The 245,373-nt window shown below is 38.0% G+C and overlaps 3 protein-coding genes across 15 annotated transcripts; all 3 read right to left on the reverse strand.

The window, feature by feature from the left end:
- Positions 1–15,383: 15,383 nt before the first annotated feature.
- Positions 15,384–78,950, reverse strand: HSD17B4 (hydroxysteroid 17-beta dehydrogenase 4). 2 transcript variants are annotated; one of them, XM_009096355.3, is made up of 24 exons: positions 78,793–78,950; positions 75,921–75,974; positions 72,403–72,510; positions 71,814–71,873; positions 70,743–70,764; positions 70,600–70,646; positions 69,766–69,850; positions 66,817–67,004; positions 64,326–64,417; positions 63,702–63,726; positions 61,950–62,078; positions 55,585–55,691; positions 54,681–54,914; positions 54,205–54,256; positions 52,802–52,873; positions 51,159–51,262; positions 48,458–48,523; positions 37,591–37,660; positions 33,593–33,699; positions 33,197–33,283; positions 30,704–30,793; positions 28,066–28,204; positions 17,717–17,844; positions 15,384–15,799 (listed from the first exon to the last, which is right to left on the reverse strand). In XM_009096355.3, exons 1-24 carry the CDS (start codon positions 78,851–78,853, stop codon positions 15,710–15,712), a joined length of 2,217 nt encoding a protein of 738 aa, XP_009094603.2. In that variant the 5' UTR covers positions 78,854–78,950; the 3' UTR covers positions 15,384–15,709. The 2 variants fall into 2 exon arrangements, with proteins under 2 accessions (XP_009094603.2, XP_018776760.2); XM_018921215.3 differs by lacking the exon at positions 78,793–78,950 and adding an exon at positions 76,240–76,264.
- An 11,488-nt stretch (positions 78,951–90,438) lies between these two features.
- Positions 90,439–147,349, reverse strand: TNFAIP8 (TNF alpha induced protein 8). Of its 9 annotated transcripts, XM_050986741.1 has the most exons (4): positions 147,205–147,266; positions 114,383–114,450; positions 110,774–110,897; positions 90,439–92,783 (listed from the first exon to the last, which is right to left on the reverse strand). In XM_050986741.1, the coding sequence occupies exons 3-4, from the start codon at positions 110,802–110,804 to the stop codon at positions 92,218–92,220; spliced, it is 597 nt and encodes a 198-aa protein (XP_050842698.1). In that variant the 5' UTR covers positions 110,805–110,897; positions 114,383–114,450; positions 147,205–147,266; the 3' UTR covers positions 90,439–92,217. The 9 variants fall into 9 exon arrangements, with proteins under 9 accessions (XP_050842698.1, XP_050842696.1, XP_050842697.1 ...); XM_050986739.1 differs by lacking the exon at positions 114,383–114,450 and having other exon boundaries at positions 110,774–110,899; positions 147,205–147,305; XM_050986740.1 differs by lacking the exon at positions 147,205–147,266 and having other exon boundaries at positions 110,774–110,899; positions 114,383–114,399.
- A 1,495-nt stretch (positions 147,350–148,844) lies between these two features.
- Positions 148,845–224,739, reverse strand: DMXL1 (Dmx like 1). Of its 4 annotated transcripts, XM_030236721.2 has the most exons (44): positions 224,585–224,739; positions 215,940–216,065; positions 212,386–212,463; positions 210,317–210,395; positions 209,701–209,833; positions 207,372–207,438; positions 204,549–204,724; positions 202,952–203,141; positions 200,942–201,110; positions 196,808–197,020; positions 195,821–196,074; positions 195,047–195,731; positions 194,398–194,519; positions 193,765–193,854; positions 193,330–193,432; positions 191,464–191,580; positions 189,997–190,221; positions 187,703–189,394; positions 187,062–187,172; positions 185,550–185,719; positions 184,277–184,374; positions 183,439–183,604; positions 182,400–182,652; positions 179,656–180,740; positions 179,206–179,397; positions 177,901–177,977; positions 177,601–177,728; positions 175,915–176,163; positions 169,393–169,556; positions 168,845–168,984; positions 168,421–168,506; positions 166,355–166,556; positions 164,997–165,114; positions 163,657–163,719; positions 161,756–161,842; positions 160,982–161,103; positions 160,722–160,863; positions 156,684–156,744; positions 156,063–156,190; positions 155,796–155,888; positions 155,223–155,314; positions 154,230–154,282; positions 152,946–153,163; positions 148,845–152,527 (listed from the first exon to the last, which is right to left on the reverse strand). In XM_030236721.2, exons 1-44 carry the CDS (start codon positions 224,669–224,671, stop codon positions 152,303–152,305), a joined length of 9,129 nt encoding a protein of 3,042 aa, XP_030092581.2. In that variant the 5' UTR covers positions 224,672–224,739; the 3' UTR covers positions 148,845–152,302. The 4 variants fall into 4 exon arrangements, with proteins under 4 accessions (XP_030092581.2, XP_050842538.1, XP_030092582.2 ...); XM_050986581.1 differs by lacking the exons at positions 212,386–212,463; positions 215,940–216,065; positions 224,585–224,739 and having other exon boundaries at positions 209,678–209,833; XM_030236722.2 differs by lacking the exons at positions 204,549–204,724; positions 207,372–207,438; positions 209,701–209,833; ... (2 more) ...; positions 215,940–216,065; positions 224,585–224,739 and having other exon boundaries at positions 196,808–197,036; positions 202,952–203,094.
- Positions 224,740–245,373: the final 20,634 nt, after the last annotated feature.

A 245,373-nucleotide genomic window follows, 5' to 3' on the forward strand; every position in this document is an offset into this window, starting at 1 on the left:
TACATCTGTTTGGTTTAGCTCAAATGTTTTGATAATTATACCAGCTCCCAGAGTCATTGTTAACTACTCTATACCATGTTCAAGGTTTGTACAAATTACCTCAGGAGCAGTGTAGCTGGAATGTTTCATACCTGCTGTTCAATATTTCCCTCTCTATTGTTTAAAGATCAGAAGATCAAAAGAGACCTTTAATTCATCAGGTCAGCAGAAGGAAGACAGGGAATTTTCCCCAATAGAATCATCCTACCAAAGGCTTCCTCCTCAATGGGTAACCATCAAGGAAACCATTAAGAACAAACTTGAATAATTAAAGTATTATGGCAGATAACACAAACAGCATAATGAAAATCAATCCATTTTTCCCATTTTCAGACCTTTTAACAAAACATGACCTGCCAGATGCCTTGTTCCCTGTACTGTCCTCCAAGCAGCAAGCATAGCCCAGTTATCGGGTGGAAGCCCTGTGTTAGTCCAGAGACACATGGGTGGTATCTCACATTCACATGCATTACAGCTGAATGGATTGAACTGCAGTTTTCACTGCAGTCAAGCAGGAGAGCAGACCCAAACCATTCAGCTACTGCACATAAATCTCTTTGTCTCCACAGTCTTCAGAACAAGCCTTCATCAAAGCCAGCATAGCGACCACAGACTGGCAAAACCACACCAGGTTATCTTAGCCTGGGCTGCTGCAGGGGCCAGCAGGACTACAGAGGTCAGCACAAGCTGCACAGCCCTCTCTGAGCTCTGCTTCCCAGCAGCTCCCACACACTACTCTGAAGTCCCTGGACATCCCTCTGCCAAGCAGCCCTGCAGCTGAGGGAATACCTGCAAAGCTAAAGTGGAAATATCATCTTTCCACATGCCTAGTAGCTAAAAAGGAAAATGCAGAAGAAAATGTTGTTCTGAATGAAAGATATTAAGAGATATAAGGAAGTCTGGGGCAGCTTATTCTACAAGGTTCCCTCTGAGTATCAAATAGCATTAAAATTTCATAGGTGTTTTCTACAAATTCCCAAACTTCAGTTTCAGTTTTCCCCTCTCTAGCAAATTGACCAATCTGGTCTCTTTATGACAAGGCTACGCACTTAGTAGGTGAGGGAAAGGTGATGGATGTGTATGCCTAGACCTAGTAAAGACTTTTACACCATTCCCCATGTCATGTTCTCCAGGAGAAACTGTCTTCCCTCAGTGTGGACAGGTGTATGCTTTGCTGGGTTAAAAACAGCTGACTGGAAGGTCAGGCCCAGAGGGTAGTGGTGAATGGAGCTACATCCAGTTGGCAGATGGCCACTAGTGGTGTTCCCCAGGGCTCAGTGCTGGGACCAGGTCTCTTTAATGATGTTTACTGATGACCTGGACATGTGGATTGAGCGTACCCTCAGCAAGGTCACAGATGATAACTAGTTGATCTGCTGGAAGGTAGTAAAGCCCTGAAAAAGCACCTGGACAGGCTGGATTGATCAACTGCAGCTGGCTGGATGAGATTGAACAAGCTAAAATGCAGAGTCTCACACTGGGACTTGACAACCTCATTTGGGGCTACAGGCTGGGGCAAGAGTGGCTGGAAAACTGCCCAGTGGAAAAGGATCTGAGAGGTTCAGTTGACAATCACCAGGACATCAGCTAGCATATACACAGGTGTCCAAGAAAGCCAAGAGCATCCCAGCTTGTATCAGCAATAGTGTGGCCAGCAGGGCCAGGGCAGTGACTGTCCCCCTGCACTTGGCACGGGTGAGGTCACACCTTGAGCCCTGTGCTGAGTTTCGGATGCCTCACAACAAGAAAAACATCGAGGTGCTGGAGCACCTGTCCAGAGAAGGACAACAGAGATGGGGAAGGGTCTGGAGCACAAACCTCTCCACACTCTCTATACAAATATCTCAAGGGAGGTTATGATGAGGTGGGAATCAGGTTCTTCTTCCAAGCAGAAAGTGACAGTACAAGAAGAAATGGCCTCAAGTTGCACTAGGGGAGGTTTAGACTGGATGGAAAATTTCTTCATCAAAATGGTTGTCAAGCTCTGGAACAGGCTGCCCAGAGAAATGGCTGAGTCTTCATCCCTGGAGGTATGTAAAATTTTTGTTGGTGTGTCACTTAGAGGCATGTTTTAGTGGTGCAGCGTTAGGTGTGCAGGTGGACTTGATGATCTGAAAGGTGTTCTTCAACCTAAATGATTCTATGATTTTTTTCTTATAAAAAATACAAAGGCATTAATAAATACTAAAAAAAGGTCATTAAAAATTGATTCATAATCCAGTTCAATAAGTTAAAAAACATTTCTAGTGGCTTCCAGATTTTTCACCAAATGAATTCAGAGACATTGGAAACACCTCACTGCATTTGAAAAGGACTAATTATTAAATATCATTATTTTATATGGCCTAAGATTTGTTAAAAATCCTGCATTGAATATTGAAAATCTATTATACAAAATTTTTGAAATGACAGAGTAGAAAAGCATGCATAATACTGCAATAAAAATATGCCTATCATCCAAAGACTTCAAGGGCTTCTCATGGCTGCTTGGATTTTCACAGCAGTGAATCATTTGCATTCTCCAAAACCAAAAGCAGAAGATTTTCCCTTTGCAGCTAAGAGCTCTGACAGGTATAATTTAATCACACCACCCAGCCTGTGACACACAGCAGAGCAAATCTGACCATGTCCAGTACAGAAATGTTCATCATGACCAGCCAGCGTTCAGGCTGAATGAAACTTCAGATGGAAAATACAATTCCCTAATGGAACTATTTCAAATACGAAGGAGAGAGGCATTGTAAGAGAGCATATAAATTTCACAGCTTCTTTCTCCTTCAGATAAGCACATTTTCTTTCAAGCAATGATGGTCCAAGTAATTTAACAGTTAATATAAAAGTAATGTTCTTTGAATCAAAGTTATGGCAAATATAACTGTTTCTTCATCCTCTGATATGGTCAGCAACGAGAACAGTAGTGCCTTTAGGAAACGTGAGCATAGCAAATCGGAGGATGATAATAGCAAAGACAGTGTTACCATAAAGCCACACAACAGTTTCAACTTGATGGTTTCCATTTGCTCAATACATAAGTCAATTAAATTGATTTTACTGGAGTCAGGGAATATTAATAATTGTCATCTTAGAAGAATAGCACTGTGCAGATAACACCAATACAATGTGGCTGCGCCTAGCAATTAAACGCCATCTCATAACAGCTCACATTGTTATATGCTCTTCTAGTTTGTTCTTAAGGTTTCATAATTTAATCCAATTTTTGAATTTTCTCTCCTTCTTAAAGCAAAATACTGTGTCAATACAGTTCTCTGAAAACAAAAAACTTTCAATGACTTCAAAGTCATCAGTGTATTTCTTAATCTCTGACTTTTATCATGATGAGAAAAGTCTTCTATCAAAATATATCAATGAGAAAATCAATTATTCAAAAAATTACTTGCAGCTTCGTAAGCTGAGAATCACCAATGTGCATTTTACTCTGGAGACATCTCAAGAGGGCAAAAAAGTGCATCATTTTCCCTGTTACCTGAAAAAATATCATTACATCAAGAGATCAGAGTTAAATGTTGGCAAAATACCTTCAGAACTTACTGGGATAGCTTCCCTGGGACAGGTGAAGCCCCAAATCACATGATTTGCAGTGTTCACCCTTGGAATAAAAGGGGTATACCTCAAGTTTTCCCAGTCAAGAGATAAAAGGGAAGCAAAATCCCAGTCCCTTGTGGAGATCTAGACACTGTGGTATTTGATACAGCAGGGGCTTAGTAAGACAGTCAAAATTTTGCAGCAGAAAGGATTGCTGCTATTAACAAAGGGTATTTGAAAAGCGTAAGGTTAAATGTTTGCTTGTTTTCAGAGCAAGACAAATTCCCTAGCGCAGCTTCTACTGTGGTCAGTTTAGTGCAATAAAATTACAGACTGGTTATCAGCAGATTTCTTTCATACATGCACTGACTCTTAAACAGAAGAAACTACATGTTTAAGAACATAAGATAGAAATGCCATGGGCTTTGTAAAAGACATTTTATCTGTGAAAATCTTCCCTCTGGTCACAAAGCATGTAAGCTGTGGCTACTGAAATTTTACCTAGAGCTAACAGGGAATTTTTCTAAACTCAGCAATGTACCAGCTTCAGTTTGATCAGATTATCTGAATTTTATTAGCTTCTTGGGAAGGCATATGGTCTTTGTGCACTGCTACTGTTCTCTGAAGTTCAATGAACAGTGACACAGGTTGTATTTCCTGCTGATACAGAGAAGAACTTCCAAAAATGCCAGTAAAATTTTCATAAAGTGCACATCTCAGTGAACCATTTTAACAAGTGAAAAATTGAAAAAGAAAATAATAATTAGTAGCTTCTTCGGTGAGAAACCACCAAAATTGTTGTTACCACCCACACATGGCATCTGTGATATCAGAGAATCCAAGAATTACATATGCAGCAGAAAGAAATCTTGCAGCACTTCAGCACCAAGACAAAATAGTCATCCTGACTAATACATGTAGATTTTTTCATGTCAATCTATCATTGAAATTACTCTTGAATTGTTAACAAATCAATCTTTCCAACAATGTAGGTATCATCTTTGCTAAATAAACACTAAATTTATATCTAACATGGGAATTTTCATTCTACCTCTTGCAGGAGATTTAAGGCATCCACATCATTAATGATTCATAAACTTTCCCTCAGATTTCACTCCTGCTGTTAAAGATTCTTTTTTAAATTAGTTCTTCTGTGAGAGATATCTATGCGTCACTTCAAAGAGACATTTTTGCATGGCACTGTCAGCATATTGGGAAAATATTTTAAATATTTAAGAGATTATTACTAATGCAACAATGAACATCAGAGTAATAAATGAAGAAATACAGCATTGGATCCAAAGCCTATTTTTGCATTATTAGAAAGAAACTCCAGTCCATGCATTCCTGATACTTTCAGATGTTCTAGACCCAGTTTTATAGAATTTATTACATACCTTTAGTTTTAAAAAGACTGGAATTCTTACATACTTCTGGTCTCAGCATCTTTACACCACAGCTCTCCTGAGGAAATGGGAAACTGAAAGATAAAACAAACTCCAAGTTCTTTGCAGAGTAGAGCAGAACTTCAGAAATTTAGTTTAAGAACCTGCTCCACTCATGTTACATAGCCATGAGCAAGCCAGGTAGCTTCCATGTACCAGCCCTTACTCTGATGAGTTTAAAAGCTGAGAAAATGGAGACTATGTCAACAATACCAGCAGGAAGATAAATACAGGGCAAGCACTGCCCAAGAAAAGTATTAGTACCAAATCAACAACTGAATCTCCATGGAAGAGCTTCTTAAAAAGCTCTAATTAAAAAAAAAAAAACTAGATATCACTCCTTTTTTTAAGATCTCTGGAAACCAGATAATCAGAAAATTAAGAATACAAAATAACGATTTTAACCAGTAGTAGCTTCAACCTAGAAGAACAACACTGTAATTACTTCAAGTTAGGAGGTATACACCTGGAACATTTTTAGTCTTAAACTGTTATTTTACTGTGTATGAGAGAAAATTAAATTTAGCATTATTACAGAGAGATGCTCTGGAGGAGAACATTAAAGTTTGAGCCCCCCAAGGAAAGCTTTCTATCTGACTGAACTGTCAGAATGGAGTTAATGTTCCCCTACAAATCTCTAAACAACATTCTATAGCAGTGCTCATGAGTTCTTTCTGTCTGGCTGGATTTTTAATTAAACAAAAGTTTCCAAGGATCTTCTTATCAGAGCCTGTTCTTCTGGTTCTGTGCAATGATTGATTAGCATCCCTTCACTCTTACTTTGTAACAGTACTAGCAATCAATGAAAGCAATTATGCTTATAATAGAGTACACATAGAAACACAAGACTTGATGACCCTTTAAAACTTCAATTATCCCAGTAGCTAAATAATATTGCTAAAACAATCCATCTATATTAATGATTTATACCGCTGGCCAGTCTTACTGTGCTTTACCACTTGCTGCACTAATTAGACAAGGTTACCTAGAGTTTCTGGCTTTTCACACGTTTTTGGATAACAAAACATTGCCCTCATGGGTTTTTGGTGGGCAACAATCAGTAGCATTGTGCCTGTCACTGTGTTTTTATCAGAACGTTATTTCAATTTTTAGCCATAAATAATACCATGAAAGCAATATTGATATTTCAATTGCACAAGAAACAAGCACCATTTCTGGACAAGAAACACATTTTCCATCATCATTTAATTGTTAGGAAGTGGTTACACAGAAGGCAGCACTGAAATGTGTGTTCAGATGAAAGACCTGTGTCTACATTCATGGTGGGTTTTACCACATGGATCTCAAAAGTTTATGCAGTGTATTTGGTGCTTTCCATATATCATGAAGACTGTGAGAAGCACATAGCAGAGGCACATAACTTCATGCAGACACAAGATCTGTGCCTGAAATAACTAAAACTTTGGCTTCATTTGCCTACCCTGCTTCTCTCCAGCTCTCTCCCCATGCCTTGAATGCCCAGACGAGCTCCCAGATTGCCAAACAGATGAATCAGAATGGGTTTTAACTGGCAGCCTCAAAATTGCCATCTGAGATTATCAGGACTCTTTATATATATTTGAATACCACTCCAAGCATCAAAGAAGGAATTGGCAGTTTCAACATGCAGGGTACACACAAAGTTAGTGTATTAATTAATTCCAATCTACGTAGCAATGCCTGTTAATCAAATTAAAATTTCAATTGTATATATTAGCATATTCCGTCATGACCACCAAAAAAGGCATAAAAGTAGATTGTTTAAAGGTGCATTGCTGCTTGCAATTAAAGAGTGGTAATACAGTGGTTTTGATGAGCAAACTAAGCCTTTTATACAGCACTGAGTTTACGAAGTATTGATAACATCCATGCCCATCTTTTTATCAGCTGAATTTCACTAAATGATAATTGCAGAAGTGTCACCTGAGAAGTTTAGAACTGATGTCTCTCAAAGTGCTTTGTAGTGCCATAATGACTTCAGTTACTTGACACAACATTAGCCTTGCTCCAAAATATCCCTTAAAATGCATGTAAAGGCTAAAACTTAAAAGGCATGTAAAGGCAGGTAAGAAGTATTAGTAGAAAATTGAGAAGTACCAGAAGGTCCTCTCTGGTAACAGAACAAAGGGGCCAAGAATCTCTGAGTGGTTTGAAGACATAATTTTCTTCAGTCCATTATCAGCCCTGTGCAAATCTGCTAGAACTTACAATATTTTGTTGTCTGCTTTTAATTGCCCTTCATACAACAACTCTAAGTCAATCAAATCAGTGACTACACCATCAAAGTGCAGACTGGTTCTTTCAGGAATTCCTTAAAAATAAGTGAAAGTAACATAATGTAGCATGCCTTTTGGTTGCCTCTGTCAATCACTTCACAACCCAGTGACAGAGTGCTCCATAAAATAGACATGTTAAGCCTCTTGGAGTAGAGAGCACAGAAAAGATATATAGAGACAAATTATTTTCACAATGGCTAAATTTGTATGTAAAGCAGGCTTTGCACCTACCACCTAGAAGTGTTTCAAAATCCAGGACCCCACTGTGGCTTTCATTTTTGGTCTCTTCTGAGGGGGAAAGAGCAAACTGTGTGGGAGTACTGTTAGCTTGGTATGGGTTAAATGTCTCCATTTTCATCTACTTAAAATAGTATTTTAACAGTCCCCAAACCCAATGTTTCACGTAATTTTTATACTGGCTACAAAATCTCAGAAACCATGAAAGCTTCTGACAGACTTATGAAATTCTGAGAAGGCACTTTACAAAAATTACTGTCTAACTGGGTGTAGCAATACATTTACTATTGAAGCTTAGAGCTGAAATAAAAATAAAGTGCATTACAATCAGGGGAGTCCAAAGCTGTTATAGGAGAACTGTTACATGAAGAGATATGAAGATACATCACAGCCTCTGGTGTTCAAACCACTGTGAAAAAAAATTTCCTTACGTCTCCAAGACCTTCACTAGAAAGATTCCCTGTGTGCTGCAGTCTCTCCGTCTACTTTAGTACGACTGTCTACTATGGTTACAGAAACTGCCATAAATAAATGAAAATTCCTTCATTAATTGTAGTCCTGCTAGGAAATAGCAAGAGGCCCTCACATGATCTCACATCACCAAGCAGGGATTTGATTAACTGAGCGTTTGTCCTCTGATGAGTGGTTTCAGCAGCTCTTTTTGGAATACTGGAAAATTAAATGAAAGCATGCCATTCTGACTGTAAATTGGTATCTCCTAACAAAATAAGGTATTCCGATAATAAACAGCACTAGCCTCAGAGTCTGACAATGAAAACTACTGAAATTGCAGGCTTATTAAGTGGTCTGGAATTAATCAACACACTTGAAGTTGCAAAAGGCATGCAGATACATATATATTTTTTGAAAACAGAACAAAATCTCACACTAACCTTGAATGACCACAAATGTTTTATTTTCCTCCAGATATGAGCCAGATCAGTTACCAGAAGAATTTTGTAAAGTGAAACTGGACCTTAGTCAGTGTTGACCATTGGCAGCCTCAGAGATAGATGATTTCTGGGCATTCACTTAAGCCATCTGAATCAGTGTTGTGCATCGCAGACCACACAGGGAACAATTCTCCACCTGTTAAAGCCTTATTTAATTCAGAAAAAGAAAAATGACAAGTGATTTTGTTCTGTTTTCCTCCTTCTTTTCTACATTTACAATTTTGCTTGTTGTCCTTCATCACACATGTAAAAACAGACTGAAAAAATAATCAGAAATTCATCTAAAATATCTTTTGAGCTAGGAAAGTTGTATTTTTCCTGATACAGTCCTCAGGTGGACTCATTTTGCCTTCACAAAAAAAGAAACACCTAAAAACCCACATGTATTACATTCAGTCAGAAACTCTGCTACCTTTTATCATAATTTAATAGGATTACAAGGCTCTCAGCACCAGAGCTATTATAAGCTCAGATAAGGTTACAGCAGATAACCATTGCATTTCCCATTGTTCGTGAAAATCAGGCTGAGATTCATGCAGCAGAAGGCTGAACTGTGCAGAGCACAGACCAGCTCTGGGCAGAAGAGAAGCAGACACTGGGGAGCTGGGAATAGAAAGGTCAGGCAGCTTCACAAGCCTCATGGTCTTCACCTCAATGGAGAGACTACGAGTGAAGAAAAACACACAAAGAGCACTGTAAGAGGAAAAATACTTGTGTACTGCTTTGAAATCTAACCTAGGCACATTGATTGAAAGAGACAGCAACTCAATTTCTATTTTCTATGTGTACTTGCTGTCCTAATAATTTTGGAAACACTAGCCAGATTGTGGACTAGTAGTTCGACTCTAGTATGAGATGAGTATGGTTCCTTTCTTTTTCTTTGTAAATGTGAAGGAACAGGAGACTACTTGGTTAGAGAATGCAACAAAACCTCAACAACTCACTACAATTGTTATTTTAGCATTTACAGTAACATACCTTTTTTGTGTGGGCTGCAGTTAGGAACACAGACTGAGATAGGAACACAAACTTATGTCTACTCATTCCCTTTTATTTCCTTAGTTCATGGTAGCGCTGGAATCATAACTGTAAGACTTTTATGGGAGCTTCACTTGTCATGACATTGAGTGAGATCCAGATGAAATCTAGATTACCACAATGGGCTCTTCTTTCCCATTCCAAATTCAAATCTTCACGAACTACTGACTACTACGTTAACCTATGTTCATACTTCTTCTGACATGCCTTCACAAGACAACCGGCAAAATGCAAGAGCACAGGCAGGAAAAGGGAAAGAGGAAGAACTGGTTAAAAAGAAATGACAAATTCCATACACCAACTTGCTGATATTTTTAAAAACTCTTTTATGAGTGTATGAGACTATATGCTTCTATAACTAGAAATTCAGAAACATTTAATATTAACCTAAATGATATATTTATTCAAATGTGGGTATTCTCAATTGTTCTTTCAACTTCTGTGATTTTTTATTCCAGTGGAAAAAAAGCACTTGACATCATCAGGACAAATGTAGCATAGGGAAATGTAAGGAAATTAGTATTCTAAAATGGCTCTTAGAAAGATGCACACCATTACACCACATAATTCAGACAATTTTGCATATTATTATACCTTGCTTGATTCTATCTTTGAGACACAGTGACCTTTCAATATGTGATTTAAGTTAGCAGACAATGGGAACTTTGATAGTATTTACTGAGAGACACAAACAGATGCACCTCTCGGAGCTCAGCCTGCCCACTCATCTAAGATCTTATCATGCCAGTTCAGTGAACTGATTTTTAGACAAATGAAACATTTGAATTGTATCATGAGGGTACTATTGAAATCATATAAATGAAACCACATTCATAGTCTACTTTATTTTTCCTAATTGACTTCATTTCTGCTGATGTCCGGTAATTTTTAGGTCAGTCTGCTGAAGAAACAGCCAAGGGCCTAAAAGACAAAATTTCTTATTCAGATGAATTGTGGAGAACTCATGCTCACGCAAGTAGGAAGGTATCTGCACCAGCTGAAGTAGAATTAAAAACTCCATAGCAGGAATATGGAGATATTATTATTTCCTTTTCTCCTGGCTTAAGCAAGATCTTTGCTCATGCTAGGAGGCTACGTTATGTGAAAACAAAGTCATCACCTTCTGAATGCTACTCTGCCCCGAGGCATTGTGGAAGGAAAAAGAAGACATAACTTCAGCAACATTAACTTCTGTTGGGGTACATTGCATTAGATTAGAGAGTCTTTTCCTTAAAAAAAAAATATACTAAACTATTTTAAAATATGCCTGTTTATCCAACTTTCCTTTAAAAAAAAAATACTAAACTATTTTAAAACTGCCTGTTTATCCAACTTAGAATACTTTATTTATGATATCACTGAATCCTTCAGTTTCATAAAGCTTTTTAATTTAACAAAGTAACTGCTGACTGATAAAGAACCTTTTACAGGGAATGCTGCCCAATGAACCAGAATACAAATAACCATTAGGAGTGAGCTCCTGTAATGGGGGGTGGGAATAATCCTTAGAGGAGACAACATCCAGGTTCCTCTGCCTGAAGTTGCTCAAGTATACCACTACATCACACCTCTGCTCCTCCCCACTTTTACTTATTTTAGTATTCTAGAATATAAATGCACTTGTCAACTTTTAAAGAGGTGTTAACTGTAATTATTGGTGGTAGCTGGAAGGTGTATTGAACTCCTCTGAAACAAACTAGTAAGAACAATTCCACTGACTAGAAAGCATAAACTTTCCCCATCCATTATTACTTTAATTGGAAAACCCATAAATGACTGAAGAGGACACATGTCAGTGGAATCACAATTTACTTTTTGGAGAATTGCAAGCCAGCAGGAAGATTGTAATGAGTGTAAGGAGAAAGGAAAAGAGAAATACAATGATACTATGCCATGTGTAGCAGTTACTCAGTTATTCTAGAAAGATGAACAACTGAATTCTTTTGTTAGTGTCATGAAACCTGATGTCCAGACTTTACGTTCACATCCAGGCATCACTTTTTTCACACTATTAATCAAAACACTGTAAGGCACATATGGCAATTCAGGACAGAAAATCTTCTACTCTACATTAAAGTGATTATATGCACTGCTAAGAATCTTACTGCTAAAATGCTTGCAAAAGCCTCCTTATTTTCTACTAAATTTTGCAGTCTCACTGAAGTGTTATCTGAGCTGCTTGGTAAACAAGTGTGGCTTTGCAATCCAAGGCACTCATTGCTGACAAAGAAAGAATATTCAAAGAAGCAGCTACCTTGAAAGGAAAGGATGTTTTGCCGTTGCACATCTTCAGACAAAAGAGACATTGGAAGGTTTGAATACCCAATACCCTGAAGCAGGAAGGCTGTTCTAGATGAAAGCAGCTGACAATCAGCCACTCTCGAACCACCACCTTCCAAACTGGCCAACATTTCTGTCCATGTATTCTCATAAAAATACTGAGTTTACTACTTGTTCTTGAGAATACTCCTAAAAGCCAGTAAATATTAACAGAAGTTTTCCAAGTACTAGGAAGAAAACAAAAGCCAAAACTTCCAAACCACATCACGTATATTTTCAACACAGCAAACTGACCTTATCTGCAGCAGTAAGCAAGTCAAGTTACTAACTAAAATCAGCTAACTAGAACATTCTTAGGGTAAACACATTGGACTAGAAATAAAATCAACATGCCAAAATAATCAACAGTGGCTATTGAGGCCACAAAACATTGAAATAATTAAACACCTGAGTTATACTCCTAAAAAGAGTCTATCACAATCCTGAAAGGTGTGCTCAGGTAGCCTGGGTATGGGAAGCAAAAGGAAGAACAGGACTTTCTGTTCCACTCAAGGTTAACATCTGCAACCAGTTCACTGTGTGGGACAAAGCTGAAGCCAGATTAAAGATTTTCTGTCCAGCTGAAACTATGCAGGGTAGAAATTACAAGAGAAGCTATAAATCTTTCATTCTCAACCAACACATACCAAGATATTTAATAAAATTATGTTCTTTAGTAATCTCCAACCTCTTAAACTGCAACAGATTTCAGTATTACCAGTTTCTCCCATCTGAATATTTTTGCTTCTCACTTAAATAGAGGAAAGAAAAAATGCTTAGTAACACTCTGTTCATTCATTGTGAAGCAGTACTTTCAGATTTCAGACTGTTTATGGGGTTGAGGGGGGGGAAAAAAAAACCCCACTTGTTGAGAATTACCAAGACAATGTAACTTACAACAAATACCATACTCTTATATGGATGTACTGGTAATTGCTTTCCTAGTCTCACAGTTAGTTACTCACAGTTCCTTTTTCTTTAATACACATAGTTTTATGGCAGTATATATAGATTTATAGGCAGGAAATATGTATATAAAAAACCAGGAGTTTTGGTGTACCAGGTTCATGCATAAAATTACAAAGCTGAAATCAATCTCTCTTTCTCATGCAATTTCTTCAGAGAAACTAAGAGGAGATCCCTTTACCTATTTGACACAAACCTGCTTGATAAATAGAAGCTGGGCAGTACAGGCAATTATTAAGTCATATTACATATGAAAATGACTGCTATGAAAAAAGTAAATGGTAAGTGGTAGAGACATTTCTTCCATATTTTCTACTTGTTGGCCTCTTTAAGATGGCAAACTTCTTATCTGTTCTGTTTCCCATCTATTCATGATGTGAATTACATGAGATACTTGTTGACATACTTTATGTTTCTCCACTTGATCCAAAGCATGGCTGATAGTACAGCTGTGAAGAAATAAATTTGTTGAGAATATGACTTAGTATTAGAACATGTACAATTTATTCTCAAATTATCAAGCTCATCTGCAGCCCCACAAGGTTCTTTAATGGCTATAGTCTGCTCATAAAGTCAGGGAATGAAAGTACCTTCCCATTTTGGGATAAAAAACAACCCAAAGAATTTAAAGTTTCATCTTCTAAAAGATCCTCTGATCAAGAAGAAAAGCCTCAGATGGCCTGAGTTCTTCCATCTCCAAAAAGTAACAATACAGAACATGTCTGAAGGTGAAAAAAAGATAACTGAGCATGCAAAATGTTGGTCACTTTGATGAAATCAAATTTCCAGGTGTTCATGTGACAATCAGTGATTAAAGCATAATTTCTTGAGGAATACATACGGCTAGAGATGCTAACTCAGTTCTGGCCATAGGTTCAAAATGAGGAATTCACTTCCATTTTTCCCTGCTGCCATGATGCCAGCCCTTATGAGAATGAATTTACATGAACAGTTTGGCTCCAGTGATGGACTTTGGCACAGTGTTAATGCATCTCACATGAAAAAGGTTCCCCTAGACAATAAATGTTAACCACTTTGTGATTTACAAGAGTAGCACATGAAAATGTCTAATCAATATGGGTTCCAAAGTTCCAAGAGGTTTTTTCTGGTAGGAAAAAAAAGCCCTGTCGTGGTTTAAGAGGAAATGAAGTTTTTTGTGATGGTGTGGGCAAGCCAATCGGTGTTCAGATTTAATATTGGCACCTGGTTTGTCCACTGAGGGCATGGATACGCCTCTGAGCACACAGGGGTTAAAGGCTGTGATCTCCCAGGGGAACTTCCTCTTGGTGTCCCGCTTGAGAGTGAGCAGACCCCCCCCCCGCCCCCGCCCAGATCTGGCTGGGCAGGGGGGGAGGGGAGCCATGTGGCCGGAGACAGGTAGGCCAGGCTGGGCCCAAGGGTGGAGGAGAACATTGCAAGGGCTTCGGGCAGCCATCCTCCATTCCCCCCCCCCACCCTGGAGTGAGGGAGAGAGAGACAGAACCGGTGCCTGTGGTGCCTGTGATAGTGGCCCGGCGTGAAGGAGAAGGGGGGGGTGCCCAGCAGGGCAGCCAGGCGTGGGAGTTGACGAAGTAAACCGGCAGAGAGCTCCGGAATTTTAACCCCTCTGAGGAAGATGGGAACCTTGCTAATGCTGATTCCTCCTGAAGTTGATGAGATTGAGAAGATGTTGAGATTGAGGAGATGTTGAGAAGAATTCTAGGTGGGAGGAGATGATGGAGTGGCTTTGGGCTGGACTTTTCTTGTGTAGCCACGGCAGAACCACTGGTGTTTCTGTGACACAGAGACTGTGTTCTAGGGGGAGGCGATGGCTCAGAGCCAAGAGAGTGCAGTGATGTGGAGGAGTGAACAGAGACAAAGGGCGAGGAGAGTGGTGGTGGTGCCCTCCGCTTCAAAGAAGAGAAGAAGAAGAAGACGATCTCTGTTCAAGAGACCCCTCGGCCCCAGGGGGTGAAATTTGGGGGGGACAGGTGTCCCAAAAGGAGAAGGACTGTGCTCCCTTTGGAACTGGTCAAAGTATCCTTAAAGTGAAAAACCCTAGAAACAGCTCTGATCCATGTGCAGTGGTGAGAGCACTGGACATGGAAGTCATGTGGCGCAAGAGGGACTCCTCTCTTCTCGAGAGACTGAGAATCGATTGTCTGAAGGGTGGCAGTGGAATTGGAAATTTGGTGGGGGGAGGAGGAAGAATTTGGAAGGTTTTCATCTTGTGTTCTATGTGTTTTGTGTGTCTTCCTTTGTAGTTGTAAGTTAATAAATGTTTTTTTCCTTTTAACCTTAAGTTGGAGCCTGCTTTGCTCTGTCTCTGATCACATCTCACAGTAGGTGCCAGAAAAGGAAGTGATTTTGTGGGGGCACTGGCATTGTGCCAGGCTCTAACCATGACAAGCCCACAAAATGACACGATGTAAATAAATGGAATTTACTTCCACCTTCCAGATATTTTGATACAATCACGTGAGCTTGAGACAAAAAACATTAGTTTAAATAATAAACCAGGTAGACTCATAGAAACTAAGTCTATCTAAGGCAAGATGAATTAAGACTGACAGACACATAAAAGGAGATATTAATGAAGTCTATTGATTTAATTTTCTTCAGAATTAACATAGAAATATATGCTTCTTTGTAAGAACTAAATATATTTTATTTAGATAAAGATGTACAATCAGAAAAGTATGATTCTCTACCACTGCTGAGAAATTAGAAAGGGACAATAAGAAGAGTTATGTTCATTTCATAACTTCTGTCTACAGCAATTAAATCAGCTTGTGTATTAGCAGTATAATGAATCAGTACATTGATGTTAACTAGCCTGCAAATCATTGGTTCTGAACTAATTGAGTTTCAGTCTTTTACAGTTCTTCACTGCTGTGGTAGATGATCAAGCAGTTCAGAGTTTGGCATAGTCCTTCAGGATCATTTCCAGTTTCTGGCTCAGCATGATGTTCCCCTTCACTTTAAGTTTACCAGAAAAGAAAGCCTAAAAAAACAGAAGAGGGGGAGGGAAACATGTATTCAACTGTTTACTCACAAACCAAAGAATCACTAGAACAAAAAAAGAAGCCAAAGAATGGCTGTTTAGCACTTAGGAGAAAGCCTTCAGTGCACAATGTTTAATCAGTTATTAAAAAAAACAATTCTAATACCATTCAAAACCAGATTTTTTATCTAGTGCAGACAAGGCCAACTCTAGCACTCATGGGGAAAATTAAATAAAATAAATACAAAGCAACTTCAGTGGCCTCTGTTCCCTTCCACATAGAGCATTTCTACAGCTGTAGGACAAATGCCTTCACAGAATCTGATAGCAAAACTTCAGCAGGGCACAAAAAATAAAACTCCCAGCATCATTCCCTCACACTACAAACATCCATATATCGTTATAAGAAATGAAATAATGGAATGAAAAGGCTATATAATGAAAATGTAAGCTACACACTCAAATTTGTAACAAATACAAACATAAACGTGCACAATATATTACACACATATGCCAAAGAAATGCAATGGCTTTATACATAGCATATTACAACAAACAGGAAATTCGCAAGATTTTGTTGCATTTGCAAAGTCATAAATCAATCATTATTTTCACTTCAATGCTGGTATATTACCTTTTTTATTCTCCCTACTTCAAAGAGCTATATAGACTGTTTCAACCTAGTTCCTATTTCTTTAAAACTAGTTTTTCTTCCCAATGGCTTTGCAGTTTGAAATCCCTTTGAAAGTTCCTTAAATGTTCTTTTGCATAGTTCCATTAGCTTGAAATACATTCAAATAAAGAATAGAAAGAGCCAGCAGAAAAGAATTTGAATAGATGCTTTGAGCTTCTTTAGACGGAAAACTTCACAGAAACTCAAAGGAAACACTAATTCCTAAACATAGATGATGCTCCTGAATTACAGTCACTGTTCTTTAGCATTCTGATGATTACACATCAACATCTTGTTTGTTTATGGTTTAGGCCTGCTGTATACAGAGAGTCACAAAGGATTTTACTCATGTGGTACGTAAGACTTGTAAAAAATATATTCACCGTGATTAGTCTCCAATTTACAATCAAAGTCTCCAACAACTTTGCTGAAGATCAAAGAAAAGGAACTGTTTGATATATGATGAGCTTAATTAAAGTTTTCATTTGCTCAAACTTTAATCTGTAAGCTGACATATTAAATTTGTGACAGTTTAAATTACTTTTACACAAGGCATTTTTATTAGTAAAATTAGTCATTTTAAGCAGTTGATTACTCCAAGAAGCTAAAAGTGCAGACATAGATTATAGACCTTCCTTAAATCTTTATTTCCCTGAAAAATTTAGGTTTAGGTAAATTTGCATCTACATGCATGCATTGTCTTGACATTTCTCTGTGCTGCACTACTAGCAATAAAACAGACCACTGCAACTAACATCAACTTCCTGCAACATGACAATCAGAACAGCCTGAATGATCAAACTGACGAACCTGGAAAATTGTACAATGTGAAGTACCAGAAAGTAAACAAAGTCCTAACTTTGCACTGCCAGGCTTGATGTCACAGAATCACAGTATACTCTAAGTTGGAAGGAATCCAGAATAATAATCTAGTTCAACTCTGAAGTGAACAGCCCATACAGGTATTGAATCCACAACCTTGGTGTTTTCAGGGCCCTGCTTTAGCCCTTTGTGGTTATTTTTGTCTTAAGATAATAAAGATGGCATAAAACCCCCCTCACACTTTCTGGCTAATTTAGTATGAGATACTGATGTGCCTGTACCCCATCTGACTCTGGTCCCCACTCTCAAAACATCCCAGGGTTTAGGACTTCAGAATGCAAACAGTCATGAACCACAGCTTGATGCAAGGCAAATAATATGTTTACATACAAAAGAGTATGTCTGTGACACCCAAGCTTTACCTTTTGGGGGTTGATCTTTTGTTGTACCACATCCATAAAATCCTCATCCGAGAGAGTGAAGGTAGTGTCAGCAGAATTTCTGGCAGGTCCTTGATACACTGCTCCAGAGCCATTTTTTAAGTCAATTGCTGAGAAGCAAGAGCAAAGTCAGTTTAATTTCAAAATAAAGAGAAAATTTTCAGGCTTAAGAACAGTACTTTCCTTATTATTATTATAAAGCATCCAGTCTAAACTATCAGATATCAGCTACTTAGAAAATAAATGAGGTATAATTCTTCTTCATCAATGAAAGAAAACAAAAAATTATTCCTGTACTGAAGGGGAGGGTGTTTACAGCAAGGACTTCAAAATTCTTGCAGTGATGGTAAAATCTATTTCCAAATGACACTGAAGATGCACAAGGTACTAATTAGTGCACTTACTGCAAAATGTTTAATTCAGAAATAAAGTTCTAAAGTTCAAAACCAGACTTAGTTGTAGTCTGACAAGGCAAATGTAGTGGTGTTCAAACACACTGCCCATTTTCCCTGGTCTGTCCCCCAGGCAACACAATATAGCCTACTCTGCTTCATGCAAGGAGTGTTTAAAGCCTTGCCAATTATCTGTCTTTCTCTCCTGGAAAGACAAAAATTCCTCCAAGTGTCTGTAGCTTCAGAGGGTTCTTTTCCCATGCCAAATGACCTGCCAAAATAATCTACTACAAAGCTAACACTATCAGGTATTGTGTCATTTTTTTAGAAGACTATTTTGACAGGATGTGCTCTGCTGAGTCATTCTCAGATTTTGCGAATTCCTGTCTTTCCTTTACACCTTTGCCTCTTGATCCATCACGCCCCCATCCCACACATTATTCATGTGGATATTCCCGTAACAACATGACATCTCTAATCACAGAATCATGGATGACAGTTGGTTGCTCTTCATGGACAAATTTTAAGGCCCTTGCCTTAAAATGGAGCTTTATTTCTGCATAAGCTATCTTATGTGCCACTGTTTTCCAAATAATTTTTTGACAGGGTAAGGGGAACTATAGAGACTGGGAGTAGCTTCAGTGTATTTCATTTTCTGAAATCTACTTTAAGCAATATTTATCCAGTTACAACAGAACTAGATAGGGACTGAAGTATACAACATTGCTCAGCGAGAAGTGACATATTGAATTATTATTTTCCAATTGATTTTAAGGTAAATTATAAATCCTGGAACAGATTTAATGAATATCACTAACTTCAAGCAATACAGGAAGACATTAAAAAAGGTTACTGAGCACCAGATGAATTATCTGTACATTTGTGTTTGTGGGTAGGGGCTGTGTAACAATATCCTTGTGGCCCAGAATAGCTTCTACATGATCTAACATACCTGAGCCTTTAACATTGTGACTGCATAACCTACAAGAGCATAGTATTATTAGGAAAACAAAAAACAAAAAAATCATCTACTGAATCATGAAATGCAAGTCACACACACTAACTAAAGTCTGAGAGTGGATACCAGCTTTCAGACTAAGTTAACCAGGCCTAACTGTCCAAGTGCTTTTAAAATACACCTCTACCCAAATGCTGCTAATGTTAAGCACCATACTAGTGTAGCCAAGCTGCTCCCTTTGAGACAAATGGCAAGGTCAGCAAGCACTACAGATTAATTCACAAGACACAGACATGGTGTCTAGGATGCCTGCAGTTCCTAATCAACTGTTTTGAATTATTTCTGGACCTTAGGAATCCCTTCTTGTACTTCATTCTGCTGGCATTAATTTTTTTTTCCCTGTCCCTAGAATTCCTACACTGCTCCAGAAGAGACCCAGATACTGAAAATCTGACATACCATCTTCCCAAAACACAACTTCTTCTTCACTAAGTACTGGCTGACAAGAAATTTTTATATACTTTATTCCATCAGTCTCACCAGTGTCAGGTTTAGATGACAAAAACAATTAAATAGGTGTAATGACTCAGAAAAGTTCTCACAACCCTTAAGTTTTATTTTGAATAGAGTACATAATTAAGAGTTGTTACATTGTTGTACATTAAGATATTACTTAAAATTATTAAAGTCCTTGTTCTCCTTCTCCATTTCCTAGCCAAATCCCATCATTTACCATCAATATCTACAATAACACTAACCTCTCACAGCACAACCACACCTTTAAATTGCACAATCATGGCACCCATAATCAAGGTAAATAATTTATGTTTACAAAATCACAGAATGATTAAGGGTGGAAAAGACCCAATACCTTAACAACTAGACCACAGCACTAAATGCCACATACAGCAGTTCCTTGAACACTTCCAAGGATGGTGACTCACGCCCTCTGTGAAAAAATTTATCCTGATGTTCAACATGAACTTCCCATGCTGCAGTTTGCGGGTATTTCTTCTTGTCCTGTCACTGGCTGACCTGTTCCAGCAGCAGCAGAAGAAGCCAACCCCCACCTGGCTGCAGCCTCCTTCCAGGCAGTTGTACAGAGCAGCAAGGTCTCACCTGAACCTCCTTTTCTCCAGGCTAAGCACTTCCAGCTCCCTTAGCTGATTCTCACAGGACTTGTGCTCCAGACCCTTGATTCTCACAGGACTTGTGCTCCAGACCATTCCCCAGCTCCACTGCCCTTCTCTGGACTCGCTTCACCACCTCAAAGTCTTTCTTGTGAGGGGCCCAAAACTGGACACAGCACTCGAGGTGTGGCCTCACCAGTGCCAAGCACAGGGGGTCAGTCACTGTCCTGGTCCTGCTGGCCACACTACTGCTAATACAGGCCAGGATGTCACTGGCCTTCTTGAATACCTGTGCATACACTGGCCCATTAGCCAGCTGTTTAGCCAGCTGTCATCTAAAGCCTCAGATATTTTTCCACTGGGCAGCTTGCAGCTTTCAAGCCACTCTGCCCAGCCTGTGGCACTGCATGGGATTGTTGTGACCCAACAGCAGGACCTGGCACTTGACCTTGCTGAACCTCATCCAATGGGCCTTAGGCCATTGATCCAACCTGCCCAGATCCCTCTGCAGAGCTTTCCCACCTTCCAACAGATCAACACTTGCACCCAAACTGGTGTCCTGTGAAAGGACCGAGGGGACACTCAATGCCCTCATGCAGACCAACAACAATGATATTAAAGATACTAGACAGGACTGGCCCCAATACTGAGCCCTGGAGAGCACCACTTGTGACTGGGTCCACCACTCCCCAGGCCCAGCCATCCAGCCAATTTTTTACCCAGCAAAGATTATGACTGTCCAAACTGTGGACTGCCACCTCTCCCAAGAGAATCCCGTGGGACACAGTGCCAAAGGCTTTGCTGAGGAGACTCACCTGGTCATAACAGGAGACCAGGTTGGTCAGGCAGGACCTGCCTTTTCTACACCCGGGCTGGCTTTGAACCTGGCCCCTTGGTTCCCACATGTGCTGAGTGATCACAATCAAGATGGTCTGCTCCATAACCTTGCTGGGTACCAAGCTCAAGCTGATCACCTCAAATCCTTAATCCCACCTGGAATTAATCCTTACTAGTTACTAGAAATTCTAAGAGAAAAAAAAAACCAAGGGAAAAAAAAAAAAAAAAAAAAAAAAAAAAAACAACCCAAAAAAACCCCGATTGAATGGTACATTCTTTTCCCAAAAATGTCAAAAAGGTTATTTCCATTTCCTCTAGATTCTTTGTAAATAACGTTAAGATTTTTGATAGGGAAGAAAACAAAGAAAAAAAAAATAAGCAGCCACAAAAGTAGAGCACTCTCACAGCAAAACTGTCTTTTCTAAAAAAACATGGAGAATGAACAATAGAATTATTGTTCCTTGATCCATCCCATTTTGTAGGCTTCATCATAAATGAGTTGACCTCTCTAATGCAAGTAGTTAAAAAAGGAAGGTGACACTGTGGAGAAAGAGTGATCCAAAATATATCAGATATTAGTATTTAGAGAAGGAAAGTAACTCCCCACCTTACAAAGAATTAAAAACTACCACAAAAACTAGCTCGTTCATTTCTTTGCAGGGCAATAAAACAACCAGAAAGATTAGAAACATACACAATCCACTTTCCTCCCTCCTGACCTCCACCTAGGCTAGAATACTGAAAAGACAATTGAGACTAAAATAGAGCACTAGCTTGTGGATAAATAAACTAGCAAAGAACGAAATAACCTGAATGCCAGAACAGGTTCCAAGCATTAGAGCAGAAAAATCCTAGCTTTCCAATGACCAGAGAGTGCCCTCTTGTTTGCCCTCTGGAACCCATTCTATTACGTATCTGGCAGAAAAGTAGAATCAAGAAGTTCAAGTGAATTAAATGCTACTTTTCTGTCAAATTTTTGTTCTTTTACTTAGATATGTAGGTGTTATATTACAATGATTAAAAATCTATTCATTATTATCATCAAAAAGATGCTGTTGTCAGAGATAAAAAAAAAAAAAATCGAAGAAAATTCACATATATAGGAGTCAAAACACTAGATAAAAGAGTAAACATTGACATTTTATAGCAGTTTGTCCAAAACCTAGTATTTGGGGTAAGAATTTTCTTTTGACTTTGAAGAGTGCCTTACCCCTTCTAGGAGAAAAATATTAACAGTCAGACTTTTTTTTTTTTTTTGTTTGGGTTTTATATTGCTTTACAGTGGATAAGTAAGGGCAATACAAGACTCAACTGCTAACCAAATAAAAACAAGTATTACCCACTCTTCATTGCCTGAAGTCATACTGCCTCATAAATTATTGAGCAATTTCACCTTAATTTATCAGCTGTTCACAACCAACTACATGTAACAATTTCTCTCCAGTTCTCATAACAAAGTTTTATTCTTCTGAGAACTGGAAAGGAACAGAAACATCTCCTGCCTTCATCACTAACTTAAGTAACATGAAGAAAAGCAACAGACGGGCAAACCCTTTTGAGTACTGTTCTGGAGTGCCATTAAATATCAGCCAACAGATTTCAACAGCATTACCTTTTCTCTATGGAAAGCAAAGTTGAAATGAAACCTTAACTCCAAAAATATAAAAAAAATTAGTATTTTACAATACCTGAAAAAAAGGGCTATTGTTGTATAAGTAATACATATGCAGGAGAAAGCAAAGCATGCTTTAGGTAGTGAAACAAACTGGAAAAGGCTGGGGTGGGTTATCAATTAAGGTTTTTGTTAAAAAGTGAAGGTAGTTTCAGTACCACTACACTTATTTCTGAGATATTGATACTTGCTTTACCTCTTTTAAAAGGATATTCAGCATCCTCTTGAATTAGAACAGCTTGTTTTTATACAGAAATACCACTAATTAAAGCCAGTTGTCAGAGATTACAGTTCAACATTGTTTACATAGCAGATGAGCTGCCCAAAATTTCACATCCTGAGTGCACAGTCAATTGCTCTACACCTCTTCATGGCTTCACACCATCCACAGAGAACTGCACAGAAGGAAAGGCCACTGCTGGTTAAACAGACTAGTGTTATAATACTAGTGCCTCCATAAAGATCTCTCTCTGAACCAACAAAAGACACATTCAATTCACAAATTTCACTCGACTTCTAAAAATCCTGGCTTACTGCAGAAAGTACAGATCAGAATGTCACAGTTGCAGTTATAACATTAGAAATTAATGTAAATATAGTAAAATAAAAGAACTTTTTGTTTCCTTAAAGTTTGAAAAATATCAGATCAATTGCATACACGAGAACAAATTTCACAGAATAAGAGAATCATTAAGGCTGGAAAAGATCTCTGAGATCACAGAGTTCAAGTTTTAATTGATCAATACCTTGACAACTAGACCATGGCACTGAGTGCCATACTCAGTTATTTCTTGAGCACCTCAGGGACAGTGACCCCAGCCCCTCCCTGAACAGCCCATTCTTTCCATGAATAAATTCTTCCTGATGTCCAACATCAGCACCCCATGACTGAGGTCAATTTTTCCTGGTCCTGTAATTTCTTACCAGGGAGAAGAGACTGACCCTCACTCGGCTACAACCTCTTTGCTGGCAATTGTAGAGAGTGATAAGGTCCCCACTGAGCTGTCTTTTCTCCCATCTAAGTACTTCTCCCTCAGCTGCTCCTCACAGAACTTGTGCTCCAGACCCTTGCCCAGCTCCACTGCCCCTCTCTGAAGATGCTCCAGCACCTCAATGTCTTTCCTGACCTGAGGGGCCCGGAAATGGACACAGCGCCTGTGCTGTGGCTGCTGCCTCCTCTTATCTGCTTCCTTCCCAGATCTGAAGAGGCTGAAGGACATTAGCAGAAGATGCTGGAGCTACAACCACTGAGTATTTAGCAATGGGCTGCAGGGCCCAGACTGCTTCCAGCACTGTCAACTGCTGCACTCTTCACAAAAGCATAAAACTGTGTAAAAGTGACAAGTCAAAAAATTAAAACACAAGACAGAACAACTATATATCCAATTAAATAAGTGAAAGGTAGCCCAAAAGAACCAGAATCAATGTTTGTAAAGGCCTAGGAGGCCCTTACAAAGATAGATAGATAGATAGATAGATAGATAGATAGATAGATAGATAGATAGATAGATAGATAGATAGTTAATTAACATCAAGTCACAGCTTAAAACAAAACAAAAACTCAGCCAAAATAATTATCCTCCCCATACACAAGTTGTTTCGGTGACAACTTGTCAGGAATTTTGACCATACACTGAAGAAGTATGCAATATTTAGCTATGTGAACCAAATTGTGAATTGATTTTAGTGTCATATTTTCCTTTTCGCTTTCTTGTAGCTATGTACATTATGGGATTGACCCTCCAAAATGGCAATTTTACTTAGAAAAGACAGATAATTCAGAATTTATCTAATCCAGCAGCATAACATTTACAAAAAGGATTTAAAATTCTTGCACACAGAAGATCAACTAATAACCCCCAGGCCAAATTTAAATGTACAGTAAAGAAGTGCAATTCTACTAACTGAGTTGAGTAACATTAAAATCTGAAGCACCTTTGAAAATCAGTCAAAATAGCGACACTGAAATAAACTCAAGCTATAGCAAAGGTAACACTATACTGTTATCTTTAAAAACTGAAGTAAAAAATCAATTTGATGAAGACTAAAATTTCTAAATGTGTACGGAAGCTTACATTACATTAACAACTCACAAAGTCAAGAACTCAAGTGAGAAAATGACATTGTCAATGTTCTATATTCCAAACTGGCTGTCATTGCTCATCTGCATTACAAAAGTCTTGCTGATGACCATACAGAGATCTTGTAAAGAGCACATAAAGTCAGTAATCCTTTAAATTATTGAGACTATCCTAACTGCAAGAAAGCTGTCTTCCCTGGAATGTAAACTCACAAACTACCACCTTCTTCTGCACTTACCATGGAAAATGGTAGAATTAGAACTAGAATATTATACTAGAATCTGGTAGAAGAGATACCTGAATACTGAGTAATAATGTAACATATGCAAACACGCAAAAACAATTAAGTTGGCAACTGCTTATAAATCTCAAGTATTTCCCTCTGGAAGGTCTTTTGCTTTATGTTTTTTGGGTATATACTTTTTAAAGGCAGGAAAGTGTCTTCAAATATTCCCCAAATAAAAATTTCATCATGCAGATACATATATAGCTTGCCATTAAAAATGTGCCATTGGAGTTAAACAGACATCAACAATAGTAGGCTCTTTTTCCATGTAGGGACAAACAGTGAAGGTTGACACTACAGTTGTCATAATTCCTAAAATTCTGTTAGTGAATTTTCATAACTCCTTTTTATTGACAATATGAAATTTTTATATTTAGATTTTTTTGTAGCAGTCTAACTATTTTAGTACTAACCAGTTCCTGTTTTCCTCATTCAAAAAGTCCTTGAAATTTAAGGCAAACAAAAATATTCAGAAAACACAAACAAACACAGAAAGAGGATGACACAGAAAGTTCTTTTTAAAAAAAGTGATCTACAAAGGAAGTACTAGCACACCAATACTCCTAAAAGGAAAAGTAAACAACATTTTCTAGAAACACCCTGCTGGGTCACCTAGATATTTACCTTCAGCCTTCCCTATTTACTACACCACAGAGACTACAGTAATTCATAGGGAACTGACTGCACTGTAAAAATTTTCACAGTAACTTTTCCAAGCTTCTGGAAAAGTTTCATTTCAGCTCTTAATAGCAGTCAGCAACGGGAAATGTTTAATATATTAGATTAGCTCCTCCAGCCTCCATCCCACAGGGATCTTTAAGTTTTTTTCCAAATGCATATAATAGTACAGAAAATTTTCAATGCAACAGAAGCAGAGGGAACAAGACAAACAGAAACTATGTCTATTTAATTCCTTTTAGCTAGAGACATATGAACAGGAAGAAAACAGTACCTTTTTCCTACTGCTTCAGTAGGAGAAGCAGGAGAGGACAAAAGGCTGACTATTGATTTATTCGAAGCAGGAGCACTCTCTTGATCTGAATACAATAGCAAAAGCATTCACCTGTTTCCCCTCTAATAAAATGCATTCTCAGAGGCAATTAAGGGCACTGCTCAGGCCTAAATCTCTAAGTGTGCTTGTTCTGCATTCAGCAATTTGCAGTTTCAGAACTTCCTGAGCGAGAAATTTTAGTCATACCTTGAAACACCCCTCAGCAGATTTCTCCTCCACTGACTTATCCCTCTGTTCTCTGGACATATATAATATTGAATTTAGGTGATCAAGAAATCAAATGATCAATCAACCTGAAATAGTTTTCTAATTGTCATTATAAACATGACCATCACTTGTACCAAATTTAGTTACACATGAATAGTGTCTCGCTAGACAGGACTGATGTGGAATACAGAGTGATTGCTCAACAAACAAATTTCCACTTCAAGTATTCTGGAGTTTAACCAATGCACTTCTAATTATCACCTAAAAACATAAGCAAGAACTCAAGTAAAACTTCGCAAGCCTTCTCTCAAAGTTCTAACCATGTCCATAATTTAAACTACTTCATGCAAAAATGGAAAACTGCAGACAATAAAAATGATTAAGAGCAGTAATGAATTTTAAGACAGAATGTCTGAGTTGGATTATTCAGTATTTCCCTTGTCTCATTTTGATGTATAGGCAATCAGCTTGCATAATCCCAACAGGTATATTCATGGCATTTATTAACTTCTAGCCAAATGGAAATCACTCTTTATCCCTCAAAAACTGCCTAAAAAGCAAGGCAGCAACTATCCGGATCGATTTCTATATAATATTTTTCCTGAAACTTAACAACAGTCTTGCTACTCAGAATCTCTACTGGTCAACATTAGGAAAGGATTAAGAGAAATTATAGGCTTCTAAATTGCTCAACAATAGTTTAAAAAAAGTCACAGTGTACAGAATAAAACCTAATGGCAGACCTGATCTGACTCACTGTAAGTATCCCCTCTCAGCCTCTCAAAGGGCAGCCCCTTCACCTGCATCGTCCCCAAAACTCTTTCGAGTACATCCAACCACTGGGACCAAACAAAAAGAAGTCTAAGCAACAGGCTTGACCCAGACTTTCATTTCTTCACAAAAAGGCCTGGAAGGTACAACCTCACTAAGCTTTTTCTCCTTGGAAAATCTTTACACTCCACCAATAAAGCAGCAGAAGGTCAACTAAAAAACCAAAAAGAAAATTCCGAAGATAAAAAAATCTAGCCAATTAATAAAAGAAGATTTGGAGTTGTTTTCAAATATATATATCTTTAGAAAGAGAGCAAAGGAGAATTTAAGAAGAAAAGGTTTTTTAGAAACTAGCTTTCCCCTACCAGACCACATAATTCTATTATTCATTTAATCAGGAAAAAGTTCTGCTGTGAGCCATTGCTATCACAGGCTTTAGTTTCTCATCATGAATCACTCCCATGCTTAAACTATGGGAAATCATGATTATGCCTCCAATAACCTTGATCTCAGAAAGTTTAAAAGGAAACAAATTGGGTTACGTTTTCACTGAAGTGACAAGAACAATGCAGTAGAAATAATTACTTATTTGTTTTAGATCAGTTAGCATATACATCACCAGCAGACTAATTAATGTAACAGTCCTACCAGGCTAATTTAGCATGCTTTCCTAAGTGCAGTGGCAACCCAATCTGGAAAATGGAAATGGAAATGCAATGAAGTTCTAAAGGATGATATAACCTATGCCTACATCTATATAGGCAAGTTACAGAAGTATGTTCCTTGAAAGATTAGTACCTGCAAAGTTTATCTGACCTCCTTGTCATTTGTGCACCCAGAATACATTCAGATCTGTAGGCCCCACTGCATATTCATCTACTATGTTATGCTTATTTCCAAGCTATCAGTTTAATTAGAATGATTACAATTAATCCCACTTCATAGCAAAAATGCATTGGGGTATCACATAAACAATACAACTTACTCCACTGCACTGCTATTTTTCCATCTTTAGTGATGTCCCACTGAAATACGGCGTTTACTTTCTTTACCAATTCATTTCCCATCTCTTTTACACGACGACCAATTTCTTCAAACACAAGGTTACTCTGCAGCCCTTCAGCCTAAAAAAAAAAGTATGAAGAATTTAAAATTGAAACTTTGTTAAAAGGTACTGAATATGTCACTTTCCAGCACACAACACTTCAACTATCTAAATCAGAATTATTAAATGCAACAGACTTTTTTTTCTGCCACAAAATAATCATCTCTAGCCACCATCAGCACTAAAGAGTACATTCAACTAGAAAGTGCTTCATTTCAGATTTTCACTTAAAATTTTTTTAAATATTATTTTTCAAATATTATAGTTTTTGTCATTTATCATTACAATTTGAGACATGTTTTTTAATTAGTGCACTAAAAGTTTCTAAATTTCCCTTTTTTCCTTTGGACGACAACCACCGCCACTTTTTCTACAGTGAATGTTATGTTAGTTTTCAGAACAAAAAAAAACCAAATGCTTTTGGAAGTATATTACTTTGACATGAAAGATGTTTAAAACATCTGCACTATGAATACAGTCAAAACTCTGTTGCAGACAAAATTTAACAGTGGGATCAGCTACATTTACATTTCCAACTTTTCCAAGCACATTATTTTGCAAGCCTTTCACTGTCTTTCTTTTAACAAATATTTTTTGGATAAAAGGCTTCATTTTAGGGAAGCTACTTCAGTGACATTTTTTGTCTGACTGGAACTGGAGCAAAGGAAGTCTCAGACCTTCAGTTATTCGCTGTACCTCCATGTACAGCAGAACATAAGAATCCTCAGGCTGCTATTTTGTCACCTCTTTGGTTAAGCCTAACATTTTCCATCTTATTAAAGGGTTCCCAATGGCCTTTAAATTTGCCAATCTTCACTCAGTCAAGCTGGCTTCCCTGGTGGGTGTCTGACCCCGTCAGCAAATTTCTGCCAAAGCACCTTAATTTCTCAGAGTAAGCCTAAAGAAGAACACCTGCTCTGCCAAGTTTAAAAAAAAAAAAAAAAGAAAAAGAAAATCAGAGCAGTTTTAAAAAGTTCCAATGCTTGAACTTCATTCAACAATTCAGAATGTCTCAAAAGATTAAACACAAGCAGCAAAAAGAAACAGGTTCCTGGATAGCTCACAGAACCCTAGGATGGCCTGAACTGGAATGAAACCTAAAGATAATGTAGTTCTAACCCCCTGTTGGAGGGACATTTTTCACTAGACCAAGGTGCTCAAAGCCCCATCCAGCCTGGCCTTCAACACTTCCAGGGATAAGGCAGCCACAGTCTGCTAGTTTCTCTAGGAAACCTGTTCCAGTACCTCACCAACCTCACAGTAAAGAATTTCTTCTTAAAATCTAACCGAAGCCTATCCTCTTTTAGTTTGAATCCATTCCCTCATACCCTGTCACTACATGCTCTTGTGAAAAGCTCCTCTTTGTCTTCCTTCAGGTAATAACAGGCCACAACTAGATCACCCTGAAGCTTTCTCTTTTCCCAGCTGAACAAACCAAATTTTCTTAGCCTTTTCTCATGGGAAGGGTGCTCAGTTTCCCTAATTTCCTTGATGTCCTTCCTCTGGACTCGCTCCAACAGGTCAACACCCCTCCTCTGCTGGGGACCCCAGAGCTGGATGCAGAATCCCCTCCCTTGACCTGCGGCCACACTGCTTGGGATGCAGCCCAAGTATCACCCAGTAATCCCCATTCTGTGATCAAAAACTTTATATGAATGTCACTATCTCAGCATTTCATAAACTCCAAAGCATTGAAATTTCATTGCTTGCATGCAGGAATCAATAGGGGGGAAAAGATAACAGTTTATTAAGGCAATGCCTTAATAATAAATTTTAAAAATATGCATTTAGACCACATTAGGGCCATCCTCACTATTGCATATACGTTTCTGTGTTTTGTGGCAAGTACGGTACCCGAGGCTTAAGGCATGCATGCAGGGGATTTTTTAAAATTTACACAGTATAAAGAGCATACTGTGTGCTAGGCCTAACCACATGTATGAACAGCTCTCAGAGTCTTATTTCAAAATGATTCAGCGATGAAACTTCTTTTCTGTAAGTTTATTATCTCATTTTCACTTATGCTAATGCCTTCTTGCTCCTCTCCCTGTGTCTCTGAAAAAAACTGAGAAAGGCCACCCATTTTTGCATCCTACACAGAGCTTGATCTTCAACATCTACAAAATAATAACAAAAGCATTGTTCTACAGTTACACATCCAAATTACACTAAATAATTTCTATTTTGAGCTATGCAAGTGCTCAAAACGTGGCCCTCACTGGTACACGCCCTTCCTTGTTTTGTAACATACAGCACAATGCTTATCCTGAGAGTTCAATTAGGATCAAGCACATCAAACCTCAGCATCCAGTGTAAGCAACTGGAATTTTCCTCTCAAACAGATCAATTAACATCTGTATCTTAAATAAAGTACATGTTAGCATCTCTGAATTCGTAACTCCTCTGAATACTGCAAATTAGATTGGTAAGAGACCTAAGTATTTTTTCCTGTGTTTTTCACCAAAATAAAGCCTAACTGTGCTTCTCTCAAGTTAAGACTTCCATTGCTTCCACCTACCATCAGAGACTCTCGAGCAGAAGGCTTTTCCAAGGCTGGTACTATATCCACATAGCCTCCTGCAATGGCAACTTCTCCAGTCTCCTTGATCTGTAGTGGGGGAAAAATACATTAAAGAGATGATTTATTTGCAGAAAGTCACAAAAGAAGGGCATCTAAGGAGTATTCTTGATATTTTAAAATTAGAGATGTAAAGAGAAAACAGAACAGTTACACAGTGAAAAAAAACACCTCATAAATGTGCTGAAGTCTTGAGGCAAATTGTTATGTTTTCCAAACAACTCTTCAAGAAAAATAATTATTTTCATCTGGAGAAATTGTACCAAAATATATTGCTGGTGTCCTGCTCACAAAACAGTTGAAAAACCTTATTTACCTCCAGTGTTACAAGTTGCTGTCAATATTTCCTCATAAATAGTTCCTAGAAAGACATTGTTCTAAAATGTTTTTCCTTGAGGTAAATATTCAGTTGTCAAGAGTCCATTTAGACAATTTCACTATCTCCACATGCCTTATATTTCAACTTGCACTAGAAACAGCTTTTTAAGGATTGCAAACAAGGAAGATTACAAAAAGAATGATGGAAAGTACTGGAAGTCACCCCAGTTTAATTTTTTGAAATAGCTACTTCAGATTAGAAAATGGGTTTCAATCTGGTATTTTCTCTTTGAGGGATGTGACAAACCCTACTGACTTATGGCAGCTAACAGAAGACAGCAAATTGACGCACTGATAATGCATATAGAGAAGTGTATGACAAATAGCCAAACTGAAGAAATATCCAGTATCACAGCCTAGTTTATTGCACTACATTAACTATTAGTCAAATCATGCCTAACAGCTTGTTTGTTACCTGCTGCCACTGCACTTCAGACAATGCTGAAAATGGGATTCAAACCACCCTCTCAAAGCTTTAAGTCCATCTATAGTTTGATTTAACCAGAGTTCATTTCAGCCCAAAGATGGATTTAGTTCATACAAATCCAACATGCAATAAGAAACAAAACTTTGCACACCTCATAACTGTTTAAGATGGTCTACTATAATCCTGTTAAACCTTGTAATTTCTATCCAAAATGAGTTACTCCAAAATTGTGGAAGAAAAATCCTTAGCAAAATTCACCAAAACTCTACATATTAGCAATTACTAAACCAAGCATAATTACAAATTTTGCCTTTAAACACAACAGAACAACTCACCCTGCTTACAAATTTGGAAGGGCTTGGAAGCATATATGAATTCTATTAACTAACATGGTATATGAAAACCATCAAAAGTAAACATATGGATTCTAGATTCAGTCGGGATCCGGTGACATTACCTTTTAAATATAGCTACAGTTATTTTCAAAGCTCATTTGAGGCACCAAGCTACCTCATTTTCTACTAGTAATTAGAAGCCGAGATTTTTTACACAGTAGTCTCTGCATTGTTACCATTCTGAAATTTTGTAGCTGCTACCACCCATCAGGTCTGCAAACAAAATTTGCTCCTTCAGTCAAGGTATATCCCAAAAAGCTGTATGAATATAGAATTCCTCTGTTCCTACGATGACTCTCCTTGTTTGATTTTGCCTGCCCAATCCCCCATGCAGCTGCAAATATACCTGCAGCCTTTCTCACTAATAAAGAGCTGGCTACATTTTTATGGAGATGAGGCTGAAAACTTTGGGCAGCAAAGCAATGTAACTCTCACCGCATAAACCAAAGCAAATATTGACAAATACCAGTATCAAATCATAGGTAAAGAAAGTGAAAATGTCATATGATGCTACATAAGTGATGACATTCACTTTTATTTTTTGCCCTTTACCTGGAGTTTTACCCTTAGTTCCCAGTAAGTTCCCAGTAAGGTTGGCATGGAGACAACCGTTAACAGGATAGCCACACAAAATGTTACTAGCAGGACCAAAGAAAATAGAATAATGCAAACTCAGATCTCATAAAAGTGTAAACTGTTTAATTGTAGTTACTACGTTCAACTGCTATGAAATTTCCATTTTTAGGAAGTTGCCCTGTGTAGCTGCAGCTTAAATTTAACAATCTAAGCTAAATCTGCAGCACACTTACATGCATAAACTGTTAAGAGCCGATTAAGATAAATAAATGAAGAAAAAAAAAAAAGAAAAGAAGATGAATACACAAAGTTATGAGTAACTCCAGAAAACAAGCACACACTATGATGACCTGAGGATAATTTTTTTTTAATATTTTTCATTTATCCCCAGTGGAAAAACACAAAAATGCACACACAATGAAAAGAGTCCTTATTTAATACGAGGGTATTAAGTGATTATAATGGTACTTCTACTAGAATCCTAGTGACACCATAAAGTCAGTAAGACTATTTCATTCTATTTGCTTCATTTCTTTACTATGCCTTTGCCAATGGTGTGCTGCTTAAAGAGTCATCTTTTCTTGCTCCCCCTCATATCCTCAGTCTTTTAACCAATACATCTTTCTCTGAAGCCCACAGTGAAGAGACTGTTCTGACCTTGGTCTGAAAGTGGATTCTATTTCCTTCCTTCCACATTTCTGTTTGCAAAGTTTCCCCTGGATAGACTGGCTTCGCAAAGCGAACCTAAAAGCGAAAAACGGAAAAAAAATGTGGGGTTGCAGAAAGATTTGTCTGTTATATGTAAATGCAAAGCTTAAACATGTTGGCTCAACTAAAATGAAAAAAAGAGAAAAATTAAGTCAACTATCAATGTAAAAAGCCTAAATATTTAAGCAAACATAAAAGACAGAGGCACTAAAATGCATGCAGCTGTAAGTAAAAGCAATTCTGGCAATTAAGACATCATGAAAGTCTTCCCCCACACTTAAGATTTCTTTTGGCACTAAAATAGAAAAATCCAGGAAATTTACTGCAAAGAATTAACACACAGACCTTGATTGCCTTGAATCTGTTCACGTCATTATTTGCAAACTGCTTCAAAACGTTCCTAGCAGCAAACCCAAAGGTGCATAGTCCATGAAGTATAGGCTTCTTAAATCCTATTGAAAGAGGTAACATTTTAGCATTTTTAATATTAGGACCATGAATGCAGCTTCTATTAATAGCTATACCTTATTCATAGTATTTTCCTCCATTAGTGTTCTCAACACTTTTTCTTTTTAACCTGATTTATCTCAACAAAAAAGTGTCTGTTACTATTTATTATTTCCTCTACTTTTGGGCAAAGGAAAGTGGTTGGTGACAAGCTGGACTCTTAGCACTGCCTGTGGTCTGTGAGACTCAGAAATAGAATTAGTCCCAGTCTGTAGAGGTGACAAAATGAAAAATAAGGAGATTATCTGTTTTAGTATGTATGCACAGGCACACCAGACATGCAGTTATATAAATATAAGTATGTACATTAAGGGTAAGAGGTATTGTAATCATTAAAAAGTGGCAATACTAAGATTATTTGATACGTCCTGTTTTGAATACCTATTCATGGCTGGCCAAAGCCACCTAATACAATGCCTGCTTCTGCTTTAGGATTAATTTACCTTTATTTAGAAATAAAAATAAAAAAGACAAGAAAAGAAAACTTGCAACGTTTTTCTGTTTTTCTTATACTGACATTTTTGTCAAGTTTCCTCAAACTCCTAGGCTTTGAAGTAGGAGCTCAACCTTGGCAGAGGATAAGCTTTGTATTAGTGTTGCAACTTTTTCCACTACTGTCAAAATCTGACAAAATAAACCTTTGAAAACTGGCCTCAGATTTGCTAAAGTGCAACTGTTAAGTTATAAAGATGCTGCTTGTATATTCTGATTCCTCTAACAGGTTGTTCCGACCTGACAAGGCAGGTAAACAGTAATTGATCACACTTGCAACAGCCCATGGAATCCAGACAGAGCTGTCCAGCTTTGGCACTGAAACAAGTCGCTTTGCCCAGAACTTGTATGCTACTCTTGTCTGCCAGAGTCTGCTTTTCTTGAGCTCTTAACGACTTCTCATTGCATCTACACAGCACAAAATGTTCTTTCAAGGGTCAACAGCTGGAAGACAAACCAAAACCAAAACAAAACAAAAAAGAGGAGACAGGAGAAATTCTAGCCAGCAAAAAACCAGAAGATGTTAAAGAAAAGAAGCCACCATCAAGACAGAAATAAAATGCCACAACGGCACCATCCTAGCTTTGGCTGGGCTATAATGAATTTTCCTCTCTAGTAGCTTGTACAGTGCTGTGCTCTGAATTTAGTGTGACAGTAATGCTGAAAATACACTGATGTTTCAGCTGATGCTAAGTAGTGTCTAACGTATGCCAAACACTCTTCTGTGACCTATGATCTGCCACCCAAGAGGTGGCAGAACCTCACGCTCAGGATATAAACTGGGGGAAGCTGGCCAGGAGCTACTGATTATGGCTCGGGGATGGGTTGGGCATCAGTCAGCAGGTGATAGGCAAAAGTGTTGTGCACTTATTTCTCTTGGGTTTTACTCTTCACTTCTTCTTTTCTTTATTATTTGTGGTAGTAGCAGCAACATTAGTATTATTAATATAATCCTTTACTTTGCTTCAGTTATTAAAGTGTTCTTATATCAACCCACAAGTTTTACCTTTTTTTTCTCTGCAACTCTACTCTCCATCCCACCAGAAGTGGGGGTGGGAGAGGAAAGGGAAGTGAAGGGAAAAACAGGCAGGGTAGACATAAGGAATGAGCAAGTGGCTGTGTGCTAACTAGATACAAGCTGAAATTAAGCCATGGAAGATTCAATGCTGGGAAAGATGGGAATTATGAGACCAAAGGAAGGACAATTCTAGCAGAATTATGGGTGAGAAAGAGAAATTTTTCACATTACATTAGAAGACATGACAAAATGGCAGGCTTAAAGGAATATGTGCCTGTTTTCTCACTGTTAAGTATTCCAACCTGATCACTTTGTCATCTCTTTCCCACAAAATGTTTGAGTATGTACACTTTCAATAGCACTCTATTTTGTATACAATGGGCACTGTTCTGAAAGCACAAAGTTACCATGCAGTCAGATTACAGCACTATTGTAACATCATCAGTTTTCAGTATCTCTCATTCAGAATGTTATAGTGACATCTAGCTCTTTAAAAACTCAGTTCAATTCACTATGCAAGAACCGGAAACCACCCACTCTATTCAGAACTCAGAAACAGCCAAATATACCCAATCCTGTTTTTCCCATTATTTTCTTTATAAAACTAATGCATAGTCGAAGAAATATTCCATTAGCTAAATTCTGTTACTTTGTATCTGGACTGAAACAAAATCAAAGTAAATATTGCTTTCTAGTATCTGGAAACACAAGACATAGGAATAAAGGCACAAGAATATAAACAGGTGTTTTCACATAGTTTATGTCTTCTGAAACATTACCCACATGAAGTCTTAACAATAATCCAGGAATGACCTGAATGCATTATGCTGAATGCTTGCTTCCCATGCACAATGGTGGGAAACAGCAAAGGAGAGCATCCACAGAGATTGTTACATGACAAGAAGGTGTGTGAATAGATCTGAAGGAAAATAAACATTAGCACACCTAGAAAAAAAAAATTGTGACTACCTCCACAATCATTTCTTCTTTGATAGTACTTGCATTTAGCATAGGTACAGTACTGTCATAGTTCCAATATCAGCACAGTATTTTTATGTTGAGACAAAGGGACATCTTATCTACAGTATTAATTTCATTTTCCCTGTCTATGTGCAGGTGCTCTTTGTCTGAGCAGGTAGAATATCTCTACTTCTCTTATTTTGTTAGGTTTTTAAAGTATTACCATCATTATTATTCCAAACATTGGGTTTTCAATTATAAACATGTATTTCTCATCTCCATCATCATCGTTAACAAACCATCATAACAAACAGAATGCTTTAACAAACCAGGGAAATCTCTTCTTGGACCCTAGTATTTGACAATCATTACTTATGAACACAAACATACATACAAAACCGAGTTAACAAACAAATTAGTAAGCATTTATGAAAGATAATTTTCAAATGTATGTTAAATGTGATCTGAACAAGGAAACATAGCTCTGCTCTATTTATCTTGATAAGAACACCATACCATGACACTTGCGTATTAAAAAAGAAATTCATCCGGAAACTGCAGACTAATTGTTACAGATTAGTAGGCTCACATAATGTTTATGACGAAGCCATGCATATTCAGGAAAATTTCTTAAGTAAATCAAATTGCTGCCTTCCCAGAGTAATCAAACTATACTACTTACAAGGCCTGAAAATATGCCAGAAAAAACAACTTTACAATACGATTTCAAGAAAACACCCTTTTTCATTAACTGCATCTCTTCAAGAATTAGTCAGTGCAGTCTCTGATCTTGTGCTTTAGCATGTAGAATTCTTAAATTAACAAGCTAATGCACTAGCAAGAGGTACAGTTAAACAATCTTAAAGGAAAGAAGTGCTAACAAGCTCCCTCTCTCCTGCCCTCCTGGATTTATTGGGATAGAGAAGACTACACTGAAGAACAAAAAGTTCCACTGAGACCCACATAGTCTCAAAATTATTCAGATGGAAAGAACTACATATCAGAGAATTTATGGGATTTCTTCAGAAGCCTTGATAGTCAATTATTTCTGCTTATGAAACAGACATAGTGAAAACAGGATAGCGGCAATAAACAAGATCTAAAGGAAAATAGCTTATAATGTATGCTTCCATTTTAAGTAAAGTCCAAGCACCATTCCCCATTTCTAGCTACAAGAAGCAATGCTTCAAACTGAAGTGTCATGCAGAACTTTGAAGTTATTTAACTGGTGACTCTTAGAACAGCTTTAAAACAAGCACTGCTTTTCCCAGGTTGTTAAAGATGTAAATAATGAAAAATAGATTAAAAATACATTTACATTATCCTTCATCCCAATATTAACACAATGGTACTCCCATCAGCTCACCTCCAAGAGCAGCAAAACTTGGATCCACATGTAAAGGATTCCAATCCCCACTCAGTCGATACAAGGCAGCCTGCAGAAACAGAACAGGAGTCACAACAAGCAGAAATCACTGGGAAATTCATGACAGATTAAGAAACACATCACAATCTATTTTACTAGTCCTTACATAATATACTCTACAACAAGGCATGTAAAACAGAAACTAATTGTTACTGTTTTCTTTGACAAATTTATCCACAGTGTAAAACAGAAGCAAATCTATTATTTTTTGGAATAACATACAAACACAGTACCATGTTTTTCCAACAACAGATTCACCTTACAGGGATCAGAAATACTCTTTCTTTTTTTTCTTCAAAATTATTATATACTGCTCTCATAGCAGATTCAAGGGTAGCTGATCCCAGTATCAAAAACAGACAATACCCTAAAGTAACACTCCAAGCTATCGAGAAGACTTTTGCTTGATGTTAAATATTCTCTTTTGTTACTAAAAGAGTAGGTAAACACAGATTTATTATGTTTTATATACTATGAATGTGAATAAATCTGAGAAATTATGAAGAATATGGCTTCATATGAAACTGTACTTCAGGTTTCTCTCCCTGTGTAGATTTAGTGTTTTCATTATTAAATCTTGTATTTTCTGTACACGCAGAGCAGCCAGCAGTCCATAGTATGAGAGATCTCAAAAGCCAACCTGTGCATATTTCTGGAATAAAACCTTTTTCTCTGGTCAACAGATTACAGTGAAATCCAGTGACTAAATGATAGTGGAGTACTCCCTAGTAAAAATTTCCCAGAAATACAGTGAAAATCAGTACATTACATTAACTGATGAACATTCTAAGAATTTAGCAGCTTAATTATGATGACATATACAAATTGAACACAGATTTAATTGAAAAAAGCTTTTAACCTGAAAATAAATTGTATTTTAGTCAAGCACATTACTGGCCTCTAGAACACGTTGTCAGTAAAAATTTTTTCCCAGCATTTTGAGCTAGGACAATAAAAAATAGTATGTATTTATTTGAATGAGGATAAGCTTTACCAAATTCTGTTAGGAGAAAGACTTGGAGCAGATTTCTGTTTGGAACAGATTTCTCAAAGAGAAGGAAGAAAAAATAAAAGATTCCCAAAAGGAAGAATTTTCTAATATATGCCTAACACTGCTTTTCTATCAAGTCTGAAGCAGAGTAACTAGAAAGGTTCTCAACTCTTTTTATAATTTTAAACCATAATGCATTTGTTTTCTTTTTTAACCTGTTCATATTCAGATAATTTCTCCCCCATCTGCAGCTTTAACACTAAGCTCTACTTCTCTCTTATTTCTCACAGCAATTTTCATCAATACAGCATGTGTTTTGAGCCTGAGTTAAGGTGGAATGTAAAGATCTTGTCTGTGCTTTCTGTGAGTGCAGGAACCAGACACTAAAAAGAGCAAGAAGAAAATGGTAAACTGCACCACTTGCATTAGCATGCAAATCTTAGGAAGGCAAACAGTAAGCTAATAACTCTCTGTGGCTGTTTACGTATTTCTTTACTGGTTTTGAAACACTTTTCCTTTTGGAAAAAAAAATAACAGTGGATCAGGGATTTGTAACTGTAGTTTTATCTTTGCCAAAAACATGTATTTATTATAACTTTTTTTTTTCAATTATCTTCTAATTAATTGTATAATTCCTTAGGAAAATAATGAAGACTGTAAATTTAATAGTAGTGTAAGTTCATCTGGGTCTGTGTTCAGCATTCTGAAAAAGACCTAAGAGAGGGCAAAAAATTTCCTGAATATGTAAAAGTTATAACACTATCAAAGACATTTTTAGTGAGAGACAGACCCATACTGTCTTTTCACACAAGTAAATTTAAATCTGAAAATCTTAAGGGAATTCTTCAACAGAATTCTATGAAATAGGCTATCTCCCGTCATTACTCAAGTTTTCTTTCAAAAGAGTCCGAAATCTAACAGCAAACTGCTACTCAAGAAAAAGTTGCCAGATATTAATTATTAAATAATTGAGTGATTTCATAGCTAAATTAAAGTTCTAGGGTCTTACTGTCATTCTTCAATTAATTTGAATTTTTACAAAAGCTGTCAGGAGGCTGTTTTCACAAAAGAGCTGTTGCAATAAATTTTAATTCTTGCTAAATAACATTTAGTGGCAGTACTGGAAAGTTCAATTTATGGATCATAACAAAAAAGACAAATTTCTGTGTAAGCCCAAATCTCAAATCAAGCTATGCAGCTGTTGCTTACTAAAACTGTAATAAGAACTAATCATTTATTTAGAGTGATAATAAGCACTACTTGGGAGACAATACTTGTACCAGTGGTTTTCAAATTTACTATAGTAAAAACACTTGTGCTTTTCTAACAAAATAAATGTAGAAGTTAGAAAACAAGTGGATTTAGAGAATTAAATGTGGTCAATGTATTTAACTAAAATTCTGACATATTAATCTGGCAAATGATACTTGTCTTTTTGTATTTTCAATAACAACAGTGACACTGGTCACAGCTGGAAAAAACACAGGCACGCTGAATAACACAGTTACAATAGGTTTCTTTCAGATTTAGTGCAGCCAAATCAGGTCTGCCAACAAATTGCATTTAGCACAATCTTTGGTAAATCTTCATTATATAAATTACAGTCAACATGAAAACAGAACTGCTGTAATGCCTTGTTGGCTCTACTTTCTATATTCCTCCAGTAAGGACATTTCATAAGTCACAGCACTCTGGGGGACAGGGGGAAAAAGAAAACTAAAACTCAAGCACCAACCAAAGATGCAACCTTGAAAGATTACAATAATCAACTGATGTAAAGCATTAGGTTGAAGTCAGTCATAAAATAGTTGAATTGTTCTCCAATTAATGATACAAACTGTCAAGTCTCATTTCCTAACAATTTAGGAATTCTGACAGACCACAAAAGGAAAGGCGATATCAAGCCTGTCGGTGCCAATTTTTCAGTCTTCCTGCAGACTGTAATAAAGGTCAGTGGTAAAGCTGAGGAAAGAGGAAGCCAACTATCCACATATTTTTCCTTCTAAATGGGCAGAAAAATACCTCTACCAAAAAGCTTACCTTACCAAGTAAAGGTGTGTATATATGAATACATGTATGTACGGACATGGACATGCATGTATGCATGTATGTTTTTACAGACTATTTAAGACAAAAAGTAGTCATCTTGTGAAGAAAACATCCACAATCTCATCAGCATGCACCAATGGGCTCTCATTCACATTAAGAACAGTGAAAATTTCCAGTTCAAATGGCAATGTTGATGTTTCAAGAACTCAAATTTAGCACAGTACTTAAGTAATTCACTGTACACAAAACTTCCTCACCCTGCACTATTCATGCATTTTCTGTTTGTCCATATCAAATGTTTTTCAAATTTAGTATCAACTTATGTATTCTGACACAGACTTTGCAAAACATTAGTCACTTTTCAGCAACTGACAAATATGCAAGAAGCCTTTCCCTTAACAATACCTCTCAATTAAAAAAAACTACATTTCTTCATTTTAGGGAACTTCAAATGGATTAACAATTCCTACAGCCTTTACTAAGACATGTATAGACAAGGGGAGGAAACAAAGTCAGTAAGAAATATCAACTTGTTGAAACAAATTGACTGCCAGACTGTCATGGTTTGAGCCTGGCGTAATGCCAGTGCCCCCATGAGAATACCTCTTTCTCTGGTATCTACTGTGAGATGTGATCAGAGACAGAGTAGAGCAGGCTCCAACTTAAGATTGAAAGCAAAAAAAGAACTTTATTAACCTAAAACTACAAAGAAAAACACATAGAACACAGGATAAAAAACTTCCAAATTTCTTCCTCCTCCCCCCACCAAATTTCCAATTCCATTACCACCCTTTAGATAATCAATTCTCAATTCCTCGAGAAGAGAGGAGTCCCTCTTGCACCACAGACTTCCCCAGGAAACAGTTGAAACTTCTCGTGTTTCCATGTCACGTGTGGCACCGCCCGGAGAACATTTTGCCATCATGACATCCTTCCATGTCCAGTGCTCTCACCACTGCACATGGATCAGAGCTGCTTCTAGGGTTTTTTCCCTTAAAGGATGCTTTGTCCAGTTCCAAAAAGAGCACAGTCCCTCTCCTTTTGGGACACCTGATCCCCCCAGATTTCACCCCCTGGGGCTGAGGGGTCTCTTGAACAGAGATCATCTTCCTCTTCCTCTTCTTCAAAGACGGAGGGCACCACCACCACTCTCCTCACCCGTCGTCTCTGTTCACACACCTCCACATCACTGCACTCTCCTGGCTCTGAGCCATCGCCTCCCCCTGGAATGCAGTCTCTGTGTCACAGGAATACAAGTGGTTCTGCTGTGGCTATCCAAGAAAAGTCCAGCCAAAGGCCACTCCATCATCTCCTCCCACCTAGGATTCTTCTCAACTCTTCTCAATCTCATCAACTTCAGGAGGAACCAGCATTCGCAAGGTTTCCATCCTCCCCAGAAGGGTGAAAAGTCCCAGGCTCTAACGGTTTGGTTCATGAACTCCCACGCCTGGCTGCCCTGCTGGGCACCCCCCGCCTTCTCCTTCAGGCCAGCCGCGCTATCACAGGCACCGGCTCTGGCTCTCTCCCTCTCTCCGGGATGGGGGGGGATGGGGGATGGCTGCCCGAAGCCCTTGCAATGTTCTCCTCCACCCTTCGGCCCAGGCCTGGCCTACCTCCCTCTGGCCGCATGGCTCCCCTCCCTCCCGCCCAGCTCGGAGCCGGGCAGGGAGGGTCTGCTCAGTTCCAAACCGGAAACCAAAAGGAAATTCCCCTGGGAGTTCACAGCTTTTAACCCCCTGTGTTCTCAGAGGCGTATCCATGCCCTCAGTGGACAAACCAGGTGCCAATATCAAAATCTGAACACCAGTTGGCTTGACCACACCATCACAAAAAACTTCATTTCCTCTCAAACCACGACACAGACCCATACTTTTTCTTTTATCACCTTAATACACAAAATTCTACCATAATCCAAGCCCTCAAATATTTGTCAAAATCGCCATGCTTAAACCATTATATTCTGATATTCCCAACAAGAATAAACGCAAAGGATTGGGGGTTATATAAAACTTGACATTATGAACAAACTTTCAAAATAATTACTATTACAAACACTTAACATACAATAGTTCTGGGAGTACTGTTTCTGTAGACTCAAGCTTCTAAACAAATGACAGAAAGGTTACCAAACCTTAGCAAAGATTTCACATCCCTTTGTTTGGTTTCTATCATCCTTTCTTGTTTAGTAATTTTTCTTCTGTCATGCCGCCCATGTTTGTGAACCCACATCATTTCCTCTATCATGAAACAAATTATTTATGCTATAAATAGAAAAAAATCACCGAATCTCTCAGGAGGCTCTTTTGTGCTATTGCCTAAAATTCACTTAAATTTACACACCTTTAGGCAGTGCTATACTACTGTCTTTACAGAACAGGATATAAATTAGAATTTGTTCTACAACCATATTTTGCTGGGAACTCTGTATACCTTTCCTCAACGGCTTCCATTTTCTCCTGTTTGTTGCCCACACTGCGTGCATCAGTGTAGATGCACTTCAGTAGTGCATCTGATCCCACCATCTTTTTGTGGGTATGAAGATATAATTCCGACACTACACTCTTAATTGCTTCAATAACTCTTCTGTCTCTGCTGACACATGGATTCCATCTCCACTGAGACATCTTCCCTCAAATACTGTCATCCTGCCCTCATGCTTGTCTCTAGTAAGCCTGGTTTTATCCCTTTCCTGCTTCAAATCTAATTTAAAGAGCCCTGCTAAATCCTGTGCAAAGACCTTTTAGGCCTTTGAGATGGGCGTACCCTATCTGTTGACTGCAGGCCTGCTGTTGTGCAAACTGACCTATGATCAATAAAGCAAAAATTATGCCACTGACACCAGGCTGAGAGCCAGCTATTGATCTGATGGGTCTTCCTGTTTCTTCCTACATCATTCCCTAAATTGTCTAAAACCACAAATATTTACATATGCTTAGGATTCAAACACATATGAAGACTGCAGAATAAAAGATGGCTTTCCACAGATAAGGATTCACATTTGAACTACACATAAGCTTGGAAGAGTCTTTTCACACCATCCACAGGTATAAAGTAAAGCCTCATAATAATGGACCTACTGGCAACAGGCAAAAAACATCCCACAGTAGATTTTATTTTAATAATTCATTAAGCATTCATTAAATGCTTTCCATGATCTTCTTTCATTTAAAAAATTCTTCTTAGCAAGTTTTTATTGTAAATCAGATTTCTGCATAACTGTCTTCACAACTGCTTCCAGTTATATTAGGAACTGTAATTTTAACTGAATTTGACACAGTAAAAAAACTAAACTCAGGTAGCTGCAGTGTGAGCAGGACTGCAGGACTGAGCATGACTCAGGAAGGGAAGGTGACTCCTGCAGCCTTAATCACAGGATGCTGATGACACTGCTTCAAACAGGACAGGGGCAAATTACTTTTTCCCCTTTCAGAGAAAACAAAAAGTAACTGCATGTTTGAAAAAAAACCCAAAGCACTAAAAGCCAGCAATCTCTTCATATTCTGCCAATCAATGCTAGATTTATACCTGGAACAGAAGGCTTTACATAGTTTTTTTTAGACTAGTCTAGGTATGATTTAACTGAATCTCTTTCAAAATCTCTGAATGAGTAAATAATCATATTCACTTACATAAGTGAGATAATTTCCCTCTCATTACTCTTCAGAATGTAACCTGTTGCAATAAACAACATAGGAAAAACTGACTTCCTACACTGTCTCAGTTGATGCCTACAGCTTTTTCCTCACATGTGGAAGGAGTTCCTGATGAAGAGGGAAACAAACACACCATTCACACCAGCATCACTGAAAACTGTATCATTAAACCCTACACACAAAGCAGATTAAGACTACAAACCCCACAACCCTTACTTGGAATTTTTATCTTTTTAGATAACTGTAACACTTAAAACACTATCATAGTTTTCCAAATAAAAGCAACTTAAAAATGACAGGATATAAATATGCTCCTTTAACCGACCAGTATTTGGCTCAGCTTCATCAGCTCTAAAGAAGAACTTAAAAATTCTTGAAAGCAAGAATGGCCAAACTGCCTAACCCTGGAAGACTCAGAGCAGAAGTACCATGTGTCTGAGATCTCCAAGCTGCATGGAAAAGTAGCTGTAGCAGAAATTTACATGTGATAGCTCACATGACGCTGCATTGCAGAGTCTTAAAGGGTTCACAGTTGCATGCGCACAGCTGATTCAAAAGCATTACAGGCTGAGACAACATGTTTTTCAAAACCTGTCTAAATGTTCATTTTTACTTTTTTGTCATGTCTATTTCTCCCCTACTGATATAAGTAACTAGCACACAAAGTCAGATCTCAGAGTGGGAGAATGCTATAGAGAGATATATGATACTGTTGCAAACAAAGAGAATTTTTCTACTGGCAAACATTTTCTAAAATTATTAGATGTTCCATTGAGATAAGCTGACATTAACAAAAACTTGGAAGTCCTGCAAACTCCACATACTACAGCTTTAGTTTTGCCATGTCGCAAGCAAAAAAGTAGCTTTCAGGAAAAGCTGAAAGAAAAGAGAGAACACTGAAACTGAAATTATGTGGTCAAAAATTTCACCCTGTGCAGTACTGTTACAGTGTGTATTTGTTGTCACTACACTGTATATTCTGAATATTATTTCTGATACTTGAAGATAAGAACAGTTTTTTGGAAGGAAACATGTAGAATATCAGAACACTGAGTTATTCCACGAGCAAACAAGTCATAGAAAGTCCACAACAAATTCAAGACACCTAAGTTGTTTCCTTCCTCAGAAGTGACTTGTAGTAGTTAAGGCATTATCTACTTAAAATAAGCACTGAGCTTACCTTGTGTGTCATCAGAAAATGAGTTCCCAAGAAATCAAGACATTTGGGAAGAGAGTGAAAGCTATATGCAGATAAGATTCTCCAGAGATACAGGTCATTCCCTACCTGTTAGTTTTCATTGCATTAGCAACTATTCAGCAAAATCAGTTTGATTGATTAATTTAAGCACCCAGCTTGAAAACTGTCAGGACAAAAGCTCTGTAACTACATTAAATATTCCCTATAGGGTTGAAATTGAATGATCCATTCCTTCCTAATGGCTAACAGTCAAACACCCTCTAGATGTCTTGATCTTCTGTCAAAAGGTCTATTTAATTCAAAAGAATTAAGGCAGTGTCTCTAGTAAAGTAAAGTTCAGGTTACAGAGAGAGAACAAACTAGAAAAATACCACCACACATGCACATCTCTACAGGGCAAGATGCAAAAATTGTCATTTAGTTCTTTGCAGAAAAATTCATGAATACAGAAGAAATATTTTATGTCCTTCTCCAGCAAGATGCAATTTTAAGCTTTAACGGCTTTTAGAAGATCAGATACTTCTAAATTTTTCTTAGCCACTTTTACCTTTAAGCAGCTTACATCATGGTACTGCAACTCATTCATAAGCACTGACTGCAATTTAAAGAACTTCTAAGAAATAGGTACAGATCTGAGACGGATAAACATATATTATAACTCTTGCTATTAGTCTTTGATACCACTAACCAAAAGGATTAATTTGTTCTACCAACAGTCACATAGCACAAAGATTTGTCAAGGAACTGTAGGTGGCTGTACCCTCTTTTCTGCTGAACACACGGTGATGGGCAGAAACAGCTACTTAGCCCTCCATTCCCAGAGTCCTCCTCACTAAGCAGTGCTTCATCTGGTCTGCAACATTCTTCCTCTTGGAAAAATCCTACTGACGTAGAGTTAGAATTCAAGGTAACTACTGTCATTACCTTAAGTGAAAGACACGTGTGTAAATATTTATAAATTATCCATGGAAGTGTATTTATGAGACAGTTTACTGCTGAATCATGATATAAAAAGGGAAAAATGCTAACAATGAAGAGCAGTTTAGCCATGTAATTATGGTGAGTGCCATAACTATCACTGGACATAAGTACAGTTTAAGTTGAATCAAATGCCATCTGCAAACTGACTCTTCCAGTCTGTCTTATACTCTGTACCAATTCAATAGTTGAATGGCAACAGTCATTTCTGCCAACACACTTTTCATTTAAACACTAAGACATTCAGAAATTTCGAAGCAGTTTGTGTGCCAGATTCCATTTTTTAAAAGAAGATTTTGGGCACTTATGCGTCATTCCACAGACATATAAATGTAAAATCTTGGTAAATGTAAAATATTTTCCCTTCCCATGAAAGTTGGTATCTGTACATAAAGTTCCCAAGTGCTACACATTCCCCCCTCCTGTACACCCATCCTGTCATTATCCTGAAACACAAATGCAACTGAATAATTTGGTACAGAAGCCTTCTTGTAATTATCAAAGTCCACTGGCTGTGGCTCCTCTAAGTCCTAACTAGAGATTAATTCTCTTTCTATATCTACCTGTCAGAGTAGATCTTAAAAAAAAGCAAGTGAAGTGGCTACTCTCTGCTACTTGTTTTATTGCCAAGAATCAATTTTGCAATAGCAAGTTTCCCAACTTCTTTGTTATAGTGTTTTATCACAATCTTTTATCTCATGAACTTCAGAGAATTTTGTGCACAATAACAATTCTAGACATATGGGTTTAAGGCTCAGAAACTAAAACTACCATATGAACAAGGCAATCATAAATACCATGTGAAAACTGATGAGCCTGGAATCAATCCCAATATAATCATGCAGTAGAGAATCTTTCCAACATTTAAAATAAATACTTATAAATACTGGATCTTTAGAGATGCTGTATCTCATCTAATAAAGGGTCAGCTGATAAAAAGCACTTTCCACCACATTTAGCCAACTGCCAGGAGAAAAGTACTCCCTCACCATTCCCTGCTCTTTGCTCACCTTGCCAATTTTCAATGAAGCCTATTGAGAAGAATAAGACACCTGTACCTCCTAGACCAGTGCTGTAAGTTTTAGGATGCAGCCAGTACATCAGTGACATAAACAAAAATGCTGATCTGGTGATTTTGGCTCTTTCCCAGTTGAAGTGGATATGGCTAACTTGGACTTCAAGGACAAGAATCAGCTGGATGAGACTTAATTATTCCATATATAATCAGAGAGAGGCTAAGCAGACATTGCAATTAGCACAGTTCAGCTAATGCTCAACATTTTAATTCCATCTTCCAAAGCTACAGCCACCTGCCATGACTAAGTTGATTTTGGAAACAGCACTCCGTGTCCTAACGTTGGTTGCCCCCAGTTTTCTTTTCTTGTTTGTCTGACACCTGCAGGTTTACCTTGAGAGGAGATTATATTTCTTTGCATAGGTTTCTGCCTAGGGAAAGCAGATGCCTGTTAAGCAGTGGGAATGTAGACAAAGAGAAACATATCTGTCAGTATTTCAGGTTTCCCTTGACTCCTCCTACTACACAAATTTAACTTTTTCAAAACTGTGAGCCACTAGCAATTTTTTTTTTTTTTGGTCAAAATGTGTTTGTTTGCACCATATGGTGTAAATTTCAGGAAGCCTGAACCTTCTTTTCAAAAGTACAAAAGAGAACAAACATTCATCTCCTCCTTCTATACAGAATTTGTAATAAACAATTATAAAATTTCATCAGTCTTAAGAAAAGACTGTCTTACACAGTACATTAAACACACTAGAAGATAGAAGAAATTTTAGCTTTACACATACATACACACATAAACAAGCAAGTATAAATATCTGAGGTATATCAGAAAACCTACACTATTAATTAACATCATTTAGCACTCCTTTCTCCAAACAAAACAAAGATTTCCACACCTAAAGAACACAAAGCTTTACCTGATCAGCTGTTGTAACATCAGAAATTACAGCATCAGGGGGTCTCTGGGGTGGAGCTGCTGTTAACTAAAGCACAAGTAATGGTATCATTAGTATTTCACAGCAAAAATCTTTTATCCATACCTAACACCAGTTAAGTATAAAAAGAAACAATATTTACCAAATTGGTAAGCTTCCTCCTATCATTTTTACATTTATAGACAAATAGAAAAAGATACTTAGTCCAGAAAACATCACTCATCAAGGTTAGCCTTACAAAGATAGTGATTCCGAGGCATCAGATCCTGCCTACTCTTATATGATTCACCTGATGTGTTTGACAACATTGCTTCCAAATTATCCAAAAAAAGCCAAGAATTATTCACTCAGGAAAAAAAGTCGTCTCACAGAATAGTAAAACACAAACAAAAATGAAGCGTTTAAAATAATACTTTAGGAGGCACAATGAAGAACAAAATTATTTACTACCTCACTTGTGGACTCTGTTTCACTACTTTTCACCTTTATGAGCTTCCAGCTCCTTTTTGCTTTACATTTTTTTCTTTTACTTTTTTTTTTGCAATTACATGCTGCACATTAAGCCCCACTTTACTGCAAAAAAGCTGTTCCTTGTGCAATCTACAGCTTCATAGTTCAGTTTCCAAGACATAAATCTTGCCAACAGACTGACAGAGAACATCCTAGAACATGACAAACATTAAGAACACCATAATCAATTAAAGCTATTAAAGTAGCTGAAATAATTTTTTCTCCTCTACTCCTTGTATTTTCAAAACAAACAAAAAAAGTCCAGAAAGAAACTAGCTTAAGCTCTAAAATGAAAGGAAGCAAACTGATTCTCACCTGTAGCAATTTCACTTATGTTAATTTGTGTAAGGTCTTTACCAAAGGAAGGAGAAATAAAAAGAAACCAAGTGCTTTAAACTTTCATGTCTAATAAAAGCAAAGGTTCTTCCCTGTTTATTAACACAGAACAAGGACATTTCTTGGGTGGAAGACTTGATAAGCACTCCTCTTGTCACTTCAGAGAATCACAGCGGACCTACACAATCAGCTTGATAACAAGAACATTTCCTAAACATGCTCTCAAAACAAGCATGACTTGCCAATCTACTTCTAGCTCGTTTAAAGAAACTCAGCTTGACCTACTGAGTCATTAAAACCAGCCAACATATGAATAATCAACGAAACCCTTCTACCCACAGGTCAAGAAACCCTTAACTCAAGAGGAGACACATGATTTACACAACACACTGCTCACCACTGACCTCAACTTGGAAATCTGCTCCTCTTGACTTACAATGTATTTTCAAATACAATAAAACTGTTAAGTGACAAAAAGACACACTACAACATATGTCTGCTCAGCTTGGGATTTCTTTTTGCACAGAGGAGCATGAAACTTTTTTTAATTGGGAAGTTCTGCAAGGAAAAAGCAGGAAGATCTACCATTGGAAAAATAGCCTCTTGCATGCTGCTGCCTCTGTTGAAACTGATGTAATTTCTGTCTTAATGAGATTACATTTGGGGGATTTTTTTTTTCTTTAATCATGGGAAGGAGCTGCCTGAAACAGTATTCTTCAAATGTTAAAATGTAAAATAATGTATATAACATTCTTACATTTCACTAAGTAGAGTGAAAAAATTGCAGTTGCCTGAAGTGCAATGTTTAACTAAGGGCCAAAACACTACACTGGACTCACTGACGTCATCACAATAGGTTAGCCTTGAACCATAGGGTTTTTTACATGCACTGCTTATAAAATCTAATTGCAGAACAATTAAGGGATCCTTCAAAGACTTCAATACACTGTCTGCAACAATCTCCTGTGGTTTTTTTTATACTACAGAGAGGCTCTTTAAAGCAGCAGGCATTTCAGTACCTGATCTGTAAAGTTTATATACTGTAAAACTTCTATATAACTGATACGGGTTTAAGTAAAAAACCCTGTAAGTTTACATGCAAAAATCCCAAAGAACATTATCTACAGTATTTCAGACATGTGAAACCTAGGTATTTCATTATTCATGTTCAAAACCACTGAACTTAACATACCTTCTCATTCAATTCTTTATTACTGTAGTGCCTCAGGGCTCTAGTTCACAGAAACAACATGAAGTCACAGCTGACACTGCCCTCAAACACAGCATTGAAGGGGACAATAGCAGGTACCCAAATAGCTACCTCAGACATAAACACTCTGTGGTCATGTGACAATGTTTGCTACCTGCTAACTCTCTGAAAACAGAAAAGTTCAGCTCCAAACTATAATGCTACTTCTCTTTTCCTCTTTATGCTTTCCAAGCCTCTTCCATACAAACACATAGATTTAGAAAGAGCTACACCTAGAGATCTTTTCTAGAAACTGCAACCTCAATCCTAATACTGCTTTCCATTAGGATATTCTACCATTTCAAATATTTCAGTGTACGAATATTTCCTGTGTAATGTTTACCAATTCACTTTTCTCTCTAACTCTCAAAACAAAACCACTGGTTTCCCAAAACCTGAACAATATCTTTTCACTCAGGCTCTGCAGTGAACAGAAGTATTTAAAATCCATCTGAGTTTGCTCAGCCACATGCTTAAATGCTAGTTTACGCTTCCTCGTTCATATAGCTAATATTTTTCTTGCAGTGCTGAAAGAACTCTTTATGTGCTTTGTGGGGCTTTTTTAAATATGGATATGTGTGGATTTACCTTGGCCTTTTCTGATGTTCGTTTTCCACCAAATCCTCCAGCTCCAACAAAAAACAAAGAGAACTGATTATAACAAACGAGGTCCTTTCCACAAAAGGTATTCACTGAAACACAAAGAAGAGGAAGGTCATTTATTGTCTTCAATCTCCTTTTTCATACAACTAGCATGTGTTGTTACAAGAGACAAGTTCAGATAGAAACTTGATAAAGCTCATTTTAACAACTGACGGTGGTCACACTTTCACACTGCACTGCTGCAAGTCACTTTCCTAGCAGGGAAGACTAATGATTATGTTTCAAATAATAAAATGAACTTTACCTATTTGAAAGCACTAAAATTAAAAAATGAGCTATCAAAATGGTGACAACATTCAAGGTGCTAAAAACTTTTGACAACACAGAACTGAAATTAGATTCATCTCAGCATCTCAGACTGTATAATTTATTTAAATATAGAATTGTACCATAAAATATGATGTATTAAAACCTCCTGAGAATAGCCAGTGTGTTAAATAGATTATGAACTCATACAAAAAGTGGTACTAGCACCTTGTATGAGAAGAGTTCCAGAGTTCAAGGTCACCTGTTTCTTCTTTTTGAAGAAGTTAGACTTCTTATAATGAACTGAGATTGAGCTTCCTAGTCTGGTTCATAGCTATTTCATTCCTTTACACCTCAGACTGGACTTCACAGAACTGTTTTGTTAATAATGTTAATTTCCAGTTCTAGAAGAAATTTAAAAACCAGACACTCTGCTCACAAAAAGAACTTCTGCATGTTGCAGGAATAAACAGGCTTCATATTAGCCCACTATGAAAACAAAACACAGGTATGAAGAATGGTCAGTATAAAACCTTTTACAATTTTATCTGACCACTGAAGGAATAAAAGGTCAACTGTGTTTAGAGATTCACAGTCTATAAACCTACTCTTTCTGTCTAATTTCCCAAAGAACCTTGGCATAATCACACCTAATAGGAGTAAGATTCTGAAAACTTCAAGTTATCAATTTCTGGAGACATTCTCATCCTCCAACTTGGATTTAAAAGGAAGCAAATAAAATAAAGTTTAGAATAAAATAATTCAGGCATTAAAAAAGAATGCAGGACATGCTCTTAAAGATCCACGCTTTGCAGGTGGGTCTACATGACACAATGTATAATAAAACATAACATAAAATATGTTAAAACATACATAACATAAAGTATTATTAACTTTTGCAAAGCCACCCACAAAATACATGCAAACATGCAGACACACATCCCGTCCTGTGGGATGGTAGAATATAAACTGGCTACCTTCAGGCAAGAGAAGTATTATTAAGAACTTATTAAGATCTGTTCGCATACTGCATTATTCTACCTAAACAGGAAGAAAGTGTTCTTATTTCAATATGCTAACTACTCAAGAACAATTACACTTTGATCTGTTTGCATGGTGCATTGTTCTGCCTACAAAGGAAGAAAGTGTTTCTAATTCAGTAGGTTAACTGACCAGGAACAATTACACAGCCGCATCTCACTGAGGTTTAATAAGCTACAAGTCTTCTCCATGGAAGGGCTGGCAGTTATTGGTATAGCTACTTAAAAATGAAGCCTAATAAATATAACTGCACCCCCATCAAAAGCCATAAAACATTTTACCATCTATTAGCAAGACCGCTCCTGATCCTTTGTCCAGAATATCAGCAACAGTTGAAACTGACCTTAATTCTCCTGTAAGAACAAAACATGGATACATTGAAAGGTTTTGATATAGGAACACAGCCTACAGAACACTCTTTACACTTCCCTATTAACTTACTAACTTCCTTACCTACCACTATCATTACTGTTGCTGACATTATTATTAGTAGTTATTATTATTATTGTAATTGTAATTCTTATTATCAACACCACCATAAGCATTGTAAAAGTCATATTAATTACAATCATCCTAACAACAGTGTCTGGGAATCTTTGCAAATCTTGGTTTGAAGATCTGAGTGTTGTTTCGCTTGGGGTCTTTTTATGTAACTTCTGGGGGTTTTTTTAAAATAGAATTTTGTTATAGTTCACGTATTCAGAGCTAAACACATCACTTTTTAGACTCAAACATATTGCTATCTTCAAAGCTAGTTCAAAGTTCAATCATTTAAGGACTGTCCACAGATTTCAGGAGATCTGAGGCAACCACAGTCTTACAGAAGAGAAGCTCAGCTCAGAGCCTGGGCACAGGGATCCCTGAAATTTGTCATAGAGGTTACTGCATTAGAGAAACACATGTGTTTATAAATCAGCCTACAGAATGCAAAACCAAAAACCTTTATGAAGTCCTGGCAATCCATTACTAATCATAAACTTCTTTGTATTAAATATAATTTTCAGATAATTTTTTGTTTCAACAAAAAATCCTGACATTTACTTGTGGCTTGAATTTTTTTTTTTTTTGTTACAATCTCAAAAACTTAATTTTTATAAACTACCAGTGAGGAAACCCAGACACATGCATATCTTGAATTAACGTAAAAAGTAACTCTCAGATACTGTAATCAGGGAAAACTCAGCCATCTCTGAAAAGAATTTGCTACTGCAGTAACTAATGCCTTGAGAATTTTGACAGGAAGAAAAGTAATTGTTATTAGGTTCCTCATTCAGATGTCCATTTGTTTTTTTACATACATAGTTTAAATCTTATCCTCTTACTGGCACACAGACACAATCAATGCTGAAGAATTCTCAGGCAAACATCCCAAAAGTTTTATAATACAACCTTATTGAAATATTTTGGTTTTGGTAGTTAGTATCAAATTAGATGAATAATCCACAGGTATGTAGTGTAATTGCTTACTGTATCAAAAATGATGCATACTTTACTAAGTATACTGAATAAAAGCAATACTCTGTCTCAAAAACAGTTTCAGAATTCCTTCAAGAACACAACAGGTTGCCTCTCTTTTCCCCCACTCCTACTACAGTTTGAAACAAAGCTTCCCTGTTTCCACTTACAACATAGCTACAGGAACTTGTCATAGTGAAAAACACATCAACAACACAGAAGGACTGACCTGAAGTTGGTAATGGTTTATAAAGCTCCAGATATTGTTCACCATGCAGCATCTATGTAAAGAAAGACAGTGCTGTAATAACAATCAATAGATTGCTTCCTCCCCCAAGTCAATACACAGCTATTTTAGAAAGTGTCCAGAGCAAACAAATCAAAAAACCCCCAAGTTTTATTCTTTTGTTTTTCTAACTTCATCCCCAAAATGTTTTCAAATAAAGTTTTAAGCTTTTATGGTTTAAAAAAAGCATAGTGAACACAAAGTAAAATTGAATATCAAATTCATCATACATCTCATCATAGGAAGATGAATTAGACAAGTGAAGTAAATGAATAATTTCTTAGGATGTAAGAATACAAACCACTGAATTTTTAACTTCTAGAACAAAAAGAACTTAACAATATTACAAAAATACTAACTGAAGTCACCTTTCAGTTATATGACACACAAGCAAAATTAGCTACTTCACTTTTCCATACCCTTGCAAGATCAATATTTAGTCCTGAAAGAGAAGGAACACCATCAAACATCGATGTCTGAGCAGGAATTACTCCAAAGCTAGGTAAACAGCAGAATTCTTCACTTCCTTCAAAGAGAAATTTTAGGTGATCTGGATCCTTAGTAGACATTCCCACACCAAGTGCATATAGAATAGGCTCCAAGTGAGTGTATTTATACACGTTGGTACCCAATTTACGGCCAACAATGCTTGCCTGGAAATAAGAAGTCAACATAAAATAAAAATCAAAACCACTTAATACTGAACTTGCATTTATTCTGTAGTTCTTTTATCAAACTTGATGTCTGAGGATTTTCTTTACAGTCACATGTACACATAAAGTATGAGTAATAAATACACTATAAAATATTAATGCATTCATTGCAATACAAGCAACCCAAATGCAAGCCATTATACCTTGCTTCAAGCAATTTACCTCAAGAATAAATGGTATAACTTCATACAGCTGCACTCTCAGCAGTGCATAAGATTTTTTCAAAAACAAACCACAACTGAAATAATTAACAGCATAATAAGACTGAAATGAGGAAAAATTATCTATAGAGAAAGAGCCAGAGCAAAATGACACTGCCCAACAACATCCAGGCTCTGTCACTTTTCTGAATAATACCCTAATTAGAGATGTGTAACAGAACTTACAAGCGCTTAGATTCTGCATTATCCAGTCTATTCAGCCCTAAGTTTTCCTATCATCAATTCAAGTCTGGAGATGTTTTTCGTCCTGCTTCCACCCTTCACATTTTAAACCCCACCTTTCTTTTTTGCAGACAGCAAGCCAGAGTACAAGCTGGGCAGCAACACTGTTCTCTCTGCTCAAGGTTTTCACCCAGCTTTGAGTGCATCTGGTAGACAGATGTACTTACTGTGTCAACAGAAGAAGAGACCACTGATGCAGAGCTTGTTGAATTCATAGAAACATTCCCTTGAGACTCTATCTGACTTAGAGCATCACTCAATACACTTATGGATTCTAGAGAAAGGAATTGAAAAAAACTCACTTTTAGATAACCATACATGACACACTCCAGCTACAGACACAAAACACACACATAAATCAGCAAATAAGATACAGCCTGGTATTTCTAAGTTCACCTGTAAACACAGTAAATATACATCTGTAAATTGAGCATGGTGCTGCTGATTTATTAAAATTAAGGATATTGATCTAGTACCAATACCCAACTGTGACGGACAAAGACTCTCTTAACAGTTTAAAGTTAGAAAGAAAGTGTATGTTTATTACGACGCAGGGCAGCGTGTGGGATAACTCCAAAATACACACCACAATTTACAGGTGATTACAGAGTCCTTTTATCTACACAAGTATTGAATACCCGAAATACAAATACATATTCATAACTTTGGTACATCACATTCCCTGCTTCATATGGTAATTAGTTCAAAAGCTACTCAGCATGTGTTTTTTGCTCCTCGAAATGGGTCAGTGGTCTTTTTCATGGGGAGGGGTCCCAAAATGAGGAAGTAAATGAAGTCTTCCTCGTTCTGACCTTTCTAACTTTTCAATGCAAATATGACAAATTTTTTCCCATTCCCTGTCTTCAATTGGTTTCAGAACAGAGGAGGCCTACAATTTTCTTATGTTCCTAAGAGCTATTTATCAGTTTCTATTTTCTTCATTAGAAACCCAGCTAACCAAACATTATGTTGACAAGCAATTATTAGTTAACTACTAACTCTTAACTTTATCAAGACCTACCCATTTATTTTGACTCTAATAAAGCTTATCTCTAACTAAAACCTCAGCTCCTCTAAAATCTCTAAATTCCTTAAAGTTTGTGTCTCACTGCATTTTATGAGCATTCACATAAAAGTAGAGGAAAGTGATTTCTGCACAGGTTCTATCAGCTCTGCACCCACCAGTCAACCATGACACTTATCTCAATGTGTTAAAGAGAAGATAATGAGTGCTGTATGTTTCAACTGTCTGAGAAGCAAATATATGAAAATTACTACTGATTCTCTTACAAGAATTATTTGCAATACAAGTCACAGGTCTAGTCTCCCGACTGCTACCCTCTTTCCTGAATCAGACAGACAGAAAAACAAATAAGTCTGATACTGAACAATGACAAAACTATAAATGAGATGATGCGTGGCTGAATTCAGCTATGGTCACGACAGGCTATCAAGAACTTGTTCCTTGAAGCTTAATAGGGTTAAAATCAACATTAAACATTAGAAAATCTAAAACAAAAGGTTATGAGAATCTCACACAAAAATAAAAATGTGTTTAAATCAGAGAAGTGCAAAATCATTTCTTAACTACCTCAATGCAGAGTTACTCCCCTCCACTTCAAACCCCCTGTGCCCATACTGACTTGCACTGCTGCTTGCGCTAAGTCAATGCTGCTCTATCACACAGCACTACTCTAAACAGCCTGCAAGGTAAACTGCATGCCCTCTTGCAGAATCCCGTTTTCCTGAACTATCTCTTGTTTACCAGTCTCACTGCCAGAATCATCATAACATTTGTTTGTAGCCTGATTCTTGTGAAGAAAAGGAACATCTAAGAAACAAACATATGTTGTCACCTCTTCTGCCAAAGAGAAGCTTCCTCTTTGGATACAAGCTCTGTCACAATGGGATGTTATGACACTTACATAATGTCAAAATGTGCAAAAATACTTCTAATTTGTAAGAACCTTTTAAAAGGTAATCTCTTTTATCCTTTTCTTCATTCATTAAATGAATTAAAGAAAAACAATACAGAGCTATTGGGAAAAGTAACAGACTATTTCTACTTTTTCTTCATGAACAAATGGAAGGTTTCACATTGCTTTAAAATCTTCACAGGAGAATACAGGTTTGACCTCCAAGCAAAGCCAAATGTTTCCTCAACTTAGCACAGCCACAAACTACTTACATGCTGGAATATAAAGATCACTTTTAATGGTGAGACCTAAAGATTAACAACATGCATTTTCAACAAAATTATTTGTCATAATCAAGATCAACAGTATAAAGGTAACGTGTAAATTAATAATGATGCAGAATATTAAAATCTCCTCTTCAAGGAGTCCTTCTTCCAGAATGTATGATGTGAGTGGACTGTAAAATTGGTGACCTGCGTCTGGCTGAAACTAAGGAGATCACAGAGTCATAGAATAGTCTGGGTTGGAAGGGACCCTTAAAAGTCAGCTAGTCCAACTCCCTTGAAATGATCAGATACATCTTCAACTAAATTAGGCAGCTCAGAGCTCCATCATACCTGACCTCGAATGTTTACAGGACAGGGCATCTACTACCTATCCGTGAAAAGCCTGTTCCAGTGTTTAACCATCCTTTGTATAAAACTTCTTCCTTATAGCTCACCTATATCAAGCCTCAGTTTTAAGCCACTACCTCTCATCCTATTGCAACAGGCCCTGCCAAAAACTTCAGCAAAGACTGAAAGACTACAAAAAGTGTCACTGAAGTCTCCTCTTCTCCAGACTGAGCAAACCCAACTCTCTCTGCCTTTTCCCTTATAAGAGGAGTTCCATCATTTTTATCATTTTTGTGGCCCTCCTCTAGCTCCTTCAGAGCTGGTCTGTCTTTCCTGGGTTGAAGACTGCAGAGCTGGATGTTGTACTCCAAGTGGAGAGGAGACCTCGGGGGGGCAGAACCAACTCCCCACAGCCTACTGGACATGGTTCTTTTGATGCACCCTGGGATACAACTGACTTTTCATTGCCAGCTTTTGTCCAACTTTTCATCCACTAGGATCTCCAGATTGTTCACCACAGGAATGTTTCTGACACCTTCATTCTGTATTGATACCGGGGCTTGTCCCAGCCTATGTGCAACACCTTGCATTTGGCACTGCTGAAGCTCATCAAGCTCCCATGGGCTCACTCATGCTTGTCCAGGACCCTCTGGATGACATCCCTCAGCTGTGTCACCACACTCCTCAGCTCAGTGCACTCTCAGCAAATTTGCAGAGCGTACACTCCATCCCTTATCTATGTCATTGATTAAGCTACTACACACTCCTGTTCACAATACAGGCCCCTGATGGACAGCATTCATTACTGATCACCATGTGGACATCGAGACATTGACCATCCAACCAAAACCTCCTCCACTGAACAGTTCATCCATCATATCCGTATCTCAGCAATTTAGACAAATGTTGTGGGGGGCTGTGTCAAAGGCCTTACACTAGTTCAGACAGATGATATTCACAGGCCTTCCCTTACTCAATGATTAAGTCATTCTGTCACAGAAGGCCACTGGGTTGGTCAAATGGGACTAACCCTTGGTGAGTTACTGGCTGTTTCAAATCACCTCCCTGTTCTCCACGACCTTCCCACGCACAGAGTTGAGGCTCACAGGATGATAATTCCCAACTTTCTAAATTTTTTTTTAAGACCCAAGAAATATACAATTACAACAACGGGCATAATTTTGTCAGAAACAAACCCAGTACGAAACTTTTTAATTAACACAATTATCTTATTATTGGTATAGGGGTATTTTTTAAATTGTTGGACTACCAGTGAACTCTAAAACTTTAAGTGTTCACCACCTCAGAATGGCCTGCTATTGTACACCAAATCATTAGCAGACAAAAGGAAAAGACTAAGCTGGAGAACAAAGGTTGAAAATAGTCATAACAAAAGGCATCTCTTTCCAAAAGTATAAATTTTCCAATAAGGGGACATTGCATATGAACCATATCCCTTAACAACAAAGGAAACACCACAAGTGTTTAAACCTTTTTTAAATACATATAAGGAAAGGTGACACTGCAGCTGGAAAACTTCTCTTACACAAATTCTTCATATACACACAAAGTATGCATACATACGCACACACATTCAATGTGTTTTATATTAATTTGCTCTATGTCAGACATAAGCTTTTAAGATGTGCCAGAAGTCAAACAATGAGAACACTCTAGTTATTTTCTGTAAATACATAGCTTTTAAGAGAATTAAAAATGCACAGAAATTTCTAATAGCGAATTACAGACCTCCAGCTGAAACTGGCTCACATTTTCACAACTGAAGAGAAGCTTGAGACAGAGTGCCTCACCCATGTCACAGACACAATAAAATCTGCTTCCCTAGATAACAAAACAACACAGTAACTTGTGCAAGAGATACTACAGAATGCTGTGTACAGTATACAGCCTGCAAGACAGGGATGCCTGTTCTCTGCCTCTACCACAACACAGTCTGATTCCCTTTCCACAATAGGAAGAATTGGACAATGACACAAGAGCAAGTAGTACTCTTGTAGTAAAAAACCCAAGTAGCAGTTGGGTTTTCTATTACATTAAAAGCAAATACTTCATCTAATTCCTTTTTGGTTTTTTTTTCCTACTGCACCTAATTCTTAGTACACAAATGCTCTTCACAACATTATATTACTCATATTAAGGAAATCTGCAGGAAGAGGTTTAACTTGCAGATGTTAGGTATTGTACCTTTTAATCTTTATTTCGAGTACTCTAGCTTCCTTTATTTCACAGTCAAATACCTTCAAGCAATAAGGAGGAGAATTTGACAGGAGAAGCAACTTCTACCAGAATTAAAAATTCTATTCAGCTAACGAGAATTTTCCTTAACCCTTAAGCTGATTCTCACAAATATACAATACAACAATTAATGCGCAAGTTTTTATTCAGTATCTGTGGCTTGATGGCACTGGAAGGAAAAAGATATATGTTGACTAAGGCCATAACAGAAGCTAAGGCATGGAAGACCCATGCCAATGTAACATTTTGATTTCCTGACTGTAGAAACCTGCCATATTGCATTGTAACACTTTTGCTTGAAGTTCAAAATCTTCTTCAGTTTCTCCTCCCCACAGCATCAACTGGCGGATGTGAAATAACATATATAATGCTGAAGCAACTTTGAAAAGAAATCCCTATCTACAACACTTTTCTGCTAGCAACCCATAAAAGTAACAAAGTTCATGACAGGTCCTAGAACGGATCAGAAGTGATAAAGCTAGAATTATGTTATTATAAACACCATTCCATAGCAGAACAGAGAACATGTATAAACTTGCATACATTTGGAAACAAGATACCTGTAAGCCAAATATCAGTAAGGTGACCTAGAACTACTGTTTGGATGGTTGCATTCCCCTGTGTGCCAAGACCCGAGGGAAAGGACAAAGTGTGTACTATGCTGGTTCTGGTAAAGGCATCTAAAAACATATCTTTAAGATTTTTAACAAAATATCCTAATGGATTTTGGAACCAATGCCTTGAACATCTACTGTGCATTTAAGAATCCTTGAAATTCAACTGACATTGTATATATAGATGCCTTTTTCCCTCCTGCCCTGCACTCTAAAATGCTGGCAAGGAACAAGAAAAGTAAACAAAGCATTGAAAGAGATAATTCCGGTCACCAGCCAAGGGGGGCAATGTGACCCAAGAATATAAGGCACAGTAAGAACTTTTTTGCCGTCATATATCCCACAACTTAACAGAAGCTTTTTGGTAGTGAAATGCTCACCAAAAACCAAGATTCCAGAACTGACAAGAAAACACAATTTCTCTATTACACTATGCTTTTTGCATGTGGGTGCAATAAAATAAAACACTGTCATCAGTATGACTAATGCTTACAATGACAATTGTATCACTTCTCTAGAAACTGTTAAGATTAATCATGTCTTAATGCCATAGGTAAGAACATAGCAGTTGCTTTAGAAAGATCTGACCATACTGAAATAGTAATGATTAATGTAATAGATTTACAAGAAAATTACTTAGTTCTGTAGATTCTGAAGCTTCAGCAAATGTTTGAAAGAAATCATTCTCTTCTAAGCTTTGTTTACCCAAGCTATCCACATACATAGAACCAAAGCACAGTTTGGATTGGAAGGGACCTTCAGAGGTCAGCTAGTCCTAGCCTCTATCAACTCCTGAGTAGGGACATCTTCAAGTAAATCAGTTTATTGAGAGCCCTGTCTTACCAGACATTGAGTATTTCCAGGCACAGGGCATCCACCACCCCTCTGGGCAACTTATGCCAGTGTGCTACCATCCTCACTGTAAAAATCTTTCCTCTTATATCTAATCTAAATTGAGACTCTTTTAGTTTAAAACCATTACTCCTTGTCCTAGTGCAGCAGTTTTTACATTTGTCCCATCTTTCCTGTATTTCTCAGAGGCCTCCATAAAGTACTGAAAGGCTACAATAAGGTCTCCCCAAAACATTCTCTTCCCCAGGCTGAATGTCCCCAACTTAAAAGTCTCCCTTACCTTGGATGGTTCTGGGTTTGCTGGCATTATCAAAGTCACACACCTTCTCCCATTTATCTCTCACTGCTTCAGGGGTCATTGGCTGATTCTTTCCTCTGACAATGGCACCCAAGGATCGCTCCCAGCGCACTAATGGGAAACATCAGCCACAGAGTTCCGGTAACAAACAAAGAAGGTTTTCATTTCTTTAGACAACTTTTCTTTAGGCCACTACCCTCAAGATGGTACAATAAGGGAAACATTTTAAGTACTCCTATGTAACTCACTAGTATAAATTCCAGCTGGACTAAAAGGGTTCACTGCTTCAACTAGCTTTTAGAAAGGGAACAGCATTGGTTTTAAGTTTCACTGAAGCTATAGCAAACTTTTTACTATCCAGAAATACTAGTTTTAGGATTCTGTCTCCTGAAAAGTTGCATTCATCTAAAGACTTTCTCTTCTGACATAACTTTGACTACTACTGCTTAGGAAATCTTCTGAAAGCATAGAGAACTACATGGAAAAAGTGAAAAGCACTTGTTAGCTGTAAAAGAACCTTAAAAGCAGTGGCCAGCACCTCTGGTCTCTGAAGTTGTACTTCAATACTGTAACCTGAGAGAAATTGGTAAGGCCTAAGTGAAACTAGTTGCATAAGGATACAGACTTGGATTAATTGGATTGTAATTCAAACACTTAACCAGTCATGTTGGATTTGCCATTAATTAGCAAAAGGCAATGAATAAGGCCATACTGGTATCTCATTAACAATCTGGTTTCATTTCAGTAACTTCAACAATACCCATTATAATGATGAAAAATGGTATTTTCTCTTGGTCAAAGTGCAGATTTTCAGCTGTATTAAAACCTAACTGCTTGTGAAGGGCAGCAAGATGTTTTGTGCTGCTACCCTGCTTCTTTTAATCTGTTTGCCACACCTCTTGGAAACACTATTCCAGTCACACAGAACACTTGCAGTTAGTTAGAAATGTACAAAATGGTTATCAAGTTGGAAAAAACCACTTAAAAGGTAAGAATGACTCCTGAATTAACAGCCCTACTTCCAACCCTCTGATGATACTCATGTAGGCTGAAAAGTTGTACAGCTCATGAAAACAGTGCCTGTACTAAGTTCAATGGATTTAGGAAAAAAGTCAAGATATCTCACGCACTGAGTATTTTTTCTTCTCGTAAGTCCTCACTATCGTCTGCAAATTTTCCTTAAATTAGTATTTAAGTTGGTTACTGGAGTCACTAAGGAAAATACATGTGTAGTATAGCTACTGGTTATCTAAGAAGACTAATTGCCTTAACATGCCTACACACTAGTATTTTAACAGAAGCATAAGTAATAGTGAAAAGTAACGAGAAAGATGAAATGAAAAATGAAAAACATGCCTTTTTATCAGCATGTGATATTTTATACCATGAAAAATTTAAGTTGTCAAGAAAAGGCAGCAACATACTACTTAGCACCACAAATTCTACTTCAAATTATGCCCAGGATCCAAGAGTTGAAGTTACTTAGGCAGATTTTCAGTTACTGTTAGTTCAAAAGCATAACAATGCACATACCTAAGTTACCAGTTTTTCTCACATGAAGTTAAAGTTTTTACTTTTAACAAATACAAGCAGTTTCCCCAGAACCCTAGGCTTTTATTCATGTTCTTGCCTGAGTAAAAAATGTCTTGCGCACACAGTTTAAGTCTAAACAAAATTTGCAGTCTCAGTATCAATTCCAAAAACAAGATCAATCCTCCAACATAAAGTACTTACATTTTCCAATCCACCCAGCTCCCACCTGCCAAGAAAAAAAAAGAATATCATCAGCTTAGGACATGTCACAAAGCAAAGCTTTGGTAATGCTAGGAAACAAAACTATACTCCAGAACAAACTCAATATATTAAGAATTTCTGAACTACTGCGGGTTGTATTTAACAGTTTAATTAAGCACCTGAATGTGAGCAACATAAAACAGCTTCCATCCAATATGAGTTAGCAGTTTGATGCCAATACCTATAATGAATATCATAATTAAGTAATTATGTCTTCCTGCAAGCTACTTTCTATGTTAGAATGATTTTCAGAACAAAAATGTCTTTGGAATTTTGGCATCTTTTCAACCTTAAAAGCATACAATAAGAATTATAACAATCAAATTGGTAGTATTTTGAGCACAGACCAGAACTTGACTAAGCTGCTACTGCCTGAAGTACTTGCCAAATACTGCACAACCAGATCAATATTTCTTCTATCTATGCTGAGTATGTAGGTCACATATGGTCATTTAGTTTCAGCAAAAAGTTTAAGGCCGGACAACATAAAACAAACAACTGATATTGGGGGAAAGAGCAAAGGGAGGGAAGGAGGGAGAAGAAAGGAAAAATTAAAAAAATTACCTCAAAAAGACTGCCATTTTCAGCACAGCTCTCGTGGCAAAGCCAAACTACTAAAGGAGCAACATATTCTGGTTTGAAAGCATCGACCAGATCTAGAGCAAATCAGAGGGGGAATTGTGAAAAAGAAATACTCTACAGTTTCACCAAATTATTTAATCTAACACCCTCTTATGAACAGCAGAACCAGAAGAATTTTATCAATAGTGTTCTGCCATGAAAAGAAAGGACCAAGTAAATGAAACATTTGAAGATTCAATAAATATGAATGTCTAGTGAGATACATATATGCTGCCAAATCCCATGACATGGCTTCCCAGCCAGAGAGATGAAAGCCTGTTCAACGGTTGGGAACACTGCTACATGCAGACTGCAAAGCCAGACAAACTTCCTGAATTTCCACCTGACAGGCAGCCTGAAACAAGCACAAGACAGCTATACATAATCCTGACAGAGATGTACCTGAGCAATTTTCCTTTTAGTATGCTAGTCAACTATATAGACAAGACCTTACAAAAATAATTGCCGCAGCTCACTGTTTAAGAATTATCTCATTTGGAAATGCTGATTTTTCCAAACAATATAAAGAATTATCACTCTGTTAAATTTACATATCAATCCTATTTTGGAATTTTCATTGACATCTAGCATAATAGAAAGCTATCTGAAAACTGAGACACGGTCATGGAACAGTGTGGCTACTCAGGCAGCTCTTATCACATATTCTACTCACTGTCTGAATATTAATTGTGCTTAATTTCCTTTTTTAGCTTTTAGAATATTATTCTTTCAACGGCAGTAGATATATAGCTGTTCCTCAGCTAAAGGTCATCAAGCATTTTCAATTATAGCCAGATTTTCCCAAATGAAGAGCTAGGAAAGCTTATAATTACAACTTTTTATTTCTTTAATAGCAAATCTAAGGTAAACAGAATTTCATTTTTAGAGGTTCCATAAAAGCAGAAGAAAGGTGAATCCCATTTCATATGGCGTGTTACAAGCGCATAGCAAACTCATTACGCTTTTCCAAAATATTCTACTTTATGCCACACATAATTTAGTCTCAAAATCTAGCCCTATACTATTATCATTAATGCTTGTAATCGATTCTTAAAATAATTTAAAAATAGGTACTAGAAATTTAAAAAAAACAAAAAACACAAAAACAACCACACAAAAGATGCAAACTGCATTTAAGAGTTCTTAGCAAGAACAAGAATATGTGGGTCAAGTTGAACATACACAACAATGTATGGCAACGAAAAAGCATGGGTGCCTGCAGACATCTGAAGACAAACAGGAAAGTCCTGACTAAGATAACAAGGATAATTTGATGATTTCTGAAAATGTTTTTAAGTTGTGGTGTTCAAATCTTTTAGGAATATTTGAAAAACTGAACAGGGATGGAGTGAACAAGATAGGAAATAAATCATCAGAGCTGTCAGTACCTTAGAGAGAGACCAAAGTATCTCCCTTTTCTTAAAATGACTAAGAATGAAAATTCTGAGGTATTTTTTATCATCCTATGTAGATTAAATGTCTTCAGAACTTTCCAGCTACTGTAATCCATTTTACATTGCATGCTTCATGTGTTTAGATCTTCTATAAACAATTCCAATGAATCCCTAGAACTTACAACTTACAAGACTGCTAGAGTCATGACCACCTGGATTATTTAGATCAAAACCAGGCTACTTCAGTCAAACAAAATCAAGCACTCAATCTGTGCATAACATACAAAATATATTGTTCTCCAATACCCCGTCCATCAGTCTGATGAATGTGATGATTTCCTTGGCTTTGAAATCTGCCCATCATAAGGGAAAAGAAGGTCAGGAGTGAAATGAAATAGGCTGATTCTAGAAGATTTACTGAGAGCAATTTCCTTTAACAGACCTTTTTTTCTTTTTCCAAATTATTTTTCTTTCTTCGGGTCATTTGCCAAAGTAATTAGTCAGTCTATTTCTCCTAAATTTACACTTACTTACTCTGTTAAAATGTTCAAACTTTCAAAGATGAGTAGCCGTGCAAAAAATAAAAATTAAGCAACTCAGTTCACTACTACCTCCTGCTGATCATGGAACCACTAAGCACACATATAACATGTTGTGCAAAAACCCAGTATTTTGTAATTAGGCAATACTGTAACAAGTGTAGACACCTTATGCACATACTTGATATCACATGTGATGAAACCAACAAGCCTTTCCAGTAGTGTAGGAGGATCTTGGAAGAGATTACGATTAAAGAGCCTTGCTACATGAAATTGCTTTTGCAAATGAAAAAAATTGCTTCATATCTTGTGGCAGAAAGTAAGAATTCCTCACAACAGACAAAGCAAATCAGTCAACAGTTCAAAGATAAAAAGATAGTAGGAAAAATGAACTGGTAGTACATGAAGTGTGAAGGACTTGCATTTTCGAAGAGGTAAAAAAGTTTGTTGTGTTTCAATTCACTGAAAAATACCAGTACATGTAGGCCCTAAATTATTCACCTTGTGGCATGACAGTCTGGGTCAGCCTGGATCCAGCAGTAGGAGCAATGGTGTTGCAGTGGATGTTATATTTCCGGCCTTCAATTGCAATTGTGTTTGCAAGACCCAAAAGGCCAAGTTTTGCAGCACTGTAGTTTGCCTGACCAAAGTTTCCATATATTCCAGCAGCTGAGGATGTCATAATTATTCTTCAGGGAGAAGAGAGGAAAAGAAATTAAATTACTTCTTCAAGTTATTTGATTCTACACAACAACATTTCCCAGCTTTGGCATTATAGTCTCCATATTCCACAAAACAAATAAGAAAATATTATTTGTTAGGTACTAATCAGGTAACTAATGCTTGATAGATAGCAAACACATCTCACAAATCCTGATGCATTGTCAGAGTAGCAGAAAACTAACAAAGTCATGAGGCTTTCTGAGTGATATTGCAACATTAGGAAAGACATTCTGTGACACTGGGTCCTGTATAGAGAGAAGTAACTTCTTTCCATTTCTATCCTCATTTCAGGTGGTATTATTCTCACAACTAATAAAAGGCTTCAGCCCTCAGAAGAAAATTACTTTACTGAAAATTACTTCCTTAATATTATCTACCTGGTAATATCTAAAGATCTGTTCTCACAGAATTCACATTCAAAGAATTCTAATATGCATTAAATGCATGTCAGAAGAAGACTTTCCTTTCCTAGGAAAGTCTTGGTCTTTGCTGTTCCCATTATTGCTTTGGAGGTGAATGAACTGCTCACATGAGAGCTCTAAAACCACTGCAGTTCACAGCTGGTTTGAGGCAAGAAAACGTTGTGCCGCAGGTCATCTCAATTCCATAGAAATGGGTCTACACCTTCACTTTTAAAGGAAGCCTGTCATGGTTTGACATCGGCCAAATGCCACGAAAGCTCCTCACTCACCCTCTCCTGCCAGAACTGGGCAGGAGAGAGAAAAAAAATGAACAAAGGGTTCATGAGTTGAAATAAAAACTGAGAGAAACCCCAAGGGCAAAACAGGCTCAACTTATATGTTCAAAGTAAATTTATTACTAAGAGAGACAGAGAAGTATAATGAGAAGTAAAATAAGCCCTTTTCTTCCCTCAGCCCCTCCCACCTTCCCACCAACAGCAAAGGGAGACAGGGCACAGTAGTTTGGTCAGTTATCACTAAGAGTTTCTTCCTCTGCTCCAGAGGAGTCCATTCCCTGTGAGGCCATGGGGTCCCTCCTACAGGAAACAGCTCTCCCTGAAATTCTTCAGCATGGACCCACTCTCACAAGCAGCAGCCATACCGCACCTGCTGCAAATGTGAGTCCCTCCCACAGGCAGACAGTTCTCCCAAAACTGCTGTGACATAGGTCACTCTTTCCATAGGGTGCAGTCCTCCAAGGACAGGCCCCCTCTTTCCACTGGGTCTTCCACTGGATCACAACCTTCTCCAAGCACCCACCTGCTGGCATGGGCACCACCCTCATGGGCTGCAGGCGGATCTCTTCATCCCCCATGGATCCCCATGGGCTGCAGTGGCAGAGCTGCTTTACCATGCTCTCACCACAGCCTGCAGAGAAGCTCAGCTCTGGCACCTGGAGCACCTCCTGCCCCTCCTTCTCTACTGACCTTGGTGCCTCCATGTCATTTCCCTCTTATGATCTCACCTCCTCATCTTCTCTGGGCAGAAAGGACTGTGTCCTTTTGTTCTGATTCTGATTTTGATTTTGTTTTGAATCTGTTATCAGAGAGGCGTTACCATCACCTTTAACTGGCCCAACCTTGACTAGCAGCATGTCCATCTCCAGAACCACCAGTGACTGGCTCTGCTGGACACAGTGGAAGCTTCTAGCTGCTTCTCACAGAAGACACTGTGATCCCCCCACTACCAAAAACCAGGCCATGCAAAATCAACACAAAGCCTTATCAGATTCTATTGAAATCTACTTGTAAACACACAGCATAGCTGGGATCAACGTATGTTTCACTTTTTTTATCTGCCTCACTGCCAATAATCTAATGTTTTTAATCTAAGTAAAGAGAAGTGTTGCAAGTGGCGGTTCAATACAAAAAGCTACAAACTCTATGTAAAGCACGCATTTTACAGATGGCACGTGTCCATCCGTAAACTGCAGAAGCACTCACTACCACTGTTATCTGAGCAAATACAGAAAAGGAGACAAGGGATACATTATCCCAGATGAATACAACTCTAGAATTAAGCTGTTTTTGAAGAAATAATTTAATTTTCAACTCCCAGACTTAGGACTTTTGCTGTCCTCACAGTTCACTTCCCTGGATGAGAATGAATGTTATTTAGGTCACAGGATGAGAAAACAGCTCACACAGTTTTCAACACGTGGGTATGGTTAAGATTAATATAATCAGTGCTTTGATAAGGTTTTAGATAAAATCACAAGAATGGAAAAAAAAATCTGATTTCACTGCACTTTTTTTGAGTTAACAGTAACACATACCATAAACAGACTAAGAACACCCCTATACCTTTTAAGACAACTACATTTGTCCAAAGGACTAAAATTGACAAAGAAAATTCATGACAACCAAACACCAAACAAAAAAATCCATGGCCTACAAGCATGAATTGCATGTACTAGTCATTTGAATAAGAAGGAACAGAACAAGAGTCCCTCAAACTTGCAGTAACATACAAGTAACAAACATTTCTAACCAGTCCTCAAAACTGATTTGGTATTTTTACATAGTTACAACTTCTGTTTGGGAGAGTCAGAAAAATACATTTAAATATTGGTAAAAAAAAAACCCTTTTAACATTTGGCTGAGGAAGTGGAGAGTAGGGGTCAGAACTGTAAAGACATTTTCACTGATTTTGCTTCAACCCAGACAAAACTGAAAGAAAAGAATGCAAGATTCCTCCTTCACTGTTTAGGCATGCATCAGTCTGTTATACCCTACTGAAAAATACAATACAGAACACACATTTTTACCTGCCAAACTTCTGATTTTTCATATGATTCCATGCAGCTCGGGTGACCAGGAATGATCCCCTCAAATGAATTCTGTGAATTATATCTAGGAACAAATTAACATCAGTTTAGTAATTCCAAGATTTGTCTCCCAGCTTGAAATGTACCGTATTTCTTCTTCATTACAAAAATGCACTCCCTTCACACTGTTTTTTGTTGGGTTTTTGGGGGTTTTTTTTGTCTTGACAGACCACTTTTCAGTACTTGCCTGAACATACGCTAATTATGAAGGGGCTGCCCACATGTACTATCTCTTGGATGGGCCTCTCCTGTACAGAATTCAAAAGCATTCAAAATTCCTGCACTTCAACAGACTCAGATTGGAAGTACAAAAGACAGACTATCTTTGTAAAGTCTCCTCCACTGACTTATCATCACCTACCATCTCAATGAAGGTTTTGCTTTTTCTTCTGTCCCCTGGCACATCAGCTTGCTTTCCTCTCTGCTTAGTTCTGGGTCTGTTAAGCCTGTTTAGTATTCAGCCACTCACTGCTGGCACTAGGAATACTAAGCTCACAAAAACTATTGTGTGTAATTCACCCAGCTCTTTTTCTTATTGCATTTGGCTACCAGGAGTGGGAAGAAAAGTCCTTCTTCCCCTTTGGAACTACATACACCTACCATGCTGCAGAGCACAGACCTGGTTTGCACTCTGAACACAAGCAGCTTTCCACTAAGCTCGCAGGGCAAAAGGTAAGCCTCTCCTGTCTTTTCTTTCTTATTCCCGTGGGAGGGATGTACATGTCACCTTTTGCACAGAAAGAACATTTGGAAGTAGTTTTAAAATCAACTCACCCCAATCTTCATCACTTATCCGAACAAAGGAACGGTCTCTCAGAATCCTAAACCGCGACATTAGGAAAACAAAACAAATGCAAGATCAACATTTGTTTACATAAAAGGGAGAGGTCACACTCAAATAGGACAGGTATACTCACCCAGCATTGTTTATAACAATATCTGAAATAAAAAAAAGGTAACTAATTCAATGCACTGATAAAATACAAGCTTGTTTCTATTTTTCTCCCACTTCCAAATACATACAGACAAGAACATGGGACATATACATCATATTACATATATTCTACAAGTCCTTGTCCTGATTAATGAATTCTATCCTTGGACAAAAATTATAACATAATACTTCAGGACAGGCAAGTCTCAACCTGACAAGGACCTCAATGGACACAGCCTGAAAGGCAGGCATAGCTGTGAAGTGCTGGCTGCCTAGGAATCCAGCATCTGCAGGATGCAGCCATCCTGTACAGTGCTGAAGCCTGCTTTGAATTTCAGAATGCCCCAATTATGCAGTTTATGCCACCACCTTTGTTGCAGTAGCCCAAATGATAACTAGAGGAACTACAGCTGATAAAGTGACCTGGATCATAACAATTTCTTCTCAGATATTTAACTGGGCTCCTTTTGACTTTGTTTATGTGTACTTTAAGCCATTTAACCCTGAGTTAAACTCACCAAGTGGTTTCAAACAGTGGAAATCACATGATTAAAAAGAACTCTACTTGTTAGATAAAACACCTAAGGTTTTCTTTTTTTTCATTTCTGTTAATGCATGTTGACCTTATGTAAGCAAAAGAGCTTACAAAACTTGAAATGCTGCTTTCAGCAACATTATTTACAGTAATTCTATGCAGCCAGTTATAACACTTCATAAACTTTGTGCTTTGTGACAGAAATTGTTAACCATTATTGAAGTTCCAAAATTCTGAAAGGCGGGAAAATACAAATCATATACTAAGCTTTAAACTTCTGCTAAAACAATGAAAAAGCCCCCCCGAAAAACCCCCAACAAAACAAAACAAAAAACCAGAAAAGTTGATAATTCAAGTTAAAAGCTGAAAGCCCTTAGTCAGATTTCACTGACTACAGGCATCAAGAGTTGGTGAGTACTACTGTGGTCAAAAAGTATTTCATACACAGGTTGTTAATTGCACTGCTTATAATGGCTTTGCACTTGCAAACAAGTTTCTACATGAATTAAGCAACTGTACCTATCCTCCCAAAAGCCTCAAGGGCTGCCTTCACAAGCTTTTCACCATCTTCCACAGAATCTGTAAGAAAAAAGTACAAATTCTAAAATAAAATTAACTGGATACATTGCACTTACAGGATATTAACAAGTAATTCCACAGAGCTAAAAAAAATAAATTGTACACAGACCTAGTGAAAACTAAATTTAAATCCAGCCATTATCTGCATGTGGCCTAAAGCAAATCCCACACAGCAAATCTAAATGGCACAACATTTGTGATTGCAAGAAAACCACAAAGCAAAGCAAGCAAGAACTATCCATTGCCATTTAGCGTCTGAAGACTGCGGATGAATGGCTGCTTAATACTTCAATGCTAAAACATGAGATAAAAGAGAAGGGCATCAGTAGACAAATCTTAATTAAATGAGGCAATTAATGCACCTGCTTTTAGCATCTGTCTCCCCACTCCACCTGACAGCACACCTGTTTAATTTATTTGTTAAAGGTAAGCTGGCTGTAATCTTTCACTAAGCAGCATCAACGTTTCATTTAACATGTCCACTATTCCTACAGATAAAGCATTACACTCATCTGGAAAAATAACGTACCATAATTGGGTACTGCTTTCCCTCCTTTTGCTCTGATTTCATCGACAACTTTGTCAGCAGCTGAGGAGCTTTTGCCGTATCCCTTAAAATCACCTCCAAGATCATTCACTGTGCATGACAAAGAAATGAAATTTTTGTTGTTAACACTCAGACTTCATGGTCTGTTCTTACCTTATTATCACACTAGATGTTATAAGAAGTATTAATAAAGCCTGTTGCATCTGGATCTTACTGAGAACCACAGGTGACAACAGAAAAATAGTATGACATATGATTTTTTTTTTTAAAGAAATGCAACATACATTACCTCTTTTTCTTTAAATAACATGGAAAACAGAAACTTTTTCTGCCCCTCCACCATGTATTCAACTTGCTTGCCCTGCCCAGGCTATCTCTGTAATTGTGTTGTAGCTCAGAGACAAAGATTTAGATTATACCCCAATCACAGGCAATTTATTCCAGTCTCTAACTACTGCATGAACCATAAGCAAGACTGGCAAGACTTTAATCCTGTTAATAGAGTAGCTCAACTGTTACTAGTCAACACCACCGCAGACGAGATCCAGTGGTCTGAACAAAGTGAGAAGTGCCTGCTCTGGAGCTTCAGATGCTGCTCCTGTGGGCCAACAGGCCCACCTGACACATACAGCTAGCTGTTCCAGGCTGTTCTCCGCACTGGGGCACACGTCACTAATGGCAGCTGGAATGTAATGTTTCCACACTCTGCTGCACTCCTGCACATCCCACAGCTTCACAGAACTACCAGGGGAACAAAACACTCCCAAAAATCCCATAAAAACATTGTATTTAGACAAAAAAATTAAAAAAACTGTAAGCTGTTTAAATAGGTTCAAAATGGAATTGTAAAAAAGCCAGAATTGACTGAATTTACATGCAACACTGATATTCTGCTAAACAGTCTTTTGCTATAGTGAATTCCAGTTTCTGCCTTCTAACCTCAAGAAGCCAGACACAGTAAAATCCACCAAATATGCAAGATATTCTTGATGGTCTTGATGAAAAACAGCAATGCCAAGTCTGCTGTATCATGACAAAATGAAATAGACCCATGTTGTGCTTTGTTTTTTTAACTCTCCATGTAAACAGGAACATGACTTGCAGGACACACCACAAAATCACTCTGCATTATCCAGATCAAGAAGCCTCATCTGGATGAGGCTTTGCGTGCAGCACTTCAAGAGAAATGCAGACACAGGGCAGAAAATTTGTGAGTAAATAAAAATGCCAAAGTCCAGAAGTGAACATCAAAATAGGAGGGACATGTCAAAAAAAAAAAAAACAAAAAAAACAAAAAAAAAAAAAAAAAAAAAAAAAACCCAGAAAGAACAACCAAGCTTAAACAAACCAAACACAAAAATGTCCAGCCTTAAGCAGGAAGTACAAGTACCTTAACAATGATGCAAAAAACAAAGGAGACAAAAAATCTCCAAGCTAACAGATCAATATCTAACAATCCAAACAGGCAGCCAACACAATTCAAGTGAAAAGAATTAAGGAAAATTTCTGAGTGTAGTGATGTGTTAGGGTAGGAAATGCAGGCAAACTGCTCAGTCTGCAACATCCATGGTATTAAAGGAAAGAGAATCAGGAACAACACGTGGGAAAGAAGAGTGAACAATTTGGGTGGTAAACATACACAAACCATTCAGTCCTGTTAAGACCTTACAACTCTCTACCACAGATAAGTTTATATATCCTTATTCCACACTTCAATAGCAATTTGCTGACAAAAACTTAATTAAATATTTGATAAAATTTTCAGAGGTGGCAAAGTTCCTTAATCTGAGCACATGCACTAATGGATTTGAAACAAAAATGAGTATGCAAGAAAGAATTGAGCTATTATAGGCTTTAAAAATAGTAACTTCATGAGTGTGATAGAACAATGAAAAAATCCCCTAACAAAAAAATCGAGAAATAACATTATTTTAAGCCCAACATACAACATACCTTTATTTCCACAACTTATAAAAGGGAATTTGTTTTAAAGAGACAAGGCAGATATGAGCCTCATATCTGCCTGAGTTTTAAAAAACTAAATATTTATACAAGTAGTTTCTGTTCTTTGAAGTCAGATTTGTAAGAGAACAAGAGAAAGAAATACAAGCATGTAGAGGTAATATTGCAAGACAAGTTGATCTGTGGTGAAGTTTCCAAAAGGAAACAAGAAGCTGCCCTTACAGTCAATTCTTAACTTACTGTTTAGTTATTACATAACAAGGCCAAGAGATAAAGAAGCATTAGCTGTGGTCAGGCAACAGAATACATTTTCTTTCAGATCATTCTGGAAAGTAAGACCACCACCATCTACAGAGTCAATACAAAATATCTGGACTGCTTTAGTGACATAATTTTTGCTAAATAAGAACTGGATGTGAATTATTCATGCCCATACAGCAAGTATCAAAGATGGCAATTAACAGAAACAAAATAAGAAAAAAACACTCAATTTTTTTTGAAGTTGTCTACACTCATTTTTAATCAATGAATTAAACCAAATGAATTAAAACCAAACAATGTTCATTAAATTTTGTAAACTGAGATTGGCATTGTCATTAGAAAATTACAAACAAAACCAGTGAGCAAGGTCTTGTCCATAATCTCTTTAAGCATTTAATCTTGAACTCATCAACAGTACCTATACAAATTCGTTCACAGGCAGCAAAATCATAAAATCACAGAACCATTTAGGTTGGAAACATCTTGCAAGGTTAAGTCCAACCATTAACATAACACTGCCAAGTCCAGGAGTAAACCATGTGCCATATCTACACATCTATTAAATACTTCCAGGGGTGGTCAGTCAATCACTTCTCTGGCCTGTTCCAGTCCCTGACAACCCATTCAGTGAATAGATTTTTCCTAAGAGCTAATCTAAAAACAGCAATGCTGACTGCCAGTGGGTGAGTACCCAAAATACAACTTAACCTTCAGGACTGCCTTGTGATACAGCATTTTTCACAATTAATTATGCCCTGCTAAGGTTCAACAAAGGAACTACAAAACCACCAGATATTACTGACAGCAATTTGGCACTGACACCAAGACCAGATGGCTCTGCTGTCCCATGAGCTGCAGAAAGAAACAATGCTATTGAGTTACATTTCAGTAACTTCTTTCTTGGGAGAAATCATTACAAGACAACATATTCACATATTCAAATGGTCATATTGGAAGATTCTGAGCAGAATTTACCTAAGACAACACACTCTCTGGCCACAGATTGCAGTAAAGACTTGTATGCATACATGAAAGTTAAATCTAGGAAATTATCTGACTCCAACTGGCTTTCCAGCAAAGGTAAGCCCTTTGACAAACTTGGGCAACTTCTTGCAAAATAAAATAAAGCTTAGAGGCAAAATTAAACAGCAAAAGATAAGACAGAAAACCATTAAATAACAAAGGTTACTGACAAAAAGGGCATGGACTGTCAAATGCAAGCTATGTGAAAAGGCAAAGGTTACTGTCTAGATCAAGTTAGTTAAGATAAAACTTACCAACTACTGAAGCTCCTCTTTCAGCAAAAGCCAGAGCATATGCTCTGCCCAAACCTAGTTTAAAAAAAAAAGAAGTTAAAAAAAAGAGTGAATTTGTTTCCTGGATCACAATTCAGACAAAAGCTACACAAAAATGAATCACATCAAGAAAAATGCACCAATTCAACACAAACACCTTGCAGGTTCAAAGTAAAACATTATTTCCCCCAGGAGCTCAAAATCTTCTATAAGAACAAAACATAAAAGTAAACAAACACTACATAAACAGTAAGTAAAACTTCCAGTCAAGAGAAAAAAACCCCAAACAAACCAGGCTTACTCTTCATTATCGGATTCAACCAAAGCATCTGGGAAAGCTGTATGCTGCTGAATTGGTGCTTGTGATAGAAAAATATATTTGAAAGGAAGAACCTTTAAGGTCCTAAGGTAACACTGAAGAAGGAGGTATGTTTCAAGTTAATTAATTACATACTAAGTGAATAAGATACTTTTCTAGTTAAAGTTAAGATTTGAAAAAGAAACTGAACAAAATTTAACTGTGACTGAAGATATATTGACAAAATCATGAGGATACAAAGGACTGCCTAATGACTCAGTTAACCAAACAGATACATAGTTCACCTGTCCCAAGAGAAGACTGTCATTTCTGCATTATAAACAAAAGCAAGGGTCTTGAACCTTTACTCTGGCTTAGATTCTAGTGGTGTTTGGCACTCATTGCAATAAATGATCTACAGATATACTATCCACTGTACCAATCAAAAATTGTTGGGATTAATAGCACTGATTCTTTTTTTATTCATTTCAAAAAAATGGAGACTGGAATGATCAAAAAATCATCAGTCAGAAGGAAATTTCTCAGAATACAAACTACCTCTTTGCACCTCACTTGGACATTCAAAACCACTTCTCAAAAAAAAAAAAGGGGGGGGGAATAAGAACTGTATATACTGTTTTGGAGCACAATAATCTCACAGCAATAAGTTGAAAATTTCCTTAAGACTCCCTTAGGCCTCTGCAACCGAGAGTTTCACATGTGAGGTGCCTATACACCCAACTTCTCATACATCCCAAGTCCTATTGTTTTCAAAAGCCACTGAGAAGTGCACAAAACTCAGGCCATGCTTTATGAGCTAGTCTTCTCAACTGCTAAGTAAGGATTGAACGTTTGAGAATCAAAACTAACCTCAAAAAAAACCAAGGTTGCATAAACAATGTCCAACACAGTAATTCACAGAGAATCTGCTCAAAGTGAAAAGAAACACTTTTCAGATACATGTGTATATGAAAACAGGTATCACTTTTACACAAATGAGTGATTCAGATATCTACATAAATTCCCAGTTCTGATCTGTTTATCAGCATCCAAAAAATCGATGCTGAAAAACAATCCTATTAGTAGTGCAATCTAACTACGGTGATGTAAATTAAATAAAGGCAAAATGAGAACTAATCTGTAAATAACAGGACCTCCCTTAATCTTGGCTTAAATTTAATCAATACTCACTAAAAAGCTGTTGTGAAATAAAGCATACAAAAGGAATTTTCTCTATTAACAAACCATTTTCAAGCAGTCTAACCCTATAAGTACAAGGGTCACTGTACACACACTTATGACTTGTAACTTTTACTCAGTGCAATACTTTCTGGAAGCTTTATTACTGCCACAGTTTTGCTATTATGCAAGGTCTTAACCTGTTCTTCAGTGAAACTTACTATATAGGGCAAAGGCCACAAGTACAGATTTGGAAAAAGTAGAAAAGCACCATTAAAAAAACCTGGTCTCAATTATTATCACGTTGGTCACTTTCAGGTGATGTACATGGACTGTTCAGTGCTTTTCAAAACATCTTCTTCACAAGACATCACTTAATCTAGGACCCCAAAATTATTCCTCTGGCTATGTGCGGCACCACAAAATGAGAGCAAAACTCCACTGTGAGGAGGGCAGAACCTTTTCAGAGTATGGCTAAACAAGTTTCCTAAAGAGCTCGTCACAAACACAAACTTTGCCTCTCACTCATCCACACTGACAGCCCGTATTTTTGGTCAACTACCAGAGTAGTCAAAGGTCAAAGCATGGACGCAGAGAAAGAAAAAAAAAATAAAAATCAAAGGACGAAGAAACAAACAACAAAAAGCCCCAACCAACCAACCCACGCCATAACAACAAACACCAAAACATTTCCTGGCAAAACCAAGCATTCCACGGCAGACCACGTTCCCCGGAGGCATGAAAAGACCACCAACAGCGCAGGCCAGCCCTGCTTGCGGGCAGAGCTCTCTCCCTCCCGCTCCCACCTGCCCGCAGGCAGCTCCGGGAGCAAGGCGGGCCTGGAAGGCAGCAGCAGGAGGGCGGCTGCTTTCTGCAACACTGATGGCACACATGAAAGCCCTGCTACAGCAGCACTGTGCCAAAACACACGGGTCACACGCCTCAGACGCTACGTCCGAGGCTCGGGTGGAAGGAATTAGGATACCAGGACAGCGCCTGGAGGAGGACATCTACTGCTGAGAGGGGCGCAGCGGTGCTGCTCCCCGCGTGTGTTTGAACATCAGAAATGCCCCACATTCGGAGGGGTTCCCAGCGTGGGCAGCGCCGAGCCGGCCTCGGACGGTAGCAGGAGGCACGGCCCTGACCCCTGTACACCCTTGGCACGGCCAGGGACGGCACGGACAGCACCTCCCCCACAGCCCCGCTTTTCTCCTCTGCGGACACAACCCGCTTTCTCCCCCGAAGCCGGACCAGCCGCCCCCGGGGCACCTGCCCGGGCCGCGGGCAGTGGCGGCTCCGCGGAGCCCGCACCGCCCGGGCTTCCCCCGAGCAGTTCCGCCGTCTGCCGCGGGTGCAGAAACCCCGGCCGGCGCTCACCTCCTCCGGCGCCTGTCACCAGCACCACCCGCCCGTCGAACCTCAGCCCCGCCGCCGCCATCGCTCCGCTCCTCTCCGCTCCGCGCCGCTCGGCCCGACAGCCTGGTCCCGGTCCCAGTGCCCGGCCCCGGCCCACCCGCGGGAGGGACAACCCGGGCGGGGAGGTGCGCCCGCAAGGCGCATGCGCCAGCAGCACCGCCTGCTGGGAACTGTAGTGTGCGGTGGGATGGGCAGAGGAACGGAAGAGGAGAGGAAGGGATGGGGAGGGGAGAGGAAAAGGTGGGGAAGGGAGAGGTAAAGGTGGGGAAGGGAGGGGCGGGAACGAGGGGATAGGAAGGAAGGGGGAAGGAGAGGCGAGGAAGGATTGTGTAAAAGAAGGGGAGATGGGATGGGATGAGGAGAGGGAAAGAAAGCAGGGAGAGGAAGAGATGGGGAAGGGAAGGGAAAAGGGAAGGGAAAAGGGAAGGGAAGGGAAAAGGGAAGGGAAGGGAAAAGGGAAGGGAAAAGGGAAGGGAAAAGGGAAGGGAAAAGGGAAGGGAAAAGGGAAGGGAAAGGGAAGGGAGAAGGGAAGGGAGAAGGAAGGGAAGGGAAGGGAAGGGAAGGGAAGGGAAGGGAAGGGAAGGGACAGGGAAGGGAAGGGAAGGGAAGGGAAGGGAAGGGAAGGGAAGGGAAGGGAAGGGAAGGGAAGGGAAGGGAAGGGAAGGGAAGGGAAGGGAAGGGAAGGGAAGGGAAGGGAAGGAAGATGTGTGCTAATGTCTTTACAAACAATTTGATGCACGGAAGTATAGGTGTTAACGTCCTTGAATTTGGTCTTAATGTCGCTATTAACTTCAAGCTGCAGGCAGAGCCCAGACAGCTTGACTCCTGAAATAGACAAGGGTCTGTTTAAGCTTGTATTTCTGAACTTTGGGGTAAAATGCCAGGTTCAAGAAAGGAAATGAGCTAGGGGGTTCAGGAAGGCTGTACCTTCCTAGTACCTCAGGAGATGGGGAAATAAAGAGGGCAACATGCAACCTGGAGTTTACAATAAAAGGAGGCTGCACCCTCCAAAACCTCGAGATAAAATCCTGCAGATATGTGCCCCAGTGAACTCTATCCTTTTATTCAAATAAATTTGCAGGACTCTTCTGTCTCCTTTATGGACACCGGCTTTTCATAGCGTGATTTTTCCATGCAAAAGGAAGGGATGGGCAATGGAGGAGAGAGAAGGGAGAAGGAGATGAGAGAAAGGGTTAGGGGAGGGGAAAGGCAGGGATGAGGAAGAATATAGGGAGAGGAATGGATGGGAAAGGGGAAGGGATGGGGAACAGGGGGGAGGGAAGGATATCGGGAAGACAAGGGATGAGAAGGGTAAGGAAGGGATGCAGAGGGCAAGGAGGGGCTAAGGATGGAGGCAATCAGGCCCAGGATCTAGCCCTGCTTTCCCAGGCTGGCTGCTGTGAAAGATAGGAAAGAGCAGACTGTCCTGTCCTGTCCGCATGCCCAGCAAGGCCATTGCTGGGCTGGATTGCGAGACCAGGCTACCCTGCCATAAGGCATCACGCCTCCGTTTAAAGTTAATCTACAGTTATCTTGTCCACGGTGTGCAATTTTTCTCTCCCTCTATTTTACAATTTCCCAATGGAAACACTGCTTTCCCAGAGCCCTGGGAGCTCTGTATTGAGCAGTGAAAGTGCAATACACCGCCCCTTCTTTGCTCCGCGGACTTCGGCTGCCCGAGTGCAGAGGGCGGTGCTGGGTGCAGGCGCCCCGGGGCTTGCAGGCATTCCCAGGCCCAGCACAGCATTCCCACTGGATCCAAAGGACCCACTGCCTGGCACGGCTAAAGACCCTCAGAAGGGGTGCCAGTGGTGCCTCTGGGAACGTGCCTAAGAAATTATAAAAGGCGTTTTGCAGCAATTGTGGAAGAGTGGGGAAGCTGAAGGAGAAACAGCCCTGCAGACACCCACTGAAGAAGGAATCAGGGCGGGTGGTCCAGCACCAGATTCCCTGGAGCCTGTGGAGAAGACACCCCATGGAGGTTCACTCTGGAACAGGTTTGCTGGCAGGACTTGTGACTCCGTTGGGGACTGGAGCAGCCTGTTCCTAAAGGAATGCAGGCTGTGGGAGGGACCCACGCTGGAGCCGGGTCATGAAGAGCTGCGGCCTGTGGGAGTGACCCCTGCGGAAGCAAAGGAGAACGGAGTGAGGCACAAAGAGTAGCAGAGTGCATTGTGTCTAGTTGAACCAGCCAGTGGATTAAGTACGAATATACACACTTAATCATTATATTATTGCAGGTGTTATGTGAGACAGTGTTATTCAGAATGTAATTGTTCTGGCATTTCATAGGGCCAATGCTTAAAGCTAAGGGGCTCTTCAGGGAACAGAGGATTGATTGTGCAAGAAATGCACTGCATTATTTTTTTTGGAAATCGTCTACATATTCCCTCTGCACAGATGAACTTTAATTCATTATTAACCACTCTTGTAAACTTTGGATTATTTCTGGAGCTAATAGAAAGAAAAAATTGTTTTGCTGCCTGGTTATTTTCTTGGCTGTAAATGCCTTACTGTCTACACTAAAAAAAGGTGATAGTTTCCTGAGCGACAGCTATTTGGAGACTTCCAAAGTGGAATAAATTATAATTTCTGACCTCAAATCATCTGTAGCATCCACTCCTTTAGAAACAGAGGGAACAGAGACTAGTGGTCTATGATTTTATGTCACAGTTCGGCTTGCAGGGGTTTGAAAGCTTCAGCTGCAATTTACACTGTGGGCACTAGAGCGAGCCCGTGCTACGGTAAGCCTGCCCTAAGTGCCCACATCCATAGTACCTCCCACAGGGAAACTACTGGAAACGACAGGGAAAAAAAAAAAATCTGAAGGCAGCCAAGGGAAACTGCCCCAGATAAATAATCTACAATCAATCACAAGTTTTAAGCGTGGGGAGATATTCTTGACTGTGCGCAGAAACAATCCAATGCGCTGAAGGTATTTTATTCTGTCATAGCACTAAATACCCTCACAAGTAATTTAGCTTCGGAAGTTTGTCTATGTCATTTGAGTGCAGCTCAGTAGAAGAGCGAATTGCCCAGCAGTGAGAGGCCCAGTGCAACTAGGTGTGTTTTGCAGAGAGAACATCGCTGATTGTGGTTTGGCTGTGCTGAGCTTCGCAGCAGGAGGAGGCTTTTTCTTGGCGGGGGGGGGGGGGGAGGAGGGCAGAGCATGAGTCAGATTGCAATTGCCCTTCCTGAGGAAGTAACAGATTGAGCCCTTAACATCTGCGAGCTTTGGTTCCTCCTCAACACTCAATGTTTTGTTTATTGTTGCTACAGTGTGGGATTGGGTTCCCACCTGGGAAAAGACAGGGAAGTCTCCAGGATGCTGTGAAAGCAGCACGTGGTAAAGACTGGAAATACCCACAAGGACTGAGTGGTCATCCTTTTAGTACCAATTTTATTTGCATAATTTCCTACATAACCGTATTAATCTAGAGCAGCTCATATCTGTGGGCACAAGGCCTAAGAGAACCGGGTACATTTTCAATGCTGATTCTGTCTACCACCAGATCTTTAATGATCTTGAACAAGCCATTTCAGCCGCAGTTTTTGACATTCCATAGTCTTCCATCTCCTGCTCTGTACAGATGATAGGCTATTCAAGAACAGACTTACTCTTGAATTTGCCTAGAAATGAGTGGTTACATGGCCCAAATAAAATCAGTCCCTGAGGTATTTCTATAGCAGAATTTGTTGTTTAGATACCAAACAAACAGGCCTTGTTAACGAGTCAGGAACTTTTACAGCTACCTTATTTTTGTGCTTAGAATGGGATTAGAATCAATTGAGGGCTCACATTTTGACACAATTAAGAGTTTCCTCAACAGAATGATGTTTTCTTTTGTAGAACACAAAATAAAGTGCACTAGAAAAGACAGTACATCGGTTCTATATTTTATGTTTTTAAAGTTAAACTGGTCTGTACTAAAAAGATGCAAAATACAAAGAACCACTCTGGATGTAAAGGTGTTTGATGTGTTCCTTTAGCAGTCAGAAGAGCTTTGTTCCAGAAGTCATACAGCTATCAGAAAATATCTGTATCAATCTGAAAAAAGGTATGATGGGACTGCTGCTGCTTACAAAACTGAAATGATGGTAGGTGGAAACATGAGCACAGTAGGTGTCAAGCCACAAACCAAGATCAGGTGCCATAGTGAGTTTGCAGTGATTGAGCCATAGTGCAAGAATAATAGCAGGATATCCACATTCCGAACACAGCCAGACAGGGTTTAACAAAATAAATCTGTTCAAAAAGGAGGACCTAAAATTGCTTTATTTTGTCTCTTGGTGAGCAGTGTGAACTAGCATATATTTATCATTAACATTTATACTGACATTTCAGACATTTTTTCCTAGGAAAAATTTGCCAAAAACCCCACACAGTACCTTGTAATACGAAATGTGATGATTCTTTCCTGTAATGTTTCAATGCCTGGAGCAGGTAAGTTCTTTCCATTAACAGTAAATTTTTGTGCTGTGCACTGAAAAAAATTTGATGTATGTACTAACATCTTTTGGCTAACAGGTTAGATAATTTAGTTTGGCTTTTTTTCTTTTACAAGTCTTTTGTAAACTAGGGGCTTGCACTAGGGACTCCCACAGTTGTGGGTACTACGGGAGTCGTAATCCCATTGGAAATGGTTTCTGCTGTCTGCTGCAGGAGATGGTGAGCACCTTGGAAACTTTTATTTAGGGGGAATAAAAAAATTTACAGACTTGCTTTTACTCTGTATTTTTAACATTGATAAAAGATCTTTTTGGATCTTTATGAAGCTAATTTCCAAGTACTTTATTTGCTTGCTAAATGGTTTTGCTCATGGAGATTTGCAGAGGCCTATTCACTGGGAACAAAGACTTCTCTACAAACATGATTGGAGGGGAAGATTATTTCCTGCCATGACTGGGAACTAGATATTGAATCCATGTTAAAAACTGTAGCATTTTTCATTGAATACTGCAAAAGTACAGCCTTCAACAGATGGTGCCTCCAGTAGCCTTAGTGCTCTAAAAGTCCCTGGGTTAGAGAACACAGATTTTTTTGCTGTGACCAAAGACGCCCTGATTGCAGCCAGGTCATCCTGCCCATTTCTCCTCTCCCTCTCTGTAGCCATTTTCTGGCTGCCAGTGCAGAGGACATTGATGGGTCTCAGGCCCTGAGCTGGTCACATGTTATTCTCACAGAAACCAACTGCATGGCCCAGCTTACCATAGTAATTACTCCCTTAGTAAAAGTGCTTGGATGAAACTACTCAGAAACCCCTACTGAGAAGTTCTTTATAGTTCGAATATAATATTTCTATTGATTCCTTTCATCTGCAGTATATCAGCATATAGCAGTATTTCCATTCTAGCTACCATTCTCTTTTCTTCTTTTATTTTTCTGTGAGTCTGCAGCAATTAGTAAGTGGGGATTTTTTTGCCATTGAATCCATTGTTTGTCACCTTCAGAACCTGAAAAGCAGCTTTCCTGATGAGATGTTGAGGAGCAGCCTACTGTGTAGTAAACAGTGCACACATTCTTATGCACCAACTGCAAATGTAAATGCAAACATTTTTATAGCTTTTGTCAACAACCCACATCACAGGAGGTCTCATATCCCTGTTTTGGCAAGAAACATTAATTTTGGCATTTGTTGCACATACCAGTCAATTAAGTGGAAAATTCAAGCAGGGGGTACAAGTAGAGCGCTATGGAAGCTCTCCATTTGATTCCATCAGAAACTTAGGATTTAAGGGAGACCAAAGCTCTAGGTCAGTCAGGGCTTGGTGGACTGCTGAGCAGGTATGAAGTGACACAGTAGTAGAACAAACTTTTGAAGCAGAAATTAGTTGCTTGTGCACATCTACAGCTTTGAAAATGCATCCTGTGGTGACAAGTTAGGGAGGTGCCAGCAAAAGGTTATGGTGTTACTCCCAAAACACAACCACACTATTTCATCCTAGACGATTCTTCATGAAAAATCCATTACACTGGTTCCCTTGAAGGAAAAAAAAAAATATATATATATATAAAAAAGAAAAAAGGACAGTAAAACCCCTCAAGGACTAAAAACAAGAACTGAAACAAGAAGTAGAAAGACTAGAAAATAACCATATCTCACATTCTGTGGAAATCAGGTACATATTCACTCTACTATCAAGTTACAAGTAAACAGATTCTGTGGAGGATTTGAATCTTTGATGAATTGATGGAAGACTTGAAATGCTTCCTGAGAAAACTTGAGTTGTTTGGTCCACTTGCTTCCTGAATTAAGAGCCATACTGAGATTTAGAACAGCTAAAAATCCCACGAGGTTCTGCTCATAGAATAAATCCAGGCATCTCCTTTAATGAAGACAAAGTGTTGCAAAAAGGTAACGTACAAAAGGTAAGTTACTTTTAAACTGTGCCTTCTAAAATGGCCTCTCAAGCTGCCACCAAGGACATTTTACACTTCTTAGTCTCAATCTTAGAGAAGTTTTCTCTGTGTACAACATACATCCATTTCCCCTAGATTAACAGCAGAGTTCCAGTTGTGTCTCAGAAATACCCACTCTGCCAGCTTCTATCCCAACCATCCCAAGAATGCAAATGAAAGCAAAACACCACAGGTTTAAATAGTCTGTATTCCATGGTGAGAATTCCTCCCCAACATAAGTAAAGAACAATTTTAGTCAAGAATACATGAAGTATGGAATTGCCTTCTGTCTAGAACCAAGATGGAGAACAGTCAATCAACTAGCTAATAACATAAACACCTTGTACTCCTCTTCAGCATTTGCTCTTCTAATGAGAAATGAGGAGGGAAGTCAAAACACTCCAGCCAAGGTTCTCCCAGCTCCGAAGAGTAGGAAAGACTAGTTTTCTTTGATATTATTTTCTAAAGGGCCTCATTCCCTGTTTCCATATTTTGTTGCATGCTAGTTTTGGGGCAAACCATAGATTACAGTGTCATGGAATACTGGAACTGTAGGATTAAATATATTGTTGTACTCAGACAAAGTTAAATGCCTGTGCTTACAGCAGGCAGCAGTCCTTATCACAGTGTGGATGGCAAAGCAAACTTAATGAGATCTTTGTCTCATCACAGTCCTTCCTCCCAGAAAAGTGCTGAGCTTTTCTTTCCACATTTCCCTAGTAGTTTCTCATATGATGGCACAGCAAATGTACCTTTGGGAGTGTCCATACCACTGAAATCAAGTTAGACAGCCTGTAACTGAGACAGCTTTTTGGTTGGGCAAAGAGACTCACTTTAATTCCAAGGATGAGATAATTTTTCCATTGCTGAATTATCAAGATCCTTGAGATATAGAACCAGCTCTCTTGAAAGGAACAGCTGATCTCATGTCATGTCTGTGGACCCATGCACTTATTCCCCCTCTGGCTCCAAGCCTCGTGGGGTAATAAGCCAGTTGGCCTCAGTCTCTTTTATTTCTGCAACCTCTTAGTAGGCCAGCAGACTGTACACAGTTGTCACTCTCCATAGAAATAAACTGACCCCCTAACAAACAAAGAAAAAAACGCACACAGTATCTCCATTCCAGTCAGTGAAGTAAGCTGAAAGCATCAGCTCAGTGATTCTGGAATGGGGAAAGGCTGTTCTTTCATGTCACAAAAACCCTTAATTAACTGTAGGCTATCAACAGCCAGGGGACTTTCTTCTCAGAACCCTAGCCAAGCCCAGCTACTGAAAGAGATTCCCCAAATAAAATAGTAAATCCTGCTCAAGAAAGCCAAGTAGTTTTTCAACACTATTTGGTAATGGAGCATAACTAGTGCATTTGTATTCTCACACAAGAGAAGAAGGGTTGGTGGTATGTGGGCCCTACTTGAGCTGATTTATTCCATCTACACTACCATACTCCCTGTATTAGAAAACCCTCACACAACTTAAATGTAACTATTTTTCAACTGTTAGCAGCAGCTTGATCAGAAAAATCAACAATAAATGAATTCTGAAAAAATGTACTTCAAAATGTCCCACATATGTCTTGCAAATGAAGAGCATTAGGTTGTCGTGAGTGCCAGCAGAAACTGGAGAACAACTGAGTGAAGAGCAAACAATTTTTCTCTTAGATTGACCTGAATTGATGGAAAGCCTCAGAATTATATCCACTAAGAAACCAAAACACCTAATGAAAAAACCCCAAGCTATCTAGAAAGTATGATATGATGCACAAGGCCAGCTGCTGTTTTGTTTCTGCTCATATTTATGTGCACAATAAAAGCACATTTTAAACCCAAATATGTAATGCAAACTGAAATAGGAATTAATTTGTCATAAAGCCAAGGAAACGGTTCAGTGTTAAGATTTTTAGAGTAGACAGTGGAAGGCCTTACATGTAAAAATAATTTAAATCTAAATCACAGTAACTGTAGGAAGCTCTGCCTTTGTCCTCCACCTACCATACTAAGACTTTCCCAGAGGAGAGAACAACAAATAGCAAATAAGTTCTGTTTGCTTGGGAAAGCTGGGCAAGCAAAGTACCTTCTTAATTACATTTTTCTTAAAGTCTGCTTCTTTGTTTGATACAGTGTAATTATGGTACATCCCAAAGTTATAAGACGCCTCTTTTCAATTTGCTCCCTAATAGAAAGAAATGCCGTAAGGGATGTTTCTCCAGAAACTGGTGTTGTGCTAGCAAATAGAAATTTACAGATGGTTATAAGATACACATCAGCACCTGTATTTCCCAAGCTCACAAGAAAAAGTGGGGATTGATTCAGGAGTGTCTTGCCCATAATTTTCAAAATTAAAATTAGAAAACAGAACTCTAAATAATAGAAGAAAGTACTAAGAAAAGAGAGGTCACTTCAGCAATTTGTAGTTTAAACATTAGGAAAATTTGATTTGCTACACAGATGGAGCACTATTGTAATTGCAAAAAGAAGCTTTTTAACATAGTGTGTATGGAGATATTATTCCTTTGTTTTTATAGACATAAAAAGAAATCCCATTTTAACTTATAATATTTAATACTATATATGAATTACAAAGCTGCAATATAATGTCAACTGCAGTGTGCAAAATTCAGCATGAAAAGGTTAAAATAGTAAAATGGATAATTATTTCAAAATTTCTTTCAAATTCAAGTTTTCTTATTCTGTTGGGTTTTGGTGTCTTTTTTTTTTTCACAAACTGGAAATAACTACATTACTAAGACTAAACTTTCTGAGTAATAGTCACAGTTTTTCACAGCAATTTGATTTTAAGATAAATAGGAAACTTTCCCCTCCCAAAAGACATTTCATTTATGTGAAATGCATGTTACAGATTTTTTCTGGATAATTATAATCTCTTTTGACAGTTGTTTTATCCAGAGCACAGATGTTTGCCACTTAACCATGAATGTTGGCTGACCTGCCCAGATCTCCATAAAAAGCAGTTGTAACAAAGTTTTTCTGCAAATGGTTATGCAAACAGGAATCTTCATCTCATGTTTATGAAGTAATATGTTCAAAAGCACTTCTGAGGAAAAAAAGCTCAGAAGTACATGTACTGAAAATCACACTGATGAGGGTATAGATTATAGCCAAAACAGTATTAACAGCTAAATCAAGACATAGATTATTCTTTCAGAGATCAAATTACATTGCCAATGCAACCCTCCCCCCCCCAACAGAAAAATGGTGTTTATTTGTGGGTTTTCCTTAAGTAAAGCAGGTAATGTAGCCTATCAACCCTTCTCCTTAGATTACCATTTAATGTAATCCTGGGGTAAAAACAGTAGGAAATGAGTTGATCAGTCTTTTAAGTGTCAGCTGCTCAGAATGGCTGCAAAAGGCAAAGGAAAGCTGTGGTAGGTGCTCACCAGACAGCCAACACTCGTTGTAGAGAGACCATCCGAGCCCACACAACTTACCATCCTACTCTTAACACTGTTCCCTCTAGAATGAAGTGAGCTAGATCCGTCTGTGCCAGACCCTGAAAATGAGCACACTCTGGTCCCTTGAAGAGCTACATGCAGGATTCCTTTAAATAGTTTAATAGTTTACCTTTAAATAGTCACATTATAGCCATTAGAACTGGAAGGGGCTGGAAAGTTACTGAAGCCAACTGCCATCACAATCAGTTCCCTGTTTTCTTGGGAAAATGTAATCTCACAAGGGAGAGAAATGAGAAAGCAAATGGCCATATCCTCACTCTATTGTTTTACAAGAATTTATGGGTGCGGTTGAATCTTTTTTTTAGAAGAGACATGATTTGGGGAAAAAAAAAACAAAACAAAACCACAAATCGCCCCACATCAGTTGCTGAAAGCTTCCAGATTCCTTATGATCTCTGTACCCCCTAAATGGAGATAAATCTCAAGCCAAGAGTAAGGCTTGTAATTTACCCAATTGTGCCTTTTTGTTTGTTTGTGCACACAAACATAATTAAGGAGTGGCCAAAAGCCCACACACAATGGCCCTGATAACCTCCTATATTTTGTTTTTGTTGTATGGATGAGATCATGTTTGTTTACATCTTGTAAAATGTATCCAAGGTCTGACTTAGCACTTTTCCAATGCCTCTAAAAGGCTATAAAATTAGTTTTAAGTTAAAGAACTTCAACACATATTTTGATGGCATTAGGATTTACATATTAACTAAGTGTTGAAAAGAAATTAAAAATACGCATCACCTGAGGTACTGAGATTTAAATGCCCATTGTAAAATGAATCTATGATGACTAGATTTTAATGTATTAATAATTATTACCCTATTAAAACACAGCATTATCAATTTTGCAATACAAAATTATGGGATTATGCTACCCATAATTAAACAGTGAGACTGTAACCTTTTTTAAAATCTTGACTATGTCAAGTTTCTGCTAGAGGGTCAATGCCTTCATACAAGTGTACTACAGGAAAAATGCTGTCAGTTTATTTTTGAATTTTCTTAATTAAAGTTTCTAGTTATATATGCTGCAGGAAAAAAAATTAACTGCAAAAGTATATAGCTTGAGTGCTATTTCAGAAGAACATGATAGGTGTTTGGAAACCAAACACAATTGGTTTCTTTAATCATTATGGAACTCACTTTTTTGTAATCCAAAATGAATGCCAGACAAGAATCATTGTCACAATATCTCAGAAGAATGTAACTCAATTGTGAGCTAAATATATGTTCTCTTAGCTATCAGGTTTTCATGCTTATAATGAGATCTCCATGGGCAACTTTCACTTTTTCTAACAAGTAAATGGCCAGACAGCGCGGCTCAGTAAGGTCCTGGGTACCGAAAATGTTCATATACATGTAAGTAGGTGTTAATTATTAATGTGCAAAGATTATTTAAGGAGTTTCTTTCCCCAGAGAAAATTCAAATTTCAGCAATCAAAATATTCTGGCTCATGGCCAAAGATAATCTTCTGTGCTTTACACAGCATACACATGTAATACATCTGGTTCTAAACAAGGTACTTACTGTCTCCTCATTTCAATTACCATTTGTTATAAACTGTTACCATTTGTTATAAACTAGGCTATTTTGGGAAAATCAGGAGATAATTTAAAAACAGGATTTGTAGGTAAAACTGTTTTAATTTCTAGAAGTCAAGTTCCTTTTTATTCTCACCCCAGGAGGAAGAATTGGTATTTCTAGGCAGGAAAAGCAAATAAATGCATCAGAAACTAAACTCTTTACAATTTGCGTGATTTTTCTCCATGATGATGTATTTCTATACATGACTTCTGATGCACAAAACACAATGTATTTGCTGTTTAGGCAAAGCATGGGAAGAGATCTTACATGATACTCCTTCAGATGTCAACCTAATAAGTTACTTCTTGCCAAATTCTGGTGTATTGTCCTTTCATCGGTTCCCAGCCGTTTCCAGACAAGTAGTACATCAATCTTCGAGAGAGAAGAACACCAGTGGCTAACATAAAATGAATTCACATTCTGAACACATTTCTCCAACAGGTTTCCAGGAATATTGAGAGCCTAATGACCAACCTAACAGGAATAAAACTTAAATTTCTCTCTTAAAAATCACAAGTAATGCTGAAATTGTATGTCAGATGTTGCAATGCTTTTGATGCTGGCACAATTTTGAATTTAAAATACGATAAGGGAAAAAAAAGACAAGAAGTTTGGAGTGCAAATATTCTTTGGTTTACTCATTAAAACAAAAGGACACAGCAAACAGCAAAAACACTGGCAATTAAATAAACAGCAAATTCTTTATATGCTTCCTAACAAAAAGTCTTTGGCTGTTTGAAATGTATTAACTTCATGCTTTTAAGTACATTACAGTGTCTAGAAAGTCACATTTTTTATCCCCAATGTTAAGGCAGAGAGAAGATGAGAAAGAAAAAGAAGGATAAAAGGTAGGAAGTAAGAAAAGAAGAAAAAAATTTATTTAAAATTCCATTTTTCCATTAGTTAAATAGTATATAACACAATTATAACATTAATTTCTTTTTCTACTTTCATTGTATACAAAGCAAATTGGCTTGCAATTTATTTATCAAATTTGGCGAATTCACATCATCATACACATCAGACTAGTATATCAATATACTGACTCACATCTTTTAGAAAAGAATTGTGACCCTTCCAACCCAAATGATTGATTCTATGATTCTACTAGCAGAATTCTAAAAATCTTAAGGAATTGCACAGAGAAGTCACTGTGTTTTATCTTATCTTAGGCAGACTGTACAATTCTGTACCACAAGCACTTTCTTGGGAATGCTCTTCCCCTGTTTGGCTATTTTCCTGTAGCTTATTCCTCAAATAATCCCCACGTAGTCAAAGGAAGCAAGCACCTGTGCAGGTCTATAAGGATCTCTACCTGGGAGATCCTGCCTTGCAGACAGGAAGTTTTCACCTCTGAGCTGGAGATGCACAAGCCTGCTGTTAAGACTCTATGTGACAGCATCACTGATTTTATTTAAAACTCAATGCTTCATAATGGCAACACTAGGAAGCTGTTATCTGTGCAGAGAGCATAAAAGACTATAACTGAATCAAATATGACTATTTTACAAGTAAATGAAAGAAATTACAGAGTGAACCATCACCACGATAGTCTGTTACCAACATTACTGGATTCTGATAGTTTAGAATTAATTCTGTAAATCTATGAAAGATGTGGATTGTCTGACAGCATATTGTTTTGGTTTGTGTATCTATCTTGCAAGATTCTTACTCTACTTGGACCATTCTGTTTGATTGTCTTTATCAAGCTGTTTCCATAGACAAAGCACAGTAAAAAAAATCATGTGCAGTTTTTCTTCCAGATGGACTGAGAATAGCAACAGATAGCGCATGGTAAGAAATCAATTAATAAAGATATTTAGGAAAAATTTGTCATAATGTAAAAAAACCTCTTTGCATGCTCCTTTATTCCTTCATAAATCAACAGTGTTCCATCTACAAATAACTCATAGGCAGTCACCTCTAATACAAGTACTTATATGTTCCCCTCATCTAGCATTTTGTTGACCCCATCACAAAGTTTCTGCAAATGGATTTTATAAGGTCCAAAGGGATTGTACAAGGCAGCCAAAAATTCACAATCAGAGAAGTGATCAAACACATTGTTGACGCGTCCGTGTGACTTCGCAGTTAGGTGACGCTGAATGATTTCATGGAGCAGCTCTCTACATTCATTCAAGAGTTTGGACAAAAAGTTCCTGTCAAAGGTATAATCCACCTGATGGAAACTGACCACGGTCTTAGCCAGCTGATGAACCTTCTTCTTGAATTTCTCCATCAGCGCTATTTCATCCTGATTAAATTGGTTGTTCCTGTAGAGAATTGCCAATTTGAGGACTATTTTAATGAGGTTTTTGATGATCTTCTCTGCTTCTTTTTTATTTTGTGTATATTCCTTTGTTACTCTGTAAAGCTCATCTAAAACATCACTGCTTGTATCATCGATCAAAGTAGTTGCTATTGATTTGGACACCATTTTTCCAAGGATCTTCTTCTGGGCCTGAATGGCCAGACTTTTGGAGTTGAAGACATCTGTGGCCACTATGAGAAGAAAAAAATGTGCAATCAGTACTTCTAAACAGACAGTCTCTGGACAGCAAGTTGAGGAATATTTCTATATTTATACTTTCACAACAGTCTTATTAAGTACCACAAAAATAACACAATGTAGTTGCAGGAACAACCCCATATTTAAATCCCTAAAACTCTCTTCTATTTTGGTTTACATTCTTTCAGACAGTTTTACTTTTCAGAAAATACCAACTGAACTTGCTCTGAAATGGTTTAGAAGCTCTCTCTGTATATGGATTGATTAGATTTCAAATTGAGGCATAAAACTGCCCTATTTGATCAGAGGAGCCACAAATCTAATCTGATTCTCACATTCATCATGAAATCTGAAATGAGGATTATTTCAATGTCATGACAAATAACCACTGCTACTCAAAAAAAGATAATAATTCAGTGAAGCAACCATTATAAAGCCTTTTCCTGCTTAGCATTTTACATGATCAGTGAATTCAGACACAACACATTTATTTTTTTAAAGATATCTATTTTTTACGTATCTATAGATATCCATGCAGAAATACAAAAGAAAGACAAAACACCATGGTTAGTAAACAACACTGAGATTCTCCGGATGGAATCTGAAGACACTGGTTTTCAGAAGAAAAGCTAGTACAGATTAACATTTCTATGTCCTATATTTATGCAGTAAAGCAAGAGATTTACTTTCTAGGGATTGTCATAACAACTGTGAGCATAACCTTTTAAAAGTATCTTTCTGTGACCAATGAAGTAGATCCTAGACCACATTTCCACTTCTAAAATTATGTTTGATTGCACTAATATACCCAATGACTGGTTTGTACTTTTATTCAAAAGTACAAAAAGTTCTTGTTAAAAGACCCCAAACAATCCTTCAGAAACTTGACTTGTGAAATGTTATCACTTGTCCTGTTGTCAGCAACAATTTTTTAATACTCTCTCTCTCTCTCCATTAAGACACATGTTAGTTGGTATTTTCAGGTAGAATTGTCTGGGAAATGGCTGCCTTTGTGCTGCTGCTCTCCTGGAGTCTCAGTCTCAGGGGGAAGGAAGACTACATCTGTTTACATTTACTATACATATGAAAGGTTTGCTTAGCAAACACAGGGACTGGAAATATTTCTTTTTTTTTTTTTTTCTTTTAATGAAAACATCAACTCTTCAGATGTCAGACACTAAGTCCCTGAATTTGGAAAAGGGACTAAGACCCTTAACTGCTCGTATGTGGGCAGCTGGGTGTGTTCAGACACAGGGTGCCTCAGGGGTTCCAGCAAATAGAAGAAACTTGTCCTTCAGGACATGAAACACAAATCTGTACTTTTAACTCAAGAGTATCTTTGAGAAACTTAATACCAAGCTCCCTTTTTACCATCCCATAAACCTTCAAGCAGGTTTGTTCATTACAACTTTCAGTGCATATCAGTATTTTGTTTTGAAGCATGAAGTGTCTGAGCACATTTTTAAAAATCTTTATTACAAGAGGACACTCAAAAACCAAAGAACCCCTTGTTAACTATCTTGGGCAAAGCACTCGAGATCACAAGACAGACACACTTCTCAACCACAAAGATACAGGAAGACATTAAAGATGCTGAGCAGATATTTTGAACTGAAAAGACTAGATTTTCTTTCTGTGTTTTTAAAGCTAAAACTGCAAAAGTTACTATTGAAGTGAAACTAATCCATGTTTTCCAAAGGGTGGTCAAATACTAGAACTCAACAGCCCATGCTTTACAAAGACCTACGGATGAATGATAACTTTTTTCTCTTTCAAAACAGGAATATCATTTGTTATTTCATAACTTCTGTTAATTAAAGTCTTCTTATTAATGCTAATGATGTCTTCTTTCTGACACTCCAGACAGACCTACTAACAGCAGTTACTGTTTGGCAGTATGCTAAATATTTTACAGTTGTTTAATAAAAAACCCCCTCTTATATTACATAATTTTACATTTTACAAAGTACAACCCAAGATGTAGTTACCTTTGCTAACCAAAACTGGAACTGCTCCATTTCAAAAGCTGCCGAACTCTTAAGGTATTTTTCTAATATCTGTGCAAGTTTTGGGACTATCCAGCATGGCTTACTTTCTATCTACTTTGCTATAAGTACACCAGAAGTTAGTTTCATTTTCCCTGTGCTGTTACATGGGTTCTAATTTAATTGCTAAATATGTAAATTTCATACTTCCGTATTTCAGCCAATCCAAAAAAGGAACTTGCTAACTCTTTGTAGTTTATAATCAGAATTTTTCCTCCTTACCAATGACAGAAAGACTTCAAATTTATTTCACGGCTTGAATAAAACTCAATTTAAGCAGTAAGAGTACAGAGCTTCAACAGAATGAACACACATACTTCCTTAAATAACAGTAAAGCTATTACTTACTTGTTCATCTAATGTAATTGCAGTTTTTACTGCTGACAGCAGAAAGAGAAGCAAAACACCCAAGGTGAAGACTGGTCTGTGGCTTATTTACTCTGGTAAATGCAGCGCACACTTTACTGTGTGCTTTGAAACATTGTCAGAAGCTATCACAGAGAGAATATGGGTTTTTCCTCCTCGCTGTAAGGGCAGCCCTTCTCAGCTACCTTTCTCTCCTGCCTGCAGTGCTTCATTTTGCTTTGGCACCTCAGAATGCAAAAATACATCTCAGTGGTTTCACTTCCTCGAAGAGAGAGCTGAGAGTAATTTGCAGTGCCGAGCAAGCAGTGCAACACTGAGGGCTGTTCCTGCCAAAGACAACTGGAACAATTCACAGACAGGGAGGGAGAAGAAAGGTCCTGTGACTCCAGAGGACAAGTGATGTGTCAAGAAGAGGTTTTAAAACATTAACCTGGTATCTGCAAGTGGAGATACTCATCAGTGTATCAGAAGTGCCTGACTCACAGGTTGTTGTGGGGAGGGCAGTGCTCCCAAGGCAAGGGCTGCCAGGCACTCCCTTTCAAACTTCTGACTGAATTTTCAGATACCAGCACCTGAAAATGCACCTTTATACAATTACTTAGGGTTAGTAAGGTGTAGACACCTTTTCAAAGCGATTACAGTAGCTGCCCTGGATGTCTGGCCACAACTTTTGTGTTGACAGGTTACATCCTTGCACTTTAAACTGAAAGAGTGTCATTTCTCTGGTGACCTGCAGGTAATCCCACTAATTTAAAGCATCTCACAGTTTGGTTTACTTCATGACTGCTCTTTATAGCTCCAGTTTCTTTCCTCTGCATTTTTATACTTTACTTTTTGAAAGGTTATAATCAAAAAATACCCCTTTGAAATCCATGGGATGTCATTTTCTGCACAAACTACTCAAATAAGCATGATTATGTACAGTAAAGCCACACCTCCAAAGTGGAAAGGAGTCCTAGAGCAAAGGCTCTCAGAGGAAATCCCGCTTGCATTACTTTGAAATTAACAGGATCAGTCTTGGGAATAATGCAGACATCAGCATAATCTCCTAATTTATTACTTAAATGAGCAAACAAGGTGCTAGAGACAGCCTCCTGTGAAACCTGTGAGCTTAGAGATTATGCAACTTTTTGATTTTCATAGCAAAGCACACAGTATATGTGTTTAACACGGTATTTTGTGTATTAAAATGACAAAATACTGGACATACAGAATCTCCAGTATTTGTTCTGGATGTGTTCTTCTCAAAATATTTTACCATACAGAGGTTTACCTTAAACTGTGGTGGAAGTGTAAACTTTCATGAAAATTTAAAATTGTGGTTAATCGGCTCTCAGGAGACTGCTATAAAAGTACAAGAAGATTCATACTTATTTTTCCCTCGCATGGAAGCTAGCACACCTCCCTCCGTACTGTGGCAAATGACTATTACACTATTACCACATACCCTATGTCTCAACTTTATTTTTTTTTTTTTTAAAGGTAGTATTTGGAAAAAACCCAGCTTCTTTTCTTCCACAGGACAACAGTCTATGGTAGATTCAACATCACTTGCAGCTGAGTGTATGCAATCTCATGTACATTGACAATGAATACTTGAGTCACAGAGTATTTTTAAACTTCTCATTATGAAGGAGCAGGGGAAAAAAAAGCATCCAGCAAAAAAAATTACAGTGAACCATCATAAATTCCATGGTCAAGTCAAAAGCTGAGCTTTCTGAGACTCACTGTTGACAGAACAGTCCCAAAAGAAGAGAAAATATGACTGTGAAACACTGCTCCCTGAGACCCAGTTCTCATTTTAGTGACTGGAACATCACGTGCTGCATGAGTTAAGACCCAAAAATGATGAGGGTTTTTCTGAACAAAAACATCAACATGGGCTTGAGAGGAAAAGGACAGCACTGACCGAGGGCTTCAGGGAGCAGGATTTAAAAGACTATCACACAGCATTGAGAAATGTGGGAGTGGGCTTCCCGCTGGGAATCCTGCATGGATGTGTGTGCTTGCCTCTCTACAGCCTGTGTGCGAGGACTTCTGCACATGCCATACAAATTGCATGTTCAGTCAGACTCCTGTAGTGAAAGAGCTCTGTTTCCCTGGAGGGAGACAACTTGAAATCAAGTGGAATTAATGTTATGCTCTCTGAGTGTATGTGACCATGAGTCATGCACCTCCAAAATCATGAGATTGCCTAGATATGAAGGGATAAAAGAATTACTGAATTTTTAATCTTTTTTTTTTTGCCTTCTGCTTTCTGGGTCTTCACAGGTCTACCCTCGCTTTCAGGAATGAATACAGAAGCATATAAATACAGGAATTCACATATAAATTAATGACTTCAGTAAGGTAAAGCTCCAATGATGATAAACTGCAAGAGTTAGTACCAGTGAATAAACAAGTCCTGAGGTACAAAATAGGCAGAAATAGTTAGAAACCTGTTACCAGGACTGTAACAATTTTCACAATGTACTTATTACATGACAATATGATTAAAAAACTTGAGTGGTAGGATACAGACTATGAATTCTTCAGATATGAACAAGGTAAGTTGATTTTTCTAGCTGCCAAATGATATATATAGCTTCTTCTTAACAACCATTTGAGTGAGTCACAGTTTCAAAAAGGTTTTTTAGTGCTGTTTTCTTTTTTCTATTTTAAGAGGAGAGTCAGTGTTTTGATTCTTATCTCAATGCTTCAAAAGTTTCCTGGGTGAAAGATATGCTAAAATCTTTACAATCCTTTCCAAAATTCTTCTAGAATTCCTTCCAAAAATACAGCAGCTCCCAAATGGCCACATCAGCATATTGGCCAGTCTCCACATTCAAAAGCATTTGTTCACTTATTGGCTTTTCAAAAGCTGATGAAAACTGAGGCTTGTACCAGACATGCAAGACCAGAAACACTCTGAGAGCTTTCCCTCTTCAACCTCAGACACTGGGACTGCAACTTCACAGCTGGCTGAGAGCAGGAGTGGGAAGAGACCAGGAGAGCCACAGAGTTTATTGATAGAAGGACGTCAGCAAGGCACATGGGTTGGGCAAGCACCATCAGGCAGTGGAAAACCCAGACAGCAAATGGCTAAGTGCAGAAAGGGGAATGAAAAAAAAAAAAAAACCTCAAACAAGGGCCCTGTACAGTACTTGCTTCTTTCACATGCACTTCTACCTTTTTGATTCATGTACATGAGATCCTTATTGGAAGATCAAATATTTTACTTGGCACCTTGAGTTTAAAAAGAGGGACTTATAAATGAATACCAATTTTAACTAGAAAAAAGTTTCAACTAAATTTTTCAATGCATACAAAGCATTCTTTCATGAGTAACATTTGCCTACAGTTCTCCTAACAGGTAAAGTAAATTGTACTAAATTCTGTCTTGCCATAATTGTTACCAATTGAGCATACAACGAGAATGTTAATTATTCAAGCCATGTGCACTAGTTCTAGCCTCCACACTGGAAGACCTTCAAAAGGAAAAACACCCCATCTGATGCCAAGCTTTATGCATGGCAAATATTGCATGAGCAGTCTTACTGGATTTGGAAGTCAGCTATGAGGCTGCAAGTCACTCTGGAGAAACAGTTAATCAAGCAATTTCAGAAAAAAATATGGCTAATGCAGCAGTTTTGAAAATACAGAGTATGTCTGAGCTGCATACTCGTGCTGAAAGTGAACATTTATTGATATCTACAGAAACATGAGAAAAATAAAAGCCAGCAAACACCATTTAGAACAGCTTCTTCTCACCCAATAAATACTTAGTAAGTCATTGCCAATATGTTTGCAAAACATATGTGATACTTGCTTCTGGACTTTGCTATTTAATTCTAATATTAGTGTATTAAAATGTCCAAAATTTTACAAACCACAAAAGATGATCCACATTCTAGCTGGAAAACCAAAACCAAACCATTAAAAAACCCCAGAAAATAAAATACTTTTTTTTGGTCAAGAGGAGAGAAGAATTGCCAAAAAATGTATCTGTTAAGGCTGGGTAGAGTAGCAAGGAATTACGCTATTTCCAAAAAGAATGTTGCAGAGTTTTGCAGTCCCATGGGAGCAGTCAGTGCCAACAAGTTATACTGGTTTTACATGCTTGTGCTTCCCACAGCCAGCCTATGCATCACATGATACATATACTGCAGCTGATTTAGAAATTTTAAAAATCTTCCTAAAAGCCATTTTCCCCAAAACCTCTGCATGTATTTTAATTACCAGCAAAGCTTTAAAAAGAAGGAAAAAAAACCATATTAACTTCAGATGACTGCTCTCAGAATATTTCAGAATACACAGGATATTAAATCAAGAAAATGACAGTCACACAGAGCAGTGTCATGAACTTAATTTGGTATTTCAGTCCTCTGCCGCCATTTGTTATTCTTGTTGGAATGTAACAACTGGTGCAGTGCTTGAATGCGCAGCCTGTATATTTCAGCTGTTGGTCTTTTCGGGGCTGTATCACGTTCCCCTGTATCTACCAAGTGTCCATGCACAGTGAATAATAATGCTGACAAATCTTTTCACCGGAAATAAAATGTATCTTACGTCAATCCTTCCACTCAATCAAATGCAGTGCAGGTACTCCATTTTTTGTCCAGCCTTAGAAACACATATCAAACTGCAGCAAGGCAACAGTGCCAAGCTCCCTAAGCCAAGTGGCACCCTAAATTTGACTTTTAAAAAAGGTGGTATCTAATTGCTCCTACAACCATCAAAAAAAAAAAAAAAAAAATTGCTCCTACAACCATGGCTAAAAGAACGTTTCCTCACAAAAAATGAACCCCAAAACACTTAGCTGTAGGCACAGGAACTACATACATATAAAAAATGTGTTCCTGGCTTGAATGCAGAAGGAAAACCTCAGAGGCCAGCAGCCCTGAAGAACTTGGAATCCATTGGACAAAATTAAATTTGATATGTTGCAAAAGTACAATGAACTGGAAGGTCCAAATGAGATGCCAGTCTGGCATGAGACGAACAGGGAATTCAATCACAAGGCAAATGTAACAACCTGGCCATCAAAATGCAAAGGGTATGTATTTGAAACATGTAAAGAAAGTCAAAGCAGAGGCTTCAGAGAGTTCAAATGACACAGAAGTTTGTGAGGGATCTTACAATGTCTTTGAAACTAGTTAATAATGTTTTTCCTGTATTTCTAGTTCTGGCTCTTTGTTCTTCTCCCGTTGATCAGTAGCTACACTGTCTGTTTCTTATAGAGAGGATGGGACTCCCTCAGTATCTATCTTTCATTTTAATGCTTAAAGCAGGCTGGATTGCTACCATTAACTTTATGTGTGTGTGTAAATACATATATATGTGTATATATATGTGTGTATGTGTGTATATATATATATAGTGTGTGTGTGTATACATATAAAAATAACTTCTGAGGCACTGAAGACTGCCACAGCTACAGGCCAGCTGCATAAAGTCTAGTAGTGACACTCAGGGCTTTCAGTTCTCAGCTGTCTGGTTGGTATATTCATTTGCAATATCAACATTGAATGTAGATTATAAAGAATACACAAAATTATCCCATCTAAGAATTTTACTTATCAGATATCAGCTGTTCTTTAGACCTCATACACTAGTGGCACTCTTCATCTCTTTTTCAGTTTTTTATTTTTTACTACCATTTTCCTCTAATAGAAAGGATAAATTTTATGGCATTCAATGCATGGCTGTACAGAGAATATGTGCTTTTTCTGCCTCCCATACTAGTCATTCATGGCAGCTTCCCTGATTATGGAAGACTAAAACTGGTGGCTGAAATAGTAATTTTCTCTGCACACCTAACATGTTTACTCTCCTATTCGACAAGGAGCAAAATAAACCAGCCCCTAAGTTCTATGTTCTTTTCCCATTATTTAGTAGCTTCAGCCTGTTTCCTATGCATCCATACTCCGACAACTTATCCAAACATCCAGTCATGAAACAAGAGATTGAGTCTTTTCTCTTCTTCACTTCTCCCTCACTGTCAGCTCGGCACAGGCTCTCCAAGACCCAAGCACACAGTTTATCTTCCATAGGCTTTGCTTTGTCTCCTTGTTGTTTCCACTAGTGCCACCCAAACCCACCTTTTACATATTTGACTTAACAACACCAAAACTCTCAAACACAACTTAAGACTGTCAAAACACCAATCCACCTCCCCACATATCTAATGAGTTTGGTTCTGCTTTCATTAATGTCCTTAAATTCTAGTGGAATATAAAACAAAAGAGAAAAATTAGGTCTTCAATATTGTAGCTACTTAATCTTATTCTATGAAATTTAATCTTTGGTTAAACATTGTGTCTGACCCTATTATTCTCTTTTACATTAGGAGGCAGTATTATCTGGATACAGAACTCTGTTATCTAGCAAAGCAGTAATAATCCTATTTATTTTTAAAGGTTGTAGGTATATTTACTGACTGAAACTGGACAGCCTCCAGAGGTCCCTATTCAGCCTCAACTCTTCTGTGATTTGTTAAACCTGCATCTTCCTTGTAATTCTCTTCTTGGGGCAAAGCATATGAGACTTGACTGCACCGTTTTTACAGCTGTTGACTGCTGCAGCAGATTGTTGACTGACAATTTAGCTTCTTTACTTTGCAGTGGCATCAAATGATATTTTCAAAAAAGCAGTGGACAGCACTGATCAGCTATGAAAGGGCATACAATAGGAAGAAAGCTTGTTGCACCTTGAGTTTTCCAAGATTATTACCCACAGTAAGAAGGAGGGAATGCCAGTTTGAACCTGGAGAAGGAAAGCCTTCAAGTGGTGAATAGAAACACCATCAATCTAAATTTCAAATGTTTGCACTGAAATAAAAATGTCAATACCTTCTCTTTTCCTCACCATAATGTTGTCCTCTCTTCCCCAACTGCATGACATCATGTAACAAGTCACAAGAAAGGGATCAACATTTAACTGCAAGTTACTGATTTTGATACCAACTGCTTGTTCCAGTTTATGTGAGTTTAAACATACATCCAAGACACAATGCCTTGCATCACAGAATTTAAATCTCTAATTTCCAGCATTGAGGACAAGGCTGTGAGCTTGATGAGGACATCTCACCACAGACACCAGAGTCAAACTTTATTCTTACCCCTTCCTGAAGTATCCACCATTTCTGTTCGCAGGTGCTCAAGTTGATGATTCATTGTTTCAAGTGCCTAAAGAAGTCTACATCACTATTTCTCAGTGAATGTTTTTAAAACAAATAATTTAAAGTGAGCAGAAACATCCATTCATTTTCTCATTTACAAGCAGGAAAAAAAAGCCCTTGGAATCAGTAATTTGCCAGTCATCTGCTTGCTTCCATTATTATTAAACCAAAATTTTATTCTTTCTAGAAATACAATTGTCTTTGTAGAATAGTTTTGCAAAGTGGACATAGCAAAAGCAAAACCATTCCTCATGAAAGCCTCAGGTTTTAAAACAATGGAGTTTCTGCAGTTTTCAAAAGTTTCTCCACACCTCTTTGAAGTTAATTAAATGGATGCTTGTCCGTGCATGCACTCAGTCAGTTCTTTATTAACTGCTGTATGAATGTAAATATTTTGGGATGGGGACTTGAGGGTATCACATTCTTAGAGATCCACTAAAATCACAGGGCAGCTGGCAATGCCTTAGAGAAACTTGCAATTACTGGCCTTTATAGATACATAAAATCATCTCAGATTATGTCCCTGGAATTTCAGGTTTTAAACCTTTCAAGGATAAATGCTCCCAAATAAATTAGGTACTTATTCCCACTTTACTGCAATTTATTCTCATTACTGCAAACTGCCAGCAGGAGCACTCTGACATTTGTACATTATCTGTCAAACTGAAATGTAGGTTTTCCCTGCTGCTATGCAAAATAGACTAACTGACCTTTCACCACTCATCTGCATAGTCACAAATACTGATACTAAATTCTGCAAAAGGTAGGGAAAAATTAAATTAGTTTATACTGTGTGTATCCAATCCTCTATATTGCTTCTGCTGAAACAGATCTGTGGGGAAGATTTTGAACCCCAAGTTCCCCAGACTGAATCCAACATGCCATCCAGAGTATGAGCTCTCCTTCTCACTGCCAGCCAGCCAGGCAATAGAAACGAATCACACACCAGGACTGGGACAGGGAATGAACTGATGAAATTCAGTCAAAACTTGGGCAGAGAATTTTAGGGATAAGAACAAAATTTGTGAGAAAACATCCCAAAGTCTTGAATGTAGAATGAGTATCTCAAAGAACAGGCCTCTCAGTTTTTCTCCTTCTCCCTCAAAGTAAGACTGTCTCCAAATGACAATGGGTTTTGCTGACATGATGGTTAAAACAACCAAGATTTTGGCAGTTGCATTTAATAAAATGCAATTAATCCCACTGTGTATCCTGTTCTGTAGTCATGACAGGGATGCGTCCACAAAACAGGAAGTGTACACCTACCATTAAAAAACACAGGCAACTCATCAAATATAATTATGCAAACCAGGAAAACATGAACATCTGTAACTTTCAGATTTCCCACCATAAAAAAAAATCTCAGTGTCAATATGTATAAGGCTATTGTTCAGATCACTGCTACTCATTAATGCAGAACAGCCAGTTTAAGCACTCAAATTTCGTACAAACTCATAAACAGCAACTGCTACAGTAACAGTATTACAGCTGGATACTGCTGGATACCACTGGATCTATGAAGTATCTAACCAATATGCAAACCTGAAAAAATAATCTTAAAATATGAAAAAAATAAAAGGTAATTTTTGCTTTAGAGCCATTATGAAATAGATTGAAATATTTAGCCTACTAGTTCTATTGAGTATGGAGAAATGAAAACCAGAAATTGTTTCACAAAATTGCATAAAAACCTTTATGAAATGCTCTCCTCTCACCACTACAACTGTAGTCTAATTGTAGCAAAAAAACAGCCCAGAAGTTTGAAACAACACCTGCAATATAGTTTTTATTTGCTTTATTTATTATTAGAGGGACACTAAATGACTGAGTGGAGAGGGGATGCATTTCACTTCTCAAAAAGCAGCATTTAAGAACCCTTCTGAAACTGTAATAGTTAATGGGAGGTTTGACCAAATCATAAATCGATACTGATTAAAGAAATAATGTGTGGTTTTGGATAAAAACTGCAAAGGACAATTAGTGTTTCAGCCTTACATTTTCTTTAAGCTACTTCTGGCTAATGTATAACAAAACACTCATTATTCTTATAAGCAATTAATTTAGTCTGTTACTACGCTTGGAAGTAGTACTGGTAAAAAATACAGCTTTACCAAATGTACGTGCAAGGCCCTTCCTTTACCCAGATATTTCTTTTGATTCTGCAGAGATTCTCTGACTTTTGCTCCTGGTCTCCAGCTTCTGTCTCATCTGTGGCAGTTCATTGTTTGCAAAGTCCCCAGTGAAAACAACCCAAAGGTGTAAGCACCATAATAAAGCAAATGCTATAATCACAGATAAATGAAACAAAGACTGGGAAAATAAGTCTCCAGTACAAATTTCAGAAGATTAAAAAGTTCTACTTGTAGACTTGAAACCAAAGTACTTTCTTCCCTTATGAGGAATACTGCGAGAAGTATTGGGTTCAATATATCTCAATATTTCCCAAAAAAAAGGAGCTGGCAAACGGAAGCAAGTCCTACAGGCTGTCACCAGCACGGTTAGGGAGGTGGGGGATCTAATACCAAAGATGTGTTGAGAGTGCCAGGTTTATCAAAATAACAACATGTGCAATTTGTTACTGAATAGCTACAGAGCAGGCAGAGCCAGGCTCTTTTTGAGGATGCACAGCAAAAGAGAAGGGGGCAAGAGACACAAGCAGCATCAAAGGGAAGTCTCATTTGGAAGGACGTAGTGAGTGTTACCAAACACTGAATACTAGAAAAGCAGTTGCTAGAGAAGTGGTGGCATCACCACTCTCAAAGACACTATCAATGCAACTGGAAAAAGCCTGAGCAACCTCATCTAACTTTGAATTTGGATCCAGCTTTAAAGCTGGCTCTGCCTTCAGTGAAAGTTTGTGCCCAGTGACCTCTAGAAATTCCCTAGAGCCTCAGTTAATCTGTGATTCTCTCTATCAACCAGATAGCTCAAGGGACTGGATCTTATTTGAAACTAAGCATGTGAAACTTGCAATTCATTTTGGATTAAAAGATTTGATTGCATAAGTATAATTATATTAATGGAATTTTCTCGAAGCAATCTAGCATTCAACCCTACAATCACAGCTAAATGATTAACCTGGTAAGTTTCAGTGATTCTCTGCAGTAATCTATCAGCTGCAGCCCATGTTTATCCCATGGCCTGTGCTCAAATTACCACCTAGCTTCCTCATCTGATCCAGCTGCACAGATTAATAAATACATGAGGTACAAAGTGTCCTGCAGAAAACAGCTACTGCATATGGACTTCCAAATGTGTTATACAACAAAAAATCACCGGTTCAACTAATTAAATTCTGAGTCTGTAGGAAAAGCAATCAGAGCGGCCACCTGATCCACTCACAAACAGGTTATCTCCAAGATGACCCTGATGTGGCCAGGAAAATAAAAACAACCATTGTTTCAGTTTTGAAGGGGAGAGGTGCAGAGCTTCTTACAGAGTCCTTTGGCTTAACAGCCTGAAGTCAGTACTCCCACTGATAGATTCAAGGGCCCACATCTCAATGAAGCTGCAGCAGCTGTGCTACAAACCACAGCAGTTTTTGTCATCACAGACCTTTATTTTCTGCATCTCGCTTCATTAAATGTACTGTCACCCAAACTACACTAAAAACAAAATAAAATCTACCAGTTCCAACTTGCCTCTGTACTGTACTCTTAATCCCCCAAGAATTCCCATTGCTTCTTCTTCATTAAGGTTTTAGCTTCTTTTTTTTTTCCTTTTGCCACTGCTATTTGTACTTCTGGCAATGATTTCCTCAGTCATATATGATATGGTTTTACAGCACCTGGTTAGCAACAATTCTTTCTAAACTCTCACAAGCTTATTTTCTTTTTTCCTGCTTTCCTGTACTAGAGGGATACTTTTCTTCCCTATCATTCTGTTCTATTAATAATTCCAATTAACTATAGAAGGGATTGCACAAAAGGCCAAATTATCAAGCATGGCTGTGATTTACAAAGCTGTGTACATGATATGCATAGCCAGGTATCTTCTCATTCTCTTCATCAACAGTAAGAAAGTTATCTGTGAGATAAAAAAAAAAAAGTTCTCAAGTTGAGTCATCAAGATCTCTAACACGTCCACTGGGGCCAGATGATTCTTCCTGCTTCTGGACTGAACTGTCCAGACTACTACAACAAAAGGCCCCTGTTTCACTGGCCTTAATGTTTTATGAAGATTATGATCTTGACAAGGGAGGCTAAGCAAAGAGCAGGTGAAACAAAGGAAGCCCATGTTTTTTAGTCTTTCGGGTGAGATCAGAAGGCAATTCAAATCTGTGGGGTTAAGTACTAATTCCATGCTCTACTACTACAGTTTGGATTTCCCCATTCGTTGTCATAAAATAAAAACAGGTTCTAACAAATGCTAGTTTTGGAATTAGTGGGATGGAGAATGATACATTACTGAGTTCCATTGATGGAGTAGATGGAGTAAGTGGACGGTAGGAGCACAAGAGCAGTCATTTCTTGTCTAGAACAAAATTCTAGCTTGGAAAGCATTCGCACATGAGAGGTGACTGCAAAATGTCAAAGCAAATCCAGTGCTACTTACAGGAGGCAATACCAACTTCTTGAAACAGTGACTGCTCTGTGATTTTATAACCCCTGTGTTGTTCTGAGCACTAAAATGAACAAAACAGGTGAGCTCATTCTTCACTAATCTCATTTGAATTAAAAAAATGCTAATCATGTCTAAAAAAATCTCCAAGCACTTGTAGGAATGCTATGATCTCTCTCTCTCTCCTGAAATGTGGTATTCAAAACTCAGTTTGAAAAAGGTGCAATGCAGTCTCTCAGTTGTGTCTGAGTTTGTTTTACAGGCTATGTATTACATTCACTTGATATCTGTTATTATTTTACTTTTCCTTTGAGATATTAGACTTCTCCCCTGTTATTTTTGAAATATACTGCATAAAACCTGTAGCATGAGGTTGAAGTTCTCTGGAGCTTCACATAAATTACTGTTTCCCTCTACTGAAGAAATGCATTCACATCACAATAATCTTGAGTGGTGTTGCCTTGTATTTTAAAATGTGCACTTGTGATACATAGTTTTAACACGACAGCACCAATAACATCTCCTTCAGATCTCAAAAATTAATTCAGTCAAATCAAAGCCTGAAACCATTTGGTACCTTCTGTGGTAGGTCACAAGCCACCAATCAACACCAGACTGAAATCATGCCATGCAGTTAAATGCTATAGTCTTCTCATGGACTTCAAGACACAATTTGTTTCATCTGGGGTGAAAGCAATGAAAACAAGAAAATGTGACAGGGTTATTTATACCATGACAGTTGTTGGAATCAGTAAATGCATTACAGATTGATGCCATAAAGACACATGCACATATTTACCACAGCACTGTGGGATACAGACAAATACAAAGATTGTTCTGAAGTTACTGAGCAGCGTGACAGGAGGAAAAAAAACCTGTTTCATGTTACCATTCTAAAATGGACCATGAAGACATCAAAGGCAGAAGCTGAAAACCCCACATACACTGCTGCACACCCTATATCCAGCAATTTGTGTAATATATACTGGGGTAATGCCTGTCTTCTAGCAATGTCTTTTTAGTCTCTGTTCCTGTTAAAAAAATTAGATTTTACTTGAGGTCAAATGCTCTACCTTTATTTGATTAATAACAAAAAGAAAATCTTTAGGAGTTAGCCATTTAAAATTGGCCTTGATTTTGGGTTTCATTGGATATAGTTCATTTTTACAGTAGTAAAGCCTACAATCTTGGATGTTGTTACATAGATTTTTATTTTAAATAATCCAAACTAAGCCTACTTTTATAGACATCCCAATGTTCTCCAATTACTGCAGTTCCCTTGTACAGAGTCACTGAAAGTGAAGTATTGCTCACTTCAGCATCAGATCACTGGCAAAACATATACAAGGTTCAATGCCATTACTGCACCCTCCACTCTCCACTGAGGCTGATCTTCCAACACATGGGAGTCACACCTGGAAGCTGCAACTGAACTTCAGAACTCCTCAGAACCCTGTACTAGCTCCTGGCCATTTGAGAACCTCTGCCTTAAGGAAAACAAAAAAAATTTGCCTATACTTATTCATGAAACCAACATTTCTCAGGTCGCCTTCTCCTCCTTCCACTTTTTAGCTTGTAGCAGATTAGCCACTATACCCTTCATCACTAGTTTTGGCCTTGAAATGCGCAGGATCTGGTAAAGTACCTCTTCTGTAACTGTCCAACTGTCTTCTCCTCCTTCTATAATCAGGAGTTACCTCCTGATGGAGGACCATATAGATTGTGGGTAAATCAGAATTTCTCTTTTAGAGTGACATTTAGTCTTGCACCTAAAGGAAAAATCAACAACCTCCCCTTTGGAAAACTACTTAAAAATTATATATCCTCAGTGTCAAAAGACTGAGACACACATTCAGTTTGAATTTGTGGAGCATCCCTTTTCTTTATGCAAAAAAACAAAGTTTCTTCATGAAACAGAGCTTTTTGAAAGACTCTGACTATTTTATGCTACATACACTGGATCACTACCAATACACAGGTATTTGACTGCATTTTTCAGTATTTTATTTTTCCATAAATGTTTAATCAGACTAGGCAAATTAGTGTGACAGCTGCAATTCTAAATTTTTACCTGTTAATCCCAGTTTTTATTCACATGCACACTTTCACTTTTCTCATGCATTTTCTAAATTGTTCTCTTAAAGATGTGAATATATTACCAGGGATACATTTACAGACTGACTGAAAAACCTTCCCAGTGACATCTGCATCTCATCTTCCCACAATGGTTACTGTTTCATTTTCCATTCTTACACATTAAGAACAAAGAACAGCAAAATCCAAATATTCCCCAAGTTAAAAATAACTAATCAAAAAGCTACTTTTTTTTTTTTCCTGTCTCAGACACCTGCTTCAAATGCTTTTTTTCAGCATGAAAATCCTGGCACCTCAAATTGTTTATTAAGAAATTTACAGAAAGGCAAAGCTATTTGATTTTAAGAATCAGAATCATCTAAGAAGGTAAGACTTTTCTTCAAGCAATAAAATTTACATTTCAAATATAGCCAGCCTTGTAAAACTGTCTGGAGCTTACTGTATAGAGGATCTTTCCTGCTATAGCATGCAAACAGATCACTCCTGCTCTAAAACTGAGGGAGAATGAGGGAGGGAGAATGTTCACATATTCTCTTTTTCAAAGTTTCTATAGAGAAATAATTTTTACAGTTCTGCTTTTCAATAAATCCATCCTACAGAATCTTCTCGGAAAAAAAGAAGGGAAAAAAAAAAAAGACAAGTTGCCTTTTGGTTCAGCTGATCATTTGACAAGAAAAAAACCCAAAAACCATAGGGATTATTCTTATCAAAACAGAGGCTATTGGGCTCCATCACTTACCAGGTTCTACCAGCATTATTAGCATTAATTCTGATTCCGGGCAAGGAGACTTTTTTGCAAATCAACAAAGTCCTCTTTTAAGCAAGTAAGCAGATGCCCCTGGTAATGTTATATTCAAGTGAAGGAAGTTGCACAGACTGTGAGGGGAAAACCACCTGAAACATTCTGAAAAGTTCTCGTTTTCTCCAAGTACAAAATGCTTAGGTTGCCTACTGGTTGCTTTTCTGTTGGGGCTTTTAAAGTTATTTTCCTCAGCCATACTGGATCTCTGTATGTTTGAGTCCCCCTAAGGACTTTGTGTAACCATGAAATATCAATTCTATTCTAAGAAATCCAGCATAGAAGCCCACCGCTGCCCTGTTCCCTCATCTCTATAAATGCTCTTTTGTATATGGGGCACTTTCAGGAAATTGCCCTCCTCCTCCCCCGCTTGCCCCCCACTGTCCGAATCCCTCTCACACCCCCCCTCCCGATCAACACCAGGGTATAATTGCATTTTTGTTGGAGCACTTCCAGCCCCTCCACGCGTTCCAGCCCAGAAGCAGCAGCACGCCGTAGCTTTGGCACTCTCCTCTGTTTTAACACGCACACACGCACACACACGAACACCCATCCGCAGGGAAGTAAGTGGCATCAACCCTACTCCCAAAATAATGACCTTTCACTTCTCCCACGCAACTTCCCCTTTTGCTGAAAAATACAGCGCTTCCAAATTAAAGAAATCTTCCTCTTTCGACATTTGACTAGCAGTGTGTTTTGAAACACTGTTTCTTCCACTTATCTGTACGGCACGTGCGAGTAAATTACCACTGCCGAGACGCTCAGATATCCCTGGGTACCAATGCTTCGGTCGCTTCATATCCTGCAAAATCGCCAGGACTTCCAACACTTCGTTGCAAAGGCCTTTTCCCCTCCCCGCTGAGCACCCGAAAGCTGAAGAGAGCAGAAACTCTCCTCCATGCTGAGAGGAGCAGCGTGCGTGTTTCCTCTCCTGCGAAAACAAATAGTTTAGGACCGTACCTTCCTTGGGCTCATCGGCTTCCGAGCTCATGGTGCCAGGCGAGGCTCTGGGGACCAGATCAACGCGGACGTGCGCGCTGAGATGCAGCCACAAGTCAACTTCTCTCCCTCTCCCTTTCTCTCTCTCTCAGAAGGAGGAAAAAAAAAAAAAAAAAGAGAGAGAGAGAGAGAGGGCTGGGGTTTTGAGGGGAAAAGTCTACGAATTCAGCAAATCACAACTAACCTACTTGAAAAGAATCCCGCCCCTTTCTCAGCGGCACACAGTGACTGCCTGAAAAAACAGCACCTTCAGAGAAACCCCGATTTTACTCGCCAGCTGTTGCCGTTTATGAATCTTATTCTCCCCAGTCTGTAGGAAGGGTGGAGTTTTCACTTGTTGCAGCTTGCCAACGTGGTATGAGAAAGCAAGCAGGAGAGGCCAAAAAAGCCCTGAGTGCAGAGCAGCGTCTGATTGCGGTGACAATCACACCGGGGCTCCCTTAACTCGCAGAAAAATCTATTTTAAATCATTTCGGTTTTAAGCCTAAATTGTACATTTCAACACTGTTTGCTATCAGGAATTCCTTCTGCAGCCTCCGTAATTACACTGAGTAATACGGGATGACTTAATAGGTGCTTAAAGATGAGAAGTAGCAGCCTTCTTTCAGGTAGTTTAAGCAAAATAATTTTCTTTCAGTCACGCTCAGTGCATTATGCCATCCACCCTGAGACTAGCAGTTCACCTTACATTCTAGGAGAAACTATCTGGATTCTCTGTGCTGCAGTTACCACTCACACATCCCAGGAAATGTTTCTAACTACTACCCGATACAGTCTGACAGCAAGAGACGGGGTCTTTAGCAGCCACCTCCCAGTTTGCAATGCCTCACACACGCCTTCAGCGCAAAATCAGGGGGAATTACTTGGAAGCCTATTCTCAGTTACCACAGACTCCAGTAAAATCTTTGTCCTAGGGAACCATCTATCCCTGCTTACTCATTTAATGGATTTCTAGCACAGTGAACAGGACAAAAATCTCGCTGGAAACACGACTGCTCTGACAAAAGGAGAGGTGCGGTCCCTCAAGTGAAGGCGCTGCCAGCTCCAACATGCAATCAAATTCCCACCTACCTCTCAGTCTCACGGGGTTAAGTGTGTGGGCCTGAAGGGCTCTCAGGGTCTCCCGGAGGTAACATCATTAGCAGCTATTAACAGTGAGCAAATGTCTTACTGGAGTCAAGGAAAAATAATTTGTATTTCTATTTCACGGTCAAGTCAGAAAGAGCCCAAGCCGTTAGCTGCTCTGCACCGAGGCACAGAGGGAAAAAAAAAACAAAAAACAAACAAACTGCTCAGATTGTAACATTTCCTTGTACTCCTTAAGGCTTTAACACTGACAACGCTGGGAAGCCCCGATGTAGGTAGGATGGCCTCGTAAATAACAGATACAGCATGAATTCTTTACTTACAGCAAAGCTGCTCTGTGGACTGGGGTAAATAATACTTCAGAATATTAGCACTTTTTTCCTATTTGCAGTTATTTTATTATAAGGACTGTCCTTTGCCATGTACTCCTCCCATACCTAGGAAAGACAGATTTCCTTTTATTTAAAGGCTTTTGGAAACCCTGCCAATTTCTTGTTTTGCAATACACATTATTCCATGGGTTCCTTAAAGATATTCCTTAAGAAGCTAGCTCTCTTCTGCAGGCCTTATCATCTCCTGTGGGGTACAGCGCTGCATCCTTGAAAGCACAGAGAATGAAATGGAATATTACCCTAACTACCCTAATCACTGGAGAAGCTAAAGAAGCCACATTTTCAAGATAAACAAAAAGAAAAAAGAATTAAAGTACTAGCCAATGGTAATTAGGAGATTAAAACCAAAAGCTTCATACAAAATAGACAAGGAACAGGAAGAAACATAAGGTTAGTCCAGAGGAACTGCAATAGCCTCTGGGGTCCTTTAATCAAAGGAAGTGTTGTAGAGAAATACGAATATAAGCCAGCATCAAGATCCCTGCATTATCAGATTTACATATTAGATGGATGCCTTTAGTGACAGACAGACTCAGAGAGATAGTGAGACCTGTGATTAAATGTCAGCAAATTCTGCAAATCAGGATTCCTCAAATCTCTCAGAAGCTCTATACCTCACGGGATAGATAACAAAAACACGGCGATTTTATTTAGTTTCTTCCAGACAAAGTCAAAATCACATCTCCTCACACAGTCCTGTTACTCCTGCATACAGGGTCTCAATTCAGACTCGAGAAACTGGTTTTTCTTTCATTTTGGTTGTTAGGCTTCTTAAAAGTACATGTACTGGCTGAAAAGACTCCAACCTGGCCAAAGACTAGTTAGGAATGTAATTTTGTGCTCTTGGGTTAAGCAGGAACTCTGTTGGCATACAATAATGGGACATCATCCCCTTTTTCAGAGTCTGCACCCCATCAACTTTAATTATCATCCTTAGCAAGACAGCAAAAGTAATGGAATGAGGCAAGTTAAAATTAGGCAAAGTCTGTGAAAAGCACTAAAGCCCGGGTAACAGATGACACTACATCTAAAGGGAAGTGACATTTATCAAAGCATCCAGATTGATCCGGATCCCAAAGTGAGTAAAAAGCCTGGAAACCCCCAAAAAATCCCTCTTTAATTGTAAACTGTGCACGTGATTTGAAATAGGAACGACAAAAAAAAACAGCAACAAGAATTCCAAAAACATAATTAGTAGGGGCAGCTAAATTTCATAGGACAGATTCTCTTACAGAAAAGTACCTTCCTACAATGAAGGCCTAAAACTCACCACACATTTGGACAGACATTATGGTGGAGGGAAGGCCAGAATTCCCACAGGAAAATGAAATCATCTGTGTGCAACACCAAAAAAAAAAAAAAAAAAAAGGGGCTGACATACTTCAGTGGCTAAAAGCTTCAAAGCTGTGTAAGACAAGGGGAGTATGGTCCTTTCCACCCTTCTCTGCTGAAAAACCCCAACTTTTGGTTTTGCTTTCCAAAAAAAAAAAAAAAAAAAATATCTAGTTTTGGTTTGGCTTGGCTTTTATCTCATCATCTGTAAACTGTCCTGACTTCTGCTAAACTCTAAGGGAGGGTCACCACAGCAAGATCAGACTAGAGCCAGGCCCTGGCTTACTACAGCAGTACATGGGGAATTCTGAAGGGATGGGTCTGGGTAGGCACATCCCCCATCCAGCTCAAAACCCTCCTTGTTTTGTGTCACAATCCATGCTGAGACAGCTCGCTTTACACAAGGATTTGTCCATTTTCCAGTCCACCATTGTCCAGTTACAGAAGTTGCAAATAAAATTATGAATTTTGTAAGTGTATAACAGAAATAATAGGCATCTTAGCAGAAAAAAAAAAAGTGCTAAAATTGCTGTCAAGAAGAATCTGAAATGTCAAAAAAGACTATAATATTCTGTTTCATTAAAAAAAAGTTGTCTGGTGAACATCTTCTCCTCTTCCAGAATGTCACATTCAATGGATTACAAACCTTTAAACAATAAAAAAATAAGATCTATGCCCAACGACAATTCCCAGACAGAGATGATAGTCACCAGTCCTTTTCCCTAAGCCAGTAATGTCTCTTTTACTGACTGTAACTTACTGAATTATTTGAAGCCACATGACAGACACTGAGAGCAGCTGAGGAGATCTGGATTTCCCACCACACTCCTATTGTGAGGAAAAGGAAAAGGTGTACAAGTAAATACTGCATGGGATATATGGAATAGGAGGGGCAAAACAAAGAATGGCAAAAACTATAAAAACAGAATCAGCAGACACAACAAAATTTTGTAGGTCAGATTCTCTTAAAGAAAACAAAAGTAGCTTCCTAAAATGAAGAGCTTAAAACCCACCACACATTTGGACAGATAATGTCGCAGAGGGCAGGCCAGAATTCCTGGAGGAAAAATACAAGGAAACCTTTTGCCATTTCTCCTTCTAGCTGCAATAAGCTGTTGTACCTATTTCTAACCCTAGAAGTTTGGGTTAACAGATTTTCAGCTTCTGAGGCTCTTCAATGGGTGTGGATTATGGATATATGATGCAAGTTTTCCAACAGCATAAGGAGAACATTGGATACTATTCTGAATCACTCACACATATTATTTTTTTTAATGTACACAATTTTCAAAATGTACTGGGAAATTATGTGCCACACTATAATGCATTACACCAATTCTCAAGAGTTTTGACTTTTTCTCAAACTAATGTTCTGAGAGGGAACAAGATGTAAGATTGTTATATGTAAGTCCAAGACCTTCCAAGCAGAAAAAAGGGTATCAGGTCTGGTCTGCATACATGTATGGAATCTCCAAACATGCTGACCTCTCAAGGGCAACCAGACGCTAACACACTATCTCAGGGAAAAAAACATACAAATAATGTTGGCATTTTCCTTATAGAAATAAGAGGAAAATTGTTAAATTCAAGTCTGGAAGCCATGCTGAGAAATCATTAGGAAATTAACTGTAACAACTGCTTCTGCAAGTCATGCCTTAATAACTTGCAGATTTTCCCTGAAAGACCTTTTTATAGAAGTTACTGATTGAGTAAGCAGGCAAAGACAGCACGGAGGTGTGCCCTTGCCTTGCTCCTTTGCTCTTTTCCTGCGTTCCTTCCAGTACCACTACAACCTTTTCCTCAGGCAGGCAGATCATAATTGCACTGAGCTTCAAGAAGCACAGATTTACAAAACGGGAAATATTTTTGTTTTCTAGCACTTTTCTATTAGTTCAGACTGGTGGGCGAGCTCTCAGAGCATGGAGGTCTTGCAGCACCAAAGCAGGACCTGCTGTCTCCTCCAGCACTGTCCCTCTCCTCTCCCAGGATGCCCAAGCCCACCTGCCAAGCTCTCAGTCTCCAGGGGTGCAAGGGTGACCTGCAGGCTGTGCCTGCTGCTGATGGCACACACGGGCACAGAGCTGCACGCAGACATCGCGTGCACGGGATGGAGCAGGGGGAGAGTGTGGAGAGAGTGGAACAGGCACAGGGAAAAAAAAAGCTTCACTTTTTTTTTTCATAATAATACATAATACATAATTCCCATAATACATAAAGAATTGTATTATGCCCACTTTATCTAAGTTGTTTTGCTTTCAGCTACGCACTTAAACAGTTGCAAGCAGACCAAGCAAACCAGGCAAACCAAGAAGTTATTTTAAAGTTATTTCCTAACACAGAGGTAAAGCAACATCATCTGTAGCTGTATTACTTCTACTATTGCAAAAGAATGTGCAGTATGCAATGTCTGTGAGGTGTGAGCACAGCAAAACCAAATTCCAACTCTTACACAATTTATTTGTTTTGGAGTTGAATAAAAAAAAAATATCTTGATTAGCTGTGTGATTTTAATAGCACTGTAAATAAGAATTCTAGGTACAATAGACTATATTTTGCTGTAGCCAGACTTTACTATTGTTTTATTGTCTACCACAAATCAAACATACATCAAGATAACCTAGACAGTGCTTAGCTTATGAAAAAATGTCAAAAATACTGTTTTCAGCAATAGTCAGTGTCTCCATGCAACAGCACAGCTCTAACATCTCAGTTACATATGATGCAGAATTTTAAACCAATTTTTCTACATGCACATATACTATCAGCTAGTTTTTATTTTAGGAAAATTCAGCCCACTGAAAGGAAAACGCAATAAATAAAAGATTAACAGGTTGAGCTATAATCCAGATCTGAAAAATATGTGTGCTCCTGGGTTTGGTCTGATCGTTGCTGCTCGTTATTCCCTTATCTTTTTACTTCCCCTCTGCCCAGCAGACTTCCGACCAAGGCAGATGGTCTGGTTTCAGCACTTGCTGAAACACATGCAATACCCCCACCTGTTGGGGAAACCCAGGAATGATACTCTAGCGTGGGCTTCTGCCATGTGGTTAATAAATTATAGACGTTAACAGCTATAAATGAACAAATTATAAAAACATGTCCTTGTCACCTGATAATTTTACAGGGGGGGTCGCTCAATGGCATTTGCAGCATTTGCACTGTGCTTGGCATCCAGCACTTCATTCAATTCTTCTCCCCACCCTATGCTGCCCTCCTTTCCTTTTTCTAGACCTTCCCATTAAAACATCCATACTGCATATGGATGTTTTAATGGGAAGGTCTAGAAATATAGACATACCTGCTACTGGTGTACTGAGGTCTGTCCATACTTTCATTTCCAAATGGCAAAAGCAAACCGTGACAAATCTGGTGCCGAATGAACCCACACAACACTGGTGGTGTGGCCCTTCAGCGTGAGCAAAACCCAGGGCTGCACCACAGAGTAAGAGGTACAAAAGTGTGTCTGAAGAGCTCCTTTTGACAATGAACCAGCTGAACGAGCAGCAGTGTGGGGTGACAAAGGAATTCACAACAAGCCTACCAAGTGAGGGACAGGAAAAAGCAGCATGTGGGGGACAGATCCTGGATTCCATATGGATGAAGTTAAACTTCCCTAATAGACAGTTCTCACCCCAGCTCCTCTCCCTGACAGAAAATATATGCAGAGAGAGAGAGGACAGGAAGATACATGCACAAAAGGCTCCAAAAGTTGTACCTGCTTTATCGTAAACATAACTTTGATACAACATTTGGAAGTTCCATCTCTGCAATACACATGACTCCATTTATAAATATTGAGAGCTGACAGGAAGTCAACCTTATAGTAACCACCTGGCAAACTGTCAAGACAGCATGCCATGTGCATCTTTCAAACTGCTGTCCTTGACACAAAACGCTGATATTTTAGGTTTCCAAATAGCGACAAGAGCTGTTTTTAAGTTACTGAGAAGATACACTCAAAAGCTCCTGTGGTTAAGAGGTGAGGAATCTCCTTCACTTAGCCTCCAAATGAAGCTTTCTTAATAAATTTTAGCTGCATCTCCTATTAATTGCTGGATTATCAGTCACAGCACACTCTCAGCACGGGCCTGATGGGATGGTGGCTCAGACTGATCCCTGCTATCCAACTTCACAATGTTTGTTGTTACAGAACCGCCCGTTGCCAGGGTACAAGACTGCTCTCAGCTCAGAAAGGGTTTCACTGGCATAACTTTTTTCTTGTCAAAATCAGTCTGAAAATTCACACGCAAAGCAACACTGTGTCTTCTGTGACGTGAATTCCGCTGTAATTCTGATTTCTTGTCCGCACATATCATGTTGCCAAAGCTCACTAATAATAAGAGGTTTTATTGTAGCCACGTGGATGTTGTGCACTGAAAGTGGCTAACTTATCCAGAAGTCAGTAGTTAGTGAAGACAAGTTTTCAGTGCATAAGAAAGCAAAACACAATTTCTGAAGAGCAAACGTATCAAATAACATTCAATGGCTTGGTTTTTATTGTCATGGCTCAGCCCCAGCTGGGAACTGATCCCCCAGGGCCCCTTGTGCACTCCTACCCAGGGGCAGGGGTGAGAACTGGAAGGCCCAAAGGGAGAAAACTCATGGGTTGAGATACAGACAGGTTAACAGGCAAAGCAAAAGCTGCACCCACAAGCAAAGCAGAACAATTCACCACTTCCCATGGGCAGGGAGGTGTTCAGCCATCTCCAAGACAGCTGGGCTCCATCACAGGTAACAGTGACTTGGGAAGGCAAATGTTACCACTCTGAATGTCCCTCTCTTCCTTCCTCTTCCCCCAGCTTTATATGCTGAGCATGACACCCTATGGTCTGGAAAATCCCTGTGGTCAGTTTGGGTCCGTTTTCCGGCTGTGTCTCCTCCCAACTTCTTGTTCAGCCCCAAACCACTTGCTGGTGGGCTGGGGTGAGGAGCGAAGAGGCCTTGGCTCTGTGCAGCGGTAAGGAAAACACCCCTGTATTAAGGCTGTTTCCAGCAGAAATCCAAAACACTGTCCCATACTAGGTACTGTGAAGAAAATTAGCTCTGTCACAGCCAAAACCAGCAGAGCCATCCACAAAGAGGAGGTGTCAGGGTAATGAGCCCCCAGCTGGGGTAATAATTGGTATAGACTCTAAGTATTTATATAAGGTTGATTAATTTAATAAGAAACTTATTGGTTTTTGATGTCCTAGTTTGCTACAGGTGGACTTAATTGGTTCTTTACTTCAAATACTATCACCATTGGCTAATTAAGAAATCACCCTTTGGAAAATAAATTTCTGTAACACATTTCACATGTTCACAATACCAGGTGTAGCAAGATAAGAATTGTTTCTTCTTCTTTCCTCTGATCTTCTTACAGCCTTTCCCAAAAGGATGCTTGGGGAAACTGTGCTTCTCTCTGTGGCCAGAGAGCTGCTGCCACAAGGAGGTAACCAGGGAGAGTTGCTGGTGGTTTGGGAATTCATACAGGTTGTGGGGGAAGTCAAAAATGCTGGTTTTGAGAGCCTTGCACCAAATAATGCAACATGTACTGACACTGGCTTATAGCACTGTTTCTTCAAAGAGCAAACATTTCACCCACTACTTTCACTTTTTTAAGGTCCTGTAACAGGACTACACACAGATTGATCCCACCAACAGCGCTGTGCCAAGCAAAGAGCAGCACTGGAGAAAATGAGACTGTGGCCTGCCTGAGCAGAGGTAGGAAAATGCAATTCTCTTGTCTGGCAAAGAGTACAGCAGATCAGAGCTAGTTCTGTAGTTTGGCCACACAGGAAAATAAGCTTCCCAGAAGCAGTTTATGATATAATTCTTATCAGATATTTTTGTTACTTTATGAAGTTGCAGCCTTCGCAAAAATAAAAGCAAGGCCTAAAAAACCTGAGGGGCAGAGCACCAAAAACACAGATTTGACAAAATCCCTGCACTGAAAACAGAAATCATAATGTCACAGTTTCCCCAGACAAGTAGAGGGGGTCAGTGTGCTACACAGAACCTGCTGACAGCACCACCACAGGCCAGGAGAAGGGACACTACATCAGATCTGCTCCCAGCACGACAGAGGCGAATGCCTGTGCATCAAAACACAGGGCTAGAACAATTTTTATTGAAAAGGGTATTTTAATTACAAACAGAAAATGTAGTATCAAAGAGCCAAAACTCAAAAAGAGCTCAAAACCAAGGTGCCTGAACTAGTGTTAAATACAGTACGTTTTAAACAGTGCTACCAGAGTGTATGGCAAATAATGCCTTTTTATTTGTCTTTTTATGCTGAAAGAACAGGAAACTGAAAATTATTTTTTAAAAAAAGTAAAGATTCTGTTCATATAAAAGTGGAGTACATGTGGGAAAACACATGTGTCTCAGTTTGGGAGGGCTGTGCTCCAGTCCCAAGCACACAATCCAAGTGTTTTGCTAATGCGTAGCAATCAAACTATGCCCTTTTTCTCCAAGATATCAAGGACATTAATCGTGCAAACAGTCAAAACACCACTTGCATATCAAATGGAGATCATGTCTAGGAAAAAAAATTTCAATTTAAAAAAACTTTTAAAAATATCTATGTGAATTATCTCCTTTTAGTACAATTTCAATTAAGAGATTAAAAGGGAGATTTAAATGGATATTAAACCTAAGCAGGGTTTGCTCTTTAAAATTGAGTTTAGCTATAGTTTACATTCACAAGCCAGATGTACCTAATTATATGGTATTCCTTCAAATAACCATATTGATTTCTGCTTATTCCAAATTGGCTTTAAATCAGTTTATTATTTGCATAAAGCTTAGACTGAAGCCAGAAAGAATCTGGAGGAACACTTGAAAGAGATCCTTTTTTTTTTTTTTTTTTGCAAATATTAACTAAGACTTTGTTGAACAAGTGCTGGAGTTTCAATACCCAAAGAAACTCAGGAACTCATAATTTATGGAAGTCTTTCAGCACTTGCTTTCTCTGGTTTATGGTAACATTTTCATAACTAAATCACACTTGAGAAAACAGCACTTCAGACTGGTCCAAGTGAGAGTGTCTGTCTACCAGAGCAGCACCATCTTCCTCTTCTTTCTTCTTCTCCATTTACCATGCCAGCATAGGCATATGGTGTCCATTTACAGGACATATATAGCTAACCATTAATTTTTTTTTTTTTGTCTGTGAGAATTTAAACCACAAGTAGGAGGTCTCCTTTTTTTTTGTTTTTTTTTTAATATGAAATAAATTAATTGCAGCAAAAATTAAGTATTTGTCTCAAAAAGAAGGTCTTGGATGATCTCTAATTTAGTTATAACCACTGAAAATCTACACCTTGATAATTTTGCCTTCTATTAAGCAAGCTTATATTAGTGAGCAATGTTCACACAAATTTCATGTGTAAACTCTGGTTAGTATTTCCACACTGCATTAAAAATTCAATATTGTATTTCTACTGATTGCTCTCAGTTCCAACTAAAAAAAAACCAAACCAACAAAACACATCAGAATTTTGCTGGACTCCAAATGAGTTTATTTCATAGGGCTAACTTCTCAACAATTTTATCCACTTTACAGGAAACTTCAGCCCTTAGAATGCTTTAGCAACAATAACAACAGAATTTGTACTCTGGGGCTCAGCCAAACTGAATACCACTTCAAAGGGTTATTGCAAGACTTTCAGGAACTATTTCAAGTATTCAGTTTCCAAAAAAAAAAAAAAATATGGATAACAAGATCTGAACAAGACTTCTTACTCTTGTTGCTCAATATCTTGTTTACAGAAAGCTGAACTATGGCACATACTTAGGATGATTTACTTGTTCAGGCAGATGGTCCGTCAGGGCTGTGCTTCTGCAATTCTCCCTAAAAGCTGAGGACTCTAAAGTGTGTTTCGAAAATCTGAGACTCAGTATGGACAATAGCTACTATCTTTTTCCCCTAGAAAATAAAAGGGACAGGAGATAGAACAAAGACTGCCAGTGACTGCACACAAGGAATGTGGCACTTGGATCAGAAATCCCACCTAACAAACTTCTGAGAGGTGCAGTGCACTGAGGTCAAGTCTCTCGGAACAGATCCACCTGCTCCCCTCTGTGCATCCCACATCCATCTCACTTGGACACGTCAGTGACTGATGTAGGTCATGGAGCATTTGCTAGTGGTTTTGGGCAATGCCACGAGGTGGCAACAGCACCCTGGTTAAAAAAGAGCAGGGCTTCTTGAATGAGTTTTGCTGGTCTAGGGAACAGAGTAGGAAAGCACTGGTTAAAATATCGAGCAAGAGGCTTCCCATACAGCCCTGCAACAGCATTTTATAGTGCAACACACAGAAAGGCTGCAACTGTGATTTGTACATGCTGGTATGGCAAATCTGGAGAACTAAATGCCTCTGAAGCAGTGGACATCACCTAAAATCTGTTGGCAAAACACCAGGTAGCAGTACAAAACACCTGTTATTGTTTCCCTATCCAAAGCCCAGAGAGGTTTGGAAAAAACTTAATTACATCTAGAGGATAGCTACAGTACCATGGCAATACAGCACATGATGTAGTGATAACAGCTGGGCTCCATGAATTTGAAACTACACAAAAATTTGAAGGAGGTATCACTTCAAAGTATGGATAAAATTGTGCTGCTCATGAGGCTCACCCCGTGCTCCCAGTTTCTGCCTGCAATGACTTAGTTCAGACCTGCTCTGCCCTCTGAGTTTTTCCCCTCCCCATCCTGCCTTTCCAGAAATGGGATAGTGTAACCTCCTTCTTTTATTTTTCCCCTGGAGGGGATGTGTTGAGTTACCTGTAACTCCCCAGCTGCAAAATCAGTGCCAGCATTTCCTCTTATGGGACATGCAGGATTCTTTTGGATTGTTTTGAGGTGGATTATTGGGGGGCAAGTGTTGAATTAAAATGCCCATCATAAACCAGAAATGTCATTCCTTGAGGTTGCACATGCAACCTCAAGTAGATCAGGAAAACATCCCCAAGTATTAAGCTTTTCTTCATCTTAGCTCCACAAAAAGACAGTCTCATTAATTTTGTGAGAATTCAGATATTCAAAAGATGTTTTTCTTTTAAAAATTAAGAACAACTCAAATTGTGGCAAAAGGATGGTACACCTAAAATTAGGTAATTGTGGTTGTTTCTGTGTCCACTGTAAAACAGCAGTTATCTGGGGCATCTCCCTTCAATATTTTTTTCCTACGCAGCTAATTTATAGTAACAGAGATGCCATCAGAAAAATTAGGATATTCTAGTTTAATCAGTGTTGGGTAGAGACAATTGCCTACCATGTTTTTAAATGGGTATGGAAAAAAAAAATTACTAAATCTATCTTTTCTACTTCCTGGCTGCCTTAAAACATTTAAGCCTAAACCTATGGCAAATGTGTTTACATTCCTTATGAAAAAAGATGAAGCAGGGACTGCCACCACTTAAAACATTCCCTTTAGTCAAAACAATGCTATCTAAGCAAGTAAGATTTTCCCCAAAATCTAGATCTGTATTTTAAACCAATGTAGAGTTATGAAGTTCTTCATCTCTGTAAGTGAAATTGAAAAAGCAAGTCTCCATTACCAAATACCAGACATGACACTCTTGTTGTCTTAACTAAGAGACACTAAGAGAACAGTACTAAGAACACATTAACTGAAAGCACCAAAATAGCATCTATTTAGCACAAAGCTCATATGTTCACTTTCATTCAAACTGGATTTTTATAACCAAACACTCTTACTTGATCTCAGTGCAGTTGTCTGTGTGTAGAAAACAGTAGAAAGTCCAGTTGAAGAACAGAAAAGCAGAGCTGAAATGTGGCATTATGAGGCCAGGCTACAAATATATTTGACTCAAAGCTAATGCAATGCCTTCCCAAAACAGATAATTTCAACATCTACATAACACAGCTTGTTTTTAATGTCAGGAAAAAGCCAGCAGGAACTTACCTGACAGTAAACAGTGAGCATATTTGGGCAACATAATACTAGGGCCATCATGTTTCCCCACTTCCTGAGAGTTTGCTTTCATAATCTTCTGTGGTTTTTACTCCACAGTTTATACAGTAAATGCAGACTGACCTTCAAGCTTGTGACCAATTCTTGACAGCTCTTCAATAGTCACTGCACAAATAATCTAATTTCGTTTCAAAATTTCTCTGGTATTTAAACACAGCAGATTCCATATGTAGATACCTGGATTTATAGAAATAAGTATATCAGTCTATCAAACAACATGGATCAGGGATTAGGAAGTGAAAACTCTGCAAAAATCACAGGCATGAAAAAATAAAACCAAGAGCAGTTTTGGCCCTAATGACTGCAAGAAAGAAAAAAAAATTCCAATTGGTCATAGTGGGTTTCTGACATTAATTCCAATATTTATCAGAAATAGGTGAAATACAAACATTTAATAGTGAATGAATGGGCAAATACTGGAAAAAAATAACTACTACACTAAAATATGCAAGTGTTTAAGACAAATAAAGAAATCTGTCTAAATATGAAAAGTCAAGAAAAAGAATGTCATTTTTAAAAAAAAATTACTACTCAAAACTGGTATTTTGTGATGACTGATGACAAACACTGTTGCTTTGTCTTAGATTTGTGAACTTGATACATTTTTTATTTCTCTGGTTTTTAAGCAGCATGCAAGTACACTCATCATGAAATGTTACATTTTAAAGTCATAAGGTGTTACAAATGTTAGCAGCCTTTGTGTGACTCTGGGCAACACAGTTTCTGCAGAGCCTTCACTGTCCTCGCCCACATGGAGCACCTCGGGGTATGCGCTGCCTATCTGTTTCTCCCAGAAATGTGGAATCCGTGAACATTTATCCTTTGAAGAGTGTTGCACATGAGTGCCAACTCTTTCTCTTAAATGCAGCTGTAAAATTCTTCACAGAACTAGGTGTACACAGCGCCAATGTGCACAGCAACAACAACCCAGAAACCACTCAGTTCATCAAGTTTGTGCAAAAAAGATCTGACAGAAAGTAACATGTTTGATGACCACAGAGATTTATGCTCACCTTATCTGATCTCCAACTCAAAGCTGCTTACGCCTTCTTACCAACTGGTTTCCAAATGAAATCAAAACTGAACAGGGTTAGAAATGCTTGACATTGGTGGAGACTTGAAGTAAGAAAAAAATTTTACCACCTTGAAGCTATTTCTAACATCATTATATAAAGAAATAAGCAAATCTCACAGATTACATTTACTCCAAATTCATGGAGACCGTATAAATGGTCTCCATTCACAGAAAAGTCTTGTTTCAGAGGTTCAGGATATGAATTTTTGGGGGACCCAAGTACTACCTTTCCATGTGGAGTACATCTCTCTCTCTCCAGACAGGAACTAGGACTTCATGCATGTCAGCTTCTGCTGACCACCAGGGAGTCCTCCCCTAACCTTCTGGTGGCAGGGAATCCCACGTAAACTGCTCAGCTCTCTTTGAGGGCGCTGACATCTGATCCAGGGCTGTGTGCTGAAATCGCTCGGTGAGTAAGACAGCAGTTTTTTCCTCCCCAAATTTTTTATAGTAAAACTCCCATGTATAAAGCTACAGACTTCTCATTTCACCTGCTGCTTGTTTCATATAGTAAAAACACTGTAACTATAAATGTCTGCTCCAAAATTGGACCCGCAGGTAAGTTAATTATTCACGGGTGGTTTACACTAAAACTCAAACTAGATATAAGTGTTATTTTGACTAAACAAGACAAATGAAACTGTATCTTTTGCATCTCAGCAGAACTACCAACGCCAACAAATAAATAGCATCTGTTTCTGCACCAAAACAGAGAGAAGCTGTTGATCAAAGCGTCTGATAGACCTCCAGGAAAGGAAAAAGGGTTATACATTATATAAGATAAAGTCCAGGTAGTGACAAAAACAAACAGTTAACATTTGTGAAGGTACCCATAAGGCTCCTGTTTAACTGTATTTGTGATAACTGATACTCTCTTAAAATAGAAATTTGTATTTGTATTTTTATATTTGTTTTTGTGACTACAGAGTTTTTGGGGACCAGTTTCATTACAAAAATTAAGAAATTTAGTTTTAGGCCAAACACTTGAATATATTCAGCACCCCATCACAAGCCTGTGCTATCATTCTGGCCTGCATAAATCTTGATTTACTATTAAATAAGACAGCAGCATTAAACAACTGCCTACCAGGCTGGCTGTTCAGAAATAGTCCTAGGACATGCACACTTCATCCACAAAACGAAGTGCTTTCAAATGCCACTCTGCTGCATTCCTAAATGTTTATGTTATCAGTAACCAACATCTTGGTTGACAGAGATACTGTCTGCTCACATTTTGACAAAGCATGACTGGAACTGCAGGGGCAGATGTGCTCACATCTCCTCCCTCTAGGAGGACACAAGTAGCTGGATCATGCTGCTGTACTCTGGGCTTCTTTACAACCTTTAAATATCAAAATCACTTGACAGCACTTGAGGCAGAATGACAGAGGACAGTAGATACAGATATGGAATGCATCTGTAATTATCTGCAGCTGTCAATAACAGCCCTCACATCCCCTTCAGGTGAGTGCTCAGTCATGCTCACACCTTTCTTCTGCTCCAGAACAAACAGGCTGCTCAGGGCTGCAGCCTTGAAAGACTCCTTAGCAAAAGACATCAATGCCTGTCTAAGGTGCCCCATGAATCACTATCCCTGAACACAGGAAACTCAGCTGAGGCCTGACAGGCAGACCTGGGGTGGCACGTGTTGGCTACTCCAGTGTTTAAAACTGGCAAGCACATCTCATGGGGCTGAGAAATCCCCACGTTAACGAGGCGGGAACCATCTGGTTGGGGAAGGGAAGCTGTCCCAGTGTTCCCAGGACTTCTGAGTATTTTTGAAGATGAGGCAGAAATGCTCAGTAGGAACTCGTACCTCAGACTGAGAAGGGGGGAAGGCACCCAGTTGTGGTGCTAGGAATCCATAGGCTCAGAAACCAAAAAGCCATTACTTGTTATCAAAAACCTGGGAAGCCATTACTTTTTATCAAAGAAAAAAAAGGTCAAAAAGAAAGGCAAGGCTCAGGAATACTTATTACAAGTTCTGTTATTTTCAACTTTTGTGCTGGGTCTCTCACCAGCAGCCCAGATGTTTAACCACAGATGTTTCACCACATGAGTTATCTTGTAAGACAACCTCCCAAAAGCCATTGACTTCCCTATGAAGGATGAAGATTTCACAGTTCTGTTTATGTGATACATTATGATTGCTGACTGTCAGCTCTGAAGCAGGACAGTTGTTCTTTCAGTTTGGAAAATGCTAGGCATCCCTCCACCCTGCACGCAGCTGCTGGGCAGAGGTACACAGAGATGCTGTGCCTTAACCACCCAAGTGGGCTGAGGAGAGCAGCTCCCACATAACCCAAACCTGGATGGGTCAGTCCTCTACAGAACTTTGTCTTGCCTTGCAGCACCCAGAAACAATTTAGAATTCTCAGAACATCCATCCCAGCTTTTGTCAGGGACTTCTGATGCTTTGCATCATTTTATGTAGAACAGGGCATGAAATACCATGTCAGCTGATGACATCACACACTCTACTGTATCAAAAACATGAGAAGGGATGTTCATCATGATACAGCTGCCACGAAATGGAAATTGTACAATCTGTGTCCAAATGCAGAGCAGAAAAAGAAAAAAAAAACCACATCCTTTTTGGCAGGAGTCCAAAGATGTGGTGGAGAGATGCAGTTGGAGGCAAAGACAGGAAGACAGTCTCTATAAGCAACAGCTCTGCTTCTTCTCCTGAATACATGGACAAGAACAACTGGTGTAACATTAAATAAGAGATGCAGCATTTGCTAAATTCTGGCTTAGCTTCTGTCAGAGATAGTACAAAAAATGGAGGGGAAACCCTCAAGGGCACTGCTCTATCCTTGCTGCTGTGACTCCAGCACCCCTTGTAGGAAAATTCAAAGCAAGGTGATCTTCTGGAAGAGTATTGGAGTCAGCTTAAATATTGTAATACTAGACAAAACTTATTTGAAATAGTTAGGGACTAGCACTTAATAATTTGTTTTTATTTACAGTAGTTAAGGGACATAAAAATAGGAGTTATCTGCTTATATTGTACAAGTAAACATGAAATTAGAAAAAAAAGTTATATTAATTTACAAGGCAATCAAAATATCTATTTTTGTTCATTTATGTCAATGGAAAAAAATAAATCCCTAAACAATCTACTCTTCAAGCATCTCTTGAAGAAGTTGTGAAAAATCTTGAACAGTAAAGTCATACATCTATGTCCTCAGCACTCTGGTTCAGAATAATTAAATATAACTGTAATAGGGAAGAAAACCATAGCATCTTGGCTTCTGTGAATTGGCCTGTTTTGTTGAAGTATCTCTCTCACAACTAATGCTATTTTAAATCACCTTCTGTATTGTGGATTTTAGAGGAGCAAAGAACTACAGCAAAAAGTCAGTATTCAGTCCAGTCAGCTAAAGAAATGCTATCATTTCAGCTTTCTCATGTATTTTGAAAAGGAGACTGAAGATCAGGATTTAGCACTACCAGATCCCCTCCTTTAGCTAATATTTCAAGCATGTTGAACAATCCCAGTGCTTCCTTCTCATGTACTAACTTTCCACTTGTACTGAAAAGCTACACAGAAACAATTAAACAAATGCTAAGGAAGAATATTTTTTAAAACTCTGTATGCTTGCTGGTAGAAACACAAAAATTCTTTGAAATGCACATGTTTGTCAGCTACACACGTACTTAGTGAGGAGCAAAGGAATTCCTAACACCCAACAGCCAGTGTACACACATGTGGCTCACAGGTGGTACCTTGGCCCTCCTCATATACATCCTGCAATGCAAAACTGCCACTGCTGACCCTGAGAGAGACATATTCATAACAGTTAATGACAAAATTATTCATTAGACACAGCTATACAAACAGCTAAGGTTAATGGAAAAATCCCTCATCTTGTTCTCCATACATCCATTGTACTTAGGCACTGCTGGGTCAAATTCCCCTGCACTGCAGGGTAAATCTCTCACTCCACTGTGACAATAAATGCCACACTCTACAGTGGCCCAACATGCACGTCATGGATCACAAGCCTTCATAAAAGGCACTTCATTCAGGCACACAACTTGATGCTTGAGAAACAAAGCTGAGCCCCCTTACTTCAAAAACTGACAAGGAGAGGATCAGACACCCTTCCTAAAAATATCTCAGAATCCAAACACACTAAAAAGCCTCATAAAATTCTCATACGCAGATGATAATGATGATGATGATGATGATGATAAGGATTTAAGGCTGAATAATTTACACCTGTAATTTAGGAAAACTTCAAAATAGCAAACAATAGGAGGAACGGGAGAAGTAATAAGTGATCTGGCCAACTACTACTGCCCCTTGGTTTACAGAAGCACTCCTGGCAATGGAATGCTTTTTAAAGAGAGGGTAAACAAATGGAAACATTATTCAGAAATGGCTGTCTCAAAAGGAGGTGATATGAAAACAACTTTTTATCTTCTCCAATTCAGACATCATATTAAATATATATATATGTGTATATATATATATATAGTGGACAATGGTGACTATTAATACCTAATTGGACACCGAAGTTGTTAGAGGAAAAATTTTAGCATGAAATACTGGAAGGGGAAATACCAGACTAAAAAAAGCCTTTTTCTACAATTTGGGTGAGCCTGAGTCCTTCAATGTATCTAAACAAAACATTGGAAATAGAACTTGGCTCAAAAGGACGTGAGCATTTGTGAGTGTCTCCCATGAAGATGAGAGGTGTCCTAAACAGAAAAAGACAAAACACACAGGAAAAAAGGAACAAATCAGGGCAGGGTTTCAGTGAGATGGGATACAGACCAGTGTACCTAAGCACAAAGTCAGACAGAGAGACTTCCACAAACACAAACTTTTAAGCATTGCCTCCAAATGAAGTGGTTGCCCAATTCCCAACCCTCAGACATGTTATACCCACCCTGTTCCTCTCTTTCACCCAGCCTGAGAGCTCCCTGTGGTAGCAAAAGCATCTGTTTAGCTTCACAGCACATCAGACTGAAGAATTAATTCTCGGAAAAAGACTGCTGGGGGGAAAATTAAAAAAGGCTAACTAATCTCATGATTGAGTTCCTCATTCTGATGGACATGAAGGTTTCTGCTGACACAAAGAAGGAAACAATACAAGCATGGGAACAGGACAGCATGACATTTTTGGCAGCAGAAGGGGTGTGAAATCAGTGCCAACTGACTTGAATCCTTCAGCAGAGAGGATATCATCCACTGGAAACAAAAGGAAAAAGACCTGTGCCACAAGATCATGACAAATCAACCAATCTGTCACTGCTCAAAAAAAGAGAAGTCAAGAGTAGTGAGACACACAAGACACTCATCTGCATACAAAGGATGATACAGACACTTGATATGTGGCTAAACAATAAAGCACAGCTTCAGCTCTCCTACAGAAACTTACTAAAGTCATAAAATGTGTGGGCTTAAGGATGCCTTGCTTTTTATCCTGTACCCAGAGTCATGCATCATAATCCTTTAACCATTTAGAGACCACATAGGTCAAAACATTGTCCTGGCCATCTCTTTCCTTTTCTGAGACTGAAAATTTAATATGCCACTGAAGAAAATGCCACTGCATTTCCTTCAGTTATGCATCCCTTTACGGCAGCAACCTTTCCACTGGGGTATGTCTGTCATGCATAATCCTGTGCTGCTTGATTACACAGAGGGTCCTTCATTTGAAACAACACTCACATAAAGCACTTCTAAAAAATACTTCTGTTGGGTGCCCTATTTCTCAGCCCAGTGTCCCATTACCTTCAGTCAGGCATTGCAGACACTTGGCAACAGTGGACATTACTAGCCCTCAAACCCTTTTCCTAGGTGCACCACATTTGTTTCTCTCTACCCACCCATCACCCAACCTGACAGATTTTGACCATCTCAAGACCCAAATCCAGACTACCATGTTAATGTCCCCAGCATGGATGTCATTGCATCAGACTTGCCCATCAGCACTGGTGGCTGATCCCATTTATTTCATCAACCACCTCTTTCATTGCAAGACACACAATTCTCATGGTGGAGAAGATAACTCCAAAGCCACTCCCAAAATGCTCCCAGGACAGTATTCACCCCACAGCTTCATTTGAGGCTCACACACCTACAATCTCAACACCTAGTGGTGCTTGAAATGTTGCAGGTATAATACAAACAAACATCACTGAGCTTCTCTCCTTCTAGATATTTATCTTATTAAGTTGGGCTTTCTTCATCCTCAGGCCAACTCTAGAAGAGCAGTGTGTGCTGAGAACAGTGCTTAACCTTCACCTGAAACAACAATAACTTCAAGTGACCAGAGATTTTCCACCCTGGCTCTTAAAAGCTCAAATGGCTGAATCCTGACAATGTTTGCTGAGGAACTGTACAGTTTCTCACATGCAGAAAGTGAAGGAACCAAACACAATGCATCTCCTTCTGCTTCAGTTACCACTTCACAGCTTTAGTTGTGTACCAGGACCTCACCAGGTCCTCCCTTACAGGACCTTACAGCCCCACGTGCCCTTGAGCTCCAAAAGCATCTGCTACACCACCACAAACACTGCTCCGAGCAGCTGTCATGGCTAAGGAAGCATGAAGGAAAACATGTCTTGCCTCATGTCTGCTAATAATGTGCATATGAATCTGCTGGTCATGCAGCCACGTGAGCCTGCTGGTTGGTGCCTAGTCCTAGAACCTTAAAGTCATTCAGGGTTTAAAAGATCAGTGAGCCCAGCCTCCTTCCAAGCTGCACCAGAAATGCTGCCACAGGACAACAGTTAATGCCAGCCTAGATCTATGCCTGAGGCAGCAGGAAAATGCCTAGCAGAGGAGCCCACCTGTCTCCCTCTAGCAAGAGGAGAAGAGAAATACCATGAGCAGTGATTCCAGCAGAGACTCCACCTAGAGATGTTATTTATGACAGGTGTGTATGTATGCAAAGAAAATCAAACACTTGCCTGCATTGCTCAGGAGAGCAGGATTCAAACCAGGGGAATTGCAAAGGAGGAATGTAGCAGTCAAGGGAAGGGAGTGCACAGCAGGCAGAAGGGTTTGATATATTTCCTCTTTCAACCAGCATGCTCATCAGACAAGACCTCAGCCTATGAAAATATCCAGGATCTGAGCAGCAGGTTATGGAAAGAATTACTTTAACTCACAAGATGATATGAAAACATGTGCAAGTAGACCAGCCACAAGACAAGTAAAACTGTACTGGAAGCCTCCAACACTGGAGCAAATCCCGCAGCTACCTCTGTGAAGAGTGAAAGTGCCTGTGCAGAGCTAAAATTAGGTTTGACCACAACATGAGATGCAAATGCTTGCTACATGGGCACCTGTGATTCACAAGGCAGGCTTTTTCCAGCTCTTCTTCCCAAAGCACAGCCACCACCTTTGGCCTAATGAAACCAGTATGAGTGGGCTCAGGACCAGGACAAAAGTGATAAAGCTCTTTCTTACAAACCTTATCAAAAAGAATTAGGGCATATCTTAATTAATAAAGGTAAAAAAATCCATCAAGTGATTTCACTTTAGCAGCATAAACATTAGAAAAAAATATTTAGTGATTGTCCCTAGGCTATTAGAGATGAAACACCAGAAAAGATTTTCTATGAGTCAAAGTGAATAGCATTCAATATTAATTGGAGAACAGCAGTGAAATTCAGGTCCAGAAACATTAAAATTGTACACTCAGCAAAACCAGGAAAATTGCCCATAATGAGTTTGATTCTGATTAATTTGGTATTATGAAAATAATTTTTAAGCTAAATTTCTTTAAATCTATTTTCCTACTCAAAATAAAGAATAATTTAGTAAAGTCATAGACAGTTTTTGACTTCTGCCGTGTTAAAAATTATTTTAATAGGCTTAAAATATAATATACTTAATTTCTTTCAGGAGAGAAGATTGAGAAGTAAGGGGGTTTTTAAAGAACATATTTGAAAAACAATGAAAAGAGAAGAATCTGAATGAAAGCAGCTGATGACTGCAGCATGAGAGCTGGTTTCAGCCTGCGACTGAAAAGGCTTCTGCTGGTTTTAACACGCACCATCGGAAGCAGTCTCTCAACAGCTCCAGATTCCTGGCTTCAAGCTCTCCAATAAGGAAAGAAGTATCAGTCACCGAGGGACTGGGCTCCTTGCACAGTCTCTGCAACAAATAAATTCATTATTTTGCAAGTGGGCTGACACAGCTGCACATGCTGGAATGTGGTGTAACTCGCCATCTGTCATTACAGGCAAGTAATGTTAGCAAAATTCAATGCTTTTGAAACAAACAAACAAACAAACAAACAAACAAACAAACAAACAAACAAACAAAAATATGTTATCCAAAGGACACTCTGTAAAAATTCCCTACTATATGGCTATTGACAAGGCACGCTTCCTTACAGCTGTCTGGTACTAGATGTTGCAGTCAACACAAGGAGGTGCTTTAATGCTATTCTGAGATAGTGCTAGAATTTCATTCTAAGCTACACAAATAAGTTGTCAGCAGAGCAACAAATTTCCATAATTTTACCTCTGACAAACAGGTTCCCAATCTACATATGCTACCCAAGCAAGCATCTAAGGGCTGAAAGTGCTCGCTTCCCATGGCTGACAAACAAAACAGGGGAGGGCTGACAAACTAAGACAGAAGGGGTGCATTTTCTTTACACATAAGCAGAAATTTTAAGGGAAAAAATCCCCCACAAAACACCAAAATAAGCAATAGTCATAAAAATACAGAAACAATCCAAGAATATATTTTCTGAATGTAAGCAGAGAAAAGCTCAGTTCCTCTAAAGAAGCAGTACCCCGCACTAAAATATTTTTTTAAAATTATCTCTATAGATGACACATTTCTATGTAAATCATCTAGAAATCTGATGTAGATTTCATTTTTTCCCCCAGAAATTCCTAAACACTTTCATGATACCAGAATTATCTGGAAGTTTCACAGCAAAATATTACATTAATTAAGTTTGGTGCCATCTCTATCTTGTGTCACATTAGCTAAGGACATCTCTTTTTGGAAATGAGACTCTTTCAGTTGCAAGTCATTCTAAGCAGGGAAAAATCACAAATATAATAAAATATTCCTTAAAACTTCTTACTGGGATGCACTGGGTTGGAGTCAAAGCCATTGAGGCTGTCCCCTGGCACAGATGCACAGCTACATTCACTATTCTCACCCTACTAGTCTTTCCCAGAGGATTAAGGCCATGCATTGTTTTTCATAACATTAGGCAAACTATCCCTGAAAAGAATACAGACTGAAAGCAGAATAATTTGGGACTTTCATTACAGGGCCTTCCCCTCTTCCTTTCTTTCTTTCTAGAACCAGCTACTGCCTATCTGTAATGTTCCAGCTGCAGAGATTACTGACAGAGCTGTGAGCTGTAAATATGGTCAAGTGCAGGCAACAAAAACAAAACCAGGGAAAATTGGATATAAGCTGGGAGTGTGCCCTTGGAGCCCAGAAAGTTATCAAAAAGCATCAAAAGCAGTGTGGCTAGGAGGTCCAGGGAGGTAACCCTGCCCTCCTACTCCCACCTGGGGTGCTGCACCCAGCTCAGGGACTCCCAGCATAAGAAGGATGTGATCCTGCTGAACAGAGTCCAGAGGAAGCCACAAAAAGGATCCAAGGACTGGAGCACCTCTCCTGTGAAGACAGGATGAGAGGTGGGGGTGTTCTGCCCAGAGAAGAGAAAAGGCTCTGGAGAAAACTTCTCTGAGGTTTCAGTGCTCAAAGGGGGATTAAAAGAAAGAGGAGAGACTTTTTATTGGAGTCCATGGTGACCAGACAAGGGGTTCTCAGCTGAAAGAGGGGAGCTTTACACTAGAGAAGAAATATTTCACCACGAGAAGTCACGGATGCCTCATTCCTGTGAGTGTTTGAAGGAACAAACACTCACAGGAAGGGTGAGTGGGGCTTTGAGCAACACTGCCTAGTGAAACATGTCTTTGATGACTGTGGGGGCCAGGGCTAGGCCTAATCTTCCTTTGCAGGTCCCTTCTTATCCAGGCCATTCTATGACTCTAAAAAATGGGAGCATACAGTCAAGGAAATAAGGAGAATACCAGCATGCTGAAATTACACTTTCCAAGTAAGTACAGGCATAAAGTTTGCTTTAAAAATATTTAAATGTCTATGAATGAAAATGTAGGTCTGAATATTTTGAGCTACTTTCTTCAGCCCAAGAGTGATACATTGAAAGGACAAGGGAAAAATTAGATTTTGGGAAGAAATTTATCTTGTGGTCCTGAGCACAAAAAAGCTTTCATCATAGTAGTTTCTGTACATTATTCATACAGGGGAGAACACTGTTCAGACCTACTACACTTACTTGCTGTACATGTAACTACATGCAGCTGTTACAGAGAAATTTAGAGAAACCTGTCTGGATTTGTCACTCTGGGAAAAAAAAAAAAAAGAGAAGAGATATGAATCATAGGAAGAAAAACAACTTTTAAAGCACATGGCACTTAATGAATCAAATCAATAAATAAGCATTACAAGCAGATGTCTGTGAAACATTCCTGTGTGTAACAAAGTTTAGCTTGGCATGAATTACCTCCTAAAATGTGTAAAAAACCTGACGTTGTGTAACAAAACTATCTCGTATAATACTAATATTACCAGTTACTGACATTTCCTCACCTGAATAATGGCAAAACACAAAAGAAATTACATTCTTCTCTTTGGCAGTTTGGAAGGAAGCTTTATCCCAATAAAGAAATATGAACTCTTCCAATCATGTAAAGCAAAGGAATTTAAATGTCACAGATCAAAGGTTCCTCCAACAGATTCTTTTCAGCTTGGTGTCAAAATAACAACAAAATAAGCTTGGTGTCAAAAACCAATGTCTGGAGCATATTTACACTGCTTTAAAGTCAGCAGCACTAACTTACTTATACACCTCCACTGTCAATAAGAGATCTCATGTACTCAAAGAGGAACCCATTTTCCTTTAGTGATGATTATTTTTTTACTGGGACATATTGGACTGCCTTTACCTGACATTACTCAGGGATCTCCAGGGGGTTTTCAGGAGAAGAGCACGGGAAAGAAGAATTAAGGAAAAGCTCTGCATAGAAGGAGGAACTGTAAAAAGAGGAACTGTGAAATTTGCTAGTCAGACTAAACATACAAATGCACATGTGTAGTGCCAGAGGGACTACAAGAAGAATGGGTGTAAAACTAATCTGTTTTAGAGCACTCCAAGAAGAGGGTACTAAGGGAGCAGGCAAGTTGGTGACTGAAGTCTTTCCACAGTTTTGAATTTCATCTTCTTATTTCACTAGCTTATGTTAGAGTAACTTCATTAGTTTATCTTCACACCTTCTCTCAGCAGTTGGACTAGACTGTAAAAATATTGTTGCTCTAACATTTTTTCTTAACTACGTGGACCTGTGAATCTCCTCAGGATTCCCATTTTAAGTAACAGAACCACTCTGTCAATGTCTGTTTATAGACAAAAACTAAATTATGCATCAATAACACAACTTGAAATAATTTAAAGGAAGGGAGGAAAAGATGTTATAGTTTTGAAGCACTTGACTGCTTTTCATCCCCTTGACGCAATCTTGCATTGAGAGTTTCAAGATTCAGATCCAAAATAAGAGTTAGTTTTGCTGTAAGATGCCACGCACCGAGTATTACAGAACAACTGCTGCACAACAACTGCATTTGCACAGTCAGCTATTTGCCATTTCAAACCTCACTGTACTCAGCCAAAATTTTCAGACACAGGGGCACAACCTTTGGGATACAGTCACCTAAGTGCTGTGCCCTGCTGCAGGCTACCAGACTTCCACAACTTGCTCTGAGGCCGCTGATGGAGAACGGAGCAGATGATGTTACAACGTGCTTTTCAGCTGAGAAGTCTAGCAGGATGTAACAGTTTTTTCGTGTTTTATTTTGAAGAGTGACTGTTTCTAGAGGTTTTTTTTTTTCAGTAAAGAGGGTTGAGAGAAGGATGGGGGCTGTCCAGAGAAGAGGATTTTCCAGTTCTGACAACTGAAGGGCCTCTGGCTGAGCAGGATGCACAGCTTTCCACAAGCTGCACTCACCCCAAAGCCTGAACACCATAAATACAATATGGTCTTGTTTAAGCTATAAACAAGCTCAAGGCGTGTTATTTCCAGGGTTACACTGCAGCAACACTAAGCACCTCAACAAATTGCCTCCAAATTAGTCAGGCCCAGTAGTGCTGCCCTTGAGGGAGCTTCAGTGGAATTTACCTGAGCAGAAGAAGAAATCAGGCGATGCTCACAGCTCTTCACAGTGCCAGTGTGACAACCAGCTGTTTATTTGCCCCCATAGCCAGCACAGACCCATGAGAGATGAGATCTGTACCAGGTCAGCCACCCAGCACAGGGGACACAAACACTCCTGTTGGGTTCCACACCACTGCTGGAGGCAGATGGCTCCTCAGGCAGGGAGCAGCCCCTCTCTGGGGACACGCTTCCCAAGGCTCCCCGTGTGTGATGTGCTTGGTCCCTGAGGCCACCCCAGACGAGGTGGGATGGGCCAGATGGGGCTTCAGGTACTTCTGCTCCATGTGCCCCTGTGGCCTGCAGCACCAGAGGTCAACCCAGCTGTGCCCCAGCTGTGAGCTCCTTGTAGGCGCACGGGTGGGTCTGACAGCTTTCCTCCAGGCAAGTACACACTCCAAAGTGCTCTAGAGCCAGCAAGCCTTCCATGCATTTCATTTTTACTGTGGTGCTCTCAGCTCATACCCACCAAAATAAATTAAAAAAAAACCCCAAAAAACAACCCCAGAAAAGTTTTAGTCCACTGATTCTACTGCTGTCACAGAGCAAGCCCTGTGACTGAGCACAGAAAAAAAGCTGCATGATCACAGTTTCAGACTGTCACACTGGGTATCTAAACGGCCTGTCTTCTATGAAGAATCTTTGACAAAGACCTTTCTTCTGCCTGGCACTGTTAAATGTTTTATTATTCAGCCTATTTTATTATGGTGTTATTCAGTTGCTCATATTAAGAAAAAATAAAGCTTTAAACACACTTTTTTTCCTTTTCAGTCTTTTGTTTTTCATCTCAAGGAGCTCATTTAAGCTCCTCAAGGTTCTTCTAATCCTTATTCCAGTATTTGATTTGATCCAAGTTCTGAATTTAATCCTCCTAGCTAATAACTTATTCCTTTGCCTATCTGTTAGTTGACATTCTTCTCCATTAATGTATTTATTGCCACCAAGACTCAGAACACCAACTTTCAGACTTGCGCTGTAGCTATTTGCTTTTTAGGCAACATTGTTTTAAGACAAATAAAGTTGAAATAGGTCACAACTGCCTTTTTAGCTATAGAGTTCTGTACTACCTTTCTTATATACAGTACTGAAACTTAGAGATTATTTTATGCTGCATGCTGCATTTAAGCCTGGCTAGAAGAGAGGTCTGCTTTCCTGTAATCTTAAACCTGTATTTTAAAGTCCACTGTAACTCCACACTCTCCTTCCCCAGTCTCAATCACATACACATAAATTCTTGTGCTTGAGCGGAAAGCAGGGCTGATTTTGTGACACGGCTTCCTGTGTACAGAACAGCAGCACATGCTCTGGTTTGGGCACTTAGAGGTTTTATAGGTCTGAATGCTGATTCCCCATCAGGTGGACCCAAACACTCCAGAGGTTTGTTTTCAATACACCCTCTTCTGTGATCACTGAGATTAAATACCTGGCATGATATGCAGAACTGGGTACTCCATGTAAAGCAGGATCTTTACACCGATACAGTTTGGGTGTTGTTTTTGGGGGGTTTTTTTAAAAGGCCTTAAGTTTTTAATCAAGTAATTAGAAAAATTAGTATGCTGAAATGGTAAGAAACTTCTTAAGAACTACAGGTAACAATAAATAACTTGGACAAAGCCAGTCTGAAAGCCCTGGCAAACAACCAATGTTTAGGGATCCTGGATGAGATGGACAGCAGTGTCCATGGGCTGAGGTCAACAGCAAGGACCATGTCCTGTGCTTTTCATCTCGTGGTGTTGCCTAAAACATGCTTTCAGCAGCTGGATCTTTTTGTCGTAATTCAGGCTCTCTATATGATCCAATGGAAGATCTGAAGCAGAAGAAATGTATAAACTGCAAATCACCTGAGATTACATGTTAACACCTCACAGGAATAAATAAAAATGCACACAGTATTGTACCCCCTGTCACTGACCTCACATTCACTATTGCCCCTTATCCATTCACCAGCAATCCTCCTGGTATTAACAACAAAACTGACATTTCAAGTGACTTTAAACCATCCACCTGCACATTCAAAACCACTTGTACAGCAAATACTGCTGGCAAACCTGCACAAAAGCATTTGGTCACAGTCAGCATACTTTCTGCATCACTGACCAGTGTGGTGTTTTGCAGACCAGCACAACACAAATTCACTGTTTGGATTACACAGATTTTTCTACAATTCAGATGTTAATCACATTTATACTATTATTCAGCTCTACCTGTAAGTTCTAACAAATTTTCAAAAGCTCCAAACAAAACAAAATTTGAATATTTCTTTAACATGAGAGTGATCTAATACACTGAAGTACTACAACTTAATGGAGAACAAATGAAGTAAATGTGCCTGGAAATATTCAATTGAATTCACTAAAGTAGCAGACAAGACCTTGATATGAAATGCATTGCAATACAAGGGTATCATACAAACAGTTTCTAGAACGAGATCTTCAAACAAGAAGAAACTCTACCCCTCAATATGGTGTCAAGAGGACCAAAAAAAAAAAAACTAAAAAACCAATCTGGCAGCTACACAAAACTATTAAGATTCCTACAGCAGTGCTTATAGTAACAGATCTGTATTGTTTCATTATTTCATCAGAGAGGAGGCTAAAGCATCCTGTAATTTATACAAAGTAACTACAAATACAACTCAGTACACAAGAAAATAAAACTGTAGTCAAACAGAGCAAGACTTCCCCCTCAGCGTGTCTAAATTATTCTGAAAACACTGGAAATCAGAGAAGATAGAATCATTGAATGTTAAGGGGTGTGTTAATGGACCTTAAGGAGCAGGATGAGCTTTCCTATTCCCTGTTTCACTATAATCCTAGCCACAATAAAAGATCTAAACATAAAAGTTATCAACTACCTTCTTCTAACTTGACCTGCAAACTTTTGGACCGCTAAGCAAACGTCAAGGCTCCCAAACATACTCAGATTTGTCTCTCTTGCTCTATCCTCTTGTCCTCCTTCCTGAATCTTTTGCAAAAAGCTTCTACTTTTTAATCTCATAAAAAACATAATAATTTTCACATACCAGTAAACACCACTTAGCTGCCTACAAAATCATTCCAGTCATGCCCAAAACATAACAGAGCTGAAAGTTCTAGCAATACTATAAATAAGATCAACTCTAGACTACTTGAGACACCAATTTTATGTCTGGAATCCCAAACACTACAAGCTGCAGGCCTAACAGCAGAAAAATGTTTTTCTCCATATCAAAGACATTAAGGTAAACAATGTTTCCTCAGAAGAAGATTTTTTTTTTATTAAAACAGCCCTACAGTTAGCCATAAAGACAGTACTATATACATCAGGATTAAACAAAATCTTAGTGTCAACAGTTACTGACAATAAAACATCAAGATGAGCTAGAATTAAAAAATTTAATTGCTAAGTAGTTGTTCATTTTTGTTTCACTTTATGAAGCAAAAAGTAAAAAAATTCATTTGAAGTGCATCTGATAAAATGCAGATTTTGTGTTCTGAATGGAGGAAGAAGGATGTGGAATGAGCTGAGGGTGGGCAAAGGTTCTTCCACAGAGCCTGAAAATTACTTATACACCCTAAGGAAAATGGGCTAAGCATACACACAAAAAACAAATAATCTTCTGATGAGAAGTGGAAGGATATCATAAACAAACACATATCTAATTATGAATACTCCAAAACAACTCAATAGTCAGGGTTTAATTACAGGCTATTTAGCTAGGCTTTCCTTATCTAGCTTTTTAATGCATGCACATACTCACCACTCAGAAAGAGCCATCTGCAGCAGATGAGTCAGAAAGGCACAGGTACCTTCTAACACCAAACCAATATTTCTCCACATTCTGAAACAACAGTAGCTAAAGACCCCAAAAAAAACAGCTCCCAAGTGTTTTGGAAAAAACAGGAGGTATGGTTTGCTACTGAGTTTATACTAGCTGTCCTAGGGTGACTGTTATCCCCATCCGTGTGTATGTAATTTATGCTGGATATTCTGTTCCGTGCCTTTAAGACTGGCAGAGTGAGAGTTTTGTTTTGGGCCTCTTATCAGCCACTCGGCGGGACATACAGATAGCACCAGTGCATGTTGCTGCTTTTTTACTTTTTGCCCTGCTTTTTGCTTTCGCTCTTGCTTCTGCTTCGCTTCTGTTTTGCTTGCTCTTGCTTTTTTTCCCCCCCTTCTCATTAGTTACTTTAGCTAAACAGTCCAAATTCCTTTCTGGACTGTTCCCCCCACCCCGCTGGACCTGCTGACTGCTCTGGACTGGGATTTAGAACACCGAGAGAGAGTTTACACCTTGTGACTGCAGCAGCTGCCTCATGCCAGAGGGACTGATAACGGCCAACCCCCAGGAGAGACTTTCTGAATTTGTCATCTTTCTCACAGCAGTGGAAGAGTGGTGTCATCCGGTATTGTTCATTGTGTGTGCTGGGGGTGCTGTGCTTGTCAAATAAACAGGTTCTTTCCACCTCTCTCCGAGGAATTCTTCCCGAACCGGTTGGGGGAGGGGGCTGTGTGGGTTTGCTTTTGGAGAAACCCTTTTTGGGGATTCTCTCCCAAATTTGCCCTAAACCAGGACACTAGCTAACCATGACATACAAGAGGTAGCTCTATAAGGCATTTTGTATAAAATGGTGATGCCTTATTAACAGCATCTCACACAGCAGCAAACTCCTCTCTCTTCCCCAAGGCAAAGGAGCACCAAATTGCCCTTCGTAGCTGCGAAAAAGGCACTACATGTTGGTTTTGCATGGCCAGGTTTTGGTATTGGGGGCTACAGGGCTGGCTCCTTAGAGAAGCTGCCAGCAGCTTCCCCTAGGCCTGGCAGAGCCAATCCCCGGCTCCAGGATGGATGTGCTGCCGGCCAAGGCTGGGCCGGTCAGGAGTGATGGCAATGCCCCTGAGGTAACACATTTAAGAAGGAGAAAAAGGTTATTGGGCACGATGAACTGGCCATAAACTCCATCCCCCATCTCCCTGCACTGCTGGGGAGAAGGTAGAGCTGGGAAGGGGGGGATGGGTGGGGGGAAGGTGTTTTTAACACTTATTTTACTCCTCATTATCCTGTCATACTGTTAGGTGGATGATCTCTCCTGGCGCTTATCTCAACCCCTGAACATTTTGTTCTATTTTCTCTCCCCTTTCCAGTTACCAGGGTGAGTGATAGAGCAGTTTTGATGGGTGCCTGGCAGCCAGCCAAGGTCAGCCCACGACACTCTGGAATGCTTTAAGTAAGCCAAGAGGCACTTACTTACTTCGGACATTGCAATAAAAAAGCTGAATCATATTTTAGGATCATTTCACTATTTATAGCTGCTGGGGATGGGATAAGCTCTCTGCTATACAGTGTACGATTTATGGATAAAAAGGATTTGTTGCAAACATCACTTTTCGAAACTGGAACACAGGAGAAGATTAATATCCTTTACTTTTATACTTTCCCATATAAAGCTTTTTTCAGTGCCCATGTCCATCAGAAACCAGTAGAGATTTCTTTATCCTCATCCCATCAACAATATTCCAGTGATAGCCACGATCCGATGACCTGGCTATGTCTCAGATTTCTGCAGAACTGGCAAAAGCAGGAAATTACACTCTTGTTTTTTTCAGAACTGAGTGAGAGCAGCAATACATTCAGGCTGGAAGTGTTAGTTAGCACACACACCCAACAGACTTCTGACAGAGCATGCTTCTCATCACCTGAAGCCCAATTTTTAATACCCTTTTTTTTCAGAATTGTACAATTAACTTCCAGAACTTCATCCACCTGTACTTGCAGGTAAAGTAAGTTCTTTAGATAAGTATAATATTCTGCAGTAATGCCATCATACTTTAGGTAGCCCAGTACTATGCATCAAATTGCAAGTGGGCAGAACTGGAGTATGAGAATGGGGTTAAAAACAACTTACTTCAGCTAAAAGTTAAAGAGAATTCCTCTTCATGGAATCACAGTGGTTACACAACCCATATTGCACAATCAGTAATTTAAATGTGCTAATATTTTGTTTGATAAATTTCAATTTAGCATGTGTTTGGATAAAATTATTGTCCCTTTCCTAAACACTTTTTTACCTAATAGGCACTTTTTTTTTGCCTCACTGGATCACTTATTATTACTTAAAATGCCTTTCAAGACAACCAAATTACAACACTCTCTGTGTGTCATGTATATGCTGGAGAGGACAATCAGTCACAGGTAACTAATGGATTTTATTTCCATCACCAGAGAGGTGTTCCAGCTTCAAAGTTCAAGAGACAAATACCTTAACAGATAATGATATGCAGGTATATGCTTCCTCTGTTTGCAGCTTGTTTTTCTGCTTCTCTTTACCTCAAAGTTTAATATAGTCTTTCCATTAACAAGTAGGGGAATAACATGGACTACAGTTACATGTTTTTCTTCAGTTATTTACAGTTCACCCTGAATATAACTGACCCCCAGTAACTTCTGCAGACAAAACACCAAACAAGAAAAAGATACTTGGGTCAGCTGGAAATTTAATCTGTAAGTACAAAAGACACTAAAAGAAACAAGCATGTAAAATCTTCAACTATAGAAGCCAGTTGTGTTTAAAACAGTTTCCTTTGCTCTGCCATTTCCTCAATTCCTCTCAAGACCTCCCTAGCATGGGCACACTGTTCAGACATGCTCCAGTAAGGCTCCAGTACTACAGCAAAAATGAATTAATTAACTGACTAAGGTTTAAACACACCACACAATAAAAATTTTGCAGCTGATCAGGTAATAAATATCAAACTGCGGGGTAAATGTAAGTTCCCCCATTTCATTCTGGGGACTCCAGACACAGGTACAGCACAGAACAGACCAATCACTCAGCTGCAAGCACGGAGAGCCCAGCCCACTGCTCACACACCTCCTTAGGATGGTTTAACCACCACCACTCAGGCTCAGCATGTACCCAAAAACTGCCACCAGCCACAGCTGCACCCAGCCTGATTTCCACAGGCCAACACTACTGCACTCCCACACTCTTCACTGCATCATTCCATAAACTGGGAGAAAAGGCTGGGTTTTAATGTGTCCAGTTTTGTTGATCCCACCCTCAGCATACATCTATCTCATCAATGCCAGCTAAGGGTATTATCATCAAAAAGTCATGTAACACCTTTAAAGTCCCTGCAAGGTTTGCTCAAGGACTGAGACATTTACTATCCATTATCTGTATTTCCAAATAAAAATTTATTAAAATCAAGGAGCAGCTTTAACTCCTGTAATTTAAAAGCTATGCATTTTGTTTAATACACCATCTCACACACCTGCCTTACTACAGAGATTCCAGGACCCACCACAATGAAATGAAGAGAGAAGTGATGTTTTGGCTGGAAGCGACAGTGTGAACAGTCAGTTCAGACAAGAGCACCTCAACCACAGGATTAACAGCTTCTAACACAAATCCTGCATTCCACACTCTTCCCCTTCTTTGAGACTTGTTAGAGATGCTAGGAAACAGCCATTGCTGCCACTGCTCTGCAAATTACACACCTCAGTCTCAGAGCACAGAGCTCGCTTCTCAGTGGGGATGAGGTCAATCTCTAGGTTAAAAAAGGAAATTCTGGTTTGAGCAAAACATTACTTGAGAAAGAAAATGTAAAACTGCTGTGTGAAACCTCTTGTGCACATGCTTAACTGAAAAATGCCATCTTAACTTTCACTCAAACACACGTAACATTTACTCTGGGTCTTATGATCTGATGACATTGGAGGCATAAGAGGAAAATAACCCATGTAATTTCAAGCCATACTCACTTTCAGTGATTGCAAAGCCAGTATAAAATAAAGAGGCCTAGAATTCGCACTACATTACAGCTGAAGAATGTTGTAAACATTCTTCATTTTTATCACAAATAGAATTGACAACATGGCTGCTCATGGCTGTGAGTAGATGGACACAAAAAAATCCCCCAGACCAGTCCAAAAAACTCCCCAAGTTACTTTGACATTAAATCATAGCTCCTGGAGCACCACAGTTTGTGTATTGATACTCCAAACAAAAGCAAGAGCACTAGAATCTTTCAAGTTGAGATCCATGTTACAGAAATTTGTCTGGATATTTTTCAAGGTATATTTGTACAAAAAATACTTTCCCTACAACAAAATTCTTCCTATATACTTAATTTTCAGTAAAATTTTGTTTTGTTCATCAGTTCAATCTGATTCACAAAATGTGACAAACACAGTGTAAGAAATTTGTCAGTGGGGGGAGATGAAAGTAGTTTAAATGATCAATCCAAAACAGGGAAAATATAAAAAAATTACAAGAAACCTACATACAAGGGCACTGGGAAAAGAAAGACAAAAGGAAAAGAAGCACAGTACTCTCTATTTGCCTTATGATTTATCTTAAGCATGTAAGAAGCTGTAACTGAATTTAACTAGAACATGGTTAAAGCTGCTAGAATGTAATAAACACAGAAAAAAACTATGAAAAGGTACTATCAACCTTTTGGATTTAGTGGGTAATTTTAAAGGATATATACAATAGTAAGATTATGACAAATATCATTTGGTGCCTTTTTTCCTTCTCATTTTTGTACTGTTCATGTACAATGATTAACAAAAACCATAAAGGCGAATTCTAGCCCAAAACCTCTATTATGAGGTAAACTCAAGAAATATATCTGCAACTTGGAAGAAAATTCATCCTAAGATACAACTCATCTCAAACCAGACACTGTTTACATACCATAAATTGCTATTTCAGTATTACTTTTGTATAAAAGTAAACTGTAAGGATGCATCATCTGCTTTAATGCTAATTAGGCATTTTACTCTCCATCACTTGGAAGACTTGCCTTCTCGTACCAAAATACAAAATTGACCAGAATTGAGATTTGATTATCCGCTCACGTTTTTCAAGCAGCAAGTATTATTCTTTACCTAGCAGCAACTATTTAAAGAAAACTCAAAAGAGATAAGCTAAGCCATGAAGCACACTGAAATCTAGGTTTAGTCAGACTAGGTAAATTACTATTTAACGGAAATTAGCAGCTTCCTGTTGTCAGGGCAAACAGCGAGCAGCTTCCATTTCAAGCTGCGGTAATTTGTGCTCCTGCAAAGATCTGCACCATAACTTCTACTTCAGTAGTGTTCCAGGTGGAATTTGCTTTCAGGCGAAGTAGAGACACTAAATGTACTAGAACGTTTTAGTTAAAGTACTAAATGCAAACGTACTAGAACATTTCAGTTCCTTGTTCCTGCTTCTAAGCATGTTCCAAGTTCACAAAGTTTTGTCTTCCATATACAGGACTCGGATCTCTTTCCACGGAAACACTCCTTCTCCCCTCCAGACTTTTTTTTTTTTTTTTTTTTTTTTTTGGCTCCACTGTCGATGCCCTTTCAAAGAAAATTTCCTATTTAGAGCTTACCAAAGATAAACAGAATGGGCAGCAGTCAACCCAGCCAGTGAGGGTGAAAACGACTGCTGGGAGAAAGTTTTGACCAGGCGGTTTGTAAGGTGAGCGGTTTCACTGAGTAGTTACGAAAAGGAGTGTAAATGAAACAAGACACGTGCAGAGAGGGGGAAGCATCACCCGGACCGTGTTGCGCTTTACCCGTGGTCAGGTAATACTGCGAACATGTACCTCTGGAGACGCACAGAGGTGTGGAAGGTCTGACCATTCAGGTTTCTAAGAATGAAAAATCCAGGCTGAACTGTGATCGCTTTTGTAAATATGCATGTATGTGAATAAGTATGTAAATGGATACAACTGCAGGCGGAACTTCAGGATTTTTGCTAGTAGTATTTCAAAGCCAAACTGGCATGTCTCAGAAAAGTTTCTTTTACCACCACCGTGCAGACTTCAGCTGCATCACCACGCCCGCCTCTGCCTCAAGAGCTACAGGTCAGCCCTGCGCGATCCGGCACATGCGGACGCAGGGCACGGCTCACTGCGAGTGAAAGCAAAAACATTTCTGGGAAAACAGCGAAAAAGCTAGCCTAGGAGGAGCGGAGGAGTTTCGGTATCGCAGAGCATAGCAGGGCAGAGCGCCTTCACCCAAGCACATCGGCGGTGAGGAAACTCTCCCCGCGTGGTTCCGGCAGCTCCCACCTGGAGCGCGGCGCCGGGACCCACCGGGGCAGGAGGCGGCAGCGACCCGGCCCCAGACCCAGCGCCGCATTTCGCCCCCCGGCTGAGCCCGGCGTTCCTCCGGGTCACGGCCGGGCCCCAGCCCGCCCCGCCGCCGCTCTCGGCCGCGGCTGCCGGGGGCGCGCAGGGCAGGGGCCGGGGCCGCCTGGCGCGGCGGGACCGGGGAAGGAGAAGGGGCCGGGGCCCCGCGGAGCGCACGGCGGCACTCACTGTGTGTGCGCGGCGGCAGCGGCGGGGCCGAGCGGAGCGGGCGCAGCGGCAGCGGCAGCGGCGACTCGGGGCTCCCGCCGGGACCGGGGCGGGGCCGCTCCTGGCCCTGCGCTCGCCCCGGGCCGGGGCGGGGCCACTTGAGCCCCGCACGGCCTCTCGCACCAGCGGCAGCTACTAAACCCTACAAACAATCGTCTGTATCTACCGAGCTGCAGGCAGAGGCGGTTTAAATTTTGGCAGCTGCTTGCTGCCAGCCTGACAAGATACATCATCTACTCACGCCCACTGTGCGACTCGCGTGGGGGCTGCTAGGAATTAAAGAACAAATCTTGAACACTAATACGGCCAGAGAGGAGGGGGATTTGTGCCAGGATGGTGCTAATTCCAGGCCTGGGAGGGGCAAGATGTGGTTAGCAGAACCCGGTTCGTACATCTCCGCTGGGATAGACTGTGAAAAGCAGCAGCTCACACACCTATCGACGAAGAAAGAACATCCCACGGTCCGGGCAGACGGCCTTTGCAACCACCAAGAGCCTCCCGAGTTTCCGCTGTGGGTACCAGGAACCTGGGCTGTATAAAGCAATACTGCTTGATGACCTAGAGGGAGGTTAACAAAGCTTGGAAAAAAGTATGTACTACTGATAGCAGATACAAAAAATTGCCAAATTCACAGACCGCAGGGACATCAGGCAGAGCTCCCAAGATAAAGAAGACACCAATAAATCCAATTCAGCAACCGTGCTACAATCATCTTGACTGGCTAAAAGGTAACTCCAGTGGGGGAGATTGCAACCACCAGCTCATAGCCCTCAGATCCAAGAAATCCATTGACTCTAACGAAGAGAAACAACAAATCAGCATAGGAAGCAATGGAACCATTAACCAGTAGAAGACAGGATACTATCTAGAGAACTATGCAACTTGTAGTCAATAAGCATGGATTCCTTTGTTTGCTAAAACACATAGTGAAAAATTTTCATAGTTTTGTCTTGTGTACCCAGCACCCCTTCCTGCACAGAACCTCCCAAAAGAGGGATGAATTAGGTCCCCCACCCCACCACTGAGAAGCCCGGGATGAAAAAGTACCAACAGGATACCACTGGATCTGTGAATGGCGATTGTCTTCTGCTGGCACTCTCTCTTTCCCTACTAAAAGCTACAAATAAAGTCAGTATTGTTGAAATGGCATTTCACCTCGTTTGCTCCTTAATTTGGGCATCTCTCACTAATCAGATCATAACGGGTGCATTCATACTTGTACCACTGCTAGAGGTGGCAACATAGAGGTGGATGAAGCACCCCAAGACCTTCACAGGTTTACAAGCTTAAATGAAACAGGATAGGGGATTCAAAAGTTAAGTTGTGGCAGACAAAAGAAAGTGCCTTTACAACATCAGCCTCATTACACTGCAAAATAATTTCATTTTGCCCAATTCTGTTACTTATACATAAAAAAAAAAACCAAAACCCCCCAAAAAATGCATAAAAACAAACTCTCCAGCAACCAGTCCCCCTCCCAAACACACAAAAGTTAGAACAAGGAAAGATAAAGCATGAGACCATAAGATGTTAAAAAAAAAAAAAATCAAAATCATGCATATTTTAGACCTAGAAATTGGAGGAATAAGAAACACTGCAAAACTTGTTAAATCAATATCTTTATTTTATAGAAAGTAGTTTGATCAGTGTGCTGAACCTGCCATTAGCGATGGTTTTGCTGTTTTTAGTAAAAATAAACTTTTGAAAATAACTACCTTGGAGAATATATCATCTCCAAGCTTATTTCCCCTTAATCACTGTTGCTTTTTTCATAACTATTGCATCTAATCTAACACTGGGTGCTCATAATAGGAAGGGGGTACCTAGCGTAGGATATATTCATAGTTTATTTCCTGCAACTGGTTCTGAGGTTCCAAAAATGCAGTAGAACATCTACGACCTCACCCTGCACCACCCTGGTATGGTACAAAATCTGCATCTCTTCCACCTTTCTCCATCAACGTCCTGCAATGTCAGCTGTCAGCTGAGAATTTTCTGATGTAAAGTCACACAGCAAGCCAGTTTAAGTACCTAGATGGCCAGAGTTTTAACTCTCACAAATTGCTGAAATAATAATGAAGAACATGTGCCTAAGGTAACGGAATCAGTTAGCAACACAAGAATGACACACTCTGACAGTATTATGTACTGCTACAAAGACAAACAAAAACTCACAGCTCTCACTCTGTGATATTTAAAAGGGACATTATCAACTACAAGCTAAATTATTTTGTCTGGACAGAAAAGTATGATTGATTAACCACTGGCAAAAGCAAATTTCACGTTCAATTTGTGCACATGGCTACTGTAAGCACTGGGACCTCTGTAGGCACTAGTACCCTTAGGTTTGAGTAACTTGCATAGCAAGAGGGAAAAAGCATCAATTGCTGGAGAACAGAAGTCAGTGGAAGTTAAGGGCAACAGCCAGAGGGTTCTGAGTTCAGTTCTTCTCCAATGACTAGATTCAAAGTTGAGAGTGTCCCTTGAAAAGTTTCACATACAACAGAATTTAACTCATTTTTAATTCATCATTGCAACTGATAATTTGTCTTACAATAGTTAAACATCAATGAACAATACACAAGTGAACAACTGATTTGTAAATGAAATAGCAGCAACATGGAACTCTAAAAGGTTGAGTTTCTGCAGGATTTATTGGAAATATTATAAAGGTGTGGTAAATACATTGTGATTTTACATAATTTAGTTTCAAGAATAGCTTATGGTAACTATAAACATTATTGAAAATGCCTGGTCAAGGTCAGTACTTTTCTGGTATAAGCGTAAGTTTGCCAGGATTTTTCAAAGTGCAGCTTTACTCAGAAAAATGACAACATTGTATGTCTTGGCAAATTGCATTTAAAATCTGCTCAGCTTGCAGATGGTAAGACAGCTTTTTGTGATTGCCAGTACAACAGATTTGAGCTTGAAGTATTAAAGCTAATGAGATATAAATATTTAAGGACAAAACATCAAGGACATAATTATATAATACTGCCATGATTTCTGCACGTGTAACTTTGTTAGTTCAGTGGGTGTATAAAACTGAGGCATGTATATAAAGCAGCTATGAAGTCACGGTTTCAGCTGATTCTAAAGCAGTGTGCTACTATTTATCCCACTGTTTTCCTTCTTCCACAAGAATAAAGAATATTAGAAACTCAGCCACTGAGCAGACAACTCATACTCATTGGGCAAGTCTATTTTGTAAGGTGGTGTCACTTTTAGTCACTTTTCTGGTCCATCACTGTACTTAAACTGTTTTGAAATCACGTTCAATTTCAATCTCTAAGTGTTAAGGAAGAACAATTACAACTGAATCACTGAACAGCTGTACCACTTTGAAATGCTGTCACATGTTTCTTCATGGCAAAACATTCACATTCTTTTTATTGCACAATTTGAAAATTCAGGTTATGTGCATAAAAACCTTCATAGTGTTTGCACTGCAACTTGCGAAACATACATTTAAAATGACCTTAATACATTTTACAAAATCTTTTTAAACAACTTTATATTCTTAAGATAAAAGCATCCTGAGAATGTTACATAGTTCATTATACAAGCCCTTCATTTCTGCTATGCTTTATTTATCCCCATAGTTCCTAATTTGACAGGTTTATTTTACAGTTAATATCTTGGTGCTATATTTCACAAAATATCTTTTAGCAAAAAGTACACCATTGGCATTCAAGTAATCCAGCCTCACATCTAATTTACATATTAAACCTTTGTCAAACTCTCAAGTAAGGAAAAGTAAACCAAAATACATACAGAAACAGTTTAGCTGACTGAAAAGAAAAAAAAAAGTAAAGGCCTTGTGCATTAATAATTTGGTCAAATATTTAAGTTACTCAGTTTAATATTTTGGCAAAAAAAAAAAACCCTCTACATATATCCTTCTCAGTTTGTTTTCTTTCATCTGACACCAGATGTAAACATAAACATCAAGAAAGAAAGATTGACAGTGTAGAAGTACTTTGCTGTTGAACTGCTTTTTACTTTTTTAAAGTAGTTAGGAAAAACAGACAAACAAGGATGTAAGTGCTAAGAATGGACTATCTTTGGGCTAAATAAAAGTCTTACTGGAAAAAAAAGTAAAAATAAATTAGGCTGGGTTTTTCTTTTATTTCTTCTACAAACATCTAAATAAATAGTCTGAAGAAATTCTAGTGCCATATCCTAAAGCAGTATCTTCCTGTATCTTTTTGATCAAGTCTAAGGCTTCACACATAATCTTGACTATTTTACTAGGAAGATATCCATTCATATTTACATCTTACTTTTGTAATGGGAGTGTTCAGGGTTAAAAATATATTTATTTTTAAAATGTCAGCCTGCCATCCTGATGGCAGTGATTCAAGCTATAGAACAGAAGACAAGTTACAGAACATCCTTCAGTTTCTTATACTCTAGATGAGAGGAAGGAGATCAGGCAAGTTAGAGAGGTAAACAATCTGGATTTCAGGAATGGAGAGAGAAAGTGTCTCATTACATGAATGTCTGCATGACCAGGACTATTCACTCCTGGAAACTTTGTTTCTCTTCCACACATAGGTATACATTTTATTGTTAGCTGACTAAACAAATTGAGAAGAGAGACAGTTATGGTTGCCACAGTGAAAAAACATTACCTAAGGTTTCCATCAGGACCGACATGCTTTTACAAGGTGGCAAGGTGTTGAATACAAGCCGAGGTCATGCTCAGATGATACACTCCAGGTGAGAGTGTAATTACCTCAAAAGGAAGAATAAACCACTTCAGCAACGTCTTTATAAATTATAACTATGTAATTTGGAGTCATATTTAGCTTTCATTTTAGGCAATGATCAAAATCTGAAGGACCTTTTAATCTTTAAGGCATTAGTGCATCAGGGACTAAAAGCTCCAGGTAATTAATAAATAGGGGGTTGGGGGCAGAAGGGGTGAAAGGAAAAAAACCCCAAACATCTTTGTATCACAAGCTATCATTGTGCATCTGCTTTGTTGGTTAGTTCCAGGAAAAATATTTTCAAAGATGGCAGAAGGGGAATGTTATTCACTATTCTGAGAAAAACATTAGATCATAAACTTCACATCATTTTTTAACACATCCTTTAAAGGGCTAAATCTATCAGGCAAGATTCTCATCTTTACTGTTCCATCAGCACCACAGGAGAATATGTGATTTGCTGGTCCTGTTTCAATTTGCATGACTCCTGTCCCAATGTTTCTGAAGAGAGACTGTCGAGCATGCTCATTGATGAAAGTGTGAAGAAGAGTAAATGAAGACAGACTCCATACCTGGAAAGGCATCAAAACATCAATCTCATATAAGAAAAATTACCATGATCTTGGAACCATAAACAGTGAATTGTGCAGGAATCGCGCTACATTTTGCATTTACTTTTCTGACACTAACTGTTAAAAGAAGAATATGTAGCAATCTGTAATGACACATTTATAGAATACTAGTACTCATTTACTATAATAAGCAATATAGAGAGACACTAAGGTATCACTAATTAAAAGGAGGACTGCATTAAGAAGAGGTTAAGGCTGACATTTCATAATTGAATTAACAAATGTGAAAGTCAGATTTGTTCTGAGAGAACAGATGTAGAGAACAAATGTAGTACATATGACATCTGATTGTTCCACACCTGTACAAGATTTTTTCTAAATGTACAGAGCACCTCTGCTCCCTCCCCCTCATTAATACCTTTATGTTGCCTTCAGCAGATCCTGTGACAAAATACTCTTCTGTAGGATCAACAGCAATTGCTTTGACTGGAGAATCATGACTCTGGAGTAACTGTTGCTGCTGCTTTAGGCGAAGATCAATTACACAGGTAAAGCCTTTTCTGCCTCCAGATATCAACAGCTGGTGTTTTGGAGCATATGCCAGCACAGTTGCTCCACTATCATGACAGATAAAAGCTGAAAGCCAAAGGAAATTAATTCAAATAAAACACTTTACTAAGTTGCATTCTCCATCAACCCATAGTAGTTCAAGACAGTAGCAACAGTGACTTTGATGCTATAATCCAGCTGACCACAACCAGCCCACTTATTGCAGTACCAATATACATGTAAACCCAGGATCCCGTCAGACATTCTGAAGCTACAGTATCCTCAAATTAGGCAATTAAAATCTGTATTAACAAAAAATTATATCCTTTTATTCTATCCCTGTGTAATCACAAACTATTAATCCTTGGCCAGAAACAGATTATTTTAATAATCTACTGTCAAAAGTAACAGATTTTATTTAAGTCATATATGCCCATCAGAAATTCTTCCTAAACTACTTGCACAAATATCTTGCAAGTTTCCACTAGTCATTTTACTCCTAATTTGCTTATTCTTATATTTATTTGGATATGCCAACTCCCCTAAATGAGTGGGAAAAGCGAATGAAAATTACAATTATCAGAACACAGCTTGGTATGCTGTACTTGTAGTTCAAAGGGCCTATGAATTTACATTTAGAAATTCCATATGTCTCTCACATACACTTAGGCATTCACCATACTTTAAATACAAGGAGTTCACAACTCTCTGATCTCAATTCCATATTTCAGATATTGAAATGCATTTCTTGTATTACTTGCAACAAAGTATTAGTAATAAAACTAATGAAACAGAGCTAAATAATTTTTGCACCCCCAAAATCCAATTTAGAGGAGTAACTGTTCTGAAACAGAAGCTTCCCAGAGCCTTTTAAAAAAGAACAGAAATATCTGGCTTGCACTTGTGGTACAAGGACAGAAGGCATGCAAAGGAAGGCGCTCATGTCTATGGAACCAATCATGCATACAGAACACCAAGCAATTTCTCAAGAATCTGGTTTCATACTACCATTGGTGCACTCACACAGAATGGTGAAAGATGTTTTACTGCCAGTGTTAAAATTACTTCCCACAATAACTCTTCCATAAAGATAGACCACAAATACACTTTTTTATACTGTGGGCAAACATTTTGGTTGTAGTATTTTACTTACCATGCACCAAGCTGTTTGTAGGAGAAACCAGAGTATCCCAAAGACAAATATTTCTGTAGAAAAAAAAAATGGCTTAATTCATCAGCAGATGTTCTAAGGTATTTTGAACTCTTGAAAAGTCATCTGTACCTTAAAAGGGTTGTTTCAGGCATAAAGCACTGTAAAGTAGATTCTCAATGATGATGTCTGAGCAGACCCTAAATTACTTCCATATTTTATCATACGCTGCAAGAACATGCCTTCTACACAATTATTCTACAACTGGTTATTTCCATAGAGCATTTATGTTAACAATTTTTGTAGTTTAATTCACAGGAATGTTAGCAGGTTTTGGTATTTTTTGATCCATTCTTACTTATGAAAACAAATGAGAAATTAGGAGCTATGCAAATTCCCTAGAGCTATACAAATAATTTATGACAGGTTCATGTGTGTAGAACAGAACAGAATAGTTCAGCTGGAAGCTCTTCCAGAAGGATCATGTAATTGCCTACCTGATACCTTCAGGGCTGACCACAAGTTAGAGCATGTCTTTAAGGGCATTGTCCAAATGCCTCAAACTCTGACAGGCTTTGGGGACTGACCTCAATGAAGCCTGTTCCAATGTCTGAACCTCTTGGTAATAAAATGTTTTTTGATGTACAGTCTCATGCCAGACCTCCCCTGGCACAGCTTTAAACTATTCCCACACACCCCTCACTGGACTCCCAGCCAAATCACTCAGGACCTCCCTTTCTACTTTTCCTCGTAGGCAACATCAGTAGGATATTTGTGTTTCCGAACCATGAAACTTCCCTTAACAGGCATATGAATTTACTGCAAACATTACTTCTCTCCCTCTCCTGCCAAGAAAGAAATCAAGCAGAAGTACTCTTAAACTCCTGAAGGAGAATCATAAAAAAAAAAAAAAAACAAAAAACCCCAGAGTGGGGGAAAGGAGAGAAAATAGTGAGGCACCACTTCACTTTTATGAATTATCACAATAGATATTACCTGTTGTCAGAAGAAAATCCTGCTGTAGCTATCAAAGATGATGAACTGATGAAAACAAAGTCATTGGCTGTTTTGTTATGACATTGCCATGTCTGAAAAATTGCAGTTAGAAATTTTTAATTAAAAAAGAATATATTTTGTACAAGCAGGCAATATTAAACTTCCTTAAGAGGAAAAGGTGTTTCATAAGAAATTTAAAGAACATAGGATACAATAGTATTGGTATGCCCTGTAAGACTCTTAATTTTTCATGGAAATATACTCCAGCCTATGAAATATATGCAGTCCTATGTACCTGTCCATTAATTGACAAGTGACAATTATTGACAAGTCGCAATGAACATTAAAGTTATTTCAGATCTCAGGTTACATTTTCCACTCTGTACTTAACAAGTATTATTAGAGTGTAAGAACCTGTCATAGAGACCACAGGATGGCAGCAATACATAACTTAATCTTGATTAATACTGGTTAACATCACAATCCTTGCCCTCTCCTAGCTATTCTGAAGAGAGAAAGAAGTTAGGAAACACAATGCAAGTTTATGGAAACTTAATTTACTATTCAGCTTACCAAATATGGCTTAGGTGAAGTTCCAGTAAGTGGACAACATTTCCAATTTGTCTGATATAAACTTATATATCCATCAGCATCAACAATTCCAAACTGAAAGAAAATACACAATAATAGTAAATACGTAAGTATGTATTGCAGAGAAAATATCCACAATTTTGAGAAAATATTTTAAATTAGAAGCGTGTAATGTTTCTGCTAATTTGCAATTATATTGGGGGAGGGGAGAAGAGAAGAGAAAGCACACAGAAGCATTTTGTCAGTTACCTTATTTCCTTGGTAATTGAATCGCATTCGAGTTACCCTTGAGTTGCCCCCCGATCGAAAACATGTTATCTGCTGTGCATGACCCCATTCAAACATTCTTACACTTCCATCCTGAGCACCCGTCAGGTCTGCAACAGAAAATATTTACATGACCTTTCACACGAGTTGAAGCTTTTATAATTTCAAGAAAACTCATACTATCTCAAAATAACTGGTGCTAAAATTATGCCATAGTATCCGTCTTGGTGTAGGAGCAGGATGTACCACTGCAACTCAAAGTTATGTTACTCAGTATTTGATGAGGATTTGTATTTAGATGCTCATGAAATATGAAGCTCTTTACATTTACTTGGAGAAAATAACACATTTTTCCTATTATCTTTCATTTTAGTCACAAATAAGAGAGAAATACAGTACTTTTTGCTGTTTCTAAGGGTTATTCTACATCCCCCAATATTGTTCTTTAAAATTAAAAATAGTTTCAGTAAGTATGGCTTATAAAGAACTTTCAAAACATATAACAGATTGTTATCCTATTATAAAATAGCAGCACACTAAGAAACAGATGAGTTTATATATCTTCCATAACCTTTCTGTTTTTTTATAAAAACATGAACTCACAATATGGCAGTGTTGGATGAGAAGCCATTCTTCTGACATTATTAATAGCTTTCTTGAGCATCTGTTCAACACAAAAAAAAAAAAAAAAATAAAAGAAAAAAATTAGGCAGTATTCCTAAACAAAAAGCTATCAAACTAGAGAAAAATTTGTGATTGCAGAGAGTTTTTTCCTACTAAAATTCCTATGAAAACAAGTAGTGGGTTTAGAGATTCAGAAGTCTGTGTCGTCCAAGACAAGTGTAGATGTTAGCACTTTTGCAGCTTTATACATCTAGATAAATATTAAACTTTTGCTTCAGAAATGTATGGATCCAAATACAAACACTCCTTAGACTGCAGTCTTACATCTTTTCCTGCCAATTCCTTTCTGATTCCATTAAATTTATTGGAATATTCCTGAATATTGTAAGATAAGCAAGAGAAAGGCAGAAGCGTGTAAAGAAAGAGGTAAAGAAACTTTAACAGAAGTAAAAAATAGGAAGGAATATATCTATTTTCAAGTCTAGTTAACTTATTGTCATTGATTGAAAAGCGGCTATTTGTGACCATCCAGAAAAAGCAATATACTGTGTAACTGGTATAAAATAAGGAAATAAATAAATAAAAATTTCTTCAAATGTATTTATAATTTTGCACATACATATCCAATGAATTTTCAGCAGCATGTTTGCTCCTAAATTCCAAAATTGGCTTTGAGCTAGGTGTATCACCCAGATTTTTGCTTTCTCTTATTTTGTTAATTCCTGCTGGGAAGAACTCAATGTGCAAAGAAGATTGGAGACATTAGACTATAATGTTTAACCCCCAACTATTTAAATTATATGTTCAACACTCAAAAGGATAAAATCTAAGGATTTTTTAATCAAGGAAACACAACTGTGCCTGTGTTGTCTCTTCTTTTCTTTTCTTTTTATTAATGTATGTTAAAGTTCAATTTTCATTCTTTTACTCCCCAAAAGCTCTCAAAAGCATCTGACTTCTTTGAGGACCCTCTTTCCTCAGAGAATTGTTGGATTTGGTTTGCTCATACATGTATTATTTAACTCGACATTTGGAAAGGGCAAAATAGATATTTGTGGCAGGTGTTAACTTCAAATGAGAACGCATATGAAATTTTGCTGCCAGTGCATCTCATCTTCAACACAGCAGCTTATCACTTACCACCAACCAACAGCAAGCTGGCACTGAACCACTTTCAGAGAAACATTTAGGTTGGAAAAGACCTTTAACATCATTGAATCCAACTGTGACTTTCAACTGCTGTAATTTTGTACAGTATTTTAACACTGCTTTGTCATGGGGCAGTAGATAGTGATGAAGTATTTCAATTATGTTATTCTCCCCTGGCCTCCAATTATATCAGGGCATCAACTGGAAGGAGACAGGAATTACAAATTTTTATGTGCTTTATTTTCCTAAATATGATCAGTAGAGTTTAAAAGAAATATCCTCTAAATTATCAGTTTGCAAGCAAAAATGAGGAAAAATACTCAAAAGGGAAATAATTTACTTTCTTGTAAAAATTTCCCTGGGTTTGGTTTAATGGAATAACCACAATCCTCTAAATTACATTTTGGAAATAGATTTAGATCTTTAAATTCTCCAAGTTTTATCGCTGTTGAAGAGAAGGCCTTGTGCTCCTCAGCTCAAAATATTCCAAAACATTTTCTAAAGATAAATATATGATCTTGAAACATATATGTACCTTTCTTTTTCTCTAAGTACTTTAAATATCAAGGAAAAAGCCAGAGGGTTTGATAAAACTATATATACATTTAAAAATTATCTTCTGTATGTAAATGGAAGAACTATAATTCATGTCCACTCTATTTCTTCACTAAAATGAAGGGCTGTAGTTTTACAGCAACTAACATTTAGCCAGAAGTTAATAGAATCATCTTCCTCCATTCAACAGACAAGCACACATCATGATCCCCTAACCCCTGCTGGATAATGCTTTGGAAAAATGCAAATTTACAGTAATGTGCCTTTGAAGTGCTACACTAACAGAACTCTTTGGTACAGTTTCTCCAATTTAGAAGTACAATTATGAAATGCAAATATTTCCATTATTAATGTAACTAACATTTGACATTGCTAGCCCTCAGTTTGCCCTTAGAACAGCTGATGGCTAGAACACTGGCTTTGCTGGACAGTTGGGTGCTTTGTGCCTTAATGTCCATTAAGACTGAAAAATAAAAAAAATTACTTTAAGTCCATCCCACCCATTGTTAAACTGTTAAATATTGGCGTCAGTCACACTGACTTGTACGACAAGCTGCTGGTAACAGTGCCTGGGTTTCAGAGCTGTAGGTACATACTATTCCCTTCAGTACTCTCTCACACACACCTCCTGTAAGACCTGTGTAAACAAACTGTGCTGAAGTGTCTGACCCTCCTTACTTACCTTGTATGAGCTGTGTAAACCGGGAAAAGTGAAGAGTGTCAGAAAAACCTTACAGCTAATAAAACTTCAACTGCCTGAGTGTCCCTTGCTGATGAAAGTGAAGCAAAGACAATGAGACTGAAAAGCCAGTAATGGTACGAAACAGTGGGCTACATCTACTAAATGGGCTGCACATTATGGAAAAGCAAAGATGACACCAAGAATCAGCAGTATCTGAAGGAACAAAGTAGCAAATAGTAGTGAAAGAAAGGTCTTAGTGAAGCTGCTTTTCTTCAGGTTCCAGTTCTTCCACAACAACACTATTTCCTCCCAAGAGTCCCTATTTTTTCCTTCATTTACTTTGTCCTTCATCAGGTACCTCTGTCTTCCCTCCCTGTTGGGCAGGTGCTGTTGCATTCTGTGATGGGTTGTTGGCCACAGTCAAACAATATACCAGACAAAATTTAGGTCCAAAGCTTAACAGCAAAAGCATTCAACATAAGCATAGCCAAATATATTTAGGAAGAAAGTTTTACAGCATGCAAAATAAAAGGCTATGGAAATACCATTTGCATTAATCTATTACACAATTAATTAAGTTTGAGAAATACAGAAACACAAAAATCCTGTATGTACCCACTTCGATATGCGGAAAACATTACCATACTTACAATGATTATTCCTTATTTACTCCTCCTATTCGTCAGCTATTTGCAAGTCAACAACAATATTAATTAACATATGGTGACTTAATTTTGCCTCCAATTGTAACTTGCTTTGAATTGTTAAATGATACCAAGTACAGCCAAGTCTCAAGACTTAATGCATTTGGTTATTTAGGAAAACTCCACTTTCTGCACTCCATGTGCAGAAGGACTGAGATACTAGTGTCTTGTATGACCACTTCAGCTCCCTTAGGTGTCTCCAAATAAGAATCTCTCAGCCAGCTAATCAACAGATCTGCATCTATGCTCCACAGGAACTAAGATAAGAATGTCAGTGGCCAGGCTACAATTATCATTTGATCTGAATTAAATCTAACTTAATAGCCTTTTGCTCAGGGCCATGCTTCATTCCAGACACAAGACCTCTTTCTGAAGCTCAGAATGAAGATGAAGATTATGCTTAAAATAAAACCTACTACAAAATTTCATATAAATATTTCTACCCAATCCTTATGAATTTATGTACTGAAACCACCTAAATATATGCTTTTTAAATAGACCATTCAGCTTCAAGTCATTAAAGAAGAATTTATAGTCTAACTTCTTACCCAAATCCTGATTCTTTGCTTTTAGATGATGCTTTCGAAGAAAGCATATATGACTTGACTGAAAGCTTCATTTGTTTGGTTGTCCCTTAAATTCTGTGCAGTATTTTAATCTACTAAATGAATTGTTACGAAAAGAATCCAGCTTGCCTTGGTTGCATAGAATTGTTACCAAAAGAACCCAGCTTGCCTTGGTTGCATAGTATTGTTACAAAAAGAATCCAGCTTGCCTTGGTTGCATAGAAAGGTTATATTTAGTTACATAAAGGTTGTATATATTTAGGTTATATTTATAGTCTACAACAAAATATAACAAGCAAGACTGAACAGATAAAAGGAGAGAAGTAGAACACATGAAGCTAATCTTTGATAAGTGACTTACCACAGATGCACCCCTGCCAGTTTGTGTACTACCAAGCCAAGGCATATTGATAGGTGTGCCAGGATTACTGTGAGTATAAGGAGTGCTTCCCTGAACATTTACCAGATCATCACGAGCATGTATAACTAGGAAATCATCAGCCCTAGAAATGAAGAAAACATTTCAGATTAAGATTCTGAACAGCAACAGTAAATACCATGTTTTGTTACTCTGATTTAAATACACAATCAAGTGTGATACTGAAAACAAAGAACACATACCCTTTATTTTCTATTTCCATATCATCATCAACCCAGGTGTAGATTTGTGTAGCTAAAATTGCAGAAACATCCAATTCTTGAATATCATGACTTGATGCTATTGCAATGCAGTTCCGATTTGCCTGAAAAAAATAACAGCAAGACAGATGCAAAAGGAAACCTCAAAAATGGACTTATTTTATTTTTTATGATTGTGGCACTGTTGCTCACAAAAATACATGCTTAATTTACAAACCCCAAACATTTACATCTACAAGTCTATGTACATTTATACTTGACATTTCCCTTTCAAAACTGATTTGCATCTGGGATAGTATCTATATCACACACTATTTGCATCTTGAACCTCTCAAGAAGCTCAAGTATCTCCTTGCTTTTCCCAGACAATAAGCAATAGGTAACTATATTATAAGGCTTGCAACCAGGCTCCCCTCCTCCAGTTCTGAAGCATTACATGGCTGAACAGAGAAAATATAACTTCCTGTTTGACAGAAAAGGGCAAATACTCCTACACACAAGCATTTAAAAAAAAAAATTGAAGCCACCTGCCCCTTTGATCAATTCACTGCACAATTGAAAAAGAAGAAAATTTGTAGCAGAACTGTTCATGAAAAGGTAATTTTGAAGTGCCTTAGAAAAGGCACTAAAAGCTACAAGTTGTAGCTGCTAAAAACAGCAGGATGGCTGGCAAAGCCTATTTCACCCAGTCACAATGTGCCTGTGTATCAGGTGGAAAACACAGCAATTAGTTTATTCTACCTCCTTTATACTCACCTTATTGACTGCAAAAGCAGTAATGATGTCCGACTCTTTATGGATTATTCTTGCCTTGCCACCAGGGTATCCCAAATCTGTTTCTATCTATATTTAAAACACAAAGCCCAGTTAAATGCAAACTTCTGTACAATACCACTTTTTACTGAAAGTACAGAGACCCAGCAATGTTACATGTGAAATTTTTTCCCCCATAATTTTAATTCAAAGAAAACTCAACAAACATAACCTGTAACAATTATGCTAAACCTGTCTTGTGCAATAATACAGCTTCCCATGTTAAGACTACTACAGCAACAGAGAAAATGTAATCTGTCACACAAGCCACAGTACTGTGCTCATTTTCAAGGGTGCTGAAAACCAGCAAGGCTATATGCAGCACACTGTTGATTGAAATACTGAATTTTGGTATTTTGCTCTCAAAAAAGTTTGCTAAGTCTATGACTGCTCTTAGCAAACACCTTTTGCCACTGAAACTGATGAAATAGTTCAAAAGAAGGTGCAGGCAAGCTCCTGAACAGGCAAATTAATTTGAACTTCATCAGTGCATCTAATTACAATTATTACAATTATATAAATCCGGAATCCTGTACATGACAGAACAACAAACCTTTTGCTACCACTTTTTTTCCCATGTGATCTACTGCTGGATTTGAATATTGTCTATAATTTTGTATTTTAAAAATACAATCAGGTACATGCCAGCACACAACAAAACTCTAAACTCTACCAGCACTGTAGCAGTCCTTCTCAAATTAAAGAACTCAGCACTGCAAGAATTAAATTGATAGGTTACAGATACAGACTGTTACAGAACACCTTTACAGTAAAAACAATAACACTGCCAAATTAATGGTGACATAAGAATTCAAACCTGAGCTACAAATGTAATATTTAATTAAAGAAAAACTCCAAAAAATTATGTCAGAACTATTTCAAGCCTCTCATCTACAATTTCTTAATTTTCTGTGCTTTAAAGATTTAAACAATGTTTCACTTGGAAAACAGTATGATTTTTCTGTCAAAGAACAGAAAAAGGTCTTTTACAAAGTTTAAAAAAACTGTTGTTACAGACCAAGAAGTGGAATACCTTCTTTCAAGTCAAAACAAAATTGATACTTCATTGATTTTATATATATAACACGGGACAAAACTGCAGCTGCAAACAGATACAAAACCATGATTTGTGTCTTATGATGAACAAACCTGCACAAAATTAAAATTATTTTTTCTCTGGCCAGTTCCAATTACCTACTTACTAATACTGCATTATCACATAAATAATATTAACAAGGTAGCCCAAGCCACAGAGTGTTCACATTTCTGCCTTCACACTAGTTTTGTAAAAGAAAGGAATATGGTATTCATTTGAGTATACAGGCATAGTACTCTACCTTTTAGTATGTCACACCAATCTTTCAAGACAGTTGCTAAAACAGTGTTATATGGGTTGATTTGTCACCATCTTTTAAATAAGGTTCAGAGAAAGCTTTCAGTAGCTAACTCGTATCATGCTAACAAACTGCTCAAAGTGCAGCTCACCACCTTCACTTACAAGCAACTATTGTAGCTCACACTGATCAAAGGTTCTGTATGTACTGGGGTATCACACTACTACTGAATTTTTGTCACTTGGGCAAATCTCAACTTAAGCTCTTCACTTGGCCAAGCTACAGAAGTTGATAACAGATATTGTTTGTACCTGGTTGATGCAGTAAGATAATTAAGTTCCTGATAAACTCTGAAACTGTTTAACTCTATCCCTTGCATTTTTAAAATTTTAAAGTTTGTTTATTATGTGAGGAAAGACTTTTTTTAAGTGAGATCAGCAACATTTAGACAAAAAATAAAAATTCATAATGGTGTTAGGTCTAATAAATTTGAGGATTATTAATGTGTACCTTATTGATGATGGGCTCCTCCACCACAGAATTTTTCATGGTTTCATTGTGCTCCTCTAATGACTTCAAGCATAAAGATAAGACAAAACAAAGCATAAAGATATGACATAACATGCATGGTTATCAAGGAAATCCTCAATTGCTTGTTGTTTACCCCAACACAGGACAACTGAAACACAACAGCATGTCTGCACACACATCGTGCATATTTTATACAGTAAGAATAATTAACAAACTCAAAACTCTTTTTCCAGTACAGATTTACTTACTCTGGACTGTAACAGCACCTTGTCCATCCTAAAATCCAAGTTTCTTGAAAAATAAGGAATTTACACCGACATTTTATCAGCAATAAGATAGAAAATAAAGCCAATTATGTTGTGTAAGGCTGTGAGCCTACCTTGAAACATAAAGCACATCTAAAATTTTCCAAAATACCTGTCCATACAGCATAACATGGCTGTGTTAACATAAGATATGATCAGAAGTGGTGCACTATTAATGGCAAAAAAGGAAAAAATTTCCTTTTAACTGCACTCTGTAGTGAACACAATTAGCCAACATTACCCAAACAAGCTAATATTCTAGTTGTGACAGGACAAACGTTTGGTCATGCAGAACTCTCCGCTGTCATGGCTTTACTAGTCATGAATATTCTTTCTCCTAGATATTTAGTATGTTCACATCTGCTTCTTTCTCCTCCATTTCGGCTATGCCACAGTTTTTCTGTAATACCAGCAATTCTTTCAAAATTAGGAGCAGCAGTAAGTCAGAAAAGTAAAGTGGGAGAAAAAAATCCAAAAACTCATTATAGAATCAAAATTTAAAAACCTTTAGCTGCATCTGGAACAGGAATCCAACTAGACGCTATGACAAATAATCATAGAAATAGCAGACAGAAATAGCAATTGCTGCATGAGCACTTTTCTTATTAAAACTGAATCATAACATGGTAGATCATAAGCAGTGGATAAAAGCCAGGGTAACTACGACAGGGACAGACTAAAACTTCAATACTTTGGCTCAGTAGATTACTGGTTTTAATCTTTGAAATGGTCCATTTGGTCCTTCTTTTGAGGCAGCTTTTATATTGATGTTAAAGAAGAGACTGATTGTAGCAACATTATGCTAGTTGTCATTTTACAGTCAAAGTCTGATTATTTTTGCATTTTATGGAAAAATGGACAAGTGGATTTTTTTATGAAATACTGTAGATTTGGAGTTGTTGACAAGTACATTAACCCTTCATGCAGCAGAAGCAAACAAGCCAGCCAAGTAACTTAAATGAAAGTTGACAGATTGACCTGCAATATTTTCTGCACTTTATATACCATACCAACCTCATTTAGGCATCGCTTCTTGGTAAAAATATTTCTGATAAAAGTTTCCTGGACTTCTTCCTGTTTGACCAAGTACTGCCAGAGCCTCTTCACAGACAGTGCAACATGACTGCTAGATCTACAGAACAAAGTTGAATAAATACATCATGCTCATACTTATACAAGAGTGTAGTATTTTATATTCTAATCAAATCACAGTGAGAAGAAATGCTGAAGCAAAACTACAGATCTATAGACAGGATACTAAGACCAATCTGAAAGCACTTTAATACCCTCTTCCTGAAAAACCCACATGTGAGACGAGGTGCAAAAGGAAGAATAAATAGAGTATGTAGCATCTTCTCCTTCTCTCTTGGGACAAGTGAGAAAATCTCTTTAAGAGATTACACAATGGTAAGAGCAGCATACTGATTATTTGTTAGTCAGCTCATTCTTTACAATATGAATAATTTCTGTTAAGTCCTAAAGAGTGGTCCTTTCACATAGACAATGAATGACTAAAACTTCCTGCTAGGAACACATCATCAGCTGTGTAACTTCTCTGAAACATCCATGAGTTTTTAGTAACAAAATTGGAAGGATTGTAGAATCAGATCAAAATTCAAATGCTTATGCTTATCTCTAGAAATGGCACACTCAAGCAAAAATTATAAATTCAAATATAGTTGCTATATATAGCTGCTTATGACAAACCAAAATCCATCAAACTCTGAATTGCTTTAAATCATAATTTAAAAATCATGTCAGACTGCAGATATGTGTTAAACTGGTCCCTTTTAATCAACTTGAGTTACTTGAAGTGTGACCATGATTAAATATTTTACAATAAAAAGCAAGACTTTCTGTATTCTGAAACCCACAAGTGACAGTAACATTAAAATGGTAGAATTCCATACAAAAATTACACTTTGAGTGACTGAGCACACTTTCCTTATGTTAAGTCATACCTATGCAAATATTATAAATAATAAGTATTTCTTCTCTGAATTTAGGTAATAATACTGATAAGACTGTGAGGTAATTTTATTATCTCTAAAGGTGAGGCAATTATTTAATTCACTGTCACTAATCCGTAATTATCTCTCAAGGTGAATATTTTATTCTTTATTCTATTGTCAAGCATACTTTTTCCAGAGACACTCAAAATGCATGTTAAGCGTAAGTAAAAAAATTTTTTAAAATTAGAAACTGTGGTATATTTTTCCTGCTCTTGCATCAAATCAGAGATGCAAGAAATGTGACATGTAGCCTTTGTTTCATATAGTTATTGTAGTTGCAATCGATCATGTGCACTAACAACCTAATACTTAATTTATATCAAAGACATTACAGTCAGTGTTTACAGAAATTAGACTCACCTGAAAGGAGTGTTTGTAGGCTCGAGTAAACTTTTGTGGCGAAGCAAGGCAGGACCAGCAGCAAGGGCATCTTCAGAAGCATGAACTGAAATATAATGCTGAGGTGGACCCCCATACAGCTCAAGATGTCGGAGAAGAACTTGTTCCCAGCGCTGTAAAGTTTTCAAAACTGCATGGCATATCGGGGAGCTAACTGGAAGCTCTAGAAAGACAAGTAAATAATAATAGAATCCCTCCCCTCTCCATTATATCCTTGATAAAGATAACTCCAGCAGGTGAAGGTTGAAGTTTATTTCGAATATCTCCACAAGTAAACTTTGTTCAAACCTCAAGGCAATATTTGCAAGTATAAAAAGATGAACTGCTTAGGGCTATTATTGCTAAAAGAAGGAACAGATTTCTCCAGTATTGGAGAGATTATATAATGGAGTGGATCATTATGAAACCGATCCTCCTGGAAGATACCAAGGCATATGGATGACAGGCAGGTGATATGAGAAGGCTGATGCAATAAAGGGCATTTGGGCCCAGCTAATCTATTAGTGGCAGTCTATTGTGAACTGACTGTGCTGGAGGGCAAGGAAAGAGCAACTGATGTCCTCTACTTTTAGCTTCCATAAGGCCTCTGAGAGTGTCCCATACAACATCTCTGCCTCTCCACTGGAGCAAAAAGGATGGACTGTTTGACAGTTAAGGAATCAGTTGAATGACATCCCCCAAAGAGTTACATTCAATGGTTCAGCATCCAAATGGCGATCAGTAACAAGTGTCATCCCACAGGGATAACATGGTGCGATTTGGTACCGTTCCATCTCTCCTGTAATGACACAGGCAGGGCTAGTGAGAGGCACCTGCAGGCAGCTGGCAGAGAACATCAGGGTGAGTGGTGCAGCTGAATTCCTGGAGGGAAGGGATGACACCCACAGGGACCTTGGCAGGCCTGAGGAGTGGGCCCATGTCACCCTCACAAGCTTCAGCAAGGACAAGTGCACCTGTGTCAGGGCAATCACCAGTACCAAAACTGAGTGATGAACAGCCTGAGAGCAGCCCCGTGGAGAAGGACTTAGGGACACCAGTGGATGAAAAATTGGGCATGACTTGATGGGCATCACAGATCAGAAAGCTGACTGCATACTGGGCTGCATCAAAACAGCAGCCAATAGGATGAGGGAGGGAATTTGGCCCCTCTAATTTGTTCTTGTGACACTCTACCTGGAATACCACATCCAGGAACGGGGACCCCTCTACAGGAATGACAGGGATCTGCAGAGGGGATCCAAAGGTGACAAAAACAGGTCAGTGGGCTGAAACACCTCTCCTGTCAAGACAGGCTGAGAGTGTGGTGGTTCTCCAGCCTGGACTAGAGAAGGCTCCAGGGACATAATACAGCAGCCTTTCAATATTTAAAGTAGACGTACATGAAAGACACAAAGAGACTCTTTACCAAGGCCTGCAGTGACAGGGGAAGGAGAAATGTTTTCACACCAAGGAAGTAGACATCGATCAGATAAAAGACATTATTATGATGAGGGTGGTGAGACACTGGAACTGGTTGCCAGAGAGGTTGTGGATGCCCCAGATGTGGGAGGTCATGTCAGATGAGGCTTTGAGCAACACCATCTAGTAAAAGATGTCCCTGTCCATGATGTGGTGGGCAGGGTTGGACCTAGATGACCTTTAAAGATCCCTTCCAAAACCAAACCATTCTATGAGTCCATGAAACAAGGAGTAGGAATGATGTTACTTCAATTACAAAATAACTCAAAGTGTTTCCCCAGGAAATAAATACTGTAAACATTCTTATGTGACTAAGAAGCAAAGAAAACATAAGACCGCAGAGACCTTTCTGAAAGAGCATTCTTTCTCACCCATTCATCTTAGCCACCTACCAGGTGATTTCATAAATATACCTTCTGTATGATAAACAGTATCAGAACATTTATTCCCATATCACTAAAAAACTAAGAACTTTTGAACAAAAACCTACAATATATGCATATTATTCAACATGTTGCTGATTTTAATGTGCTGATTAGGTATGAAGAGACAACTCTGCTGCTTATTACCTGAAAGATCATGTCCAGCCAAAGGGTAGAAAATCTTCAAATTGTGAAGTACCAGCTGAACCATTGCCAATCTCATCAGTGACCAACTAACAAGAAAGCACTAGTAAGTAATTTACTAATAGGAAAATAATTTTCTCACTTATTCAATATTAGGTTTTAAATTTAGATCTTCAAATCTTCATTATAAACTACTGAAAATGACAAACCATGCTTTAGAATATTATAGGTACTTTGAATTCAAAAAATCACTACACTACATACTAATAATATTAATAAAGTAATTATTTGAAAATTAACTACAGTTAGTTAACTACTGGGTAATACATGAAAATATCAAGTAACTGGTATATCATCTCAAAAATAAAAAAGCAGAAATGCAACTCTAGACATGGCAAAATATCTTGCATTCTAAAGAGTTATTTACCTGTAAGAATTTGAATTAGAATGCTCTTGGTTATGTGAATTTGATGCAAACATATCTCCATCATTGTCTTCATCATCTTCATCACTTTCTTGACTCTCTTCTGAATCATATTCCACTCGACTTTGTGATGGAAGAAATGGCTAAAAATTTCAACAAAATTCTGTAAATATCTTCTAGCCAGCATCTCATTCTAAATTACCTTTTAAAAACTGAATAATTACAATGCTTAAAGCTTCTTATAAAAAAGCACACATATAATCTTACTCCATTTAGTAACATTTGGAGTTTGTACACATTTGTACACTGTAATTGTAAAAATCAACATGATTTGCTCATACCATTATCTGAAAAAAAATTAATAGAACAACAACAGTCTTCAAGAAAGCTATTTCAAAAATATGCATAGGCTCCATTTTAGAAAAGGCTAAATGTGAGGCATAAAAACAAGCAGATTCTATCACATCAGTACCTAGAATAATGACCAAGAGAAAAATTACCAATCCAGAAGTGATAGAAGACACTTAATTGTCAAAACAGCAAAAAATTACCTTTGCAATGAAATAATCCCAGATGCTAAGCTCAGGAGGGATAAATCTTTCTTTGTAAGATGATGATTGTTGGTCTACCAGTGGTAATGCAGGCAACTGAGAACTCTCTTTTGGAGAGGTTTTTGATGAAAGCCTGTCATGTTTTTGCTGTTTCTCTCCATCATCTATGTAAGAAGAAAATAAGAGTACGTTGCTTTAAACCTTCTGTTCTACCTCCCTATTGCTTTTAATAAACAGATTTGTAATGAAAAGCAAACATTTCCGTCATGACAAATTTTCAGAATTTTATCTTAGCATTTAGCATTTTAAACATAGAGAATGTTAATCCTCAGATACATAAAACTAATATGTAACTATAACTCCAGAATGTAAAAACTCCCTGCACAAATAATACAGCCATAACTGCATGAGATGATCTCTTCTTACAAAGGTGACAAATAGTACTCAAGCCAACGATCTTGCAAAACTCAATTACTTTAATAAGAACTACTGAATACTGATTAAGTTAGCTTTTAAGACAAGCCAGGAGACTTGTTTTTCAGAATCTATATTGCAAACACATAAGGTTGCCATTCCTGCTGCAACTTGTAACTCCATGTGTCCCTCTAGTGGAGATCTGTATTTTTTTTTTTCTAAGTAGTTCAATTCTGCTAAATACACATGCCCTGTCAATACACTTCCTCAGCAAATATGAAAGATAACATTTTAACTAACACAATCTAATATAAAACTTATTAAAGAGGGAAAGATTAATTATTTGCAGCAACAACCTAAATCCTAGGAGTAGAGAGATTCCCTTGCTTGCCCCAACATTGACTTCTTTCAAACCGAGAAGTGTCAATGGAAGGTTTTACTTCCATTCTTGATTATTACAGATATCCCTTCTATTAGAAGAGGAAGAATGATACCAATTGTCACTTGTCACCAACTGTCAGTGTTCTGACTCTCCAGAACACATCAGATGTGAAAGCAACAAGGGAGCAAAGAAATTATATTTGGAGATTTGTTGGACATCTTTCATAACAGAGAAGATGGACTTGAAACAATTTCCTACTTGACTGTAGAAGGTGGAGCTTGTATTTGTTTTTTTGCTGTTGTTGTACGGTTGGGGTTTTTTTAAGATTAATTTATTCTGTTTTCAAATAGATACATGGAATGTACAGAGATCAGTTTCTACAGTGAAACCTAGGAGTGGGTTCAAGACTTAGGTAAAACAAAGAAAGCTTAAATATGAAGATAAAAAAGGAGTTGATTTTTTTGAACATTGTTTTGGAGTCCACAAAACTTGGAACACCAATTTAGCGGAGTCATTTTTCTTAAGCAGAGGGGAGTATGGGCTGCCTTAACAGCAGCAGTAAGTATGAGCCAAGAAAGCAATTCTGGAGGCTTAAAGAGCTCACCTGAGGGACAGATATCTCCGTCAACTGAGTTCAAGCACCAATATGTTGGGCCAGACCACTTGCAAGAATGAACTAACATGAACATCACAAACTAACAACCACTGAAGTTTCCAAAATTACCTTCTCCTATTAATAATCGTGAGGATGGCAGAAAAAGAGACAGCACACCTATCTGTTCCTGGAGTAAACTACCACAAAGTATTTCCTACACTCTTATTTTTTTTAAGTGTTATATCCACAGGAGACTTTCTGAGTCTTGATAGGGGCCTGAAAGACTATGTCCTTCAAAACTCTTATGGGTATTCTAATCACTTGAAAACAGAAGGTCTAACACTCTAAATAAAAACAGCGGTAATTTACACACACTTATTTCCATATGTAAGACTTACTTGCTCATAACATAAACTGAGCCAACAGTACAACTGTAACTCTGGGCCATTAAGGTTTAAATACATGGTTTTTAAAAAACCCCACAAACCTTCCAGGATTTCCATACCTCACCATTTTTTATTTATTTTATTTTAAGGGACAAATTCTCTGCAGTCACACTAGTCAATGGAATTTATTCATTATTTCTGGTCGTTTCTGGACCAGGAATAAACATGTTATTCCAGGATTTAGAAAGATTTTTGACTACATATGAAGACAAGCATTATTATGCCAAGCAGCCGAACTACTGTGCTGGTTGAGGCTGGGGTAGAGGTAATTTTCTTCACAAGTGGCTACTTTGAGGCTGTGTCTTGGACTTGTGCTGAACACAGGGCTGATAACACAGAGATGTTTTGTTATTGCTGAGCAGGGCTTACACAGAGGAAAGGCCTTTTCTGCTTTTGTACTTCCACCCTGGCGAGGGAGCTGGGGGGAACCAGGGAGGCCAGGAAGAGACACAGTCAGGACAGGTGACCCAACTGACCAAAAGGATATTCCAGAGCTGACATCAAGGTCAGCACATAAAGTGGGGGGAAGGAGGAGGAAGGGGGAGGACATTTGGAGACATGGTGTTAACCCTCCCAAGTCACCACTACACATGACGGAGCACTGCCCTCCGGGAGCTGGCTGAACACCTGCCAGCCCATGGGAAGCAGTGAATTCATTCCTTGTTTCTCTCTGGCTGTGTGCACAGCTTTTGCTATTAAATTGTCTTGATCTGAATGCACAAGTTTTCTCTTTTACCTTTTCCATTTCCTACCTGGTCCTGCCAGTGGGCAAATGAGTGAGAGAGTGGCTGCATGGTGCTTGGCTGATGGCTGGGTTTAAAGCACAACAGCTTTAACCACAAAAGACTTCATATATATATAGAATCTAATAAAAGATAAAGACATCCCATCTTTCATCTTGAAACAGGAATATCATAAAACTACTGCACTTCTATACCGTATCATAATTTTTTTTTTCCTGTTAGGGATAGTATTTAAAATCCACTTACCTGCACTAAAAGTCAAAATCACAATAACTGCAGTACAAAGCATTTTCATCTCATTATTCAAAACTTATCAGTTAAGGAGCATGCACATGCATCACTATGAGTTTTTAGCTAATTTTTAGCAACTACTTAAAATAAAAGAAATTCACTAGGCATGAAATAAGGAGCAAGTGTTGCATGATAGACAAATGAGCAACTATAGGCCTGCAGGCTGTTTTTCTAAGCAGAATTCAAAAGGTAAGTTTTATTTTTAAAAACTTTTAACAAAATGTTTTTACCTTTTTATTAAAAAAGTACTTTATTCCTTTCTGTTGGATCACACTTTGTTTTTTTAAGAATACTGCAGGCTAGCCATTGTAAAAAAATTCAGTATGTAAGGTAAATGAAAAACAACCACCTAAGTGGTTTGACAAACCTACTAATGCTGAAAGAAATTAACTACATTAAAAATGTGGTTAAAGTTCTGACTATCTTTAGGGATTTCAAATTACTGACTACACACGCTTTCAAATTTCTCATATTTCTAATTAAAAATCTTTTACATGTGTTTTGTTATTTATTTAAAACATTTATCTTTGTTCCCATTTTTCGTATAAGGCAAAAGTAAAATTTAGATTATTTCCCAAGAATATTGGACTATTTCAGACAAGTAAAATCCTTTAATTTCTAAGACACGCAATGATAACAAAAAGATCTGTTCTTTACACTGTGTCCCAGGAAGAACTAAAAGGCAGATTGCTTGCAACCTCCCTTCATTTGCTCTTGCAGCATGGAATAACTGAATATATGAAATGAAACTATGGATTTTTAACTGTTAAAACAAAGGTCAAATTCGTCCTTAAGAACCTTTTGGATGATAAAGAATGTACCATCTCTGTATACACTTAAATTATGAAACAGTTTGCTTAGGTAGTTTTCAAGTAAAATATGGTAAATGGGATTCTGAAAAAAATCTACTATAATCAACAATAAGGCTCTTTTTCAAATGAGAACTGCCCGATGGAAAAAAAAAAAACATCATGTGCTAGTTCTGTTTGCCAAAATCATTTGCTGCAACTGCAAAAACAAGAAACATGGCTGAAAATCATAGTGAACTGAAAAGCTTTCAAATGGCTTTGTTCTGTCTGATTGTTATGTGACAGAGGCACTAAAACAAGTTTTTCATAAAAAAAAATTCCTAAAAGAGGTTAGGGATTTATAAGACTACCAGATACTGGTTTTTGCTTCCTGTTTTTGAGTCTAAGAGAAAGATCATATTTACTTAAGCGAAATTTTATATTCAAAGCTACTACACGCTCAAATCAACTAAAGCAAAAGTGCAGAAAGGGAAATAACAACTTTATTGACCAATGCTGTACATGGAGTTATGATCTCTTAAAAGAAGTTTCAAATTGGGGATTGATACCCACATTCAAATATGTACTACAGGACTGGAGAGGAGGTAAGGAGGAGGAGACATGCATAGTCTTGTTATTAGTGTTCAGAATTTTTAGCTTTCGATCTCCATTTGAGAATAGGAGCATTTCACAAAAATCTAAAATAAACGTAAGGGAAAATAGTCTAGTTAAGCATAACAAAATGGTAAGAAACAGAAAAAAGTCTAAATAATATTACGGAAAATATGGCATAGTTGACTGAAACAAGCATTCCAGTCACTTCTATTTGCTTCTGGGTGTCAGAAAGAGTAAAGGCACAAAAATATAGCTGATTTTAATCCTGATCCCTCTGCTTCATTGGAGGTCTATTTCTTTCCCCTTCTCCCCCCACCATTTTTTTCAATATGACCGAGAAACGACTTTGGAGAAATACCTTTTCCCCAAATTTGCTTTACATAAACACACATTAAAAACAAGTAATAAACCACTGAATCCTAGAACTGCATAGGCTGAAAGACACTCAGTCCAACCCATCAGAACAGAGCTGGCTTAATTGATGGCCTAGTTTGCTCAAGTTTTTGAGTAATTCCAAAGATAGAGATCCCACAACACTTCTAGGCTCCTTTCTCAGTCATTATCCCTAATAACTAGTATTAAAAAATAGTCCTTCTTCTCTTCAATTTTTACGTAGAACTTTGGGATTCTTCCAGCAAGTTTTATTAAACCTGCGATCAGGCAGACAGCATTCCTCCTTCAGAAAAACGTGCAGCAGACAGGCTGTATTTAGTATGCATTTCAGAACACACTTTTTTGTAAAAATACTTTGCATTTTAAACCAGTGGCAGCAGTAGTATTAACACAGCTTAATACAGTTACCAACACCTAGTTAGCAGAACTGCCAACAAAAGCTAGTTAAGGCTTCTGACAATTCTGTGACAGCAAACATATTTACCTTACTAAAATGATAGAGAGAAATGTTAATTCAGTACCACAGAGAAGGCCAATCAGAATAAGAGCTCACTTTTGGGTAAAGATCTCTACTCTGAAAAGACTAGTCTCACTAAAAGACTAGTGATGAAGATATTTAAACAGACCACTTTTACAGTTTTCCATAAATGGAAGGTAAAGACATTTTGATATGCAGCATACATCTAAATATTAATAATTAAAAAAATAAAGTTACATTTTGTCTCTACATATATATTCAGATGTAATTTAGAAAGTCATCAGAGTTTAAGTAAATTTGTCTTTGCAAAATCTTCCCTTAAAAACTTAGTTAATTGTAGCATTTTTACTGTTGGTTTTGTAGAAGTCAAACTAAATCAAAAAGCACATAACTGTATGAAAAATAAAAGCATTACAGGAATTTGTTCTGGTCCTGAGGATAGTTTATCACTACCTGAATTTAAAACTTGAAGATTGTTTGCGTTTCTAAAGGGTTCTTCGAATATCAGCAAGATACCTTTCACTTGTAATGTCTGGAATGAACACTTAGAAATCCACATGCACAATAATGCTTATATTCAAAAAGCAAAACAAGCAGCTCTCCAAAAAAGATATGAAACACTTCTGATCTTTTCAAACCATGGTCAAAGTAATTTTGTATTTAACATTTATTTCAAATGAAGAGCCATAAAAATACTACAGTGCTGACAATTTTTTTTTTAAAAAAGGCCTAATTTATGTGCTTCTTCAATTACAAAATTTTACTTTAAATTTTGATATCATGGCTTGCAAACAGAAGTTTTTCTGGCTTTCTGCATATGCAAAAAAAAAACCAACCAAAAACACACATAGCAAACTGCATGTAGAGGCCTAGTACTAAATCTAGTATCTTGCCTGAAGGTTTGGTAGGACTATGAGTACTGAAGGAGGTAAGGGATTTGGAAAACCCCACGCATTCCATGGAGAACACTACTACCTGATGTGGGCTAGGCATTGGGAAGTGCCTACCTGTCAAAGAGAGAAAACATACTGCATTTGTAAAATGGGAATATATTCCAGTTAGGAGAGAACTGGAAAGCTTTAAAATAAACACAAACTAAGCTGTAATAGTATTGGAAACTCTCTAAGATCAACTTAACTCCCTCATACTAGAGCAGCTGTTCTACTTGAAAACCTTATTTCAGTAGCATTCATTCACATTTATTTCACTCTTCTATACAATATCTACATGAATAATTTCAGATCCTTGTTTTCCTATGCAAATCTAAAACCCTACTGAATTCTTATTGAACACAAACTACTTAATTAAGCTTTCAGCAGTCACATAATTTTCTTAAAAATCCGAGAAGACAAATATACATAAATCAAGAGAACTGACCAGTTTTTGTCTTTAATTGCTGCTGTCCTCCGCTGGGTGTATGAGCTCCTCCTCCAAAGATAGCAGACCACATTTTGTTGTTAAGTGGATGAGCCATAATTCTATACAGCTCATTGCTAGAATGTGTTGCAAGGCCATGGATGAACAGGCTGAGATAGACCGCAGTTAGAATTTCACAAAGTAGAACTGTGAGACCTGGCTGGGCTTCCTCGCCAGCAGAATTCAAGAGACGTATTAGAGCTGTGATTCCTGTTTATATAAAATAAACATATTCTTTGAGAAAGCACAGATGTGTGTGTGAACACACTCCAGATTACCATGGGTATTTTGTCCATTACTTAGTAATGTTTAGTGTAGAAAAATTTGAAGTTTTACACATTGAAACCTAAGTTGAAAACTTCAGGAGAAAGAGGCAAGCTCTTAATTTTTAACAATGTATTATTTTTTTAGCTTCCTGGTTTGGAGTTAAAGAAATGTATAACACCTTTTCAGTTATTATAACTACATTACAATCCTGAAAGCTGAAATTCTATCTTAGCATTTTGCAGTGGTAAAACCAATAAAAAATCATGAGCATAAACTTCCATTACATGTTATCTGGCAAGTGCTCTTTCCCCAAGTACTAAACATTTTGTGATGCTTTTATGCTCCCACAAAAGGGTGTAGTTTCAGATGTGGCTTCAATGTGACACTTTGTGCAGACAAGTAAAAATGCACATAGTCATGGCCAAAGAATTCTGCTTTTTGTCCTATTCTCCAATTTACACACATAGTATGTGAATCTACGAAAAACCAGAAAAAGTCAGTTCAAGGTGGTGTTATTCATAAGAATAACTGCTAATAATTCCTTGCTCGACTCATCAGAAATTTAACCCTGAGGTTAACTAAATAACAAGAAAACAGATGGCAAGCTAGTTTCTCTATAAAATCTCTAGATTCAGTGACAAAGTTTGACAGAAAAGAAAAAATGGCATAGCATCAAATACAAAGTCTGCTTCAGGGTCTCCATGAAGATTTTTGAAGAGAAATTTTCTGATTTAAGAAACAATTCTCATACTAAGTAAGTCATTTCCTGACTATGCTTACATTAAAGTTAGTGCTGTAAACTAAAGCCCATACCTAGATGTATTACATTGATAACACTCCCTCAAATGTAGCTCCCCAGCATAGTTTAACCAGCATATATGTCAGCATGCTCTAAGTATTACCAGAAATCTGATATTAATTTTACAGCTACATAAAACCATGTAATTAAAGTCTCATTTTTAATAGCTTTAAGGTAGTTCAGAAATTGTCCATAAGGTAAAATAATTCTTAGTTGGAGCACAAACTAGGACAGCCTGCCTAGTTCTCAGGACTTCAAAAGTAGAATACTGGTGCTCCAGGGGGTGCAAGAAGAGCACAGGACATGACTTCACCCTACCTCCTGTTTAGCTGCTCTCTCTTTACTAGATCCAGCACTAACATTTTTTAGTTAAAGAAAGAAATATAAATCAACTTGAATTAGTGAATAATCAGAAGTAGTGACTTAGATGCTTTGGAAAAAAAAAACCAAACCCACCACATTTTAATCAAAGAACTCAACACAGCTGTCACAAATACTACAAGAAAGTCACAGCCACATGCTCTTAGAGTGGATCCAGATAACTCAGTTTTCCTTAAGAGGAAAGAAACAAGACTAGATACCTGGCCACTGAGAAGGTGATGTGTTGGGAGTCACTGTTTCTTCTAAGCTTGCTGTTCTTAAAGAGTGACGCTGAGTTAACAGGATGGTCTGGTACACTGTTCCAGTGAACTGATTTGCTTGAAATGAGCTGTTGAAACAGAGAAGCAGGAAATAATATTTATATTTAAAAGTTGTATTTACAACTATTCAAGTGATAGCACTTTCTAGATGTAGGCAAGTGTGATCACTGCCTTCTGCCCTATCCATTACCATGACAGCAATGACACAGCTGTCTAAAAATCACTTTTCATAGACTTTACCTGTAGCTGTGGCCATCACAGAGACATTGGTAGATGCAAGCAGAGAGCGACGCTGCTAAGGTATGCATTACATATATCTGAAAAACAAAGTTATACAGAAGTGATTACACCCAAAGTGAGCTGTGATTGGTATCAGAGCCTTTCACTCTGCATACAAATATGTAACAAGCACTGGACATGAAAGGTCTAAATCCTTATGCACTTACAAAGCCACCTTTTGCTTCAGAATTTGTATCAGACAAATCAGTTCACACCCTATGAAAAGCATGAGGGAAAACTCACTCACCCCACCAACACATAATCACAGATCAGCTCCATCTGAAATGTTTTACACAGCAGCATAGTAAGCCTGTATTCAACAGTCCTATGTAATTACACCCTAAATCAGCGGGAGTTTGGTGACTCAGAATACAAAGAATTGATTTCAGAATGAAAACTATAATGCAGCTTAGTTTTTGACCAGTTCTAGGGCAGCTCTTGGACACACACTCAATCTACTCAGTATTGTACTGATCAGTACTTTTAATACAGCTGACACTTTTTTCCTAATATATCACAAAACACACTAAGGTTAAAAGCTAGAGAAGCTGTTAATCAAAAAGATTCCATTAAAACAAAAACAGTTTATTGTATTTATTGTTTGCTCCCTCTAAAACAAAGCTAACTAGGACTGAGCCATCTTTTTAGTATTCTCTAGAAACCCTTAGTAAAAGCAGACATGATCTGGAACCTAACAATACAAAACTTCAGGAAAGACTGAGTTTTATTTCCAGTCAAAGGTTAAATACAGGAGAAATTTTACAGAAACAGTTTTTAAAAACTACTATACAAACACATACAGTTTCACAAAAACCAATATGGGTTTATTGAAGTTTGCTGACACTCAGTTTTTGTCATTAAACATTTAATTTTACTTAATCAAAAGAATGAATGTCTAAGAAAGAATGAAACACAGTATCTACCATTAACATAATGAACATACTGTCAAAAAGACAAATATTATGCTGAAGGTTTAGTATAACACATTTTACATTAAAATGTCCTCTTGGACAAATATCCAGTTCTGAGAGAGGCCAATCTACAACAGCTTGTTGAACCAGATGCTCAACACCTCAACAATGACTGATGATCATTGGACACTTCTTTAAGCTCAAGATAAGTAGTACAGAAAATGCTTATGTTTAATGGTTTTACTGTGTCACAGAGAGGCACAGCACAAAGTTTTTATGCTGTCTGAAAGAAAAAATTGTGATTTCAGCAAACTAGATGATAACAACAACAAAACAACTGTAAAAAATTACATACCTTGCTGTTCTGAGTATCTGGATGAGGTGGTGAATCTAGGTTTATTATAGCATGTAATATATCATGAGTTAAATTGCCAAGATGTAGCAATGGATTAGCCACCACTGTTTTGGCACTAGCTGTGCAAGCAAATAGGAGAGGTATGGAATTTTGCTCTGGTGCAGGGCTGGAAGGTATCTGTACTGATTGCTCCTAAAATCAAGCAAGAAACACATACACAAAGCAATAGTACATATTCTTCAGGGAATATAAAAACTTTTGAAAGAGGGAAAAGGATTCTATAAAACAACAATAAAAAATAAACAATGTACAAAAAAAAGTCTTAAAAACAGATTTAGATTTATTAGAAAACATGCTACAGTAGGAAAATTTCAAATATATTACAGAACAGTTTCAAATAAATCTACAAACCTGAACCAGAGAAAATAAAACCTAAGCTCCCCCACATACCTGCTGAGATTCCTGCAAGAGCAGAATTAATTCCATTCTGACAGATGCCAAGCCTCCACCGTGTGAGCCATGAAGTATACAGTAACTAAGGAACATTCTGAGGAGAGACTGGTATTTCAGAAGCCATTGATGTCTTTTCTGAAAGCCTTCTTGCTGTAGCATAGTTTTTTCCTGGTCAGCTAAGTCTTCAGTGCTTTCATGTAACATAGCTTCCTCTGACACCCCTCTAACTCCTGACTGCATGTCTTCAACACCATAATCACAGGTTTTCTGAAGAGCTACCACTTCTCTCTCAAGCCACTGGTAAAGCTGATACCGCAACTTTCCACCGTCGACTTCATAGCCAGTGGACAGCGTGCGAAGCTCCATGGTAAGGATTTTCAGGCATGCCCTGAACTTCAGCTGTGCTGAAATGATATCTTCTGATGGACTTAGAATATCTTTGTCATCAACTACACTAAAAGATTCTGTGTAGCTAGAACCTGTTTCATGTAATTTTTCGGTTTTCTTCAGAGGTTTTAGCTCTTTCATTACCAGGGAATAATCTTCACTTTCATCATTTTCATCACTGTCTGACTGCAGTTGCAATTGGTCATCTTGGAATAGAGCACTTGGCTGGCTCCAATCAAAGGAAAGAGTGGAACTTGAATGTTTTCCTGATGAGCAATCTGAAGACGAACCTAGACCATTGAATACTGGTTGTGACCAATCAATACTGGAAGCTTGATCTTTTGTTTCAAACTCTTTAACTGGAGATAATGGTGAGAAATCTTTACTAGTATCCACTAAACTAGGAGATTTACAGAACAACTTTGACCTCTTGACAACTTTGGGCATCTTTGATAACACTTCTAAAGCCAACATAGGACAACCAGCTTTTAGATGAGCATATGCAGTGGTGAAAAATAGCCGTCTTTCACCCAGGTTGATTTTGTCAGCTAATCCATTTTCTACTGTTAGGCAGATGTGTGTGGAAGTTGTATCAGAAGAGCCAAAATAACGTCTCAGCAAGAGGGGATGTGTTCTTAGGTAGTTATAGAAGTTAAACACTGCAGGGTTGCAACTTGATGAGCCATTCCCTTCATCTGAAAAGATATGGCAGCATGAGGAAAATGTACCACTTTGCATGAAATAACCAATCTGCAAAGTCCTAAATTCATCAGAAGGCTTCTAGGTCTTAGTATCAATCCTATTGTCTACTTCATACATCCTTTCTACTTTTCACTTCATTGCACCCTCCTTTGCACCTTCATCATTTGAATACCTCAGTGGGAAGGACATTGCCAAACATACTAAAATCAAGTGGAGTGGGGCAGCGGGCATGACTTTTTAAATTAAAACAGCTACCATTTCTTTTTCATGTAGTCAGGCCAGTTTTACTGAAGTCAAACAATACCACTTTTCTGTTAATTTTAGATTTCTGAAGTCTCCATGTTCCATATCTAAATGACAATAAGACAATATCTTACTTCTTTTACTTAAGGTCTCCTTTAAATAGTATTTTTTATTTTGTCTACATCTCAAAAGAAATGCAACTTACAATAAAACTAGGAAATCTACAACATTTATACATAATGGTAGCAGTATTACATATAATTAAATGAATTACACAGCAGTGCAACACCTACTCATTTCATTTTCATGTCCACAAGAAAAAAAGCCCTGAAGAGATATGAGAATCAGCACTGCATGATTCACACAGCTTTCAAAGGTCTCAGGATAGCTGAAATAAACCCTTACTCTCTCCTCTTTCAGAAGTTATAGCACACCTGGTGACAGTTAACAGAGACAGCCACATAAAAATGCACATTCTAGGTAAGAAAATAAGGCAATACACCACAAACAAGCCATTAACTTGCAGATTAACTTGCAGATTGCAGAAGAATTAGCAACACTTTAAAATTATTTTACACAGAAAGATGGGATCAAGATAGAAAAAACAAACACTATATTCCTCATTTGATCAAAATCATCCTGAAGCATTTAACTTTTACTAAAATCAGTTTCACAAATTTGTTACCAAATTCTAGTATTTGAGCCTTTTTTTATCCCTTCCAATTTCTCTCAGTAGCCAGGACTGAAACCAGCTAACTACCTACGACTCGAAGCATTTAACTTCAATAAAAACACTACCTTTAAGAAATAATACAATTAATTCTTAGGAGGCCTATAAAGCCAGCAAGTGAGCAAAGAAATGAATTGCTCTAGGAGACTCACGTGCTTTTTCAGGCAGCACATGGGCCTCCTCATTATTGGCCTCCTCCACCATTCGAGTATCAAAACCTTTCTATTGGTAGTCTATTATTGTAGTCAGCTGTTACCAAGGCCTAAAAGCTACAAAACACCATGTCTTCCAGATTCTCCTATATAAGTGGGCAATCAGAAATTTTGTTTTAGGCAGTGATGGAGTCAAATTAATATAAAAAGTTAATTTTTCTCTTCATCTTCTAGACTGCTTCTGGAAAATCAGCTGCATTACTGTTGACCCTAATTAGGGTCATTCCATTATCTTGATAGTTATATGCTTAAAGGACAAAGTATGCATTCGTGGAATACAGGGTAACAACAATATGGTCACCATGTTTGCTATTAAAGTCCACATAAATTGCTACAGCAAGTATTTACTAACAATAGTGAGGAACTGTGTGGTAGCTGGTTTTGTTCAGCTGACACTTCAAGAAACTGTGGTTTAAATGAGCGGATATTTAAAATCAACTCAACAGGTCAAATACCTATATTCTTACCTCCTCCATCTTCAAAAGAATGTTTAATCAAAGTGTCAAGAGCCTTGCTATAATCTTCCAAAATCCAGTATGCCATACTTCGCAGGAAAGGGTCACAGTGTATGTCTCCTGAGCTCTCTTTTCCAGTAGACACACTTCCCAAAACTCTCTTCTGTAGTACAGATTTGTAAGTACTAGACACTTCAAATTCTGATTCATAAAGTCTTGATATTACAAGAGCCAACTGAATGTCATGCAGTTTTTCAAGGCAGACCTAATTAAAAATAAGCATATTCAAATGATCAAACTTTATCATTTCTCCTCATTTTAAAAGTAATATAGGGCAGGAAGTGACATAAATTTGCTCATATTAAAGTAAGCAGGTCTACCAACTCCATAAAAACGAGCAGAAACTAAGCAGAACACATGTAGCTAAGTATCACATGCAAGATTGGATTTGCATTTCTTCAGTTTAAGTATGGCACGACAACAGATCTTTGAAATCAACCAGCTTCAATAGATCATTACCAATGTGCACATGCCACCTCTTACCTCTGGATTCTGGCTGTTTTAACTACAAAGATTTACAGAACAAATCCTTCATTATCACAGAGATTAATTTAATCACAATTTTGCAATTCAAACAGACCCAGGAAATAATTTGGTTTTGCTTTGTTTTTTGTAAAGGGATTCTAGGAGCTAATCCACATCTCTGCCAAAACACCACATCTGGAACTTCCTAATAAAAAACTATGCTGTCTTCCTTCCTATGCTGGCTAGAAAACCTGAAAGAAAGCTAACTGTAGGTAGGCCCCTTTGTAGAGCAGAGAAATTACCCATGTCACTTTTCAGTATCAGTAATATGACAACTGAAAAGGAATCAGAATGTAAAGATGAAGGTTTTGTATTTATCATTCATTTGGGGTGGGAAAGAAGAGCAAAAATTGAAAGCATAAGAAGCTTCAGGGGTCATACTTATGCAAAATGCAAACTGCATTCAAAGTATTTGTACAATTGGGACAATATAACTAACAGTCTTAAACATTAAAAATTTTATTACCTCCACTGCATCTTTTAAGTGTCCTGCCAACAAGAAAAATGCTGCAGAATGTTCAAACCGCTGTTTGCCAAGCAAAGAAAAAGCATTCTTTAAGGCTGCTTTACGCCATCTGTCCTCAGTAAAGTTGTTTCCAAAAAACTGTGTCATTTTAGTATCTTTTTGGGACCTGCATATCAAACATAATTGATAAAAAGATTTTACTTTTTATTAGTTGCACTATGGTTCTTAATTTCTGCAGATGTCTGTATAACTTTACGCAGATCTTCACATTAGGAAATGCAGAGTCTCTCATCACATTGGAATTTGAGAAGGCTACTTATTTAAAAATAGCAGAAACTTCAATAAATACAAAACCTAATGACATTTTCAATAACCTGACATAGAAAATATCTTTTTTCTTAAGTGAGAATGAAAATTAGTTTTCAGAAGGTTTGCAACACTGAATGCTGTATTATGAAACGTCAGTTAAGAAGACATACGCCAGTCCCCTGATCTGGAGGTAAAATTTTTAACAACAAACACTTATGTAAAAAATAGGCATGACATTTCACACACTACACTGCTAGTCCTCAAAAGTAAATCAGAACTAAGCAATAGTTGAAATTACAGAAGATTTGAGACTAAAACTCGCAGCACCTACCTTCAGAAATAGCAACTAAATTCCGTCAGTAAATATAAGAAGGTTAGAAACTACTCATCAAATGTAACGACTAGTTTGGAAATCAAACCTCAGTTTTCAATGGTAATATTTGTGCTTCCTTTGGATTGCCACCACATTCAACTTTTCCCCCCAGAATTATACCAGACAGTGTGAAATTCCATGTAAGAGCTTGAATACCTGTATAATCCCCAGATAACAGCCTTCTTCTTCATTGCAAGGTAAAAAATGGCAGCATCAAGTGGATCATTGTTTCTCTGGAAAGCTGCTTTAGCCACCTGAGAAGACAGTTCAAAAGCAAAAAAACAACCACAATTTAAATTAATCTTAAATGAGATTTTTGGTGCTTCTGTCATCTCATACCCCACAGTGCTCTGAAGTCCTCTTTAATACAGGATCCCTCCTGTCATTATGAGTCTGATGTAAGAACATGTGAAGACACAACAACCTGTTTGATATCACTTAGCTCATGCTCTTCCAGTTCAAGAAGCTTTTTTGCAGATCAAGTGGGAATCTCTACATCTGAAATCCCTTTCTAAAATCATAGCAAAATTAATTTACTAGTTATTACTATTAACTTACTAGTTGCATCTGCAAGATGGAGTCTTGAAAAACAGGCTGGGAACAGTGATGACTTTTAGAAGGTGGAAAGGAAAAAGGGTAACTGGCAGCAAGAATAATCCAAGTCCCATGTAAAATAATCTTAAACTCAGGGCCAGAATACCTGGAATTTTTTTAATGCAAGGCAGTTAAGTTTCATAAAGTAATGAATAATTACTGAAGATTTAAAAGTAAAAGTAGGGATATGCATTTTACCACTTCGTGCTTTGGAGTCAAAGTGTCTTTTGCATGTCATTTTCTAGCTCAACACACTTGTCTTATCGAAGGGCTTAAAGCAAGTGATAATGAGGTTAGGCTTACTGCCACATCTGTGATTATTAAAATATTTAATACAAAAAGCTCAACAAAACCCTTGAACAAACAAAAAAACCACCAAGCCAAAACAAAACAATAGAAGGTTTGTTCTATTATGTAAAATAATCAATTTGCAAGACAGATGTACATATAATATCCAAGTTGTTCCCATATCTGATAGGTTTCTAAGAAGAACCTTTTCCCACGACTTGCCTCTCAATTTTGCTATAAAAAACAACTCCACCTGTATCTTGAGCATCCACAATAAGTACTGTATCATATTACCCTTTAGATGAAGTATCTAAGAGCAAAAAATGTAATCCACACTGGAATTTGAAGTCTAAAGTACTAAAAAAAAATTGTTAAGTACAGAAGTTCCTATTCCTACAGAAAAGTATAGATACAGAAAAATACAGCATGAAACACTCAGAAAAACTTCATTATCTAACAACTTAAAACTACATAAATAGAAGGCAAATACTGGAGAACAGCTGTTTGGAATTATTTTGTTGGGCTTTTTTTAGAATGCTATGTTTACCTTTTCTATGCATCTCCTCAGGCTGTGGATGTTTCGAACCCACCATCCTACACCCATAGCTCTGAGCTCAGACCATGTTGGATCTCCCTTCTGCACTGCAGGGAGCATACTCAGGAGCTCTTCCTCTGCTACGGAATGGAATGCCCAGGCAAAGTGACTAGTAGATAAGCCTGTACAATGAACATTCAAAAAAAAAAAAATTCAGAAGACATTAATTAACAAAATAATCCAGAATCTGAAGATAAAGGGACGGGAAAGGGAGAAGGGAAGAAGGTAAACAGCTTGTTTTTAATTTTTAAGTACATTGCTGGTGAGGCAATAGAAATTTAAGAGTATTTCTTAGGACTGCATTTCAAATATTACGGAAAAATTATACAACTGGAAACATTTTTTCATCTGCAAACTCTTTATGTAAGTTTGTGAAGAACAGAGTTTTTCTATGAAGCTCAAACATATGGATAGTAAGTGACATTAAGATTAGCCATGACACAAAGTGCAGTGTACTGATGAAATTTTCCAAAATTTGGAAAGATAGGTTCACTTATTTGACTTGGATTAGAAAATGTACAAGTTTCAGATAATCAGAGCAAAACCACCTATGGGGATAGAGATACAAAAGAAAACTTGAAATAAAAAAATCTCATGAGGAAGGAAGCAATTACTAAACAGCAAAATAGCTGGCTAGGGATAATTGCAACTCAAGTGAGGGCCAGGTGCTTCTTTGTAGAAAGGCACTTCTGCATGTGCCCTGGAAGCACTTCCCACTTTCACCAATTTCTGAGCTCACCAGAAGCAGAACTATCTCAACTAAAATGACTCCATCAGAAAGTTAACTCTGCAATACTCTGCTCTGGCAGTCCTGGCAAATTCCAACCTCTGATTCAGCGGAGGGGTGACAAGTCATGTGATTGAAAATACCATCACAACTGTCATGATGGCCAAAGGAGTAATCATAGCCAGTCCTTTACATCTGATTATCACTGATCAAATCCATCTTGTTTTATCATCTGCAATATCAGGATGGAACTAGTCAAATTATGCAAAAAAACTTCCCTATATGAAATAGTTGATTGTATAATTACAGTAAGTATATAGAAGCATGTAAAGTCTGAGTATTTTTTTTTCTTCTAGATATATACCAAACCCCTGTGTAAATAGGTACAGCTGTCTACTATATTATTCCTGCAGAAGCTTATTGACACAACATGGTATTAGAATTTCATTCGGGGAATCTGGGGTATTAATTTGGGGAAACAGAAACTCTCCCCCACCAACTAAAAGAATTTGAAAAAATTTTTTTCAAATTGTTTGAAAATAATCACTTCTGAAACCTTTACCACAACCAAAGCAAGACATTTTCTGCTCTAGCATTCATTCGTATTGGACAATATTTTCTTGAAAAACCCCAATGAATGAAATTACTGGTTCTGCAGAGGCACATCAACAGCATACCCTTCACAGGTGCAGCTACATCACTAAAACTCAACTCATGTAAGAAAACACATCAGTTACCTTGGTGGAGCAGCTGGGCTCGATGCACAGGAGGAAGCGCAGTGGTCAGAAAGGTGTGACGCCGGACAGCCAATAAAAATTTTAAACCACACTCATCGAGAGTTTCTCCACCTGGAAATAAATATTTGTACACACATTTTACAGCAATTAATCCAAGTTTTGTGGGTCCTAATAGAAGAAATATAACTTTGTGACTACTAATACTTTGAATTTGTAAAAGATAGCTTAGTCCATAATTCTTCCCTTCAAGAAAAGAGAAAGAAAATTTCAAATATAAAAACTCCTGAATTTATTTGTTCTGTTTAATGCAAGAGACAGAAAAAGTAATATATATTAAAAAAACCAAACCAAATTCTTCCTCAATTTCTCTACACAGTACAACAAATATTCGTCATTCCTGTCCCTTCAAAAGTGAATTAAAAATAATTATAGTATGTGGACTGATGGATTCACAGTGACATTACCAGGTGGCAAAAGAAAATTTTACTTTTATCAAAGCAATAGGTCTTGAAACAATTATACAATGAAATGAAGGTGTGCCATCATCTTACAAGCCACAAAGATATTCCAAAATAAGAAAAAAAAACCCTGGAAAGGCTGTGAAGCACAGTAGTACATTTAACTTGGACGAGACAGCTTACCCTGACTTCTGTCCCTGCTTTCTCCAATGTCAGTACTGGTAGTAGCAATTGTATCTGCCAAGGCCATCAATGACATTTGCTCCATCCTAGTCAGACCTGGCAAGCTTGAATGAAGTAAGTGACGAGAAAGAACTTGAGCATGTTCTGGTCCAAAGTAAGTTGGGCTGTATTGAGAAAGATCAATGACTTTTGAACTGTCTTCATCTGCCTCAAATGTGACAAGGTCATCTGTACTTAGAACGGTATTTTGGAAGAGATTTTCGTAACTGTCATTGGGCATATCCTTTTTATTTTGACTATGCTGATTATTGGACTTCTCTGAACAGGAATAAGATGAATCATCATCCGCAGCAAGCAAAGCATACAGAGGCAATGGTGGAACAGAGTCTATTTCTATATAGTCTGTAGTCTCTGTTTTACTGAACATTTTGGGATCTCTTGCAGTACTTCCACTAGCACTGATCGTCAGAGATCTGAGCCTCCTGTCATGATTAGGCTCAGACTCATTTACAGCAACAACTTCTCCAGCAATGCACTTCACCAAGTGGGACAGAATGGCTTTTGCTCTGCGTACTTTACCAAGATCCATGAGTTCCAGCAGTTGATATGGATGGTACTGAGGTAAAGTTGGAGATAATGTATGAGCTGCTTCAAACAGACCAGAATCTTCCATTTCCATTGACAGGACAGAGGCAGACCTTTTCCCACTAAGTTTCTGTGCAAGGCTGGTCATAGACCTGGTCAAAGTTCTCTTTGGTGGATGCAGACCTGAGGCAGCTGACTGGCTTTGCTTCATCAAGCTAGTTAGACATGGCATACTTCCACTGTAGGAATCTGTACTAACCAGTTCCTGCTTAGAAGGAGATTGCCACTGGGAATAAACATGCATTTCACAATCCATTCCAACTACCAGAATACCATCACGCACCCAAGACAAGGATACAGGAAAAGGAGGTGATCCCTCCACAGATGAAACCAAGTCAACACAACGCAGCAAAACAAACCCAGAAAGGGTTGCAGTCTTAGGACTGCCACTGTGGGAGATTGCTACAATCTCATTACCATTTTGTTCTTGCCTCTTCCCAGACATCTGACCAAACATATAAAGTTTTGATCCAATTCCCACTGTCAGAATATGTGAACCATCTTCCCTAGACATCCAATCCAAGTGTACCAAGTGCTTAGTGTTGGGTATAATACTTCCACCATGAGACAGAGAAGTATCTTGTTGGTTATCTGCCACTAAATCTCCATCACCGCTAACACCAGAGTCCAACATGGTGCCTAGCTCTTCTAATTTAAGTGTCTGTTCTAAAATCCAAGAAGATCCCCCTGTAGACTCACATTCAAAAATACTAACATGCATCACAAAATCATGAGAAAGATGGCTATTTCTAGATGCTGCCTGCTTGTACGCTACTGCTAATCTGTTTGTGTGTGCACAGCTGACATCAGTTGGCCTCCCTGGAACATTAATAGCACTACTACTAGGAAGTCCATCCTCAATCAGTAATGGCCATTCTTCCCATACATATTTAACATCACTGTCTGTGCCATATTGTGGCATGGAAGAAGCTGATGATTCAGTGACAACCCTGCATCTCCAGAATCTAATTTTTCCATCAGAGCAGGAAGTAGCCAGCAGATAAGGTGCATGACAAACAGGATATATGGAAGAAGAACTGAGATGTCCTAAAATGAAAAAAAAAAATACTCTTACAAGAGGAAATACTAAAAAGCAAAATTAGCAACATTTTTATTCAGCCACCATTTTATCACTCCAAATTAAAAAAAGTATTACTGCTTCCTCACAAAGAGGTCATTTGCAGTGCCTCACAAAGAAGACAATGTCAAAAATACCATGAAAGCCTTCTACCCTTTGATTGCATTTTGTGCCCCAGAAAGAAGTCAAAAACTATTATTTAAACATGAATACTAATATATATTCTGTCAAACAAATATTTCTTAATTGAAAAATCTAAAACTGTATTTTAGAAAGACTGCTGATGAACTTTAACATTTAAGTACAGATCCTACAAAAAAATTCATTAATGACTGCAAAACAAAATTTGTGTTTCTACTATTCTATTAAGTAAGAGCTTTATTTTAATGTTAGTTTCAGGATAGAGATATTAAGTGACAGGAAGTACATTTTGGCAAACTTTTTGGATTCACCTACACATACTTGATTCTAACAACAAATCCAAAACTCACTATTACTTTGTTTCTATTTAAGACCAAAGTCAGAAAGGCAGAGATTCCCTATTTCAGTATTTTAAAAAAATATGACAAACCTGCTGATGGCTTTACACTTATTATTTCTACTCCTTCTGGCATACTCAATTCTTGACTGTACACCATTTTGGAAGACAGAGTAAGCCAGCTGGTGCTCTGAAGGTTTGCTCTACAGGCCCGATACTTTTGAGTGAAAGGTGATTGGATCTTCTCTGGATCTGGTGAAGAATACGATTCTTCTGTTTGTGTTGTTTCTTCAGATGGATTTGAACCTATCTTTTCATCTAAAAAAAGGTATGCATTGTTAACTTCAAAAGATCAATGATTTCTTTTAATGTAAGAAGTTATTTTATTCACTTTAATAGTTCCAGAAGAGACAGACAAAACCTGACTTAAAATTTTACATTCATTTTAATGAAATGTATTCTCATATTCAAATTTAAAGAGAAACACTAGGATATCTCATACTAAATACTTCGGAGATTCTAGAACTGCTGGGAGATTACAAAACAATCAAAGCATGACCAAAAAGACCAAAAACTGCAAAGAAATATGTATATGGCTATCCACTGAAAATAAGATAAGGTTTCAGTAAGCATAGAATACCTGCAGCTAGGGAAAATTAAATTAAGACCTTCATGTCTTAGCTTACAAATTAGTGAAAGTTATTTTTGAGAAAAATTTTAATGACAGCTTTATTTTATTCCTTAAAACATAGGCTCTTAGAGAATGTGATATGAAAGCTTTCCTTTTTTTAATAAAACTCAAGACCTGAAGTATAAAATTGCTGGAAATGGAACACGAAAATTTTCAACAGATTTGCTGCAGAGCCTTCTCAGTAATTTCCTCATCACATAAGTACATCAGAAAATTTAGATCTTTATTATTCTCACTAACTTATATACTAATTGCAATAACATTTTTTCTCTTATTTGAAAGCAACAGTAAGAAATGCTAATTTAGTTTAAATGACAGAAACATAGATTATAACATTTCTCTGGTAAGTGGTATTAGATTTATGTTTCTTAAAATCTTTAAATGTTAACAGAAAACTACTGAAGTGTATCTTAACTTTCTTTAAAACCTAAGAATTTTAGAGATAGTTTGGTAGTTTGAAAGAGAACTAGCAGATTGCAGAACATCAAAATTATTTAGAATTGTAATGGCATCACTGATGCTTAGGTGCTTCAGGCTACAGTCCTATTTAAAATGTATGCATAAACTCAAAAATTGCAAACTAAAATTTCCAAAAAGCAAAACACCTTAACTGTTAGGCTGTATTAAAGCCAGTTAAGAATATCTGGCCTTGGAATGCACCAAAAAGTACCAAACTCCAGGCTCAGGCTGAACTGAAGAGTTTCAGCAATCAGAAGATTAGGTAATCAAGAAAGAATGGTTGTGATAAAATCTTGTAATCAAATGCAGAATCTTTTCAAAAAGATGAAACATTTTAGATTACACTGAACAGCAGACATTCACTAGACAGTGTGTTTTTTTTAAAGAAAACTACAAGAAAGAGGGCTTACCTATTGAGACAGGAATTGCTTTCAAATGTAAATGCCACATATGTAGTAATGAATGGTTTTGCGTATATTCTATCACTATTAAGTAGAATTTTTCAGAAAATCCATTCTGCTGGTTTCCTGGTAAAATTGGGAACAGGAAGATCTTAGGGGTTATTCACCTGAAAGCAAAACTTGATTTTGCTGGCTAGCAAATAATCAGATTAAGCTAACATGAACTAATACTGAAATGCAATGGTCTGACTGCATCTAACTCTTACATTAGCTTTCTCCACAACCAAAAAACACTGCAATTACAAGTACACATGTAAGAACTGCCAGTGTTTTTTTTCAGAGATGACAACACATTTGCCTGACTTTGCTATGTTTAAAAGTTAAATCCCAGAATGTATTATCAGTACAGTATAGTATAGAAGAGAGGAAGAGATACAATGCTTATTCCTAAGAATTTACTTGCCATAGTTTTACACAAAAAGAAGACATGAGTTGTACTATCAACAGGTGTCCACTTCTGTGAAGTTCACCCAGGTATTCCCTTCCCTTCATATAATCGACAACCCATTAGGACCAAGAAGGTGTAGTTAATTTTAGGATTTTTTTTTCCTCCATGATTCCTCTGACCCTTTAGGTGTGTGTATAAATAAAACATTACCAAGAATAAGCTGTATTTGCCCTGTGCTATAAACATTGCAGTGGTTATGGTACCATAGAAAAACGTAAGTGATTTTTTTCTTTTTAAAAACAATATGAGGTAACTACCTTAATGCATTATTAAAGAGGAAATAAGAAAGTACTAGAATATAATTTCAAATAAAATGCATGCAAATGATACAGTTCTAATTTAGCAGTTTTTCCAAGGGTCCATTTAGCCCAATTACTTACATGGATGGCATGCAGCAATCTATTACAGACTTTCAGAACACATACAGATGTATACAGTTACCTAAGATCAAATATTTCCCTATTTGGTCTAAAATTATTTCTGTGTATCATACTCAAGATGTAAACATACAATTATGCTGTAGAGTAACACTTTTTATGTTCTCTATTTTGTTTCTTATTTTCAACATCTCAATTGCCTTTTTTTAACTCCACCGAGGGCTAGGATCATCTCCACTATTCCAAATCTCTTCTTCAGGTAAAAACAGCCAGCTCCAGACACAAATAATCACTATGTATATCCAGTTCATTTAATATTTCCCTAGGTTCCTTTGATACTTTTCCACAACTCTACTCCCTTTCATTCACGATTCCCATCTAGTACTGCAGATCACCTGGTATGACAAACTTTACTCCAACCCCTTTTCCCCCACATATTATTTCATTGGAATAGAACAATATGATGCCTATATATCCAAATAACTGAGGCACTCCACCAAGGAAAACTAATAATTTTTTACAGAGCAGTCCAGATCTGTCCAAGGATCTAGAAATTCACACACTACCCACATTATTATAGTGAGGAGGAATTTGGCTTGCCATTTGTTGCACCATGCAAGGCCTGAGGAGCAATATTTAGCTGATGTAAAGAACAGCATCCACCATGACAGTAAACAGTAAGTTTTGTCTGTGTCATACCCTACAAGTACAGGCTTCACATTTAAAACTTTTTCCCCCTTCATGTTAAGAGACTGCTTAACACAAGACACAATTGCTATCTTGTGATTTAAACTACTTGACCTAAAATTTGGCTGCACACACCTCAAAGGAAGTGAAACACCCATGAGTTTTGTTAGTTACATTCTTCTGAAGATTTCAAATTAAGGTATTTGACATTAAAAGGATAAAAGCCATTTAACAAGTATTTTCTTCTGCGGAATGAAAAATAAAAGACTGTCTTCAATGTTCAATGAAAAAAAAATTCCTTACCAGAGTCTGACAAACTGTTCTTCGTTGAAGGCATTTCCTTCTCCTGGTAATTTAAAATAAAGTCTTCTTGAAAAACATGGAATAACTGTGTTTTCCGGCCATGCTAAGGAAGTAAAAATACACAAGAAGTGAACATCCTGGAGTATACTTTTCAAGAATGCTTTCAGGATTGCTTACAGGAGCTTTTCAAGATTGCTTACAGGAGCTTTTAACTTGCTAAGTTAAACACATCAACAGAAGACTCCTCATGAAAATGCACTTTCATTATTCACTCATTCCATTTACAGGTACCGTTGAAAACTAGTACTAGAATATGTCAAAAACAGTTTAAGTACTCCAAATTTACCTAATGGAGAGCAACAGGTATTGCCTTTATTATTAAAACTTTTTAAAAAGCTAATTATGACACAAAATTAGTATAGCAGAAGATCTTACAAGCTCTGTGATGGCATCCAATTCAATGATACATCCCGGACGAGCAGTAGATTGCTGACTTATGATGTTAAAAACTTCACCAACATATTTCTGTTTGAAAAGAATCAGGGGGGTGGTCTTGTTAACTCTTATGCATTTCTGAGGCACAACCCACTAGGTAGGTGCAACATCACTGTGCAAATGTTAAGCAAAGCATAAAATATACACTAGTTGTGATTCAGTAGAACACAGGTAAACGTTCCCTGTTTTATGAAAAACACATTTGGTTTTGATGGCTGAAAGGTGACAAGATTATCTGGAAAGCCCCATATACAGCAATTTTTGGTCCTTTGTCCAAAAGCTGAATTCTTGTCTCAGCTTTTCCTCAGGATGACAATGCACCCACACAACTATTACTCCTTGTGGTATAAGCACTTCTCAGGCATTTCTCAATCAAAACTTGGCCTGCCTCAATATGCAGAGTTTGAGATTAAATTAAATACAGTAGAGCCAAAAAGCTTTACTGAATCTGTTTTTACAAGCAGAATAATCTGTGAAATGCTCAGCAACCAGCTTAGTCAGTCATCAAGTCTGAGCCTAGTGCAACTGAATGAAGTCGTAACATGCAAAAACTTGAGATGGGTTTTCACTTACAGAAATTTCTGGGTTGGAGAGCTCACACAGAAGTTTCTTAGCATCTATTACAGCTTGATATAATCTTAGATGCTGTCCGTCACTAGCCACAAAGCAGGCACTTGGAGAATTACAGTATGCACCTGAAAAGCAGGAAGAAAGTGCTCAAATATTCAAACACCATATGGCTTCCTTTTTTGTTTTTTAACAATGGGCATTTTTGAAGTTATACAAAAAAATTATACAGCATAAAAAATGTCCTCCTAATTTCTATTCACAAGCAAGGATTACAAAGTTTAAAGCTGTGCTTAGCAACCAAATCAAAGTACATGATAGGAAGCAAGAATTCCATTGGCAAACTAGAACTAAATCTCCCTCAGCATTTAAATCTTCAGCATGCTATGAAGTATGCACTAGTATCTAAGAACTTTACTGCATAAGCTTCTAAAATATCAAATACATAAAATAAAAGAGTAGAACATAGAAACTTTTTACACAGGAATAAAGAATTCCCAAGTATCAGCAGCTTTAAAATTTGTGAAATAAAGGACCCATGCTTAACATTTTTTTCCAGTTCATTCAAGTATACTTGTATTATCTATTAAAGTGCATTATTAGGTTATACTAATTTTATTCTAGAATATGTCACAAATCACAAAATGAAACTCACCAAGGCAATAGCTGGGTATAAGTGTGGGCAGCCATGCAACATTAGAAAAAGCTGAAACATGAAGAGAATTGATCCGAGCAAGTTCAGAAACTCCACCAGAAAAGGACAAAGGCCCAACAGGATCTACTCTCCATAGAATAAGTTCACTGTATACAGCATTGGGATCCTGGGATGTCACATTTGCATTGCCTCTACTCTGAGGTCTTACAGGTGACTCCTGAGACTTAAAAGACTCATTTTTCTGTATTGCTTTCTCAACATCTGGTGAAATTAGAGCATTGTGATGTGAGGTTGTAAGCAGCAGTGGTAACACTGAGTGGCAAGCCAAGTCGTTAAGATGAAAACGGTGACCACAATATCGGGATTTGTGTGAAATACTGAGTACAGTTGAAAAAGCAGATTCTTCAGCAAAACTCACTAGCCACTGGTTCAGTGACCCATCTGCATGTTTGGAAATCATCATAACATTAGGTGTGAAGATACTTAGTTTTAAGCTGTTTGTTGATTTACTGTGTCCAGAAGAGATAAGCATAGATGAAGATCGTGTAAGGCCGGGAGGTTTTTGTTTGCCTTGTTGAATAGCTAAGTCAACATTTTTGGTACAAGCATACATCACTATACTTCTGCAGAGAGAGTTTGCATCACCCGTTGGAAATGCAACAGGAATTCTTGAGACAAATGACACCTGAAATTTTAAGAAAGAAAGACTAAATATTAGAGCTCCTATCATACTTCTCACTGAATACCGATGTAAAATTAGAAGGAATAAAGTACCTGCACCTGGCGAAACATGCCAGGCTGGTATTCATCCAGCCAGTCCACATGCCACACCAGCAGTGAGCCATCCATAGGATGTATACTGAAGAGCATGTCAGCATTTTTACTCCATTCAGAAAGCAGAACTTCAATTTCATGATCAAAAATAGCAGAGGATAAAGGAACAAGGCTTGAATATGGAGCAGCTTTCTCATCACCCAGTTCCTTCTTCTCCTGGTTTCCTTTTTGTTCATCTCCATTTTCATCAGCTTCTACAATACACACACACATATATATATGTATATATATACATATATAGAGAGATATATATTCAAAACCAGAAGTATAACAAGGAGTGTTATTGAGGCACTGGAGCTAATTTCAGGCTTTTTATAAGCTACCCATATGAGAACTAATTTAAAAGGATGAAGATTACAACCATGAATCATCTAACAGAGCTCAGTGTCTAACAAACCAAAATGGTTTATACTGCACCTTAATTTAAAATATTTTTCTTTTCCTCAATTTTATACAAATTTTTGCATGCATAGACAGAACAAGGGATAATAATCTCCAGGATGTATATATTCAAATTAATTGACTGTACTATGTTACAGAATAAAGCTATTTAAATTAGCTGTAAATTAATATCTAAATAAAAAGTTAATTCTAAAGTTGTTCCTGCTTCCTTAATATTGAAGTAATATTTTCATACAAAGGCCTCCAGTCAAGCCCAATTAAATAATACAGTTTTCAGCATATATAACTCAAAATTTCTAGAACAAATATGAAAAGAGATATCAGAACTTCCAGATACATTTTTTTTAAAGTCACTTAGATACTTTCAGTGTAAAGGAAGAAAATGCATTGAAATGCCACTGAAATCTCTTGGTATCCTTGCATGTCAAGTTGCCAATCTCTCACTTCCCCCTGGGGGAACATTACAAATTACTTTAGAAACTGAAAGCCATTTCTCTCTATGACATATGTCTGTATGACTTTTACCTTCTTCTGATCTGCCATCCATTTGACTAGAATCCTCAGTATTAGTCTCAGGGGAATGATGTTCAAAACTCCTTTTAAGTTGTTGCAAAAACACTTCCATAGATAAGGTAAAATGAAGTTCTTTGTTGTTTAGCCAGTGTACAATAAAAGGTCCACTCTTTTCTTCATTTTCAGCAAGACTTAGAGACGTGATAGAAGGCAGTAGAGGAATATCTACCAGAAAAAGACACTGATTGATGTTTTAGAGAACTAAGTTAGGTCAAAAAATAATTTTAGAGAAATGGTTTTTAAGCAGAAATCCCACAATGAAAAAAATAAATCCAAGTGTGTTGCCACATGTGATTCCCTGCACCAACACCATCTGCTTCGAGACTTGTTCCACACAGAGGTTCTTTAGTATGCTTACATTAGGATAACAGTAAGGTCCTGCAATGCTGATGTAATACTGTGCATGCAGGTTAATTTACAGGGTTTTTTTGCTACTACAGCTCAGTATGAACCAAATCATTTAAGCAAAGTTTTCCAACATTTAATTCACAATGCATGCTGCAGCAGATATACACTGTAACCAAAGACCATTGGGTTTACACTATCTAATATTAGTACAGAGATCAGACAATGCCCTCTGTAACACCATCACAAAACCCCAGGAACTCTGGTTCTGATACATTCTGTTAATTCATATGGCTGTTTGACGGTATTTGGGGTCCCATGTTGCTGTGAAAAATAAAGCAGTAATCACAAAGTGTGAGACAGAAGCAAGGATCAGACTGCTGCAGAGCAATATAAGCTAAATTAATCAAGGCTAAAAAGCAGACAGGTGATTTACTGCAATTTCCTCAAATGCGTGATACAGCAACATGTTAAAATCTCAAAGTGCATGCAATCCCCAACTAGAAGTCTCCATGTCTAGTCTAGTCTCTTCTCCTTCTGCTCCCTATTTATGCAGCATTACTTAAATTCCTCGTCCTGGGAGACAAAAATACTTATCACCCAAAATCTGTTGTTTTTATCAAAATCAGCAATAGATTTGAATTACTAATCATCCAATCTAGCCAAAGAAAAATGTAACTGACAGCACACAGATAAAAGAAATGAGCACCATGAAATGAGCACAATTTTTTTGTTCTATTGTTGTGGGTGTTTGTTGTATTGTTGTGGGTAGGGGGCAGAAGTAGCACAGGTCATTCAAGAAATGCAGTCTATCTTCCTACACAGGCCAATGCCAGTCTCAACATTATCATTATACATCTGGAAAGTACCAGAATCTGAAGGAAAAAACTTTATTGATGGCCTTTGAAAGATGAAGCTACAGTGAGCATGAATAAGGTGAACTAGAAAGATTACTTTTCAGATGAATTATAAATCTAAGTGCTTTTTGAGTATTTATCAAAGTCACTAAAGAAATCACTTTTTTCCCCAATTTCCATCTAAAACTACCAGCTTTTAAATGACATTCAGCTCTGCATATTTTCTTAGTGAATTTCTATTTGCTTCGTAAATCACAATCTCTCTTCTTGGAAAACTCCTAAGTCTTTGAATTCAGTAACTTTTTCTATAATTGCCTAGAGACAATTTTGTCCTAGCAACCACTGCTTATTCCTTTTACAGAATTCCACCCAGGCTGGACACCAGAAGAAGTAAAATTATACTACAAAAGTAGGTCACAAGGCTTTCTGTTGCATACATGTTGTATTTATTCTTATATATAAGTATATATGAAAGCATTATTCCTCAAAATGTGAAATGAATGATAGATAAAGCTGTTCCGGCTTTAGTGTTTACCAGATATTTTAAAATGCTGTAGTAACGGCAAATTTTATAGTAAGACATCACAAACCAATTTGCTTTAAATCAAATGAAAGAAAATACAATTATGTTTTTAGATTAAATTTCATTTCAAAAGGGCAAATGAAAAAGCCTGCTTAAAGAATGTGGTTATACTGATGTAGAATGTGGTAAAGACTTGACTGTGAGGGAGAACACGTATTTCTTCAAATTAAAATTTCAAATGTGAAAGTTACCTCAGAGGTTCAGCAATAAAGAACAACCTGCTATCCTCCAATCTACTGAGATAAAAGACAAGTGATCCAAAAGACATTATTAGAACAGATACTGATTGATATAGATAACATATCAATCAGTATTGAATTGAAAAAGAATATAAGATTAGAAAAGCAAAAGACAATTTCTTTTTTCTAATCTTTTTCAAAATATTATCCTCCTTCTGTAAGTTTGCTGCTTGGCATATGTATACTGCAAAGTCTATCAAAAGCAAAGTTAAAGTTTGCATAGTCATGCTGGCTTTGGCTGGAGTAAACTTTCTTTATAGTGCCTGGTACTGGGCCATGTTTTGGATTTGTGCTGAACACAGGGTTAATAACACAGACATGTTTTTGTTGTTGTTGGGCAGGGCTTGCAACAAGGCAAGCCCAAGAACCTAGGCCTTTTCTGGTTTTTGTACTGCCACACTGGCAATGAACTTGGGGCTGCATTGGACACTGGGAGAACACACAGCCAGGACAGGTGACTGAAACTGCCCAAAGAGATACTCCAGATCACATGACATCATGGTCAGTGCTTAAAGTGGGAGGAGGAAGGAAGAAGGTGGAAAGTTTGAAGGGATGGTGTTTGTTATTCCAAGTGACCATTAGGTGTGATAGGGCCCTGCTCTCCTGGAGATGGTTGAAGATCTCCCTGGCCACAGGAAGCACTGAAGTCATTCATTTCTTGTGTCTCTTTGGTCATGTGTGCAGATTTTGTTTTCCTTATTAAGGAAAACAAGGTTGAGATAAAATCTATTAAATTGGTTTTATCTCAGCCCAGGACATTTCTACCCTTCTGATTCTCTCCCCAGTCCTGCAGGGAGTGAGCAAGTGACTGCCTGAGGCTTGGTTGATGGCTAGCCATGATTAAACATAACGTTAGCTTATTCTGTATAAAAATTAAAAATGCTTTAAAAGCAAGTAAAAAAATGGTCAAAGATTATGTGCTACCTACAGGAAAAGATTAGCTAGCTCACTGTGCAATTTGAAGAGGAAAAAATACAAGAGGAGATAAACAAATCTCCAAGAAGCTTTCAAGAAAGATTCCTGTGTGACATTGGGTACTAACAAGCAATAACTGGAGACTTCTCCTGTAGAAATATGATAGCACTGATGGTACAGCACAAAGCTGCAAGAAGTTTCCTTCTGGTAGGCTGGATGTGATTCTAGTCCTGTCTGTTAAAATATGAACCGATGAACTGCCACTCAAAATGCTGAAGAATAAGAGAGAGGAGAAAGGAGAAAGCGTTTAGAGCTTTGCTTAGCAAAGCAGTGTTAATGGAAATCATTTGTTCTTTCCAATCATACCAGACCGTATAGCTAGAAACATGAACTAATCATAGATGCCCTGAAAACGGGCCTTTCAAAAAAGGTTTAAGTAGGAACAGAAAAGCAATACTATAAAAGAGAGTTTAACTAGTTTAAGAAAAGAATTACATAGTATATTTGTTCATTAAGTCTAGGCACAGAAAACCACATCAGACTCTTCATGAAATGCTGTTCCATATTGCATTTCTAGTGAGTTTTTCAGCGAGCAGACACATGCTTCATTTTCAGCATACACAAAGATAATAAAGACAGAAGTATCAGCAGCTATAGGGGAGCTTCCTCAATGCCTATCAACATGCTGTTCCAGTGCAAGGCAATATCAAAGTTTATGGAATACAGGGCGAAGACATGTTTTGTTTGGTTCAGAGACAGAAGTATATGAATGTATATACACACTTAAGTGTCAGGTAATCACTTTAATAAGCTTAGACATTTTCTATTTTATCAGTGTGTTCCCAGTATCATACATAATTCACAGTAAATTTTAACTCCAGTTACAAATACTTAGCTTCCTCCATTTTAGACACTATCAATCTCACTTAAAAGATGAACAACATAAAAGACAGGATTACTGCACTGGAAATTTATTCAAATAATTTCAATACTGCAGAAAATTCTTTCATGCAAAAATGAAACCAACATACTAGCAATTTTTGCATGATCATATAGATCCTGAATAAATATATCTGCTAAGTTTCCAGAGAGAACACAGACCTAACAGCAACTGAGTTCACTTCATAGCAAAGATTATGTTTGTTACCTGTGGCTGGATTGATACTGGCAGCAATATGGTAGTGGCAAAGGGCATTGGCATGAGGAGAAACGTTCCTGTGAGTTGCATGAGGATCTTGCTGATGCAGAGCATATCCAGTATGTGCTACAACAGCACCTGACCTCCTCCTTCCTCGTCGGAAGTGCCTCAGGTTTAACTGCACAAAAAATAAGGCATAATTTAAAATCTTTTCAAAAAGAAAAAGCAGATTTAATCTGTAAGTGGTTTTCTAGGCACCAATGAATGGTATTTTTCAGCTTACAAGCTGAAAAAGAATCAGTGGAGTTTCTTGCAAACTTGTGTTGAGTCTGCAGTAGAGAGAAACCAGTGCCTTTGGATTTATTTATGAAGGCCAAGAAAATACCTTCATGTAGTAACTACTTCATACTTCAGTGCATAGACAATGTTCATACACTTTTTATACTTACACAGAAAATACTCTTGTGTTTCATAAACATACACCATGCTTATTCAAGATTCTGAACAAAGCAGCAATACCAAGTAGTCTCATTTAATGAAAAACTGGATCCATACTTTGGATCTTATTAGATCAGCACTTCAACACCCCACAAAAGGCCACAATGAGTTTTAAGGCCTTCCTCTTTTACACAAATACTTGTCTCCAAGGGAAAGAATAATATTCAGTTTTTAAGACTGACTTATACAGTCAACCCTTTTGCACTGTTGACATCTATGTAAGCACCCAAAGGTACACAGAGGTACACAATTTGTATTAAAGATGGTACACTCTTGGCATTCCTTTTCACTTGCTGTGCTTTCCATCTTTACACAGCATGCACATGCCTGTCACCGACATGTTTTATGAAAAATCCTTTCCTTAGGATTTTTCCCCTCCTGAGAAGCTGAGAGGCCTCAGGAACAAACGGTAAACAATTCTTATCTGCTGCTGTGGAATGCAACAGGGGGAATCTGTGATTGGCCTCATCAGGCTGTTTCCAATTACGGGCCAATCACAGATGACCTGTCTGGATGGTCTTGGTCAGAGACAAACCTTTGTTATTCATTCCTTTTCTATTCTTAGCTTAGCCTTCTAGTGAAATCCTTTCTTCTATTCTTTTAGTGTAGTTTTAATATATTATCTATCATAAAATAATAAATCAAGCTTCTGATACATGGAGTCAACTTTCTCGTCTCTTCCCTTATCCTGGGACCTTTGTGGACAATACCACACATGCCAAACAGTCTTCTCTCAATTATCACATAATTCCTGATTTCTAATGTTGCCTCTTATTTTCCACAGGAACACAGAAATTTCTCCAGCTTCCTTTTCCCTCCTCTCTTTGACTATTTCCTTTCCTCTGTTGTGCCTTTTAGCCTGCCATATTTTTCAGGTATAGCATGCACTATGAGCATGCTAAATACATCACTCAATTAAGATAAAAGCACAATGCCCACATATGCTTGACATACCTTTGAAGCAGACTATTAATGCCATACTTTCTTACTTATTCACACTGGGTAGAAAACACTTATCTGGTAAGAATCACTTGCCTTAATGCTTATGAGCAGTCTGCTCTGAGGACTACAGCAGAAAGACTCTTTTTCTTCCCTCCATATTACTGTTTTCCCACTTGCAGAAGTCAGAGAGAACATCCCACAACTTCAGAGGTAACAAGAGCCGCTACCATATGTCTTAAGGCAGCATCACCCCTGGGTTTCACATAACCTATATATAATGTGTGCTCCATACAGCTCCTAGCCCTTTGAACTAAATACTGCAAAGCATTCTTCTTCAGTCACCAGACCAAAATAGGCAGTTGTGACTTTGGAACAGTGTGTCTTCAATGTAAGAAGCTCAGCAAAAGAGCTGTCAGCTTAGCCTGCCCAAGGCAGATTTCAAGAAAATTTGCCCTTTCATAACATTTTATGCACATCTCTGGTATAAAAAGATTTCAGCTTGTGATACATGTTACAAACTTGTCTAAAATCACAAGTTTTTACATGTGTATATTTTCACTGTTCGATTTCAATTCTTACCTCCAATGCACTCTGCACTTTTTCTTTACTTGAAGTATTTCTCTTGAAGTTATTTGTGAAGTTTGCTGCTTCACTCCAATTGCTGTATCCTCCCCCATACAACAGACTGTCATTGGGTAACAAAGTCTCTGCCCAGAGTCGACAAACATTATCCTTACAGCAAGTCAGGAGCACATTGCAGACAGCACCACTAATGAAAGAAAATTTAAGGAGTGAAGAAGCTGCTTACTATTACACAGCATCAAAATAAACCAACATTTCCAAATTGTTTTCCACTACCAGTCTTTGAAATTGCAGTAACTTACAGAAACCAGCACAAGAAAAACTCATCAATACGTTGTTAGGAAAATCAATGATACAGGAAAGGCCTTCCCCTCTGTTCAAATATCTGACTAAAAATCACCTCAAATGTCATAACAAAATAAAGCACCAGCAAATTGTTGATTTTAGTTTAAAGAAAAATTCATACCTAGAATAGCAAAATGTAAATTTTTGTCTTTTAAAGTCATTCACATAAAAAGCTAATAATATTCTGGATACCTGATCGTAATTCCAGATCTTACTGGTATCTACCACTTACAAAACAATATATATTCAAAAGATAGAAACTCAGATAATACCAGGGAAACAAGAGACAATTTAAATCTATGAGTGTTCCTTAGTTACTATTTTTCCATGTGTAACTTGGGTTAAATATATAGCCAAAAAATCTCATTACCCTACACCAGACACCAGAAAAAACTGCGCAGACCATCAGGCTTCCAGGTCATGTAAATTTACTATTTAGCTCTACATAAGGCTTGAAAGCTATGACCAGACTGTCCAGCAGCAAACTCCCTTAGGAATCATGGGGCAGGTGGATTTTCATAAGTGACATACAGAGTAAGAACTACAGATTTATGAAGAGTCTTAAAGACTGGTATAACGAATAAGATAAACTCGCTCAACACAAAGGCATGCAAATTTGTTTGCTACTTGGAATAACATGACAAAAAGATGGTTGCAGGCCACAAAACTGCTAACACTACTTCAGTTTAAGATTGAAAGTACTGGTGAAAACCAGGTACAGGTCATTTTGGAATCATCTGAACACAACCCTAACACCTCAAACTAAAGGTATCAGTTACAAATGATTACTTGAATTTAATTTCCAGATACTATTTCTGACCAAGATCTAGCTTTGTAGTAGGCAGAGAAAAAAATAAAAAGACATGAAAATGTTTGAATGTTTGTGAAAGAGGACTTCAAGTCACAGAACTTTTGCTCTGATCAGGACAGAACAAGCCAGGATTAAATGCATGAATGGTCGCTTAGTGCAATCAAAAAAAAAGCAAAGAGACACAACTTTTCAAGAGCTGACTTTGTATTTAGTTCAATGCCTAAGTCAGTCTCTGAGACTCCTATCTTTTCAATTCTTTCCCAAGTAAGAGGATACTTGCCTTCATCTCAAGAGCAGAAACAGTATAAAAGGTGCGCACATTCAATAACTGAAGTAAAACATGTAATTGTGTTACTGTTGATTGTAGAGAGAGGCAGACTATACAGTTTTTTGGGGTTTTTCTTGGGAATTTATGAATTAGTTATTAGAACTACTGACCGTGGCATGAATTTACTGGTCTTTCTCCATGAAAATGCATTTACTGATCGAGGATGAGCCAAATAAACAAATGAAAAATCAAGCTCTTTTGCTTGGTTTTCTGGACTGGCACCAGGTGATGATACGGCTGACCGCCAGTTCTCTGCGTTGTACCATACTTTCACAAGACAGTCATCCTGTGAGAAGACAAAAAAGGACAGTAAATAAGATTACCTTGCATAAGAATATGATGCACTTCAAGTTCTTTTGGGTATATCTCTTGAGGTTTCGTTTTTCTTTAAAGTAAAATGCTTTTCTTATCAGAGAGGAACAGCTCCAAAAATGGAACTTCAAAACATGATCTTAAAAAAAACACAGGAGCAGAGCTCCCACTTAACTCTTGCCACTACTAACTTGGATTTCATATAGGTCCTTCTGATTAGCTACCAATTTTTAACCACAAAACCACAACTTGCACTAGCCTGAGATGGTATTCAAATCTTAATACAACTAATTCTACCTTGTCAGAAAACCACCCAAATCCCCTACATAAATTTAACGGCTGTTGTTAGGAAAACAAACAAAGGTCATAGATGATATCTCAAAAACCAAGCTCAGTACTGGTCAGCCTGCTTTTTTTCAGATACAAACATGAATTGATTATGCCTTCAAGGACTAGATAAATTAATCTGGATCCAGATTCACAAGTTGTTGATCAACTATTAAATGTGAATGGCACTAAAATATTGAAATAACCTGGGTATGCATAACACGACACTACTAGGGGTGATGATAAGTTGGTGTTGCTGACCAGCATTGTCCCTCACAAATAGTTAAGCAAAGGAGTAAGACATAGGAACAAAGATGTGCTTTAAAGGTTCTTTAGGCAGGTAACTAACTTGAGCATTTATGTCAAAAAATATGTTATTAATTTTCCTACTTACTAATTTTCTTACTTATTCAGTAATTCACTTTGAAGGAATTTATAATCTAAAATAACAGGATATAAGATATTGGAGTCAAAAACTCTGCAATAATATTAACCTTATGTAAGATTAATTCATTTTTCCACCATTCCATCAAATTGTAACATTAGAAACCACTAAACAACTTATATTGACTTGTAAAATAAACATTAACTCCGACACATCACAAAAAGGTGGAATACATATATATATTGTTGACAATAACAAAACACTACCTTTTTACATAAAACATATACCCAAGGAATTTTATTTATCTGAAAAACAGCTGGAATGGCTCTCCTTTCTATAACAGCTAAAGGCATCACAGAACATATAGAAAGAAATACAACATTCAAATAAGCACAAAAAGAATGGAGCATGAGAATTTATAGCTTTGTTTTTATACAGATAATAATCTAGCATGAAGAAATCCAGTATTTCACTTTGTGTGTTGGAAACTTGTTAATTGGAGTATAGTTTCCCTAGAAAAGGAAATCTAGGCAATTTTACAGGTTTGTTACATCTTTATCCTTTCTTTAAAGATAGCAAATGTCTCAAAGGTTAGTCTTCCAATCAAGATTGCCATTAAAGACAATGGCAAGCTTTAAAAGAAAAAAGCCCCGTACAACTAATAAAAATGTGCATCACTCATCTGTTCCTGATGGACATAACTGAATCACAAAAATATGCATGACAACTACCTTTCAGAAGCAAGGTTTATTTGCAGACTGAATCACCATAATCTCTTTATTTTTTAAGCCTGTATTAAGGGATACTAAGACCCAAAGAGCCAAGTTCCACATCATTACTAAATCAAACGCTGTTCTAACCACTTATTACGTGCACACACTAATTTTTCACTCATGCATCCAAGACAGACCAGATCAAATTGCAAAACTGTCTTTTATTCTTCAGTCTGAAACATGTTCTGTCAGGTTATTACTGTTCAGGATTCTGAGACTCTTAAACCAGGTTTTCACTAATATCAGCAACTGATATTAACCTTACATATTAGCATGCTGTTTTGTATCTAGTAACTGCAGCCTTTCGGTTCTTTAGTTGGTAGCAGAAACTCGATGCAGAAAACAACTTCTTCTCCCACTCATATTACTTAACAAGTAATATAAATTCTCATATGGATTTGTCACATTTGTTCACTGGATCCTCTACATGATCTTGACTTTTTTTTTTTTTTCTGCTTTGACTTGTAAGGACATTATTCTCCTACAAAACCTGAACAACAAGTTCTGGAGTATTAATAAAAGATTTGTTTGTTTCAGGAAAACAAAAGACTGACATTTTGCTTTAATTTTTTTGCTGATTTTACCAAGGGGTTCTGCTTTTGCTGACAAACTGCTCTATGTTGAGCACACAGAACCAACTGTGAACCAACTGGCCACACTGTCATGAACCATGTGCCAATACACCTATGGAAGGGAATGTGAACCACTTCTAGGGACACATATCTGCATACAAATATGTTTACAGAAAAACATACAAAAGAGCTATTTCAAATTTTTTAATTTTTTTTTTGTATTTTGATTATACTTCCTCACTAGTAGGACAGCTAGCAGTAATCTCATCCACAGATTTCCCTCAGTCCTCAAAACTCTTCTTTTTCTTATGTCTTATAATTTGGTACAAATTAAAAATGAGTACTTTAGAATAGTAAGCACAGAATATTTGGTGTGTCACCTCCCTGCCTGGAACTACTCTTCTACCAAATTCATGTTCACCAAATTGTAAAGACACATAGACAGACTACAAAAAAATTACAAAATTTTTTTTTTTCAAAAGAAACCTCTTTTTTTTGTTATCGTTGGTTTGCTTTAATGCTTATCAGAATTAGTACAAAGCTCTAAGGAAAAAAAATGCTTACCTTTCCAGCAGTAGCAAAAAACTCCCCATCTGGTGAGAATTTCATTAAACAAACTTGAGAAGCAGTTCTATAGAATAAAGACAATTAAAGGGAGAAAAAAAACTTTAACAACTTTTATAAAATTCTAAACATTTTTTTCCTTGAATGCACAAAAAATGTTTAATTCTTAAATACAAGTGTGTATTCTGTTGTGTGAAAGTTAAATTTTAACAAAGTCCAAAAGACTAAGATGTAAACTCATGTACAACACATGGCTGTAGTGCTCCAGAAAACCAAAATCTTGCAGCTGAATATCCAATATTCAAAAATATCATAGCAGAAAAGCAGCTGCTAACAGATTAAACTGTTCTACTTCCACTTCATGATTATAAGGATCTCAAAATGATCTCTGTTGCCCCACATTATCTTCCAACTTCTCTGAAAGACAGCTGCACTTCTCATATTTCCTAGAATTACAATTCAAGAAAACAAAATAGTGTAAAAGAAATAATGTAGTTAAAAAGTGTCTGAAAGTAGCTTTTACATGAATGATCACACTGCTATAAGATGCTACATCAAAATATTCTACACCTAATTACGCGGTTAACTTTTGGAGCATTTTACTTCAATTGGCTGTGCCAATAAGAGAGTTTCTTTTACAGGTTTTGAAGCACTCAGTTATTGACCAAGTAACAAAGCTCATTAACAGCAACAAGAACAAACAAAAAAGTAATTGCACAGCACAGATACAGTATACATTTTTGTCTTGAATTTAATACACATGTAACAAGTTGTTGAGGCCTAACTTTCAAAAGGGATTAAGTTAAATTAAGGTCAATAAAAGCAGGGTGCATTTATGCGCAGTAACAAGAGCGAGGTGATTACAAAAGCCCTGTATCAAAGAAGTCCTCCCAGGTTTAAGCAAAATTCTCCTGCTGGGGCAAATATGAAAACATTTGGGAATGTTTCCTTGAGGGGTTAAAACAGGACATTTGCAGGGGCAAAATAACATTCTTGCAGACTTCTCTAAAGAAAAACCTACTCTAAATCTAGTCGCACTAAAAGTGCCAGAAGACATACAGGCATAAAAGGCATACAAAAAAAGCAAGTTCTATTGACCCTTTCCAGGACCTACTCATTCAAAGAAGGCAACACTCAGCTCTATCTCCAACAAAGAGTTTAAAAGAGGAAAACACGCGGAGAGCTGAGAAGACTTCTCTAAGTCTTTATACATGATACAAATGCAAAACCTGTTATAGAAGGAACAGAAGAAAAGCACTGTCTGTATGATCTTGACTACTGTTACCAGAAACCCAGATTCTAAAGCCATACTTAATGTCATTCTGTCTACAGGATGACTTCTCTTATTAGGCTGAGAGATGAGAGCCCAAATATGTCTCAAACAATACAGTAAGTCTTCAACTCTTTGTATTTAGAAAGTTCATCACATGTGAAGAAAAGTTTTTCAGTTGTCATTTGGAAGATCTTGGGTTTTTGAACACATCACTGATAGGAATTCAAGTAAAGAGAAAAAGGAACAACTGAAGCATCATAAAATGGATGTTTTTCTGGTACAGCCAGAAAACTACCTATAGAACTACCTACTAGAATTCTAAATGCTTCACAAAGAGTAACTTCAGGTTGGTCTGCCCAGTCAGCCACTTCAGGAAACTTCTTTAGAGGATGGCCATATGTAACATTGCTCCCACATGAACAGTGTACCCACACCACTGTACTAGAAAAGTCTACCTATGGCAGAACGATTTAAATTGTCTTATAAACTTAAGTACTAAACTAAATCTCTTCTGAATGTACAATATACCATATACAAATGTAAATATCAATATCAACATGAATACAAGAAGAGAATTCAGAGACACAGAAAAGAGAATGCATCAACCTTGACTGTTCCAAATACCCAAAATAAATCTAGAAAAAGTATGAGTGAAAGCAGGGGGTGGATGGGTAAGAAGGAAACAACAATGGAGTACACTGAACGTAGAAGGAAGCTTTTTTAAATCAGTCCCGCCAACAATTATACAGCTTTCACCTTATTTCTTCTACAATGAAGAGTGCCTATTAGAGAGCTTCAATATTAGCCTTCCCTCAGTATTTTACTAGTGCTGTCTGTAGCTGAAGAATTGCTCCAAAACCAATTGCAACTGACCTCATAAGAGGAAAGAATGTCACATAGTCAAGGGAAATATGATTAAAGTTTATCTCACATCACTTAATATTTATCAAGTAACAGCATGCAATAGCATTTCACGCAACTACACTAAGTATGTAACCTCAAAGGTATGAATCAGTAAAGAAAAGGGAATTACTTGTCTTTAATTGGGTTCCTTACTTGCATTGCCAGATACATCTCCACTCTCCAAGTCCAACACCTGCTCTTTCAGTACTGTCATTGTCAGCAAGGTTTTCCAACGGAACATTGGACCAAAGTTGAAGACAATTGGAACCAGTCAGAAGGCGAGTACCTGGAACAAATACTTATGGAAATCTAACAACAAGCAAGTAACAAACTATAGACTTTTACAGAGAGAGAGAGAAAAAAAGTTCTGCAAAGCTGAAACTGCAGAAAAGAATATGGCAGATACACCTTTTCTAATTTTTTTTTTGTAGATTTGAGCACCTAGAATTCAAACTATGAAAAGTAATCAAATTTTAGTTATTCTCTAAAAGAAATGCCTACATGCACTGCAGACATTACTCTTTCTTAACAAATATTTACCATTTAAGCCACATTTTCTTATCTGCTCAGATAAGATTAATCAAGCCAGACCATTCAGATGCAGTTAGTATGTTAGCTCTCCTGTAATAAGTGACAAAAGGTACATTTCACTCCACTTTGGTATTCTCTGTCATGCTAGGACAGAAAAAAACCCTTTTCCTTGTCCACAAGGAATGACAAAATTTTAAGTCAAAAATTAGGGGTGGTGTTTATTTTAATCTGTTCGTACCTGTGGGATCCCATGTTAGATTATGCACTATGGCTTCCAGCGAGATTTGAGCATTCTTCTGCCACTGGTAATGTAACACCTGAAATTTCAAATATTAACAAATACTAGCATTAAAATTCTTCATTCTCCTCTTTCCCCTTTTTAAAATATACATAGTACATCTTCACTACATTCTACAGATTTTAAGATGTTTAACGTAAGTTACTGCTTATCTAATAAAAATTGATTCATTCTGACATTAAAACTTTTAACATTTTAACTTCTAATTTTAAAAGTTTAGCTTGAAAAAAATTAGTATATAAAATCATTACTGGAATTTGACAAATTTTTTTTAGGAGGAAGTAAGATTTTATTTTTGATTTTAAATTTAGATTTTATTTTATTTTTTATTTTTATCATAACACGTGATACTTCCCCTCCACTCTTCCTTTTTTTTTTTAATACATGAAAGAACAGACAAATATTTTTCACTTTTGCATCACTACTTCACTCTCTAGAACAAGTTGATGATTAAGTTTACAAAATATTTATCTTGTTTGTTTCTGTAATAGACCAAAAAGGTTTGACGTTTTGATTTATAGAAGAAACCGAAAACATTTCTGGAAATAATATTAGGAAGCAACAGGTTTCTTTCTTAATTCACAGACTTTCTTGAAAGTAGTCATCCTCCACCCCAAAAATATCACACAGAAATAAATGTGAAGTTAAAATATGACAACTCAGTCTTTCAGTTTGGCAAAAGGCAGTAAGAAGCAGTGGCAGATAAGGACCTACACAGAGTATTTGCAAAGCTGGGGTTTTTTTGGGTTTTCTAGACCCTAAACATTCCAGTAAATGGAAGACAGAGACAATCTTACAAAAACATCAAACAATATGCTGGAAACCATTGCATAAAAGTAAACTGAAAGAATGAAACAACAGAATATTTCTTCAACTAATATATTTGAAAGCAAATCATGGCTGGTGAGTGCTTCCTCTACTGCTTACAGTTACTACTCCAACTCTGAAGTTGCAAACTAAGCATACTCTTTACCAGTATAGAAAATCATTCAGGATGGATTGGAAAATGCGGTGGATGGACCAAAATCAAGAGCAGTATATCTGAAGTGCTAACAGGAGCTTGAGAACTACATCTTACTGTAATTTTATTCCATTGCTTTCTAGTGATGTAAATTATTACGTAGGTGTTCATTTCCAGCTAATTAATTAATATATAACATACCACAAGTTTACATGTACACCCAGGATCCTATGACTGAGTTGGTTAATACAAAGAGGAGAATCCACCAGATGGTCATATAAACAATTTGTTAATGGAAATGGTGACCAAACCCCTGAAGAGGGAGACATAAGCTCCTTGAGCAATTGCCGTTAAAGTTCTTATATCAACAAACTGACTTCAATTAGAATCTAATGCTTCTAATTATAGCCATATGCCTCCTCATGTAAGAAGCATGCTTAAGTAATTTGCCCTAAATCATATTATTATTCAGAAATTAAGATTCTGGATGTTAAGCACTAAAACACTCTCATCAAAAGTAAGCCCAAAAAGAATAAATATTTTTCTTATTCACCATTATAACACTGAAGTATAATCATTTAGTCAGATACTCTAAAAAAGCCACAGATTTCTGAAACTATTACAATTTGGCCAAGGACATGTAATTTCATAAGCAAAAGTTAAAATAAGAACTGTAAAACACACCAAACATAAAGGCTACACAGGATGGTTCAAAAAGGAATTAATATTTTAATGGCTACACTCGTGGCAGAATGGGGCTGTGTATGTCTTTTTGTGTTCTGGTATATTTTGTTTACAAACTGCAGGGTTATATAAGCAAGTAATATGAAGCATTATAGTAAAGCCTATCTTCCTTAAAACTATTTCAAATTACAGGCCTCTGTCCTTATCCCACCCTTTTCACTTCCCAAGGACCACCTTTATGTCTTAACTTTATTCCAGCATTAAAAGAAGACATCAAAAAAGCTCCAGCTTTAAAGCAAACTTTACTTTAAAGTAAAATCTGTCAGGCTTTGTGATATAAATTAAGGACTGATGAAATACTTACATGATGATGACTGCTGTTCTGCTTCAAGATGCTAACTGGCTCAAAGATACAAATCACCTTTCCATAAGAAGCTGCAATCTAAAGTAATATAAATTTATATGTATACAAACACACATAAAAGAAACAAGCTGAACAAACAAAAAGAAGATGCAAATGGTTGATTTTACTTTTAACACTGCTCGTAGATAAATTTGAAGATCACATCCGTACTTCCTTTTGAAAACAGAAAATTACATTCACCAAAAATCACTAAGCTAGTGTTGTCAATAATAAAAATACAATCCTCCATTTACTCATTAATCACGGTAAACTACTGAGAGTATAGCTGGAAAATTTTTTAAAATCAGATTATTAGCAATATTCTTCCTATATTAAACTATGTAAACACTCAAAGCAATCTGCAGAGTTCCCATTCTCAGACATGGAACCAGTACACAATCAGAGCACTTTTGTCGACTTCCTTAGCATTAGAACAGGCTACCTTTTAAAAAGTTATTTCAAAAGATCCAAACTATGCAAAGAAAACACTCAGTGCAGAAAACTGTAAATAAAACTACTACTAAAGACTAACATAAAACAGTCCAAAAAAAGTTGCAATATTGTCAGTTTTAAGTCAGTGTTTGAAAGTCTTATTTCATCACAGATTATCAACCACCTCAGACTTGCATTAATACAAAATTAATAGTATTTGATCTCAAGGTATCTATATAAAAGCAAACCTAGAAGATTTGCTAAGAAGAGCCAAAACAAGCCAAATGAATGTTAAAAACCTTAGGCAGAGAGCATGAGAAAACTGTCACATGACAATGTGGCCAAAAAGTATTGTGAATTACAGATTTACAAAAATTAAGGGGTCTGCATAGGTCATGAACAACAGACATCCTGCATTCTGAGCTAATGGTAGTTAAAAGAAGAACATCTACAGATACTATATGCTGCATTAATAAATACTCTATTTCTAAAGTATTCACAGTTTTCCTTTAACAATAACATAGAAAGAGTCACTTCATAAAATACATTTTGATTCCAGTATCAACCACTAAAGTTTGAAAGGAAACCAAGCTAAACTGTCACACCTAAGATCTATACAAACATAGAGACTCATACAGATCCTAAAATCCTCAGATCCATAGCTTTAAGAGAAACCCTCTACATTAGAAGAATAGATAGTTAAATAAATTTCCATCCTACTAACATCAGCCTGACCCAAAAATGCCAAGAATAATTTTGTCACATTTGCAAGGAAGAAGTTTCTTCAGGCATTCTGTATTTTGCAAACTAATATCTGCCCTCTCTAATTCTCTTTAACTACCACACTTACTGTTGTATTCTCTAATAATTCTATTCCATACCCAACAGCAAAAATTTATATAAACTCATATTGATTAGATTTTTCCTTTGTTCCTTTTCTCCAAACGTGGACATTTTTTCCCTATTTTATTGTTCAGTGGGTTTTCAAGATAACATTAGCATTCCAAAATGCTGAACTTGTAGTGTCCAGAGCAACTGCTGCTCCCAAAACGTTTCACTAGTTTCCACAGCTACTCACCCTGCACCTTCACAGAACTGCACTCCACCAAAAAGAATAATGGGATTGAGAGCACCTTCAGCAAGTTCCCTGGTAACTCCAGGCTGTGTGGGGCAGGCCACAGGCTAGAGGGAAGGGATGCCAGCCAGAAGGATCTTGGCAGGCAGAGAGATGCGACCATGTGAACATCTACTTCAAAAAGTCCAAGGGCAAGGTCCTGCACCTGGGTCAGTCAGAATCAATACCATCAGTACACACTAGGGAAACTGACAGATTGAGAGCAACCCTGTGACATGGGTTTGGGGGTACTGGTGGACAAAACAACTGTACATGAGCTGGCAGCATTTGTCTGTATCCCAGAAAGCCAACCATGTTCTCGACTGCTCCAAAAGAAGGGTGGCCAGTAGGGTGAAGTGGATGATTTACCTACCCCAGTGAGACATCAGCTGGAGTGTCCCCAGCATCAGGCAGAAATGGACACGTTGGGTCCAAAGAAGGGACATAAAAATGGTGAGAGAGTTGGAGTACTTCTCCTGTGAAGACACACTGAGAGCATTGGAACTGTGTGTTTTGACAAACCAAAGTGGAATTTGTGCGTTAGTGATGATGAAGAATGTCTAAGAAGAAATTATACCCTTTCAAGAATGACCTGAAAATTCGTTGATCAGTCTAGTCAATAAGCAAATTCCTAGCCATCCACTGCTTAGTACTTGAGCATTTTAGAAGTACATCCAGTTTTCTTACAGCATACAATACCAACTTGCAGACTCGACCTCACGGGTCATTTAGAGTCTGCAAGAAATTAGGAAGAAATTATAAAACTCTAAAGAAAATAAAAAACTCTAAAGCTTTGTATGCCTTACAGTGTGATACATTCATGTGTGTTCATTCACAATTCAAGGACAATTTCTCATTTAAATGTACACAGAATTGGTATCATGCAAATGATACCAATAGATACAACAAAGATAACCTTGCAAATTTAGAGAAACAATGCTCAGTGAACTCAAAAAAAAAAAAAACCTTCTAGTTAACAGCTGCCAGTGGAGAAACCCAGGTTTTTACGGGGAAAAACATTTCCTAATTTTCATCTGTGTTCCTTCACTAGCACTGCAAGAGTTTATCACTCAAATGTTAAAAAGCAGTAACAGAGTGTGGCTGGGGTTTCATCAGCACAGTGCTCACACGGAAACACAAACTGGTTTCCATCTGAGGTCTTGTCTCAAGATGGACACCAGAATATAACCAAAGGTCTCATCAGCTCATAAGGCTTGTAGAAAGCTTACATTATCTACTCACAAAGACAAGCTTAGAGAAACAACAGAGATAGAAAACCCCTTACATGAACAGTCATCAAGAGTTCCCACTGAACTGGTCAACAGTTTAATCCCTGTGACATCCCAATGGGGTGTTATGGAACCGTGACATCCCTGTGAACAGTTACCTTGTTATTTCTTTTTAACTCTGACAGGAAAATTTGAAAAAAAGCTCTTTTAAAAGGAATTAAAACCCAATGTTGTCTAAAATGCAACATTCTGATACAGACCTACCTATAAAAAACCAAAAGCTAAGAATTCAAGAAAGCAAACCTCATCCAAAAGAAGCTTTATGAATTGCTTGAAACAGATGTCATTTTTCTGGATGATCTGAAAGTGATATTTATGGAAGCATTCATCTCCTGCCAGCCACTAACCTGTCACAGTATGTCAATGATATGCCCAGTAGTGCAAAGCCATAGTGAATAAATTACTTTTGCTTCCAACTTAGCAATCTCTTAGTCAAATTCTTACCCTGAATGTAGCCCTGAATCCACAGCCTCCTATGCAGTTCTACCTATGACAACCATCTATCATATCTATGGTTACTATTTAAATTTATTGTGCTGCTTACAAGTAAACACAGAAAGCAATCAGTCATTTTACTATTCATTGTAGTATATTTGCCCTAACTTGCAAGTATACACATTCCTAAGAAGGTGCTTAACATGACATTGCTGGAACATTATTAGAAACACTGCTCTACATACCTTCCCCTGTTGCATTGAACAGTCCACACATCCCACTTGAATGTTTCCATGTTTTGCTCCAGGGATTATCTGTAATCGTTCAAAGTCAGTCCCCAGTATCACAATATCACATCCTGATGCGTATGCCTATAGTATAGATTAAAAAAAATAATTTAATTTATGAACCCACTCAAAAATAATCTAAAGCTTTATCTACTTACAGCATATCAGTGAAGTATGAAACAGTACAGTCCATGTAGCCTATTCATGTAAAATACTATCCAGTCAGAATAGGTCTTTGCAGAAAAAATACAGATGTCTGCAATTTAAAACCAAGTAACAGAAGAAACTGCTATTTCTCCATGCTTACAAGTGCATCGTAAGACTTGCATCAGAAGCAAAAAGTAGTTTGAGATAGAAATACCAAAGAAATGTGGCGATACAAAAACATCTAAAAGAAATGTAAATGCAAAAATCCAAAGTAGTACTTCTTGCAAAGTAGAAAAAAGTAATATATTTCTTAGATTGGAGACAGGGACTTTAGAAGTTTTTCTTTTACTTTTTGAAATTTCTGGAAAGGAGGAATAGAATTGAGGAAGCAAAATTTTACTAAAACATTTAGTAAAGGACTTTGTACAGGCAAAAATCAAAAACTAACAACATGAAGCTCAGTTATACAGAAGAAAAACTATCCTCTCAGACTTGTTGAGTCTCCTGTTATTTGCATGAATTCTATTCTCTCCAGTTTATCATGTATGCTGATATATCTAACACCTTCTTAAAGCCAGTTAACTGAGTCTTGCAATGCTTGAGTCAAAATTTCTTCCTATTTTCTCAGTTTTATTAGATTCTGAGTACTATTATAAGTATTAGATGTTTTATTTATACTGAAGAAACTAGTGGAAACAACAGTGAGCAGAATCATCCAATTAGCATAAGAAAGCAGCATTCAAGGATGAAATTTTTAGAAAAAGGAATGCACTCTCATTAAAAAGTTAGGAAGACAGCAACAAAATTAAGAGCACAAACAAATATTTTTTAAAGAGAATGATAAAAGGATCAAAAATGCACCATTTTAATTGACAAAAAGTTTCAAGAGCAGAGTAGCATCACAGAAACTGAAGATGAAAGATTTCCATACACTGACAGAAATGATCATGCCTTACAATCAACTTTCCTACTAATTTCCAATATATTAAATAAAAACTGGACTTGAAAACAAAAGCAGAATAACTGAAAGCTAGATACATATATTTGAAATCTGATGATCATGTTTTCAAGTGTTTTACATGAAAGAGTACTTTTATCAAGACTGGCCTAGACTATGATACCAACACACATTTTAAAATAAATAAATAAATAAAATGAAAAATATTGAGATTTCAGTCCAAAGACATTTTTCCCCACAAAGGATTAAGTGATGCTTTAAAGAAGAGTCTCAGCCAGAAGACTGTGTTCACCACTCCCAGCCAATATTCAGTTATCACATTACAACCAGCATAACACCAGGCACCACCTCATAATTGAAAATGCTGTCTATATTCTGCAGACCAAATATACCCATATATTTATTTATGAACACTTTTTAATGGTAGGTTTTTGAGCCTCTTCCTGTCCAGCTCCCCCTTCAGATTCAAGACATTCAAACAGTATAATTCCTCTTGTCAAAAGAGCAGCATTTATTACTAATTAGCATACTGAACTACAGGTTCCAAAGCAATCTAAACATAAACTCATTCAAAAGAAGAGACTGAGTAGTAATTTTTGTTCAAATGTTCAAGTAATTATTTTGATATTGTGATGGCATTAATTTCAGACCTGTTCACCACAGAATGTTTTTTCTTCAGATAAAAATAATCTCACCTGGTGACTCACTGGTTAAGTCCACAGTTTACCAGAAAAAGCTTATTCAGAAATATCCTATATACAATTTTTCCTAAAGCCATTTCTCAGAATTGAGTTCTGTATAGAGGCAGTTGTAAGGAAAAGAAAAACAAACTAAAAGAATCGTTTCCATGTAAAGACATAACATAGAAACCTAGATCCAGCTTTATTATAAATGTATTTAAGATTGAAGTGTCAAAGGCTGTATGAAACCCACCTGCTGTGTGCATATGCCCCTCCTAGGCCTCATCAGCACTTCAAAGCCTTACTATATTTCTCCCATCTGGTTCTCCCCATTTCTAGCTTCACAGACAGACAAGCCTGAAACCACCTTGTGCCACCACCACAATCATAGGATAGAACACAAAGAATGCCTTGGATTGGAAGTGACCTTAAAGATCATCTGGTTCCAACTCCATAGCAATGGGCAGGAACTTCTTTCACTGAGTTTCCTGAGGTGGAAGTGACCCACGAAGCTCATCAGTGTCCAACTCCTGGCCCTACACAAGAATCAAACCACACAACCAAGCGCAATATCAAAACACTTCTAAACTCTCTTAGGCTGGAGCTGTGACCACTTCCTGGGCAAGCCTGTTCCAGTGTCCAACCATGCTCTGAGAAATCAACCTTTTGCTAATACCCAGCCTATACTTGCCCTGTCACAACTTCAGGCCATTTCCTAGAGTCCTGTCACTGAGCACCAGGTATCAGTCCTGCCTGTACACTTTCCCTCATGAGGAAGATGTAGGTTGTCATGAGGTCTTCCTTAGTCTCCTCTTAGCCAGGCTGTCACTGCTGATGTGGCTTTCCTTCCAGACCCTTCACTGTCCCCTTTGGATACTCTCTCACAGCTTTATATTCTTCTAATGGTGTGCTCGAAAGTCAGAACCCAGGCCTGCTAACCCGGGCTATGATGGACAAGAGGAGCTTAAAGAAGTATTAAAGCATCCCAGACTTGCTGTTTTCCTGAAGGAAAACACCCTCATGTTCTGGCATTTCTCCACATTACTTGGAAAGACTGACACTTGCGGGGGGAAAAAAAGGAATCACTTCAGACATCAGTCTGTTCAGACTGGTCATACCTGGTCACACTGGCTTCCCAACGCCAATAAGCTGCAGAACCACTGACTACTTCCTAAGCCTGTAGAACTGATCTGTTCCCAAAGAGATAGAAAGGGGGGAAAAATGGTCTTCTCAAAGAGCTTCCAAATATAACTACAGCCAAGCAGAAGGATGATGACTTGGAAGTTATTTTTGATGTTTAGTTAATGTTCGCCTGCAGGAGAACCACAGTTTCAAAGACAAAAGGCAAGGGATGCAGAGGGTAGGGAAGTTTTATATTGCAACGGAAAAAGTGTCTGAAGAAGAACGTGACTAAGTTTTCTGTCAACTGGCTCCTTTTCTGCTGTTCTCACTATTCTTCACACAGACCAGACACCTTAGGAGGGAAGCTTGTGTACCCCTCCTACGGTGTCCTTCCTTTGGTTCCTTGTTGTCCCCCCTGCAACTCATCCATTAGACTGATCCTGTGTCAGATCCTCTTACATATTCACTGGAGCCCAGCTGAAAATTAGGTTCATAAGCAGCAGTATCTTACCAAGATGCTTATCTAAACAAAGTGCATAAAATTGGACTGGACTGCTGGACTAATTTTACACTTAAGATTTTTTTATTCATGGCAGAAGTATTTTAGTGTGATATAATAGAAGTCTGTACTGGGGCGTAAGAAATATCTTCCATACCCTAAGAGGGTCTCAGATACAATAAGAATTAATTTTGCCTACCAGTCACTTTATCTAACTTTTATTGCAAGACTTGTCCATGACAGTTAACAAGCCACTCAGCTTCATTTTAACAGGAGCTAATATGAGTGCATCTTTGTAAGCAGTGGTAACCAAGAAGAAAGGTAATTCCAGTCTTCTCTTAAGTAAAGTGCCAGTGATTCCAGTGTAAGAATTTATTGTATGTATATACACACATACATATTTTCATATACATATATATTCGCTTATCTATATTCCCTTATGGGAAGGGGAGGGGAAGGGAGGGAGCAGAAAGGCACAAAATGCTGTCATATAGTTGTATGGAGAAAGAATTCCTAAATATATATTTTTTTTAAATAATAATATTAAAACCCTAAGACAAGTTTTTGAAGCAAGCAGAGCCTCTAGTTTGATGCTGGCAGGCCATAAAAGCCTTTCACCTTAAGAATGCCCTAGAACATTTACAAGAAAGTTGTCTTTGTACAATAAGACAAGCAGATAAGGTGATATTATCATGTACTTGGAATGTTTATTAAACAATGCTTTGTTCTTCTGTTACAGAAATAAACAAGATAGAACTAGTTCAAGCTGCAGGACCATGGCTCTCACTTGCTGCTGACATAGCAAACAAGCCTGAAATTAGGAAGTGAAAGATGTTCCAGACCTGTGAAAATAAATGTGATTTTGCATTGCTGAAGTGGGTTTTCACAAAAATTCTTCCCATTCTTTTAATCCAATGTTGGCTCTTCATTCTAAATTAGTATTTCTTTGAAGAGGAATAACAGAAATTTTGACTAGAACAGTGCTTTAAAAGCACGGGAAATAGTATAGACAATTATACAAACTATTCTGATTTCTTTCTAAAGTGAAAGTCTGACAAACGCAACTCACAGTCTGAGACTGCTATTGGGAAACTACTCTCAACAGAAGAAAAGCAAACAGTTGGGGGCCTCAACCTCTCACATAGCACAGCACCTTCAACACATTTATTTCCCTTACAGTCAACCTTCTTGACATATTTCTTCTAAGTACTGACAAAGTTTTTGCTACAGTTTCTGCTACAGCTGTTTCAGGGCTGACACATTACCTTGGACAACTTGTACAAACTTCATTTAACCTACTTCTCTCACATGAAGGACAGCTATTATCCATGGCTAAATGCAGCAGACCATGTGTGTACACACGCATATTTATAAAGATACATATATATATATATATATATATATATATATATATAAACACATTCAAGCATATATGAGATGAACATACACTAGAAAGACAATGCAAAATTCAGTAAAAGGCAAGATAAAAACTAAAGACAAATCTATGAAGCTGATGATACCGCAATAACTGCTATATTTTTCTGTCCTGTACATAGAATGGCCAAAATCAAAACAGTCACCATGAGCCACATGGTATCTTGCTGAATTATTTTATTCTATTTTAGTATGGTCTCTCTCTATCCCCACTTTTGCATCAAAGCTTACACTAGTATAAGTATTTCACTAAAACATTTTTTAAATAATTAAATTCTTTTATTAAGATGCTATATTAAATTTTAAGCAATTATATTTCATCATGTTTTGAAAAACAAATTCAACTTCTTAACTTATCAGAAGTACTTGAACTACTATACTACAACTGTATTATAGTATATACAAGCACCTAATTGATTTGCCATGCCCTTTCAATCATGTTTCACTGAACTTTGAATCATGAAACTGTACTTTTCATTGATGTGTAAAGAAACTCTCTCTTTTTAAAAAAATAATCAGTTAAGACACAATTAATTTCTTAAATCCAGAGTAGCTTAACTCAAGTAAAAAAACCCTGAACTCTTAAAAAGGTTCCCTATTAAATCCCTTCCCTTTACTAAATACCAATCAAGAAGCAGGTGAGGTGTAAACAGTGTAATTTCTTGTCTGACTCTTATGATATCTCAATTTTCTGAACTACAAATATCCAGGGAGTTCTAAGTGTAAAATTTAAGTACTTTCTAGACAGGTTAGTAACAATATTACTGAGTCATAGAAATTACTTTTATTTATCAAAAAACTTTGCAGAATGGGAAGCTTTTTTCTACTGCAAACCCACCACCTTCAGAAAACTCAGTGTGGTCTTGACCAAGCCATGGAACCTCACCCCTACCCCAATTTTCCAGGTGCCTTTCAACTTCAGATATTTAGTTCCCAGTTCTATCAATTGTACATAGCAAGTCTCAAGTCCAGAATTAGTTTAATCACACACACAGATGAAATCTGTCAAGGAAATACTTTGGTTCCATTGAAATAATCTATGTAATTAATCTTTCTTTCACATATTTTTACCCCTACGAACAATTGCTCTTTTGTGAATTTCATTATCAGTCATGGGACTTGCACTTGTTAAGTTGCTATTGTTCACAGAGACTTCCCTTCACCAAAATCTTTTGCTACCTTGGTGGGGGGAAATAATAACTAAAAAACATTTACAGAATCAGAACTGAATGAGCAAAAACATAGTATCAGCACTGGTGACCCACTTAACTAGTTCAGAGGAATCCTATGTGATAAACTCCAGGAGCTTTTTAAACATTTAGTCAAATATTTCAGACCTGACGTGAACAAAAGAAAGCAAAGGATGTCTTCCACTGTAGACAAGTACATGGAAAATAAAATAATTCAGTATCCAGAAAAGGACAAAGAATAAACAGGTAACTTCTGACAACTGAGAGCCAGGTCCCCATTGATTAAGTGTGCCATACATTACTATCACCTGCCCTCAGCAGAGAAACAACAGGCATGCTTCTTATGGTATCTGAATACTTATAAGCCCTTTTTAACATATAAATAAAAGATGGGCTAAAAACTTTCTCAGTGTTCTCTCCAAGGAAGCTCATGCTCCACTCTACCCTTCACATCCTAAAAAAAAAGTCAGAACAACAAACCTGCCTCCCATTAGATATCTGAAATACTTCCTTAAAACATAACAGCACATACCCAAAAAGGTGTATATGATTCGGTGGATACAGGAAATTTTATACTAATTTTACTTCAAAATTTTCAGCTTTTAAGAGAAGATTCTTGATATTTTTAGCTTAGAACTGTAATATTTTAAAATACTTCACTTTGAATACTCAGTGCTGTCTATGAGAAAATATCCTGAAGCATACTGTATATAAAAAAACAAAATTACAGACCAAGTTCTCTTGGACAAGGACAACTTGTCCCTCCCATACAGTACATAACCCTGAAATATCAACTCCTATGTTCTCAGCCACAATAACTTCAAACATAGAAGTTTGCCATGTTTGGGGCCTTTTTTCCATTTCTAAAGTACAATTAAATAGTTTTTATACTAATTAATGCTTATAGTTTCAGACAGGGAAAAACGATGGTCAATTTTTTTTCATTGGATTTTCTAACACTTGAGTCCATCATTCTTTTCTTTAAAAGCAGAAATTACCTTCAGTGCCTTTTACTTCTTAATCCTTCTGAGCAATCTCATTAACTTAACACAGCATTACAGAATCAGTAACAACAACAACAAAAACAGCCTTGAAGCAGTCAAGGATATTTCTGTTAGCCATTTAAATATGAGGAAAAGAAATCCATTAATAACCTTTGAGGGGAAAGGATAATGAAAGGAAGATGAATGCAGCTACAGGAAATATTGTTATTACATTTATGTCCAGGAAACATTGTTACATTGTACTTCTATGAAAACAGCTCCTCCAAAAGAGAGACCACAGTAATGAATATCAAAAATTATGCTTCCCAATCATTCCATTCTCTTCCAGAAGAGATTCCTACTCTTCTTACCCACTGGGGACCTCCAAAACTTCACATAAGTTCAGCTGTAACAGGCAGAAAGTGAGCCTAGCTACATGAATGACTCAAATTGTTTCCCTCAAAAAAGAACGACCTCAAAATGGCAAACTTATGACAAGATATTTCGAAAGCTTACTAGCATTTCTCTTTAAAGCACACCGCCTTGTCTCTTACTAAATGGCTTCCCACCGCAGGTAGTTCTTTGACATTTCTGGATACGTAAAATTATAGTTTGGCACAATTTGTCTCAACCGCTGTAGTTTTTAAGATATCTTCCAACGTGAACTTATTTATGGGAAGCAAGGACATAGCCGGACATCGCTGTAGACAGAGTCCGCAGAGCCAGCCTAGCCTTGTGGAAGCACCTCTGCTCCACTGCCCCAGGAGGAGCTGCAAGTAACTAGACGAATTTAACTGCGTACATCAGACGGGACAGCAAACAACAAGATTTCATTCCTGGAATTCCGTCTATCATTCCCTTATCAAACTGGGTAGCACACCAGGCTGAAGCTGGGGGCAGCCATAAAAGGTAAGGTTAAAAATACCCCAGCGTGGTGCCCTGAGAAACTTTGCTGCATCTGATCTCTTTCCCCTTCAGCCCTACGCGGAGGGAGGGTGGGAAGAATAATACAAGTGTGTTTACAAAACAAAAGCAAAAGGAAGGAAAAAGCACGCTAATGAAGACTTTGGCCTTTACAACGTACTGAAGTGCTTTCTCTCCACTCTTAAGAGACAGGGACTTCAAACAGGCTTTGAAAACCTCAGCAACACTAAGGCTCGGTATTCCAAGTTTTCCTCAGCTATGCGCAGGAGAGGATTCAGCCACCTTCCTGACTGCAGGGCAGCGCTGAACTCCCTTCCAGAGCGAGCCGCACGTCCCGGCAGCCGTTTATGTAATCTTTTATCACCGCCACCACACCTCCGCGGCCCCGGACCGCCGCTGCCGGCATGTGCCCGCCGCCCCGCCGGCTCTGCTCCCGCCCGGGGCCGCCGCCGGCAGCGGGGCCGCCGCTCCGGACAAGTTTTGCGCGTCCCCGCCCCCGCCGGGCCGGGGACCCGCGGGCCCCTCGGGCGGCGCCGCCGCCGCCGCCGGACGGCGCCACCGGGGCGAGCCCCGCGCCCGGGGCCGCCCGCGGCAGCCGCGCCTGACGCAGCCGCTTTCGGCGCCGGGCCCTGCGGAGGCGCCGCGGCCGCGGCGGGGGACGCTCACCGTGAAGGGCTGGTCGTGCAGGCTGCCCACGGAGAAGCAGCTATCCCCGGGGTTCACGGCGCCCGTCAGCACCTGGTGCAGGTTCATGGTGGAGGGCGCGGCCGCTCGGCCACCGCCGCTTGTCCCCCCGCGCCCGGCGGCGGCGGAGGCGGTGCTTCCCGGGGGCGGAGCGGGCGCCGCGCATGCTCGGCCCGGGCGCCGTCCCTGGGGCGGGCTGAGGGTTCCGTCCGCCCCGTGGGGAAGTCGACTTTCCTGTTGAAACACCCCGACTTTCCTGTCAAAACAGCGCTGGAAAACGCTACCGACTTGCCGGAGCCAGGCGGTGGTGACGGAGCGGACTCGAAACCTGCCGAGCCGCTGCACCTCCCGCCTGCCCCGGCGCATCCCCTCCCAGCCCATTTCTCAAGGGCAGGGGCTCAGCCGCAGCCCTCCCACCGGGCAATGACAAGAGGAAGCACATGGTAACAGGAGTCTTGGGTCCCCGAGGTTAGGAAAAGGAATCGCTTTTGCTCGGACCTGCGGGCAGCAGGGCTTTTCACCGTCAGGATGAAATGAGGGGAAATGGGAGCCGCCTGGGGAAGGCGCGGCAGCTCCCGGGCAGAGTGAGTGCGGGCCGGCCTGGCCCCGCCCGAGCAGGCGGGCTCCGGCCAGGCCCGAGCTCAGCAGGCAGCGTGCCCCTCGGCTCTGCCGGCCCGTCCGACCAGGGCACCTCACCTTTTCAGCGGCTGTTCACCGCCAAAGGTACGGCAAGTTGTGGTGTCTCCCAGCTCTGAGGCAGCGTGGCCATTCTCTTTGCTACACTTAAAGAACTTGATGGTATTTCTTTCCACTGTAACTAGTTTTTAGTCTTCCATCCATTTCTCATAGGAAACTTCTGCATTACAAATGTTTTCTCTCGTATATTACAGGCCCCACACCAATTTTCATTCTTACATTATCCCTGTGTCGAATATTAGATCCTCTTTCTGCCCACCAGCTCTTCCAAGAAAAAATGCAAAAAAAAAAAAATTTGATTGTGTTAGGCATAACTTTGTGTACCACATCCCAGGATACTTAGAAGGTGATACTGAGTATCTGTAGATGGCAATGCCTACTTTTCTGGTCTTTGCATAAGCAAGGTCAATCTCATATACTTTTGGACATTATGTCCGCATCGATTACACAGCGTTTTAGTAGATAAAAGCCCTGCATCCTTTAAAAAGCAGATGGACAAGCATGTCACCATAACACAATTTAATTATGAACATTCATGCATATTAAAGACAGATTTCTTTTAAAAGTCTTCTGATATGAGAAAAAAATCATCAGGTTTGGCACTCTGTGTATGTAGATGTTCATCCAAATAAAGTTTTAAACTGCTATAACCCTGATCACTTTTGGTTGGCAAAAGATCAAAAAAGCTTATCAAAATATCCTGTCAATGAGCAGTGATCTTATTCTTGCAAGGATTAATTCTCCTGCCAGCTGCAAAATCTCAAAAATCGACCTTAGTGAATTTTTAAGGTAACAAAAATTCTGTTCATTGGGTTCTAGGTAAGATAGTGAATTATCACTGAAAACAGTAAGAGACCCTCATTTCCAATTTTCAGCATAGCCAGCTGCTTCTGGGCTCACACTGTGACCTGCTCTGACTTGGCTTGCAGCCAGCTGGGACTTCTTTCCACAAGGATTGATCTGGAATACACTGGACAGAAGAGGTCAGAAATATTGCAGATCTATATTGGTTCTTCAAGCCTTATTCAATCCATAAGTGTAAAGCTAATAGGATTTGTAGTATAACAAAAGAAGAGCAGGCTAACACTAGACAGCAATCCCAGACCCCTGGCTGAGGAAGATAAAGAAATCAGGAAGGAGGGGAAACTCAAGACACCAACAAAAATGATAAAAGGAAGAGTCTTACTCTGCAGTTAATAACTGCTTTTTAATCTATATCTATTTACTACACAGTATGACATTTATAACTGCAACACCCTAACATGCTGATATGCTAAGAAAATACAGAACTTCTCATTTCCTTTCTAAGTGAATTTGACCTTTGTCACTACTCAGATTAGTATGTTTGGCTTACTTTACAGAAGAAAGGACATTAACTTCTGTTCTCTCTGCTGTGGATAGAGTGAGAGCCTATGTCATGACCTGTCAGGTATATAAATCCACATCAGGGTTCCCATCCCCACAGGAATGGGGCACACTATCTTCCTCCCCTCACATTTGCTGTCACCAACGCCCAGCAGCGCAGGAACTTTCATACCTCACCGCTGATCCCTGACTCTGCTGCTGTGCTTCTTCCACTTTGTAGCCTGGGGAATGGAAGGACAGCCACCAGCCATGTGTCCTGCAGTTTCATTTATGCCCCTCCTCACTTCTGCAACATCTGTGAATTCAGCTGCAAATTACAGACAAATTACCTACTGTATGTTTTATTATAATGTCAAAGTGAATGCATTGTAGGCCCCTGATATTTAAAAAGAAAAGCTTTAAAAGGTTTAATATGATTTAAAGTGTATTTATACATTGTCTTGTTGACAAAAACATGTAAGTTGGTTTAGCTCAGAATTTTAAAACTCATCGGTTTCTTAAAGGTAAAAAAAAAACCCTCATAAAGCTAGCAGTTACAACAACAGGTTTTTTCATGTCATTTTTGTTCATTTTGCATATTTCCTCACCTTTTCAATAAACACTTTTTCTTCTTTTAAGAAATCTTTGGTTTGCCTTTCACTCAGAAGAATTAAAAAAACAGAATAGGCATTGAGTTTAACCTACAGTATTGTAAAGTATCATTATAAACTCCTTTTCATTGTTCCCCCTCTAACCTCAGTAAATCTTTGTTAGAGGCTTTTGGGAGCTGCAGTTCTTCTCACAAGCTGATGACTTCTGTCATTCACAATTGCTGATGAGTATGCTCACTCAGTCCTTGACTTTGTTTCTTTAAAGGAATTGTATGAAATGGTGTCTGTATTAGAAGATCAAGAAGGTCAGAAAGGAAAAACCCTAATTTCCCAGTATTTTAACATGCAGTGGCTGTGGTTGTTCTGAAAACCTGACAAAACTACAGCATTTGTCCATGTACAAAAGGGCTTGGAAGTGAACAATTTACTGCTTTTTGATTATTGAGAAAAGTATTACTTTTCCAATAACAATGAGGCCCTTAAATGCTCCGTAAAGCAATACTGAGTATATGCATGCACACTTCTCATTAGTAAATCCTGCATATATTTTCCTGGCAGAATCCAAGGAAAGTCTAAATGAGAATTTTAAATCATACTCCCATGAGTCTCTTCTAAATTCAAAATTGCACATCTGCACAGCAAGTCCTCATTAACAATATTCTTCAGTGTAATACCGTAAAAAATTGATATATGTATATGAAAATTATTTCAATTGCAGAATTACAATGACACACTTTGTGTTCTTTCTGCACAAGAAACATACAAGAGTCACTCATTAACAGCGGTGAGGCCACTTATGTCAATGATATACAGGCAGCTTGAAAGAAGCTGGCATTTTAAGTGTCATGTTTAGAGTTTGTCTATGGTACTAGGAAATCTTGTATTCTTCCTGTATTTCTAAATAATTAGGTACAGGAAGGTAAGATACATTTTACATTGATATTTTCACCTTTCATGTGAATAAACCAATACACTGCAGCCAGGAATAGCTGTGCTACCTCATACTCTGTTTGACCTTGTCTTTGCTGCCCTTGATCTTTCTGCAGGGTTTCTTTGGTTTGTGAATACACAGTGCAAAAGTAGACCTTAGTGAGGTTAAGACTAAAGAGCCCTTACTGATCTCCTTAAGATCTGGTGTTCTCCCTTTGTGATCACACTGGCAATCACTTGAAGAACTACTTGATTCTCCTCTTGAGCTTTTGTGACTTCTAAAAATGTAAAACAGTAAAAACATACCAAAGAATCTTGGGAAAATGTGAAATGCATAAATACATACATATTGGCATTTAGTAGTGAGATTCTAAACAGAAGACCACTTTATAAAATCTTTTTTTTCCAAAAAGCTTGCTTTGTTCATGTCTTTAGTACCCCAAGTTTCATTATTTGTAGCCTGAAGGTTAGAGTGATATTTGGTTTTCTTTTTTTTTTTTTTTTTCTCCTTGGTACAGTTTTCATTTGGTGAAAGATGTTTTGTAACAGCTAATGTTGCTGTCACATCTCCTGTACAGTGCAGTACATTGCCTTTCACTTCAGTGATCTGATACGACCTTTTACTTGGTGAGGGAGATATATACTGACTGGTATCCTTTTTTACGAGATATTAGTAAAGATATTTTCATTTATTAAATTCAGGTTTTATTTCGCTTTGGTGATTCTTTGGTTCCAACAGAGAATATCATAACTGGTTGATTTTAAGGTACAAATCAAAAATTATTAGATCCCTCAGGCTTGCAAATTAACAGTTAACAATTAGCAGACTTTTAAAATTTCCATTCATATAAAGAATTTTACATTCATTTCACATAACTGATTAAAGCTACTTTTGAAGAAAGTCATTAAAGGACTACTGGATAGTACATTAACTGTCCACTCTTTCCCCATGTATTTATAAAGTATTCTGTCATCCCTCACAGCTGAGGATGCTGAGCTGGACTTTATCTCTTGAGTGAGAGTAGTGGGAGGCCTGGCAGGTCCACCCATCTCTTTCCAGCAGGCTGCTCTCAGGATACAGGTCTGCACCACAGCAGAGGTGGGAGAGCCAGGAGGGCTGCTCTGGCATGGAGCTGCTGTGCAAAATATCCACTGGTGGATTACAGAGTGCATGGTTGAGAGTGATCTTGTTTGGCACGTAGAAGTCCTGTCCTACTACAAATGCTAAAAAGTGATGACTTCCAGATGCATCAGTCAGTTTTCACATGTCATCTGTCTTACATGAACAGGGTACTTTTGTGCCACAGCGCAGTAGTCAATATCCTGGAAATGACTGAGCCTGGCTTTCTCCACAGATACAAAGATGGGTCTGGTTGGGTCAGTTCTTTGTGTAGACCTGGAAAGCTCCATCTGGCCTCTGAGAAGTTCTGCTGACAGCTCATCTGCTGACACTGAACTCTGATTAGGCTGCTGATGTATAGCCTGTTACTTGAAATTCACATGAACAGTTGAAATAGTTGAAATAGTCATTATGCAGTATTATCTACCAGAATGTATTTGTCCTTTTTATGTAAATTCTGAATTATTCAGTAAGCCTATTCCTTTTTTATAAACCGTGATTTTTCATGTTGAGCATAATAACAAATACTATTTTTTTGTTTACTCTGAAATGTCAATTATATGTAAATAAATATGCAGACTCCCTATTCACATGATGAATTGTCATACTGCCAGTCTACTCCAATAAAGAATATTATTTCATAAATTTTGGACTCTCTGGGGTATTTCAGATGGCACATGGTTTCCATATCAAGCTTAAAAGGGCAACACTCTGTATATGTGTCCCTAAGAAACTTACCTGAGATATAATGCAATCACTTTACTTTTTCTTTCATGTTTATATCAAGAGCTTGGGTACGTATGTTTCCAAATTCACTATCAACATATCTCCACAAATCTGTTGCATACAGACATTCATATTTAGGCCTTTAAAATGGCTTGAGATGCTCAAGGGCTAGCCGGGGAGGGGGCGGCGGTGGGGAAATGTGATTTTATGCTATTATTTCATCTTGTTACCTCTTTAAGGTTGTTAATGACTAGATTTTAACCTCTTAGGAGGATGATTGAGCTTTTGACAGAAGACTAGTTTTTCCTTATACCTGTACACAGACTTAAGCAGATGGCCATTTAAGTATTGGGAAATAAAACCACAAAAGTCCATTGTTCTTTCCAGTTGCAGTGGAACTAGCCATTTTATTCTCAAATGCATACACCCCTTCTTATCTCACAGTCATTTTGTAAGGTAGCCCTGTATTTTGTTCATGGTAGCAAGTCAAAAGTTGTTTCTTTTTCTGATTGCTACATTTCATTAACATAGTTCACATTCATATGCACAAATGCAGGGTTTCTGAACTGTCAGGCATACTTGCTTTTACAAGATTAATATTACCTTCTTTATACTGTTTTTATTCCACAAGTAGGGAAGAGAAAGGAAGAGCAATCAAATGAAGGAGTGTTTGTCTGTGTGTTAATGCACATTCATTCCAACATTAAATGGCATATTCATAATGCTGTAGAAACATAAAATTTAACAATGGTGCTGAGACAAATGAAATGTTGCAGCCTGGTGGTAGATTCTCTGTTGACTGTCATATGCATAGTATAAAATGGTGTTCCAGTGACTGATTTTGAGTGGAACAAACCACAAACCTAACAGAGCTTGAAAAAAGCTATTAAAATTGCTGTCTTTCTCATCACTTGAACATCTGTATGTCACCTATTTTTCTTTGTAGGGTAATAGAGTGTGTTTTTATAGGAGAGAATGGTCTTGAAACATCTTCCATTTTATACACAAAATATCACAAGATTTTTTAACATAGTTGTGGACAGGAAATAAAATTTACACATGCACATTTTTAAACATATTAAGGGTGGTGGTTATTCGTTAGTACAGACTTCATCTGTTTTGCAACTAAATAAAATAGTTTTTTACCAGATTAAAAACAAACAAACAAAAAAAGCACACTTAATTCCCCTGTTTAAAGATTGTTAAGAGTAAAGGGTCACTGTGTTTTATGAACACTATGACTTTCCTGAAACAGTGTGTGAGTTTGTGGTGTACACTGTTTTATCTGCCCAAGAGCGATATTGCTTTCTCGTGACTCTTCTTCCACCACATATTGTACACTCCACCTCAATGGACTGATTTTATTTACTGCTGAGTCAATATTTACCACGTTGCTACTGCCTTCCTGTTTTAATCCCTGTCTGAGCAGATGAATAGTACCAGGAGCTTTTTAAAGCTTTAGGCCTTAATCCTGTCATATTCGTCAAGTTTCTAGGGGAAGTTAAAGATGCTCCACACCCCAAAGTACTATAATGCCTTAGTTATTATTGTTTATTACTTTTATTACAATAGCCCTGGAGGACTTGATTAAGCAGTGGGGAAATACTTTGAGGCAGGACATATATAAAACCTAGAAGGGGCTTTTTTTTCCACAGTGTTATTCTAACCCCATGGAACAAGTAGTAAGATTTTTTTTTCCTTGCACTTGTGAACAGAAGGGATCCAATTGTACCAGAAACATACACCTGAGAAGGAACCAAACGTAAGAGGAAATATGACAGAAATGCCACAACAACAGCCATCAAGAAGCTGGTATCCTCTTCTTTGATTTGCTAAATGATTTTGTAAATAGAGACTTCAGACTGGCCTCTTTCAGTCTTTCTTCTGGAAATTGATATATGGCTTTGTAAGCAGTTTATTCTGACCAGTATTCAGCAGTGATTTACAAAATCTGCTTGAACCATACAGGTACTGAAATACCAACAGGGCAAATGAAAAAGCTGTGCAAAGCTTTTTCCTGTAAATACAGGTAGCTCACATGTGAAAAACTGTAACACCTTGGAGTAGACTGTCAGCAGCGTTGTAAAGGCACTGTCCTTAAACACATTGTGGAAGAAGAGAAATACGTTTATCTTCTGCAATTCCAGTGTCTTCTTCTCTACGTGAAGTGTAGAATTTCCATTGCAAAGACCACTGGAACTCAGTAGTGCTGCTAAATAAACACTAGTGGTCTAATTAATCTAATGTCTATGAGGAATTGTTGCTCGTACTTAGTATCAAGTATTTTATCTTATTTTTTCTGGGGGACTTTGCAAAGAAAAGACTGTAGCAAATACAGTCACATGGTAAAATACAGGCATGGTATGTATTCTGGTTTGCATTTGCAGCTTACTTTTCTTTCTAATAAAAACAGAAAGCTCCAGTCTTGCCCCAGGAAGAGAGAGAAATACTATACTATAGGAATACTATATAATCTATAATTAGATCCTGTGTTTAAATATACTAGTCCAGAGAGGAAAATAATTAAACAGGCAACTAAATAAGTAACCAACCTAAAACTGGCAGTTAAATCTAGGAAATTGTTTCCTGCTCTTGAGGTCCATGTAAACATTGACCAGTCCTGTTTACCTCATTGCAGGTCTATGTGTGCAAATGTGTACATCCATCTTTGTGATTTTTTGTGTAAGAAAAAGAGACTGTGAATCACCACCGATGCATGCTATTTGGCATATTTTCAGCATGCATAGCAATCAGCAATGATTACTTGAAATAAGAAGAGATATGAATGTTTAATTATGTCATTGCTAGATGATTCAAACAATAACATGGACCTTTGGGTTACAAGATTCTCATAATTCTAAGAATTCACAGTGCTTTCATATTACATAAGAAATACTATCTAACATAAAATAGATTTTTTCCCAAGATGCAGCATTACAGTTTTTGCATTTAACACCAAGTTAAATACAAAAACTTGGTGTTGCAAACACTTGACATATCCATATTTAATTATTTTAATGTGCTATATAATAAGCAACAGAAAATACAAAATAAATTATGAAAACTGTTAAAATCAACATTTTGGATTTTATCCTAGATAAAATTTACTGTGACAAAGGTAGTTTTCCATTGAATGATTGGTGTACATCTAAATAAAAATAACTGGTCTCAGGAAAGTTCCAGTGAGTATTATGTCTTGGTTTCTGTACTGCTTTTGCAGTTTTAAAACTGTCATCTTCAATAAGTTACAAAACTATGAGGAAAAGCAGGGCTCAACCAAACGCATTACAACCCCCAATAAGTCTTTAACAAGGATATAAGTTTTTATTGAGGGGAAAAAACCCCAACAAATGAATTGTTCACCTTTCATTATCTGTGACTTCCATGTTAATTCTAAACTTGTTTTAGTTCTGACTTTTAATTTATGGGCCTCCAGCTTCGATGCTATCACAGCATTCTTTTAAAGAAGTTGCATTTCACAAGGACCATAAAAGCATTTTAAATTTATGAAATAGTAATTGCTATAAGGCCACATTGCATAATATTATACTAAATAAAATACTTGAATTTGAAGAAATATAAAGTTTCATAAAAGAAGGAAAAAATAGTAGATTTGCTGCACAATATTATATAGTGGTCCAACAGTATATAATATTCCAAACAGGAAGGAGAATGAAAAGTTAATTTCAATGCAAATCATTAGCTAAATATATCAGCTGTAAGTTTTTATCACATTTGGAGAAGTCTAATGAGAAAAATATCTACAAATAAGTTCATTCTTCCTAAAACAAGCTATCTAATTTTGGCAAAGTGTGCATTTTAATCACTGATTACAAGAATTGGGAGATGGATCTGGAAATTTTCCAAACCCTTTTATAGATACTATATATACAGAAAGTAAAAATGTCATCTTCTTTTATGTAAATTGGAAAAGTGATGTCTGATTTGGTGTGTGAAACTGATGGATTCAGAAGCACATAAATATTGGTGGAACACTTTACTCCTCAAAATATTTGGGCACTTGCCAATGGAGTGTTTTGAGAAGCTCACTAGTGCCCTCTGAAGATATTATTTGGTTGCCTGTTTATTGCAAATATTTGGCCAAAGCCCCCCTAAGAGCCTCTCCCAAGAGAGAGCAGACAGGACTAAATTAACTGAGCAGAGACAGAGGGGTTTCCCTTCTCGTTCATTACCAGTGTCAAGTGAAATATCTGAGCCCTTGACCTAAGATGCTTCAGTCGCTAAATTTATTCACAGGTGCCCTTGTTAGGATCTAAGTTTTTCAAACCTGCCTTCTAGTGCTTTTTTGATAGGTGCCACTGCAGCACCAGGCAGCTGCATTAACCTGCCTGTCATGTCTCCTCAGGCTCACTTGCAGCTCCCATTGTTGCTTCTTTCAATCTCTTTACAAACGTGCTATGGGCACAGGACAAATCTGGTGGTCTGTAAACTGATACAAACCAGATTATTTTACAGTTAGCTGCTCTCCATTAAAAGATGCCTTTTAACAATTCCCTACCTCTACATAAAGGAGTGCAATGCACATGCTGAGCACCTGAAAGTTGTGTAAATACATTTCCCCAGCAATGTCACTGCTCATTCATACACTTTTCTGACTTTGCAGTGCATGCATCACGCACCAAATTTTCTATTGTGCCACAGTAAAAAAGCTGTGTGCTAATCAAGGTGATCTGAGGATAAACCTTTACAAGCTACCTATGAATTCATCACCTTTGTTCATATCAGCACACACTTTTTCACACAGAGGCTGTTTTAATAATTTTACAACTGAGAAGGACACACTAAATTGACACACACTACTACTTTTTTTCTACTTCATAGTTTTGGGTGGCAGCACCATAATAAAGAACTCTTCTGCACATGATCACACAGATACACAACAGAAAAATCAGTATCAGGTGCAGCTCAAGCTACAGAAAAATCTGAAATGTGCACCTTTGCGTAATATGGTGCAGCCAAACCCCATGTTAATTGCAGTATTTGTGTTGTTTGGCTGTTAAGTGGCTTTTCTTTTAGCATTGAATAGACACATTGCGGCTGCTTTTGTCGTTTCATTTTTTCCTTTCATGAGCATGTCACCTTAGCTGACCTGAACCTGCATGAGATAAATTCCTTCCAGCCTATTTCCCACTCTTCACTGAAGTGAATGCTGATTTTTTTACTGTTCTCAGTAGGAAGTCCATTGAGCCATCTTTTCATATTATCTCACAGAAGTTCTTATTTAGGCTGTGGGCTGCAGTTGCAACACGGAACTTTAAATTTCTCTGTGCTTAGATCATACATCAATATTGCCTTCTCATCTTGATTTGTTAAAAATTTCAGCAATATTTAAGAAAATTTATAGCTTCTATGAGTCTCCTTTCTCCTTGGATCCAGATTTTAATAAGGTTAAAACCTTCTAATAAGGTTAAACCTTTTAACAAGGTTAAAAACCTTGTTGCCTTTTCCCCACAATTTTGCAGCATTTTAAGTTTCCAGCCTTCTAATTCACAGAATCACAGAATAGTTATGGTTTTAAGGGACCTTCAGAGATCATCTAGTCCAACTGCCACAAATTTCCTTACTTTTCATCCCAAAAGTCAAAGAATAATCAGATTGGAAAAAACCATTGAGATCATCAAGTCCAACCCATGACCTAATTATCAGGTCTTGGTCTTAGAAAAAAAATGATTCTAGCAGGTCCTTTGGGATTCACTGCTCCCACTAATATCAAAGCTGGCTCTGGTTCTCCAGAGAACAGGCTCATTCCTGAAGTGTTCTGTCCAACACCATGACTGACCATGCTCTGTCTTACCAGACAATGCTATAAAATTCAAAAACATGTCCAGGGTATTCCTTAAGTGACATATTCCCTGTGTCCTTTGTCCTTATGATATTTTTAATGATTTTTGTGGCATCTACAGCACTGTATAATACACTCTCCTTTTCTCTTCCCCATCCCGCCAATGCAGCCTCATGACTAAAATCATCTACACTAAAATCACTAATAAATTTGGTGTCCACATAGGCACAGCTCTATTTAGGTGCATAAGCACAATCCATCATGCTATTTAGCCCCTGCACAGCTTGCTGTTCTTAGCAGAACCGTGTCAGGGAGAAATCAAACCACCATTCTTTTAGGAAAATCCCTGTTGTGACTTGTTGCAAGGTGAGAGGGGTTCTGTAGACTAGCTGAAGTGATGTTAAAGTTGCAGATGAAAGATAATAGATGCCATGTCCTTGCCCTAGGAAGTACATTGCAGGGCCATTATATCAACATTACGTCAATGTTTCTACTGACATAATTATTTTAGGCATTGATCTTGCCTCCTACATTATCTATCAAGCAGATGGTGAAGTAACACAAATATATCGACACTACAACAACAATTTACTGTGCAAGGCCACTCATGGAACTACACATTTGGGTTATTTAGCACTGTTCAACCTTTTGCTAGAATGTAAAATTTCTCGGGGGAAAAAAATCAGTCCAATCTAAGGAAAAGAATTTGATCAGGGTCTGGCAAAGCATTAAAATTGGGGTATTAAGAAGGAAACAGTCTGCTCAGTAAAATAATAAGAGTCCTAAAATTAATAAGGCAGATTATTTTTATTTCCTCTGATTTGCTAGCTACTGAAAGAAAGAGTATGTTTTGCCCGACAGTATTTTCTATTATGTAAATTATGTATTACATTTGTTTGTAGGGGATACAAATCCATGAACTTCAATTTTAACCTATTTAAATGTGTGATACCATTAAGGATATTGCTGGAATTATGAAGGATTAGCAAATAAATGCCAGAGTAAGCACAATGATCAGAACCTAAGCAAAAACAGAGTCCCAGAATCCAAGATGCAGAAGTAAGTAAGGGGAATATTAGTACATTATGCACCATTGCTAACACCTTGTCTAAAAATTATCCTAGTTGTTTATGTGCATCCATGTAACAATTCATCCTTCACCATTAGAATAAATAAAAACTACCAGTATGGCTGAGATACATGCAGTATCTCATGGAGTGTAAGACAGGGACAAGAAACAGTACCTAATAGCAACAGATGTGGGACATCTGCATTGTTAGATGCAAGAGAAGTTAGCTGCCCTGTGAGTTAGAAGCATCCAAGAAAGGTACTGTCCAGGACCAGGAAGCATCCTGAATCAATCCACTTTTTCCCGCCTGCTAGCACAGAGGCAAAAATTGTCTCCTGTGTTGTACACTTTGCTGTCTAAGGCAAAGTTTTGTTCAAAGTTCTTTCTGCTGGAATTGTGATCACATTAATGCAGCTTTTTCCCCCCTGTCATATTACTATTGTCTTCTCTCTTACTACACAAGATGAACTTTTGTTTCCATAATTGCCCCTCTCACATTTTACTGTGATATGCATCTCACTACAACCTGGTCCTAGAGCAGCATGGCAGATATTTAGATACACTATTTAATACTAGTCTAGTGTTTGACCTAAAAATCCAGGGCAATAGTGCTGCATGAATGTTGCTTTGGAAAAGGAGAGCTTTTCTGATTTACTCTATGCTTTCACATCTTTCAATAATTTTTTTACACAGTATGGAGAGGAAACTTGAAATGCTCACATTTTATGGAATAATTTCTTTACTTTCTTGCTCTTTACAAGAAGATACAACTGAATCTCCTGTGCTATTGCTGTCACCTGAGGCTTTTACTTTAGTCTTGTCTGGAAGACTGTATTTGCAGAACCAGGAAAAAAAAATCCTATAGAATATATTATGCATCCAGTCTGTGAAACTGCCCAACGTAAAAAATAGCATGATATTGCTAAACTCATGGATATGAGTAAAAATGCCCTGACACTTCCCCTTTTTGCTGTCATATTTTCCAAATGACCAAAACATCTTGGATTTAGAGAGAGAGGTACTTCTGCTTTTCAGAGGTGCATTCTTTGCACCAATAAATCGTCTCTGTTAGTTGCATATGCCCTTCTGATAGAAGAAAAAGAGCACAAACTGAATGTTACATTGCAATACAGGTACAGTTTAGACTTCTTTCATACACATTTAAAGCTTTTTACTTGACTATTCATTAAGCGCAGAAATAATTCAGCTACACTTACTGCGGGAGTTAAAGAACAGGCAACAGTTTCCAGACAAGTGGAATCTGTCTCCTTTGACCACCTAGGGTAGGCCATAACATTACTGACAATAGAGTAGAAACACTAAAAATTACTGTGATTATGGCGTTTGACCAGCTTTCCAACCAGAAATCTAAAAAACTTCACACTCAGGTAATAATTTTCTTATGGCTTTGAAATGACTTGATGAATACAAAGTTTTTAAATTGAGGGGGAAAAGGGGGTGGTTTTGACATCTCAAAATGCCCTGTAAAGGTACTGCTGATTGGAACATAGACTTATAGAATACTTCAATAAAAACTCAAAGATTTCTGTCAGTATTCTGAAAACTGCACTCTTTTCTCATCCCTGTAGATGTAACAAGCCACATCTACATCAGCAGTACAAACTGATAAAAGTGAATTCTCTGCTGACAAGTTTGTCAGCTTCTTAGAGACATGTAACATACAGGAGTCTCCACTGGGTAGTCCTGGAAACAGAAGCTTTATGGTTTTGCTCTAAAGCTATAAAGATCTGGAGGGCCTACTGACCCTTGCCTATAGTATTTTACTACTTCAAAAGCTGTCTCTGATCTACCTATTTTAATCTCCATCACTGAAGTTTACCTGTTTTATTTTATATCTGCTCTTTGTATTTTCAACTGCATTTTGCAGTTACAACATGGCATACACAGCACACCAAGATTATGCAACCAACTACAATTGTCTCTTTACAGTGCATAGGTTTTGAGTTTTGAATCTGACTTTAGTTAAGAATTTTGAAATTAGCATGAAGATCTCTGTAATATGTTCCAAGTCATCAGAGTTGTAAACACAGGGTTCAACTATAGGCCTAGTGATTGGAATTACCTGTTATTAGCTATGTGTCAGGAGTGAAGCCATTAGAAGTGACCAAACTTTCAAATCAGTGATGCTATGACTGCGTTTGAAAATGTGTTTACACCTTACAAATGTTTGCTTCTGTGAAAGAAGCAAATGAATGTGAGTGATCTGTCACATGATGTATTTCACTTACCTCAGTCTAAGCTGTTTCAAAAAGGGGATGACACTTACACAGAATAACTTTATGAAGATCCATGTGACTTTCTTATGCAACATGAGAGATCTACTTGCAGCAGACAAAACCAAAAGGAACTGAGAAGGCAGTTAGTTTTTACATGCATAAAAGCAATCTGACTCATGAACTGAATTAGGCAAGCAAACTATAATTAATTCAGTGTATTTTTCCAGACTATCTTCTTCTATTTCTTCACATCTTTTGCAACCCACCCATAACAGTGAAACAAAGAATTGTGCACACAGAAATTTTTCAGATCAGCGAAGCCTTGTGAGTGTTGTGTTGGCAGGGAGCACGGTCCAAGCAGCAGCCTGGCAGGTTGTTTCACAGCACATCATGGCACAGGCAAGATGAACACTGCAACAGCAGAGCAACAGAAAAGGAAGAGTGGCAGCTCACAAAGGGAATTATGACAGAAAAAAAATACAAGTGAAGCTGCCATGAAGAGTTATTTTTATAGGGCAATACTTGCATATATTGCCATGTGCCCTTCCAGTATATCATGACTGTACTCATCACAGGGCTGGCCACACCAAGACAGCAACTGGTGACCAAGGCCAACCGCTGCAGGCACCAGTACATGTCCAGAAAAACAGCTTTTTTTTCCCCCAGCATTTAAATTTATACTGTCTTTCACTTTTTTATTGACACTAGAGATCAGAACAGAAAGCAGGACATTTTTCTCCTCCTTATTCTTCCCATCAGCATGCTTATGTCAGCATGAATGCCTGGCTGGTCAAAGGGTAAACCCAACTGGTCTATCTGAGAGGAAACAGAGAAAGAAACATGCAGGGTAGCTGTGTGGGCACATGGGGACTCACATTAGCACCAGGCAAGACAGGGGAGTGGAGGAAGGTGGGCAAGATCATGACCTTCACCAGCTCTGACAATTTATATTCACCTTCAAATTAACTTTTGCATTTAGAAATATGCTTCAATTGTTAAAGTTTGCAGGCTTGAACAACAAGCTCATTTGAGCTTGACGGAAATTGTCTGGAGGCAGCCTGCAGCAGCATCGTCTAACACCTGCTACCCTGCCAGCACTCACCAGTTTCTGAGCTGGAACAAGCAAACATTTTTTCATGAGAATCCAACATGTCCATATTTCTTTACAGTTCTCATTAGGAGAAGGAATTGTTAATCCACCACTAAAAATGACTACTTGATCAGGAACAAATAATTGCAGAGCCATTGGCGCCTGCCCACCAAATGTAGAATGCTAGGCTCCCAGCACAGGTAGACTGCAAACAGCCATACAAGCACTACAGCTTTTATTAAGTTCATTTGGAAGGGGCTATCTTCCTGTATAATTAGCAACATTTTATCATAACAAATGCAACCAAAATGTTCAAAAGCTGTCTTTCAATAATGTCTGCTGGCCTAATTGTATACATGCCAGCGGCTTGTGGCTCTGCTTGTTTATCTGTGTGAAGTAAACACTAAAATGTACTTGCATCACTTGTAAGTGATGAATGGTAACTGCAAAAGGTGTGCAGCTGCAGACCAACCTCTGGCCTCCTTAGGGTTTCTCTCTTCAAAGTGAGGCTAACATAAGCCACTGAGGCTAACCTGAGTGAGACTTCAAAAGCAAAGCTCCAGTCTGTACTGATATTTGTCCTACCCCAGTAGTTCCCATATTCCTGGAAGAAAAATACTATTGTGTAACTACCTTTATATAACTTCACTCAAATTCCAACGAAGATTCACTACAAGGTTTCACTGTTTTAAGACCAAGTAATGAAATAAAGTTCTGCTCACAGTATCATTGTCTTCACTATTATTTTTTTTCAAAATGGCTGGTAATTATCCTCAAGGGAGAATGAGAAAGAACAATTCCTGGTATTAACAGTATGTGAAAACATGTAAACCAGTGGTTTTGAAATGCAGTAGTTACCTTGCAAAATAACGCCCTTATTATTTCACTGTAACTCATCTGTGTGTAGGTATGCCAAAAATAAAAGTGTATGCACACACAGGAGATGGCATGAGACAGCTGGGATGGAATGTTATTTTGAGCTATTTCCTCACACAAAAATAGTTCCTAACTGCATGTCCTTACAGGGTATCTGCAAGTTGCGGGGAAAGCTTCAATGGACAAACATTATTATCCCCCAAATCATGTGTCTCTGGGAAGTAAACGACGCTATGGAAAGTACTCCTTTTTTGGCAAATAGGTAGAGGAGAGGTGCTAAAGAACAAGTTCTGCAGAAGGCTTTTCATCAGGCAGAATAAAGGTATAATCACTGCTGCAAAGCATTTTGGACATGATTGCACAAATTTTCATTCTTGGGTCACAGAAAAAAAATACAAAGGAAAAAAAAGTGACAAACTGGATGTTTCTATTGCTGCTGCTGTTTCTCTAGTTTATGTAGAGGACATTTCCAAGCCCCCAGTAGTAACAAAAATAGCTGAAATGAATTCTCCATTTCTCAAGTCACTTGCTGTCAGTATTTACAAAGCAGTGACTTATCATAAATGACAGACAAATCCAAAGCCTTTAAACATAATGAGCAATGTCTGAAGCCCACAGGTTAAAAGATTGGGAGATAATAATATGCACCATACATATATGTTACAAAGGACTGACCACGTGATCAGTTTTTTAATACTGGATGGTTAAATCTTTGTCATTGATTTTTTTGTTTCTTTTGTTCTGTTTTTTTTTTTTTTTCTTTTTCTTTTTTGGTGTGTGTTCTGTTTTGTTTCTTTGCTTGTTTTGTTTTAGTTTCTATTTTTTGTTCCCTGGAATGTAATTCTGAGCTGCCCAGGCAAACAAGTAAGATGGGGTGCTTTACTCTCATCCTTTGTATTGCAAATCTGTTATAGAACAGAATCTTCTGGAACAGAGATAGGCACAGGCAATTTTTGCCCTTAAGTCTCACAGTATCTCCTGTGCATGTGAAAAAATACAGTATCTCCAGCAATAGTCACCAAGTCATTGGTGGGAAGTTGGAGAGGATTATTCTGGGCAGCTATCTTGTCTCACTAAAACATTCTTTTTCCTTCAAAAAGGCCTGTCTTGGGAAACAAGTGGGCTGACAAATCAGGTCAGTACATGCTTAGGACAAACAAAAAGCAAGCTCTTCCTCAAAACTCAACAGTTTCTGGTTTTGAGTTCAGACACCCCCACACTTCTCCTGCACTGATCTCCCTTTCCACCCTGAGTGGTATTTCCCAACATTAATCTGGAACCCCCTTATCTAGTGTAGTCTTCCATATTGCACAAGGGCTTCTGTTTGCACATGTTGCCAGCTAGAAGGAGCTTTGTTGATACCATTCTGCTGTACAAACACCAAGATGTTTGTCTGTCTTCTGTTGTGAGGCAATGAGGCAGAACCACACAACAAACAAAAGCCCTCTTCTTCATGGCAGCCTTTGTATAAGCATCTCCCAGTTCACCTGTCTCAGACTTTTTCCCCTTGGCTCACATTTCTCAGTGCCAGTCAGTTCTCCAGGCTCGTCTGTGGTGCCCTGAGGCAGCAGTTCAGCTCAGCACGGATTCCAAGCTCCCACTGCACTTAGGCAGACTGTGCCTCTTGCTGACACCAGTGACTGTGCAGCAAGACAGCTCAGGCAGCCCCTCCAGCTCAAACGCTGAATCAGTCACCTGAATGCATGGACAAGGATGGGGATGGACAGAAAACATGAACCACTGCTATCCCAATTCAACAGTTGTCAGCTGCCATGAAGGAACACTCTCTAGGAGGACACAGCTTTTACAAAGAAAACAAAAGAAAAAATATAATGTATCCATCAGGATTTCAAATTACTTACGCTGGTATTTGAAACTCTGAGTCAAACCAGCCAGTAGAAACATGGGACTTGGAATTAAACTGGCTAAAGTTCTGTGGAAACTACACCTGCCATTTGAAATTGCTTCTCTGAGAACTGCAATCCTGACAGCTTTTTCACATCTTCTAAAATAAATGTATATTAAATTTGAACTTCTTGGCGAGGAAGGGATTTTTGGTGACTTGTAGCAACAGGAAATGTAACTTGTTCTTACTCAGTAAGGACTAACCGTAGAATAAAATAAAATACTAAATAAAATAAAATAAAATACTAAATCCTAGAATAAAAGAGGAATTGTTTATAAAAGAGGCAGAAGAGATTGGACATGCAGAAGAATGGTACTTTCCACAAAATTTAATGGACTTTCCACCCTACAGTGAGTCACTAAACATGTGACCATTTATTATCCCAAAAAGGGAACAGTGCAGTACATCAAATACATTAAATGCAAGCAAGAAGCTCATAGTCATCATTTAGGTCAGTGAACTTAAAAATTGTAAACATTGGTCCAAAGAGATGCTGCCAATTCCTCAGGTTTCTAATATGATGGTGGACATGTTAGTTTGCACTCAAGCCTGCACATTGAATACTCAAGCTACTAATGCATTAAAAAGATAGTGTGAAAATAAATACCCTATTAGCCTGCAAAGATTATCAAGATCTGCCATAAAATATGTTTTACTTTTTGTCTTAGACTTCCATTTTCAGTCATTTTTCCTCTTAAATTCTTCTTTATTCAAACAAAATGTTTTTTGGCCAAAAAATAATGCTTCCAATTTTAAAAAATTAGTATTTAGTGTCAAATTTGTAGTTTTTTGGCCTTTAGTGAGAAAAGATGCTTTGAAACAACAGATATAGCAAACCCTAGCTCTGTTAAAAAAAAAAAATGCTAGAGTTCAGCTGGCATTTGATCTCTTCTGCTGTTGTTGGTAGTCCAGAACAGTCATGTTCTGCTAACAGGAACCCTCTGTCCTCAAGCCTAGCTTTTAGTCATGGTCAGGTTATCCTAACCTGATCTCATGTTTCCATTTTCCTTCAGTTTCAACTGACTCACTTCAGATGCATGCATACAGACAAAAGCATCCTCTCGCTTCTGAACCTCTCAAAATTCACTGTCATTTCCTTGGCAACAAAATTACTTCAGACCAAGTTATTGTTACATTTATTTTAGGCATCTATCTGCAGATCTATTTTCTTCTTTTGTGTGGTTCCACCAGAACAGTTTACACTGGTTTACTTTCTTTAAAAGCTGATTATACTTAGCAGAGCAGACAAAAACCTCAAGTCTTTGAAGACTCCTGGAAAGCTGTGAAGGTATATCCAGGCTGCTGCTGGTAGCCCTGCATGGGGACCCTTCTCAGTAATGTAGAACTAGGAAAGTAGTCATTAATACTCCTTGTCATGTCCACTACAACTGTGAACCTTCTATCAACAGGCCTGAATGAGCTGTTCATAGGTTATAACAACTTACCTCATGATAAGGCTTTCAGCTTCACAAAAAAGTTCCAGCCTTCCCCACCACCCATATTAATCTCCCTGTCCTAAATCAGGTGGCCTATAATACTAGCAATAGATAACTTTATAATTTTGAACTTGCACTTAGTGGTATTTCCCTTTTTACATGGTTGTGTTTTCTTCTTTCTGTTTGTTTCTTTAGTGTTTTTAAATTTCTTTGGTGGTTCTTTATTATTTTTTTTAAATTTACAGTGTATAAGTATATAGCCAGCTTCAGGATCAATGACCTCTGATTTTTGTCAATCTTGTGAGAAAATTATTTTAATGGCTACACCTACACAAGAAAATTAGTGTATATGTACCTTGAGCTATAAATAAAAAAGTATAGTACAAAATTACACAACTTAAAAGCAAAACTACGTGAATATTGTGCATGAATCTAATAGCAAGAGGCCTGAATTACATCAAACGAGTCTGATGATTGTAAATAAGTAAACACATTACAGTTTATTTTGGATACAGAACAGAAAACAGGAAATAATACAACCGGCCCACTCATCTGCAGATGCTAATTTCAGGAGAGGATCTCTGGTGTGGAAATTTACCGGCCGCTATATTTCACTAGATTTCTAATGTAAACTGCGACAACTTTGGACTTGAATTTCATTGTAGTGTATAGTGGACTCCAACATACCCAACGTATTACAGCATCTACCTTAAATGACCACAGTATAACACAGTATTACATTGTCTTGCTCGGCAGAAACTCTCCCGGAGCTGTGCGAGCGCAGGACAGAGTATATAATAAGGGATCTAGGGCACGGGATGTCCTGAACTCCTACCAGCAGCACTTGGAATAAAATATCAATTCAAGTGGTTTGAACCAGAAGTCTGTGATTCAAAAAAAAAAAACAAAAACAAGAGTATCAAAAAT

The sequence above is a fragment of the Serinus canaria genome, chromosome Z (genome assembly GCF_022539315.1).
Source record: "Serinus canaria isolate serCan28SL12 chromosome Z, serCan2020, whole genome shotgun sequence".
Classification (NCBI taxonomy): Eukaryota; Metazoa; Chordata; class Aves; order Passeriformes; family Fringillidae; genus Serinus; species Serinus canaria.

Bases quoted from the DNA above. Each gene is read 5' to 3' on its own strand.
- HSD17B4 (XM_009096355.3), bottom strand. From the start codon at position 78,853: ATGGCGGCGGCGGGGCTGAGGTTCGACGGGCGGGTGGTGCTGGTGACA. The intron at 71,874-72,402 runs GTACGTTATTTT...TTTTTCTTACAG, and splicing joins GAAAGCAGTACCCAATTATG to ATTCTGTGGAAGATGGTGAA. The intron at 64,418-66,816 runs GTGAATAATTTA...GATTTGCTCTAG, and splicing joins CCAGACTGTCATGCCACAAG to ATCTGGTCGATGCTTTCAAA.
- TNFAIP8 (XM_030237526.2), bottom strand. From the start codon at position 110,612: ATGAAGCGACCGAAGCATTGGTACCCAGGGATATCTGAGCGTCTCGGC. The intron at 92,784-110,560 runs GTAATTTACTCG...TTCTTCTCATAG, and splicing joins ATCTGAGCGTCTCGGCAGTG to TGGCCACAGATGTCTTCAAC.
- DMXL1 (XM_030236721.2), bottom strand. From the start codon at position 224,671: ATGAACCTGCACCAGGTGCTGACGGGCGCCGTGAACCCCGGGGATAGC. The intron at 185,720-187,061 runs GTAACTGATGTG...TTCATTGTACAG, and splicing joins AGCCCAGCTGCTCCACCAAG to GCTTATCTACTAGTCACTTT. The intron at 169,557-175,914 runs GTCAGTTCTCTT...CTTCTTACATAG, and splicing joins GCAATTAAAGACAAAAACTG to ATGATGGAGAGAAACAGCAA.